The sequence below is a fragment of the Argiope bruennichi genome, chromosome 3, assembly GCF_947563725.1.
Source record: "Argiope bruennichi chromosome 3, qqArgBrue1.1, whole genome shotgun sequence".
Taxonomy (NCBI): domain Eukaryota; kingdom Metazoa; phylum Arthropoda; class Arachnida; order Araneae; family Araneidae; genus Argiope; species Argiope bruennichi.
The window spans coordinates 103,561,917-103,850,274 of NC_079153.1; the positions used below are offsets into that span (position 1 = coordinate 103,561,917).

General features: G+C 26.8%; 5 protein-coding genes and 2 long non-coding RNA genes across 10 annotated transcripts; 5 read left to right on the forward strand and 2 right to left on the reverse strand.

The window, feature by feature from the left end:
• Positions 1-8,243: 8,243 nt before the first annotated feature.
• On the reverse strand, positions 8,244-90,399 carry LOC129964196 (uncharacterized). Of its 2 annotated transcripts, none has more exons than XM_056078917.1 (3): positions 90,198-90,399; positions 17,917-18,214; positions 8,244-10,651 (listed from the first exon to the last, which is right to left on the reverse strand). In XM_056078917.1, exons 2-3 carry the CDS (start codon positions 18,095-18,097, stop codon positions 10,257-10,259), a joined length of 576 nt encoding a protein of 191 aa, XP_055934892.1. In that variant the 5' UTR covers positions 18,098-18,214; positions 90,198-90,399; the 3' UTR covers positions 8,244-10,256. The 2 variants fall into 2 exon arrangements, with proteins under 2 accessions (XP_055934892.1, XP_055934893.1); XM_056078918.1 differs by lacking the exon at positions 90,198-90,399 and adding an exon at positions 39,181-39,262.
• Positions 42,022-162,477, forward strand: LOC129964197 (uncharacterized). 2 transcript variants are annotated; one of them, XR_008784080.1, is made up of 4 exons: positions 42,022-42,204; positions 139,640-139,763; positions 160,041-160,369; positions 162,144-162,477. It is a non-coding gene; the product is annotated as an uncharacterized LOC129964197 (long non-coding RNA). The 2 variants fall into 2 exon arrangements; XR_008784081.1 differs by lacking the exon at positions 139,640-139,763.
• A 752-nt stretch (positions 162,478-163,229) lies between these two features.
• Positions 163,230-212,289, reverse strand: LOC129962729 (transportin-3-like). Its single transcript, XM_056076683.1, has 25 exons — positions 212,007-212,289; positions 210,162-210,251; positions 207,513-207,626; positions 196,827-196,900; positions 196,664-196,727; positions 196,317-196,409; positions 192,508-192,654; positions 189,123-189,197; positions 188,354-188,454; positions 187,790-187,865; positions 187,363-187,425; positions 187,107-187,253; positions 186,720-186,827; positions 183,455-183,552; positions 182,495-182,634; positions 181,546-181,737; positions 178,524-178,615; positions 177,387-177,472; positions 177,002-177,203; positions 175,650-175,766; positions 174,081-174,175; positions 173,783-173,951; positions 173,307-173,483; positions 171,304-171,416; positions 163,230-167,191 (listed from the first exon to the last, which is right to left on the reverse strand). Exons 1-25 carry the CDS (start codon positions 212,121-212,123, stop codon positions 167,131-167,133), a joined length of 2,811 nt encoding a protein of 936 aa, XP_055932658.1. The 5' UTR covers positions 212,124-212,289; the 3' UTR covers positions 163,230-167,130.
• Positions 212,290-212,671: 382 nt separating this feature from the next.
• LOC129963961 (WASH complex subunit 3-like) lies at positions 212,672-224,353 on the forward strand. Its single transcript, XM_056078591.1, has 5 exons — positions 212,672-212,855; positions 212,976-213,140; positions 214,335-214,571; positions 218,689-218,753; positions 220,290-224,353. The coding sequence occupies exons 1-5, from the start codon at positions 212,805-212,807 to the stop codon at positions 220,381-220,383; spliced, it is 612 nt and encodes a 203-aa protein (XP_055934566.1). The 5' UTR covers positions 212,672-212,804; the 3' UTR covers positions 220,384-224,353.
• Positions 224,354-251,364: 27,011 nt separating this feature from the next.
• Positions 251,365-257,924, forward strand: LOC129964261 (uncharacterized). The gene is made up of 3 exons (XM_056079009.1): positions 251,365-251,475; positions 256,138-256,311; positions 257,720-257,924. The coding sequence occupies exons 2-3, from the start codon at positions 256,140-256,142 to the stop codon at positions 257,842-257,844; spliced, it is 297 nt and encodes a 98-aa protein (XP_055934984.1). The 5' UTR covers positions 251,365-251,475; positions 256,138-256,139; the 3' UTR covers positions 257,845-257,924.
• Positions 257,925-263,090: 5,166 nt separating this feature from the next.
• LOC129964188 (uncharacterized) lies at positions 263,091-264,016 on the forward strand. Its single transcript, XR_008784078.1, has 3 exons — positions 263,091-263,134; positions 263,389-263,568; positions 263,872-264,016. It is a non-coding gene; the product is annotated as an uncharacterized LOC129964188 (long non-coding RNA).
• A 4,023-nt stretch (positions 264,017-268,039) lies between these two features.
• LOC129964086 (uncharacterized) lies at positions 268,040-283,017 on the forward strand. Of its 2 annotated transcripts, XM_056078768.1 has the most exons (4): positions 268,040-268,158; positions 270,732-270,912; positions 281,463-281,651; positions 282,841-283,017. In XM_056078768.1, exons 2-4 carry the CDS (start codon positions 270,897-270,899, stop codon positions 282,969-282,971), a joined length of 336 nt encoding a protein of 111 aa, XP_055934743.1. In that variant the 5' UTR covers positions 268,040-268,158; positions 270,732-270,896; the 3' UTR covers positions 282,972-283,017. The 2 variants fall into 2 exon arrangements, with proteins under 2 accessions (XP_055934743.1, XP_055934744.1); XM_056078769.1 differs by lacking the exons at positions 268,040-268,158; positions 270,732-270,912 and adding an exon at positions 278,632-278,735.
• Positions 283,018-288,358: the final 5,341 nt, after the last annotated feature.

The following is a 288,358-nucleotide window of genomic DNA, read 5'->3' on the forward strand; positions in this document are numbered from 1 at the left end:
CCATTGTAAAACGTATCATAATTAATTTTATTCAAAATGTCAAAGACAATTTTAAATATGAAAATTTTTTTAAATAATTAATTTAAAAATTTAACCGAGACTTTTCAAAGCAAATTTACTTTCTTTTTATTAATTTTTCATTTTAATAAAAATAATTTTCCTTAAATTTGTGACAAGCTTATATCAATATTAAATAGGAAAGGTTAAAGCTCATTTTGAATGAACGTTGGTAAATTATTTCCACCTATTGACTATTAAATTATATATATAATAGGACACATTTGTTAATATTTATCACGTTATGTGGGAAATAATATGAAAATAAATATAATCACCAAAATAACTAAAAAAAATTCAAAAATACTTTTTAGAAATTATGAATTATACTAAGAAAGCATATTGTATTCTATTTTCTTGGATTTTTTTTCAAAAAAAAAATCCGAGCATTGTTTTAATTTCGTCCACAGAAAACATATGCAAGTGAATAACGCACTATTACAAGAAATTATTTATTTGAAACACACTCTAGATTCAAATTTAAATGAATTATTCAACAACGATAAGGTCCAGGCTATATGACCATTTCTTCATATTTTCTGCTTTCCCAATATACTAAATTTTGTGACTAATACATTTTCCTGAAATTCGACTAAACTTCTTTTGAATTTTTCTCATAGCTAATCTGTGTTTATTTCCGAATATAATCCTTCTTTTGACGTCATTGCAATTTAATAAGTCTTCACATCTGGCATGATAAAAATAGTATGAGATTTTCTAATACATGCATTATTTTAAAATTAAATCGTTTTTTTTAAGTAAAATAAGTGAAGTTAAATATTTGCTTCTTATATTAAAATACAAAAATATTTAGTTTCGTATCTAATGAAAAACTTATTTTGATTAGAATAAATATTTAACCAAATAATCTTTAAAAAATTACGATAAAAATTTAAAATTTAAACAACATCTTAAGCTATTTTTTAAAATGTCACTAATTCTTGGAATATATTTGGAAAAATAAAAAAATAAAAACTATTCATTAATTTTGATCTTATAAAAACTTAAAGCGACTAAAGCTGTAGACATTATTTTTTCATTTATTTAATAAAGAATACCCAACTAATATATCTGATATTAAAAATGTACTACCATAATGGAATATGATATCATAACATAATATCATAAACTTAATTATAAGTATAAGTTTTTCTTTCAAAAAAATCTTTCGCTTTTTCTAAAAGTCATTCTGAAATATATTTAAATAAATAAACATACGCATTTATTTTTTGCCGTATTTCTGTTTTTCTTACAGCTTTCAAATTTATTACCATTCCCGCATGTTTATCGAAAGCATCAACCAAAGAGTGAACAACTTTACATTATTTACAAATAAAATCAGATAGCTAGCTACATGTAAATACTACAGATAACGCATTTTTTTTACATAGACGCTTAAAATAACTGAAACTACACATCGGAAATATAAGGGCTTTTATGCCAAGCAAAATAAATTATTTACTTTTTAACTTATGCAAACATGTTATCGAAATATGATTGGTAATGTCTATCTATTCAAATAAAATGCTTCTCTTCCTGAAACGCCCGTGGATTATAAGAGAAACGGAGTGAAACAGCAATTTGAAGAAAGAATTCAACGATATTTCTGTGAAATATAGATCAAGATGAGAAATTTTTTTATTTACAAATTATTCATTTAACGGAAGTTTCAAGAGCATTTCATGATTTACTTTCCTAGAAGAAGTGTACTGAATCCTATTCAAATGCAATTTTTAGAAGGCAAAAGCATAAAGCTCTGAGCAAAGCTGTTGAGAGAATGTTTGTTATTGATCGTTGGCTGGATCACTTGAAAAGGCTAATTTTAACTCAGTGGTTTACCTGATTATCACCTAATTTGCTTCTGGGCCCTATCTGCTAGATATATCTAATAATAATAATAAAAAAAAGAAGAAAGAAAATGTTTGTATGAAAATTTGAAAAAAAAAAAGTGTTTATGTGCATGTGTGTGTGTAGCGCTAAACAGTTAAGATGGTTTGATTTACTGCTATCAAATTTATTACTGCTATTTTTGAAGAGTAGAAATTTAAACCTCTGATCGATTTTTAATTTTAATTAGAATTTTAAATAATTAAAAATTAGAAAGATTTTCCCAATTTTTTCCCCATTAAAGTGTTCATTCTAAATTAATTATTATTTCGAAAATGCTTCTTATGCTTTTTTAAAAGTTTAAAATAATATTTTTTTATCTATTCTAGTTTATTTACCGTGTAATTTTTAAAATTTGACAACATTTTTGAATTCCATGATTTTAAACAAAGTTCAAGAATTCAAAGTGGCTTCATTTCATTTCATCTAATATTCAATAGCATGATTTTCTGTGCAGCTCATGTGTGCAATATTACCTTAAAGGACTAAGAAAGACCAAAGAAAGTCAGTGAGAATCCAGAAAGTGAATATTAAACAGCCTATTACTGTAATGCGCTAATTTAATCTTCATAATTTGTAGTTCTGCAGTTCCAAAGGAAATTTCTTCATACATGGTAAAGAGCATTTCGCATTTCTTTTTTTCTTTACATTGAAGCACATATTTATAATTTCAATGTTTGAAGAGCAATTAGATCTCAGAACACTCTCTCTTATTCTTGTTTCGCACAGTCAGTAGAACTCTTCTTCCAAGTATTTAAACATCGGATTTATTCAAACAGGACTTTTTATCGATTGTTATCAAAGTCAAGTTTTGTGTGTAAAAGCGATGGTATAATTATACATAATTATTTAAATTTTGGATTAACAATAACGGTTTGTTCAGATGTCAAGATGCCATCTTCTTTCGATATAGAAAAAATACATAAATCAGCTGTCTCTTTACCATAGAAACAGCTGTATTTGGTAATGCATGTTGAATATCCATTGATATAGATATGAACAGTACAGATATGCTAAAACATTTCTTGTAATGAATGCAATATAACTTGTATATACAGTACACTCCCGATTATCCGCGGAATTGGGTGGCGCGGCCGCCGCGGATAACAAAAATCGCGGATAATCCGAAAAAAGCTAAAAACGGGTATAGCAAAAGAGAAAACAGTCATTCCAACTTTGAAAAATCGTTTTATGTACAATAAAACGTAAAATAAACAGCAGGAAATGTTTAACTAACGCTTAATATTTTAGTATATCACTCAAAACTAACCTAAAATGCATTTTGTTAATGAAAACAGAAAAGTGCTTTGTACTTACGAGAGGCGTCAAGGATACACAGAAAAATTAATACATATGTACTGTTTTAATACTGTAATGTAATATGTAATTACAAAAGCATAACTGTAAAACGACACCTTTTTGAAGAAATCAGTCTTTTGTGCTTGCTTTATGCTTTGGAAGCATTTTCTCTTTGCTTGGAAGCAAAAAAAAAAAAAAAAACTTAGTGCGGCAGGCGCGGATAATCGGGAGTCTACTGTATATTGTTTTACATTTATTGCAAGTACCCTGTACGTGCATCTAGACTGACAATTTGTTCATTTTATGCAACAAAAAATGGTTTTGAAACGAAACTTGGCGGAGTCTTTATGCAGAATTATTCCTGAAAACCACGTGATATTGTTAGTTCTTGTAATATTGAAATATAATGTGTATATTTCAATATAATACAATACTGTATAATATACCTTCAATATTGAAATATAATACATCATTTAGATTTTTGTACAATTAAAGATCGCAGTTTATCGTGACGAATATATTTAAGTACTTGCTACAAGAAGATTCGATTTATGAAGCCTTGTCCTTAATATATCTTTTTTGCCTTTTGATTAGTTTAAATTAATTAAATTCTTCCTGTGTGATTTTATACGACAGAGAATCCGAGAAACATGCACTAACGACATGAGTTTTAAGAATCCGTGTTGTTGTCGTTTCCGGATTGCGCTTATTTGTTTGTAAGACATCATGAAAGTCGATAATAAAATCTTTCGGATGTTCGAGGAAATAAAAGGATTTGAAACAGTCTTCAAGCCGTACAACAAAAAGCATACTTGAATGCTGTGCAGTAAATTTATTTTTGTTTTTGACATTCTCACAGATTTTACCAAAAGCATTATACAGAAATAATCATTTGTATCATTAGTAAGCTTCTTCGAAAATATTAAAACCCATTCAAAACGAGTTTATTTATTTTCCACTGAAATACAGAAAAATAGAATATTTTATCTCTAGAATTACATCATGTTATGTATTGCTCCAGATGTCGCTGAGACTCCAGACTTATGCAATGATGCAATATTTGTCTGTCTACCATAATGTAAAAGAACAGAATATGCTGTACAAACAGAAATACTATGCATTCATATTTATTTCTATCATTGTGTACAAATATATAACTTTATTGTATCAATAGCATAATTATATTATATAATCATAACTGTTATTGTATAATTTAATTGCATTAATTTTAGATATTATTATAAATTTATTATTCCAGCAAAGAGAATATTTTAAAATTGAATGATGTGTCTGTATATTTCTGGAAACAACAGAATTAATACTCATGTCAAATAGATGTCATACAAAATTATATACTTTCAATTCGGAAGTAATTTCATAAGGACAATTTCTATAGTAAATATCAGCAATATTAAAAGAAGACAATATATAGAAATAGACATATGAGACAATATGTTATTCAGTAATGAAAGCTCATTAAAAACTTTAGGAAAGAAGTAAGCTTACTTCATTTGTTATTTGTTTCGAAATCTTGGATATATACTGAATTAATCTTCCATTTCAATTTCCGAAAAATAAAGCAAATTGCAGATTTAACGATGGCTTTTATTTATATCTGAAATATTTGAATTTAATTATAACGTAAGTTGACGTTATATAAAGTTCAAATTAAATAAATATAATTGATCTTGTATAATTATTTCAAACTTAATATAAAAATTAATTTAACAGACCTTTTATTTCAAAACAGATGATTTGGAAACAAAGTACATTTTTTATAAAGTATATTTAATTGTTTTGCCGAAGTGAAAAATAATACATGTATTGTATTGTTTTTCATAATTCAATTTTGAAATTTACTAGATGCAATAAATTAGAAAATTTATAAATTATTATGTATTTTATTTTATCAAAAAGACGAATTATTTATTTTCCTAAATAGACTAATTAGTGTCACAATTATTGGGTATTTTTTTATTTGGGCTATTATTAAAATAATAACACAAACTGTTACATTATTTTATATAATAAACCAGCTTTTTAATTTTCGACCATATTGGACTTTTATAAAATTATTTAGAAAAAATTTTTTTATTTCATTTTGAATGAATATAGTGATATAAGGATACCTCACCTTTGACAAAATATTTGTTTTTTCGGTGTAAAAATTTGAATAGTACTTTGTCTGAATTACTATTTCGATTTTTATTGATAAAAAAGAAGACGGGGGGAATATGAGCAATCAATTATTTCTGTCTAATGTGAAGTATTGTATGCATCTGTTTCAAAATAATTTTAGTGTGATGTCTAGCTGTTAAATAACTTAAAAAGAGTTAATTTCTTCTAAATGAAAGACATGAAAGCAGCATTTATTTTTCTTACGCTGTTCATTCATTAAGAGGATGAATTTGATATTTTACAAAAAAATCATTTACTTATTTGATGCAGATAGTGAATAATTCAAATTCCTAAAGAGGGGGGGGGGGAGAACTGCTGATATAAAGAAATGAGTTGGAAATGAAAAAAAAATTTTTTTTTTATAGTAATCATTGTATGTTAAGTCTTAGATCTCTGAGTATCATCAATTATATGTTACCATACTTTTAAATTATATACTGTCATTGGTAACATATTTTTGACATGCATTTTTAACAATTTTGGTTAAAATATGTTTAATAAATATTATTTATAGGAAATTTCCATCAATAATATTCTTTCATAGATAAAGAGTCCGAGACTCTTGATAGCAGGTAATTTCAGTTTCTGATAAATAGTTTTCAATAAAGGGAAATTTATATTATCGCAGGAAAGAATATTTAATCTGATGAAAAGTACAATATATTAGGATTCGTTCAGTTTCGTTATATTGAAATAAATATGTAAAAGTCAAAAGTGTTGAAACAAGAAAAAATTTTAAAATTAAGAGGATTTTTTTTAAGCATTTTGAATTTTTTATGCTTTTTATTGGGGGAGGACTATGTATGTTAAAAAATTTTCTTGCATCCACGTTCATTTAAATTAATTTATAGTTGACCAAATTTACTTACTGGTTCGAAATAATTCCAAATAATGATAATATTATTAAATAATATAAATTAAGCAGAAGTTATTTTCTGCTTTATCTACTACAGTAATAATAAGCACTTTTTTCCTTTTTTTATTTCTTTCTTTAACAATTTATTTACATAAATGTATATTTCTTGGGATCTGTTATTTTTAAGAGTTAAATTTAGTCTTGACTTCTTCGATAAATTTCACTTTCCATTCTTCGAACCCCTCCGATGAACAATGATTATTTTCTAGATAATTTAGAAATAAAAATATCCAAATCCTGTTCAATAGAATTTTTTTAATGTTTAATTTTTCCTCATTCTAAATTTTTCTTCCCCTTTCAATTTATTTTTTAACGCATCTCCAGGAAATTATATCTTCTAAAGGATTAATTTTTAAAAACAAATGGAAGAAATTAGAATAGTAGCTAATATTTTTCTACTCTACTATGAAAAAATATTCAAACACAATTTAATAAATGATTTTAGATATATTGATGATTTACTTTTGTTAAACATAGATATTCCTAATATTATAATTAATTGTTATTCAAAAGAATTAAATTTAAATTGAACTAATTTATTTGGATTTAATTAAATCATCTAATTTGGATTTAAAAATGGAAATTTCTAATGGGGAAAACTTTAGTAGATTTTTACACTAAAAGGGATGAGTTAACTTCAAAATAATTAAAATAAATATTTTCATTCTAATTTAAACTGCAATTTTCAAAAACGAATTTTTCGCATTTTAACAAGATTAAAAAATTTGCAATAAAAGATTCTTATATCGGGGCAACAAAAAAAAATTATTAAATCATAACTTTTTCTTGAAAACTTCTGCGATACATGGGTTTTAATAAAAGGAAGTTTATCGGTATTTTAAAATTTTTAAACATATGAAAATCTACATTGTATTTTATTTTTCATCTTTTGATTTTATTTTAGCTTAATAGATGGCTCTGTTATCGTTCACTCTAAATCGTGTATTGACGTTTCTCTTTGACAAAGCATTGTAGGCGTTTTTGGCTTAAACGCGGGAAAGTGCAAATTTTAAAGTAACACGCCTATTCAGAAGTAAGTTTAGTTTTTCTATTTGTGATATTTAAGTTCAATATGTATGTTTCATTTGTAATTATATTTGATTTCCAAATTTATTGATAAGTAATTTTATGGTTCGATGCTTGTCTCTTGTTTAATATCTTATAGTATTTTGATTAGCTGTATTCAGCTTTAATTGTTCAGATATGGATTTGAATTTTTGAAATAATTTGTTTATTAAATTAGTAATTTCGCTTTTCAATGCCTGAATTTAATGTCGATGTTTTGTATTGACTAATTCTTGTCTTTTAAAAAACCTTAATAAATTCTTGGGATATTCGGGTTGGATTGTTGGACGAAAGTCGAATCCCTCACATAAAAATTCTTTGGTATGAATCCCTGCTTGAAGACTATCCTTGAATTTTTCAAGCCGGATTCACCATTTCCTTCCTTTTTTATTTCATTTTATTCTAATTTATGGAAATTAAACTTGAGATCAATATTTATTTCTAGTTTGGCTAAATTCATTCGTGTTTTAGATGCAGCAGCGTTGGCACATTCTAAATACTATGTATTTTTTAAATTTTGTTTTTGCTCAGAAATATTTTCCTAATACGCTAATTTCATAAAAATTGCTTTTAACTTAATGTTTTGTATTTTCTTGTCCCTCTACTGAATGAACCTTGAATCAGAATTACATTTTGAAAATTTTAAATATTCTTTTATATAAAACGATCCATAATTTTGCATCTAAATTATTTTGAATCGATATTATATAAAGAAAAGCTTTTCTTAAAAACTGCTGATACAAAAAAATAGCTTAAAAATTGCAATTTAATGTATGCATCCGATTGTAAACACTTGTATGCTGCAAAATATGAAATCAAAAAAAGAAACACAAAGACTATATTTCAACGTTATTCTTTATTTATCCTTGTGAAATTATTAATTGGATTTGTATCCAAGAAAACACAAGAAAATTATTTTCATCATAATTTTTTTTCTACATAAGCTTCCTTCGAAAGCTTTTTGAGGAAATAACTATTTCTCTTCATAGCACGCGGACCACTTCTTAAGATTCGGTTCCGCGTTTGCTGTGTGAGACTCTTTTCAACTCGAGTCTAATAGAAAGTAACCAAACATACTGCGGAGAACGTAAAAGACATCTTTGATGTTATTAGTCAGAATACCTCGTTCATAGAAAGATTATGGTCAAGTTCATGAAATATTACATAAATGAAACTTAAAGCACATAAACATATTTACAATAACATATATATTTGCTTGCGAAGATATCATATTTGTCATTTCTTTGTCCAGAAATTAGATAAACGTGCTAATGCTTATCTAATATTTGAAGAATGACGGACTTTAAAAAATATTTTTAATTTGATAATCGTTTTATTTAATTATATAATGATAAAAGTAAAAAGAATGAATGAAGTTCGTACATTACTTGATTAATTAGTCAGAATACCTTACATAATAATTAATAGATAAATAATATTAATAGATTAATATAATAATTAAAAGATAAATAATAATATTCATTATTTTCAAAAGTAATGCATTAAAATGGGGTAAATATGAATTTATAATAAGCGATGTGAAAAGATTAATTGCCCCTTTTATGTAAACAAAGCTCTCTCCTGCATTATTTACAAAAATAATTTATATATATCTGAATGTGGTGATAAAATAACATAAGAATTTTAAAAACATTTTTTTGTCATTGTAATTTATGCAATTAGGAAATCAATTTCTATACATTTATGTATGTTTGTATGTATTTACATATCTACAATACCTTAATTAAAAATTTGTGACATTTTAAATTATTTAAGGATTTAAAAAAATATGAACAAATTAACGAAGTTCGCAATTTTTTTAAAAATTGCTATAATAAATTTGTTCTGAATTCTATTGGTGTTTTATTTTAAAAGAATATTTTACAATTTTATAAATATAATTATATATGAATTAAAATATTTAAATCCTTAAAGTATATTATCGCAACGAGAAAGCTTTGAATACTACAAAAGGCATCCAATACTTAATATATTGAATTTTTCTTTTCATTAAGCCTAATAAACATCTAATAAAATAAGTAAATATCCTAAAATGGCAGGATATTATGATAATATTCAAAATAGAATTATGCATTTTTAATAAATGTTTTCCTTTAATGGAATAATTACAGAAATTTAAGACTATATATTTCAAAACTCGTGACATTTGCAACATGGGTATAATTTGGTAAAATAAGACATGTTAAAAAAATTTTTCTGTAGGAAATTAAATTCATAGAATTATAAATTCTTTAAAATCCAGACTTTTAATTATGCTTATGTTCTTAAAAAATTTGATAGTGATAAAGTATTCGAGAAGAAATTTTTTTTTATCAAATTATATTCTTGCCTATTTTTAAAAGGAAATAACCACTTTAATGGAATTATGATATAAATAATATGACAAACAACAAGTAAAGATTATTTATGAGAATCGTTCTTTGCCTATCAGATTAATGAAGTAATGAAAAGCAAGAATGTTTACAAAATACAACAATAAATTATCAACAATAAAACGATAAGCGATATAATGAGTAATACTAAGAAATACATTTCATTCTAATTATGAGATATAATGCATATTATATATATGTATATATAAAGACCTATTCTTTGTATGAACAAGGTAAATCAAGCGATTACAACTTCGCACGTTCTTTAATCAGCATTGCCTTTCAACCAATTAACTAACTCCCTCAAATGAAGATGGAACAACGTTCTAGAGAAATAAAATGATCCGAAAAAGGAATTTTATTCTATCGAACGAAAATTAACACGGGGGGAGAGGGGAGTAAAGGGATGGAACATAAATTGATGACAGGTTTAATTCCCCGCTGAGAATCCGAACTAGATCTTATCTGGCCTCGTTCGAATTCACAGATTCGAATTCCTTTTCAGAAGGGGCTTCGCGTTTACCGAATCTTATGAAAGTGTCGTTCACGTTCTCTTTTTTCGCCTTTTGGAAAGCTCGAATGCAGTTGGGATCGCTCAAAAGGGCCTTTCTCAATTCTTGAGTGCTGGTAACTCGGCAGCCATTGTGGTTGAGGAGGAATCGTTGAGGAAGACCGACTTTAGGAAGATCGGACAGCTCTGGGGAAGAGTCGGGTTGGTGGACTTCGGGACTGTCTTCCAACAGCAAAGAGGAAGGGTGGTTTTCCATCGTCCTTCCATTGCCAGATTCACTAGATGAGCTTCTTCCAAATCGAATGAAGGTGGAATCAACAGCCTTCTTTCTTTGACCTTGAGTAACTGTTTGGAAAAGAAAGAATGGTTTAGAATATTTTGCTAGAAATCATTGATTAACATTTGATATTTAAAAACATAATTTTATAACATATGCATCGTAATACATTTCAAATCTTATATAATAGAAGTATTTTCAGAATGTGATATTAAAATCATTTAGGTAATTTAATGCGATTTTAATCTATTACTTTGTTATAGTATTTTTTCGCATTTTGATTAAATGGTAAGAATACGAGTCATTTGTTCGTGAAGTTTTAAAAAAATCTTTTATCACAGTAGTTTTAAATTGTAATTTTACTATCAGGATAAAACGGCAAAAAATAACGATAACATAGCTTTAGTATTGATTATTACATTAATAAAAGTATATGCTAATAGATAAAGTTGTCTATTCTTTCCTGCTTTATTTTAAATTTTTCCTCTTGGGGAAAATTTGGTATATAATATTCCAACTAGTATGTTGTATTATTTGGTATACTTTGAATTGATTAGAATATGGTGTGATTATATATTTATAAATATTAAATTCAGTCATATTCTGCAGAATATATTCTACACTTGGAATTTGGCCTTTTGCTATCTTAAAACAAAATTTATTAGGTTTCTTTTTAATCAATTAAATAACTATCTTAATTCAATACTGAATTTTCCTTAATATTTTTCATTGAAATGGCAAATAAATTGTTACATTTTTGGCGCATTGTAAATAGTAATTAATGAGATAAAATGGGAAACAAATTACATTTTTTTAATGGGATCGAACTAATAAAATATGATATAAATTTTCCTCTAGATATAAAACAATTTGTTCATTTTCTAACATTGTTTTAAAATTGCCTTTGAATAAATATTAATTTTGTGAAAATTTTCTAAGATTTACCGTTAAATATTAATTAAAAGTGTTAAGGATTACTCTCGTATTAAAATATCTTGCATTTTTTAATGCAAGGAAGGATTACTCTCCTATGAAATATCTTGCATTTCTCCGATTCATAGCGATCAAAATAATTCTTTAAATAGATGTTTAATTCGCAGCTTATTTAAGTAGATTTAATTAATCAATTGTTTATTTTCCAATTAATTATATTTTTAATAAACTTATGACACCTTAATTTAACACGCCTCAATTTAATTTGTCAAGTAATTTCATTGAAAATAAAGCTATTAAAAAATTTTGCTTTTTGACTTTAAAATTGAAGGAGTTCTTCAATTATATTTCCAAAAAGAATAAAAGAATCAATTACTCAGAAGGAATATTTTTATCAAGGATTAAAAGAAAATCAGCCTTTTCGAACATTTTAGAAATGAAATTCGTATGCGAAGGAAATAACTTAAAACATCTACTCGACTGATATTTCTAATCAGTTTTTCACTTAATATGCTGGGTATTAATAAAACATATGAAGGAGGAAATTAATTTAAATGATTGCTTTATAAAAGAAGATTAAATCGAGTAGAAATTTTTCAAGACTAGGTCTTACGGAACTCTTTGAAAGTGTAATTATCAAATGAGAGGCAATTAAGGGGGTTCATTTCATTCTTCCGAATTTTAATTCTTTAATAAGCTTTCGTTGCAGACGCATCGGAGAAGATCATTTAAATGCCACGAGAAAGTTATTTTAATCTCTGCGTGAAGAAAGAAGGGGTTCACATTAGAATTTGTGTACATTTTATTTCAGTTTCATTGATTTTTTTTTGTATTCAGAAACATAATTATATCATTAATAACTAATAGTATTAATTAATTATGTGTTTATATTATAGAACCTTTTTTATTTTTACATTTACTATCAGGAAGAAGTGTCATCAAAATGATTATAAATAACTTTGTTGATTTAAGCAATAAAAGTAACAGTAAAATGAGTAATTTGACGTGAACATACATTTAATATGAGCGAGATAACTCAATAACTGAATGAAGCTAATTAAAAAAGTTTGGTACTTTGTATTCGCATCAAAATTGTAGAATCCTATCAGATTATGGATGAAATATGTATTTGAGAATTCTACGTCCGTGTACACGCAAACATTATAAAACACAATGAATTGGATGAATGTATTTGGCGTACAACTTTATCCCTCGATCTATAAATCTGTAATAAATTTCGGAAAACAATTGACCTCTATATGTATTGAGTGATTTGAGATCTTAATATTCGAATGCATGCAAATACTGTATTTAAAAACTGAATAGGCTCTATAATGAAATTTGGTATGTGATCTTGGTGCCAAACATGCATCTCTGTATCAAATTTTGAAAATATTTAGTCATCTACGATAATTCCAAATTTTTTATTCCATTCTTTACTATTCTACGAAGAGAAACGCAAAGTACCATGGGAATAAATTAAGATATTCGAGGGCATATTAATATAATTATAGAAATACCATTACTGTCAATAATTTTATATTAATAATTACAGTCAATAATTTATAATTTGGTTTTCTCATTTTCTAAATTTAAAAAAAAATTTATATGATTCTGTATTAACGAAAAAGTGCTATGGTTATGTCGGTAAAAGTGCTACTAGTTAAGGAAATAAGAAAAATTACTATATTTATTTTCTATTTCAAATGGATTATGGTATGTTATTCTCATGCTATTCAGCTCACTTTTTAAAAATTGAAAATCTGTTACATTTTGCGTTTAAGAACGAAAAATTCTCAAGGTTTAAAATTATTTACAGTACATTAACTACCATAAAAATAAATATTTTAGAAAATATAGGGCTTCAGTCTTCAGCTTGCAAATGTAGAAAATATAGTCTTAAACTAATAGTATTATCATTTGATTAGTAATAAAAATTACAGTGTAAAGATTGATCAAATTTTAGCACTTGTTTCAAAAATTTCTTTTCAATATATGTCCTGCATTATAGAATTGTTTATCAACAGAAACCGCCTTCACACGAACTGAATCCCCCTTCTCTTTCATTCTGAATTCATCTGGCTTCCCAGTATATCGATTGATTCATTGAGCCCATATGTTACTAGAGTCACGTCTTTACTAATAGCACTCGAACGATTCAACAGTTCACCGCAGCCAAGTTGCCTCATTGGAGTACTGTTACTTTCAAAGTAGTAATATATTAAAATAATTCCCATTAAATATTCATTCAATAAAGATTATGTAAGAAAAATAATTTCAAATGGTGTTAAATGTATTTCATTTAATTATGTAAGCACTCTAAATGACTTTTTTCTGTTAAAATTCAAGATTGATATCATTTGTTTGTTAAAATTAAAAAGAAGAAAAACTTCCAACCGATCTATTCTGCAAACTAAATTTTATAACCAAATACTTCAAAGATGAAATTTCAACAATATTTGTGTATATTCATTAGGAAATAAAATGATCTTGAAATTAATGAACTAAAATTGGAATTCGAAATATATAATGCTAAAAAACAATGACACGACAAAAACAATTTTCAAAATCAATCTCATATTTAATCTAAATAAAATAATTTTTATTTTTCATTGTGGTCTGAATGAGATTTTATTTCACTAATATAGGAAAATTACGAAAACAATGCTTACGTATTCTTCTCGTCATCATAAAATTAAATTTTGTTAATGAGGTAAGAGAGGTTAATGAGATTTGTTGATGAGGTTAACTTTTGTTAATGAGGTATTAGGCAGTTGAGATTTTTTTTTCAATCAGGTGAAAATGTTAAAAAGAATTTACAAAAAAAATTATTGAAAGATTTTAACTTTAAAAAAAATGAGATGTGCTAATGACTTTAAAAAAACTAATAGATGTTTAAAAAAATAAATTTGAAATTTGAAATTCAATTATTGAATTTAATAATTATAGTAATTAATGTAAATTATCTTTCATGATTTTCCAATGAAACATAAAAAACGGTTTCAATAAAAGTTTTGCATGAACAGATAGTAATAAAATGTTCTGCTAGATGATTTCAGATCTGAATACAAGTTTCAATTTATCGTTGAGATCTTATTGTTCTTTTCATTAAGTTTCGAAAATAATCTTGCGTTTATTTTTTTCTCATCTATTTGTTCTAACGTATATTCAGCGAGCATGACATACGAATGAAGCAGAAATATAGAAATTTTTGATTCTCTATAGTTTATTGTATTTATAGCAGTCTGAATATTTTTTGGATGAAAAAATATTCTAGATACTAAATATGCGAGAACACAGAGGAATAATTTTGGACCCCATTGAATTTGTCGATATTATATCAATAAAAGAAGTGCTAGATGTAACTAAAAGTTTTAATAGCTAAGAAATTAAAAATTAAGAAAATCTTAATAAAACTGTTAAAATTAATATTCTTGTTTGATTATAATTTGATATTTTAACATACATTTTTTTCTGGTTTTTAGGTCGAATTTCAGAATTTCTGTTATTTAAATCTCAAATAAAAATCAATAGATATATAGGATAAAAAACAATTGGTTTTGTTAATTCTGATTCCATTTACATTTATATTTGTATTGAAATAATATTAAATGCCCAAATAACTTCTAGCATCTAATTAGAAGATTGTATTAATAAAGAGTTTAAAAGCCTATTTATATATATAACTGAAGTTGGAAACAACATTTTGGAAAGACAAATATTTTCTTTGTCATTTTGTTTAATTAAATAATTTTTATTTAAGAACTTTACAGTATTTTCTCTTACAAAATAAAATAACTTTTAAAATTTGAAACTTTAAAATAATAAAGTGATTTTAAAGAAAAAAATTCCAATGTATGCAATTTGGTATATGCAAATTTTATTGATTATTATCGGTATTATTTACCATTGCGTAAAAGCGTTTATGACAGAAAAAAAATCATATGAACAGATAAACAGACACATTTGTTTCTTATCTCATATCACAATAAGATTAGTCTCATAAAGAATTTTTAATTAAAAAAAAGTATTTTCGAAACTTTTAGAGACCTTTCATTTTTTAAATTTTAGTTTCTTCAACAATTTACAGAGATAGGCTTAATTGCATCTGTTTTTCTATAAATATACATTACTCACTATCCACTGAAAACAAGTATTGTTCTGAGTTTTATAAAACAGGATAACTCTTTAATTAAACAATTGAAATTAAAAGCACAAATTTTCAAATCTAGATATAGCATGTTTGAACTGTGCTCAAACTAGAACAAGGGCATTTCCTTTCTTGAATCAATATATTTTATTTACTCATTTCACTATTGGAATATTGATTATTTTAAAGCGTTCCTTTCAAAGAAAAAGTTCAAGAACATTGTTACTACCAACATATTTGATCAGTTTCAAACTTTGTTTAAACTATTAAATGTTGTTGAAAGCAGAAATCCACATCGAAAGCTTTGCAGATCTTTTCAGAAGGAAAAATAACTTTTAATAGAAGTATTCTGCTTGAATCAACTACGAACCGTTTTATTCTGAAAGGGAACACAATTGTTTTCCCGACTCGAATTTTGTTCAATAGCAAACTTTTATTCTATTTGATTATTTTTATACTGCAGAAAATTTTGTTGCAAAGACGGAAAGAGAATGTCAAAAAGTCTCTGATGGCTGAAGACAGATTTAAAAAGAAAACATACCAGGAACTACTTTTTATATTTTTGTATTTTTTAAAAAACTCATATGATAATAAACTTCATTCCCATGTCAGTTTAAATAAATTATGAAAGTTTAAATTACAAAAATAAATGTATTAATTTTTATTAACAGTTTATTTAATTTGTTGATTAAATGAAATAGAATAATTTTACTATCTAGAATATAAAATTTCACTGAATTTCAAATGTCAGATTTATAAGCTTTGATTTAATAGAAATGTTTTTACTCATTAGCGAATTTACATATTATGAACTACTAAGACTTATATAAGCAATTTTTAATTTTCTTTCTTCAAATAATATTTTTTAAAAAGAATCTTGATAAAAAAAAATATTTGGGATATTAATAGCATTTTCAGAATAACTTTGACATATTTAACCTCAAACCTCATTTGTTTTATCAGATAGTTTGTTAAATAAGATTTAAAACTATAATTAATAATGTCAGCAACCAAAATCTTTAGATAATTTTCAATAATATGCAGAATGACTTTCTCGTTATTTTGTTTCTGAATCTACCCTCTTTTAGCTTCGCAGTTTAGAAACCTTTTATCTCCCACCCCCAGCAAACCAAACTAAATCAATTTATGCTCATTAGAATTTTTTTTTAATGTTGCTGATTATTTTATGTAAATAAAGTAAGTAAAAATGTTTCTCTTCTACAAATCAATTTTCAAATCTTTTCAATATGAATGTTTCATCCGAATTTTTTCAGGAACTGCCTTAGCAGAATAATTCTTTTTCTAAGTGAAGAAACTACGAATCTGTCATGGATAAATTAAAATATGCAGAAATTGGAACATAAAAATATAACTACAATAAAGATCACGACAATAAAAGCGTCTATGATAATATGTTGGCAGAAACTAGAAGGTGTTATAGAATAACTTCGAATAATTTGAAAGTTTCGTTTTAAATACATAAGTCATTTTTACATGTGAACACGTAGTCTCAAACGGAATGCATGATCTTCATAAGACCGCTGTATTAATAAAATGGTGGAGAAACAGGATACCAGATGTAAAATGACGAATACTATGTTGTGGCAAATACTTCAGAATGAGATTGGAAATATTTTTTCAAATAATATCTGTCCATCATCAAGTTTATTGGCTGCAAATATGCCAATTAAAAATATCCTGCAATTTTAGCCCAAACTTTCATGCTAAAGTTAAATTATTGTATATCCTGTAATCGTGTAACAACGTTTTTCGAAGTTTTTAAAACATCCACAACTGCCAATTATTCATAACGGTCCAACTTTTTATTAAAAAGTATAATTTAAGTCTAGAGAAATAATGAAGCGGTTTCTATCTGTCACAGAGAATTCTCCAATGATTTTATATTTGTGCCCTATGTTCCTTCGTTTTCATTATTTAACCTTATTTCTTTGATATTGTAAAAAATTATTTTGAAACATCCATAGTTATGAAAATCCATTTCTATTAGAAATAAAATAGCGCTTTTTTCCCCCTGTACTCAAACATTTGGGTTGAACAGGACAAATCGGCATAGAAACAGACATTGGATTGGAAAAGAAATTTCTAAACCTACTCAAACTCCTCATCCATCTTCGGATGGAAAGTGTCTGAAGACAGAATTGCTAAGATTTTTTGTTCGAATGTTAATACTAAGGTTTTTTATTATAATGTAAAAGGGAGCTTATAAATAGAAAACGTTTATTAGCTTACCTCTGGCAGTGTCCAAAAATCCAAAAGGAGACAAGATGGCGTCTTTGTACGGATAGAAAGGCCTTTTTGCCAGCCGCAATCCATAATTCTCCAAAAGTGAGCCTTCGTCATCTTGAATTGGATATGGCCACACTGTCTGTAGACAGACCAACAAGGACAGTAGTTGGAGTAGAATGCTCATGGTGGATTTCCGAGCTGGCTGAATTAGTAAGGTCAGTGTGCTTTTCTCACACTTCCGGTACCGATGCGGATGTTTGGCAAAGGATGACAAATTCACTAAATCCTGCGATTATTTTTCCTGAAATAATGGCATAAAATTCAATAAATATAACTTCATGGTTACTATATATATCTGTTAATTGTTAAGAAATAATTTTCAGTTACAGATCTATCTATATTGCTATGATGCTACATCAAAGCCATTGTGACGCAACATTTTAGTGATAATTTCGAAGTCGGAATTTCTCAAAACTGAATATTCTTTTAGTGAAAAATTACGTATTAATTAGAAAACTATGTAATTGCTAAATTTATTATACTTATAGGTTAAATGAATGATAATTCGAGAAACTGCATTTCTCAAATTTTCAGAAAGCGGTTATTCAATTTGGGGTTTTTGAAGAAAGATGTTAAAGACAATTTTTAGTACATTTGTAAGTTAAATATACATGGATTTATCACATTTCAACGTTTTTTTAATCTATAAAAAAATTTGAAATTTGAATGAGTACTTTCGTTACTTTAATATGAAGTTGGAAATAAATTAATGAATAAGCCATTTTTATTTATTAAATAATTTTCGGAAAGAAACTATATATAAACTGATCTTCAATATGAATGGCAAATTAAACAGAAATTAACATAAAAATGTGCAAATTTGCTCTACACTTTATCTATATATAATGTATCTAACTTTTAACTACTATCAGAATCATTCATCTTGCAATATTTATTTGATATAAAAAATTTAATAATTTAAATCTAATGACATACAGATGCTATATACTAGCAGCATCTTCAAAAAATTAATTTTCTGAATAATTTAGATGTCAAATAATTTTCAAATAAAAAAATCTATCATGAATAATTATATTATTTGTATCGAAATTATAATGTTTTGATGAAGTATTAATCATAAGAAAATGTGAAATAGCAGTAAAATAAACTCTTGCCAAAAAAATTCTCTATAAAAATGAATTTTCGAACATTATCTTAAACATTTTGTTACTTGCTATTTTAAATTAGGGTTTGCTATTTTAATTCATTTGTTACTTGCTGTTTTAAACATTTGCATTTAAATCAGTGTTTTACTTGCTATTTTAAATATTTAAATCTGGGAAAGAATGGACTCGATAGTGAAACTTAAAAAATTTCTACAAAAAATGTCGCGATAGCTAAATGCAAATTTTAAAATAAATGAAAATTATTTTTTTTTTCGATCGACAAAGTTTATAAAATAGGATTTTTAGAGCTAAAATTTATTTTATATTCCTCAGATGCTACTTTTTTATATGAAAATCATCGATATATTGATTGTGACTGAAAAGGGTTGAATATTTTAGGTTGAACTAATATAGAATGCATATTTTGTTAATAATATAATGACTATAAATACTTCAAAAAAGATAATTGGTCTATGTTTTTTATATTGGATAATATTTTGAAGAACAATTTGTAAAAATGTTTTTTACTAATGCAATTAGATACTTGTGAATTATGATTATGTTTATACAGAGTAAATGCTTTTCAGTGGTAAATTATCAAATTATATGAATTAGAAACAAGATTAGTAAAAGAAAAAAATAATTTGAAAGACAAAAACATATTCAATATATGACTATATAACAATTAACGAATATATATCTTAAACTCGGTCTTTGTTTTACTTTCGAAAATATTTAAATTCTTATTAATTAAAAATTAAGATCTGTTATTAACTAATTTCAAAGAGTTGAAATATATAAAAAAAAACCCAGAAGATCCCTATGGTATCAGATGAGGTTGAAAATATGTAATATTTGCTTTAAATGATTATTGTAATTCAGTTAAAAATTATTTAGATTTAGTTAGTAAATGATTCTCTTTGAAACTAGTTGAATAGAAACTCAAATTTAGAGTTTTAAGGAATACATGGATTCCTTAAGTCGTTTGGCACAATTTAAGCCTAGATAAATCCTTAAATTAGATTTGTGTGTAATTGGAATTTAATTCTGGCCAAATTGCAATTGCTCAAATTCTTGCCATTGAATTTTCCGAGGAGAACTTTTGTTTACTATTTTGGTATTTGCAAAGATCAAAAGTGCCTTTGGTTGTTTGCGAAGAGCAAACAGAATAAAATAAAATTGTCCCAAAATTTAAGTTCTTTCTTGAATAAAGCATTTCTACAAGTTTCACATAAAAGTACATATTCTCGATTCAAACGTTGAATTGCTTTTCTCAGCAATAGAATTTTCAAACTCAATGATCATCAAAGTGTAAAAATGTATAAAACTTTCTGAGGAATTCGCCGTGAATTTTCAGCTGAGATTTGTCGTTTTCTCTGTATCCGAAGGAAGGAAGTTAATTAGATTGAAGCAATCTATTCATGAAATTAATCGCAGTTGTAAAGATTCGTTTGAAGAAAATAATATTAGTCTTTTGAGGAAATGTTTGATGAAAAGATTAGCAATTGAAATTGATTTCTAAAGATGACTTTTCATCAGTGCCAAAATCAAAGAATAGTTTATATAGATTCCTCGACAAATCCTTTCATTAAACCACAAGCTTCGATTATAGTTTTAACCCTTTCGCTGTCCTCTCCTGACAGCGAAAATTCCTTTTTTACCTCGCCTTGGAACAAACAAAAATAAAAACTCACAGAAGTAAAAATTCAGAAAGCATTTTAAACGTTTCAAAGATTTAAATGTATAAGAACGTTTGAAGTGTGTTAACAGCCGCCCTGCAGAAGTTTCACCTTGAACGCGCTAGACGCGTTACGGATGACGAAGAGGTTAATATAATAAAACCTGTTTGTACAAACTGATTTAAACGTTCTGAGCAATTGCAGAAACCAATAACTCGTAAGAATGTGAAAGTCATTTCACAAAAAAATAAAATATAAATAAAATGGGATTTAGTTTACTAAGTAATATTAATAGTATTAATAGTTTGACACAAATCAAAAGATGACTCTTGTACATAATTAACTATAGAAGTACTCGTAACAATCTTTCTAGTTAACTTCTTTAATAATTATCGATTTTTGAATTTTAGAATGACTTTTAAATTATTTTGCATATTACTTATGTAAAGTAAAACATTTAATTAAATCTTCCACTTATGCAGAATCTTAAAGTTTAGGTTAAAAAAATGCTTACGTTTATTCTATCTAATTCGTTTCAGCTCTTCTAAGAGCTTATAGATAGATTTCTTCGGGAATTCTTATTGTAAGAATATATAGATTAAGCGAATTGAACGCAATACTGTATGCCATCTATGATTTGTCAAGGAACTGCAGTTGTTCATATGATCCCTTTTACTTTGAATCTTGGCAAGATTAAATTTTTTGTCCCAATATTTGTTGTGTATTGATGAATCTTAATTAAAAAAATAACTACCATGATAGAAATACAATAAATTTGAAATGTAGGGGGAAAAAAGTAAAAAAAAGAATTTTTGATTCTCAATGCATAATAATTATCTTCTGATATCTTTAAGAATATTGACATGAATAAATTAACTTGACTCTGAGTGTATTAAATATCTTATTTAATTTTAAAATAAGTATAAAACCTTTTGAGCTTAGAAATGAAGACTTACATAAATATTACATTCAAAGTTGGTTTATTACATTCTTGTTAGTAATATATCATAATAAAATTATTACTTTGTTACAGAAGCTGTATAAAGTTATATCGGCAATGAAATTGCAGGACTTATTCTATGGTTTCCGAAATTCCACAATTTATAGAAAATAGCCCTGAAGCTTGAATGCCCTATTCAACAAATACTATCTATCCTTTTTTTCATTTATTTTCATCGTTTGAATGTGCAGAGAAATTGTGATTATTTAGGTTTTTATGAAAGCTTTATCATCCTAGAATTTATTTTAGCTACAAATGCATTCTTTGAATGAATTCCATTACACTAAAATCTGATGATGATAATGCTTATTTTTGATGATTATAGTGATACTTTACTATGCATAAAGAATCGCCCCATTTTATTATTTTTAAATAGAAATAACAAAAATGTGCTTTTTTTGCCTGTACGGTATGTGTGCATTACAGATGATGAAAGAGAAATAACATTTTGAAAGAAATTCGACTATATGGTAATCATTACAAATAGAGAAAGCTGAAATAAAAAGAAAATTCAAGTAATAAACATCTTTTTTTATTCCGTTTTTACTACTGTTTTGTGACTTTGATGACCAAATTTGCTCACGGGAATATTATTTATATTTAATTTTAATTAAATCGCTTAGATATTATAATATCTTGATCATGATTCCGCTAAATTGTCAGACATTAAAAGTTGTATTATTTTGTCTTGCGTGTGTTCTGTTCATTTCGTATATGAACCTTTCTAATGGAAGACAAGTCCCATTACATTACAGAGCTGTTAAAAAAAGTAAATGCGTGGTTCATTTTCTTTTAAATTTTTCAGTATTATAACTTCACTTTTTTTAATTGGCTTGTAAACTACACATATATTAATCCTTCTTCTTAGCTTTCAGTAATAGAAAAAAAATCACTGTATCAAATATTTGATAATACGATGAAAATGATTATAATTTTGGATCAGTAATGTAATTTATTGTTGGAAATTAATGAAAAAAATATTTTTTAAACAACTGTCAAAATTTAGGAGAATTCGTGCAAATAGTAAATTAGTGCCAATAAAAAATGTTTTTTAAATTTTTAAATTCATTTTATTTCTGCAATAATACTTTAAGAAAAAAACGCCAAAAATTAACTTTAATTATAATTTTAAATGAAAGTTAAATTTCAAAAACAATCACACTGAGGTGCGCATTGCCACTCCCAAAAAAATAAATGTATCAAATCTGGTAACTCTCTACTAATGAATTACTACTTATTATTACAAATTACTAATGAATTATGTAATTTGGCTAAAGGTCAAAGGTCCAGTCTGTATAACACACACTATTAGTAGACATATATTTATATCTTGTTTCCACAACACAATCGTTTTCACATTTGTGCAAGATTTAATGTGTATCTGGCATGATGCTGAAAAATAAGTAAATAATATTCCTCACAGATATTTATGAATTTACTATTCCTAAACATTTTTACAGTTCTAACCACATTATATTGCATGCTATTCTTTCTGTTTAACCATTGATTATAATGGTGCTTAAACTCTGTATTGATTTTGATGTATTCTTCAGTTAATTCCGTTTGTTACCCACAAACTTTAGTTGAAATGGTGTCGGAGTTACTCTGAACTCTCTTTCTAAAGCATTATAGAATTATTTGAACCGAAAATAATCTGTGGTTTCTGTGAAGTTAATCATTTTACTATGAAAAGCTCTAATCAGAAATACAATTTAAGTTTATTTCTCTGAATAATTTCAGATAAAATTTATAGAACATCTGAAAATAAATTAATTTGCATTAAAGGTGGACATTTTTGTAAAATGTAAAATATTTGGTGAACCTCAAAATTTGCTAATTAGTTTAATGATTCGTAACTCTTAGCATTTTATTGCGTTAAGCTGAAATTCTTTTCTTTTTCATAGAGTTATCCAAGAAATTAATTCGTATCAATTTTATTTGTAATTAGGATTTGAATTATGGAAAGAATACATAATTCTTTCCTTACTAATGTTTTATTTTCTTTCTTATTCGAACCTGCATAATAAAATTTAAAAACAAATATTCTCTTTATTCTTTTAACATCTGAACACCTAAACTTCAAGAATACGAAAAAAAACCACTAACTACACTAAAGTACAAAACATTTATTGTTAGAGGTAAAATAGGCTAAACAATCTATAGAAAACGGTAATTTGTTCTTTTCTTCGAATAAGTTATATAGAATTATAATTTCTGACACAAATAAAATTGTTCCAATAATAAATTTTTGTAATTTTTTTCCAGTTTTAATTTTTTGGCATAATAGAGAGTTTTGATAAATTAGAAAGTTAGCAGGCATCATTGCTTTATAAAATTTTAAGGGTTTTTTTTTTCAATTAAGTAATAATACTTATTTGTTTAAAGGTAATGCATTTATTAATTGGTAAGCTACTGATCGCAAATTTATTTGATATGTTTCTCATCATCTCTGCCCTAAAATATTATAAAAAGTATTTCTTAATTTAAATGCAATTCATATATAATTTTCGTAGCCACTTAAAAATTAGTATTTAATCTAAATTGCTTTGAGTAGCTCCTATCTATGAAAATATCTCTTAACCCTAAAAAAGCTAATCTGATTTCCAAAATCTAATTTTATCCATTTTTATAAACAACGGAAACAATTAAAATTTTTATCTATATGTGCCTATCTATCATGTTAGTGAATGAGGCTCGTTCCTAGTATATGTTAAAACTCTAACGCGCTTTTGTTATCGCAAATTTTTCTTCCCTTGTTCTAAAACTGATGGCTTTTGTGTCCTAGTTTCCACAAATTAACTAGAACATCTTGATCTTATCACTGAATTTATAAATTTTACTAGTATGTATACTACTACTTGAAATCTGAAATGCAAAAAATAATGCGATTATTTTAGTTTTTCCCTCTTTTACATTTAGGAATAATATTATATTCATATTTATTATTAAAAAGGACAATTTTACTTCAATTGATTTTAGAAAGTATCAATATTCTCAAGCTTGGGCGCTTTGATATGTTTGAAATTGTTTACTAGAACACAACTATTTATTGTTACAAATTAATTATGATTTGCATGCAAAAATGAAATTTTAAATTTGTATTTTTGCCTTTATTAAATGCAGTTAAAATCTGAAAATTAAAAAAAAATTAGGATTTAGATCATAGGTTCCCAAAGTGGTCCAGGTGGACCCCCAGGGGTCCATAGGAGATCACACGGGGGTCCACGTAGACGTGAAAAGAAAACGGGTTCACAAGTTGTAAGTGGGGGCCCATGAAAAATTTTCTGGTTTTCATAATAAAGAACAAAAATTTTGGCTTGGATTTACCTATCAATGCTTATCGAGATTTTACTCACTTTTCGAATCAGTGATAGAGTGTCTGGAAACTAAAGCACCAGATTTAAAAGAAAATCTGATCAAATATAAAGCGGACATTGCGTACTTAACAGATTTGTTCATAAAATTCAATGACGTTAACTTGCAGTTACAAGGGGATAGCCTTAATTTAATAAAAACAAAGGGTGTAAATTCGGCTTCTCTTGGTAAATTGAAATTAATGAAGCAAAATATTAGTTGGCGCGAATTCTCCCAGTTTCCGCACTTGTCGCAGATAGAATGTCTTGATGAGGATATTCAGACATACACTCAATATTTAAATACCCTGCATGATGACTTCAAAAATAGATTTGAATATATTCTGACGATGGAAATAACCACCATGGATCACAACCCCATTTGATGAAACGGAAGAGGCGAATGTGGTATTACAAGAGGAGCTACTTGAGCTCAGCACCAACGAGGAACTGAAGGTGAAATTAAAAAAAGGCTATCAAACATTTTGGCTGCAGGCAGAAATCCCCGAAAAATATCCTGGGCTGTGGGAAATTGCGAGAAACGTTTTGATAGCGTTTCCCTTGTCATATCTTGTCGAAAGAAATTTTAGTGCCGTTACCAACCTGTTAACAAAAAAAAGCAGATTGAACATCACAGAACGGGGAGATTTGAGATTACTTCTTACAAAACTGAAGCCAAATACGGATAATTTGCTGTCAATTCATCAAGTACATCCGTCTCATTAAAAGTATGACTATTTTCTATTGTTGATTTACATTTCAGAGTTCATTGTTGATTTTGTGTCAATTGTTGATTGTTTGTAATAATAAATATTTATAATTTTGTATAACCACAAGTATTATTTTAATAAATAGAACACAAAAAAATGTGCTACTTTTTTTTTTTTCTTTTTAACACCCCCAATTAAGGGTGATGTTTTTTAGGAGTTTTTAGGAATACAGTAGATACGTAGCATCAAGGGGTCTACCGAAAATAGTAAAACTTTGAAAGTGGTCTACGAGAAAAAAAAGTTTGGGAACCTCTGATTTAGATCATATTAATTTGATTTAGAAAAATAAAATTTTTGTCTTAATCTGTCATAAGAAATGTCACAAAATAAAAACAGTTTTTGGGAATGAAATAAAATTTTACAGTTTATTAATTATTTTTATGCAACACATTAAGTTTTTAAAACTATTGCAGTGGTGTCATATTCTTATTATTATTTCTTAGAAATACAAGAATAATAATGAGTAACTTATATTTATAATACGTCAATTCAAATGTTCTTCCTACTAAGTTAACTACTTTTAACCTAATATTTAAACCGATCACTCTCTCTTAATAAATATATTTAGCACTGGTATGTATTTCCTAAATATATAATACAAGGAGTGAGCTGATAGATGCATATAAAAAAATTCTACTTGAAAATCTCTTTGATATTCTAATGATTCTGTATGCTTGAATACGTTTAAATACATTGAAACTGATTTTGGATCAATAGAATTGATTAAATAACGACACCACTTTGTGGGCTGTTGAATTGTACAGGAAATAGTCTATATGAGGTGTCTGCTATAATTAGGCTGCGTAATAGTTATCACCTGGGTATAGTCAGAGATTGTGGGATATTCTGAAGCGGCATTGAAACGTTGTCAAGGATAAGAAAGCATGACATGGATTCGATTCATTTGTAATATCACTCTCAATCCTAAAATCTAAATGTTACTATAAGCATCTATGTATATTACTTTCAATGGATCAAATTAGTATATCAGTTGCTTTTTTTGACGATGCTTCTTTTAAGCACTAATTATTATACGATATCTCTATTATGTTGTTCAAAATTCTAATTTTTGAAAAGATATCGTAAATATATTATTGAACATTTTGTGCCAACAGAATTTCTTTTAATTACCATAAAAAAATCAGTACCTGAGATATTTTCGATTCCTGAGATGAGTTATGAAGAATTTTTAATGCTGAACATAATTCGTTGCTTATGTTTGAAAAATTTATAAATTTCATATTGTTATAAGTTTTCTGAAATAATTTGAAATAAAAATTAGGAATTAAAAAACGTTTAAAAGGTTATTGTAAACATTTTTAAAATTGTAATGAATTTTTAGAAGTAGCGAATAAGAGAAAATTTGAAAAATGATGAATGTTAAGCCATTATAAAAATTTTACTGTAATTAATAATAACAAAAGCTTGCCACAGTGGAGCTAGTTTGAAATTGCTAGATTAAAAAGGGATAAAGTAAAAAGTTAAATAGATTTCAAAAGGGCATTTTAATTTCTTTAATTAAAAATTTTTTAACATTCATACAAAGATTAAAATAATGATTTAAACATTTTAAAATAAAATAAAGAAAGTTCTTTTAAGCACACGTTTTATACATTTACACACAATGTTCACAAATTCGCGGCAATTTGAAATTGTTTTCGATGTGAAAAGGCAAATTAAAGTATAAATAGAACTAAATGATAGTTAAAAATATTTTTTTAGTGCGTTCTAACAATAAAGGAAAGGAAAAAAATATTAAGAAAAACCTCACAGATTTTATTTAAAGCTAACCATTCTTATTTTAATTTTCAAATGGTCCAAATTTATTTTCTGTTAAATAATAAGTATAATTTAGAATTAAAAAGGTTTTTTTTTATTTAAAAAATACATTCATTTAAATATATTCAAATAATGTCAAATTAAAAACTAATTATATACAAATTTTCTTTTAATTGAATGAGTGGCAAAACAATGAAAACTTAATAATTAAAAAAACATATAGCGCATATTTGCAAATTTCTTCTTTAATTTTGCAAAGAATGATTATTCTTAAATTTGTAGAAGATACAGGTATTTAGAGATATGGACTATAATTAGAAAGAAACAACAATAATAAGTGTTTAATTGTATATTTATCTAAAAAATTAGCAACTATATTTTTATGCGTGATTTTTGAAAAATTTAAAAAAATATTTCTTTAAATAATTTTCGTGTTTAAAAAAAATATCTTAATTTTGTGTTTTCGTCAAAACCTTTGCAAGTAGTAAATAGAATATAGGTCCAATTTAGAAGCATCCAAGAATTTTGTTCCTTACTCTTCAAAAATAAAAAATAAGGGCTGTATATCAGTATATTGAGATCTGGATACCACTTGTGATCATGCGAATAAGTTATTCTCCGCTTGGCATCTACAGCCAATTTTCTTGGAAATTACTGTTCCATTTATATCAATAAGGTCCCAAAAGAATACTCCAACTATTTTCTTCTCTATGCTGCCATTTATTTTATTATAAATTATGTATATGTATCATAATTCTGAGATGACCTTACATAGACTTTCCGTGAGAATAGGTTCGATCAACAAAAATTTCCAAAAGCTTAGTTTATTCAATATCTTTTTGATTGGGCAATAACAAACTTACCGACAATTCATCATCTTGATTAATCATCTAAATGATTCTTACTGGAACGAATTAGTCTTGAGAATTTTATTCTTAGAACCACATTTCTCCAGACGAAAATTACAATCTGCCAGTTTCGAGTTTTCTTATGAAACATTTATAAGGGAATTAATGTGACGAAGTTGTTTACGTAAAATGTGTACATTATACCATTCTCCCAATTATATAAGTTTTTAATTACTTTTAATTAATTAGAAACATTCCGAAGGATTTGAAAGATATGACTGCAAGAACTTTTGAGATTAACTAATTACATATTGAAGAATGAAAATATTATATGTTATGATAAAACTTTGAATATTTGCTAATTAATGCAGTTTCAATATCTGAAATATTGACTTTGAATAGTTAAGCAATTTAAATATTTTTTTTAATCAAATAGCTTTAAAAATTAAAATATGTTCAAGAATTACAGATATTTATTTACGATTTTAATCTAAATTAAATCTTAATGATATGTAATCCATTCCAAATTTGATTTTTGTCAAGTTTTGATGGATTAGAGTTTTTATTCAAGATAAATGAAATAAGTTAATGTAACTAGAAAATCTCTTGATATTTTATTCAAAGTATATTAATTTCTGTTACCATATTTGAAAATTTAAACGAAAACGTGTTTTAAATTTTATACTTGCAATGTATAATTAAAAAATACATAGTATATATTTTTTTATTTAATCACATAAAATACAACATACCGCCATTGGTTTTCATTCATGATCAGATTTTATTCCTTATTTAGGAACTTTAAGAAATCTTTATCGATTTTTGTTGAACAATAGGGTTTAATTTAGAAATATGAATAACACTTCTAAGTTCTTTTATAAATTTAACATCAATCAAAAATTTTATGCTTGAACAAAGTTTATTTAAGCTTCATTCAAAATATCATTTTTTTTAAAGATCTAATTTCAGAATTTCTTTTTTGTGTGTATTCTTTACTCGTGACAAAATATAATTTTTATGGAACAACATAAGGTTAATATCTACTTTTTAATTTTTTTTTCTTTTTTAAAATTTTAGAAAAGTACGAACAGATTAATTTAAATAAAACATTTATTTCAAAATCCAACCTCGTGAATAAAAAATAAAAAGGAGTAATGATGATGCTGGAAAATTTAAAAAGAACCAAGATGGTAAGTCATAATACTCCTTTTCTTAAAATAATGTTTAATTTATGAATTTAACTTTATAATACCTAACTTTTAGAATTTAGGTATCCAAATTTAAATTCTCCTAAATTTTTAAAAATCCTTTTCCCTTTGGAGATTTTATATTTAAATCCCCAAAGAATTGTAAATTTACAGAATAATTCCATGCGTTTTAAAATAAAATCGAGCTTAGAGGCAGATTCTACATTAAGATTTAGAAACGTGACTTTAAGAAAATTATTACTTAATATGTAAGAATGAAAGTAACAGGTTTTATTTCAAATTCTACTTTATAGCCGTGAAGAAAAGAATTATGACTAGCAATTTCATTTCCATTTTATTCAAAAGAATGCATGATTGATGCAGATAATAATGTTTTAAACCCGATTAAATATTTACGTATGCGATTCTTGTATTATTTCAGTGTATTTATTTTTTGTGATAGAAATTTTGAAATAATTATTCAAGTGCAAGCTTTCAGAATAAGAAATAAACTTATGATATTTTATTTTATTATTTATAAGATTGTCATGAATGCTTTTAAGGTGTACGTACACACTTGAAGATTTTTTTTTAAATTTTAACTTTAAAAATCCAATTTTTTTACAGTAAATTATTAATATATGTTTAAACTCATTTCAGTGAGAAAAAACCATATTACACTCATTATTAATTAATTAAATAATATTTAATGAGCTAATTAGCCTATTTTTTGAAACATGATATCTTAAATTCTAATTTGTACAGACACACAACTCTAGTTGGAAATGATGCCTAATATTAGTCTTCATGTTGTCTGCCTCAATCAAGTTATAACAATAAATAGTTATTTTTTTACAATATTTTCATCAACGATGAATAGAAAAAGCGAGATTTTTTCTTTAATTTTAACTTTTAAACAACTATTAAAAATTTATTTCTATAAATATAACTTTGATTGAGGCACAAAACATCCGCTATTTCATACAGATTATTTTGATATATAAATAACTGTATTTAGTTTATTTCTTGTTGAGTTATGATTGTTTGAATAAAGCAACATAGTGGAAAAATATCATTCTTCATAAAATGAGTTTTATAAACACCGTAACTAGAGTTTTCAATGAAAGCACCTCAAGAAAAATATTTATAACTCGAGAAATATTTGGAATATTGGCAACATCTTGGTATCGTTTGAAAGCTAAAGGATCAGAGAACATTATTAAGCAATAAAAAAATATTCGATATTTTGAATTATTTTCGAAGTTTCAAGTGTGTACATACACCTTAAATAGATAAATTGTATTTTCCTTATAATTTATCAGGAATACTTAGTCATAAAAATTGTACTTTTCTGACTTTTGCATACTTAATTTGCAAAAAAAATTCCCGACTATTTCTAATGGGGTAGAATTAAAAAATTAATGATTATGTAGTTCTATTGGACACAAATAAAAAAAATTATAGATTGTCATCTGTAATCCTAAAAAATAAGTGCAGAAAATATTAACTATTTTAGCACCATAATTTATTGCAGAGAGATTATTTCGGTCACGAAAATATAAATTCTACGAATGACATCTATCAGAAAAAAGGAAATTCAGTCATTAAAATTTGCACAATGTGAAGTTAAACAGACCAAAGGATTCATCTTTCGGAAATCAACGCAGTGAAATAATGAGTATTATGCAATATCTCTATAGCCTTACTCATCATAATTTTGTTTCCTTTAAGATAATGAAAGAGACGAATGGTGAATACTTCATTGAAATAATCAAACAAGAATTGTTTCAAGGAATCTCCTCATCATTTGAAGAAGAATCATATAAAATATCGATTCGATCATAACCAAATATACCAATTCCATAAATAAAGAAAGAAAGAAAAAGAACCATATTCTCTAGGATTGCAGTGTACTCCTTCAGCGAATAATCAACCGTTGTCATTTTTTTCCGTCTACCACAACATGCTTTATGCTTAAGATATAGCTCCATCGAACTTTTTAATATTTAAAATTCTTAAAATTTGTTTAAATGATCTACATTTTTATTATTATAGCAGAGATTCAAATAGAATCGAAGATTATTATGAACTCACAGGCTCAAAATGATTCCAGGGTGCCAATATCGATGCATTTTTATACAATTCGATGAAGACAATATTGATATGGAATTTTTTGGGTAATGAAGATATGGTTCCTGAAACCACTACTATGCCAACTTATTTACATGCGTATACTTACTGATTCTATGATTCATTTTCGAATATAAAAGGTTTGATAAAATTCGAATGGATAAGACTTGAAACTGATATCCCATCTAATGCAAGAAACAAACGCCCTTATTGGCATAAAATGATTAACAATATTGTTAATGTATCCTAACAATATTGTCCAGCATTCAGAATGTCTAATAATATCAAGATGTCGCACAATATCGTGTGTTAATATGAATTTAATGAATAACCAAAACCTAATTTTGCACCTGATTTTACCTCTAAGATAATAAATTTGATTTATCTTTATTCAAAAAAATATCAATAAAAACTTAAGCTGTATGCTGATCATTGAAAATTTGCTATGACATAAAAAAAATTAAATGCAAAAACATAATTTAAAATGAAGAAAATAATTATAGATAATTAAAAATATGTATATATTTTAATGAAGATTTATGTTTTAAAATGTACTCAGATTGAAAACAAATATTTTATTTTTGAGCAATAAATATGCTTTGCGTGGAATAAATTAATGGTGTGTCTAATATAATAATTAATAATGCCTGAATGTGTTACAGTTACATGAAAGTCACGTAATTTAACTCATTTAATTACTAACTAAGATTCAGTCGAGATGAATTAACTTTATCAGCATCTTGAGTTAGAAATACAAATTAGCACGCTAATTATATACAAAACTCTACTGACTGTTGAGATGAATAAATTCTCAAGAAAATGCTAAACAAATTCATTTTCCATGGATAATGAAAATGTTATCGCTACCATGATTAGTGGTTGACTCGTAGGTTGTTTCCATTTGTTTGAGGGAATTTATCAGAGAGATCAGTGAAGCTTCAGTGATAAATTTAGCAAAGTGTAAATTTAGATATTCGTTTCAATGAAATGAATGTGCTTTCTTAAATAAATTGCAGACTTTATAAATCCAAGTAGACTAAATAACATTGATAATAAACTAAATAACTAGAGCATGATTATTTCTGATCTTTTAACTTAAAAAAAACAAACCAGAAAACTTCTAATTATTTTATATATTTTATTGGTCATTTCGACAACTTCAATATAAAAACAATATTGAGTTCAAAACTAAGAATTTTATGAAAAAAAATATAACGTGATTAATTGAAATCTTTCGTATTTGATCTTTTCAAACTATTTTATCATTTTTCAATTGTTTTCAAATCTTTTTTCCTTTTCAAAATATTTCTTAATGCTTGAAATTCATTAAATACTGTTATTGAAGCCTTTTAAATATAGTTGTTTCTTTATTTGATTCATATAAAAAATATTACGTTAAAGGTCTCAAAATTATACAATTGTTGGGGAGAAAAACTAAAAGTAATTCAGAATTTAACGATATAAAATGATTTAAAAATACATTTGAGGTCTCTTCATTCTTTTAAAAGTTTCCCTCCATTATGATAATATAGGAATACATTTTGAACAATATTATGTAAAAGTAACTATATGTGTTTTTTAGATTGTTTGCCATTCTCTTTAAGAATTTGAATGCCTTAACTACATTAAATTAATATATTTGTATTTCAAACATAGAATTTAATGACTATTTAGAAGTAATTTGAATATAATTTCAATTAGAAATCAAGAAATTTTTGAATGTTTCTACACGCTTAATAAAATGGGAATAATATTTTAAAAAATATTAGATATTTTAAATCTCTTGTTTTAGTTACTTTTTCACCTGTACCGATTTAAAATTGCATGACTATTCTAAAATATCTTATAATTTCCATAATTTGAACAAAAAACAGCCAAATAATTCATGTATTTCCATTAATAATCCATTTCTTAAAATGAAGACCTATTTATTTAAGTAAATAGTTAATTTTTTGCATACAATTTCGATTTTAATCTATTCAGACCTTTTGGCTGCTCTTTCACAAAGTATTCTAAAGAATATTCATTAAATATTTATTCCTCCTTCCTAAGTATCGACTTGTATTCACCAAATGAATACAAATTAAATTTCGTAATCACCATATGGGATGAAGAATTTTATTTCAGGAACTGGTAGATTGAGAAAATGTTCCATATATATATATATAATGTAAAACATATATTTGTGAGCAGTTTCGTGGCCGAGGAGAGAAGACACTTTTGTGATTTTAAAACTTCGCTTTATTCTATCCCGGGAGGCACAAGAGCGAAAAGAGAAAAGTGTCACAGAAATATTTTCCCGATGATTATATACTACGAGATTCTGATAGGGATTTCTGTCCACGTGTTGATTTAGGATAGGGAAATCTAGGTGCTTTTTTAAAGAATATTTAGGTCGACAAATTTTTATCCCTTCACTCGGAGCATGGGAACCGCTCATTTAAGCATTTTTTACAGAGCTTCTGTTGCATTAATGAAATGAAAAAGGTGTAATTGGATCAGGAAATAAGAGAACATTTTAGCATGAAATAAATATAGGTTAAATTAAGATAAAAATTAGGAAAATTAATTTTTAAATTAGATTTTAAAATATCATTATATATATATATATATATAATATAATACTTTTTTTTATTTTATCGAACAAGACGGAAATAGCTATAAAGAACTTGATTCATATCGTGACTCAGTTCTTTTCGTTGTACCTCTGTTGAAATTTCTGATGTTTTCTAATACGTAGCTGGTGGTCTTGTACGATTTTTCTTTCACAAATGAAAGGCTATGGGTCTGAATTTCATTGTCATCGACGTATGTGTGTATTAAATTGATACAAGTGTGTGTAGTTTCACTTTGGTTATGATGTTGGAATTCGGAGCGGAAAGGTAGTTTTATGACCTTTAGAAAGATCGTTGAATCATTGATTTTCTTTCATTGCAACATATTGCATAGAATCAAAATTCTTGCAAATTAAAATTTTCTTGTCGATTTAGGAAAATATTTTTTTGTCTTAACAATTAACATAAAGACAATATGTTGGGAAGCAAATAATTTTTAATAAAATTATAATCCTATTATTATTTTCCAGAACAAAGAAAATAACTAAGTTTCTTATAATTATTTTCTGCGTCATTATTTCTTTTAAATTTCTTCATTTCATATAAACATCAAGACAGAGAGCATACGTGATAAAATAAGAACCAAAATAGATCCATGTAAATTTATTTAAAGTACAAATGTAAATTTAAATAAAGAAAGAGAACATAGCATTCGAATTTAACTTTGATCTCTTATACCTTTATAAACGAGCTTTCAACTTTTTTTAGAATCAGATAATAAATTTATATGTTGATATCGTATTTAAAAAAATATATCTAGAATAAAGAAAGTTCAGTTTAAACATGAGTTTGTAATCTCGGGTAACATCATTCTATCAGTTTCTGAAGCTACGCTTGTCTTTATAATTGGGTCATTTTATATACAGTGTTGTTTTAAAATAAGAATAGAATTCAAATGTCACTCTACGATGTAGGAGAAGACGGTACGATTTGGAAGCCTAAGTAGATCAGTTTAATTCTAAAGGAAATGAAACTTTTAATCTCTTGGTAAACTTTGAAGAGGTGTGTTTTGCAATAAAAGAGATTTTGAGACACGTTTCCTTATGGAAGGTGTCTCCTGCGCAAATAATTCAAATGATTCAAATTTAAAATGGGCTAACCTTTATTAAAAGAGTTTAAGGCAACATTCAAAATGCTAATTATACACAAGGCCTTATACAACAGATTCTCTCTTTGTAAATAATTAATGATTATATGAACATAAACTTTTGATCAGTTCAACTTATAGCTGGGCTTTCGATTGCATATATTTGTAGACAGATAAAGAAAATTAAACTCAGGTTTAATCATGTTTTATCAAAATATTTTCGCCATTTTTATAATTAAAAATTTACATTCCTTTAAAAGGCTCAAACATAATCAACCTCACTAAGTTATCATAGCAACAATATATTTTTTGAATATGTAATATCAAACAATTTATTATTGTGGAAGAATGTATTGATGTATCGAATGTAGCTTACAAGATTTACAAACTTATATCATTATAAAAGAGAATCATAAAATCATTTTCATTGAACAATAAAAACATATTTCCATACAAATAGAAAGGAATCTAAAGTTTTGGGTAATGAAATGTTTAGGAAGTATAAATGAGAATTCGATAATATATATATATTGGTCTCTATTTACAGCTTCAATATTTTTAGCTCATGAACTAGAAATACATAATTATAAATTAGTCTTTTAAAAGTCCATATGCTTTTTCAGAATTGATCAGTTATGCTGTATAATATGTAATTTTGGAGATCTTATAGAACACAATTTTTTGTTGTAAATTAAGATAATTCTTTAACAAATTCGTTTATTCTTAAAAAGAAAGTATATTTTTAAATAACGGAAAATATTTAAAGGATTTTTAAGGAGTTTCTAATCATGTTTACATTTGTTGGTAAAATTCGGATATATTTGCTGGATTTTTATCTTTAAATTAGAAAATCTGGCCTGATATTAATTGCCTTCATTTTCAGAGGATTATAAATTCATATTGTATTTATGGAAACGGGAATAAATAAATAAAAATTAACAGAAAATTGTCTGCAAAAGATTTGAAATACTTGACCATTGCAAAGTATAAGAATTAAGCTTTATCTTCGAATATTCTTGTTTAAAGCATCTACCATTTTGACGCAATTGACGCAGAGAAAACCAAAAATATAGACTTTTGGAATTATAAGAAATTTTATTGGCTATCAAAAAATAATATAATAAAACATTCATAAGTAAATTCTTCTTTAGATTAAACAAACTGAAACCAAATGTCATGATCCGATTGCGAAATTTTCGGATTTCCTGACCTTCATTGCCAAAATGCAAGATTTATTCTGCGAATATTCACGCCAGCTGCCATTAATCGCCTTATATTGCTGACAAGCTTTTCGAATCTGATTTCACATTTGTTGAGTTTTGTTACGAAATCTTTATTTGTGCGTCATCAAATAGATAAATATTTCAGTCACTATTATAATCTATTACATAATAAAATATTATAGACATATCTTCCTGAAATTTGTTTTCAAAATTTAGGTTTTTACTTCAATCTTTCATCTAAGCTTCGAGAAATTGAAATTTGAGGTCACAGTATTTTGTATTAAAGAACTTTTATTGAAAACCAGCTTTAAACAAACTTCTTTATACGAGCCCCCATTCTTCTGCTTCTTCTTAAGCATGAAACCGTTATTGTAATTATTTTAAAATCTTCATGCTGCATATTAAAAGAATTTTTTAGTGAAAACTGTACATTCCAAATACTTGTCTAATTTTAAAGGTAATTTTAAAAGAATCTGCGATTATATTGTAAATGTATATTAATAACGAGCGAAAATATTGAAAAGTTTTTCTGAATTTCGAAGCCAATATTTTATAATATAACTTAAGAAAATATCAATGTATAAAATGTAATAAGACTTTTGAGAAAATCTCTTTAATGATACATTTTAAAAGAGAAATTGAAAAATTTGTTTAAATTCGCATTATTTATATTTTAAATTTATTTTTAAAATATCAATAATTCAAACGATCTATAAACCAATAAGGAAAATACTTTTGCTTTATTATTGATTTAATTCCTTTTTCTTGTTAGAATTCATCTAAATTTATAGGTTTGAGCATTACTTAAGATAACTTTACCTGCATCAGTTTAATGGTATTTTAAGGAAGACAGATTCGGATTTCAATTTACAAATATCTTGAACTTCTTGATATTTTAGAAAACATTTTAGCTGTAAAAAATTAGATCAATTGAACAAAACTCATTATTGTTTTTTTTCAAAAACAAATACTTTAATGAGTTTAAATAATTTAGAAAACGTAACACAAATTTCAGAACTTAATCATTGTTTCTCCCCTGTTCATAAAGCGTTTTCGATGTATTTAAAAAATTTAAACATCGTGACAACTATTGATAGATTTAATTAATATGTTTAAATTAAGCATTAAATAGCGTACAGTGATTAAATTTTAACTAGCAGGAATATTTTAATAGGAATTCTTAAATGATCATACGTAAAAAAATATACTTTTATAAAATAGAATAAAATTTATCCTACTTAGAGGAAACATAATTTATGTCCATCTATCATAATCGTCATCTAGTTTCCTTTTTTCTTTCAAATAAATTACTTGCTTTATATCTACTGTCTATTTGTTCTTTTATTTTGCTATTTATACAACGTATAATGAAAGATTAAATTACCAATCGTTTTGAATATTAAATCTGACTGTGATATTTCTAAGGAACGTTTAGACGTTAAAGTTATCTTTATTAAGGAAATTTAATTCTTTTTCATTTGATAAATCCAAAAAAAGTTATTTTTGGGAAAGTATGAAAAAAAAAACTATCGATCTAAGAAAAACAGTGAAATGATTCGATACCCAGATGTTTTGAGAAACTTAAGTAATGTCAGAAGTTTTTCCATATTAAAATTATCATTTTAATTAAAATTTAAGCTTTCTTCGATCAATAAATCTGTAGGTAAAACTTTATTTTATTTGGAAATAAGAATTAAAAAAAATTCATACGTATGCAGACATTTAGTAATGAGTATATATTTTTTAATAATTCATGTAGGCAAATGGAAGCTAAATATTTAAAGATTTACGAAATATATGAAGTTTTTGCTGAAATTCTATACAAAAGAGAAAAAAAATATTTCTTTAAAATAATTGACAAGGAAAAATTCCCTATTACATTAAGACATTTGAAATTCGTTTCAATTTATTGTAAATGTATATCTAAGCGGTTATAATTAAAAGCAAAATTTTGATGCATTTTCTGAACAAAAAAAGTTTTATGAATTTATATGAAACATTATAGCTCTTTTTCAGGAACAAAATATGAAGAATTTGAGAAAAAATAATAATAAAAAAAAATTCTAGAAATATTTTACTTAGGAAACAATTATTATAAATATGATACTTATAACTTTCAAAAAAATGTAGTTCGAAAGAATTTAAAATTGTCATATAAATATATTACATTTTATCTTAAATAACTTTTCATATCTATTGAAATTTGTTTAAAACAATTAGCATAGGAATTCTAGAACGTACCACAGGAATATCGTTAAAATATTTTAACTTGTTTATTAAAATAATAAAGCAAAGATCTTTATTTTTGACTATCATGAAAATAAAAAATATTACTGATATTTTGAATGGATTCTATTATATTTTTAAAAAATGTAATGCTATTTTAAATATCTAAATGAAATTTAATTTAAAAATAAATGAATCACCCACCAAAAGCGAAGTTCTCTTTACTGCATAGGACTGCCAACGGATGACGATTGCTTTCAACCGGAAGTACCTGTGTCGTAGATCCGAAACTATTTTAGAAAAGGTTTATAAAGTCTACCGACGCCCCCTGTTCTCCAAGCAATCGACCAATCGGAAGCGAGTCCCAACAACCAATCACAAACTCTGCGCTAGCACCCACATTTTTGAAGAAAAATGTAACTGCGCCTACATTTCTTTCGCCGGGGATTAGGGAAGGTTTTGGTTTCATTTTTTGATTTCTTTTTATCGGAGAGCAAGTAGGGAGAATTATGTAAAAATATCCTTTCTTGAGTTAATTCTGAATCCTTGAGTTAATTCTGAGAAATATGAATATCGTCATTGAGATATCTTGAAATTTTATCCTTTTGGTACTACAGCAAGGCCCAAATTAAATTAATTTCTCCTTCCCTCTGGTAACTGAGTAATAGAGACGTCATATCAAATTTCAACTTAGTAAAATTCGTTAATTTTATTTTTAATGGTGCTTTTAAATGTCACTGTGATGATAACTGATTGATTATTACGTAGGTATTGATTGCATTTTATTGTGAATATCAATAGGAAATGAAAACAATACAAAGATCAAAGCCAGGTTTAAAACTACGACAATTTCTTAGAAAAAGATGTGATGTATTGCTCACATATAAATAGGTAACCACATTTCGATCTTATATATTTGCAAAGGGCCGCGGTGGCTTGGTCTTGAGGTCTCGACTTCGAAACTGGAGGGTTTCAGGTTCGAGATCCGATTCCACTGAATAACTGTCGTGTTAGCGGGTCTGGTGCACGTTAAACCCTTCTGGGCCAAACGTCCCCCGCTGGTGTGATGTGGAAATTTCGAGAGGGAGGTGGCAGAGTTCAGGTATCGACCTCTTCATCTGACCGCGGTTCAAAATTACGAGGTCTATGTTAAAATAGCCTTAGTGTTGCTTTAAAAAGGGGCGTTAATTTAACAACTAACTCAAATAAAATAAAATAAATTTACATATTTGTGAAATAAAACTTATCTTTGATTTTCCTTGTGATTCTGTGTCGGACAGAAAGCAGACGAGTTGATGAATCCAGGCTCCATAAATGATGAATACTCTACTCATTTTAAATTTTCATCAAACAATACAGATTAATACAACTACACGTTTTAATACAATTCGTAAAAAATTGCAATTTTCTGATGTGGAAAATTTAGTAAAAGCGATGCCAGCTCAGAAATCGTCCATGTTATTTGATCTAGCTTTAGAAGTATGAAATACTTTCCTAACAGCAGTCTCTTAAATCCTTAAAAGATATTTAAACGTTATAAAGAGAAAAAGCTTAAAGAAGGCAGCCAATTTTTTAAAGCCGATGTTTTATAGATAAAAATTTTAGTAATTGTATCATTTTTAATTTAATTACTGAAATGTATGAAATTATTTATATTTCAGGTCCAGGTATCAACAAAACAGTAATGAATGGTTTTAACAGTATAATTTTCACGTGTAAAGATATAGAGCTTTAAGGTTCCCTCTACGCAGATCAGCCTCAACATCATATAGAGTTATCAATTTTCATTTCAAAGTTATATCTTTATTGAATAATGGTAAGCAAGTATTCTATATCTGCAACAGAGTTAGAGAAATTTGATATAATTTCTTACCTGCTTTAATTTATGCTTTATCTGAACTTTAAGTTCACTACCTACATCCTATTAATCATAATTAATATATTTATTCATACAAAAATTTGAAAAATGAAAATTTGTTTTAAAAACAAAATATCAGACGAACATTAAGTTGGTCTAATACTGAGTAACGATAAAATTTTAACTGCTCTAAATAAAATCATCTCTTTGTAAAGATAATACAGAAACTTTAAAATAATGTCAATAAATGAAAATAACAGAAATTTTGAAAATTTAATGAATAAATTGTATTATATACGTTTAAATATATTTTAATTTACTTATTATAAATTAATCAATTCTTCGAATCTAAAAAATATTTTTCCAAAATATTTTTTTTTCAATGATTTGATAATGTGGTTTATTTAAAGATGTTATTTGTGTTACATATTATTGAATATTTGTTATTACATATTGAATATATATTAATCTAAGCTTTTCCAATTAAAAAAATATTCCTTTTTATTTTGTTATATAAATGGACTAAAACTCTTTCCCTCTTTGTTGCACAAATTGTATTAAAAAAGAATCCTCTAATTTCTTATATTATGACATGATATGCATTTATGAAATTAATAAATTTCTAGAAGGGTTTCTAGATGACAAAGTAAAAAAAATATATAATTATACTTCTCTTTCATTAATTTAGCTTAACTTTACGTGGAAATCTCAAGTTTATTTACTATATTTTATAAGTCCATATAGAATAGTTTATTGTTAATTGCTTGCAATTAAAAATACAGTAATGAAACACTTTGACAAGCATGTAAAAATATTTATTCAAGTTCAGAGTTTATTTGTTTAAAAAAATACACACTATTTTTCACGAGATGTACAAAGTCAAACAATATTACACGAAATTATTATTAAAATAATGATTCAGTCTAATGATTATAAAAGCAAGTTACATAAGACCTTTCCCATTTCCAAAAAAAGAAAAAAAAAAGTGTTGTTAATTTACAGAGGAGTTATCATCTTGCAAAACAATTCCTTAAGAGAACAATGCACCGCCCTAAGAAAAAAGCCAGCGCGACAGCGATTAAGATTCGTATTACTCATCCGGAATTTCTCAAGCACTCAATCCGCTTCAAACCAGCAGGGACCAGTTTCTTTTTTTAGAATAAATTTCAGGCTGTCATATGCTCAGTTCTCCTGAGGTGATTTTCCTTTTTCCTGATTATCGGCCAACGCGGGTCTTAACATTGCATTATGGATTAATCTGCAGCAAGAAAGCACACTGGATACACGAACGAACTTTTACCTCTGAAAATCGCTGATTCAAGCTTAATCAATGCGATTGCAGAGAAACGGGAAGAGTTTCGCCTCTTGAGGTAAGTTTTTAAGAAAATTTTGACTTAATTTTCCTTATTTAGAGAAAATCAATCCTTCTGCTCATTAATTTTGTGTTAAATAATAGGCGGCGGAAAGAAATGTATTAGAATTATTTTTAAAAAAGTGTTTTTCAAAAATGGTTTTGTTTTGCTAAAATTGGAACAATCTAATCTGAAAAAAATCTACAAATACAAAAATTTGTTGCAGTTTTCTTAATTTAGTGAAATTCTATACTCTTGTTTATTTTCTAAAAAGAATATTTAAAAAGTCCTAATTATTCAGGACAAAGCATTTTCATTAAGAAAAATTAAGAGTTGTAAAATATTACTTATATCGAACAAAACATTTCTAAATCAAAAATTGAATGTATATTTATTATAATTTACATATGATATATAGAGTTCGTGGATATTCTTCCATATACTAAATCAAATATTAAATGAATCAAAGTGGTTCACAGATACTTTCAGATCTTTAATTATCTCCCTCAGGAACATAGTATTTTATAATATTATTTTAGATGTTAATTATATAATTATTATTCCTTATCTTTTCCTAATATTTAAAAAAAATTTAATAATTGAAGAATTTCTTAAATAATTATCTTTTTGAGTAGTGACTTTGATTAACTTTGTAAAGTTGATCATATCAGCATGCAAATAATGAAATTAGAATTATTTTCATTCTTATTTTAACGAATTTTCATTAAAACTTTGCCTTTTTTACCGTACTGCGAACATGAAAAAATAATAATACGAAATAGAATTTTGAAAATATTTTTAGAGTAGATTAAAAAAATACATTTCAAAATAAGATCATTCATTGTATGTAGGTTTGTAAATCTTGTTATCGGGTGTGAAATTATGATGTCATATATTATTATAGAACGAAAACTAGCTGGCTTTGATAGTTGAATTTATTGCTTACAAAAGTATATAATGCTTTTGATTTATTGCCTTCTAAATACACATTAATTAATAATATAAAAACTACTGTACTGAAATGAAATGAAATCAAATTGATCTAAAAAAAATCAGAAATAAGTTCATTTTTTACCATTTCATAAACTCAATTTCTGTGCAGAGATCTCCTATTCTTTTTATTATTATTCGATTTCTGGTGACATTTTAAACAATATATATATATATATATATATATATATATATATATATATATATATATATATAATATATTCTCATAATTCATCAATATCATCATCTATATTCATCAATATCATTTATTTTTTTTATTTATTGTTTGATAAATAAAATACCAAACCAAATAATAAATGTATGGATAACTGGCATTCATCAATCAATTTCATAAAGAATAATGAAATTCACGAAATATATTCATTAAGCTCTTGAAATTAATTTAATTAATTTATTATCTTTGAAACTTTATTGACTAATTATAAATCTGTCATTCGAATTGACATTTGACATTAACAGGAATCTCTGTATATGATAAAATTTAATTCAAGCAATATCAATAAAATAAACCTAAGACCAGAACAAATCATTAGATAATTAGTCATAACTTTACAATAAAAACATTTCTTCTAATAAGAAAAGATTGATAATTATTTATAAAATTTTATCAAAACTGTTTAAAGATGAAACATCATTAAGAAATAATGTTTTTCTTTAAATATTAAAATCTACTAATAATCCTTTAATAATAGAGTATGGAAATTAATTTGAAAGATCAACAAATTTATTCTTTCAACTAATAGAAAGGACAGAATTTTGTTTCCAAGATAGAAGGGTATTTTTTAAAATTTATTTATCTATTATGCCATTTTAAGGATTTTGAAGGTTAAGTAAGTAATGTAATCTGAACTAATCAGAATGCAATATTAGTTATTTAGAATGCTCATCAAGCATAAATTCAAACTGATGGTCAAGATCATTTGATTATTTATTTTTTACACAGCATATTCTTTGATGATCTATTAAAATTAATTATTTCGAAGAAAAGTATTTAAGAAAAGAATGATAGGCTATTAGACTTTTTAAGATAACAGTAAGAGCTAAGACACTAAATTTAAAAAAAGAAATTTTATGAAAATTTGCAGATAATTATATAATTTATGACTTTTTTTCCTTTTTAAAACCTTTTAATGTAGAATTTAATGGCCACGTTGAATTTAAAAATTTACCCAACAGTTTATGTGCAAGTAAACTTTTGAAGCTATTTTATTTCAATAAAATGAGTTTATAAAAATCGATCATTTGTTATTCGATAAAATTGTTATTTAATTGATTATTTGTTATTCAATAAAATACTGATTTAATGAAAATTCTTTATTTTCATCTAAAAATATTTCTTATTAAAAACAATTCAACAATTTCTGATACGTATTTAATTACGACTAGCTAATCAAAAAAGGCAACTGAATAGCTTTGTAAGTAGCACTTAAAAATAGATGGTTAGAGATAATGTATGATAGTGGATTTTCATTATAATTTATGATTTGTTCACGTACAAATCCGAGAGTGAAAGTGAGATTAAAAATATGAAACCATGAGCTTTCCTCTTGGAGAAAGTCAGAAGGTAATCAAGATAGCATTATTTAGGAAAGACGTGTTAACGACATTTATGATAAAGTTCCTGTTTTCAATCAGTTTTTTGTTGTTGTTGTTGTTGTTATGTAAACACAACTGAACTTTAAAGAAACGTTGATTCAATGTATTTTCCATAATTAACATGTAAGCCATAATTAACATATTAAAAGTGAACTAATGTAATTAATTTGTGAAATTAATCGTCTGCTTTTGAAGAGGAATGTCATAGGATTATATGTTATGGCTAAAAACATTCGCCTATAATCATGGTGTTTATTTTAATATATTTTACATCTATATGCAAATAATATTTAAAAATATCTGAGCTATGCTGGAATATATATATATTATCTGCGTTATATTATTTGTAATACAGAAAAAAATACTTTTATATGACTGTGGAATTGGAATACTGTATTCTAAAACCAATCATGTCTGTCTCGCTTAAACTTTCTTAGAAATTTCACCTCGAGTGCATTACATATTTACTTACACATAGAACTGTTGCTTTTCGTTTTGATAGAAAAAGAAAGATAATATTTGCTTTGTGAGCTACTAGGGAACAGAATGTATATAGAGTTGAAAGGATCAGATTCCAATGTCATCTTTTAGATGTCAACCGAAATTGAAGTGAAAAAAAAATCGATTTATTCTAGAGTTTTGAAAGGAATCCTTCTTAGTAACTGTAAATTTATAAATATAGAGTAAAAAAATATTTTTAGCTAGTTAATATCCTATTAACATGCAGTTTTATATTTGAGCTATACATTGATGAATTAGAAGAATTTGTTGAAGTTCTAAGGGAAAAAAAGACATATAATGAAAAAATACTATAATAAAATTCTTATTATCTTGTTGAACTTGTCTTGTCATTCGATTATCGTGCACCTGAACTTAACCTTTCTTGAGTTAAGTAGATCTTATCACGCAAAACGTTTGGTAACAAACCATCTCAAATAAATGGAATTATCCTATTGTTTGGCTATTTCTTCGATTAATGCTTTTAAAAACTTGGCTGCTGTCTTATTCAGTAAATTCTTTAAAATTATTCATACCATTTTTTTTTACCTTTATTGTTGTATTTAGTAGTACGGATACTTGATAGAGACAGGCAGCTTCGGATAATTAAAAAATGAAAGTAATTTATATAACAGTAGAATATTACAAGCTACTTTTTTAAAATTAAAAAAATTAGCTTCACAAATGTTATCCGTTTTTAACAAATATTTGCATTTTTAAAAAAATAAAATTATTATATTAGACGTAATGATTGCCATTAAACCACTTCATTCTATGATTTTATAACAGAATTTACATACATTAAATGAAAGTTTAATTTCGAACACTCAGAATTTGTTTTTAGTTTAAAAAAAGTGCAGATGAAACAGAATTCATTTTTTTGATGAGATACAGGTCGTTAATTTAATATCCTCGTGATTTATTTACTAATATAAAAATTTTGCATTAAAATAGTTTGCTTAAGGTTGAATAATTTAAGTACATATTTAATTAATAGTTTTAATTTATTTAATGAATTATACCTTATTAACAATTTATTAAATACTAACATTTCAGTATTCACAATATTTGAAATAAGGTCAATTTATTAACAATATTCAATATTCACATACAAATAAGGTCAATTTATTAACTTCCTCATTTTTTTTTCAAATTTGTCATTGCTTTCGTTGTAACTAAAGAAAACTTTAAATTCAATCCATACATATAATATTTTATGTTAGTATAAAACATACTTTTGCCTAGAGAGCATTTCAAAAAATTTACACTAATTCTTGTTGATAACTGTATTAGGCTATAAAATTTATATAAGAACAGAGATGATTTAATATTTTATTTTAGGTTTTCTTCCAAGCCAAAATATATTAATCAGGATAAATATCAAAATTGTTAAATGACAATTGAAAGTTTATGTTTGCTATTTGCTATAATATTTAAGATTTTTGAAATTGATAAATATCATGAAGTTGGTTTCAAACTAATGATATGGTTTGATGTCATGAGTTTGGTTTCAAATTTCAACTGGCCAAATTGTCCATTATAATAATTAATGTGAGCGTAGTGTTTGAGTGTGTTGTTCAAATGAAAGAAAACATTTTTAATAGCTTAGTACTGTTTTATACAATGTAACAAAGAATATTGTTACATTGTACGTTATTTTAGTGTAACCGTGAGCTGGATAATATGAAAAGAAAAACTTGAACGGTTTTCCGACATTTGACAACAAATACATTCATTACTGCGAACTATGAATTTCTTCCATGAACTTCTTATTTAAAGTTCCTTACAATGGAAATATTTCATAAAATATTAAAGCGGAATATTTTCCACGCTGCTTTTAAACATTTTGGAACCGAATACTAAATTCTAGCATGCAGTCTATCTTTCTTTAACTAATATCAGTAGAAATTCTAAAAATGTGCCTGTTCTAAACAAAGATTTTCTCTGGATACAATCGTATTTGAAGGACAATAGGAAGAAGAGGCGATGAACAGTATCTATTCTGTACCACCTTTTCTGTTGTGCAAAATTGGAAATTGTTTCTATCTTCTTCGGAAATATTTGTTTCGAATTCTCCCTCGCACTATTTCTTTCTAGCTGATAATAGACGCAAAAGATTTTGCATTGAAAGAAAATCTGAATATCATTTTTAAAATTAATATTTCTTCAATATCAATCGTTTGTAAACAAGATGAATGCACCACCAAATTTTAATAGCTGTCATAGCTGATCACTCGGTACCGTAAAGAGCTGTAATATTTGCATCTCAGTCATTTTGAAAACCAATAACTTATACAAGCGAAATTAAGATATCTGTTATGCGGTTGAAATATATAGAATAGAAAGAGTTTTCAGATTTCTTGAGATCTAGGGCTTTTTCTTACGTTAAAACAATATCGTTTTTAAGTAGATTCCTATAGAAAGACTATCTATTCAAGAGTTTTCATGAGATGACTTTAGAAAAATTTCTGCAGATTTTCACTTATTATGGTCTCTAGAACCCAAAACCACCCTTCGTTCAAAAGTTTATAATATGCGTATAACGCTTTTCCCATGTTATCTTATGAACAAGATAACTACAGTCATTTCGTTTGGATTTGAACCGATTTGAAATATGTTATTAGAAATGTAGAAGCTTCGGACGTGTTCGTAAATGGGCCATCTAGTTCATACAGGGTAGAAATGGTGGCGTGTGTGTGGTATTGAATTATTACTTTCCCTATAACTTCCTTAATATTGAAGATAGAAAAATAAATTTAATTATCCAAATTAGCTCATTATTAGACGAACAACTTTTGTATTTAATGTTTTTCGATAACTGCAATATCTTAGAAGTTAGGGGTTAAAATGTGATTTTCAAACCCTAATTTTTCCTGAAAATAGATTCATGAAATATTAACTTATATGAAAAGGTATTTACATCTACCTTCCAGTTTTCCGAGAATTTTTTAAAAATTTTATGTATGAATATTTGAAAGTCATTTTTGAACAAATGTATGTTTTTAAATAAATGTAATATAGTAAATGTTTTTAAACAAATGTAATAAAGTAAGTGGAAATATACATATCATAAATAATGCTGAATTTGAAACTGATATGAGTGTGTGTGCGGGCATATCATGTTAATATTTTGATCTAAAATATAATATTTGCAAATAAATATAACAAATTCTGTTTTAGCCAATAAATATATTCGTAAAAATTATTTCATTTTCGATATTTTGTTTATGTGAGTTATATTATCTTTAAACGTTAAATAGGAAAAGTAGAACTATCTTTAAAGGTTCATAAAGATAAAAGGTTATCTTTATTAAAAATTGAATTTATTGTGCACACATTAACGAAAAATTTCATTGAATTTTTAAAACTCTTAAATTTTGAATCATTATAGAAAAAACTAAAGATGATTGAATATTTACTGATATTTTATTATTCATTTTTCACAGATATTATGTATTCATACTTCATTTTAATTTTAATTTCCCATCTTGTATCTCTTTTCTCTCATCAGACGATTATTAATTATTTAGAATGTTTTCCTTATGCTCATAATTAATAGCGGAGAATAACTATATTCCACATTGTTTGAAAATTTTATGCAATTCAATAAAATTCACATGGGGTTTATATAAAATTTCATCTTGTGCCATTTGGTGGGAATAAAATGCAAATGAAAAAGACTTTTAGAATACTCAGAGCAGAAAATCAGTGAAAAATATCACGCTTCAGTGTAAAAATAAAATTTTAAAATTTCAAAACTCTTCCCAACGTGAATACGACTTCAAAATGCTGATATATATATAAAGAAGTTTCAGATAAAATAACTAAATAAAATGCATTATTTATACTATAAGATAATCTATTCCTACTTTTGAATAATCAGTTATAGAAACATCGAGACTTGTGAAGATTATATGAATGTATAAAATATAAAATAAGAAAATAACAGTTCAAGTGTTAAATGTCTGTTTTTTTTATATGTGTGTAGAAAAAGGATAACTTAAAAATTCCATGACTTAGCTATGTACAATTTGATTAGTTGTCTTTGAACTGAAATTATAGATAAAATTTACACAAAATCTATCAACGAGAAGTGTTTCAGTACTAGATTTTCTTCACTTTATTATGAAGATATAAAATAAAGCTTCATATTTACAAAGTAAATTTTCTTGCCATCTATGTTAATTTAAATATTCTAAAGAATTCTAATTGTTTCATTTATTTATGGCAATTTATGAATTCAAGTACTAAAAAATAATAAATTCAACTATTTCTGAGCTCCTTAGACGGCTATAATTAGAAAGGTGTTTTTGAAAATAACTTAGAGGAAACAGTCAGATTATGAAACAGAATTCATTCAAAACATATTTTTTCCTTGCTTTAACGACAGTCAGAATAGTTTAAGAAATCATTATAGAGAGATTCTCAATATTCAAACAAATTTCTAGATTTTGTGAACATATCTTCTAGAAATCATTTTTGTGGGATATTTATAGATAGAAGATTATTAAAATAAAGCATAATCCAAATAAAAAAATATTGTTTTTAAATTTAAATTAAAGCGAAAACTTCGCTTTTGAGGGGACAAATTCTAAAGAAGTAGCGATTATATTTCACTCAGAACTAGGGTTCAAATTAAAAAGCTAAAAGATTCGAATCCTATTGATAACGAGATCGAAATAAAGTTTTTCGCCGAATATTTAACATTTTTCGCTCATTTGAAAGGTGTATCGAATTTTGTAGCTTTTCATTTTTTGTAGCATAATGATGGGGATTCTATTTGAGTTACTAGATCAAAAATACAAAAGCTTGAATTTATCATTCTACTCTTATTGTGCATTACTGAAATGATGCGAAGAAATAATGTTTTATTTAGTTCTTTAAACGTAAAAAATAAATTCGTTTTGAAGCAATTATTGTACATTCAAATAAGATTTCAAATTCCCTGCATTTCTGTTAATAATTTCATTGAAATTCTTATCAACAGAGCAAGAATTTTTCTTAATTAAACGCGATTTTGAAATGAGCAAAAGAAATAACTTTTTTTTAACTGTTTAAGAAAGGAAATCGAAGAATGCATTTATAAATAAACAAGAATCTCTAAAGACCCTATAATATTTTTAAAATGCTCGTTTAGAGCAGTATATTTCAACGGTATATATGAGCTAGAATAATCTGAAACTAATGTAATTTTTCACGTAATGAACTTTTCAAAAGAATCAAATGTTTGTTCATTATTTTGTTCATTAAAACAACATTTTTGGGGAAAATGAGAAATGAAGATAATGCTAAGCTTTAATTTAAATAGTTTTATTTTTAGTGAGAAGTGTATTTTTAATGATGGTTTATTCCATCATATATTGTTTATTTTTTATATTCTTGTGTTATATTTGACAGAAATATTGTCGGTAAAATGCGTAGGCAAATGTAATGCCAAGAATAAAAATTAATGAAGCGAAATCGTAATAAAAAGGTTTTGTGCAGAAGATGACATTTGAAATATTTGCTTTTCCCAATTATTTCAAGAAAAACATTTTTAGAAAAATAAAGTGACATTTGCAAAAGAAACCATTTTTATTTAGAAATTTAGCATTCATTGTTTCATTTCGTCTTATTTAAACACTTTTATTTTAATTTCATTCTTTTATGTTTGTGAATATTAAAGGTTTTAATCGAATTTTCACTCATTTCGTAAAGTGCTGAAATTTTAAAATTTTGAACTTTATATACTCTCTACCAAAATATGCTGCTCTCCTATTTTAATTATTAAATTATCAGTAAATTGCTGAATTGGAAAAGGATTTCTAGATTCATAATGTAAAGAGTAATAGATTATAAAATGAAGTTAGAAGTAATAAAATAATGAAAAAAGGAAGTTTACTTTCTAGTGTACAAAAGGAATGCTTCTGTATAAGTTGTTTTCATTCAATTTATTTTATATTTAAATTGAAGTATATTTCAGGATGAAATGGAACCATTCTAATAAGCGGGAAATTAAATATTGTTTTCATGAAAAACAAATCTTTAAATGAAAGAATTGTGGCTTCTATATTATTTGTATTCTTAATAATTATATTTTTAAATTATTTAAGGTTAATACCATAAATAAAGAACATATTTAATAAAGTTGCAATGGAATATTTCACCTATTCTTTGAAAATTCAGAACATATAATAACCTTCCTTTGACTTGTATTTCACATCTTCATTTCTTCGCCTTTATATTTTTAATTGCTTTCATTTAATTTGATGTTTTTCATGTTTTTAAATAAGTAATTTTTTAATCTATATTTCACTCATTTCTTAAAAATTTAAAATTTTGTAAATTTTTATATTTTTTTGTAACAAAAAAACATTTTGCTATGTTTCGAAACTTTCTTTTACAAATAATTAAATTTTCATGCTATACCAAATTGCCACCACCTGGAGAAAAAATATCTCAAGATTAAAAAGTGGAAAACAGTTAAAGCGAAAAAAAATTGTTGGTTTATAAACCAATAATTTATTTAAAAATTTAATTTTATCTCAATTTATTATTTTATTAATTTATATTGGATCACTATAAAACGAGCTTATTAAAGAAATTCAAAGAAAAATATGATAATTTTATTATTTTGATTGAACAGAAATTTTACAAGATAGTTGGAAAATATATTTTTCATAACGATTCGTCATCATAAATCAAGTAGAATTTTTTTAAAAAAAATTTCTTACTCTACAAAAAATATTATATTGCATTAATTTTTCTTTTCATAGAGTCCAATGAGAATATTTACTGAGACTATCTTTTATAAAAGCTTCATAAAAGTATTTCCCATGATCTTAAAATTGCTTTCAAATCCTCCTGTTTGTGATAATTGTGTTGATATGAAATAATATTTCAATTTTATTCAATTAGCTTTGATATTTATTCAGATATATTTAAGATAGCTGTTGCTGGGCTGAGCTTTTGAATGATTATTTCTTTAATTATTTTCAGTTTTTCAAGCTTTATTTTGAAATTGAAAAAAAAATTACATCAGTTTATAATTTCCAACATTTTATTTGAAGCCTGCCGTCTAATTTAAAATAATTTCTTAAAGTATCGAAAGAAATTCTCCCTTTTTTTTCATGCGCTGTTTTTAGTTTCAAACATAATGTATTGAATAAAATTATATAATTTTTAATTAAATATTTTGAGATGATAAAAAAAATTTATTCTTGATTTTATGTTAACACCATTTGCGATACAATTTGAATAAAGATTGCAAGAAAATTTCCTTTAAATATGAGCAAGTATTGTTACAGTTTTAGGAAGTCATTATATGAATATTAAATATCTCTTTCGCGAGCGTCATAATATTCTCTTCATTAGTCTCAAGTCCATTAACTAGATTAACAGATATGTTAGACTGCTTTATTTACCGCTTCCCATAAAAAGTAGTATTATCTAAAGAAAGCAATGCAGGCCTCAAATTCTAAGTAGCATGCGAAAGTCGCTTTAAGACAAAAGGATGAGGTGCCATTATAATATAAAAACGCATAAAAAATGCAGAAATGACCCATCGTCAAATTAATCACATGCTTTTATGAGATTATTTTTTTAACATACAGTTAAATATAGTCCAAATGGATCTAATTATATGTTTCACTCTTTTTTATAGCAAGACGTAAATATAATTAATGCATTAAAAATGAAAGAATGAATTTTTTTCCTAATGAATATTGAAATTTAAATCAATATAATTGTCATTTAAAATAAGAAAGAGAAAATAATTTATCAGATTTTATGATAGTATTTATTCATTGATTAAAATATAAATAATTATTCTTTCTCGGATTTTTATTCTCTTATTTAATTTCAATTTTTTTGCATTTGTGCCTGCGTTTTTTAAATCTGAAATATTTTTCACTATGAATTGAGTACTGACTAACGTTTGTAAGACTTGTGGTACATTTGTTGGCAATACATCGAAACCCAAAATAAAAAGTTATGGAAAAATGAAATTAATAATCGAAGCTATACTGCGAGTTATATAATACATTTCTGCACATTTTTTGTTTTTATGCTACAGTGAGATATCAAATTCCTTATTTCGATGCTTTTTGTATATAGATATTTTTAACACATGTGTTACTCAGAAATTGATCATCTGTTAATTCAGTTTCTTTTTTATCCTTCATTCATTTACTTTTCTTCTGTTAATAATATGTAATAATGTATACACTATCACTGATTCTAGTTCCCAAAAACATATATGCATTGGACAATATTGTATATTATTAAACAATATATTATAATATTGTTGAAAATTGAATAATATAATATTGTACAATATTGTTCAACATTATGTGCTACTTGAAGAGTATAATGATGAATAATCTAAACGACGACAACTTTTATCTCCTTCAAATAACAATATATCAAAATAGTTGTTCTTAAATTGAAACATAATACAAACCTTAAAGAGTGGTTTTCTCTCAATTTTCTCGATTTTTTTAAAAATATTTAGCGAGTTTAATGTTCAGTTCTGAGCATAAAAGGTGGGAAGCAAGAGAGCCATTAAACGTTACCATTTTTACCATTTAACGTTAGCCACTTGGACCCAAAATATAATTTTGAAATCAATGTCTTACAGGAAATTTATTTTATGCATTTTGTGTTTTTCAGTTATTGCGCCCAAACTTATGCAAAAAAAACCTTTTGAGTTTTTGCAATTGTTTGCCTTATAAGTTAAGGCAAAAAAAAAAAAAAAAAAAATACATGACGAACCATCACACCAAATTTAACGTACCTTTAATGTATTGCCATTGTAACCATGTCAAAAGAATAACCGAGTTTGTTCGTATTTTAAAATGTCATCTCTGTATCAGAAAAGATAACATAAATCAATGTCTCATGAATACAATATATGCAGTTGATATATTGATATGCACAATTTTTGTTCAGATGATGATTTAGAAGAATATATTGACTCGTTTTTTCTTTCCTCATTTTTAATACTTTATCAAAAAAATTTACAATTTTCATAATAATATACTATTAATTTATTTAACTCATTGATTTGTTCAATTATCGAACAAACTAGAAATAGAATCATTGATACTAAACATAAAATTTTATGCATGAATCATGATTTGATTTAAAAAAATCTACAATTTTGGTGTCAACTTAACATACCAAAATTCATCTATCTCTGTCGTCGAGTTATTGTTTTGAATTAATGTTTTAATAAACAGGCAAGGCTCTAAAATAAAGCTTCCGGGCTCATGAGAATCAATAATCCCGAGATTTATCAAATCTTAAGGCCGAATTTTTAATAATTACTTTCTCTCCGTGTACAAAAAATGAAAAAATTAAAATTTAAGTTTTATCCTTATAAATGTATTATTATTTAACGAACGACAATAAAAATGCATATATAAAGTTTCGTTTTTACTGATAACTCCCATGTTTCTGAAAGGCATCCAAATTATTTTAAATATGGGATATCTTGCTCTATATATCTTCTCCTTCCATATTACTAATCCCTTATAAATCATGAAAATGTTGTATATGCATTATATTTCAACTTTACAATTTGCATATGCTTTTTGAGGTTCCATTTGGAAATTAAATGATGAAACTAGTTCACTGATGCGTTGAACTGTAGCAATGCAAGGAATTCCTGCTGTTGCGTAGAATTTGATTTATGACTATATTAATATTAATTGATCTAGGTTACCAATTTAAGTACAGGAAAATATCTAAACATGCTTTTACCAACATTGATTACGCTTGCCAGTTAAATCAGACAGAGAAACGGCTCGTTAAAAGTTGCTCGTTTGCATAATTGATATTTCGGTTTTAACGGACGATTTGTGAATTTTGAAATTACGTTTCTTGCACCGGAAATGGTTTGAAATCATGACGATGAACATGTGTTCTATTGCCGAAAGTTTGAAGGCCATAAATTATTTAAAATAACAGTGGTGCACCTCAATATCTAATTAACCCAATAAGTTTTATTGTATAAATAAATCAATTAATTAGTTAGCATTTAAAATTATGTGATTAACTGCTATACATATTTCTGATACTAACATATTATTATATTCAATAAATGAATAATAAAATTAATCTAAATATGCACATTAATTGAAAGCAAAATTGATTTTTGTCTCTTTTTAAATATTTTTATTAACTTAATTAACTTCATATTATTAAAAATAGATTTTTTAATTCGATTTTACGACCATTTTCTATTATAAAACAATTTAAATAATACCAGTGTACTTAATTTTAAATGTATGTTTAGGGGTTAAATTAGCAATTAACTAATTGTATATTTATTTCATATAGCTTGTGACATCTTGTAATATATTTGCTAATAATAAATTGATTTTAAAACTCCGTAGTATTTAAAATCATGAATTATGAAGATTAAAAAAAAATATTTTAATAAGAAATAATACTTTTAGCAAAAAGACAAAAGTATGTTTTTAATATATTTTAAAATTATTTTTTAAATATATTAAAAAATTTTCCTGGTTATTTTCCGGTGTAGTCTACTTTAGTAAATAACACATTTGCGAAGATGAAATTAACCTTACAGAAATAAAAAAAAATAATCATCATCATTGCAGCGAAATTAGATTTTTGAACAATTTTTTAATGTAAAACATTTTATATATGAGCTTCAATAAAGCGAGTTTCTTAATGGTTTGTTTATTTCCTATTTTCTTCTAATGAAATAAGTCGGTCTAAACGGAATTTATGTATCAATTATTTTATCGGTCATTTTTTCAATGTTGCTATCATAACTTTTTCTGACTCATAAGAGCAATGATAGACTAGTCTACCGCAATGAAGACTTAAGAGTAGTAAATCCAACATCTCTATTAAATTAATAGCAGAGAGAAAAAACTGCGTTCTTTCTTTATCTGACCAAGGAAGCGAATGTTACTTCTCAAATTCTAAAATAGTTTTAAATAAAATACATTTTTGTATTCTTACAGTAAATAACGACAAGGATAAATAAATAAATAGTTTTTATTGGATGTTAAACAGAAAATACTTCTGATTCTAATACTTTATATATATTTTTATTTTCTAGAAATTGATTAATAGATACATTGATATTAATCAATGGAAATATTTTCTGATAATTTTTTGTTAAAGTTTATTGATTAATTATTGGTAATTTGGAGCAATCATGATATAAACAGTAAGCTAGAACTTTCTGATTGTACTATAATGTGAAATAAACAAAAAGATATATCAATTTTACATCTTTTATTTATCATTTTTGTTTATTTTACATCTTTTATTTAAACATATTTTGAAGCAGGAATTTGCTTAAAACAAAATTAATTATTCTGTCTGTAGACATCAACATAAGATAATAGAAAGCAAAGAATTCAATAAAATCCTAACATTTTTTTCAAAACTAAATTATACTTATTATTTTTTAATTTATTAATAATCCCAATATTGCTTGTATATGGAAGCAAAAACAAAATTATGAACTTTTGTATGCATGGTTAATTAATCAATTTCAATTCTGCCTACACAATTTTAAACAAAATTTTCACTCGCATTTTGAAAACTATGGGAATTGGTCCAAAATGTGAAACTTTTTAAAACGTTTTCTCTCGAAATAACGTTCTGTAATGATTTGACTAAAATCATCTGGAAAGGTTAGATTTTATGGCTTTTATCACTTCAATTTTATTAGCAATTTTTTGTTTGAACCATGGAGTCAAATTATTGCAAGACAAGAGTATAAAATTTTCTACATATTTTCTTTCTTATTTTATTATTTGTGGATAAAAAAAATTCTTTTTACTTCCTTCTGGTTTACTGTTGCCTTTTTGAATTCGTCTCATCTGAATTCCAAAAAACAGAATAAAAAAATTGTATGTAAAAAAATAAACTTGATTTACACCAAAATGGAGCCAGAATGTGCTGTGAAAATGTAGACTGCTTTCTGAATTCATGGTGAAATCAGATTCATTTTATTTTAAGAATGGAAGATTTTGTATAAAAAATGATGGAGGCTATTTATAAATTCATTCTTAAACGAATAAATTTATTTTTAAAATGTAATGAGTTTCCCATAAATTTCTAAAAAGTGAGTAAGTTTATTTAAAGAAAAACTGTACTTTCTAATTTGAAAATCACTTCTACATTTTCAATTACTTAAAGTTTAAAAACAATATTTATTTCCCATGTATTGTAAATATTTCTTAGAAACTTATTTTTATTCTTAAAATTACTCTTTGATGCTGAATTTCTTGTAACTTGAAGAATAAATATTTTTCATTCATTTTATGATTTAATGAAATGAATAAATGTATTGGCTTAATATTTCATAAATCGAACTTTTCTGTTTATTTTGATACACTATTTCTGATACCACGTTCGGATAAAAATGTTTAAAATTACTAAACTTCAATAAGTTATTGGTGTTTTTCGTGACAAATATTCACTTTTTTTCTGTTTATTTTTCCACCTTAGAAATTTGATTTTTTTTCTAGTATTCATTTAAGCTCTCTTTCAGTTCGCGGTCAAGTTTTGATTTTGGAATTGGAGGATTTTTATTTCAAAATCCGATTCCACCGAAGAATCTGTTCCGGTGCTCGTCAGATAAATCGTGATTAAATGTCCCTTTACTAAGCCTGCGTGGAAGCTTGGAAAGGTCTAGTTAGCCTGTGCCATTTTCATCCACTGACCGCAGCTTAAAATTACGTGATCCATTCCAAAATAGCCTTAGGGCGACGTTTGCCTCTGGTACGGTCTCGGCTTCGGAACCAGAGGGTTTCAAGTTCGAGACTTGATTCCATTGAAGAACTGTCATGTAAGCGGGTCTGGCGTACTCTACATTCGTTGGGACCAAACGTTCTCCCGCTGGTGTGGGTGGAGATTTGGAGAGATGGGAAGACTTCTCTGGTGTCGACCTCGTTGCCTAGCAGCAGTTCAAAATTACGATATCCATCCCAAAATAGCTCTAGTGTTGCTTTAAAACGGGACATTAATATAACTGAACTGGACTGAGCCAAAATAGCTTGAGTGTTTCTTTAAAATTGGATTGCTCAAAATTACGAAGTCCATACCAAAATAACCCTAGTGTTGCTTTGAAACAAGCTGCTAATATAAGTAGCCTCAAACTGTATCTGTGTATGATGTTTTCACAACAGCAACGTATTTTTTTAATTAATTTTAAAATATTAATTTATATTAAACATAGCAAAATACTTTTCAGTTTTAAATCTCAAACAAAACGCACATAAAACTACTTTGAATATCATTAACTCATCCCATTTAATGAGCATTTTGTAATTTATTATTATCACGTAAGTTTGATATCGCAACTAAATATCATATCTGACAATATTATATGAGCAGTTTTACATAGCTGAGAAATAACCAGAGCAGAAGCAGTTCATTTATGCATATTGCAGAACAAGAACTTTATTTTCGAGAAAAAAATATTATCATAAATTTATTTAATACTTGACATAACAATAATCATTTTTGAGATTTCAGTCTTCTGTGAAAAAGCAATGGTATGCTTTTATTTCGTGCGGAGATATGAAAAAAAAATTTTTTTCAAGGATATTGTGATTTCGGAAAGTAACGATTTTTTTATATATATGCACAGTAATAAATTACATTAAAGCATGCCTTTACATATCTGTTTGGTTATTTTGAAGGGAAATAGTTGTTGGAAAAGCAGCATCTGATTCTTTTCGAGAAATATTTAAGGTGGCATTTTAAAATTTTTCGTGGCAGAAAAAAAATTATTTTCAATTTGAAATTTGAACATAAATAAAAAAAATGAAAAAGGATTAATGAAAAGCTTTATTTTAAATTTGAACTTTGAGCATAAATAAAAAAAATGAAATTAATGAAATTATTTTGTGTACGCATTTGAAACTTTCATATACTTTGACAAAATTATTTAAAATAAGAGAGGATCAAAAATTAATCATGGTATTTATGTTAAGTCGATATTTTAAAATTAGAATTGATTAAAAATATGTAATTGCTTATTTACAATTTCTCTGTTTAAAATAATCAACAACAGGCCAAAAATATTATGATTACAATTTATTGCTAAATAATTTTTTTTAATTAAGCAAAAATACAATTGATATTAAAGATAAATGTTTTATTAATCAAATATAAGTTATCCCAAAAGGCATCACTGGACAATGTAGTATAGATTATAGCATCCTCTCAAAGAAGCAACAGCAATGCATCAGTCGTCACCGAAAGACCTCTTTTTTTATCTAAGCCAGTCATAGCTAAAATAAAATTATGTAATTTTTAATATTGATTTAATTTTTTTTCAAATAATGAATAAATATTGAATATGGAATTTTTTATCCTAATTCTCCCTTTTTCCATTTCTATGTAAATTAAAATCCTTATTGTTATTAGATTTATGCAATATTAATAAATATAAAGTAATATAGTAATTAAAATTTTTTTCGTAAATTATACCAAAATATTATTTATTGATGAGAACAGGCGAATAATAATAATTGTGATCACCATTTTAAAAAGAAAAATTGTAGTAATTTTTGATACTTCTTTTTTTAATGCAGTAGCAAAAATGATGCGAAGAAAAAATAATTGACTCAATTTTTTATTATTTTATATCAAATAGAAACGTTTTATTGTTATAAAACATTTCATCACAGACGATAAAAATAATTTATTATTCCATTTATTGTCTATATTTATATAATTGTCAAAACTGGCGTTGACAACGGTTGATAATAAAAGCATAAATATTGAATTCTAATTTCATTAAGAATAATTGGAGTCAAAATAAAAAATTATATTGATATTTTAATTAACGTTTCACCAAATTTTTAAAAAAATTCTTACATTGTATAATCAAGAATTTCAAATATTTTTCTTGAATTCAATGTAATAAATCCTATTTTTATAATAGTAGATAGTTGTGATTGTTTGTAATGATATTGAGCTTTTTTCAGATTAAGAAATTCAGACAATTCGATCTCATATTTTATATGCGTTTATTCAAATTTTCAATATGCTAACAACTGATGGGATTTCAGAACAAGCAGTAGTTTCTTTAAAATAATACATTTTTCGTTATAACTCGAAATGTATAAACTTTATTATTATTCTGTATCTAATTTCTGTATTATTACTCTGTACTTAATTTCTGTATTATTACTCTGTACTTAATTTCTGTATTATTATTCTGTACCTGTTCTATATCTAAATTCGTTTTGTCATAGAATTAAATTTTCTCAATTTTATTCAATTTAAAAAAAAATAAATGAATGTTTTACTAATAAATATTTTGCGTATAACAGTTTTTTTTTCTGAGTTTTAGCGAAATTTTTTTTAAAAATTGTCAACTACAAATGAATAAAAATAAAGACATACTACAATACTATTTACTAAAAATAAAATAAGTTTTCTAAAAAAATGATAAAAGTTCTCTTCTTAAGATTTGAAATTGTCTTCTTTAAAGTTGATAAATCATTCTTAAGTTACGTATCAAATTTTATTTAGTTTCAATTCCTTTTATTTAATAACATTGTGTCATTTAACATCTTCAAAAAATGTGTTAATTTCTTAAAGAGATATAATAATTTAATTTAATAGAGGTTTTATTTATCTTAAATCAGGTTAAAGACATGTACTTTATTTCTGTCATTTAACCTTCAAAATTGCTGTAAGCTATATTTTGAGGTAATTAAAAGAATTTAGGCTGGATGGTCTCTGCACTTAATTGCTTTGAAGTTGTTGAACACAATTCAATTGTTCGGCAACTCAAACAAAAAAGGATACCTGCTGTTAACATGGGCCTTTGGGGCACCGTTTTCGGATTCGAGTGTCGCCCTCAATGGACAACATGAGAAATGATGAAAATTGAATTAGGCTATATAATAAGATTAAAGGTTTGCCCCAGGCAGACGAGGGAATGCGTTGTGTTGACTTCCATACAATACTTGCTTTCAATTCGTTATATTTCTGTTAAAATAGCTCGAATTAGAGAGATTATTTTTAACTTTCTACCCAAGTTGCACTGAACAAAGTTATGAAATTCAGAATTAATCAATGAATTATACCTCATTTGTGATCAAATGACGATTTAGTATTAAGTTAATTATTAAATATTTTAAGCAATAAGTTTGTTTTGTTGATTATATAATTCTGAATCAAATTCAAAAGACACATTGTATTATAATGATTAAAATTATTTTGAAGTTTATAAAAATGAAATATTAGAATTAAGGTACAGCAAATTTAATTGAAATATACAAAATAATTTTCTAGCATAAATATATTTAAAAACATAAAGAAGAAATAATTGTTTGGAATTAAAGTAACAGCATTTCCTTTTTAAAATTTGTTTTAGATAAATAACGAGTCCTATTACATGCATTTTCACCTCCATCATAAGAAAATATAATTTTTTTTATCCTCTTAACAAGGATTTTGTTTATTGCTTTCTGGACAACTTTTTTCCATGAAAAATTCGTTTTGAATTGTAAATCTTTTAAAGAAGAACGTTTATTAGATATATTTAAAATTCCATGTTAAAAGTTCGCTTGGTTTCGAAAAAATTTCGTTTCTCTTATAATGTAGTAATTTTTAATGAAATTACCTTTTTCCATCTTTTTAACATTTAAGTATTTTCTTTAACAAAATTTTGGGCTTTCTTTCAATTTTAGATGTTAATTTCTTTCAGTCAGAGTTAGATTACCATTGAAATATAAAATTAAATTTAATTCAGTTTCCTTAATTGAATCAAATGATATCTTAGAATTGAGGAATAAAATTGGAAAATCTTAAATTAAACAGCATACAGTACAATATTTGTTCTTCAAATTATTTAACGAAATTTTGAAAGCCGAAAGGTTAATTCAAGTCTCAATTTTAATCTACATTTGTTACTTTTCGGAGTATTTAAGTAATCTTGAAATATCGTTAAAATGCGATGTAAAGTTTTTTAAATAATTAAATAGAGCTTTTTACTTTGTTACAATTTGACTAAAAATTATATTAAAAAATATATTATAAAATATATAAATATATAATTAATTTTAAAAATATATTGAAATTTTTATATATAAAAAATATTAGTATAATTAACATATTTTATATATAAAAAATGTATATATAATATATTATATTTAATTTGACTAAAAAAATATAAAAATATTACATTTTTGCTAGGAAAAATATTCAGAATAAACTAATGAAAAAGAAAACTCTTCAGTCGAATTTAGTTTGAAAAAATATTTCTTTGAGAAGTCTCTTAATAACTGACTTTTATTGCACTAACTATTCATAAATTTAACTACTGCATTACGAGACAATTAATATTTAACTCAGCATTAAGAGACAGTTACTATTAACAGTTTCTCTTAAAATGAAAAACCAATGTTAAATTTATGTTTCTATCTTATCAGTATCTGACAGAAAATGTTACCTGATAAGATATTCACGTGTTAAACGAAGTTTGACTTCAGGAAAAAAAATTGGCACTTGAGGTAAGGCGACAAATCTTCGTTCTCGTGGGAGAATTACCAATTTTAGAGATAACTAAGCCTCACATTTGACATCCGCAAGTTTTAAGATTTCATTTCTTTCTTTTCAAGGAATTCAAATTTCGAGATTTGGTCTTCCATATTCGAGTCGACTTTTCAGGCTTAGAAATGTATGATTTCGTAAAATGCGAGTCATTTTTCATCTTTCAAATTTTATCTGGAAAGTCTAAATGAAATGCATATTTTTACTGTTTCTATATATGATACATATTATAAGAATAGCCGTGAATTTGAGGGAATTCAAATGTTTTCTTTTTGCAAATTTTCACATTATGCTTTAATATATATATATATATATATATATATATATATATATATATATATATATATATATATATATATTTGGTTTCATTTGAGTTTTGAAATCTACTCTACATTTTTCTTTACAAGAAACTATTTATCTTGCTATGTACTAGATTTGAACTTAATTGTAAAATTTGATTTTTCTGTAACATTCATTTTAAAACTTCATACTTTTATTTGTTTAACTCAAAAAAAAATTAATTAATCTATTCTTTTTAAGGCTAATATAAAGACCCAAAGCTTATAGAAATTAAATGGTTTCTCTTTTATATAAGTGTTCAGAAAACTCATTCAGTTCAAAATTAATATTTTATTATTATTAGCTATTTATAAAATATAATTTAATTATTCATAATCCTATTCTATATTATTTGTGATTGAACGTATGAACACAAGATATCGATCTTCTTATCTGAATTATTTGTTTTCCTACTGTCTCAACTGTCATAATCCCCCGAAACAATTCATTTGTAGCGGAATTTTATTTATGAATTATGGCATTCCTTTCTACACAATATAAATGAGTCTTTCCAAGCTTCAAACCATTAGGAGAAAAATGAGTTCTAAAAGTGCTTGCGACGAATTGTGATATTTACGACTCTTTGCAGGAACCGTATCGAAAGCTTACAGTTGAGTTTTAAATGCAATATTTTCGCACTATTAAGAAACTTCTGAATCAAGTAATGTTTTAAATATTATATATTACATTAACTTATTTTGGATTTCTGATTCTGTTTCGAGTTATTGTTTGATGATGTAATTAAGTTTTTCCTCCTTATAACTTCGCTGTATAGATTCTTTTATACAGATTCTTAATTACAAGGAATTGTTTTTGATGATACGAATATAATGCAATAAGTATTGAGTATTTTCTTCATATTAATAATTTATATTCTGTACATTATTAATAATTTATATACATAAGGTGAATATTAATAATTTATATACTGTAAGAAATGTTTAGAAATCAATTTCTTTTGAGGTCATTTTTTTACATATCGTTAAGATCTTTATATGTAAATTTAGTTTTTGATATTTTAATAATATGTTTATACTACGAAAGCATCATATGATTTCAAGTAATAATTTTCCAATTTTAATTGACATATAGACACCCAATTTTAAAAAAAATATAATTGTTTATTGGTGATCCTCTAAATACGCTGACTGTCATATAATTGTATTTAATTTTCAACTCTCTGAATAGCAACACAATACCGACTTAAGAACTATTTTAGTTATTTACAGGTTTAATATGCCATGATATCACCATATATGTTAGATTATAATACATTATTATTAAATAATTCTGACCAAAGGTAACTGAATTGGTATATTTTAGAAATGCATTTTTTATGATTAATTTAGCCAGAGTCCTGGTCTAGGAGTAGCGCGTCTTCCCCGTGATCTAGGCGTTCCGGGTTCGAGTCCTGGTTCGGACATGGTTGTTCTATTCCCTGTGTTCTCTCTGTGAGGTGCGTGAATGTGCCCCCTCCCCTCCCCTGTAAAAAGGGGTTGTGCGAGCGAGTGTGTGTGTGCTATCTTCATTTGAGCTAGAAGTCAGACTTCTGCCCTCGGGTGCTCAGGGGTCTTTACCCTCAGAAGCTACTGCGCAAAAATTTGGCTTAAATAGTCAAAAAATAGAAATAGAAATAATAAAAAAACTAGAATAAATAGAAAAAAATGAATGAATTTTGAGGTGACAATATCCAAAAGTACGGTTGAACTGAATCAATATAATATGACATTTTGATAGTTGTGATTGATAAATATACTTTTATTTTATAAAAACATTGTGATCTGTCCAGAATTTATATTTGAAATTTTTTTAAATATTTAAGTTGTTTTAATTCAAGAACATATATTTCTTCAATCTTCTTTAAGTGAATAAGCATGAAAATAACCTTAACCTTCGCCAATTAAAAAATATTACAGCCATTTTCGTCGATGAGTTTATCCACTGATCGTTGCAAGATAAGTCTATGTACAAAATACAACGTGTCCTCTTATCAAAAGATTTTTAACCTAAATAGCCATTGCCAATAATACTATTACGATGTTTAAAACAAATGCATTCGTCTTTTTAATAACTATGCAAAATGCAACAATAAAGGCAATGGATAACAATCCTACTTTAGTTCTGCGTATAAAAAAAGTTATCGGAAAATATCTGAATTATGCACACTTTTTTTATGTTTTCAAAATATTTTGATAGCATAATAATCAAACATGCAAGATCATTTTTAAAATAACCAATATGAATGCATGAAATTCCAAGCAAAATATCTACTTTAAATAAAATTAAATTTTATAAAAACAAATCTTGTTGACGTGAAAACTAAATAAACTTGTAGTTATCTTTACAAAAGTTTGCCACGCGAATTGCTTCGTAAAAGAATTCCGCTAAAGAAATTTGCCATATTTGTTTTCAACATGCAGTAATTGTTTTTAAAATATTAGTTATAGAGGCGATGAATGAATTGGCCATATTTCTTGAATCTTCTTTTGCTGTTATACAAATAAATAACCTTAACCTTTATCTATTAAGACGTTTGTCAAGTCATACGTGTCGCTGAGTCTTCCATCAATCATTACAAAATCATTCTTTGAAGCAAGGCGCTGCTATGTCCTCTTATCCGACCGATTCATAAACAAGTGTACTGCTACTACTATCATCAAGCGTAGTACTAGTGCTAAAATCTAGTTAAGTGTAGGTGGTTTGATGATTGCGATTCCTTGAACTACAGAGACCCATTCGATAAGATTTAACAGATTTCCGGAAGTAAATATCTTAATGGAACGTTTTTCGTACGCATGTCATGAGAATCATTTCTCACTAAAAATTTGAGTTATGAAATTTTTGGAAAGGATTGCGTATTGTTCTTTATAATTTATAATATTTGAAAACCCGATTAATGGTATAGAAAGGAAGAATATTAAAAAAAAGACGATTCTTAAATCGTCGATTACTCTGTGTATTACTTTATGTGATGTAATAGATGATCTCAAAAACCGTGTTCTTATGAAGGACACACGTGTATATTTATCATCTGTTTTGTTTTTCCTAAGGTTTGTGTCCTTGAAAAACAGACTGGCAATGTACGGAGACGTACACAGTTTAAACTGTGTTCGCTGTAATGATATATAAAAAAGTATATATAATAAATCATTTAAAAAGTATAAAATTTCAGTTTTGAAGCACTAATAATCTAAAATAAGTTCCATCATAATTCAATGACTTTGCCATTTTTTTTTCCTTTAAGCACGTAAATATCTTTAGATTTTTTATTATCAGTACTTTAAAATAACTGATAATATGTTACAGATTTACTATATTTTACACAGCAGGAAGCACTTTTAAGATGATGAAACCTTGAAAAGCAAAGTAATAACTCTTATCAATTTTATTAAAAAAATTGTTTATGAAAAAAGTTTAAAGAAAATATTTTGCTTAAGGATCATAGTTTCTTACAATATTATTATCATTATAGGAATGTTAACATTTTTTGAAAAAAATAATTCTTTAAATATTAGTTGCAGAATTGTGGAGTTTTATATATTTTTTAATCCGCTTATAAGATACTATAAGGTTAACATTTCACATACGACAGTGATGTAGAAAAACGTTTGCTCTAAAATAATAAGAAAATTTCGAAATTACAATATTTTTTGGAATTAAATAATTGATTAAACTTATTTTGATTTTCTAATATGTTTGAATAGTTTTAATAAAATTCATAAGCATGTGTTCTACTTTAATAATTTTAAATCAATGAAATCATATCATTTTTCCCCAAAAACGTATTTGCTTCGATAAAAGATATACAAATCAAAAGAAACTAATTCCCCGTATAATGAAACTGGTAAACTGGTAAAAAAAAAAATCAAAGCTAGGAAAATATGAACCAGAATTCTATATGATAAAAATGGAATTTATAAAATTGCAGCCATTATTATATAGAATTTGTAAATCTTTAATGCTCATTTCTAATTCCATGGCAATTGCACTAGTTTGTTCTATTTAAATTTTAAAGTCTTATAAGCATATCTTTAAAATTTGGTTGAACAAGAAAAAACACAGGGTCATTAAGCAATATAATTCACTATAATAAAAGTAAAATAGATTTGAAACAGATAATTATATAAATATAATAGATTATAAAATATATAAATAGCTTTTATATATTTTATAAAATGTTGTTTACCTTTTTAATGGATTGATGCAAAAAAACTATAGTAATTATAGCAAGAATATTGTTGAAAGAATTCGACAAATTTATCTTCAAAAAATAATTGACACACTCATGAATCTTTTTTTCACGTCATGATTTCAAAAATAAACAACCCTTCTATGACTTGTAATAATTCATATTGCACAACTATTCTTTCAAGGACAGATTATTTCTAGCTACAGCCTATTATAGATAACTAAAGACTAAAAAACATAAAAACAATTATCTAATTCTAGAAATATTAAAAGGGAAAAAAAAGTATTTGTACAGTTTTTTTATGTTCCTGATATGTTATCAAAAGACTATGAGTCTAACATTTTGAACTTTTTATGGCTTTATAAGCAAAACTTATTCCAGAAACTAAAATCAAAGTTCATTTAATGTAAAGCAATCTTTAATAGGTCATACAGGTCTTACATAGGGTTAGGAACCGGGTGCATGGAGTACAAAGTCAAATATCCGAACTTATAAAAAGGTTATCAGGAAATATATAAAATGTATACAAAAATATTATTCTGACAAATAATAGGCGGTTTCTTAACTCATAAAAGCAAATTTTTATCATCTTATTTTTTATCAATAGACGATTTAAAAGTTCAATCAAATCTTGACATCAAATTTTAATATTATCAGTATATAAGCACTTGTGAGAAAATGATTCACATATTCTTTAGGATTGCACCGCATTCCTTCGCGAGAACTGTAGACAGAAAATGAATTTTGCACTTTGATTCAAAATGTATCCATGCACTATCGAGAATAAAGTCTACGTTAATGATGTTGAAATAAGCTTTACTTTCTCTAATAAATGTTCAATGAATAAAAACTGTATAAAACATTATTTTGATCTGACAAACAAATTAATAAATCACCACAAGATATGCTGTCCATCGGTTGCTATTATATTTATAAACTGTGTTTAAAAAGTAACAAGATACATCTTATCATATTTTATGGAACTTTAACTAATGAATGTGGTATATAAACACGTTTTATTTTTGATATAACAAAATCACAAAAATAGTTTAGTTATTAGCAAATAAATATTATCTCTATATGCATTAACATATATCCACATGCTTTTTTGCAAAAAATTACACTTCATTTTTTTTTAATATAACGGAATAAAAAACAATTTATTTGCCAACAAAGTAATATTTTAAATATACTTTTTGTGCTCTTACGTGTTGGTATATATTCCCTTGTCTTTTACAAAAGAAAGCTATGAGATAAATAATATTTGAGTATTTGCATAATTAAAAGATATTATACAACATTTCTTTCGATCTTACTGGAATTAGATATGGTATATTTTCATTTATTATAAATGATCAATAATTCTCCATAACATTAAGTGTTGTTTGTTATCAATTTGCAATTTAACGCTCGCGAGCAAAAATGCTTATATTTTGTACAATTTTGATCAAATAACTTTGAAAAGCAGAAAAAAATGTTAAAATATTTAATTCCTAGAACACTTTAAAATGCAAATACAGCTGTTTTATGATTTCCAGTTAATAACAAATAATTAATTTTTAGTAAGAAACTATTATAACATTGAAAGCCCAACTGCGCATAGAGTGGATATAAACTCATGATAATTAAATAATAATTGTCAAAAAGTAAATGTTTAAACTTATCCTAGTTCGTAATTTGTTGAGGAAAATTTATTATTAGCCAAATATCCCGCCATCTGATAGTTTTTACCTAATTTGAACTTAAAAAGTACCACAATACTTCCAACAATGATCTATCTTAAAAATACAAAAGATACCAAAATAGTGAAAAGGTTTTGATGACAGAGTAAATATGAAATTTTGTGGTTCAAAATTCCCTGTTTTTTAATGTAATTTCTCATAATTATACATTAACAGAAAAAGAAGTTTAAATATAAGATATATTTAAGAAAATTTTCTTATCTGTAATCAAATAAAATTCATAAAGAAAAGATGAAATAAAGATTCTTTAGCTGATATGAAGTAGGTTTTTTTCCTATGTTAGCATGAATAGTTAAAAAAGCAATACTATATTAATCTGTTCAGACATTTAATCATTTGATATCAGTTATTTAAACTTAAATTGTAACTTTTCCTTGTGATATGGTTTAAATTGGTTGATACTTTTTGTCTTCTTATAAAGTAAAACAATAATTGCCATTAAATGTAAGAAAAATTACACAATATCAATGAATGCTACATCATTTAAATAATTTCTATGAAATTATTATTTTAACTATTTCTTGAAAAGAAATTTGTTCGTTTATATTAAATTAGGTCAGAATAAATAATCATTTCCAGAAGAATTTTCTTTTATAGCATTAAATTAAATGCAAGAGTTTTGAATTATTTGGTTAATACAATTCTATCACTGGCATTGTTTCTTTAAATCTGTGCATCAGACAGATAATCTGGATATCAAAATATGCGATGATTCATAAGTAAATGAATTATTTTTTATGTTAACAAAGTAAATATTCTGACAAATATTTACAAGTTGCTCGATTCATATCACCTAAAAAAAGTTTAATCTAAAGTGCTTCAGAAACACAAATACTCCTCAAGAGTGTAAAAATTCAAAACATGTTATGTGGCAAAGGATTGTACTTTTTATACCTCTGGAACGGACGTAAGATTTCTTTTGTATGAGACAGCATAAAATTTCAGAAATTAAAAAAAAATAGCTACATGATTTTTTGTTAACCTTAAAAATTAATATGAGAAATATTACAGCTTTGTGCATTTATGTTTTCGCAAATAATTATAATTTTATCTTTTAACAACTGACAATTTTGAAGCCAGTAAAAATGAATATAATTTTCTGGAAATTTAATAGAAGAGAAAACAAATGAACTTATAAGAAATTAAAAGCAATGGTGAAGAAATGTATCAAACATTTTGTTAAAATTCTTGTATCAAAGAAGAATGTTTAATGCATATGTTACAGTGAAAACTCGAAATCGGTCAAACATATTTTCTACGTCTTGGTTGGCCCTCTCAACCGAACCCTGCGACTGGCTGTGACGAGGCTTCCCATGAACAATCTTCAATTTTGGGCCAATACGTACTTAACTGCTCTATAACTGAATTTACAAACTCTCTTCCATTATCAGATTGCAGTATACAAGGACCCCTAAATATCAAAATATCCAAGTACTTGCAACACAACCTCTTCCGCTCTTTTACTCTGAAGTGGCCGTAGTAACACAAATTTTGTTAAATGGTCTTGGTAAACCATTATAAACCTAAATTCATTATCTGCCTGAGATTGCATGTCAATTAAATCCACTTGTCAGCGACTATTCATTTCTGAGTGAATGATAGGTTTAGAAACCAAATCTTTCCTTTTCATATTTTTTTTTCTGTTAACATGTTCCACACATTCATAAAAAAAAAAGTTTGTATCTTCTCAATGATTATGTTATCATATTTTCTTGAAGTCTGTCAATTTTAAGTCTGTCTCGACCACCATGTTCTATGGCTACATGTACACTTTCGATAACATCAAAAATTTCTTCAGATGATAAATTAAAATTTTATGGGCTCATTTGAAGAAATCAACTTTTTTACTCCACTGATTTCAAGAATGTCAAACCTTTTTAATCTGCGGTACTGAACAGAAATCAGGCTAACGACAGATTTTGCTTTTTTAACCTCAGATAAAAGAATGTTGTATTCATCATGTGTAATAACATTCTAATTATTCTGTTTTTTGTAATTGTTTAAGAAATCTAAATTTTTTTCCCTTTTTAGCGCAAAAAGTATTAACATTTTCTTCATTCATCGTAAATGAATCAGCCAGCACAAACACGTTCGAACAAGTATAAAATTGGACGACTGGACTTTCTTTAGAAAATTTCACGAACAAGAACTCTAGATTATTACGATTTTAACAAAATCGAACAAACTAAAGAAAAAAAAAGGCAAAATCGGAAATAACTAAAGTAAACCCATTCTCTCTAGAGATGTTCAGTTAGAACGCTTTTTCCCTAGTAAATTCGGGTTTTCCCCGACGCTATCAGTTAAAACGCGTTTTCCCTAATTAATTCGCGTTTTGACTGATTTCGGGTTTTCACTGAAACAATGGCCGAACTCCTAAAATTCGCTTTGATTATAATATTTTTTTTCATAATGGATGATTTCTGATATAACAAGGATAACAACAAACTCTAATTAGGAAAACTGGTCTAAATTCTTCTAATTTAATATTAGATTAATTAAATTTCTCTGAAAATAAAACAGCACAGCAAATTAATTTTAACAGATAATACATTAAAACTTCTGCATAATATTGCAAATAGTAGTGATATAGTTCAAGTTTTAGACCTTCCACCAAAATGACATTCAAGTTCTGATAAAACGATTCTCTTATTAAATAAAGCAATCGTAGCATTCTTTTCTTAGCAATTAAAGAAACTTACGTAATTGAAAATAACTCAAATTTCTTAATTCATATTCTTATAAATAAAATCCATATAAAATATGAAGATTTCTTATGCTACCATTTGAATAAATTCGATATTTCGTAATAATGTGTAGTCATAAAATCATTAATTCCACTGATAATCTGTGAACTTTTGAGACATTGTCTAAGTCTTTTACAAACTAAAAAGTTTAGGTCAATTAATATTTATGTATAGGCAATTACCGGGTTAGTGTTACTTAGACCCAAGCCATGATATAAATAAATTAAAATTTAAGATAGGCTGAAATAAGAGTTGTAATTTGGAAGTAAAACAATTAGAAATATTTGTCTCATACCAATTATTGCGTTTTTTGACTTTGCTTATGGAAATATGTTACCATTTCTACAATCCTACAAAAATTTCCCATTTTAGATTCTTTATATTTTTATAAATAATATTCAAGTATCATTATAAGGTATGAAAAGTTAATTTTCCGCACAACAGGGAAAAAGGGAATTTTTCACAGCTGTGAAAAATTCCCTTTTTAGCAATTTCTGTGATTAATTTTTCATTTCTTTTTATCAAGTCAGATATAGTTTAAAATGTCCTTTTCTCTCTAACATTTCCAAGCGTTTTTGACGGTGCCATACAATCAAAAATTGCGACATTATGAATATTTGTAATGCGTTTGTTTTGACTTTACTACAGTATTTATGGCCGCAGTTGCTTGGTGGTTAGATCTCGGTTTCGCAATCGGAGGGTTTCAGGTTCGGGTCTCGATTCTACCTAAGATTTGCCGTGTAATCGGGTTTGGTGGCCTTTAAATCCAACGGTCCAAATGCCCTTCCGCTGGTTGGAGAGGGAGGTGCCTGCTCAGGTGTCGTCCTCGTCACCTGATCGCCGTTCAAAAGTACAAGGTCCGTCCCAAAATAGCCTTAGTGTTACTTTAAAACGGGACGTTAATGTAAACTAAACTAATGCAGCATTTCAAAAATTCATTTAGTTATATAGATGAAAAATCTGTGGGTTTTTTTTCTGCTTTCAGATCTGCAAATAAATGCATATGAAAAACTGGTAAAACATAATGAAAGAAAGAGCAAAAGAAATATTTCCCATTTTGTTAATTTTAAAAAGAAAATTTTACCTGAATATTTAATCGCGACGAATGAGGATAATCACTTAAAACCTCTCCGCTATTGTGTCCAAATAATATCAATTTTAACTTATTAGCACATTAAATTTTACTTATAAATTTTACTGCCTTAAATGAATATTTATTTGACTGAAACTGTTGCAGTGATTTCATTAAGAACTTTGCTTAAAGTATCAATTTTTCTTTATCACCTGCAAAATTATTATATGTTAGAATGTGAAGATGAAGATTGTCAAGTACAAAAATACTTTTTTTAAAATAAAAATACACAACCTCGACAATACAAGTATGAATAATGGAAATGTATTTTAGTGTTCAGGCGCGATCTAAGTCTGTTGCAATTTTTAAAAATTAATAACCTTTTAATTAATTGTCCCAGGATGGTTTTCGGTTGTTTTTTAGTCCATGTAACCTCAAGCTACAGTATAGTTTTCAACAACTTAAATCACTTGCTGTGTATTCTTAAATGATGACAACAGTCGTCCCCTAGGAAAATATATTATTTTAATCCACCTTTATGTCTTTTGATATTGCCCATAGTTTAAGCTAAACATCAATATACTCTTAAAGGAAATCCTCTGGACATCCTCTTACATTTGACTCATTATTAGAGCTACAATTAATTTTATTAATGACACTTCAAAGTGTCGTCCAACTGCCAAGAATCGTAGAAATTATCAATTAGCGAGTCGCAAAATCACACCAGACCGAAGTGTGAAGTGAGTCACAAAAGGAGGCCTCTTTTAATTCCCAAAGGAAGCACTTGTTCACGTACATGATGGAAACAGTGACAACAGAGTTGGAGAATAAAATGTTTGACAGTGTACACTATCGCGACAATGGAGCTTTTATCTTTCTCCTCCCTCTCTCCACCATATATCAGACATAATGCAAAGAGAATGGGAATGATTATGAATTGTTGGGATTTAATTGCCATGATTTCATTATTGACTTGATTAGTTTAAATTTGGTTTTTAGGCATGACACGTAACACAAAACGAACAATAAATGAATCGATCACATTCATTGTTTTAAACTTAAGAAGCGGATTCATAATAATTTTTTATCTTTGTTTTCTACCATCTTATATAATTTTTGACTTAAACAGTAACATCCCATGAATTTAAAAATGGTTTAAGAACGTATGTAGTTATACTTCTAAATTTTAGTGATTCTTTATTTTGGTCTTTAAAGGAATGAATAACAAAAAGACATTTAAAAGCTCCCAAGGAATTATTAAGAAATATATTATGGATAAAAAAACGTTAATGTATTTATCCTCCATAATATCCTCAATTCATCAGAAATATTTAATATAACTAAAATATTAAAATTTATTGAATTTCATTTAAAACTTCAATTTTAATGTATTATTCCTTTAATTGGAAATAATATCAGCGAAAATAATTTTCAAGGAATAATTCACTCCGAAGAGAGTTAAAATAGAAATAAAGGAAAATTTTCTCATTAATAAAATTATTTTTGGACTTTAATGGTATCGTTTTATTCGTTCTCATTTATTTATAAGTGAAAAGTTTCAGTAAATTTTAAATGCTTTCATGTGAAAGTATATTTGTATCTTTTTATATATGCAACTTGAATTTCAAGAAATATGACCCAATCATTTAAAAATAATTACAGTTAATGATGTGGTTGAAAGATACTTGTTGTTCATTCTAGAGGTCAAAAAGTTGAAAATAATTGCTGGATAAGTGATTATATGCTATAAAAAGCTTTAAAATGATTTCTCTTTTAAATACGCTCTATTTTTAAAAATAAATTACGATTAAGCTGCAAATACTAAGACATATTTTTTTTTCTTCTAGACTGAAGTTTCCAGTTTGCTTTTTGTTCGTAAAACAAAAGTAATTATCTTTGGTCTCATATTTCGTTTTCAAGATCAGTAGGTCAATAAATGCATTATAATTACATTTATATAATTTTTGAAACATTAAATGCTGTTATATTTACAATTATTTTTAATGGGGCTTTTTGTTACCATATTCCCCTCAGTAACAATTTTCCAACTTTTTTTTAATTAATATTAATTTTGTAGATTTTATAATTATTAAAAATAATATGAGAAATAAAAAGTGGCTTTATCGGTGAATTAAATTCGTAAAAACGTGTGACGCATGTAAAAAAGTTCATATTTATATAATACCATTTTATATATAAGGAATATTTGGCTCATTTTTTTGTTTTTAATGATATTTTTTATAACTTTGTGGTCTTCTTTATTGATTTCTACATCTCGAGCTTTTATGTATTTTTTTAATCCTCTTATGTTTGATGAACACATTTAATTTTTCGTACGCTGATAGATGATTTTCTTAAACGTTTTAAAAATTTTATATTGCACCGATCTTATAACAAATATTTGATTTTGCATTCTGTCTTTTATATTAAATTATCCTGAAGAATAAATGCAATGCTAGAGAATTCATAAAAAGCTACTTGATAATGCATTTTCTCATTTCAATATATTTTCAATTTTTTGAATTCAAATACCTAAATTGCTTTTATTTTGTTAATAACCAAAAAATGAATGAAAAAAGAATAGGAAGGTGATCATATCAAAGAAGACTTTGGGAATTTTGAAATTTAGTATACTATAGACTATAATCAACTTCTTATTTTAACCATAATGATATGGAAACCTCAGCTCTGTTGGCAGCTTGACAACCTGCTGGTACAATCCATTTTCTGAATATTCTTGAATTTTGAAAATTCTTGGTTTAATTCTATTGAAATATCCCTATGCATATTGACTTAATGCATAATAAATATACTGTATGTCTCTTAAATTCTTTGATTTTTGTATTGTGTTACATTAATTATTTCAACAGGATTCTTATTATTACAAATTTTTAAAAATCATGTAGCCAGAATCGTTAAAATGGGTAGATTACTTGAAAGGAATCCATCTAATATTGAATGTGAAAAGAATATCAACTTTTTAACTTTGAATATCAACAAAATGAATATCAACTTTCATAGATGCGTTTTTCTGTTTATCATGGACGAAAAATAGAAATCACTTTATAATTTACAAACTTTAAAATTTAAAATTCAGAGCAGTGAAATAAACTTTTGAAATACATTAAAATATTATTAAAAATATGTAATTTATAAAAGTAATGATTCATAATACTTAAGCATAATGCTTTTTATAAATCTGGAATAGTTCTTTTCCTAAAAACGCAACAAATATCTGATTACCTTTTTAAGTAGAGCAAATATATAAATCTCGCGAGAAAAAAAATTAAAACCGAGAAATCTAAATATATCTTGAACCAAATATAATTTCACTGCCCATTTACTGTACTCTATTTTTCATTCATTAACTGTTCACTCTATTTTTCGTGCAAGAAAGATTATATATAGTAAAGTAATCGAGTAAATTCCAAATAAAATCGCACTATATAAATGAAAATGTAATTTTCAAATGTCAAATGAATTTACTTACTGTCTAGATTAAATCTATTCAAAATGTTTTATTCAATTATGTACATTGCATTTGAATAAAATGCTTTTCTATCTCTCGATATAAGTACAGAGTTTTATACAATAAAGAGATCTTTTATTTGCTCCACTCTTCATTACACAAGATAAATGAATCATTTAATTTTTAATAAGATTTTTATATTATCACTTTGAAAATAGGATGAGAAGGGAAGTGTGTATTCAGATTGAACGATATTCTTTTAAAGTCATTTATTGCTTTTAATGGAGAAGAATAACTTAGGAGAAAAACACTTTTTTCTATTTCAATAGAATAGATCAGGATCATAAAAATAGTGGAGTAACAGATCACATTTTTTATAAGTTTAGTTTCTCTCGATATTTCTTTTTAGCTGCAAAATAGTCATTTAAAGCAATCTAAAATGAAAAAAAATGAACTTCTACACATTTTCCTCGGAGTATTAAATGAGCAAATTTTACCAATTACGATAGGGAAACAAGAATCAATCAATTTAATTTGCACTTTTTTAAATTTGAAAAGCTAAAACTTCTGAAAAAAAAGTATGCAAATATTGTCATAGAAACTGATTAAGTTGATGATTCTTTTCGAGTAAAATCCATTATATTAATACATTAAAATCCTTTCTGTCTCTTTTATCGGAACTTATTAATATCATTTTAAGTAGAACCAAGTTTCTAATGTGTTTTTTTATTTGAATTAGACTGCATTTCTTTTATTCTCTTCATAAAAAAATTTTTAAGACAAAATTTTTTATCGAATTTAATTGCAAAGAATGAACTGTCTTTGCATTTAAAAGCTTGAAAATGAAGGATTTCTTTAATAATTCTTTCTTTAATTACATACGCAAATTAGAACTAAAGCTTTTAAATAATTAAATTTAGTAAATTTAATCTTCTCAAAAACTATACTTCAAATGTTTTAAGCCTGAAAGCGTGACTTTATTACTCTTATACAAAATGATTAAACTTCCTAAGAAAAGTTTTTCATATGTAATAAATGGAAAAAACGCTTTAAATGTATTTAAGCATGTGCTCATATGATGATAGTAGTCATTTTCCTTTTAAACTTTTTCCCCATTGTCTTAAAGATTAGATACATTCTTTCGTTTTCCCTATTCACTTATGACATTCAATGTAAGAAAAATATTATAAATTTTAAACAAAAATATTTAATAAAAGTATGCAAATATTCATAATACGATTTTCAAAGATTTCATTTTTTTTTTTGTATGGAAATAAAATTAAGTTCAAATATTTTTTTAAAGTCTGCCTTCGTATAAATTTTTCATTGAATTCTTTATTCATGATTAAGAGCAAAGCTTTTATCCTGGCAAAGTTAAAAAAATTTATGGTTGTCACTGATTACGAATTACAAAAAAGCTGCATTTGAATAAGTATTTAGCGAAAGGATTAAGAATAATTATGATATATTTTTCCTGTCTCAATAAAAAAAGGAATAAGTGATCACTTTTATTCATACAGGAAAATGAAATTTTGCTATAAATCCTCCTGTTCTCGAATTTGTTTCAAAATAAGATACATACCCGATTCAAAGAAAATTTGGAACAAGATTTAAAATTCTACAAATTCACAATTAAAAAAAATATTTTACATTGTTTGCATTTATAAGTCCTAAGAAATTGCAAAAAAGTGTAACAATAAAGTACATATAAAATTTGAACTAACAATCAAAATAATATCTTATTCTTGACGCTAAAATTTTTAAATAATAAAAAATGTGAGTAAAAGATCAAAATCATTGTAATTTCCGTCACAAAACTTTGATACTTAAATTCTAATAGCGGAATGTAGAATTTACGTACTGAATTTACTTTCATTATATAAGAATTTTCATTTTGATTTTTGTTTTTAAGGAATTCCTTGTTAAGAATTGTTCTAATTAGTTTAACTACATATATTTTTAAGATATTGGTTGTTCTAAAATTTTTAAATTGTAATGTACGGTAAAGTTCTCAAGCCTGGTTATTTCTAACATATATCTATTTGATAAAATTATAATTGATCATATATTTTTTTGAATTCAAAAGCGTATGAAAGCATAAATATTTGATTAGTTTACATACTATATTAACCTGTAAGTCCAAGTATTGTACGATTTTAACTAAATTCTGCAATGTGCGTTGTAGATGAAATTAAAACTGGGCTATTTTGCTGAAAACTTCAACAAGAATTATACCTATTATTTATTTTTCTATGTTTCAGCATTGATCAAAAATTCTTCGATAAAACTGCTACTTGAAAATTCCTACGCAAAAGTAACATTAAATTTAATATATGTATAGTTAAAAATTACAATATGTGTTTACGCTTGAAATGAATATTTTCTTTTTTAATCTAATCCATAACGCCTAATTAACTGCTGAGGTAATCTTAATTAATCAAGATTACCTGCTGCAAGAGAATCTGCTGAGTAATCTTGGTAAATCCTGATTCTTTGTATAATTTGCAACAGTATTCATTATGTTAATAAAATGCAGTTGCAACAAGCTTTAGTAACGCGAAATTTTTTGAATATAGAATTTCTTTCTAAAGCAAAGTAATTCCATGATAAACAATTATTTTTTGGATCCATTAATTTATATTCTTTAATTTGTTATTCGTTATGCTGTTGTTTACACTATGTCTGCTGACTTTATAAGTGTTCTTATTTTCAAGATCACATAACAAGTAAAATTGCTTACAGACCTTTATTAAAAAAAATGTGCGGGACGTTCAATGCACATAATATAAAATAATTATATTCAATAATCAGAAATATAAATAATCAATCAATTAATTAATTAATTTACCCCTTTATTTTTAAATTTCAAGATAATGGCTGTATGCCAGTACATATTTAAGCAGAAAAATTCCTTTCAAATATCTTGTAAATTTCTAAGACTACATGCAATTCATAATTGTATGTCCTGTTAGATAATTAAATAGCCCTTTTTCCAAAAATATAGGCTCTGACGTTTTACCCTTTTTTTAAAAAAAATAATAATAATAAATGATCATATAGACAAAACTACAGTAAATAATGTAAACGAAAGCTCGCTTAATTTTCTAGTTTTTAAATTAGGAAAAGCGAATAAATTAAAAACAAGTAAGTCAAAAATATTTTCAAAATATTAATTTAATCTCAAAAAAATTATATTTTGTAAATATAAGTTAAATCCAGCAGATTTCCTTCAGGAAGAAGACCACACAGACTATTTTCTGGGCTATTTTGAAATGCTTATTCCCAGGAGATAATGAATTTTGCTGGCAATGTGCATTTCAAGTTCTTTTTATTCTATGACTTGCTGACATTTTCACTTATTTTTCCCGAAATGGTACAAAGTTTTCCCATTGAGGGTAGACAAAAATTTTATGCTCCTAAAAGCCTTCTTTGCTGCCTGGCATTTTTATATTTATTTCCGTAGATCGCAAAAAATTTCCATTTCATCATCGATAACTAGAATATTTTAAATGGAAATAAATCGCGGCAAATCATTTTTCAAAAACAGTTCTCTTTATCTTAGAAAAGGATATGGAATAAGAAGGAAATATCCGTCTCGTCATGTATCATGAGAATGAAACATTTGTTAGCAAAAGCAGTACTCAAATGAAACACATAAATCATAAGAAATATGAATAATATAAATGAGGTAACATTTTCTGTCTATAAAAAGGAATTATTTAAGTTTTTATAAATATTAATTCAAACCAAGGAAGAAGTTTTTGATCATTGATCATCATTCCATGGCTCAAATATTTCCCCCTTTTGTTTCATAAAAATTAAGAATAAAAATATGTTGGAGTTACATACAAATATTTCTTTTAGTTCAAGATATGATTCAATAATTAACTTAGTTATAAAAGAAATTAAAAAATTTGGAAGCGTTATTGAATTACATTTCCAAACGTAACGAATAATTTTCGTTTTCATCGTTTTTTGTGCACTGAAAAAATGACAATACAGTTTACAAATGAAATTGATTTTTATGGTTTAATAAGTAAAGAGATTTTAAAAGAGAGATTGATAAATTTATGCGCAGACGTCTTGATTAAAAGATTGAAAACTTTTTGAATTTATTCCCATCTTTAAATTGCAAGTAATGCCGTTTTCCAATTTTGTAATGCTTCATAGTAGTGTAAATTTATTTTTCATTTGTAACCGGGGAATTAAAATGCATTCAAGAAAAGTAAGTTAATAATAAATATTTAAATAGAAAGTTAGCAGAAAATGCTATTCTTTTTATTGTAAGATTAACTGCAATTATTAAAATATTGACCGAATTCACTTAAAAACATATGTAAATTAAAAAATCAACTGACATGAAATGTGTGATTGAATTTTCTCATGATATCATGAACATTCCCATTTTGAATATTAAATTTTTAATTTCACTTAAGTAATTAAAATTTTTAAATTATATAGTTTTAATGCGCACAAAATATTTACAAACCACATACTTTGCAATAAGCTGCTTCTTCGATTAATACTAATCATCAATTTTATTTACCCCCAATTTAAATGTATGTATAATATTGTTACAAATACATAATTTAAAAGTTTATTCAAGAGTTCAGTAACTCAAAATATTACAACTAAATACCACATACAATTTCCAGGGAATAGCTCTTACAGAGCGAAAGGTATTTATCTTTTTCCTAAATGCTTTCTTAAAAACCAAATTCAAAACGAATCAAAAAGTGCTTGGCGATGCTTCTAATTTAATGAATCATTTAACGATTGTTGTTTTAATTTATGGCAACAATAGCCACCTTATGCCAAATTAAACCATTAGTAATTATGTTATAGTGTCAATCATTTGGTTATATTGTTCTTTGTATGAAGAGAGCTGAATCATTATCATTAGACATTATAATAGTAAATAACGTATCACATGGTGGGTATTTAGTTATATGGTGATATTTCAGTTACAGACATTGTAAGGGATAAGTTTAATAATTAATAACAAGAGAGAGAAAAAATCAGATCTCAGCTTCAGCAAAAAAGAAATGTGTCAAAGATTTTATATGGATCAAATGACAGCATCCAAGATGAATTGCAACCGAATTTAAAAACGTTTTGATAAATGAAAATTTCGTTAGATATTCTTTTGATATATCCCTATGACGTCAAAAATACTTAAAACTAATCTAAACTAAAGCAGGTTTTAATGGATGGATAGTTTAATGCAAAATTATGTAATTTAAACACTATGTTATCAGGAAAGAAAATCAGAAAAAATGATTAAAATCTTTTCATAGCAAGCGAAACTTGTTTGTTTAGTGATAAAATAATTGAGTTTACCCTTACATTACAGAAGAGAAGATTATTTTAATTAAGTTATCTTTCTATTGAGATCATCACTCAAAAACAGTATCTTCATTTGATGAGCTTATTCGAATCTGTCATCAATTGAAACTGTTTTTGTCATCTCTACAAGTATTTTATTTCATCATTGACGCTTTTATAGAATTGACTTACTTCTAAAAACGGTAGTTGTAATTTTTTCATTTCTGCAATACAGCTGCAGAATTTGATTTTTATCAGAAGTAGAAAAGAATTTTCAGAAAAAAAAAATAGTTCATCAAATAGCTTATTTAGCCGTTGCTCTCAAATTGTATTATCTATAAGTAAACTACTAATACTGATTTAATCCTATAGATGATATTAATTTTTTTTTAAATTTAGAAATTCACAGTAAGGGAAAGCTTTAAATGATTCATAAATAAAAAATGTATAAAAAATAATGGATGGTATTTCTTTCATGCTCAAAGTATAACAATTAAATAATAAGACTGTAAAGGGTTTTTTAATTTTTTTTTTTTTTTTGAAAATTCGTTAAGTAACCAAAGAAAAATTCTATTTCTCTCAAAAAGGCTTTCATTACCCAACTCAAAAAGGTTTAATTATGAGGATTAAATAGAAGGTTTCTTTTTCCATTTCATTTTGAAAGGTTAAGTTGAAAGTTCATATCCTAATGGCATCGGGAAATGAAAAATATAAAAACTCTTTCATTTTATTTCTTAAAAAACAAGACGAAATCAAAGAAGGTTGAATTACTGTGCGAATATTTTTTTAAATACGCAATAATAGTAATATGCGTGATCCAAAAAAAGATTTAAAGACAGAAAAATCATTAACCATTCAAATATCTTTAAAAAAATTCACAGAACCATAATAAATATCTATTGCACATCAATATAATTTCTTGTTAAAAATCATTAGTGATGATTATTTGACATTTATGAAAGAACTTTAGGAAAGATTGAACTTAAATAAAAAAAAATAGCAGTATAATTGTACGTTATATGTTTTTAACATATATCCACTTTTAAAAAGAGATTTCTGCCTTAATAAACCATTTTCTTCTTTCAATAAATTTATTCTTGTGTTATCAATTATCATTCATCTTTCTTATTATTTATTCGAAAGCAATAAGTATTTTTAATGGCATACATTTAAAAATTGCTTCAATTGATCTGTAACAAAATAAAAACCTGCAAATTCTATTTTCAATGCAATAAATTATAATTCAGATTATATATAATTTATCTGTCAATTTTACATTTCACCAATAAATGAACGAGAAGTCAAGAGTAAGTAAGCAAGGATGATAAATAGCAGTTACGCTAACCCTAGAGTATAACAGCTATTACTAAACTTCTCCTGAAGAAGTATAGTAATGGGGATAGATTATACTGGTTCTATTTTGAATGACGGGATGTGCCTCCTACAGCAGAGGCCTGTGTACTAACCAGTTACCACCAGAAGGTACCAGGGCACAATCCACTTGCTATTATCATGACTTCTCATACAGCTAGTGTCTACGATGCCAAGATAGGACAAGTAAAATTCGAAACATTTATAGTTGTGTTCCATATTATCCATTTATATCCGTATTATCCAAAAGTTTCTTGCTAATTTAAGATAATCTAATGAAAGCTTAAAATAAGGCTAAGTTGGGGCTTGGCACATTATATCAGAAGAAACTCTACTTTTTCATTTTAATATATAGAGAAATGAAAATCAATGCAAATTTTAATTTGCTTTAATAACATGAGTTTTTATTTCCATTTGAGCTTTTAGCTTGGCAATTTTAAAGAAAATATTCTTTCTCTTCTCAAAACTGTTGCAATTTTCCTTTTATGTTTTCTTTAAACGGTTTTCTCAAATGAAAAAAAAAATTCTTCTTCCAATATTTTTTTCTAATGTATTGAATGTAATAAAATAAATCCATTATTATACTTGGAAATATAATAAAAGTATCTATTTTAACCCCTTAATTTTGTTTTTAATTTGGTTCATCGAATTTTGTTTGGTTTCGAACATTTCAGATCTTCGATTCAATTCTTCAAATATTTTTAATAAATTTAATATTTATTGAGTAAAAATTTTGAAGGGAGAATTTTTCTCATTTGCCCATATATTTAGTGTATTCATGTTCTGATGTCCGAAGAGATCTTGCGCTGGTTCAAATATTTTTTTTTAGTTTATTTTTATTTTTATTTTATGGTAAGTTTTGCAGTTTTCAAAAATGAATTTCTGTAACTAAATAAAAATAATCAAAATAAAAGTATATCCGATTCTTTCTAAGAATCATAATACATTCCCTTTTATAAAAAAATATTTTCATATATTTTTTTAAATTTTTTTTTATAAAAGGGACACAATTTTTTTAAAAAAAAAAACATTTTACCAATGAAATTTTTAAATATATATGTATTGAAATTCAATTGGTTGAGTCTTAAAAATATCATTCTTTCCTCTGCATATATTTACGCATGAACTGTGTTTTAAAGAAAAACATATTATATTTTAAACTGAAAACCCTTAAAACAGAAATGTTTCACATAAACAGCACGTTATTAATCTTATTGAAAATTAAATTTAATTTATCTTATTGAAATATTTTAAAATAATTTTTTTTCACTTTAAATATTTTACTTTGCAACTGCAAAGTAGAACTGAAACACTCAGTCGAACTTTGTATTAGGTATATTAGGCATATTTCAAAATTTTTTTAATTTTTTGTAATTAACACATTATTGGTCATGCTTTAATTATTACATTAAAAACTCTTACAATTTTTTGAGCAAAAACAGTATCACAATTTTATAAAACTGAAAATTCAATAATAATTTTTAATAACTTATTGCGCTCACATTCATGCATGATTAACTATTATCTATGATATAGTTATTTAAAGCAAGAATAATCAATGGTTAAGAAAAAGTGCAACTTTTCTGTCAATAAGAAAATGAAAAGTTGACAAACATTGTTTTTATAAATAAGTGTTATTTCAGCACCATAAGCAATGCTGATGAAGAGATCTTCAGAATTTTATCAGATTAAGGGCAAGTGAAAACCCGAAAATGACGTTATAAAGCAGATTAAAAAATCATTAAATTGTTGATAAGAAACATTTTTTAAAAGACGGGAAAAAATAGGAATTAAAGAAAAGTTTTCTCGGGAAAGAAATGATGTTGTAATTGCCCCAGATAATAATGTTTGTAATTATTATGTATACTTTAATGTTTTAACTAAGAGAAACGATACCAATCGTTACTTTTAAAGACAAATTCCCAATATTGTTATTAATATTTCTGTCTATAAATAACGACGGAATTAAAAAGTTTGATTTATGATAATATTCACTGAAACAACCAATAAAAATACTCCATAAATAATTTTATGAATCGTTCAATAAATGTAAGTATAAAATTACATATGTCCAACGTACATATGTAATTTTATACTTATTGGCATCGGGATTGTAATAAGTAAAAGTATAGACATTTTCAACTTAATTGCTTTCAAAATTAATCAGTTCTAATTTATTTAAATTAAAAAATAAGATTTTAAACTTTGTGATAGATCAGCAACAGAACTTAAAAATCAAATAACTAAATTATTGTAATCGAAGAAAATGAAGCAACCTGCATTTACATAGTATTTTTCGGTATTTGATGCTTTATAAACCTTTAGAAAATATTCGTAAAGCTATATTTCAAATTTTAAAGGAATAATAAATAATTATTCGTAAAAAATTTAAATTAAATTAATAAATGAATTAAATTTTGCATCTATTAAATTAAATTAGATTAATGCAAACAATAAATCTCAAAAAATTCTATTTCAATTGTTAGTTAAAAATTAGTTCATTCTCTAGTATTAAATAAGAAACTTCACTCTTAATTCCATGTTCAAAATATTAGCAACTTTAAGTTTAGAATCAGTACAGGTGGTTATTAATATTTTTTCGTTCTTTTAAATTATATAATATTGCATTGAAGGGGAATATTCTTGTGCCAAGAGTTCATTGCAACTATTTCATTAAAGATCAAATACAAATTAATAATAAATTTAAAGATGGCACTCATTAAATAGAGTAAGAAAAAAGTACTTTTAATTAGATTTATAAATTTACGTTTTTAAGAATACCAACGTATATTAATATCTTAAGTTTTTTTTTCGGATAGGTTTAGCGAAAACAAATGCTTGTGAAAAGCAATTCCTTTGAAACTTTCATTTATAATCCCTCCGCAATTATAAATGATTTTTTGTGAGCTCTAAATACAACTTTGAGAGCAATAACATACTAATAATAAAATTAAATATTTGTATATAAACAAGAAATGAACATGTAATTGTGTCTATATTTATTTCTATTTATATTGGTGCTTCTCAGATATTTTCAGTTATATCCTTTTGAACCAGAATTTTATCAGAGAAATAGTTTTTCTGCCGACTCATAAATAATCTTCAAGTATAATTTAATTTCACATTCTTAAAACGTTATGTAAATTCTAATTCACATTTGCTTGCTGAGCTGAAAAATCACTATATATTTGAATAATGAAATGAATATCACTATTATAATGCATAGGTAATTAATTTTAAAATAGTAAATAGCAGTGCTAGATAAGTTTTTAAATGATTTACAAATGAGATAAAGTGAAGAAAATTAAACTTCTTTGTATATAAGAATATACAAAGAAAGGTGCGGAATTTTAGGTGCGTAAAATGTATTTCCGCACCTAAAATTATGCATACTTGTCCTCCTTTTTTTATAAATTTCGGCTGGGGAATCTCATTGAAATAAGCTAAAAACTATGAATGTTTTTAAATTATTTTCTACTGAAGCAGCAAATTTTTCAAATAATGATTACGTTTCTATTCATTCATTCATACCAAATAAATTAAATTAAAATGCTATCAAAAAATTTATAAATCCTTATTACGATTTCCATTAAAAACTTTTCTTCGGCAATTTTAATTTAATGCACTTGTAGGGCAGTATTGGATTATTAGCAATTTCGTGGCAGAAAAATAATTTACTAGTTGATTAAAGGATAAGTAACGATAGATTTTGATTGATTTCCTGCTTTTCAAATCCCCTCGGAGTTTTTTTCACATAAAAAAAAATCAGTTTTCAAAAAAATGTATCGTCATTTAAATATGTAAAATATTTTAATTAACGAGTTTTTGATTAAAAATGTTCTTTTCATTTAAAATATTAGATTTTTTATTTCATTTAAGTACGGTACTGTCTTTGTCCCTTTACTATCCATCTCATGCATTGCAATAAACTTACTAAAAATAATTTATTTCTTTGGAATTGGGCAATTTGGTCAGAGTAGACTCTTACGACAAAAACTTATATTTCATCTTAACTAGTCAGTAGCATTCTTTCTATTCATATTTAAAATGGCATGAATCCGCAAAAATTAGTAAAAAAAAAAGAAAAAAACTAAGTAAACTGTAGATTGTACTATTTATTTCCGAGATAAATTTGAAAATTACTTACAGTCAACAGTTAAAAAGTTTTCCTATTTTAATTCGGTATTTTTAATAATTTTTAAATATATCATTGTGTAATATCACTATTACTTAAAAATATATTATTTATAATACATATATTGTTTATTATAAATAAATGTGATTTAGAGCCTTATATCTACATAAAATTTTATAGGTTGATTATTGTCTCATTCAAATGGTTAAACGCTATAAATTAAATCACAAACTTATTTGAAACAAAAAGAATGTGAAAGCAAATACATTCTTAATATGATTAAAATATAATTTCTTAATATAATAGCATTGTTAAACAAAAGTATGAGTAATCAATAACATTTTTTCCTTTTGCCAGAAAAGTAACTTTAATATTTCTTTAAAAGCCGAAAACGTGTTTGAAGTCACATGTTTTTGTTTCCTTTATAGGAATAATTTTTAATTCTAATCCTAAATTAACAAAAATCCCTTTCAAACATAAATAAAATTAAAATATACTGCAAATTAAAAATAATTTGAATAATTTGCTTCCAATTTAGAAAAGATTTCTTAAAATCCATCTACTTATTTATTAAAAAAATCATTCATCATTTAAAAATGGACATGTTTTAATGTTAGCATTAATTTATCATCATTACATCAAATTAAGATTCCCATTTGTTGATCCGAACCTGACATTTTATGGCTTTGCATTAGCAGGACAAACCAACAAATTAACCATTTGAGATATTTTTCTTAGTATAATTAAATTTTTTGTGTTTATCTCATAATATCAAGCATTCGCCTTTTATCAAAGGAACAAATTAAACTCTTTGCTTCATGTAAAAAATAAAAACAAAAGTCTTTCATTTTACCATCAATCTCTGAATAATATCTGTTTATGAGCTCCAAAATTTCGTATATTAAATGTAAGAGTCAAGTTTCTTGCTTTAGACCTTTCGGGGTGTTTCAGCTGTTCTTCATGAGCGTTTGTATGAAAAACTTTTATTTTCTCTAAAGGCAAAAATTATTTTTCAGTTTTATGACAAAAAATAAAATGACTTGTATGATTAAACTGATTTGGCGAAAGCGAATTAAAGTTAAACAACCAAGAAAAAAGAAAATTTTAATTTGACCTTTTACGGGACTTAAATTAACAGTTCTCTCTCTCTCTCTCTCTCTCTCTCTCTATATATATATATATATATATATATATATATATATATATATATATATATATATATATATATATATATATATATAATCAAATCTTATGAGCAAATAGTACTTTTGCCTTTATATTAAATATTTAATGGACTTTTAAGCACTCTATAAAAGAGGACGAGAATAAACTTTAATGACGGCTTAATTATTTACGATCCAGTTAATTGATTATTAATTAACAAAAATCCCTTTCAAACATAAATAAAATTAAAATATGCTTTAAATTAAAAATTATTTGAATAATATTTTTTTTATATATTTTAACATATCAGGCATTTTGTTTTATTATCACGACGGTTCGGTTTAATTTGAAACCAGAGCATTGTTCGATAAGAACGTGATGTTTTAAGTTATGCAGTTAACGCAAACCTTATACTTCAGATTTTTACACTGCACAAAATCTGAAGAGTTGATTTTATTCATAGCCTCAGGTAACGAAAATTATAAATTTTTATTCAATTGCCTGTGTCAATAGCGCGGCGTTTCCAATAAAATTACACTTAAAGAATTCTGTAAGGTTTATTTTCTTATAAAATGAACAACATGTAATGTCCATATATTCAATATTATAATTGTTCGAGATAACCATAATATGTCTGATTCTACAAAAATTTATAAAACTATATAGAGCATTGCGATTTTATACACTGAATAAAAATATTTATATTAGAATATGTTAAGTTTACAAAATTACTGCCAGCATGCTTTGCACATTCACGGTCGTAGATAAAAATATACCATTTTCAGAAATATTTTACTCTCGAGGAAGATAAATAATTAATTTTTTTAGCACATTTATTGCACAGATACTTTCAGAGCCTATTCAGAAAAAATTTTTAGCAAGTTTCTAAATATTCAAGCTTATTTAATAAATCTTCGGTATTTTCCTAATTAAAAATATTTGTAGAAGAATTTTTCTGTGCCTGATAAATGAAGCATACTTTGAAAATTACAAATTAAATAATGAATGTAAAAATTTCATAAAACTGGAGTATACACCTGAAACATTCGATTCAATAAAAAATAAATAAATAAATAAAAAAGATTTTAATTGATGTGCCCATTTAATCAACAGAATGCGTCAAAAAGTAACTCTTCTTACTACTTTTCAATCTCAGGGCAAGTACAGACTTGTACATGCAGCATACATCTAATGATTAGGATAATATATTCGAAAAATATCTGTTCAATAAAAAGTATTTTACATGAAATTTCATAGTAAATTAAAAATTTCTATAGTTATAATTTTAAAATATTTAATTAATTTTAATTAATTAAATATTTATTAATTTAATTAATTTCAGAAGTATTTACAGAAAGAACATAATAAAAATGCTAAATTATCGGCAAATTAACTAAAAAAACAATGTATTATTATTTGCCTCCGATTTTTCCTGTTTTGGGCCCAATAACATAAATCCCGTTTAATTTTTATATTAAATATTTAAGTATACTTGAGATTTGTTGAAGAATAGTTGTTTTTCCTCTTTAATCTCAATTTTTTAAAGTAATTTCTAAGTCAATTCTCTGTTTAATTCTAATAAGTTCAAGAAAAAAAGTTAAAAATTTTCAGTTGGGCCACGAATCGACTTTTTTTTTCGCCATAACTTTATTATTTAACTGAAATGTTTTTCTTTAAAGTTATTCAGAAAATTCCTCTCCTGTTTCTCTAAAAACGTGTTTACTTGATAAAAAAAAAAAAAACTTTTATACTTCCTACTTTCACATTTTTAAATTAAACAAAATTTATTTTTAATTCAGTTTTCAAACTTACCTTCTTTTATTTCTCTGTAACTTCAACCACTTTATTGCACAAACGAAGCAAGTAAATTGCGATTTTATTCGAGTGAAAATAGCTTGAGGGCCTCCCAAAATTTCTGCAAACTTAGAATCAAATTTCTTTTACTCTTTGAATAATGTATCGAATATAAATACACATGGACGGCATATGTTCCGATATGTATCAACAGTTTTCAGCTGCATCTGCGCACGCGCAAAAGTGTAGGAAAAAATTTGTACCTATCACCTGCGTTCTAGCGGACTAATCGAAAGCGCGCCGCGCACGCGCACTGTTGCGACAGTGCGAGGGGGGACGAAAAACGTCGGGCGGGAGATTAGAGTGTCTGAATGACGAGGGGATGAAATGGAAAGGAAGGGAGGAGGTGGACAGATTGCAAGAACTCGGTGATTGTCGTCTACAAGCGTTCTCGCGATATTTGTTTGGATAAACACTTAAATGCTGCTACCACATAAGATTGTTGACTTTGGAGAAAGCCGTCGACGCTTTCGGCATCTAAGCTTGTGGGAAATCAAGCTTACATCGGGCCCAATTGTGCATGCAGTAATTAAGAATGATGAATGGGGTCTGCATGTATAGATATATAAATCAAATTGAAAGGGCATGAGAAATGTTGAATATTTATATCTAAAGTTCGTAGAAAGCAGTTCATAGGGGGAGAAAAAGTGGAAGGGTCTCCAATTAATCAAATTAGCCAGAAAAGTTCAATTATTCAGAATTTCGGTGATAAATCAATCAATCAATAGGTGCCTTACTTATTTCTTATTTGAGTTACTTATTAAGTGAATAAAATTGAGGAATATTGTTGAAAGTAAACTAATACCAGAATTGTGGGAAAACGGGTTTGGGGAACAGTATTTTTAGCTCCTATCATCGATTTCGTTTTTCGACATCTGCTTCGAAAAATATAAGATAATTTTTTTCGTCTTCACTGAGTCCCTTAAGATTGGCAAGATTGAACTCTATGTCCCTTTTATCTGCCTCTAACTTATACATGGACTGATGTTTATATCCAGTGCTATCTAAGAAAGTGCTATTGAAGAAAATATTTTTTTAATTTAGATTAGCAGTTTTAGAAATTCATTCACTTTTTTTAAAGTGATTTTTGAATATTGCTATTAAAAATATACTGCTGGTGAAAATTTCGAAAAATAATATTTCATGCTATGCCAGCAAAATAAAGCAAAAGAAATTTACATCTGGTGTCGTTGCACTGGAGTCGGAGCAGAAATCCAAAGTCCAGGCCAGAATGGCCTCAACATTATGTTGCAATATATTTCTCTTATAATCTCATACATGAAACGCATGCTCCCTTAAAATACGTCATTACATCCAAGGTCAAACTGCAAAAGAAACCTTTCAATCAGAAACTTGATTATTTTAATATCCGAACAAACAGCATGGAATTTTTTAAGCTATTATAAAAAAAAAGTATTAGCATCAGAATCTACCTTATTGCAAAAGTCCTTATTATCTACCATTATCGTTATGTTTATTAATTTTATATATTTTGTCTGTATCGGAAACAAAATATTCAATTATGATTGGCAAAGTAGTTAGAAGGCTATATCTTTTATCAAAAATAAATTTAATAAAGTGTCAAAATATTACATATTTAGATCTCTTCTACATATGTTTGCTTCAAGCATTCGTAATTACAAGGACAACAATTAGGAAAAATTCGCATACCTTTATTTGAAATTTTCAACATACTTTTATTTGATCTAAATAGGTCTGTATATTTTTGCAAATTATACAATATTCTCTTCCGTATGATTTCTATATGTTTTTTTTTTTAAGATGAGAACTATAAAATAGGTTCCTCATTAATTTTGTTCGAAAAAGTTTCTTAAAAAATTTTCTCAACTGTTAATTATAATTGAAAAAAAGGGGCTTACAATTTAAAATTTAAAGTAGCATTGTTCTTTATTAATGCATCTTTTGAATCGATACGCAAGTTAGCTTATGTGATATAGTACGACATTGATTATTCTTGCTAAAAAATACACTAGAATAAATTGCTTTTAAAATTCTAAATTAAGATTCCAATGCTACCTATATTAATCTGCAAACGATACTGAATAATTTCATTAAAATTAACATCGAAGTTTTTTTTAAAATCTTTTCTATATCTTTTAAAATGGAACCAGAAATGTAAAATACCAGTGCCCTAGTGTTTCAAGTGCAAACTTGGAAGGACATATACGACATAATCACAGAGTATATAGAGAGTTAGAAAGCATTAGTAGAGAAAATCATGATCGGAAATGCCACGCTCAAATGATAAAAAATACATAAAAACACAATAATAATGTAACACGGAGAATAGAGCAGTGTTTTAATATCTACAAAGAATATGAAAATAGGTATGAAAATCAATAAAGGCGTTTAAAATTTCGTCGTATACACTCAAAAAATACCAGCTATTTCTAGGATCATAACAAAAACGATGGCTATTCATGCTATAAAGTTTATGTTGAAATCTACTCGCATTTCATAAATAATAAGATTTAAGGCATCACAAAAAGAGTAAAAAGATATAAATCTGGTAATCTAGGGCTTCATTCTACTATATTAGGGTGGCCAATCTATCTGCTTTCAAATGACAATATAAAAAAAAAGTCAGGCACGGGAATTGCGCACAGAAAGGGGTCCCTATCTTTCGTAATCACATTGGACAAAGAGCATTTGTAGAAACATCGTGTAGCAGTTTTGGAAAAACCTCCAGAAGAATATTGAAATACTTGTGAATTTTCAGTTGGGATTGTGAGAAATTATAGGCCAATAAAATAATTAGTCGTGATACCCATCCCATGTTAAGAGCCAAAGCAATGTTGAAAGGCGCATGGTCTGGTTCTGTGCTGCAAGGTTGACATATATATGAGTTGTGAGTGTTAAACATTTCTTCAAATGAACAGGAATTGAATTTCACCACTGGAACAGAATTTGGAACTCCAGACCGGTCAGATTTTTTGAAGAAACCAATGTGCGAATACTGCATTCCATGGATGTAAATATTGCATGCCACCAATGTGGAAATACTACACGTCATCCAATTGCAATAAATGAACTTGTTAGAGATGAAAATGGGTGTAAAACAACACTTTGCGAAATACACCATATAATTATTCAAGATGATCACATTTCAACGGCAAGCACAAGTCAACTGAAGGCGGAATTTCAATCCACAACATTTAATACATCTTCTTTAGAAACAATTGATGGCGGCCGGCAGTATCTTGCACCTGTCTAATGAATAATCCATTTCTAGATTGATTCTGATGTACATTTGACGATTTTATTACCCTTCCTTGGAAATCCTTCTCGATACAACTGTACCAAAACCACTTCATTACATAGGCCATATCTGAACTGGATTTCCGCTAACTAGACGTCCAAGAACCGATTTATATTAACAGCTTGTGGGAAACCTCGCAAATATATATATATATATATATATATATATATATATAAAACCTGCACACCCCGACTTAAAAAGGGTCGCGTGCAGCACAACATATAAATTCTCGATCATGAATTACTATACAATTCCAAGGCCGCGGTGGCCTGGTGGTAAGGTCTCGGTTTCGAAGCCGGAAGGTTTCAGGTTCGTGTCCCGATTCCCCCGAAGAACCGTCGTATAAGGGGGTCTGTTGCGCGTTAAATTCGTCATGACCAAACGTCCTCCCGCTGGTGTGGCGTGGTGTGGAGAGGGGTGCCAGCTCAGGTGTCGTCCTCGTCATCTGACCGAGGTTCAAAATTACGAGATACGTCCCAAAATAGCCCTAGTGTTGCTTTAAACGGGACGTTAATATAACTAAACTAAACTAAACTAAATTACTATATAATTCCTATCAATTATTCTATCTCCTTTCCATATCTGTACGAAGAATTCAATGACTCTTATATATTGCATGCTGTAATATTTAAACCATTGATTAAAAATGTATAATTGTCGTTGCCATTTAAAGATCGGAAGCACCATTTCAAATATACAAATCTTGCATGTAAAATCAAAGCACATATGACAGAAAATGCATTTTTACAGTTTTAGAAGTTCCAGATTTAATGAAGTGTTAACATAATAAAAGTTTTGAAAATGTGAATAATTAAACGCATTGCCTAACATGAATAATATTTTTGTAATGGAATAGTATTTTGGTAGTGAAAAAAGTTTCATGTGGTAAAATTCCTTTATTAGTAAATTGTGAGAAATCTTAGGAAACATTTGAACTTTTCATCTAAAGAAAAAAAAATTATCCCTTGTCTTTCATGATATAGATAAAATAGAGAAGTGATTTCGTGTTGATATATAGTGTGAATTAAACGATTTTATAAACTCTGACGGCAGAAGGTTAAACCAATAGAAAAAATATATAAATAATTGGCGTATAAAAAACCCAGACTGTTTACAAAGCGGTCGTTATAATCTATGAACGATAGCATTTGTGAACCTATATACAAATGTAGTTGATTGACTGCAAACACGTTCGGTTATTTCTTAATTGATATAACTTCTTTTTCTTTTTTTAAACATATCAGTATTAAAAGAGTATCTTCCGTCTCATATTTCCACTCCATATTTCTTACTTCATCGGTGCCACAGCAAACATTCAGTTTTTACATTACATGCATTAGCATCATCTGTAAAAAAGAATTCACTGTAATGGGAGTTCGAAAAATGGGAAATTGAAAGAAATTCCTTTTGGATAATAGCTCTATATATAAGGCAAGAAATACTGTGGATAAAATAAAGAAAATTATGTTAGAAGGGAAATAATTTGCTAATAAAATTACTAGACAATTCTGAACATCTGATTGTGCAAACTAAATTTATTGCATACAATTATAAATCCATTTTAAACCATGTTTGAAATTATTGCATGCCTGAAAATGAACCCATTCATACAAATAGTAATGCAATAAAATTATTGCAAAAAGACTTCTCAATCAGCAATGGAGGAATTGCGCTTAAAATCGAAAGCTTTATCTGAATTTTATGTCAGTTAAGTATATAGATACAGACTTTGTATTACAGGGTTATAAAACAGATAGCTTTGTCTTTATCCGTTCTTTTCGGGTTTTTTTGTTTTGTTTATTATTATTTTTTTTTCGTTGAGGCTTGTTAGAAATTAAATATCAGCAATTTTATTTTTATTTTTTTGTACTACAAATCTTTTGACTTAAAGCCTCATTTATCTTCATATAAATTTGCTGTATTTTGCTAAAGACTAATGCCAACCGAAAGATACCGTAGTGTAAAGGTAAAAACTGGCCTTATGTGTAAGCACCAATCGCTTTCTTAGTAGGAATATTTATGTTATGGGATCTAGTTACTTCCACTTCAGTAATAGGAATTTCGGTCGTGGTGGTGAATATGATTGTCTAATGCAGCCCTTTACGATTCCAACATCAGTTTCCTACCTCCTTTATTCGTTGGAGGCTTCATTCAGATTTTTCCAAATACTTAGGCAAGGCGAGGAAAAATCATTTGTGATTATTAAGGACTAGACCCTTAAGTAAGGTGATTGGTAGGTCTCCTAAAGTGTATTTTGGTAACCAGATTGTTCTCCAGAATATTAACTTCCGAAATTTTGAAACTATTAATATGTTCAAATGTAATTTATGAATGATAATAATTTCTCCTTTGTCACTTGACATGATTGGAAAATATGAAATCAATGAAATTGGAAATTTATGCGACAATAACTTAATTATAATATTTTTCATTTTTATTTTAGCTCTAAGTCACTTGGGGGTGGAGGTCACTTCGAAAATGAATATAAGAAGCTTCTGCCATGGTAGTTGGTGAATAACTGAACTGGTGGATTCAAAAATAGGGGTTGTGGGTTGATTATCTCCTACTAATGATGGGACGGGCTTCCTACAGGAGAGGATATATCGTGGCTGAATCTAGAAATAGGATTTATAGTTTCTACCAATTGAGTCTTGACAATCAGGTCATTTAGATTCTTCCATGTACCTTAAGGCGGATAAGTGCAGACAATTGTAATTTCTTATTTATAAACCTGGTTTAAAAGAAGATTTTTTTTTTGCACTATTTTTAGTTCAAGACCTATGAATGGCCAAATATGAGAACAAGAAAGTAACATATGGAAAAATTTGCAAAATATCTGCATCATTTATGAATTGAGTTAACTAGAAATATAATGGTTTGTAAAAACAAAATGCGAAATATCACAAAAATAAAATAAAATTTCCAAAAACACCAACAGAAAAAGAAAAAAAAAGCATCCTTAAAAATTAGCGAAATGTCAGAATTTTCTGACACAGTAATTTGGTGAAAAGTAAAAATTTCTGTTCATTAATTTTTAGCTATTATATTTGGAGAAAAAAAACGGAATCATAATAAATGCAAAACGGAATCAGACCTGAAATACCTATTTAGAACAGGTATAGAGGATTAGATTCAGATGCTTGTTACTAAATTATAAAATGTACCTACAAGAAACTGGAGCGAGAAAATATTTCATGTGACATACTTATCAAATTCAATAACAATTTTATTTTTTGCTTGATATCATACGCATTATAAAATATGTATATTCATTACCTTTGAATAGTGGAAATCCATTTTTGAGTTAATATAATTGAAGTATTAACTTAATTCTTACTTCAAATAATGAAAATAAATGAGACGATTATGCTCTTTGATAAAACAGTGCAATTAATTTATATTTCATTTCAACAATGAAAATTATTGTAGCAAATTATGCATAAGAAACATTTTTTTCAATGTAAAAATTTAGAGATAGATTTCATGATATTTAAACTGGTATCAATGAAAATATATTTCTTTGAATTTTAAGTAGTGTAAAATTAATTTTTCTGCAATAATATATTCTGAATTTCGGGGGAAAATTTAAAATATTGTTTAATTTATAATTAAATATTTTAAATAAAATTTTGAAGAAGTAGCTCCAACACATATACTTCTTCTCCAGCATGTAATCCTCATCTTTTCCTTCAGTATATATAATCCATCTCCAAATATATATTTGTGTAAGCTTAGGTAATTCAAGGTATAATATAGTTGATAATGTGTTGAGCGGAAACAAAGTTACTTATCATATATATATCATTTTATTATTACAGCACATTTAACACTGAAATGGAAAATTTCTTAGGCGCTTAGAAAATCGTAGAAATTTTTTTATAAAATGTTTGAATATTTTTTGCGTTTAATAATTTTATTTACTTTGACCAATAACTTGAACAAAAATTAAAGGATATTTTTTAAATTTAATAGTATTTCCTAAATCTTTTCTATGAAGTGCATTTACTTTTAGATGATTGATATATTTAAAATCAACTCATCACAAAAATATAGTATTACAACTGAGTTTTTTTTCTCTAAATAAATGTCAAAAAAATTTGATTTGATAAAAAAAAATTATAAATTATTATATTCTAGGAGACCAGCCGCTTAATGCATACTAAATTATTATTAGTCAGTATTAATGCATACTAAAACTTTCAGTTGAATTATTTTTTTAAAAAAATCATAAAAATTTTAATTTAATTTACAGGTTAAAATATCAGTATCATTTGAAAGATTATTTTTTGAGCTTTAAGTTTATGTAAAAATCAATTTCGTTCTGTAAAGTTTTCGGAAGTTATAGGGGAAAACAGCAACATTTCACTTAATTTTTTAATTAAAATTTCAATTAAAAATTTTTTAAAAAAATCCTTGAAGGTGAACATTTTTGAGCTCCAAGATATACATGTGCCAAATTTGATAGGTGCACATTCCTGAGCTCCAAGATATACATGTGCCAAATTTGATAGGTGCACATTCCTGAGCTCCAAGATATAAATGTGCCAAATTTGATAGGTGCACATTCCTGAGCTCCAAGATATACATGTGCCAAATTTGATAGGTGCACATTCCTGAGCTCCAAGATATACATGGGCCAAATTTGATAGGTGCACATTCCTGAGCTCCAAGATATACATGTGCCAAATTTGATAGGTGCACATTCCTGAGATCCAAGATATACATGTGCCAAATTTGATAGGTGCACATTACTGAGCTCCAAGATATACATGTGCCAAATTTGATAGGTGCACATTCCTGAGTTCCAAGATATACATGTTCCAAATTTGATAGGTGCACATTCCTGAGCTCCAAGATATACATGTGCCAAATTTGATAGGTGCACATTCCTGAGTTCCAAGATATACATGTACCAAATTTAATAGCTGTAGATTAAAAGGTATAACCTGTAGAGCACCATCACACTCACACATAAAGCTTTGTTACAAGTATGGATAGAGTATAAAGCTTTATTACAAGTATAGAATCGATAAATTGTGTTTAGCTATCCACTTATCGTCAGTAATCCAAAATAATTTTTTTTATCTTACTTATAAATTGCTGTAGAAAATGTTAAATTTTTTGTTAACTGTTCTGTTCATTGCGTTTAAACAGATTCTCATGCACTTGATTCATAAAAATTTTCAAATGTCTTATTTTTAAAAAAAATTGCGAATGAAAAATTTATGGAATTAATTTATATTGATGCATATTGTTTGAAGTATCCATTAATGACTGTCAGTTAATAGCGATTATTACATCTTATATGAAATAAAAAAAATGATTTTAATAAGAAATGCCCTCAAAGTTCCAAGAATATATTAAAATTTATATCAAACAATCTAGAATCGATTTATAGACTTAAATCTTTATATATAAACTTCGTGAGTGATAACATTTTAATGTCAGATACGTTTTTAACATTAATGATGTCAAAAGCTTAAAAAATGCATCAAGATAAAAAAAAATATTTTATGATGATATCTCAAAATATAAAAATCCGAGAACAAAACCGAATTAAAATTTAACTCGGTATATACAAAATGCTCCAAATGCCTCTTTAAAAAAAACTACGTCTCTCACCCGAGACGCTTGGATATCACTGCCAAATTTCCTTCCTCTTTCGTCTAGTGTGATTGCTTGAAAAAATTTCGTGCGCGCTTTGTTCGTTAAAGATGCACTTTTATGTGAATCTGGAGGACAGGGAGATTTCTCAAAATTCTTAAGGGACGTCTATGCATTCATTTGCATTAAGTCATTACTTAAACAGTGTCCTCTTTTATACATCAGCCCCTTAAGAATGGGCTACCATTGGGGTTTTTTGAGAGGAGAGGGTATTTTTCTTATATTCGAAAGAAAAACTCGGGTTTTCCAATATTCTGAAATAATTAAATTTGAATTATGTTAAGAATGAGAGAGTTAATCCACACAAAAATTAATAGCATTTCCTTAAGCAAGAATTAAATAAAGTGATAAAATAATTTAATAATTATTAATTTTAGTTTTCTTTATTGTATTAAGTTTTGCATGATAAAATTTGAATTTTTAAATATTATATAGTATAGCTGGTCACACAGATTAATCAATATCATTAGAAACGTAACCTAAATTCAATTCCCTTTTGTTAAGCAACGCTTAAAAATTAAAAAAATTCACAAATGAATAAAGAAGATACTCTTAATACTGAAAAGATTTTAATAAATTGGTTGGTATTCACAAATAATAAGCAAATATTCTAGTCTCTCGTTTGAAAGCTCAAATTTCCTCAACGACTAAGATGCTTGGGAAAGATTTTGCCATTTTCAATATTGCTTTCCTTCCGATGCAGCAACAAAGTTTATTGCTCTTTTCTGTGATAGCTTAAAAAAATATTATTGCATAAAAATGAATTATACACTATTTCAAATTTAAAAATTTTTCCCTTTTGTGGGAACCAATTTAAAAATCGTGCAAATTTTTTTCTCAATTTTTGCAATTTTTTTAAAAATACTTTTTTGCCTAATTTCCAACATTATTACCCTGAAATTCAAACCGTTTTCATTGTTTCATCAATTATTTAATCGCTTGATTTTCCTCTATTGTAAAAAGTTAATCATAGACATAAAATTATATCTAAATTATTTAATTAAATATTAAATATAATCAATTTCCTCGGCGACCTAGCTCGTCTCCAAAAATGACTAGTCTATACAGAAATATATTTCTTAAATGTTCTGTTACAATATAATATTCAAAATTTGAATTAAGAATCACATGATTCGCGATTGTAAAATCTCATTTCATACTTGCTGTACCCAAAATCTTTTTTGTGAATTTTCAAAAAGGGTGTTGTAAATATAACAATTCACATCCAATAAAATCATAGCATTTTATATGCAGTTTTTTAAAAGAAAGCGCTGAATATTTAAAACTATATTCAACACAGTGTCAAGTCTTGAAAAATAAATATGAAATGTAAACAAACATATAGGAGTAAAATCATTTATTTAAAAGCTTATTAAAGATGAAAGAGTAGGAAAGAACATCTAATTTCCCTAATATCTACTTCAAAGCTTTGACGCACTGAATATTCTTTTTAGTGGAATAATTTTAATAACTCTTAACTTTAATGGGAGAAAAGCTTTGGATACCTAAGTGTATCACAGGAGAAAAAAAAGAATTAGATTATTTTCTTCACTTTAAATATACGATGAGATTCAAAGAGATGATCCAAAAGAAATTAGCAATTCAAATTAGTTGATATTTGCTGCTGCTGAAAGGAAAACTCTCGAGCAGTTGAGAGAAAACGGTATCCTCTTCTTGGACGAGATAAATCCACATAAGGTAAAAGAGAAATTTCTCCTTCAGAGTGATGTGAGCTACTGAATTTCAGTCACGAGTTTCTATAGCCGAGGAGACTTGTGTATTATATACACGAACAATTCACCTTCGTTAACTGGGTTTCTTTTTTTTCTTGTTAGATTTGCCTTAGAACTAACTAGCTTGATCCTAAAACAAGGAACGGGGCTGTATCATTACGTGCATCAATTGTTTCCTCGGAATCTTTTTCTTGCGTTTAAAAACTCAATTAGAAGATGTTGCTTAAAGTTCTTGAGTTTCTAGATCGAACTGTCGAGGTTCGGAGAACTTGATAATTATCTACAAAAACAGAAAGCAATATTTATGTATCAACTAAAAATATTTTTTAGAATAACTTATATGCATTTTAGTAACGTATAAGAAAACTTTCTAGAATGAGAAAAAAATTGCTTTTCAAGCATATGTTTTGAAGACTTTTGCTGCAAGCAATTGATAAAAAAATAAATAAAAGAAAGCAGGATTTAAAAAAAAAACTGAAATGTTTGGAAACTTAACTTTTTTTTATTTTACACTCCAAAAAGTATGAAAATATTGCAACAAATGGTAAGGAAATTCTTTAAGCCGAGCATAAAAAATAAATTAAGATATAACAAATTTAAAATTTAATTTATATAGATTTATCAACAAATTAAAATAATTTAATCATGGATGAAATTTTTTTATTTAAATTCATTTTTCTTTTTATATATTTTGTTTCATTTCTAAATAAAAAAAATTTAAGCAGTTGAAATTCTGCAAATTAGTTTTATGGAAAAATGATGTATTTTCAAATGAAAATTTCTATTAAAATAAATAAGCGTTGTAAATCATCATGAAGTCGTCAGATACTCATGTGATAAATTTAAAATGACCTTCACCACTTAAATTTGGAATCCTTTGCATCGTTCAATCGCTGCTTATTTTTTTTTCAATTTCCTTTAGCTGTATGAAATATTTTTTTTTAGGTTTTACTATACATTTTCATTAACAACATAATGGTACATCAAAGTTTCAACTATTAGGTCTCACATTATTTTTTAATCTTTAATATTTTTATCATCATTTTTTGTTTATATTAGAATCATTAATGGTTGCTGTTATTGTCATAGTGAATACTTTTATTGTCATCGATTTTAATCAATATTATTTGTATTAACAAATTATATTGATTGTTTGAGAATGTATAAATCTCTCAATTAATTTTGTTTTGCTTATACATGGGATTATTTTAAATTTTTATATGATGATTTGTAAATATGCATAAAAAATTATTCTAAAGCCTTTTAAGTTTAAAGAAGGCTCATTGCATAATGTATGATATACACTTACAATTTCTTTTCAATTTTACAACTTAATTTTTGAAAACCCTGATAATTAAACGGCTTTCTCTTTTAACTTATCGACAAGAATTCATTTTTTCTGCAAAATAATAGTTTTATAAAAGGAGGACATGATGCCAAAACGGTATGTACAATGTTAGACACTTCCACTTTAAGCAAACATTTAGTGAAATATTTGCATAACCTGTTCAATGAAGTTTATCACGCGATTGTGGTATGATGTAAATTTAATTATGAAACACATATTTAATAGCTTTCTACCAACTTTTAATTTCTTAAACAGGAAGAAATTATCTAATTGCCTTACGTTAGATCGTTATTAAATATGTAGTCAATTTGTATGGGCGTTTCTCTGATTCTTTGAAGAATCTGATCTGAAGAAATAATCCATTTGGGATCACGTTTTAGTACTAGTCACATTTTGATTAATAATAAACGTAATGTTTATTGAATATTGATATTTATAGCTCATTCACATAATCAATATTTTAGAGATGTCTGGATGAATACTAATATCTGTTCGAAAAAAAAAAAACTCTAATGATTTTTATCAATTGATAAGCAGAAATATCTTGTTTGAGTAAGATGCTGAAAATGTAATCGCTTAAAATTCCTTCATTCTAGCAAATTACATTTTTTTTTGTTGGAAGAAACCAGTTAACATTTATCAGCTGGCTTTATTTAATAATCACATAAGTAATTTCATTTTCACCTTTTATGAATATAAATACTTATAGCTGAATGTGCTAACACTTATTATGCCAACAAAGTAGTTGAATGTAAAAATTATTTGCTAAAATATATAATATCTAATGATTATAAAACGGTATATTCTATATACCATTCTTTCAATTAGCAACCGAAAGGCATATACTGCATCTCAAACATTTGTATATCTCTTAAAACTAACTTTTTAATATTCGTATTTAAGAAAAAGATATCCTTATAATTAAATTTAATATCCGTAAGTGGCATTGTATTTAAAGCTAATACAATTAACTTTATAGAAAGCTTTGCTTTTTTAGCAAATATTTAGTAATTCTTAGAATTATTTTTAAAACTAGCAAGCACACGGCGTATTTGATTTATGCTATGTATCAATATTTACAACATTATCATATATGAAAAAATCCTATTTGCTTCTATGTGTGCTAAATAAAATCATACAAGCATACATCAGTGAAAAATTTTCTAATATTTTTAATTTATGAAGAATTAGAAATTTCTTCAGTTAAATGTTAAAGTAGGATACAAGTGGTAGTCCCGATCAAGACATCTATCATTTTATTTTTTCATGTCATTAAAATTATTAGTTTCGTGCAATTTTAACTATTTGTAGTAAATTGAATGAAATAAAAACGTATTAAAAATAGATTGAATTGAATAAAAATATAATATGAAATATATTTATTTATTTTGAAGGAATATTTGTAATTTTTATGTCATAATATGCAAAATTATATTTAGATATACATAACCAGGTTTTTTTTAATAGCAAAAGTTTTTAAAAAGGAATTTAAAATAACCTTTTCCGGGATATATTTAAAATTAAAATAATTTACGAAATGTCGTATTAAATAAATTATCCTAATGCTAAATAATCGAGTTAAATGCATCAGATTTATCCTGGTTTTCAGATTTCGTCTGAACTGAGATGTTAGTAAATCTTAAAGGAAGTTGAAGTTTTCGTTGGATGTGAAGTTTTCTATAATTAGAATTAAATTCTTTCCTCTTCAATTAAAAGTAAACGGATCCTTCTACTGACAAATTCAACAGTAATTTTGCCCGAAGAAATACTTCTTTAGCTTCCTGACAGATTTACAACTTCTAGATGTCAGGCTGACAAATCTTTTCCCATACAGAATATTTTTCTCACCCATCTTAATTGAAGTGAAAGAGTGAATTACTTCGTGTTTTCAACTTTCTTTAAAGAATATTTGAAAGAAATAAAATAAACATTTGCTTAACTTAATTATTGATCACCCAACTTGAGAAATGTGCATATCGCATGATACGTTGAGGTTTGGATAAAATTCTAGATAATTGCAAATGGCATATATAAAAATGATTCAATCTATTTATTAAATCACCGATTATTTGTAATGAAGTGTAGGAAGCAATACTTAAATTAAAAGAAAAAGTTAACTGAATTTGCTAAGATTATATTGTTTAGTTTTAATTGAATTTATAGCATTATTTCCTTTTATCTGAAGATTGATTGCGTAAACATTGCATTCAAGGAATTTCCAAGTTATAGTGAATTTTAGCTTTCTGAAACAATACCATAAAAATCTATATTCAAATTTAGCTTGTCTTATTGTATTTAAGAAGAAAAGAATTAAAAATATAAAGCTTTCAAAAATTCAACAGAAATTAAAATATTCTAGAAATTTGAAATGCTATTTTATTTTAAATCAATCATTAACTTGTTTCCTAATGTAATTTTAACTTATCATCAAAACATTGCAGAATTTAATATTAAATGTCAAACATCTTTTATACAGTACTAATATCTTTAATTCAACTAAATATTTTGGTTATCAAAATAATTATTTAATCTCACTCATATAAGCCTTCTAAAAATAAGTAAAATTGCAGAGGTGATTCTTGAAGCAAAAGGAATAAAATTATATAAAATAATTACTACATATTTTGTGAAATATCAACATTAATATTATAATTTATTGTTGTCAATCGCAATTTATGCGTTACACTAATGTTTTACAATGACTTCATCGAAATTTTATAAATAATTTGCATACCATCTTAAAATTAAAAAATATATACGTTCAAAATATCAATTTAATTATTGATTATTTATTCCTATTGTTAATTGATTACTGGAATCATTTTATACAAAAAATTTACAATACTTCGTACAAAATATGCAAACTTATACTAATACTTACTGCTGTTTGACTATTTTTTATGCAAATATTATTTAGATTTTGAATTTTATTCCACTATTAAAAGCCCTTTTTTTATAATCTTTCGTAATACTGCAATGAATATCACTTGCTTTTTCTATTGTATTAATTATTTTTCTGAAATGTTTAAATAAAGGTCTTTAATATATTAAGTATATTAGGAAATATATTTATTTCAAATATTTTAACTAACCTAAATTGCTGAATTTGAGCTTATATGTCTTGTAGTAAAATTAAACTGTTTCTAATTATTTTAATTTTGGAATAATATGCATAATTTTCTTGAGCGATAAGAAAGTGAAGTTAGAACCGATAACATGCTATCATATATAAGACTGTGAGGACACTAACTCGATTCTGTTAAGTATGTTTATACAGACAATAAACACAGTAGATGCAAGGCTATTAAGAAAAAATGCTTATCGAAATATAAAATTTGAAATTATTGTATTAAGGGTACTATGAAACTCAAATGATACACAAGGGAGACCTGAGGAAACTACCTATAAATGCCAATTTATACGTAGTTTTCTCAGCAAACAAAATTATCGTCTAAGTGAGATAGTTGTTAAAATAAAAAGAATAAAATAAACCCCATTTAATTTTTTCATGTTTTTTGTATATATTGCCAAAATCAATACCAGACAATTTGCTAAGTGACCTTGGATTTAAATCCGTTGACCTTAAGTCAGACGTTTAACACCGTGAGGATAATCTAAATGTGTTAATCGTTGCTGAATCGTCTCCTTTCAGGATGTGACATTATAATTTTATCAGTTACTATTCACAGAATATTGCCGGGAAGAACAGTGAACGGACGTGAGTGAAAGTGATAACCATCATATCAGTTATATCATAGTTCACAAATTGTTCATTCAAATAACTCTCTTAAGGTGAAGAAACTGATGAACCGATTAAGTATCTGATAAAATATCTAAGTCATTCCTCCTTCCGCCGGTGAACTTTTCCCGGCAGTTGAAAATTATGACCCCTGGAAAATTAACAGATTCTATGGCTTTATAGAAGCATTTATTAACTTAATTGTTAAAAGAAGCACAGGACAAATATTTGAAAAAAATTTTCATTAATAAAAAATAGGATTATCAAATTTTAATATCTACAATTTCAATTATTGAAGCAAGATGTACACAAATATTAAATATCTTCGTTTTTTTCAAGTATTAATTACTGAAAACATAGGAACATAAATTTTAAAACTTTAAATTACCACCTTCATAGCTTTTAGTAATCTATGGAAAATAATGAACGCAAAACTAGCTAAAACATAAAATGAATAATTACCTCATTAATGTTAGAATTTTCTAATATTATGAGTGTTTTTAAGCATTAATTTTTGAAAACCTAGGGACTTAAATTTTAAAGTTTTAAATAACCTCCACCATAGTTTTCAGTAATTTGTGGAAAAAATTTTACTCAAAACTAGTTAAAGCACAAAATGAACAATTATTTTATTAATGCAAGAATTTTCAAATGTTATCAGTGTAAGTTTTACTTCGTATTGCAAAGTTTTGCACTTCATATTGCAAAAGGTCGCAATATGAAGTAATTTTGCAAGTTGTATGCAAATTATTTAAAAATATATTTACTGATAAATAATAAGTGAAAAAACAATTTAAAATTTCTTCATATTTAAATTGTTTTAAAAATAAAAATAAATTATTTTTAATTAAATAATAATATTGTTTATTAAATGGTCATATCTATCTAAATAATTGTCCATCTAGGCTGCATCAGATCTTCCCCAACTTAAATTAAAAACTCAAATACCTCAAAAATACATTATCCGGTAATGCCAAATGGTATCAAATCCACGGAAAAAGTTTAAGCTGTACATTGAAAATAAATTTATGGTCATTTTATTTTCCTATAAAATAGTATATTTTACCTAATATTACCCATTTTCAAATTTTTATTCAATATATTGTGAGAATAAATAAACAAAAAAATATTAATATTTCAACATTGGATTTTTTATACGAGTTTTTCTGCTCGTTTTTCTGGAAGCACACAGAGATTGTTTTCCGAAATCTTGTGATAAAACATTTTCCAATGTCTTCCTGTGCGATAACATTAAAACCATTCCGATTTATTCTCAGCATAGAATCAGTTGAATATTAAATAAAAAAATAAAAAATACTCTCTTTCACGTAAGTACTTTCCATTATGACTTCCTTATTGCATTGAAAGATGAATGATTGGCTTCATCTTGATATCGTTCAAATAACTCATTCCTCTAACAATTCATTGCTATATCAGCAGGAATCAATCAAATCTGGTTAAATTTCACTTCTGATCCAAAATAGCACTCATTTATCTGTACTACTGAAATAGATTTGTGATGCAGAGCTGAGAATAGCTCTTCGTTCTGATGAGTAGCACCAGAATTGAATTTTTAAAATAACAAAACTTATCATTTTACACAAAAAAATCTGTATAATTTTTAGAGTCCACATTTTTGTTATTTAAATTATTACTATTTCATATTTTACAAATTATAATTGCATTTAATTGTGAAATACAATACTGAACAAATCGTTATTGTTAAGGTATGACCTCATGCCCATGATATTCATATTCGTCTTACACGAATTTCATTTTTTTTTCAAAATGCTCATTAAAGTGATTAATTTTTGAAATTGTAAGGAGTCCCATTAATTTCAAAATGACTCAATCATGTATTTCAATTTCAATATACTTTCTGATAATGTTATTACTTTTTTGAAAAAAAATCAAAGCATCTATTAGAAAAGGTTAAAAAAAAACTAAAGTTTTCAAAAATAGATTTAATTACTTGATGAACTATTGATTGATTGTCTTTATCTAACAAAGATTTTGTAACAGTGATTTTTTCCAATCTTTAACTTCAAAATATATCTAATTTAATACTGTTGGACTCTCAAAAATATTTTAATAATAGAAAAAAATAAAAAAATGCTCCATCACTGAAATATGAATTATTTTTTCATTACATAGTTTATCAAGCTATCTTTCTTCAAAAAAAAAACTTCATTAGAAGCAATTCACCACGAGAAAGGGAATTCCAAGTATCTGTAGATAAACAAGATGTTGCAGTGTTATTTAATGCTTGGAGATATCAATAAATTGAAGGGCAACGTTCGAAAGTGAGAAAGAATTTTCAAATTCCTCATAACCAAGAACATGTCTTCAGTATAGGAAATTTTTAGGTATATTTTTTGTGGTAGAAAATACATTGCAGATGATTGAAAAGAGGGAAAATTAAAAATACTGTGCAGAAAATCTTTCTAAATCCCAATAAAATAATTAAAATGGAATTTTTTTATTTCCTTAATGAAAGATGAAATAATGCAGGATTTCTATTAAAAACCATCGACGGTAATATAAAGTTTTTGTTTTTTTTACGAACTTTTCGAGGAACTGTAAATTTGAAATTTAATTTAGATTCGTCCCCATCCTTTCCATTTAGATTATTTGTGTCACAACTATGCTTTAATTCCCAAAATGTTTTTAAACACTTATGCGCATAATGCTCTTCTACTTTTACCATAATTACATTCAACTTCTGGATTATGATTGACTGTGGAGTGAAGTGTTTCAGAAGTCAATAGTATCTCTTTAATAGTGTTCTATTATTGAAATGTGAAGATCATATTTTTAGACTTTCTTTTTTAATAAAAAAAATATTAAAACATTTACAAACAAAGAATAAGCAACACATTCACAATTTGATTCCTGAAACATTCCAGTCTTTTGTGAAATATGCTGTTTATAAGTTTCAATTTGTGGCCGAAAATGATGCAGAGTATATTGAATAAGCCTAGAGACGTCTAGCGGCAATTAACAGGTGTTCTAATAGTTACTTTTTATGCTGTTTTTTTCGTAGGACAATTAAAAACAGTATATGCTTTATATGCGGTTTTTGGTATAAGGGTAGTGAAAAACTGATTTTTTTCCATCCAATGTTTTGTGGTGAATAGGTGAATTTTTTACTATTTAGAGCTATAAACTTATAGGCGTTTTACGTTTTCTTGTTCAGTTTTTGAGAAAAATATTAATTAATAAACAAATACATTTCTGATTTGAACAGTATTCTTCTATTTGACCTTGAACAAAAAAGAATCTTTTTACTTAAGGGTATACCTATGAATGAATGGTATCAATGGAACAGAACACCTGGCAATTAATGTGAAAAGACATTTGTCATATTTCATTAAAGCATTTGTCATATTTCTTTCAAGATAAGTATCGCTCACTTACCAAATCAATTAACTCCATTAAAAAGAAAGTGAAAAAAAATTAAGATTAAGCATCTTGCTTTTTAAAATTTCATTTAAACTATAAAGTCAAAAATAAACATGTAGAATATATTATATTTTATTTAACGGATTATAAAATTTATAAATAACATACCTTTGTAATTATCTTAATCATTAATAAAACATTTGATCATGTTAAGATGTTAATTGGTGCGGGTGCAAATGGTAGTAATATTGTTTATTGAACCAATTGATGAAAAACTTCAGTATTGTGCATTTTTAGAGAGATTTTCATTGATTATTTTTATTATTAGTTTATTCAAATTGATTACTGAACATCATTAATTATATATTCTTCGCCAATTGTATTTAAAATCCATTTCTATCAATTTGATCTTAGATTTTTTTTAAATAATCAGTTTTTTTAGGAGGAATGTATTCCAATAAATCCATCATATCTTTCTTCATTGCGTTTTTAAGATTCTATCTGTAGTATATAGTAAAAACCGGTCTACATTTTTCACACCTAGTGATTTCCTGTTACGATTTTCTAATATTAATGACAATAAATTCTGAAACTTCGTCAAAGTCATATTTGAATTACATAACGTTGTCTTTCGATCTTTTTTAACTTTCTTTATCCCAGCATCTGTTATTTAATGATAAATTTTTATAACAGATTTGTTGAGAAAAAAAATCTTAATGAGTTACTGAGCAATATTAAATTGCGCTTTTTCTTCATGCCTTGGTTATATCGTACACATCACCGGCTGAGTAAATGTTTCGGATTCTTTTCGAATTTTACTCGATATTGGCGAAATTTGAATTATTGGCTAAATAGTTATGGCCATTTATCAAAATATTTCATTTCAATTGACTGAAGTCATTTCTATACACCCACACACTGCGGCACAGATTGGAATGCAATGAATGCCGCTGTGAGCGTTGGTGCGTATGTATTAGAGTATGGAGTTAAGTGATTTCTGAAATAATTTTTGTTCGGTTACCAATAAAATTTTATTACTAAGTGGCATTTATTCTTACTCTTTGTAAAATATACTACGAATACAAAAAATAGCAGTATATCAAGTGTTTTGAAGCTTAAAAAATCAAAAAGGATAGTTATTAGATTCTGTTTGAGAAGGGTTCATATATCTAGTGATTTTATGAACATCAATGATATAAATGACTTTAAAAGCGCAAGGAATGGTAAACAGTGAAGAGAGTAAATAATGCGAAATGTTTGCAAGGTGCTTTTACTTTTAGATAACTATATACTTAATATATGATCAGTAATAACATTTTTTTTAATTTATTGAACATTAATAAATTTATGTAATAAAATTTTATACTTGAATTTATGTACTTATTCTCTTTGTAACAAAATTGTTTTGATAAAAAGTTGTTTTTTTTAAATCATGCAAACGAGATATTTAAAAAATAATTATTATATTTTAAAGTTATATTCTAATAAATTCATTAGAATTTTTTAATAAAAAGCAAGAGGAAGAAAAAAAAGTTTATATTATGTCATCCTAAAAGGTCTCATAATATAAACTAATTATTAATAAATAAATTCTTCATAAATATTTTACGTTAAAAGGTTATTCTCATTAATATTAATTTCTTATTTTATGTTAAATTAAAAAAGGATTTTTAATTTAAAAATGTCCAATTTAAAATAATACTTTCGTGTTCCTGAAAATACGATGTAATTTTTGATTAACAATATGTGAGAGAGCCATTGCTTATATGTTCGGGTAAATAAGTGTTTCTTGGATAAATAGCAAGATATTGAAACCTTCTTCTGAAAGTAGATTAAATATTTCATGGCTAATCTCTCAAATGGTAACTTCAATGTCAAGTAAATGCGCGATCCTTCGTATTTGATTACAGTTGCCTACAAATGGGAACCTCTTATCTTTTTACAGACATTTTTTTCGTTGAAATATCTATCCTTCAGACAATTAGAATAGCTCCTTTTATATTTCCCCATAAAAGAAATTTCTTAACTCCTTTACAAGCATAAATATTTAAATACAAAAATAAGAATGGAGCTCTAACCTTATTGTGTTGACAGCATGTACTTTTGAAGTAGCAAAGAATATTTCAGTTTAAAGATTTTATTTAAAACATTTTCATAAATTTTTACATTGGTTATGAGTAGTGTCGCATTCTTGTAAATCCCCATTATTAAATGTGAACATTTCGAACTAATTCCTTTAAGTATTAATACTGCATAGTGATATAAAGTTAAAAATAGAGAATAAGTAAAAAAAAATTAAATTTTTGATTTGTAGTTTTTTTTTCAGATATAACAATCTCATCAATAATCTCTCAAAAAGATTTCTCTTAATGTCTATAATACGATTAAAATTCATTTTTGCAAATATAGTGTTTTTATGAAGTAAAAAAAAAATTATTCCCTTTTCTATATTTATCCTTTCAAAATTCATTTTGCAATTCGTCAATTCGTTATTTTATTAAATTAATAGAATTTCGTACTCATAGCCAATGCAATTAACATTAGCCATAATTAATATTATTCTTGCACGTATGTTTCCTTTTCCATAACAATGAATTAATTACTATTTCTTTTCAAATTTTATCTGCATTAATTATTTTTTGTTTAATGCTTTATGGATTTATGAACGAACGATGAATTCTTTTCTTTTTTCAATATTTTGTCTCCCTGTCTTAAGAGTTCCTTTAACCTTTATAAATTTGTTTATATACGTTTGCAACATTTATATTTAAATAAAAATACAGCTGTTGTTTTTTTGCATCAGTTACATATCCTTGATTGCCAAAGAAAAATATCATTTATATGTCAAGCGTTTCTAGAAGAGATTCTTAGATATGTAGAACAAGGATCCTTCTTTCACCATAACAACTCTTCTGCGAAAGGGTGCGTTTCTAGCACAGATTTGGAATAATTTTGTTGCGTATTTCAAGAGTCACACAGTAGATGTTGCCCTTATTTAAAACAAGAACAAACAAATCCACATAGTTTACTTGTTGCAATGCCAATTTCACGTTTTGCTGATCAAAGATATTTTTAAAAAGAATTTCGGCTAATGCTATAGATGTTCAGATGACAAATCAGAAATTACAATGTACTTCGTGCACGCTCGAGTTTAGAAAAGTAAATAATGGAAAGTAAAAATGTTATCGTTTTCTTCTAAAAATGGCATACACCGGGGCGATACATGATATACATCGTTAAAAAACAATAATAAACATGGATGGTGATAAGAGTTTGAATGATACACGTACGAACACTCATCGGAAGATAAGTAAAGTTAAACTTTCTTTTCAGAAAAGAAAAAAAAAATAATAGGTGATAAGATTAGTAGAAGAGCCGCGACTGATAACTGAGAGGCCAGCCAACTGTAGTACTCAAAGAAGGTATGTGTACAATCTGACTGTCCATCGAATTCTAGAAGCATTTTCCGTTCGAAGAAAAGTGGCATATGTCAGTCCATTCTAGATTATAGTGGGCTCGACTTCGAACGCGTACAACTTCCTTCTCTGCCATAAAATACAGTGTGTGGTATAAGCAACTTTAAGTAATCAGACGAATAATTCTTCAGCTACATGTGTACAGTGTGATTATCATTTTAACATGTGTACAGTGTGATTATCATTTTAACATATTTCGAAAAACTGAAATAAATTTAATTTAATTAATTTTTTTAAAAATATAATTATTTTCTAATAGATGACTTTTAACTGATTCTGATCATAAATATAGAGTAAGGTTTAATCAAATAGATCATGGAGTGATGTTGGTTAGGGAATCTAAGAGTCACGAGTTCGAAAATCAGATTCCATCATAAACGCTATTTGTTAGTATGAGTATACATATTAAAAATCTTAATATTCTAGGTCAAATGCTATTGAATTATTGTAACTTTAATAACTTAAAAATCAGATACTTTTCCAAATATAGTCCTCATCTTGAGGCTTAGGTAGGACCTTGGTGGCCTGTGGTGAGGCCTCTTCTTCAGGACTGGGGAAAAGAGGGCTTCCCGGTTCTAGACCTGATTCCATCGAAGAGCCATCGTGTTAGCAGATTTGGTGTACTATGCTTCTCTCGCTTTTGTGGTGTGGAGAGGGAGGTGCCAGCTCAGATGTCGTTTTCGTCATGACTGCGGTTCAGAATTACGAGGTTCGTCCCAAAAATAACCCTAGTATTGCTTGAATCTCATCGGGCTTAGGCACAAAAATATGTGGATAGCAATCTAAATCTATAAGTAACTCCAAATTGCAACCATTATTGAATTGTTGTAATTTTAATAACTTAAAAATCAGATACTTTTCCAAATATAGTGTTCATCTTCAGGCTTAGGTAGGGCCTTGGTGGCCTGTGGTAAAGTCTCTTCTTCAGAACTGGGGAAGGGGGGGGGGCTTCCAGGTTCTAGACCCGATTCCATCGAAGAGCCATTGTGTAAGCAGATTTGGTGTACTACGCTTTTCTAGCTTATGTGGTGTGGAGAGGGAGGTGCCAGCTCAGATGTCGTTCTCGTCATGACCGCGGTTCAGAATTACGAGATTCGTCCCAAAAATAACCCTAGTATTGCTTTAAAAAAGGGACTTTAATACGTAATACGTTTTTTACGTAACTCTAAATTGCAACCATTATCTAATACATGAAAGTAAAGCCTAACAGTAAAGTAAACCCAAATGCAAAGTTAACAGTTGTACAGATGTAATGATAGATTAAGAATTGTATAAGTCAGAAATTCAGCATTATGCATTATAGATTGAGCGAAGGTGTCATAAATATTTTGTTTCGTTGACTAAGTATAAACATCATAGATATTGTTTGTCAGAGAAGGCATCATTTATGCTTTGTGTTAAAATTTGTATTCAGAAGTGTCATGTACTGACATTATCAAAATATGGCATCGATGAAAATAGATTTACATACACTGGAAAATTGCTGTCCGAAGTTGACGTTTAATAACTGCATAAATGAAATTTTTTTAATGATTTATATAATTTGCTATAAAATGACAAACATGTATACTTATTTTCTAAATATGGACTTAATAAACTGAAGCAACTGCAATTTTTGGGACTTCTTTTTTTATGCTTTTATTATAAATGAAATAATTGTAAAATTACAATTCATTTGGACTTAAGAATGAATTGAAACTTATTATATTTTAATGGCATAATATAAAGGCAATTTGTTTTACTGATTTCTTATAAGACGAATCAAATGAATATTGAGACTTCAGACGCAAATATTTAAAGATGGAACAAATACGATCTGTGTGAATTCAAAATGCAATTTAATAGTTTCTATTTCTAAATATATGTTGTTTTGGATAACTAAATTTCTCCAGATTTAAGCTTGTTTTAAACAGGTTTGAATGAAGTAAACTGAAACTCAATTCTGTAAAACGCATGTTTTCTTTACACATTCAAACATTACAAGAATAATTTTCTATTAAAAAGATTTATTATGAGGAAATTAATTCAGTTAAGAAGATGAAGCTCTTTTGTGCTACTATGTTCTTACAGTCTGTTTAGTACTTCAAGATAATAGAAATATATATATATATGTAACAAGTTTTTCACACTTTACAAGAAAGCTATTCTTAGCTTATATTTTAATTTAGAAGATCCTATTTTCAAGGACAGAATAGCAATTATGATGCTAAATATAGATAAACTGTAAAATGCACTTTAACGACACATCTATTAAGATATGTTCAGACATATAGTAATATTATTTTCTTCTTCTTAAAATATCAGTGTTGTCGTATAGTCATTTAAAGAAATTCAGGATTCATATTCAATTACGAAGTTTTTTAAAATCATATCATTCTCTTCTAAAAATACTTTAAAAGAAAACAACATAAATACATTCTGCAGAATTTTCTGGAAAAACTTGTTAAATATTATAAATTGTGTTATAAATTTTGTATAGAGTTTATAGGATATTAAAATTGGTTGATGAATAATGAGAGACAGTAAAAAATGCTTTTATTGAACTTCAATAAATAGTAAATTTTATAATATTTGTACAAATATTAATTTCAAAAATGTAAAAATTTTCTTTGTTATAATGATTCTAATAATAATCGTGTTTAAAGTTACTTCTCCTCAGAAAATGCAAGCTAATGTAAAAGTCTTTTAATCTCAATATCATTTTCAAGATACAATTATTTAAAAGTCAGAATCCATAATTCAAAGAGCTTTTTATAGACTTGATGGGAATTTGCCAAATAAGATATAAATACCCAGTCGCAGCAAATATTTTGCTAAATATGTGGATAAAAAAACAAGGATTCAAATCCTAATTTTAAAATATTGCTTCATGATAATATTTTATGCTCTATTCTTGTGCCTTTGTGATATTAAATTTTATTTCTGATTTTGGCAACGATAACGTGCAAACCAAAAATTCTATTTTATAACGTCACTGCGCATGCGTGTATAAATGAAAAGAATTTTGTAGAACATAGTTAAAAGCATTTTTTAAAAGATATATTAAAAATAGAGGAAAGAAGTGGCGATCTAAAATAATACTATTGAAAAGATATTTTTTTTTTAAGTTTATTAAAATTAGAGAAAAGAAGTATCAAACTAAAATTATATTATTAAAAAGCTAATTTTTTTTAATTCTTAAGCAGTCTAAAACTATATTTTTTGAAATATTTCCAAATTTAATACGAAAAAAAAAATTAAAGTTACTTTTATTCCTTAATTCATTTAAAATTTTGAAAGATTTAAAATTTTTAAACCTTTTAAGTTATTCCCAAATAACAAAAAAGTGATAAATTTGATATCTGGAAACGCAATGACCTACCTACAGATAATTTCGATAATTTCTGCATTATACATCGCTTAATTTCCTGATAGTATACATTTCAAAAGCATTATCAAATTAGAAATAATAAATAAATTATATATGGTTTTTTTTGGCACATATGAAAGACGTAATCAATGAATTTGCATAACAGAAACGGTTTGTTGCAAATTTGATATTGCATGTTATCAGATCTGTACTACATTTTTCACGTTTTGCTACACATGTTCACTTCATTTCAAAAATAACGAGTTCAAACACTTATTTTCCCTCTGCGCATACTTAAAGAAAAAGTTATATATAAATAGAAATGCGTTTGATGAGCGCCATGTTTATCAAGAAAAAGAATGACAACATTTCAAAATTTCATGAACTACGCCACTGCAACTCTTAAGCACTGATATCTGCATTTCTTGAAAGAATGAACCAACAAACAACTGCAATAGAAACTGATGACCCATTGATCTGGTAAAGCCAACATGGATAATTTTTTCCTCCCTATCAACTGTTTTATCAGCTTTCTTTTTCTGGTTATTACGACAAGAATTTTGGACTTCGTAACCTCCGTACTCTCTTTATAATGAGACGTGACCCGATCAGGGTGTATTTGCACTTTTTCCAAAGTTCACTGACTGATGTGAATGGTTGCATTGAAGGAGGAATGAACAAGTCCCACCTTGGAGGTGGCATTAACTCTCATAAAAGGTTCTGTGCCGTCCCTTAGAGATGCGAACGACCAATCAATGCTAAATTGCTTTATTGAGAGCAGTTTTCACTTTCATTCATAGCTTTTATCTGAATAAAAAAAAATAAAAAACTGAATTGTTTACTATCTCTTTCAAACTGCAAAACCTTCTTAGCAACAGTGCTCTTTCATAAATCTATGGTTTATATTAACCGGGCCAAAAAGAATTTGGCAGTCACTTCTTTGTGTTAATAGGAACAAGTGTAAAATTTTGCATTTGTAGTATATTACTTTCTTTCTCTGAATTTTTTGAGTTTTCTAAGAAAATCAATTGGGAAAAAGGATTTATAGCAATTATTGTACAGTTATTGTAAAGTATCTGTAATTTTATAACGTAAATAATTTTGTAATGCTGTGCGAAATATCCTCTGTTAATTTTTTTTTTTCAAATTTTATCTTGTTTAGTCGCGTTTAGCGACCAGATAGTTATTGTTTCTGTTTAATGCTCCTAAAATCTTTTTTTATGCATAATTTTTATTCTCGTGATTTCCGGAAATCCCATAACATTATAGTAACATTAAAACATAATTTCCAGAATAAAATATCTTCTTACTGCATGTCGTCTTTGGGGCCGCGGTGGCCTACTGGTAAGGTGTCAGCTTCGGAACCGGAGGGCTTCAGGTTCGAGATCCGATTTCACCGACGATCTGTCGTGTAAGCGTTTCTTGTGCAAGTTAAATCCGTCGGGTCAAACGTCCGTGTTGCGACGAAGTTTGGAGAGAGGGGAGCTACCTCAGGTTTCGCCCTCGTCATTTGACCGCGGTTCAGGATTATGAGGTCCGTGCCAAAATAGCTCTAGTTTTGCTTTAAAGCGGGACGTTAATATTAACTGAACTGAACTGAGCTGCATGTCGTTTTTCGCAGTACTATAACTTCACAGTGACAAGAGAGAAAACCCACGCAATTAAATATTTGATGCAATAATGAAAGTTGTTTTATCTGAATTTCAATAATAAAATAAATTTTTGAAAATAATATAATCAAATATTTTTAAATGTTATCAAAATGTATGAAAAAATTGATGGCAATTAAATTGTAATAATTAAAAAGACAGTTTTTAAATATTAAAATGATGTAAGAATCCATTTCTTGTAATAATAATTTCAGGAATTGTCATGAAAATACGTTCAATCCTCATTTGATTTATATTTAATATTTTTAAAAAAACACGAGTTACAAATTTTCACTCTCCAGAGTATATTTGCACCAAATTTAATAGTTCTTGGTGATTAATAACCTGGTCTCCAGGTCAGTTTCTTTCTTGTTATCCATATTGTATTCTACGAAATAAAAAAACAACTACAACTTAATAATATCCTGAACACTTTTTAAAATTTTTATGCACGTATTTTTAAATCCGAGAAAACTTTTTTGATCCATAAGCATCGCAAATACATGCATGTTTGTGCATGCCATTTTTGCACATCATCCCATGCAATACAGAAGATCTGTTTCAAATTTACAAAATTAGAGCTATAAAGGCAATATTTAATAATTTTTTTAGTAATTACAAACTCGTGTTACAGAATTTAGTAATAAAAATTATACAAAATAACGCAATAATACAATAATTGAAAACAAAAATGAAAAATGATTCCAAAATAAATGAAAATGTTAAAATATAATAATGTACATAGTGATAGACTTAAATTAGTTATAAGAAAATGTCAATATTTCTCTAAATGAATTTTTAATTTCTCGATTAACAGTTTTAGGTGAGAGAAATTCAGAATTTTACCCTGAGAATAAAGCTTATTGACAGCAGAGCTCCATAATTGATCTATGATTTAGTTCGAAATTTTTTTTAAATTCCTGATCCTGAAACTCTATCCTTTACATTTGACTAAACTCCTAAAATAATCTGCTTTTGAATAAAAAAATTTCTTTTTCAGGCGAATTTTTAAGACACCATTCAAAATTATAGTGACCAACATCATCTTTCATTCCAAGTACATACAATGCGGAAGATGAAATAAATAAGTAATAAATGGTTCATGACCTGTTAGAAAATAAATTAAAAATTAGTTATAGATCAATATTTCAGGATTAGACAAATATATAACTCTCTTTCTCTTGCCAGAACGCTATGAAAAAGGTTCCCGATTTAGCAATAAATTTTCTTTTAAGAATGAATGGGGAGCTGAAATAACAATTTCTTCACATAATAAATTGCCTAATATAGTGATCTTCATCCCGTTACCTAGGTTACCAAAATGCGTTCTTATCGTTCTTATATAAGACAAGCCGATGAACAACTAGCAAAAGAAATTTTCTTTTTGATATTCATTAAATTTGGATTTGATTTTCGTGCTTTTTGATGCTTGAATTGTAGAATAACTATCTGTAAATATATTGAATTTATGTCCTTTTTTTCAAAGTTCATCTCACAACAAAATTAATTGTGGAGAAGTCAACTTCGAAGAGAAAACTATAATATTTTAGCTTAAAACAATAAGACGGATTTAAGATAATATTTTTGAAAATATACGAAGATAACCTAATATGGTCTTCTGTCCTCTACACTACGATGTAAACTTCAAATTGAGAATCTGAATTTTCTGCCTCAAATTCGATAATTTTGAAATTTTAGGCAAGACCTTTCCTTTCTCTCTAAATTGGGCGTTTAAAATCAAGAATATTTGGGCAGCAAATAAATTCAAAAGTGCTAAAATTTTAAATAAAGAATACGCATTTTTTGCTGAAATAATTAACGTATTCCGTTTAATTTCAAAAATATTATCTATTAATATATATCTAACCAATAAGAATAATTGATTTAGTTAGCATTAATTTTAAAGACTATGATCTAGACGACTATTTTAAGACTATGATGAAGACGAAGATAGAACTATTTTTTTGGTTTATATTTAAAAATTATCTTAGTATTTGTCATAAAAAATGAATTTCTTAAATTTTAAAGGTATTTAATAGATATTCATTTGCAATGCTTTCAAGAATTTTTAGGTGCTTACAAGTATGAAAAGCCTAAGGTCATTTATAAATGCTTAAATAAAAAATATACATTATTTAAATGCAAAATTTTGTTGAAGTAAAAATTCCAAATATAGAATTAGTCTTAAACAATTACTAAATATAATTATATAATTTTTCACATAAAAATTTTATTAATTCATAAAAGTACGTTTCAAATATCTCAAGTTCGAAAAAAAAATAGAATTATGTCTCTTTGTCGCTCTATCTGTCTGTATGTTTAAGAAAACGATAGCTCAAAAATGAGTTAAGCTAAGCGGATGGAATTTGGTGAGGAATCCTTACACCGATTGTTTAGATTTCTATTAAATTTTGAATGGAACCCTTTAGATCATTAGTTTGTTTCTCCGAATGCAAGTGATCGTCGTAAACACAAATCGTCAGAAGCTAAATGGATAAAAATTGATGCATAATTTTAACATCTAAAGTATAGATTTGTATCAAATTTAGATCCAAACCCATCAGTGGGTTGATTGTCAGTGGGCCAGTGAATTTTCTTGTATGTAAATAAGGTAGCTGAGGAACTTGACGAGTTTGATAAATGAAACTTGTTATGTAATCATTTTACTAAAACTGTAATTCTGTGCCAAATTTTACTGGCAATTGATCATCAAGAAACATCCGTCCAAACCGCATACGCGGTTTCCTTCGTTTTCTAAGAACACACAAAATTCTCATATGCAGGATTCTGAACATTCATGGCGTTTACAACCTTGCCTAAGATTTACATTTTCTAAAAGAGGAGTGTAAACATAACATTTTTATTAGGGTATGTGCAAGAAAGTACTGTGTAGATCATTTTGTTAGTTTGACATTCATACGGAATGAATTGCAAGTTTTAAACTGGTAAAGATCAAGTAATTTGTCTGTTCACACAGGAGCAACCTGATTACAATACTGATTACAGAAAAAAAAAATTTCATTCTCAAAATAGCAGGAAGTTTCGAAATGTAAAATATGATCCTTTATGATTATCTGATGCGAAGTGACTTGATTTCAGTAACTGCATTGGGTGCCCACAAATTAAAAAAAAAATCCTTAGTGTTTAGCTAAACTTTATTTCTACTGGCAGTTAGTTGATGGTTTGTATTTTATGAAAATGGTTCAGTTTTGAAATAGATTGTATTGGGTGATAAGAAATGGATCATGTACATTATTGTTGGACGAAGATAGTTGCGAAATTATTTGAATGTTTCAGCAACCACCACAAAGACGATATATATTCGAGAAAGTTATACTTCGTTACTTTTAAAATAGGAAGAACCTTGTGAAGAAAGCTCAAAGCATGTCTTTGTCATTGGAAAAACATTGTGAGCATACCAACCAAACAAACCATTTATTCGTTTACCCTGTTAACTGTTTTTAACGAGAATATTCGTCATGGTAAAAGTACAACAATTTGCTTTATGGCGAATTTATTCGTCAGGAGTAATAATTAATCAGGAGACACAAGTATATTTTACACAGGAGTTATAATTAATAAATAATTAATCAGCAGACACAAGTATATTTTACACAGGAGTTATAATTAATAAATAATTAATCAGGATACACAAGTATATTTTACACAGGAGTTATAATTAATAAATAATTAATCAGGATACACAAGTATATTTTACACAGGAGTTATAATTAATAAATAATTAATCAGGAGACACAATTTAGATACGCATTTTCCAAAGAGGTCGAAACAGTTAATTGGTTAAATACTGTAGACAACTGGACTTAAAATCTCAGAAGCGAGGTTGATCTTTCAACAGGATAATTTTAGATCACATGTGTCTTTGGCTAATTGCGAAAACTTTTGTAATTTAGCTGGAACATTTTACATTACATCCTACATAGTCCTCGATTTGAACCTTCGAACTTCTATCTGTTCATATGGTTGCAAAATTCACTATATAGAAAATTTTCAATTCCTTGAAAGATTGTAAACTGTAGCTATAGCAGTTTTTTAGAAATACGTTAATATTCTGTGAGATTTGATAATGGAGCTTCCTAAAAGATAACAAACCATAATCAAATAAAAACACTGGATATTTTATTGAATAAATTTTATTATTAGTATTAAAAAAATTTGTTCAATTTCTTTAAAAATTCGACGAAGATCTTCTTGACAACCCAACATTAACTTGAAATTTTCTGATAAGAAATATTCAAATATTAAAAAAATATTAACTAACAAACGTTTTGTAGATTTTGTGAAGAGATTAAAACTATATAATACTTCTGATATGCATTTGTTTGATAAAACGTTACAAAATATAAATTGTTGCCTTCTAAAGCTTACATAAACTCTTAAATACATTTTACTCGTGTTATCTATTGGGTATCTTCTTTCAATATATTATGCAATTATCTATAAAAAACTTACACATTTAAAGCATTGGGGTAGTAAAATTGTTTTTGTTGAGAATGTTGTTTGTAAATATATGTTGCTAAGACGTCGCTGAGTAAAAAAAAGCAACGTATTGCCGACATTCAAGAACATAACACCACACCCTTCATTCATTCTGATAAACTACTCTATTTTTTATGGCAAAGCTCAAAGCATATCTCAGATAAGAGAGTAGCTATTAAATTTTATGTTCTTCTATCATTCATATTGAATATCTTTTGTGTTATACTTTGCATTTACTTTTTAGAAAAATGATATTTAATATTTATTTCATTTGCAATAATATTAATTTTTTTTTCAATTCCTAACAGTAATTCACACTCCACCTATATATATATATATATATATATATATATATATATATATATATATATATATATATATATTACAGTGGCTCAAAAAATTGAGAGTACACTTTACTTTTACTTAATAAATCCGACTTTCAATGTAAATAACACATTACCGTGAAGTGCAAACATGTTTTTATTTTTACACATAACAAATGGTTTAATTTAGAGTAAAAATAAAGAAAAATCAACGAAAAACTTCTAAATTGAAAAGTTTCAGAAGCATTTTAAATAAACATACGTAAAATTTTGCCTCAAAAAATTGAGAATACACCAATAAAATTTTTGCAATATCACGCGTAGATACAAAGTGTCACTATTAAATTGCATGTCTTTTGGCTCTTAAAATGGCCTCTAAACGTCATGGTAGCGATTCGACTAATTTTCGGTGGTATCTGAAGATATTTTACCCCGTTCTTCTTACAACACTTGTTTTAAATGAGTTTTGTTTCTAATTTTTTGTTTTTGGAACACTGCTTCGAGTGTGGTCCACAGATATTCAATGGTATTGATGTCGGGATACTGTGGTGGTGTGTGCAACTGCTGTTTACAATGAAAAAAACACCATATTTTGACGTTACGTGCATTCTGTTTGGGGTCGTTGTCCTACTGGAAAATGAAATTTCCATCTAAACCCAAACTTTTAGTACTTTCTTTTAGATTGCTGCGAAGTATATACAAGAAAACCATATCGTTTATAATGCCATCTATAAAAATTAAATTTTCTACCCCGGATGAAGCAATGCAACCTCAAATCATGACGGAGTCACCATCATGTTTAACTGTAGGACGTAAATTGCTTTGCTCCTTACAGTATTATGGCTGTTACTGCCAAAAATGTTGAGTTTTCTTTCATTACTAAATATAGCTTTCTTCCACAGGTATTGGTCTTCAATTAATGAGTTTTTGAAAACTTCAAATGCTTTTTCTGAATTTGCAAGCTGACGAACGTTTCTTTCTAACAATGCGACTTTTATATCCAGCTTGTCTCATGGCATTTCGCACAGTTTCAGCACCTACACTTCTGCCTATGATTTGAAAAGTTTCTACAACAAGTTGGATGAATCATATAGTAGCAGCAATCTAAAGGAAAGTGTTAAAAATTTGGGTTTAGATGGAAATTCCATTTTCCAGTAGGACAACGACAACAAACAGAATGCACTTAACGTCAAAATATGGTGTCTTTTTCACTGTAAACAGCAGTTACACACACACCACCAGAGTACCCCGACATCAATACCATTGAATATCTGTGGGCCACACTCAAAGCAGCAGTCCAAAAACAAAAAATTAGAAACAAAACCCATTTAAAACAAGTGGTGCAAGATGAATGGAGTAAAATATCTTCATATACCACCGAAAATTGGTCTAATCGGTACCACGACGTTTAGACGTCATTATAAAAGCCAAAAGACATGCAACTAAATACTGACACGTTCTTTCTATGCGAGATATTTCAAGAATTTCATTGGTGTATTCTCAATTTTTTGAGGCAAAATTCTGCGTATGTTTATTTAAAATGATTCTGAAACTTTTCAATTTAGAAATTTTCCGTTGATTTTTCTTTATTTTTACATTATTTTAAACCAATTCTTATGTGTAAAAATAAAAACATGTTTGCACTTCTCGGTAATGTGTTATTTATATTGAAAGTCGGATTTATCAACTAAAAGTAAGGTGTACTCTCAATTTTTTGAGCCACTGTATATATATAATTTGAACAAGATTACACATATATATAATCTTGTTCAAATTTTCAATCGTTAATAAAATACTTTTTATTCATCATTCATTCATCATTTTATTCATCATAAAATCATTTTATTCATTATTCAAGTTCAATTACATTTTTTTAAACTTGTAGTGGATGACACTTGATGTTAATACAGTTTTTTCAAATATTAATTAATTAATTAAATTTGCGCAATAATTTCTATTGGGTCGCCTAAGTCACCAAATGTTCGCCAAGCTCTGAGATTACTGATGCGACACCCGATCATAAATAATATAAGATATACATAAATAATAAAAAGTAACTGAAATATTTTTTTGTTGTTGACCTAAGTAGGAATTGACTTAAATTTTATATATATATATATTACTTGTTAATTTGAGCTTTTGTCAATGTGATAGCAACTGGTTGCTAAAAGCTATTTTTTTTTCTCACTCACGCACAATGTTCCCGTATATGTTTAATTTTATTTCGCGCGAGCTAAAGTGCTAATAAATATAGTTAAATTGTTTTTTAAAAAAATCATTTAAAAATAGAATTTAATTTGTAATTCAAAAGATTAAGTGAATGGCAACATTGTTACATTTTTTAATTTAGTGAAAGTGGTCAACGCTATTGTAATATTCCATGAAATAAAATAAAAGACAATGCACGAGTGTTTTTTTTCTGTGATTTTTTTAGGAAACGACGTATTCTACCGTACGTTATGTATAGCTTATTTTCTTAATAATATTATCATTTCTAGATCCTAAGAATTTACTATTAAACATGTGATGATAAGATATATCATATACATAAATAGGGCAACTACACGCATTGACAATACTTATGCAAAAACTGTTATGTATTTGCATTGAACCTGGACTGATGTAAATAGTCATTTATGTGGCTATACTTCCGATAAAAATATACAAAATAGTAAAATAATATTAATTATTTTAATATTTTTTATTATTTTAATTTAATTATTTTAATGCATCTTTAAATTTAAAACTTATTGGAATCTTTCGATAAATGAATTTTAAGAAATAAGTGAAATACTTTTAAGTATATCGATGATAATTTTTTTTGTATTCAACTCTCTTATTTCCTTATATTTAAAATAAAATTAAAGGAAAGATTAATTTTTAATTGTTTCTCTCAGAGTTCAGAATTGTATAAATACGATAAAAGCATTAAAAAAAATTGAGTATTTGTGGCTAAATATTTTAATTCAGGGAAGATCGTGATGGACTGAAAAACTTGGATTAAGGATGAAATGTTTAACATAAGTCTGTTTCCTATCGAATAGATATGTTGTTGTTTTTTCACCTAAATCAAAATAGATGGCTTACGATGAAATTAAAATTAAAGTCAATAATTATCTCTTGATGTTTATGATGAAGTGGAATTAAAGAGAATGGAAGGAATATGCTAAATTAATATCTCTATATTGGGAGCAACTTTGAACTAAAATTTAATACAGATTTACAACTTTGATATTAAGAGCACATTTAAATTTTTTTTCATCTTAAATCATTAAATATTATTTATCATTTTCATGCACACATACAGTTATAAGCAGATTGGTATCCCACTAGATACATAGAGTTCATTCCAAACAATTTTTATTTGGTAGAATTCAGAAAAATCATAGATGTGATCAGGGCTTTTTTTTATGTTGTTGTTGATCCCGATAAGTTTTGTGTCCATTTTTCTAAAAAAAAAAATGAAATGACCATAAATAAATATTATTCTAAATTGAAAAAAAAAATTAACTTATATAAAGAATTCAAAGATAGCGGTAAATATTTTTCACTACCAGTAAAACCTTATTGGTATACCGAAACTCATACTGATTAATCACATTAGAATGATTTAGTCAATACTGAAAAGTCGTCTTATTTACTTTTCCGAGGTAGATATATATTTTAATAAAAAACTGTTTCCACTAATTTACTCATGAGACATTTTTAATTTGTTATAAAACTAAGAAAGGGCAAAATGCAAATGATATGAAATCAGAATAATTTATGCAATGTTAATAAAACATTTCCTGACTTATAATTAATATTCATCTGCGTTGATCGTAAAAATATGTAAGAATGTTTATTATTCTGATTGTAGCTGATCTTCGGAGAATTCCAAATCCTCTGAAGATCATTTATTTTCCTTATCAGATAATTTCTTCAAAGCTCGGAACACAAAAGTTTTATGGAGTATAATGGCTCTTTGAAAAAAACCAATGCTTTTTAAATACAGTGGCATTTAAAGAAAAAAAAATTTAATCTCCTTAGTTTTGCATGCTGAATCATAATATCTTAATATGCATCTCATTTCCACATCTTATGGTAGTAATTCCCAAAGATTCCGGAAAGAAATTTAAGCTTCTAGAAAAACTCCTTTGTTAACATTTATAATTTATATCTCTGAATAGTTAGTTTCAGGATTTATGTATAAATGATTCCTGCTTGAATAAATTTATATCTGAATTCGACTTTACCCTTTTATGATAGGGAAAATATCACGATAAAATGCATCATAATCAAATGATTCACTTTCGAAAGGAAGAGAATTTATCATGATCACATTTGTCTGGGTCAGAGATTTCCGAACGTACTGCAATATTTAATGATGATAAAAAAAATAAGATAATATTTAACGATAAAATATGAAAATTCTGTTGATAACCTCTGGCGGAAAGAGATTTCTTATCAAATTCCTTAAAATTTTAGTTTCTCCTTTCATTCCATCGATAAGAATTTTAAAATAAATGCTCAATAAGGTATTTTTTTATTCTACATATAATATTAAATATCATGCTTTATTTGCTTGTTATTTGAATAACTGAATGTCAAGTCTTTAACCCTTATCGTGGCAAGATTGATTTTTTGAAGAAAAGCAAAAAAAAAAAAATGTATATAGGTAGCTATACATATTGTATAGTATACCTCATTTTGTATAGTATACCATACATACAACTTTATAAAAATTATTTTATAGTGGTAGTATATTTTTATAAAGTTGTATGTATGGTATACTATACAAAATGAACATAAGGGTAAAGTTCTTTATTTCTTCTAAAATTTTGTCATTTTGGCTGTAATTTTTTTAAACCAAAAGTTTTATTGCTGGATTACAAAAGCCGTATCTTGGCAATTAAAAATAAGCCTAGCTCTCAAAATTGTAATTACCTTCTCAAAACAATTTTTAAATTATAAAAGTTTTGATGTTTCTTACAAAATTTATACAGAAGTTGCTATACGGCACACAAGCAAGCTTCCGCCAAAGAAATCAGGTCATGAAAAGCCTTTACTGATGCACTTGAGGGTCTCCAACAATAATGATTTTCTCTGAGTATAGCATAGTACAATAATTATGCATTTTGCTATGTTATTAAAATGTGACTTTCATCACATGGTTAATCTGAGTATTCTCTAATCACACTGTAAACAGTTTTCCTTACCAGTCTTATTTTATCATCTCATGCGCAATGTTGAGATATTATTGCTCATGAGAAATGAGAAGAATGGGAGTCGAAAGATGGTATTCTTTTCTGTGTTTGTATATAAAAAAAAATGTCGAAGAGCTATATTATCAAAATCCCCAATATCCTTACATTGTGTCCTTTTACATATATTAAAGGTCGGAAAAACAACCCATTGTGAAGTTCCAAAGTTTTTAGAAAAGGAATTAAAAATGTTTTCGCATTGTGAAAAGTTTTTGGCTAGTGCCTGATTGGAATATATTGTTACTGAAAATTGAATGGTGAATTTCGGGAAAACAATCCAATAGGCGCAATTACAAATAGTGAAACATTTTTCTATATGAAAACACGTACTCATAAGCAACAAAATATAGCGTACACAAAAACACCCTTTATAAAAAATAGCAACACACAATCGGCAAATCAGTAGTAAACAACCATAGTATAAACGCTCAAAACGAGCTCCGCAGGACAGAGACTTCACTCTACTATTCACGCCTCTTGAATGTTTGCTACTTTATATTGACTACCCGATTGAACTTAATTCGACTGTCGACTATTGGCTCAATACTCAATTCAACATTGTTTGGCTACTCAGCACACGACTGACCGTAACTCTGACTCGTGGCTTTTTATAGTTATTGTGGTTGGATAAAAAAAAGATTTTAGAAATATCACCATAATTCGTATTTTAATGGATCTATTGTCAAGATTCTTGTAGATTCTAGAATTTTCAAATTTTGTAGCCCAAACCACCGCCAAATTGTAGCTATCTTTGTCCCCAGAATCGGGGGGTTACTGATGCGGCATCCAATTAATATCCATCAGAACTATCTGTAAATCTACCTTCCTTACTAGTAGTCCCACTGTGCTGGGAAGAAACATTACAAATTCATAACATATATAAAAATAAAAGATAATAATAAATGTCTCTAGATTCTAGAATCTGCAATGATTGAAAATATTCTAACACATTTTTCGTGTTGCTAATACGAAAACAAATTTCTTATGATTGCATTTACTTTATCCTTATATCTTATGATTTTCATTGTTCAGCCACAATTATCTAAATCTTTATAAATGAAAACAAAGAATTTAGGGAACATTCTGAAGAAAATTTATTTCGAAGTAAATCTTTAATAAGACTCAATTCTAAATTCGCAATTGTTTTCGAAAATGTCTTCTTTAAAAACATTAAATTTTACCTAATTTTTAAAATATCCACATTAAATATCAATATTTAAAACACTAAATTCAAGTATATTGCAATTCTTTGCCGTATAATTTTATAACTTTAGCGCACCCATATGATTACAATGGATAAATCACCATTAAATATGGGTAGCAATTCTCATGCTAACAAAATGATGCTTATGTTTTGTTGACACAGAATCTGTTGCGAAAGTTCCTATCAGTGGCAGAGGTCCCAGATGTCTTATTATTAATGTCGATACTCTGTGACACATAATTCTGTATGAGCAGAAATAATAATGATGATAACTAATGTATCACCTGTATTTTGATTTCTTTTAAGTTAAATTAAAGAGTTTATGTTAAAAGTTTTATCTATAACAATAAACTTAACACAAGTAAACTTGTAGTATAATTTCGCTCATTCAACCTCTTCCCTTGTAAGGGTGTTAAATAATTGGAATAGTATATATATATATATATATATATATATATATATATATATATATATATATATATATATTTGCTATTTATGTATATATATATATATACATAAATAGCAAAGCGATTTTATTGATGTTGTAGAAAGCCAACATAATGAATTATTTTCTTGTCATTTTTCGTTGTTGATACAAAAATTGATTTTGTTATATTTAGTGACTCACGAAAAGACTGCTTGGAGTTATTATGAGTGAATACGGTCATATTATTTCCTCCAACTTTACTAAGATTTACTTTACTTTGGTAACCATAATCAAATCCTTTGAAGCGTTTATCCCTGGAATTTATTAATAAACATAACAGACATAACTTTCTGTGAGAATTTTCTTTTTGTCATCTGTAACGCCATCATTATCGCTATTTTGAAGTATTTACAAATTGATTATCGCTATTTTGAGGCGATTCAAAATCAATTAAACAAGAGGTTATTGTACATTCAGCGAAGTGCATGATGAACAGCTTTGCGTTATAGATTCGAAAAAATTCGAAAGGGAATAATTTTTATGTAGTTTTTTTTTTTTCTGTAAGATTTAAATCCTTAGATCCGAAATTTTTTTTTTTAAGTATTGACCAAAATTGCTTAAATTGAGGCCCAGAATTTTTTATGGCTGGCCTTAATTTGCGGAATTCTAATCTTTCAGCTTTTCTGGAATTCGTCTCATTCAAATTATTAAAAGACAGATTCTCAAATTGCAATGAGATATTTTGTTAGTTGTACTCTCTAGTCCCAATATGTGGTTATTTGATATAAAATTCTTTGAATAATTCCCTTATAGTGAGATCTCTGATTATAAAGTTAAACAATTCCTGTCCTTCTTTACAGTTTTCCATTCTTTAATAAATAGTTTCAAGCAATGGTTTTACTTATATTTTTTATCTTACAATGAATTTACATAATTCAGATATTCAATTTACAATAATTTAAAAAGAAATCAACCAGTATGAAAAAGGAACAACCAAAAATTCAAGTAAAATTATTATAAACACCAGTAAGAATGTGCTCAGAAACATGCTCAATAATATTTTTTAAAATAACTTTTTTCCTTGATGATCATTTTAATTTGTTTCCATAGTTCATATCAAGGAGGGTTTAAATGCTTTAACGTTTGAATGTCATTTTTAAAGTAGCCGCCTGTAGTGAAAAGCTGGTTCGCCAAAATTTATATTGTTTATATAAAATTTTATATTTTATATAAACAATATAAATTTCGACAAAACGAAACAAACGATAGCAAAATATTTATAAATATTATTTTTATTGTTTATATAAAATTTTGTTTGAATTATATGTACTTAACTTACTCTTATTGGTTTCCTGAACAAAGTCATTTTAAACTTCGAATCCTAATAATCAGGCGACTCGTATTGTTTTAAAACATCATTCTGTTCATAATGCTATGTGAATCTTTTAATTTCTTATCATTTCAGAAAAAATTTGTAATTTAATTTGAAATAGAAAGTCTTTAAACTTCAATTAATATAGTAACATAGGTCTGAAATAAAATATTCACTAAAATATAAAAACAGAAATAAGAATCTTTTATTTCCGAAATTTTATATGTTCTGTCAGAGATATGTCATGTTATATTAGATAATATCAGAATATTATTATTTTTTTAAAATTATCTGGGTCAATAAAAATGATTTAGCTTACTGCAGTAAAAAAGCAAAATGCCAAGTCAAAATAGGGTTTCAAAATGTACGAACATTATTAACATTCATTATCATTTGTTACTAAAGTTTAAATTTAGTTGTAATTCGTACAATATCCAAACTTTTTATTAAAAGTGTATCTCATACTTGAAACATATTGAAAAAAAAGTATATCTCATACTTGAAACATATTGAAAAAAAAGTATATCTCATACTTGAAAAATGAGTCACAACATTAAAAACTTTTGTTAAAAGCATGTATCATACTTGAAGCAGATTGACCATGCAAAAATAACTCGAATCTTCATATTCGATAATTAACAGTGGGAAAAACAGTCGAGATGAATTATCAATAGCAGCAATGAAAACGATTTAAATTTCATTTCAGAAATGAAAATTATATTGTAAAATATATAAAAATATTTTTCAAAATTTGATAAATCTAAATGATTAAAGAAGTTTTTAACAACTAAATTGGTATCTTTCAGAAGATTATATGTAATATTGAATATTAAAATTATTGAAAAACCATCACTGTAAAGATATATTTCCGGAAAGTATGAAAAAAAACCCCAAAAATATCATTTAATTTGTAAGTAATATAAATTATTAATTATTTTATTTTTAATTAATATTATTAAAATTCAAAAAATGGGTAAAATGTGGACATTCTTCTCTCTATATATGATGTTTAGTAGTACATATAGTGAAGTTTTCTAGATCAAACCAACTCACCTGGAGAGTATCATTTCTCATACACTTTCTCCTTTATTATTAGTAAAGATTTCTTCTGTTTCACTAAATTGCACGTTAAATATTGTGTTTAAAAAAATAAAAAATAAATCAAAATATTCTCACCAAGCAGTCAATAGCCGAGTTAATCTGTTTTCTGTTTCCTGAATTTTACTATTTTTGAACATTGTTTCCTATATTTACAATCTTATTTTTTTTGCATTCATGAAATCGATTTCAAAGCATTTAGTAATTAGTGATTAAAAAGCAATTTAATAATTAGATTTTTGACTTGAAGTATAAAATTCGTTTATTAAAATAAGTTAGTAAAGAATTTTTATTTTCAATAAATGCTTTTTAAATAAGATTTTATTTAAAAAGCATTTTTTTTTCTGAATGCAATAATAAGCAATTATATAACTCATGCTTAAATAAAATAATTTATCTGAGTAAGATTAAAACGATTTCATGAGAAAACTAAATCACGAGCTATAAAAAGCATAAATTCTAATAAATTGTCTTAAATATGCATCCTTCAAGAAAAGAAGAGAAAAGTAATCATATTTAAATGCATCACATGTTTTATCCAATGTTAATAAGGGAGCGTTTTTTTTATCTTGTTTTATTTACTAACTACATCCATCATTCGAACTAAACAATAGCAGTCAATCCATACATAAAACAAAACAAAAAATAATAATAATAAAAGATTAGTGAGGTTCACTCAAAAATTTCACATTTTCTCAACATTCGTAAAATACCATCTCTTGCATTTGAAGTTCAAAGAAACGTCAAATTCGAAAAATGACACAATCGGCAAAATGCAGCAAGTCTGTATATAAATAACTCTATTATGAGGTATCACTGTCACATATTCTCATGTTATGTCTTTTTTTAGATTTATCTGCTCTCAATCTCAAATATAAAAACAAGAATTTGTAAAAAGAGATACTGTGGTTATGTTTCCAAAATAATTATTGGATAATAACAATTTTTATACTTATATGAAACGTTAAAACATTTTTAGCTCCTCTTATGGTTGAAAAAAAATGTACTAATTAATAAAATACTCATGATTAAATAATCAAGCAAAACTACTATTTTTGACCGTTTCGCTACTGATGAAAGAATTACTTTTTAGAAACAAATTATTATTTAAGAAACGTGTTCTACATTGCTAGCAGCATTTATTGAAATGGTTTTCTTATTTTTAAGTTAAAGTAAAGAAAAATAAAAACAGTTTCCTGTTCTCAAAAATAATTGATTTATCAAATTTAATGACTTAGTTTCAGTTAATTTAGTTTAATTCATTGTTTTATTTCTAGCTATTTCAGTAAATTTGTTTCAGAATTATATTACATTGTTTTAATTTAAACAGATAATTGAAGTATTAAAAAGTAACATTACATGCGTGAAAATCAATCGTTTTAAAGATAAATTGCAATTATTTCTTTTTCTTCCGAATCTTATTCTAAATGTATTCGTAAGATTTAATTTCAGTTAATGTTTAAGATAAAAATTAATGTTTTTAAAACTTAAAAATGGAAATTATTGGAATTTTTTTTTAAAGATTTCTCAATCAACTTAAGTGAAAAGTTATATGTTTTAAACTATGCTTTTGGAAAGAGTTTTTTTAAATTATTCAAAACTTTAAAATGACAAAATAATCCAATTTGTATTTTCTTGTATTAAATTACAGGTTTTTTAAGAATGCATTCTAAGTGCTATTGAAAAAGTTATTATTCTTTAAAAACGTAACGTCTGCTATAGTATATGTGATTAGAGCATTTGCAATGTGTATTCAAATTTTTCTTCTGATTACACATTGCAAATGCTCTAATCACACTGCAATATTTGCAGAATTTCTTAAACAATCAACTGTACACTACATGTAATTGAACATAAGGACATGAAAAATGTGCATGTTTAGATTGAACTTTTTAATACTGCTCAGTAAAAAATATTTAAATATAAAAAGAAAACATTTCGATCAAATTTATTTTGTACTTTCAATAAATTTAATATTTTTTTTTCTTTACATGAAATAAAGAAGTTTCTTTTTTGAATACAAATAATTTGTCAAAATCTTTAGTGATAGAATACCAACCAAATTTAAATAAAGCCGAAATTTATAACCAAATTATTACCTGAAAATAAAATTCGAAACTAATCTGTGATATAATTTATATATTCAAATTTACAATTTAATTTTCGCTTATACGTTTCTTTTTTTTTTTTTTTTTGCAGTGTTGTTTTTTATATCTGAAATTTTCAATAGTAATTTTAATTAACAAAAACTTAATCAAATATTTTCACATTGTTATTTATACAACGAACAACAATCTTACTTAGGTCGAGATAACAAATGATAGATGAAAATTTCATTATCTTCTGCCTAAATAAATTAAGTTGGTGACTTTTCTAGTTCATTTAATTTGTCATTGACGGGGAATGCGATACAGTATTTTGTTTCCTATGGTAGTTAATAGAAATCGATTTCTCTAGAAAAAACGTGAATGCTCATAGAATAAACAGTCAAAGAAATAACAGATCTTATTTAAGACAAGTTTTTGAATAAGTATGTATATTCTGCAAGTGAGAAGAACTAGAAAAAGAAATTTTAATTGCAAAAGTAGAATTTTGGAGAAATCTGATAAATAACATATAAATAGTAATAATGAGTAAAAAAATTATTTTCGAATTTTTTTAAACGATAAAATTCAAAAAATAAGAGCAATTAGATTAAAAAGGATTTCATTATTAAACTCTTGTTATAATTTTTAAATTTTTATGGACATATTTTCTTGTATTTATTATCTCATTCGTACTTATAATTAGGGCTGGGCGATGACGGAATTTCATCATCGCGATATATCGTTCAACACATATCGATATTTTTCGATACATCGTGATATCATTATTTATTTATAGCTATTATAATTTATAAATAGCATCTCTTAACATATTGATTGATCAGAACAACTCCAAATAAAAGGAAATTTCAGTTTATGTAGTAAAAATATTTGTTTCCGCTTGAATAAAAATAGTTATAAAATAATTTTGCTTAGTTCCTTTAATAAAGTGTGTCAACGGCAAAGCAATGTCTGCATGTTACAATTTATAACATTACGTTTAAAACAAGTATTTTTATATATTAGTATATGACAGTATTTATAGAAATATTAACAAAAATTCTGTATGAAGGAAAATAAGAATAAAGATCAACAAAAATAAATATTAACTGGTAAACAAAACGAAATCGAAAACGCAAATTAATTGTGAATATCGATTTATTGTATCACGATTTATCGTGAACTATTCTTCGTGATCATGATTTCGATATATCGATATTTTTCAAAAACGCATCGAAAAATCGATAATTTTCAAAATTATCGATTTTTTTCGATAAATCGAAAATCAACATAAACTTACTTAGAGTCTATCTTTTCATGGATTATAAGGTTATTTATACTAAGAAAAAGGCTTTCACTTTATATGTAAAGTTGCCAATATCATTAACATAGAAACAGAAAGGACACAAAAAAGAAATTATATAGATCTTTTCATCTGAGAGTTTCTAATTGAATATTGGTCACGTTTGGCGATCAACTGATTCGTCGGAATTAATGATCACTAAAATGCCCAATTAAATATTTTGTGAATTTGTGCTTTACAATTTTCCCAGCAAAATAATTTTTAGCTTCAAATTTTTTATGATCATATCACTCATTTAAATCGTTCTGTCCATTGTAAGATGTATCTCTCTATTTCTTTTATCATGTCCCTTTAAATTTGAATTTTAATTTTAAACGGAGAGCATTAAATTTCAACTGATACAAAAATATTTTTTTCTGAAATCAGACGCTTCTTTTAAAAAAAGGAGTACAGAAGAGATAATTCTTAAGCATTGAAATCTTATGTGTACTACAGAATATTTTTTTATATAATTTGAGCTACATTTCAGAGGATTATTCAAAAAAAATTTTCTTAGATTCTACATAAAATTTCAGTAGAATTAAATTAGTTATCGATAATAAATTGATTAAAAAAGAATTATTTCCAGAATTTTTTTCTAGAAATTAATTATGTTTCACATTTATTTCACTTCATAGAAATGTGTGCAGAAAATTATGGTTTTCTATGTTAGTTTTTAGTGAGATTCAGTATAAACTTTTTATTTCAGCTATTATCAGCATGTTGGAAACATCTAGATAAAAAATAATCTTTTCACGTATGCATAACATGCTCGTGGAGGTAAACTTTGTTATATGTTTATAACAATTTTAATTTAATTAATTAAATTTTAATTGTTTATATGAAATATATTGTTAAAAACTATGCTTAAAAAATTCTTTAAAAACTGAATCAGAACAGAAATATATTATTTCCAGAGTATACGCAATATAATAGGTAATATGTACGCAATATATACCAATATATACGCAAAGTAACTGGTAATATTTTAAAATTTTTATTGATATAAAAATCATTTTTCATTTGAATTGTATAGTTTTTCCTATTATTAAAGGTTAAGCAAAAAAAAAATTCAATCTAATTTATGTGAGGAATAAGAAGGGGAAGTTGCAGTACCCTGAGTAAAAATAGACAAACCGAGCATTTACATTTTTACAGTGAAACTTCGCAACATTAAGAATGGTTTATATATATATGATTAACAGAATAAGTATATGACTATTTAAAATCTATGACAATTTGATATCATAGACGTAATTTTAAAATAGTTTGTGAATGGAATCATGAAGTTATGCCCAAGAGATTTAATTGGAATTTGATACAACCAATATTCCAGATGAAAAAGCTGGTCTCCATAGGCAGCTAGTTAAGCAATAAATTTTATCAATTGATTTGCTCTAATTGTACTGACATTCCGTTTTGTAGCAATACAAATCTATTTTGGGAGAGACTTCATAATTTTAAGCTGTGATCAGATGACGAGGACGATACTTGATTTGACAATTTCTTCTCCACTCCAGCTGGATGGTGTCTACTCCATCACATCAAACATTAGCCAAATCCACATACATGGTGGGTCCTCAGTAGAATTGAGCCTTTACTTAGATCCCTTTGTCCACGAAGTCGAATCCTTACCTGAATACATCACGGACTCTGTTCTGTGATTGAAGTAGGCATCTTTGAAAATAAAAGAAATTAATCAGATCACACTTTTAATTATGTTTGAAATTTTAACTCTATCGTAAAACATAGTATCCAATTATTTGACAAAAATTTCCAATAGAGTGTATGATGATAAATCCTATAATAAATAAAAATTATATGCTCGTCGCCGCTTAATTTTATTTTGATTTTCTTATTTTTTTTATTCCTACCTATTTATATTCCAAAGTATTTTTTCAAAGTAGTCTTTTTCTATGAAAAAAATATTCAATTATTTAAATAAATATTCGTCCTACTAAATAAACATCTTCCCATAAAATGACGGAAAAATTAATAATGCATAATTCTCTCATAAGTATATAGAATGTGTAGCAATAGACGTATTACATAATAAATTAGTTATTTTCTCCATCTGATGCCAGATTCAAATTTTCTTTAACCCCAATATCCAAGAAAATAATAGTATTTAAATTAAATCTTAAAAATTACCTTTAACAGATTACTAAAAATTCGAAAAGAAAAACAGTGTAATAACATATTTAAAAATATAAGAAAAAAGCAATATATATTGTTTATTTGGCATGTATTTTATTCTAAATTTTTTTCATTTATATTTATAACAATAAACAATCGAAGCTTGAATAACTGGAACATGCTCATTCTTTATTCATATCGACTTCGCTATTATACAAAAAATCTAATTTAAAAATTTCTCATTTTTTTCAAAAAAAAATTAAACGTAAAGAATTGTATCTACTATTTCGAAGTTTTATTGTAAAATCGTTATATTCACAGTGTTGAATACTGTTCTTTTCTTATAAACATTCTTTTTTTTTATTTTACGTAATGAAACTTTTATTTTAAAAATCAGTAAATTTTTTAATTGCTATTATTATTATTTTAATAACAAAAGGACTCTTCGTTTATAAACAAATTGTTATTACTCAAAATGAGTAAATATTCAAAAATAAAGCATCCTTAGTTTAAAAAAATGTAAGCCTTCTTAGACTTATTTATAGAATTAGATTTCTATAGTTTAAATTTTTAGATAAATCATTTTTTTTCCGTAATCCTATTAATATCTCTTACATTTGATTTGTAGCTTTTATACTTATTACTACTAGTTTGAAAAATCTTTAGATTTTTGTCCTCTTTTTCGTTTATTTTTTATCTTGATCTCAAAAGTTCCATTCTTTATTATTTTCCTGGTATCAGATCTTATAAATATTCTTTCCTTCAATTTTAACTTCGGTAAATCCAGAAACTGTTTATAAAGGTATTTGAAACAATCTCCTTCTTTTGATAAAGCTTTAACTATTGTTTCATAAGCCTAATTTTACAAAAACCGGTAGAAGTCTTTTCTTAGATTATTAAAATTTTCCTTTTAAATATTTTTGATTCCAACTTTCACTGTCTTTCTTTTCTCTTTTCCCAGTTTTTTTTTTTTTTTTTTTTTTTTTTTGGAATGGGCATCAGGCTACTCAGTTGTCTTTTACTTGGTTTATCACAAAAAATGTCTCATTTTTATTTTTTATTGTTTAATTATCACTGATTAGCAGATGCAATTCTATAAATTAAGTCATCTATTGGAAGATATTTTCTTAATCGCAACAGAAACTAAACGTAAAAACCACTTTATTCCAGTGCGCGATGTTATACACATAACATAACATAACATAACATAACGCCATGTTATACACATGTGTACACTACTGAAATAAGAAAATATTAATATTGGGATAGGGAAAAATGGTGGAATGCGGAAAATAAATGATAAAGAGAGGAGGCGAGGGGAAACTGTACCAGCAGGTAAATGAATTGGTTTGGATTTGTTTTCTTTGCCTTTACTATAGTATTTGACAGATAATTTATCAGTTTAGAGGAAATTTCTAAATAAATTATATATTCCTTCTTTTAAGAAATTAATATATGTATTTTTTTATTTAAAATACATAAATATCTCAAAAATCATTTATCTATCATAATATTCCAATGTTTTTAAAATATTAAATTAGTACACATTAAACTTATAAATTGGAACTATAACCATGCCATGGCATAAACTATATGCCATGGAATTTTTTAATTATTTCCACAGTAATTTGCAATCAAAACATTTTTAAAAAAATTATTATTTTAAAGATATTTATTCCATTACATTCTTAATGAACGAAATAAAATAAGGAAAAGAAGAAGGCTAAAATAATGAAATAATTATAATTTTTCATTTTTCAAACAATTGTGCTTATCTATTATAACTATATTAAATTCTAAAACACTTTCCCAGCCTCACGTTGTCTGTTAATTAAAAGAAAGAACAGTAATTTTTTTCCCATATCACCTATCTAGAACCTTATTGAAATCTGAATTCGAGTACTTTTTTTCCATATCACCTTTTTTGAGTCTGAAATTAGAGCCTTGACAATGATAAAAACTTCAGTACTGCTCTCCATATGCATAAATCTGTTTTTGAAGTAAGTTGCCGTTTTTTTCCCTCTTTCACAGATGGGGAAGATGGATTTCATCCTCAAATTGCACGATATTTAAGACCTCCAGGTGACTCACCTCAACACGGGCATCCAAAAATACTCTTTCTTCGTGGAAAATCACTTCTCAACTTGTATTCGGGGTAAGATTTAACATTTTATCGCACAATGAGTTTCAAAGAGAGTGCAAGAAGGTAATTAGCATGAAATAGTATAATGTATTCAAAGGAAGTGCACTTTACAGGAAAGTGATCATTATCTGTTTATAGGTAACGGTCACATGTGTTTCACGATTCCTTATAATACTAGCCATACGCTCAGACATCATCACGTTTTTGGAGTTTTCAAAAAAATTTCTTTAACATGTGAACTTATTTATTTTTATTATTTATTATATATGAATTTTTTTCCCTCTACTACTCAAATAACATTTTAATAAGAAGATTATCTTTCAGCAAATAGTAAACATGAAATACATCTAAGGCGGTGCTAATTTTCGAATTATCGAAAAAAAAATCGATATTTTGAAAAATTCGATTTTTTGATATTAGTTTTTGAAAAATTTGATTTTTTGATATTAGTTTTTGAAAAATATCTATTTATCGGTATCATGATCATGAAACATGGTTCACGCAGTATCGAGGTGCCGTGAATCGATATTTAAAATTAATTTTAATTTACGATTTCGTTTTTGTTTAGTGCTTATTTTTATTGTTCTAAATGGTAGAACGGTTCTTGATCAAGGTTCTTCCTTGGATTGCTATCTAATTTTCTAAAAAGCTGCTTTTTTTCAGTTTTATGATATTTTTTTATTATATAATTTTATTTTGTATTTAAGTTTACTATAATTTTTAGTGATAAAATGGTTGACATTTATAAATATATAAATTTTGATGCTGATTAAATTTGATCGTGCTGATCGGACTTGATATAACTTCCGATACTTATTGAATTGAAATTTCGTCGATTATCGAATTTTTGATAAATTTGAGCTTTCTATAATGATCGAATTTTCATGATTATCGAGAATTAGTCTTGGCAAAACTTTACAACTGGATTTCAAGGCATTGTTTTGTATATCAGTAGAAAGTATGTGTTGATCCTTTTTTTTTCTTTTCTTTTCAAAACGCATATTTTTTAAATATATGAGCTTTTATATATCAATAAATTTGTAATTTTCCTTGTTTTAGATCTTGAGGAAATTCTCTTTATCAATTTTATAATACATTTTTTATTAAAATGTTTTATTCTGTATTAAGATAAAGATTATTTGATAAATGTTAATTACTATGGTGTCAATTTAAATGATTTTATTTCAATTCAAATGAGTGAAATAAAATGCTGGTTTTTTTTTTTTTTTTTTTCAAAATTCCAAGCAGTAATTTTACTTTTTATTCATGTGATTTTTTTTTTAATTTTTTATTTTCAAATGATGAAAATAAAAAATGAATGTACTTTGTATTGATTTTTAAAAACTACATTTAATGGACTTAACAATTTTTTTGAGAAATTATTACTTATCTATTTTAAAAATAAATATTATTTTATAGGTAATTTTTAATTTTCAACTGTTCTTTTGATAACAATTTTTTATTTCATGCTTCCCCTTCACTTTAGTTTTTCATATTGTAATTTTCAATATTTTTCTTTCATTTCGAATTTTATAATATGCCAAAATGATGATTGAATAATTAAAAATAGAAAATAGATAATTAGTTAGAGTTTTAATTAGAAAACATAGCGTTTTATTTGAATGTTGATTATTTTTTCATGGATATCATATTAATAATGATATATAATGGTATATTTATCTTTTATTTCATCATGTTATTTCATAATTAAATGAAAATTGGAAGACCTTTCCAAAAAATTTTTATATATCACATTATTTTCGTAAAATAAATGTATCCATAATATTTGTTATTAATGTTTTTAAATGGGTTGAAAATGTAATCAAAATGTTTTGTCCCTTTTTGAATTTTGAAATAATAAATTATATGAAAACTCCTCAATTTGAGTAATCTAATCTCCTATTGTTAAAATTCTAGTGTAATTTTTAATGATTTATACCAATAATACTTTACAAATAAGAATAAAAATTAATGTAATTCATATACAGAATTAATTTTTCAAAACATTAGAATTGTGATTCCGAATTCGGTTCTTTTATTAACTACTTAATTTTACTTGTTAAAGGCATTATTATGTCGTTTCCCTTTTTCTTGAATGAAGAATGAAACCTAAATCAGCAATAAAAAAGATAAAAATCTAACTATATTATTGAAAAAAAACATGTTAAATTGTAAAATACAGACATTTCTTTGGCATTAACACACTTTAATGAAAGGGTTAAAAAATAATAGTTACTAATATTTTATTAAAAAACAAAAATACTTTATATATAAAAGGGAGGTTCCTTTTATTTGGAGTCTTTCTGATTAGACAGTATGTTAATAAAGGCTATTTATAATAGGAATAAATAAATAATAAAATCGCAATATATCGAGAAAAATCTAAATATGTTGATTGCAATGATGAAGCTCGGTCATCTTCCACCCCTAAATACGACCTATAATTAATGAAAAATATTCTGTAAATAACATGTTTTAAGATAATTAGTGGGATATAGTGTTAAATTAAACGAGCGTTTTTCACAGAAAAAATAATCATCACTTAGTTATTGTTATAAACAGGCAGTCCACATGTATGTTTCCAGATAGCTTTTAATGCAATATAGCCTTTTTCAGTTATCATGCCTTTGACGTTTTCAAAGAATTCTTAAACTTGTAAACACTATTTTTTCGTTACTACTTAAGTAACATACCAACAAGACGAGTATCTTCTAATGGTTATTAAATATAAAAATAGCCTGTAATAATAATGACAAATCCATAATTTATTAAACATATTTCAGAATCAGCATATAAAAGTTGTAAAAAGAAATTGATATGCTATAGTCTGAAATTTTAATTTTGCTACAGCCTGAAACAAAATTAAAATTTCAGCTATGGCAGATTAAATGTCTTTAATTGAATTTGATAAAAATGAATTCAGAAAATAATTACGAGATGTTTAGTTTAATTCTTTTCTTGACAGAAAATTACATTCACTAGTAATACAACCATAAATTAATTAATATCTTTCAAATTACAATTCTCAAAAGTAAATATTTAAAGTTTACTAGATATTACTAAAAACGGATTAAATTATTCCGACTCTTTAACTTGAATTATTGTATTTTCGTAAACATTTTTCTTTAATGATGTCTGGAAAATTTTTCAAACAAATTGCTGTCTAACTTATTTAATTAGATTCAAAGAGCTCCTGTGTTCTTAAGTTAGAATTCAAGTCGAGTCATTTCAATTAAAGTAATACCAAGAAGTTCAAAATAACATAAGAAGCTTTACTTGCTGTTGACATTTATTTGCTTAAACTTTTAAACTATTCCGATTTTTTTAAAAACATAACATAACATTAAAACAGGAAATACTTTTGTGAAATTTTAATCGATATAAAGAACCAAAATAATTAATGTCCCAAATTCGTCTGCTTTAATCATTTTGAACCAAATATTGTTCAGTTTTTAAAAGAAAAATGAAAGTGAAATTATTTTGCACAAATGCATTCTAGAAACAAGGGGAGGTTATTAATATATACGCATTCTTTTATTCTGGAAATTATTTATGTTAATTTTTCACTTATAAAGCGTTCCTTCAAATTACTAATTACAATGTAACTAAATATTTAATTTTTTTGGTTCTTTCGGGAGCGAGCTGAAAATGGTTTCATATATTAATTGAAAATTAAACTTAATTTTTAAATATTGTCTTTGTTTTCTTTCTATTATTGATTTCTCTCTATAGCTGCTTTATGGAATAAGTTTAACTTATTAAGGTTAAGTTAACTAATACGTTATTAAGTTAACTAATACGTTATTAAGTTTAACTTAATAACGTATTAATTAATAGTGGATTTAGAAATTTCGGGGCCCTAAGCAATGTACTTAGTGAGGCTCTTCTTTTAATAAAATGATTAATTTAGTTTTACATTTCAACAGTTTTTTTTTATTTAATCAATATGCTATCGGTTTATTTAAAACTAATTTTTTATTTGAATAATTTTCTGAAAATATACATATTTATTATAACTGCTTGGCATTAACATTTACATATACTTTATTTAAGCAAAAGCATATTGTTTAATACCTAGTTTGTGTATTAATACTGTAATAGCAAGAGAACATAGTGAAACATATCGGAACTTGTCTTTTTATATTTGAAAAGTATTAATAGTATCCTAATATTTTATGATTTTCATAATTTATGCTTCACACATTAATTTATTGCAACTAGCCAATAATATTTTTTAATCTACTTTCTTGCGGCCCCCTTTGTTCCAGCAATCTTAGGAAATTCCTAGTTTGTGTATTAAAAAGCGCAGTGCATAATAAAACGCCACTGATTATGTCTATTACATAAATGCAGAATGTATCATTCCGTAAAATGGTTAATTGGAAGAAGGTTATAATGTAATAGTTGCAGATTTTCGATTTTATAAGTTTCCCGGTAGATCTAAATTTGTTTTGAAACAAGCATTTTTAAGGCGTGAAAGTCTGAAAAATATGCTGTTAATTTAAGTGTTATATCGGACTTATAATTTAAAACTCGAGGTTTTATTATTTCTTATTAGAATATGTTATATTATTTCATATTAGAATATATTCGTATTATATACTGCATTCTCACATTAAAGCTGCCGCCAATCAGACACTCCTACTCATTTATTTTATTAAATAAAATTGCTCCAAATAATATATATTTCGCTTGAAGTTATCCAACAAAGTCTTTTAAATTATTATTATTATTAAATAAAGCCGATATAATTATTTAATTCCATACTTATAATACTTTATTTTAAGTTTCAGTATGCACAATTCTTAAATTTATTTTTCATAAAAGGCTTATATAGTATTAAAAGCTTTAGCGATAAAAGTTTTGGTAAAAAAAATTTGTCAAATTCAAAATACATAAAGAAAAAAGAAATTTTATGTGTTTACTTAAAAAATTGACTGTCTGAATTATTTTTAGTTATTAATAAATTATCTGACAAAATATAACTCACAATAAAAAGTCTGACCATCAAGTTTTCACAGTACTAATCTAAATTATTTTCCATTCATTAATGTTATTCTTTAGTGAAAGCCAAATATTTTGTTCTGAATTACAAAGTTTTGTTAACAATATTTCAATTTTTTTTCTAATGCAGTACCACACTTTGTGTACAAAATACTGTGTCATATTTTGTAGTGACGTTGTAAAACCTGTAAAATTTTATCAGAATAATATTCAAGTAAGTAGATCCTCAAAATATTGACAGGATTGATTCTGTTTGACTTATAGCCATCTTTCATCATATCACCAACCAATACCAAAAAATGAAAGGTAGCATTTTATCTCTGACTAACTTCTTTTTTCTCGCTTGAAAGTTTTTCATGAGATATGTTCTGCCATCTTTTCAACTATTTTTAAAAATATGATATATCGTTCAATTTCAAATTCTAATATATTTCAACCCTATTTTTAATTTTTATTTTAATCCGTTGACTGCATTATCCTCTTTTTGTTTTATCTGATTAAATGATATCTCATTTTGTTTGGGAATGTTATGCCGTTTTTATTCACTATTTCAGAGCATATTTGAGATGTTTATGGACTGTTTTTCATATTTAATTCAACTATATAGTGCTTACGATTAACTTGTGTTTTAATTTATATAATTCGATGCATGATTGATGCTGAATATCTGGATGCATCTCGTACTCGTATATCTAGATTTTATTACTTTTCTAATTTATTTATAAAAGTGAGGGGGTTTGCTATATATGTCATTTTTATACACATTTTCTCAAGGCATTCAGTTGAATGAATCATAAACTTGAGTATTTTCTTCAGAATGATAACTTTCTTTTTCTCGCTTAACTGTTTACAGCTATCTTCCATGTTTTTTATGTTGACATAACTTTTGACATCGTAACATCTTCGAAGTATCGGAACGCTGAGATATTAACTGATTAAATGGATATTGATTTTATTTGTTTACTTTTATAGATTTGTTTTATTTTTCACATTAATTTTATTTGATTGACTTGATTTATTTATAGATTTTATTTGGTCTTATGTGGCATGTTTTGATATGTCACATATGCAGCAACAACACTTTCCTCACAAGTTTTAATCAATCGATTGATTGAAAAAATCCTAACTAATAACGTAGCATTATCAAAAAATGATCCGGAGGTTAATTTAAATATTTCTCAAATTTATTGAATTTTCTTGACAGTAAATGAGATTGATAAACACTCTAAGTTGCGCAATGGACTTGTCAGGACACCTTTAAATTTCTTACTTAATTTACACATGATCATTTTTAAATAGAGCAGACCCATGCTGTAAACTGTGGATATCCCCAAAGAATTTCAAACTCTAGAACATATTGTCCTACTCTCTAATTAAGGTCTTACCCCCCCCCCCCCCGATAAAATTTCGGACATCGGGTAAAACTGCAATGCCTTGCATGGTATTTGCGAACAACAGTTACGAAATATAGATCATTGGACTTTTACTGGATCCGTCATGTAAATGTGTATTTTGAACGCTTTTCAGCCACCCGAAAGCAACCAAAATTTTACATAGATCTGTAGTTGTAGTTACAAGATAATATATTGAATTTCATTGATTCAAGTCCTTTTGGCCCTATTTACATGAATACGAAAGTACAGACAGACAAACTATCAACTCTTGGACAGATTTGGTTTAAAATTTGGTAAGAATATTTTAGACGCTAAATTTGTGTACCAAATTTTATCTGTCTAGCTCTTTGCGTTTTGGAATTATCGAATCTACTTGTAATCGCACAGTCAGACAGTCAATTTTATTGAGATTGGATTCAATTCAACATTTGATAGATATTTACAAATCTGATTTTTAGTCCATATACCAAATTCCATATTCTAGCATAAGGGGTTTGTTTTTGAACTATCGTATTCACAGTCAGATATAATGCCGTAAATGTATTTTACGAATTCAGGGAAGTCTAAAACATCAAGATTCGCCAAAATATCAAATTCGAATTTTTTGGCGGTTATAATGTTTCTTCTATACTTCATATATATAAAAAATTGCGTATGTCCTGAAGTCAGAGAAATTTGAAAATACATCAAAATTTCAAATTTGAATTTTTGGACGATTACAATATTTCTTCTATACTTCTAATACAAGTAAGTAAAAATGCGTGACCCGAAGGCAGGGAAATTTAAAACTTAAAAATGCGTCAAAATCTAGAATTAAATTTTTTGATGACTACAACACACTCTGTTAGTCTGCTCCGAATACAAAACAAAACTGCATTATTGAAGAAACTACCTTTCCTTTTAATTCCATTTTAAATATAACCTCTTTTCTACATAAAATCTGTCTTAAACCATAAAATTTCTAAGACAAGAAATGTAACTTAAATATAATTTATTGAAAGATGATGTACACCCAGGATGTCAACCATATCAAATGTTTTAAATATTTCACAGTCAAAATCGATCGATATTTGCACTGTCGTAAGGCTCAAAAAAAAAGGGGGGGGCGACATCTCTATATTTTCTCGAGAAAAACAGATATTCTTAGCAAAAGATTACAGATATTCTTAGGAAACTCAAAGAAATCCCATAACAGGACGTTCCGTTTCGATCTCGCATTCTTAAAATAAAATAAGATTGCAGAAAGAGGAATAAAGAAAAAAATGCCTGAAACGGCAAAATATCCGTGTAAGAAATTTTGCCATAGCTTTTAAAAAGCTTGACAAATATTGATGCAGGTCATATTTCTAACTAGAGCATCTATATCACTCGTCAAATATTTATTATTTTAAAGTGGGCATTCGGAAGAATATGGACGATGTTTTCAGCTTAAGTAACTTTACTGTGTAACACGAATTTCTATAATGTCGCGTTTTCTCCATTTTATGAGAAAGAATTTTTTTTCTGTTTATTTATATTGGAACATTTTTTTAAGTGCTTGTGGAATGTAAAATATTTACGGTTGTTGAGTTCCTTGTTTAGAAATAAAGTGCGTGTTTAATGATATATTTTGTTTTCGAAAAAAAATAATGTGATACTGTACGCCAGTCAGAGATGTTATGCTTCTTTTTTTTTCTGTTTCTCATCAACTCGGTGATATTTTATTATTTTAATATCGTGAGAAATCTGCTTTCGTTTTCCAGAATTTGATCAAGCAGTGATAAATAAAAGTTTATTTTTTGGAATTTGCTTTTATCAGTGATGCAAACAAAAATATTGTGGTATAAAATAAAGGAGCATGCTTTCAGTCTAAGTGTACGAACAATTTCTCTTTAACAGCTTTTCTAATAAGAATTTATTTTATTAGCTTATTTATTTTCTGAATTTGAAAATTACTTATATAAAATTTAAACACCCATAAATTTTCTGCAAAAAATAATTTTTATCACCAACATTGCTTTAAAATTTAAAGTAAGGCGGTGGTTTGGCGGTAAAATGGTGGTTTCAATTTTATAATTTTATTTTTTTATACACTTATGTATAAAGATCATCCTTCATTTTTGTACACCAGTGTATATCATCCTTCATTTTTGTACACCACTGTATATAGATCATACCTCCTCCTTTTGGATCATAATGTTTAATATTTAAAGCAGTTGAGGAGATATAAAGATCATCCTTCATTTTTGTACACCACTGTATATCATCCTTCATTTTTGTACACCACTGTATATAGATCATACCTCCTCCTTTTGGATAATAATGTTTAATATTTAAAGCAGTTGAGTAGATATAAAGATCATCCTTCATTTTTGTACACCACTGTATATCATCCTTCATTTTTGTACACCACTGTATATCATCCTTCATTTTTGTACACCACTGTATATAGATCATACCTCCTCCTTCTGGATCATAATGTTTAATATTTAAAGCAGTTGAGAAGATATAAAATTTATTTTTATGCTTTACAAAATATTACATATCTAGTATGTTAGCAGGCATTGAAAAATACATTGTGCTATGGGAATCTGAAATGATCGTCTCAGTTTCCCAATTTTACTTTCTCAAATAAGATGTATTTAGATGATTACTCTGCATGAATCATAATTGGTTGATTCTTCGAGAAATTGAGTAAATATATAACATCCTTTTTTTACTTTCATGTATTGCAAGCAAGCTATTACATATTTGACATGATAACCTATATGAAAAAGAAGAAAAAGAAAACACTAATTTAAAATTCAATGCCAATTTCAAATAAACAGATATAAGCTATCCCATAAGATATTATTTATATGCGTTTTATCATAAAAAAAATTACTTACATTATACTAAACAAACAGATATTCTTGGAAAATGAAAATCACAATACCATCATGATAGACTTAAAACTAAATCAACACTAAATTTTTTAAAAAAAATGGAATTATAATTAAAGTATTTATGTATAATATATTAAATTAATGTTATACTGATATTATTATTAAAATATATATCAGTATAAAAGTTTGGGTCAAATCTGTCAGAGATAAAAGTGTCTGCCCGTATGCATAAAATTCAATAGATGAAAATAATCAAGATCAATGAAATTTGATACGATATCTGAACAGTAAAATTTGCAAAAATAGATCAAATTTTAAACCAAACTGATCAACGGGAAGAGGTATTGCTTAGAAATATATTTTATCTTCGATATATAACGAAGTTAAAAAACCTTATTGTGGAGTTATACAATATAACATATATATTATATTGTTATATTATATAAGTCCGGTTTATTTGTGATTCACTCAATCTGTTTTTTTAAAACTAATCTTCTATTTCAAAGTTATAATGCATATTGAAAATGTGAAAAATATTCCAATGTTATTTTGATCTTTTATTGAAAAACGTATATAAAAGAAAATAATTGTATTTTTAATGGTTTCTTCAATTTCAATTTAAGCATTTCTATGGATATTATGTATCATAAAAATTACTAAATTGCACATTCTTTTCTAAATTCTAAATTGCACATTTCTTAATTGCAAACCTTTCTTTAAAATAAATTTCAATAATTTTATCTTATTCTAAAATACTTCCTTATGATATTTTAATTATATCTAAAATCTTCTCCTGTAATTATGCGGAAATAACTCCTTTATGAACATTTTTTTGTACTGAAGAAACTCGATCATTATTACTCTTACAAAATTTCTAAATTGTTTTAGAAATCTTGTCAAATTAATGGAATTTTGTTTTATTCTTTTTCCATATAACTGAGTTGAACCAAAAATTGTAATTACAGGGATATTAAACATGCAAAATATTCAGTAGAATTAAAATTTCTATTTAAAAAAAATTGAAATATTATTATTAAAAGAATTTATTTTAATATGCTTAAAGATACATGATTTTATACATTTTATTCATTTATTGACTGAAAATAGAATAGTTACAAATACATTTTGATAACACAAGAGCGATACAATAAATTACTTCCAGATTTTTGAAGTAATAATTCAGAAATTTAGTAATATTGTTTTCAGCTTTCATTGTATTCTTAAAGCTGCAAATGAATGAAAGTTACAAATAGATGTATGTACACCTGTTGTGCGTCAAATGTACAGAGTCAGAGAACATCTCGCATTTTATTGTCTGGAAAAGGATTAGTATCGCAACAAATTTGCCGCAAATGATTTCAGATTTGCATTAAATATCAGAAAACCTACAGCTACGATTGACATGTTGCCGATTATCTTCTAAATTTACTCAATTATTTAGTTTCATTATTTAGCTCTACTTTTCACGTAGATTTTATAAAAAGCTTTATTTTGAGACCTAATTCATATTTGGAAATTTAAAAGCTTTTATCAATGCATTACACATCTCCGAGTCCTCATATTAATAGATGGGCACTATTATTGAAGGATCCCTAATTTCTAATCAAAGTTAATTGCCACTAAACGGCATTAACAATAAAATTAATTTCAAAGTTGTTGCCTGTTGAATCGCGTAAGTTATTTATAACGCCACTGTTATTGCTCAACATTGAGTTTAAATTGAATACTAAATAACGAATAAAATGAAAAGTTAATTTTTTCTAACTGATCTTTATTTGATTGATTACATCTCATATCACTTCTAATAAAAAGGTTGTGTGTGTGTGTGTGTGTGTGTGTGTGTGTGTGTGTGTGTGTGTGTGTGTGTGTGTGTGTGTGTGTGTGTGTGTGTGTGTGTGTGTGTGTGTGTGTGTGTGTGTGTGTGTGTGTGTTTGTGTGTGTGTGTGCGTGCGTGCGTGTGCATTTTAAAACTTTGTACTGACGTTCTATCGGTCAGACCGTTTGAGCTATGGCTATAAAATTTGGCTCATTAATAGTTTAGAAAGTGGAAATGTACATCTCGATGCGAGTTTTAAAATTTTTTTAATTAATTAAAATCTAAGTTTTTTTAGCTTTAATTTCCGAAAATATTATAGCACAAAAATGAATTTTACTCAGTTATAAAATTAAAATATTGTCTTTTAAATGATACCAATTTCATAGTCGTGCAAATTTTTGTTAAGTTTTGGAAATCTTTTAAAATATTTTTTTTTCAGTAGCAGATTGCATTGTTGCCCTGAAATTCAAACTATTATCATTGTTTCGTCAAATATTTAATCGTTTCATTTTCTTCTATTATTGAAAGCTAAAGAAGAAGAATTCTGTTTAATATCTATGTTTATAAGATAAATAAAAAAAAGTAATAAATTACAATCTCGCGAAGTCAGAAAATAAATGAATTGAACATTTGCATATTTAATAATGCCATGATCTTAAGCGATTGATCTCCATTAGAAAGGTTTATGTACAATCAACAGAACTTAAGATAGACAATTCAAATAACATGGGTTTAATGTGTAATTATTTAGTCCAATAATGGACATGAAGTTATATCTAAATTATTTACTTGAAATTAAATATAACCAATATGCTCGGTGAACCCGCTGGTCGTCATAGTCGACTAGTAAGTAATAATTTCTAATTGTCTGTATCCTACAATTACTTTCGCTAAACGTTCCAACTCCGGTTTCACTTTAATTTATAAATTATGCTGGTTTTTATTTTCACCCAGCTACCAAAATGGTAAAAGCAAATTCCTTTTTAAAACTATATATGTTCAAAATACTTTCACAAGCTCTTTTTTTCCTCCGCCTTTCTGTCTTTCTAGTCGATATGCTATGCCGTATTCGCCATAGTGAAAATTAGTGAAATGGATTCTATAATTGAGACTAGAGGACTCTGTCGGAGGTTTTTTTTTTTTTTTTTTTTTTTTTTTTCCCTTAGAAAATATACAGGAAAAATGTATTTGGGAGATTTCTGTCGAAAATGGTTTCATTGGCGGACGGTGTGACGCTCATAGTGGGCAAGAGTTTTTCATTCAATAAACTGAAAAAATTTTAAGAAAAATTAGAATAGTGGTTGGGGTTAAGGAACTCTTTTATGGTTTTTGTTTATTGAAGAAAAGCAGTAAACAAGCGAATTTCTTGTACAAGCGGAAGGTAGGCGATCATTGATGGCATGTTTAGAGGTCATTTAATTTTCATTAAAAGCAAAAATTGGTAAAATCGTACCTAGGGCTCGGGCTGTGGAAGGTTTTTTGATTTCCCATATTTTTTTTAAATATAAGTATTTGAAATTTCCATTTGATTTTTGTGTTAGTATCCAGCTGCGTGTTTTATCAAGATAGTGCTTAAATTATTTTCAAAATAAATTGAATTAATAATATATAAAAATGAAAGACAAGTAAACGCTGTAATTAAATGTAATTTCATAAAATATTTTTATTCATTTAAAAATCTGATTGTTTACTCATGATTATTTGCAGTAACTAATATATACACGATCCATGCAGGAGAGTGAAATATAAATAAATAATTAAAATGCAAAATAAAATTACTTATCAAATAATTTGTAATTTGCAGCGTTAACTGAAGAAAAATATTTTCGATAAGGTAAAAACTATTCAAATGTTAATACTTATAGCCGAAATATTGGAACGTATATTTTTAAAGGAACAAATTCCTACTTTATTAAATATCGCTTTCTTATTAAATGAAGCGACATTTGCCGATGAATCATAAAAATTGAGAAAACATCGAAAATTAACTCTATTGTTTATTAGAAATTGAATCTTTATGCTTAAATAACAATTTCTTTGACAACTAAAAAATTGTTTATGTATTTTAATATGGATACAAAACAAGAACATTTAATTTGTCGAATATTATTAAGTTAAGCACAGATTCAAAGACTTTCAAAATCTCATAAACTTATTGACTTGACAAACATTGATTATAGTATTTGTAAAGATTATCATCTGCTAATGTAGTTTAAACAATTCAGTGTAGCGAAAATATCATCTTTTGGCGTATAAAAAAAAAGAGTACACAAACAAAAATGATACTGCAATGCATAAAACAGAAATGAATCAAAATTCAAAAACTTGATTAAATTCTTCTGTAAGCGTAGTTTAACAGCTTTGACTTTATATTGCTTTTCTTAGTAGATCTAACTCTTTCATAAAATTCCTTTTAATACAGCTTTAGAGTTGATATTAATTTCACATTATTGTACTTTTTCTTTCATAAAGTAAAGAGTCGGAAAATATGTTTCAGTTTACCAGCTGTGGTATGTTCGCTTTCCGTTATAAGTAAATGCTCGTTTTATAAACATGATATTAAATTTCGTTTTTTATTTTTATTTTCTCGTATTACAAAAAAGCAAAGAAAAATTACTTTTGTGTTTTTAATGCTTTAGATATTAGAGTAAGAGAATAAATTAAATATCCATTCCAATTAGTCCCTATGGAATTCACTAATTGAGTTTTCCTTGTGATGATGATATTTCTTTAAATTTATACTTTCTTGCCAATAAAGTAAAAGAAAGAAAATATTGTAATCGCAAGAAATTTTGAAAAGATTTTGATAGATAATGGAATTTAGACATCATATAGAACATATACAGAAATATATTTTTACTTTCGCTTTTATATATTTGAACTTAGCGAAGCAAAGACATAATCAATCTGCTTAGACGAAATTTGGCATGAATCCATAACACGAAATTTGAGGAATCTGAATCGAATTTTGGACCAAATATGTTGTATGAATATATAAATTTGAAAATACTGTTTCTGCACTCATACTCTTTTTTCCAAAATATTATACAGTTACACGAAATATGTTCTATTTGCATTTCTTACTTTCTCTTATATAAGAAATTAATATGATTATTAAAAAAAAAAAAATTAGAACTCGAAATTTTGAGGAATTTATCCTTTTCAAATCTCCCTAATTCAGGAAGACTTATTTTTGTAATACTGTTTGCCAATCTGTCTATCTAACTCTATTAACTCAAAATTGCTAAAAGTAAGCAAATGAGATTTGGATATGAAGTCTATGTGCTAGATTCTTAAATTTTAATTAAATTTGTAACGAAACAAATTTACAAGAAATTTTATGTATCTCTGTCCGATTTCAAATGAATGCGACATTTATAAAATCCAAAGAAGCAAATGGATGAAATTTGGTATACATTCTTCAAACGAAATTTGAAGATTTCTTTCAAATTTTAAATGGGATGCATTCATCGGAAATCTCTCTGTTTAGCTGTTCGAATAGAAGCGTAAACGATAACTACAAAAAATAAAGAGCTAGAAGAAGGAAATTCAGCACACAGATTTACTATTTAAAATGTAAATCAATATCAAATTTTAAACAAAAATCTTTCAAGGGGTTGATCATCTGCCTACATTTTCGAACTCATATAGCAACGATAACTAAACAATGCAAAAACTTAAATAAGTTAAATTTTACACATTTATTTAGCATTTAAAGAATAGATACAAATCATATTTTAAATCAAATCCATCAAAGGGTTGAGTATAGGTTGGTCTGCATATTTGCAGATTTGGTTTGGTTTAGTTATATTAACGTCCCGTTTGAAGCAACACTAGGGCTATTTTGGGACGGACCTCGTAATTTTGAACCACAGTCAGATGACGAGGACGACACCTGAGCTGGCACCTCCCTCTCCAAGTCCGCACCACAAAAACGAGAGAAGCGTAGTAATACCAAATCCGTTTACACGATGGCTCTTCGGTGGAATCGGGTCTAGAACCTGGAAGCCCCCCCCCCTTCCCCAGTCCTGAAGAAGAGGTTTTACAACAGGCCACCAAAGTCCCTCCCCTCTCCACACCACACCAGCGGGAGGACGTTTGGTCATGACAAATTAAACGTGCAACAGACCCCCTTACACGACGGTTTTCTTCGGTGGAATCGGGTCACGAACCTGAAATCATCCGGTACCTAGCGACAAAGTGGCTGAATTTATTGTTAGAAAAAATCATGCTCTGCTTCCATGACTTCACTTCTAAATGAAATCACTTAAACAAATGATCTTTACTTAAATGATCCAAAAATGTGATAATCACGTAGCTACAAATCTGGGATATAAGCTGATTGCTATAGAGAAGTGAGCACTCTAGATATTTTATTAATAAAATTCTCTGTTCTCAGCAGATAATAACAGTGAATGCATATCACAGTGTTGAGCTTATTACATTCGCTTATCCAGTAGGGAATATTTCGCTCGCCTAAACATTTCGTGCACTTTTCTCCGTAAACGCTATTTTAATTCCACAACAGCAAGCGAAAAATGGATTTCCTAAAAGTTGTTAATTATAAATTAAGCAGCATCAGCAAGATTATAGGCAAATTTGTATTGATGAATGAAAGTAGATTTTCCCTCTTTTAATTTAAAATTTATATGTACATACATTTAAAATGAAACAAGGTATATATTTTCCTTAATATTATAATTATTTTGGATAGTTAATAGATTCAATAAAAAAAATTCCAATGGGAAAATAGGATTCTTCTTAATTGAATGTTTTTGAAATAAATAAGGCAGCAGTTACTACTAAAGGAAGCTTTTGAGACCGAATAAGCGTCGTTATTAATAATATAAGTCATTTTGGATATCATAGTGAAGAAAATAATTAAAAAATTATGAAGTATATTTCTGAACACTTAAAGCGACAAACATGAAATAACTTTATGAGTTGGATTAAACATTCAAACTCAGCATTTCCTTTTGTTAAGCTTTGGTGGATTTTAAGAATTGCTACTTTTCTAAAACACAAATTCTTTCGAAAATAAGTACTGGTTATTGAAAACTTTATTATAAACTTCCAATTTCTTTAAAAGGAAAATATTATTTATTTGTTCATCATTTTTAATATTATTTATTTACCACTGGTCTGTCAAATAACCTTTGTCAGGATCATGATACTGCCATCCTGAATATACAGGATTTCTTACTGATCTTGTCCAGAAATTAATTTCTAAGCTGCTAGAAATAGTCGCATACTTCCAGTAATAAAAAGCTGTAAATTTTGTACAAAATTACATTTTATATTGTTCGAGTCAGTAAAAAAAACGGTTTAGAAATTATTAAATTAAATCTTTTTACCTCGCCTGAGTAAAATATCTAGAAACACTAACGTTTTTAAAAAAGAAAAAGTTTCACACTTCAGTGACCAAAGTCTGGCCGAGTTATAAGGATTTGAAATTCATTTCTCAATCAATTACTTATCCAATCAATGGTTAGCTTGAAGAAATGTTAAATGTTGGAATTTTTTTGAAACAATCAATTAAAGAGGAATAATAATAATAAAAATAAAAGCTTCATTGATTGAGCAATTTTAGTTGTAGAAGTATGAAGCTTATCTTGTTCACAATGTTAATGTATCTAAAATATTATAATAAAATTACTAACAGGATGGGGGACCATATTAAAATAACGACCATATTTTTGCTACAAGTATATTTATTAAGTCAAATAACATGAAAAATATTTATTGTCACCATTTTAAGTGTTTTTTCAAAATGGAAGAATGCTCTTACTTCTAACAATTTAGAAATTGATACTTGGGCCGCACTTAGAATAGGCTTTTTATATTAAGAAAAATAATAAGATTGTCCTAATTTTTTTCCTTGTATATACTTGAAATGTTTTGTGTTTGGGTTCTTCTCCTAGAATTAGATCTAAAATGCAAATTAAATCTTGTATTTACAGTGATTTGCATTCATCCTCTCCTTCCTCACGTTTGAACATTTTTAAATGCAATTAGTTCGTTTAAACTCCGTATTTAATGAATGTCAAATAATCAGTTTTCATCATTTTAAAGATGTATATCTTACAATAAATTATTAGGGCTTGAAGTATATTATAATAATAATCAAAAAGAAAACTACGGCTGCCTTGGCATCCGAGCTAATTGGAAGACCAAGTTGCCGCAACAAATTAGATTGGACACTATGGTCAACACATAATAGCTTTCTACAACGAACGGCTCACATACAGGTCCCTCATACAGGATTTCACCCGTCATTGGTGATAGGCCCAGAGAGCAACACTACCACTTCTGGATATGTTATAAAGATAAGCAAAAAATGGAAAATTTAAATCCAGAGATAAAAATGTAACAAGATACTAAAGTAAGTACAAGTAGTACTCAAAATAACTTTACAAGTAATGTTAGGGCAGTCTGTTCTAAGATATTCCATATTTTAATCAATCATTAATATGATTGATAAAATAAGATTCACTCATAAAGAATCTCCTTTGAGGACAAAAATGAATTACTCTTATCAATAATAATGAGTAATTCATTATTATTAGAGTGAATAATAATGATGAAATACATAATGAATAATAATAATGAATTACTCTTATCAATAATAATGAGTAATTCATTATTATTATTCATTATGTATTTCATCATTATTATTCACTCTAATAATGAGTAATCAAAAATGAATTACTCATTATTATTCGGAACAGCATTTAATTACCCCTTCTTTATTGTATTTAAATACTCTTTTCCTATCATTTCTGACATGGATGTTATTGCCATTTGTAATCAGTAGGTACAATTATTTTGAATAACTTTGTGCGTTTTCTGCTTTTGTTTTACGTGCAAAATGCTGTTATTTTCTCCATAAATTATAGGTAAACCAATGGTGACTGCAATTGCATTTCAAAAAGCCGGAAAACTAATTAATTAATTAATCAATCAGTTAAATTTCGAATATTTCGGAATACTAATGCATACTAATCCATAACAATTTCATCAGCAAGAAAAAAATGAACAAGTTAAAAAAATATGAAAACTAATGATTAACTAATGTTTTACTAATGACAAATTCTGTGATGCGCATATATAGAGATTAGTTCAGTTTAATTATATTAACTGAAAACCGTTATAATAAAGACCGTTCCGTTGTAAAGCAACACTAGGGCTACTTTTGGGACGGACCTCGTAATTTTGAACCGCGGTCAGATGACGAGGACGACACCTGAGCTGGCATCCCCCTCTCCACACCAGCGGGAAGACGTTTGGCATGACGGATTTAACGTGCAACAGACCCCCTTACACGAAGGTTTCTCGGTGGAATCGGGTCTCGAACCTGAAACCCTACGGCTCAAAAGCCGAGACCTTACCACCAGGCCACCGCAGCCCTAGCGCATATATAGAGAATCCCCCCAAAACTGAACAAACTTTTATTTCCCTAAATATTACACCTCGATGCAATACTTTCAATTACAGTTTTATTTAATAAGATGGTCAATTGTATAAAAATAACATAGCTTCTGGGTAGGTTGATTCTAAAAAGTGTAAAAAAAATTATAAAGCCACGTAAGAATTGTCAGTTTGTAAAATGTTTCTATTACATTCATATACATATATCTATAAAAAATCTGTCTATAAAAATTGAAGAGATAATTCTCTGCAAATTTAGACGAAAATACTTATTTTAGAAGCTCAAATTTATTTAATACAGAATAACTGTGATATGCAAATATTTGTCCAATAATCCATCCATCATATCTTGAAATAAATTTGGTTATCACGCGTGTTGTTCACTTTGATTGGCCGACGATTGCGACTTCCAATATAATAAAGGGAAGAGAAATTTAAAAATTGAGTATTCAAAGTACTTTAGAGTAATGATGCAATCTCGGAATAAAAGAATAATAATAACAATCTTTCTTTCAATTGTGAAATTGATATTAAGTGTTTTAAAAAATGATTTTATTAACGCGGAACGTTTTGAAATTTTAGAAATGTAGCTGGAAATTCATTTAAGTATTGTTAAAAGAATACAACTTTGTATAGGTGTAGAATTTGTTCTTTTTGTAGCAGTTTTATAAAAAATTCAATTAATATCTTATTTGACCATTTTTCAAAATAAATTATTATTTTCGGATTAAGACCATTAAATAACTTATTGTGATGTTTATTTTATTTTTGAAAAATAACGCGAACGACTCGTTTAAACGCAAATCTGAGATATGAAAAAAAAAAAAAAAAATGCTTGTCAAATTTGCTTTTTGATATATCTGCAAATTCTATAGACAGAAGTGTGAAACTTCATGCTAGCATGGGTGATGCAATGAAAACATTTTGCTGATTCTCATTTTTTACATTATGGGAATGTATAAAATTTATTTATTTTTAAACTTTTCAGTTTTAATCTCCATAGCAGCCAAAGTGTTTTCCTACTATTGCCCAGCTTAGTTATTGAAACTTTGTAATTGGAAGCGTACATCCAGGTGCAATATTTAAAGAAATAACTTGTTCCAATTTTTTGTTCACTTGTTTCTCTCTCTCTCTCTCTCTCTCTCTCTCTCTCTATATATATATATATATATATATATATATATATATATATATATATATATATATATATATATATATTCAAAAACTTTATTTAGCAAAGCAAATGTGAATTTCGAATCTAGGATTTTTTAGTTGATTAACAGGCATTTGATCTATTGAACTAGAAAGGCTGCTTGGTGAAGATAAACAATGATAAATTATCAATAAAATTCTGCTTGATGTGAAATATAAGAATACTAATTGTTTTTGTGCAGTTTTTTTAAATTTAATAAATTTTCCTGTATAATTTCCGGTTACGAATAATGCACTCTTAACTGATTTACTTGGAAAAAGCAGATAAATTTAAATTCAAAATTAATTGTTTTTAAAATATGATTTATTCTTCCAAAATCATTTATTATTCCTAGGATTTGATTTAATTTATGAACAAATAAGTTTCAACATCAATGAAAGTGCGAAATAACTGTCTGTATCATGCAGATTATTTAAGATAGCTCATGAAGATATTCCTCTAAATAAGATTAGTGCTAAATAACAATCACTTGATTGATTCTTTTATTTCTCTTTCAATGTATGCAAGATGAATTTAAAAATTAAAACAATTTTGCAATATTTGAAAATAAAAACTTTTTTTCTTTTAAAGGTCATTCCACTTTTAGTTATCTCTGTATGTCCACAAAAGTATGAAATAAGGATACTTCAGTTATCAACATTGATGTGTCAGTAAGGAGCAAAAATCTTTGGTTCAATACAAATACGTCACCGACATACCCGATGGCAATTTCTGCAAGCCTACTTGAATACTATTCCTGAAATTTTACAGAGAGGAATACTAGAAAGGATATTGATTGCAATTTCTTACTTCGGTCCATCTGTAGAAAGAATCCAATTTGCTGGATCATATTCTATTTCCATGAGAAAAAGAAGCTGAGAAATATAATTTCAAAACATGAGTTCTCTGGTTTGACCAAAGTAAGGAAACATTTTCTCCTCCTTAGTTCTAAAAGTAGTTATTTTGCAAAAATTTATTTATTTATGTTCCTTTTCAATCTAGAAGTTAAAAGTTCTGAGTCTTGTTTTGACACCCAAGTTCTCTCCTTCATACAACTATTGTTATTTGTCAAGTTTCCAATTCACTACCCCTGTTCTGAGTTCCGTGTGGCTCCGTCTGACGAAGTAATGATGAGAAAACTAGTACAATTTCTTCACTGCACACAAGTCTTCTTGCTGGCATTAAGACACACTCGGTTTTTCTTGTTATGATTAAAATCCCACACATTCACAAGATAAAAATAGCAGTTATCATGGTGATAAGCAGTTTCTATATAAAAGTTGTATTATCCTTTAATTCTATTTCTCACTGGAAGAAACGCCTTAAGCTGTATTTACAAACTTTATGTGGAGTCCAAAAGATAAGATCCTTTATGCGGATTAATATATTTTGGTCCTTAAGTCATTTTATAAGTACTTATTAATATCTGTTTCGGAAAATCTCTATCACGGAATTAAATGTGTAAATAAAAGAATTAAATGAATAAAACGGGCAAATAAAAATATAATAACACAAAAAAAATCAACATTCTGCATTTGTATTTTTAGATACCTTTGGCATGTTAAGAATATGATTGAATATAAAACTAGGTCCAATTCGACAAAGGTAAGATATTTTATTATTAACAGCCTCGCGATACTTTACAACCGTTAAAATGTCTTTCGAAACAAGAGGGAAAAAATAATGAGTAGTATCATTGAATGCACTTACAACATTGAGCATAAAAATGAGAAAAAACATGTTTGTTTTTCAGCACTTGGAATTTCAATTTCTTTGTTATTCAGAAGTTAGTTATTTGTCTAACACATAAATTGTCTATTATTTCACTTATTCTAATAGAAATATTTATCAAAAATTACATTATGGCTAATTATTACTCAATATCTCAGCAATGAAAGTTATTGCTTCATTAGCTACAGTAGGATTCAAGTCATGACATTTGATAAAGATAATTCTTAACAGTCAAATTTTTCAGAATTGACATTTAGAAAATATGTAATAATTTTAGATGCTTCTCTACTAATAAAAATAAAATTTTCATGATTCTTTGATTAACAATCATCAAAGTTACAGTACTGTTTTCAAATCAATCTCACGAAATGTCTGCCAGCTGTTACATTAGTGAGCATTTTAATATTTAAAAAGAAATTTCTAATTTTTATTAGTCTACGGTATCCAATTTTAAGCATAATCATTATTTTAACTTTAGAAAAAAATACAGAAATTTCATTGTTAAAAAAAAAAAAAAAAAAAAAAAACTGGGATGCAATCACCCTCGGAAGGAGTACGATTTTTTTAACCAAATATTTTACTTTTTCAGGTATTTCAATTTGCAATAATAAATATATAAATCTAAAGTGAAGAGGCCCTTGTTATTAGCATTTCTATAAATATATACTTTCATTTAATCCATATCAGTTTTTAGTCATACGAAAATAACTTATTTAACTAGGACAGTTGATTAATCTTCACTATTACTCTGAAAACATAGAATATCTTATGTTGAAAAACAATTCATTTGAGATCTAAAAAAAGCAACATTTTATGAAGTGAGAGTATATTTATTCCTAATATAATATCAAGGAATTAAATAATCATATGTTAATTAAAGTCTAGAAAAATATTTTATTATTTTCTACAATAATAAACAGCTTTTTCTTTCAATTTAAAACTTACATAGAATGATTTTAATAGGAATCAGCATGAATCAACATAATCGAATCAGCAATTCTCATCCTGCCTCAGCATATGGGTAAACAGAACGACCATCAATCACATGCAGGCATGAATTAAGTTTGAGTTTTAATGCTCATCATATCCCGTTGTGGAAGCAAAGGTAACTGAACCCGTATAACTTAAATGTATTCACCTTGGAAACAAGAACCAATCTGCATATTCAAAGTCTTTCCTCCCCCACAATAAGAGTATAATATAAAAAAAAAATACTTTCAATAATTTCTTCATTATTAAATTTGTACATATAATAGACTAGCCAAACTGACTGTAATGATTCATGATCTCATTTTAAAATGATTTTCAATGTAACTTGATTTATAATAAATTTTATTCAAGCTAACAGTTTGTAAGAATTTTCTTGCTCCTTATTCTTTTCATTTCATGTACATGGAAATGCTTGTTCTCCACATTTCTACTCAAATACAAAGAATAAGCATTTTCTTTCTGGGTAGGGCATTGAGATGATTAACTTTATCTTAATATAGTAATAATTTCTTTTTTTTATTGAAAAGAAGGATAATTTATAATATTCCCCTCAAAATGCTTACACAATGCATAAAAATAGATTAAGACCAACAAAATATGTGGTGTTACACATGTTTGTAACTAGTTCTTAATTAGCTTCCTTTTGAAAATAAGCATAAGATAATAATATAAAACCATACTGAGATGTATTTAATGCATTGCTACAAAATCCCCAATTCCAATTTATAATATTTCATCTGACTTTTTATGATAATATTATGATAAAAATTTCAAATATCATGCATAGTAGTAGAACCTTTATACTGGAAATACATAAGCTATTAAATAATAGAGACTGTTAAGTCCTTGTGAAGACATGGTATCACTAAAATATAAAATGCTTTAGCTAGAGCCCAAAATATTAAATGAGAATAGATTATTTACTTCAGCTGTAAAACATGCAACCTAATCTTCAATTACAAAATACTAACAAGTATAAATTTAAATGTTTTAAAGCACCAAGCTTCTAAATGTGTTTTAAATTAACTTTATTTTAGGATTAAAACAAATATACATACACATAGAAACATTTCTTTTTTATTAACAGAACAATTTCAAAATACATAAGAAACAAAAAGAAATTTAAAGCACATCAAACAAACATCACAATCACAATATAAAGAGTTAAACTACTGTATGTACAATCCAAGCCTACAAACATGTACACATTATTGAGACTTGAACAAATAATTTACAAAGGAATATGAATGCTGTTACTACAAGCATTACACACATATAAACTAAAATTTGCTTCATCAATGACAGACAAATCTGATAGTCCATAATCGATTCGTAGAAAACATTATTAAAAATATGAACATTTCTTTTCATTTGCTTCCTCAGGTATATCAGCCAAGGCAAAAGTCTTTGTACAATATCAGTTTCTTTTTTTTTATTAGAATATTTTTCATCTCATAAGAATGAAGTTAAAATATGTTCCAAACATTCATTAAACTTGTATGCATCTCGTATCCAATTTTAAAGCACACTAACTTCTTTTGCACATCATTCATTCAGGAAAAAAAGTAAACAAAAATATTTGTTTCAGTTTTTTTACTAAGATTAAAAAAAGTTACCTAGAGACACACAGAAAATTGACATTTAAAATTTTAAGGGAAAGATCTGTTATATACATATATCACTGCTAGTTTCACTGTAAGATTTTTAACTACTCAAGCATGAAGTAGATTCAGTGAAGCAAGCCAAGCTTTCAAGACAGAATGAAGATAAATAACACATGGCTATCTCTAGGGTGCTGTAGCATGAATATGAAACAAATAGTTTATACATTATTCAAGACATGCCTCAGCATTGTAGAACCAAGAGAATAGAATTGCCAGAGCTTATAAAATGCTCCAAAGGATATTTACAGAAAGTTTTAAACAGAAAAAGAATATTTCTTGAAATAAAACATGTGTAAAAACACACATTTATATATTTTAAGAAATGCTTAAAGGATAAGAACAAGATTAAGCAAGTGATTTGTAGACAAAAGAAGTAAATCATTGACAGAACCAACTTCTAATTGATTTTAAATAGTTTGTTTAAAAAATTTCATTTGAATGATTTGCTGTCAATATTAATATGAAATTTAAATAAAATTACCCATATCTTTAGAATGCATAAATGAAACATCTTGACAATGTATTGTGATGCAATTAACTTTTTAATGCTAGATTATTAAATTAGTAAATAAATAGATGATGCCCAAACACATTACAATATTGTAAAATCGAAATCAAAGCTGAAATACAATTATAAAAATATAAAGATTGTTTTCCTTGAAAAGTCACAAGATTATAAGGAAACATTGCTCTTTTTTGGTATTTTGGATAAAATTGTAAGATAAATATCAATCCTTTTCTACAGTATATTCAAAATTATACAATGCTTACAAAGAACATTTAAACATAGTTTATAATATTAATATTTTTTATTATTCATTTTCCGATTTCTTTAAAAATATAAATTAAAGAACAGAAGAATTGCAAAATAAAAACACTTAAAACAAATATGAAACAATCAAAATTTTCTAGTTTATATTCATGCATTTGGCACACTTGAAATATTAGATACTATGCATTCAAAAATATACATATAAACTTTGCTAAAAAGAAGTTAGATTCTATTATCAATTCTCTAGAGAATATCCAAGGATAAAGGAAAATGTTGATAAATAATTCATATTTCATTGAAATGTTTATCCTTTCAACATTTTAATAAAAAATTTAAAAGTGAAATAAATGCTCTTTTAAGAAAATTTAAAGCTATGAAAATGCAGTTACGACCAAAGTTGTTTTATAGGGAAAAGCTAAATGGGGGGGGGGGGGATTGCATGAACTTTTCAGTTTTTTTTTAGTATGTGTGAAACAATAATAATAAACTGAAATCGCAATACAAAAATGCAATTATTTAACAGGAAACACTATGTCTGCTATAATTTAGGAATAGTATTTTTAGAAGTAATGCATAATGATCTGAATATTACTTTTTAAACAGACATTAAAAGTTTTGGGATTTTAAAATAGATTTCCTTTGAAAATTTTAGATGTGCAAGGATCCAAATAGCTCACTGATCTTAAAATTTATCAAAACAAGCTCAGTGTTGATCTTACACAGCACATCCAAATTGATATTTTCTCAAAATAATACAACAGAGAGAATATATATATATTTCAAAATGACTGAAAACTATAGGATAATAACAATTTCAGTATCAAATAAGAACCAAGAATTATCACTTAATCATTTGAATTGATTCTTTATAATATTTATTTAAAAGTTAATAAAGCTCTGTAATACTTAATTATATGATTTTTAAATTTAAATGTTTTGAAGTAAATCATTAAAAAAAGAAATATAAGTGGTAACGACATTATTAGATATTAAATAGTAGCAAAGATATAACCCTTCAGTTTTATGGCTTACTATTGTAACTTTATACCACATACTTTATAACCACATTTACAATAACTAAAATGAATTGAATAAAAATGCTCAAATATAATCTGAATTAGCAAATAGCTAACAAAAGTAAACAAACAGGGATAAAAATTATGCAGCCAAAACCAGAGGAGGATGGAGGGGTAACGATCAAGATCATGTGCAATGTAAATTTATGCCAAATTCGATGCAAATGTTTTATTTTGAAAAGAATGTTCAAGTGTATCCTCTAAAAGATGAGTTATTGTCAACTTGAAAATTTATTTCATTTTTGAGCAATTATCAGTTATAAAAATATTTCACATAGTGTGTTTCTGAAGTATGAGATAAATTTTAAAATAATTAAGTCTTATTAGTATTAAAATTTCATAGTCAGATTAAGGAAACCATAAATGTGTCAAAATTGCAGATATCAATCACTTTTTTCTTCCTTGTTAATATATCAAATTAGAAATAAATAGAAATACAGATATGAAATTTTTGTATATTATTAACATTCCATATGTAAAAATAATAATAATAATAAAAAAATACTCATATCGCACTTTTGGAAAAACGCAAGTTTTTAGAAATTATATCCATAGTAATAACAATTAAAAATCCCTGAATATAGTTGTTAGCACATTAAAAATTTAAACAATAATATTTACCTGAAATCAGAAATTTAAAATAATCATTTTTTAAAGCTGGTAAATGCATAAAAAAAATCAATGTTAAATGGAGCAACTTTTCTACATATTAGTTAATTTTGTTTTTCCATAAATATATATTGAATTTAAGAAAAAAAATATTACAATACAACATTTAAAAAAAATAAGAGGAAAAAAAAACACTTAACTTCACATCACAGATTAAATATATCACCTGTTAGCACAATACATTTGACATTTCTTAAACATTTTAAGAATTCAGAATCAAACATAACAAAATATTCACATAAAATATTTTTAACAGTGATTTCTGTCATAGTAATACTAAATAAAATGGAAACTGTGGTGATTCTGAAAAGCTGCATATGCAATGTGCAGAATCTGAACAAAAACTAAACTTTTTTTTTCATTGTAATTAATAAATCTATGACAAAGAATTAAGGAATGACAAATTCAAGTGTAAAATATAAATTAATTTTATCTGTGGGGTCACTGCATATCAGAAAGAAAAATAACTATAAAATAATTCCTAAAATGTGCTTTTCTAAATAATAGTCACTGAGGAAGACTTTGAAAAACTGAATAAGCTCATGAGATAAAACACAATAATTTCTCATTTCTGAGATAACAAGGAGACATGAAGACCCATTTGTTTTAAAAAGAAATCATAAAATGTTATGTAGTAATAACATTCACCACAGTTAGAAAAATTTTAAAGTCATCAGGGTCAAAATTAAATTAATAAATGAGCATTTAATTGAGTCAATCACCTTTTACAGCGACTAGTAAAATGTACTCAAGATGTTTATAATGTCTTTGAAGCAATATTATCTGTAGAGTCTGGCAAAGTCTCTTATAAGATTAAGAACTGTTTTCACATGTTCAGCACTGTAAATATAAAAATAAAAATCAGTCACAAAATAAATTTTCAATCAGTCAATAAATAAATTTTCAAAAAATGCTTATTCTACTTTTAATCTAAAAATATTATAAATAAATATGATTAAGTAACAGTCACAAATTAAATACAGAAATTCAAGATGAATATGTGATCTAACTAAGGGAAATTTAAGAAAAAATTCTACTTTTTTTTTATTGTTAATACACTGAAAACAACAAAAAACGTGACGATACAAATTAAAGAGATTGAAGCTCTACTATAAAACATGATAAGCTTTCAGGCTTGATTCATGAATATTTATTTTATTATGAAACTTATTCTTAATTATATTACAGTTTAAAGCAGTGTATGTGTATACACACACACAAAAAAAACCCCACATTTAACATTATCACAATGTACTTGAATATAAATCTAGTAATTTAATAATGAAAATAATTATTATAAAATTTATTTACAAAATTTTCAAAAGTTTATTAAAATTATTAACAAAATTTCACAGAAATTAAATGCTATTATATATAATAATAAAAAAAAAAGGTTTTAGAGCAATAAAAAGCTCTACAATTGGGGAACATAGTTTTAAATTCTAGAAATTGTATTTTTAATGGGAACCCATTAAAATAACCCAATCAGAATACACACTTTTATTGAGGCGTGGGATCAGAGACTACAAAGCTTTTTTCTAAAAAAAATTCAAGAAATATAAAAACACAAAGGATAAATTTTAACAAAATATTTTCACCCTTATATTCCAATCAGGGTTTCCACTCAAATATGAACGAGAAAATAAAATCCCTATGTTTTTCCTGTAGGTATACAATGTATAAGAGGGAATGTGGGAACACTACTCGCATGCAAGCTAAAAACTAAGAGGGAGGGGGGGGGGTATATTTTATCAATGGAAAAAGCAAGTGAAAGTAAGCAATAATTCAATATCACTTGAAATTACAGCATATTAAATCAATGCTTATATTTACATATGAAAAAAAAATCTATTATTGACAAGAATTTAGCAGGGAGGGGGGAGGAAATGTTGATAATTTATTTTATGTTTTCTAATTTACAATCATGCAAAATAAAGAATTCAAAATGAAATAAAACACTAAATAACTCTTCTTATCATGATATAACCATTTAACAATTATTTAACAAAAAACAAAAAAAGACAAGATGCAGCTCTTAAAGCAGCAAAATTTCTGAACATGCATTCATTTTTTTTTTTTTTTTGTAACATTCTCCACAAATATAAAACACTTTGCTGAAACTATCTTTTTTAGTTTCAGCAGCTCCACTAGTATTCAAGTAGCTTGTTGTCACCATTTCAACCAATATCAGTATTTTTTCTCATCATTGCAAATTGGAAAATGTGAATAAGAAGAAAAGAGCTTTCACAATTTAATAGTTGTGAATAATGTTTAGTTTTCACAGTTACGGCAACAATCTTTCATACTTGCAATGCTAAAAAATACCAGCATTTTTGAGATTAAGAAAAAGAAAAAAAAAACCCAAGATATTAAAAATTCTATTTAATTTCCTGGTTTTAAAGGGAAAAAAATTCAAAAATGATTTGTTTTAAAAATGATTTTTAAATTTCCTGTGTTTTTCTGGTGCTGTGGCATCTCTATCCAATGGACCATTACTTCCTTGCTTACTGCTTTTAGATGCTTACATGAAAAGCACTGAAGATGCTTTTTAGTGCATTTTGCAATTAATAAGTCACAGCAGATATTGAAATCACAATGGAATTACTCTCACAATTAGTTACAATATTTGATGCTTAATATAACTAACATTTTTTGGTTCTATATGAAGTAACAAAGTATTAATCCCACAAGAATCTCTAACTATACTTTGACCAATGCTTGGCAGAATGGAGGAGGAACTCCTGGTCAATGATAAGACATATATAGACCAACGAAACTTTATTTGCATCTAAAGAAAATAAACTGCAGTGTCCATTAAAGCATTTTAAATTTGCATTTTAAGTTACACTATTAGCCTTATACCTAAAACTATTTGATTCAGCAATTTGATTCAACATCTTTTTTTTAAATTTTAAATAATTTAGTACATTTATAGCATGTATCCCCCCCTTTTTTTCAATTTTATTTTGAGATAGTAATCATTGTTTGTCCATGTTTTTCACATATGTAGAATATACCTTTATTGCAAATAAATTTTTTTCATAATTTCAAAATACATTATTTCAATGCATTTTTTCAATTCATTTAAAACCAAATGTTTTGAAGCATGAGTATATTTTTTAAAGTTTTTAATCTCAATACTTTTATTTAAGGAGACATGGCCATAAGAGGATAACATAAGGTTCTAAATTACTTCTCACAATTTCTGTTAAGATTATCAATCTTTTAAATGTTTTGATAAAAATTAATTAATTCCATTCTTAGGGACTTTAAACTGCAGTTTTCAATGAATTATAAATCATATCACTGAAAAAGTTATTAAACTATATTGAAATATAATCACTTTTTTTTTTTGTAGCTACTAATCATTGAAAAGATGATAAAGAACATCTCATATTATTATTGCAGAAACAGGCTTGTTTAGCTACATCTAACCTTCTGTAAACATATGCCTACTTTCAAATACCAAGATTTTTTTGCAATTTCAGTTGAATGTTAATTTTCAGCCACCACAACAAAGAACCATACTGGTTTTATATACTAAGAAGATATAGGAGAAAGTGTAAATAATGAAAATATATAAACCTGACCAGCATAATATCCATGTATAAATTTAATGTAACCACAAAAGGTTAAATAACTTATATTCCTGACAAGTACACAGCTGAGAAAAGACTTATCTGTAATTGAAGATTCAACAAAGTTTTCATATCCATGCATCAAATCTCTTAACTGTTTTTCAATTAAAAAAAATGAGTTACTACACTTTTTTCTTTTCTTTTTCTTTTTTTAGCATTTTAAACTTAAAGAATCACACTGTAACTTTGCTGATATCAGCATCAAATATCTGTTTGAAAAATCAAACTTGCAACTGCTATTAACAGTTGTTAAGCATTCAAAAACATCCAATTTTCAGGGCAATGAACGTTTTAAAACAATCAGTAATCACCTTTTTTATACCTTGCACCAAAATGGAAAAAGAAGACATTGGATGATATTTTGGTAGAATATTAAATATGGCTGGATAATTTTGGTCAATGATAAGAAAAAGAACCACATTTAACAGTAAGGTTGGATTTTTGTAACAAATTTTAAGATTTAGATATTTTGATGTAGCAAACTTGCTGTTTCCAACTTTCTCAATGTATGTTGAGGAAGTTGAGAAAATAAAATTTATAAAATTTCCATTATCCATTTATTGTTTTCTTGTTTAGCAGAAATTGCATTATCTAACCAGCTAAGGCACCAATTAAAAAAAAAATCCCTCTCTGAAAAATTTAGTAATTTTTCTTCTCACTAAAGGTTTTAAGACATTTGAACAAGGAAGTCAATAGCACTTGTTGAATACAATCTCATCATGTTTAAATGGATTTCAGAAAACATGCAGAGTCATCCATGATTGAAGGTTCACTAAGTTTTCATATCCATATTTGTTAACAACAGTGCAAATTCTTTTTGCATCTTTCATTGTTTTTCTTTTATTAATAACCAGCCATAAAAATACATAAAACTTTTCTCAGATGCACTTTTTCTGTTCTAAATAATGAAATTCCCATAAAATATTTTCACTTTGAACGGTAGAAATTTTTATAATCAAGCTTGTTTAACCACAGTGATCAGTTTAAAAGAAAAGATTTCAATTAGTATTCATAAATGCATTATTTTTTGAATGTTTTCAATATGCAATAAAATAAGAAAAGTAATTATTGCAGAATGACAGAAGCACTAAATTAAATAAGCAATATTTAAAGTATTAATAAAAATAAAAAAGAGAAAACATTTCTATCGAAAGTAGTTGTAAATATAATACACAGATATCAATAAAGCACACAGTTTATAAATGAGTAAAAGTTTATACAAACCAGGGTTTTTAAAAAAATTTATATTATTTTCATATTTTTAAGTTTATATTCATTATTCAGTTATATTCAAAAACTTAAAACAATACTTACTTCAAAACATTATTATGAAATTCCAGCAACTGTTCAGGTGTTGCTGTTACAGTACCACTACTACTTTGACTGGGAAGTAATCTTAGCGCATTTTCTAACCATATTTTCAGAGCCTATCAATGAAAATAAAAAGAGATTTATGTAACAGCTGCACTTTTAATATTTCAAGGTTAGAAACTAAGTAAAATTTTTATTTAGACATTTTATCATATGCATAAATGCTTTATCTTCATATATGTTATTTAATACATATACAACACTTTAAAAAAAATTCTACTCTTGATATCCAATAACAATTTAGAAAGGGTGAAGGCAATTTACTTTATAAATATATAAACTAGGTCAATAAATTTCTTTCAAAAAATTAAGTCAATTACTTAAAGGGAAAATTACACAAAAATCATTGAAAAATGCTGCCATTTCAAATAATATAATTATATTAATATGCCAAGAAAGTATAAGAAAAATGTTTATTTCTCTACAGTTTTGAGCATTGGTAAGCACTAATTTTGATAAGTCCATATAATTTAAATTTGAATTTACAACACAGTCATTCAATACTCTTAAATTTATTAAAAACTATAAAAAAGAATATATTGCTTGCAAATGTAACTTTGTCCTCCTCATTTAAATATATTTCTACATTATGTACACATAAAACACATATTTCATGTTCTTTTAATTATTATAATTTATCTATATGCTTATTTTTCAACAAAACCCCTCTTTGCATGATGACGGAAATTTTCATCACAATATTTAGTGAACAAAAAATTGTACTCAAAACAGATATATTGTAAATTGGATGTTGCCTGTAACTTTTTTTAACAACTATTGCGTATAAAGAACATAGCCATTGAAAAAAAAAAAAAATCTCTATCATTATAGCGGGTTTGAACTTGGTTGGAAGAAACATGCAATTTCTTGAATATTTTTTTTATAATTAATTTGAGAATTTTTTTTTCTAATAAAACCCAGAATGAATGGAAAAAAATGTTTGTTTTTTGTGTTTCCATTATTTTCTGTACAATTTATATTGAATGCCCCAAATTATCTTCCTAAAACTATGTGAAAGAAATTTACACCAATATGCAGCTGTTTTACTTCCAATGTATGATGAAAATGCTTTTTATTATGTTTATTTTATGTTATTTTTGTAGAGAAATTTAGAAGAGAGGGATATTGAAGATTGGCCAAAAATTGTGTGCCACTCCAATGTAAATACCCTAAATGCAAAGGATATTCTACAATCTAATTCAGCAAATCACACACACACACACAAATCATGCAAAGAAGGATTAAGAAATCCTAATTTAAATATTCTAATATTTCTTTGTTAATTTAAATGAAGAAACAAAACAAAGTAAATATTTTTAAAAAATTGTGAATATGGAATATCTGAATGAATTATTCTTTTCATTATCAATCCTAAGATAAAACTTTTAATTAAATATTACAACTGTGGTTTATTTTACATTATTTAATTTTTAAAAATAACTCCTTTATCCTAATTACTAGAATCATCATTCTTAAACATTGTATTGTTATGGAATTTTTTATGAAATGAACATTTATTGTGAATGACAAACACACACATTCTCTTTCTATATATATTCTATTGCAGAGAATAATATAACAAACATTAATACCCTGATAATCTCTAACGGCAAATTTAAAAGTCAAAAGAAGATAAATGATATGAAACAAAATAAAATTAAAATTCACAATTCATTTTTTGTATTGTGTTATAATTAAATATGATAGATAAATTTTAATTTTAAGCTTAAATGAGAAAGATTACTTTTACATCAGAAAATTAGAAAGTTGTTCAAATACTCTATAAATGTCATAATTTATAATTTTAAAAATTAAATAGACCCATGAGAAATACCATTGGGTGGGATGTGGATCTGAAAGAAATAGTTCCTGCTATCAGACACAATTATAATCAAGCAGACCATTAAAAAATAACTGATAAAATTAGTTTTTAAAATTGAACATACCTCTTTGTCATAGAGAACTAAGTCATAGAATACATCTGCAGCATTTGATAACATATATGATGGCAAACAAAATACACAAGAATGCATTAAAGTATTCACTAAGTTTTGTCCCTGCTCTGCCAGGAGGGCTTGTGTGAGAGCTCGTCTTTGATGGAAACTGGCAGCATCCTGTTGTGCCTTGAAGAAAATAAAACTCTATAATAAATATTATATTGAAATATATATAAGTGAATACAATATAAATACAGTTATTTTAGTAAATATAGTCAATCAATCTTTAATCTATAATCAGCTTATTTAAATTAAGGAAATAAACTGATGATTTGAATTTTAAAAAATAACTATGAAGAATAGAATGTTTCAACAAACTATAGTTTAAAGTAGCATAACAGATGTAAACCAATACTACACTATATTGATACCAAATGACATCTAACTGCAAAATATAAAACTTATAAAAGTGATTCATTATTTACCTGCTTGCTGCCTTCTTGCAATCTTGCTCCTTTAATAAAATCATGGAAAAACTTTACTACTGAGGTATTTGCATCTTTATGGTCCAATTTAGTAGCCAGAATTGCACATTGTAAAATTGGTTTGATAGTTGGACACTGGAGGAATGGAACAGGTGCCCACTGCAGGAATCTAGAGGAAAATGAAAAATCTTTTAGATTTGTGATTTGCAGCAAAATTCACTTGAAACATTGAAAACAAAATTATTAAATACAAAGGAAAACACAGAGTATTAAAAACCCAAAAGTAAATAAAAATTACCTTGTGCAAAGACGAAATAAGTCATCCACAGTATCTGGACAGTTCCTTAAGCCATCATTACTTTCCAACAATCTAAATGCAGGTGTACAAAATGCCTATAAATCAGAGAAAAAGATAACTAATTACTTCATAGCCACATTTTGAAACTGGGTATGAGATAATAAAAATGTAATCATATAATTAGCTAAAATTAAAATGATATTTAAATGCAGTTTGTCAATAAAATATTTATAACAGAATAATCAAGTTTAGAAAACAGCCACTCACACAATACAGTGAATGCTACTCAATATGATCGCAGTAAATATTGTCAAGCGCTTTTCATATAAAAATCTTTTGCTCCTAAATCCACATATTCAAATGTACACAGAAATAATCATATAATATTGTTACTATAGAAATTAATAAGATTACTATACATTGTTTAATATTATCAAGTTTCGAGAAGAGAATAAACTGATCCTTCATTTTTAACATTAACAATAGATATTCAGGGGATTTCTAGTTACAGTTGTAAGGAAATGTCTGCTATCATTTATTCTATGGGGTGGCGGTCACATTCTTTTGTTTGAAACAGAGTGAACTGGATTGATATAGGGGTAGCTTTGCTAACAAGTCTGGTTTGAAATCTATTGAATAGCTATAAATTACCTGAGGGTTAAATACAAAATTGAAATTCTGAACAATTATAAGAATCTGCTTAAAATGAGACAATACAACGCTGTATTGCAGCTGAAAATTTCACTGCCTTCTCATAGAAAAATTTAGAAAAAAAAAATTGAGTTATTTATGATAGGGTTCAAGCAATGAAACACACACACACAATCAAGAAATATGCATTAAACAGGCATCAAAAACATCATTAATTGGAAGCAAAAATAAGAATTAAATGCTGAAAACTAGCAAAAAATTACACTCAATTTTCCAGATTATTCCGTGATTTTTTTTTTTTTTCCCCCTTCAAAGTTCAATAAGTTTACAAAAGTAAATGTAATTACAAAGAATCATAAATAAATCTATATCCAACACTATCTATTCTGGATATTAGAATTAAATCATATAACATGTTTAAAATGATTCATAAAAAGGATCTGAAAAAAGCATTTTATAGCTAAAGTAATACATAAAAGAGAAATATAATCTTCCAAATTTTTATTAACATGATCAGTAGATTGTCTTTCAAATCCTACTATACAGGATAAAAAGTCAACATAGAATGTGCATTATTAAAAAGTAAAATGATTTATTCAATCTTGCAGCAAAACTGCCATCAATAATTTATCCACATTATTTTTCAAGTCTAATATATAATTATGAGAATAATAATAATAAATTTCTTACTGAAAAATCCATTACAGATATAAAAATAAACGTCAAATATCAATAAATAAAATGTAAAGTAGTTCATATTTCATTACAAATACCTTAAAATTAAAAAAACAAAATCAAGAAAACATTGTAAACACACAGACACACACACACACACACACATATAATATTTATAATAGAAAACATAATAACACAAATATATATATTTAAAATGATAAAATTTATTTGGAAAGAATTTACCTGTAACATATCCAATAAACCTGCAATACATCCAGGTTCAGAACCATATTCATCCACAAGAACACTTCCCAAATAAAGAAAACAGGAATGTTGATTGACTTGATAAATTTGTACCATCTGAAACAATTAACCATAAAGATTAATTTTGCATTCAAAATAGTTATGTAATGGTCAAAATCTTAGATAAATGTTTGTGTACTGGAGTCTTGAATAAATTGCAACTAAACATAAAAGCCATAATTTATTTTATTACTAAATTTGCAGGATTAACGAAGAAATTCAAATGCAGTTTTTGTCATTGTGAGTGATTTTTAACTATGACCACTGGAAAGAAATGCAGAACGGCATCACTGCTAAGACTATGAAGCAAAAAAAAAAAAAAAAAGGTTTGAAAGAGCAAGTTTGTAATGTTTAAACAGTTCAAAAAATGGTTAACTCATTTTTAAGACATATACCTTAACTCAAACTAAAAAATTCCTCAGGCACAAGTTTAATATTATTACATCCCAAGATACATGGGCAATCCATGCAATTTAGAAGTTAAAGTATTTTTAAATTTTAATTTTAATAGGTAAGAAATTATTTTATAAGTAAAGCCAAAATGTAACATGTAATACATACATATGTAACAAAAAGTACCATAAACTGATAAAAAATAATTATATAAATGGGAATATATATGTGGCATTTAGTTCTTAAAAATAAAATTTTGCAACCAAATTGGACACAAAATACAATTTAAATATTGGAATCATTTAATTCATTTAATGCTAGTATAAATTTATATGTTTTTGTTTTAGTATATACTTTAAGATGAGGGACATATGTTATTAGATATAAAATAGGAAGAAAATAGATGCTACTAAAATATATATCGATATTTGAATCAATTACAGAATTTTATTAAAATATTGCAATATAAATATAATTTATAATATGGAACATTTAATCTAAGAGCAAAATAACCGTTAGATTATATATAATAATTAATTCAAATTTCAGCATCAACTCCTTAAAAAATTTTCTTTGATAGAAAAAAATAACTTAAATCAATTTCTAAATTTACCTCCAATATCTTTTTTTTTTAATGCAATTCCTTTAAAATAAATTTATATATTTTTTCAGTATCAACCATCAAATTCAATAGGACTTCTCTTTCTTTTTTCTTCTTAAAATGTAAGTTTTAAAATAATAATATTAATTTAAACTTAGGGTTTTAGCCAAATTACAATGATTACATTAAAAAATTTTTTTACATAAATAAATAACAAAGATTTTTTTGTCTCAATTTATAAACATTGCATGGAAAAATTATAAATATAATATATATGAGAAAATTGAATGCTATTAACTTGTGTCACAAGAGGTTGAAGTAAGGAAACTGATTGCTTTCCAACACATCTCACAGCAAAACGAATACATCGGCAGCATCTTTCAATTATTCGAACATCTGCTTGATATTTTCCACAGGTTTCAGACAACAAAGGCCACACTTTTTCAATTACAGGCAGACATGGATGCATTTGGCCATTAGTTATGGAGGGAGTTGTATACCTAAAATACACATTCAGTTAAAGAAATGTCTTTAATACAAACAAGCTTACATTTGAAAATTACAAGGTACTATTTAAGAGATGCCTTCAAACATGTTTCAAAATTTAGGTTTAAAAAATGAATATAAAAATTACACACATGTATAAGCTCCTAATCAAGAATTAAAAAAATATACAGTCTTACCTAAAAATAGCAGCCAATCTGTCCAACCATACTGCTGGATCTGTCTTAGTTCCTTCTTTTACAACACTTTTATCTTCCTTTAATAGCTATAAAAATATTTCACACTTGAACAACAATGAATTAAAAATATATTTTAAATTCACACAATTCAATTTTATATAATATTCAGTTTTATAAAATATTTCACTTAATTTTATATAATTATCATAACATAAAAAGAGACTAAACATTACATTACTGAATAAAATTTTTGCAGACATTATTTATGAAAAATGTAATTATGTATTAGCATTATGCCAGAATAATCAAAATTCTAGAATTGGAATTTTTGTAAAATTAAATTTTGAGCAATGTAATTAGTTGATAGATTTCTGACTGGAGGTGGATTGCCATGTAAATGATGCTTAGTCCAGAATGAATACCATAGCTATGATTTCAATTTTGCAAGAAAGAAAGACAGTGCTGGATAATCTAACTACAAGGTCTCTAAACTTAATCCCATGACACATTTTACAAATACATAGAATATAATTTTTGATATTGAACAGATGCAGAAATGAATTTTTTGCCTTTTGTACATTTGTGTCCAAAGCTTTCTATATTTTTTTTCTGAGTAAAAACAATTTGAAATTCCTTCATATCTAGTCTAACAAACCACTAATGTAGAATGAATTTGATGATACATTTTGAAATATGAAGCCTCTTAGCCATGATTATCATATTTTTATATGTTGTTCAATAAAAATTTTGTATTCATTTTTTTTCTTTCTGATAAATATTAGAACCAAATTTACACAGACAGTCAGAGATACGTGTTTCATATTTTAAAGAAGTCCTACATTTTTAATACTTCCGTTCACATGTTTGTACAGTTCAATCCATAAATATACATATATGCTTTAAAATAATAAACATACAATAAATGATAACATGCATCAGAAGTTTTACAAACCATTTTTTTTTTGTAACATTAATGACGCATTAAATTGTGAGTTCTAAGATAATCTTACAAAAGCAAATAGAGTCAAACATGCACTTGTAACTTTTAAAAACATAAATTTATTACTAAGAAAATTAAGGCCAACTAAACAATGTCAAACAACAAATTCAATGTAATTTTAGTGATTTTTTTTTTACTTGAGATAAAGGTGTTGTCTGAGTTTTACAAAGCTCCATTAAACCATCAGTGATTTTGTCATGAGGCATCTGACCAAGAATAAGTGCAGTTCCTGAATAAAGAAAAAAATCAAATTAAGGACATATATAATAGTTGAAATTAATATAATGTGCATTTTTAATTTTAAAAATATAAATACAACCTTAAATCGCAAAAATGAAATTTTCCAATTAAATTTATAATTAAACTATCCTACTTTTTGAAACATTTTATATTATTTTTAATAAGATTTAGTCTCAAATATAATAATTGTTACAAAAATGCATCTGCTGCCAAAAAAAAATCATATCTTTGTAAGAATGGGAATCCCCAGATTTTATGCATATTTATAAAAAAAGTAGTACAGTTTTACTACTGTTTGTACTGACTGCATGTATTGATTGCACACATAGAAATAAAGCTAATTTATATATTAAGAAAAGTTATTCATCATAAAATTACAAGTCACAGGAAAAAAGAAATTCTTTATTACTTTGATTTGTCAACAAAATTAACAAGTTTTTTTCCCATCCTTCTTTTTAAAACCTTAGAATTTCAATTACCAAATTACATAAATTATATTTGGATGACTGGATAAAGCTCAAAAGTTTCAGCCTCTGTTACAGCTTTCAATAAAACTGCCTCCCTTTTCACAGAATTTGCTGTGCAGAGAAGCAGCATCATAAATTTGTAATAATATATATTAAATTTATATATGAACAGTACAATATGATAAAATAGTATTTTAAATTGTGATTTTCAGTTTGATAAAACATGATTCAAGATAACCATTATTATTTTGACATTTTTCAATTTTAATACTAAAATTAATTTGGATAACTGGAATTCTATAATAATAGAAAGCCAAATTTCACATCTACTATTTGTTTGGTAAGTATTCACATTTCTCATATCAGCAATCAGCCGACTCATTAGGGATGAGGTGAAAACATAGGGCAGGCAAATGGAAATGAATTAATTTTTATGGATATTCTAATAAGTTTCTTGATGTTATCAATGCACCAGCTCATAAGAAATAAGTGTATCATCAAGGCAGGAAGAAAGCAACATATTGCAATTTCAGAATTTCAATAAAATTTTAAACTGATTCCTTTTCAAATGAATAATAATAAAAAATGCTGCAAATTTTGCATTTAAAAGAGCATTGTGTGAATTTAGTAAAAGAACTGAAATAAATGGGGAAGTTTAATAGTTTGAGTTTGATCAATCTTAAAATTAAGTGATATCATTAACCCATTAAGTGATATCAGCCCTAACTCATATATATCTTAGGAATCTCTAGTTGAGAATAATATTTTAGACATACTAAAATCAGGTATGTAAATTCATATATTTATTTTAAAAAATTAAATCTAAAAATAAATAAAATTTAAAGATTATGTTCTTAATTAAATTTCTGATAAGGTATACTTACAGATGAAAGAGGAAGTATTTACATTTGAATATGAAAATTCTGCATATCAGCTTAATTTTATTAAATACAAAAGAATATCCAACTCTCCATTAAGAGTAACATCTCTGATTACTTAAAAATATTTCATGCTCCTTTTTGAAATCAGTAGAAAATATTTTGGGGTCCATTTAGTTTCATTCATAAGTCTTTGAAGAGAATATTTAACTATTTTGAATTGAATCCCATTGTTAAAAGACGAAAAATTGCAACTCTAGACTTCTCAGATTATTATAATAAATGTAGATCAAAACACAGTACAAATTACAGTACAGTAATATTTTTTCAAATACAGTAATTTTTTTCCCTTAATTCTTATATAATTGTTTAATATTAAAGAAGTTTATATTATCATTTTTCAAGATTAATATTAGTACAACTATTGCTAGTATTTTTTTCTAGTATTTTCTAGCAGTTTTATCATTAGTATCTCTTAATAATTTTGGTTTGCACAAAGTAGTTTTTATAGTGAAAAAAAATCAACAAGAACTCTTTAAAAATGCTTTAGCAGCAGTGTGGGAAAAAATTATTCATCCAATAATATATTTGTGATGCTGAATCATAAAAATTAAAACAGTACATAAAAATGCATATGAACCTCAATGCATCTAACCTGATGCGTATATAAGTCAAACATAATAAGGAGTTCCAAAATTTATATTAATTGAGATTACATACATTTAAAAGTTTAAACAACAGCTAAAAAATTTTAATAAGGAAAAAAATAGATAAACTAATATACTGAAAAATAAATACAGCCAAATCTCATTTAAATTTCATCAACTCTCATAACAAGTGATTTGCATAACAAACAAAATAACATGTAAAAATCATTTCTTTAATGTTCACAGAATGAGGAATGATTTGAAACTGCAACATCATGTTCATAATTTTCCTTGTATCTCGGCCTTTAATCTGTGTTTAATGCTTGTTTGTTGATGTTTACTCTCAACTCAAATAGAAAATGATATTTCAATAATATGTGAGCACAAATAAAAATATAGCTAGTAACTACATTCTGTGTCACAGCAAAAAATTGCGGAGATTTCTTTAGAATAGGATATAACCTTAGTACCACATCAAATTTCAAGTGAAATAAGGGAGATGCTGAAAGCATGAGAAACAATACAATCCTATATGATCCTCATCTTAATCATGCATTCTACAAATTTATTTAACAATAATGTCATATTTTCATCAAATTTTGAAAGAAACCAAAACAAATGTCTTTAGATAATTTTCTTATAAAAAAGCATGCACTATTAATAATAAATTAAATTATAATAAATGTATTTCTTTTGAAATAGGTTACATTGTCCTATTTTACATTGGTCATATGTGAAAAACTGTTTTACTTAATGAGTTTCACAACACAAGTAAGATTCAAGAACAAATTATGCTCATTAAGAAAGGTTCCACTGCATTTTTGTCACCTGACATCAAATACAACTTCTTTAAATTAGCACAAAAATCTCAATTTTGGTTTTTCAAACATGTTCCAATATTTTTCAAATACAGAAATGTTAACTAACCTCTCAAAAGACCAACTGTGGCATCATTTGAAAGGTAAATTGTGTCTATTGCTTGAATAATCTGTAATAAACCACTGAAATGTGAGCCCATTTGTTTTTTACAAGTGGCACAAATGTTTTGTAATGCTGTAGCTGCAACTGTTGATAAAGGTTTTTTCTGTAGACATGACAACAAAAAATTTAAAGTTGGATCTAAAAAAGAAAAAAAAATCATGTTTGAGCTTTGAAACACAAAAAAGAATAAGAAAAGTGATTAAAAAAACTTTGATGAAAAACTTCACTCATTTAAAATAAAACATAGATATGGATAAAAGAATGTTATGCTATTAAATATAGGTGATTTCTGAGGCATATTTTGTGTTTCTCCTAGAAATAGTTCACATTGGTTTTATGGCTTTTTTAAAAAACATCTTAACATACAATCTTGAAGTGGGAATTAATGTCATTTCATTTTCAATAGCCTTCTGCCAAAAACATAAACCTCAATTTCAATCTCTCAGATTACCATGCCCAAAAACCATGGAAGCTGTGTATTATCACTACTTTTAATACAAAAATGCACTCAATGCAGAGGCTAAAATTTCATTAGATTTTGCAAATCAATGCAGAGGCTAAAATTTCATTAGATTTTGCAAATGATTATTAATTGCTGATAGTATTTCTTTTTCAGATCCATGATGAATATTAAAAAATTACAATCACTATAGCAATAACAAACTGTAAGAATAGAAACCTTTTAAAAAATTAAATAAATAAAATACATACAAAAGTAAACATATTTTAGGTATTTTATAATAAAATTTAATATAGTGAATAAAAATATAATGGTATGCTTTATACAGATAGCATATCTAATATAAGGCATAAATTAGCAATGTCAAATAAAAGAAAAGCATGCTAATGATTGAAAAAAAAAATTATAAACATAATAGAAAGGATAAATTCTTACCTAGATAATGTGGATGTTTTTCAATCCAATCACAAAGTTCCCCCAGCAGATAAGTGCTGGTATATCTAACAGCAACATGAGAAGCTTCTGGCAAATTTAAAATGGCTTCCACAACACGAGGAACAATTCTACTTTCATCACTAAAAGAAAATTAATAAATTAAAAAAAAAACACAGTAAAGAAAATGCAAAATAGTGCAAAAAGTATATATTTATTTAGTCCAACTTGTTTTACATGGTGATTTAAATTCTAAGAATTGCTGCATTGATATTATTTATTTGTTGATTAACTGAAAGTTTTATATGACAAGAAGACATTTTGGTATAAGCAATGACTTTTTATTAAATTCTGAAAGTTTTAAACTAAACATAAAATACACATATTAATAAGTGTTGGATATAAGGAATTGAAGAAAATGAATATTAATGCACTGATTTTTTAAAATTTTATTTAATTTATTTTCTGTAATCTACAAAACTAGAATAAAATTTATTTATAATCTTTATCGACAATTATGTCTGGATCAAGAAGTGAAGAAGGATTTTCTGATAAAAAAAACTAAACTTTTGTTATTGCTGTTTGGTTTGTTTTATGGAAATAAACAATATTTCAAAGTTTTCTTTATAAAAGAACTATGAAATATTGTTTCAGAATTCCATTATTATAGTAATATTGTTATAAATTATCACTGTTCAAAGAGATTTTACAATCTATCATAAAACTGCATAAATATAATTTCTGAGTGATGCATTTGTTCAGAGACAAAATTTGAGAACGATAATGATTGCACAATCCAGACTACTGCAAAATCTAGAAAATAAATTTAATTCTTACTTATAAATTAACTGGGAAATTCAATTTAACAGAAATTACTGTTAATAAAGAAAGCAAGCATTAATTTATGTCACAAATAATTATTGCTAGTATTTCAACATACTGGGGAATACAACAGGTACTTACGGAACTATATTTTTGGCAACTGCTCCCATAATGAACAATGAAGCTTCCGATGAATCCCAAGTTGCAGAATTTCCCTGGCTACATAAGTTTTCAAACATCTAAATATAGGATTAGAAAATGTTAAGGTAGGAAAGAAATTATCTCATAGTGAAAACAAAAAAAAATTTAATAATACTTCCAATAGATTTGCAATAATGCTGTCACGTAGAACTATAGTATAGAACTCAATGATACACACAAGATGTAGAGCTAAACCAATTTATTAACTGAACTCTGAACTCAGAACACAGTAACTGACAAATCTTCTGCTTTTATACAAGCAGAGAAAGTTCCAGAATACTCTTCTGGAGATAGTAAGAAAAGAACACTTGTCTGGTAAACTAAAGAAATGTCCAGTATCTTCTGGAACATAAAATAAATGAAAACATAAAATCAAGGAATTATGTATTTACATATACTATTAATCGCATTGTCTCTAGCGGGATTCGAACCCAGGTCTCTTGATCATGAGACCAGTGCCATGGTCTTTCTTCAATGCGGCAATACTCTGCAGTAGGCAAGAAATTATCTCATAGTGAAAACAAATTTTTAATAATACTTCCAATAGATTTGCAATAATACTCTGCAGTAGATCAAGTAAATACTTTACTATTTGACATTTATTAATTATTCAAATTATTATTGAGAATCCATTAAAAAAAGTAAAAAGAATAATAAAATATATAAAATACATTTATCATATAATCATTCTTTTCTTTGTGGTTTGTAAATGGAAATTAAAAGTTATAAAAAGGAATAATTTTCTAAAGTTTGTGATTCATACATTTCTCATCATATTTAAAAAAAATTAAATATCATATAAAGATACATGTATTTGAGTCCATTTAATATTTAAATCCATTTAAAATATTATGGATTTCTTATTTTTATTGGAAGATAATCACGCAGATAAAAAAATCTTTTTATTTCAATAATATTTTAGAAATTACTTTTTTGTTAGAGTAAAAATGGATTTTGATAAAATACATTTTCAAATAATGCATTTTAAATTAGTATTTGAAAATTACAATAGCAATTAAAACATTTTTAAATTCAAAATATTTTCATTAAGCTATACTTTTATCAAAAATGAATTATGCTAATGAAATTCTTCACTAAATGTATAAACTAATTATGCTACAATATGATCAGTATACATTTATGCTGATGCAAATTACCTTTTCACCTGCTCACAATATAATAGATCCAGGATGAAATAAATAGAACAATGTATATTGCATCCAGGGTACATGGTGAAAAACTTTTGCAAAAATTAAATATATTTAACCCTGCTGTTCTGTTCATATTTACTCCACATATGTAATGTTCAAGTCAATATGACCCGATTCAGAAAACTAATCCTTATTGCAGTAAATGACAGGTGCCACTTAAGAAATGGTTTAAACAATAGTAATACAAGTTTAAAAATAGATATAATAATATAAAGCATCTATAAAAATAACAGAAAAATAGGCAAATCCAAAAACAGATAAATTAGAGACACTACTGTTATTCTTTTCTTTTGAATTATTCCAAAGAAAAGTAAACATGAGTAAAATGTATGAGTATGAGCAAACGAACACATATATCAGTATGAGTAAAAGTGAACATGTATGAGTAAAATAAACGATTTTTTACATTAGGTCATACTGACCCAAACGATACATTTGGTATAAATTGAAAAATATTTCTTTAAAATACAAATAAACATAAATCCCTCTAGGAGTACATATTTTATATTATTTATCAAAGATGTCAAGAAATTTTATGAAAAAAAATCCCTATAGTATATTTTTTAAGAGGATATAAATTTTATTTTGGATCATATAGACCCGAACAGAACAGCAGGGTTAAGTAACTAAGCCAAAAAATTAAGTACTTCGTATATGTACACATACAGAAATTAGCATATTTTCTAAGCATAGAATGTTTTCTGTTTTATAATACTGCATAGTTTTTAGTGAACTTTTTTTTAATATAAATATGTATTTTATATATATATATATTTAAATGTAAATAAAAAAAAATCTGAATTTTTGTTTATGAAATACAAATTTATAATACTTTCAATTGTGGAATAAATGCATTTATAGTTATAACAAAGAAACAAAAAAATATCAATACTAAAAAAAAATTAAATTAACAATAAGTATCTGTAAATTTTTCCAAAATTTCATAACATTAACAAACTGTCAACTCATTGTGATGAATACATTATTTCTGAAAATGCTGATAATAAGAGAAAAAAACTTGTATTTCATTTTTATATATGTCACAACAAATAAGATTTGGCATGGTTAGTGTGGCAAGTGTAAGTTTGATCTTACACTAACTCACTCTATTTAGTAATTTTATTTGCAGCATTATAAAGTTAAGTACTAAAGAATTCCAGTGTTTACCATCATAAGAGGAACAAAATTGCAATGAAATTGATGATAGTACAATAGCAGCATTCAGAAATAGGCAGACAAATATATATATATATATATATATATATATATATATATATATATATATATATATATATATATATATATATATATATATATATATATATATATATATATATATATATATATAATTTCTTGTTTCTGAAGTTTAACAAAAGCCCTTATTGAACATTTAACATTCCAAAAATGCTTTTCTAGTCTATATGTATAAAACCTGCTTTTTAATCTATATGCTAAAAACTTCAGCTTTAAAAAAAATACAGAAAAACTTGATTATATATTTCAGAAAGAAACAAAACTGCTTATTAACAAGCGACAATTTTCATAAACAACAGAAATAAATGAATGAAGCTAAAGAAAAATAAAACCATCTCTGTGCAAAATAAAAATTAAAAAAAAAAAAAAATGCCAAATGAAGCATTTTGTTTTAAAAAAAAAGTAATTTTTAAAGCCAATGTCTTTCAATGCTTCTTCAAAATACGCTTTGAATAAAAAATGTAAATAATAAGGAAAAATTTAAAAAAGATTAAAACATTTTCAATTAAGTTGTGCATACTTTGAAAGTCCCAATTAATTAGGCAATTTAATATTTTAATTCCACAAGAAAGAAATATAATTCATGGCCCAAATATTAGTGAAGCACAATATAGTTCCAAACCAAAATTACAAAGTATAAAACAAGGGTTATTATGTGAATGCAGATATAATTAAAATATACCATTAAAAGTTTATTTTTAAAAATGTTGACAGAAAAGAGAATTATAAGATAAAATTACCTGCTGGAAGCATTTTGATGAACCAATGATGAATACAACATCTTTAATTAAATCAGATACACGTCGACGGAATTCACTGAAGTCATCACCTTCTTCTGGTACTCCTTCCTGTTAAACCAAATTCCAAAATTCAAAATAAGAATACAATTTATCGGAAAAATAAATGGAATATTTACTTATAAAAATGTTAAAATAATATAATTAGTAATACATTAAGAATGATAGAATTAAACTCATATTATAAAAAGAATTTGTTGACATATGTGTATTATCAATGCCAGTAATATTAATATTACTGGCCAATTCTAGATAACATCAATTAGAAATTAAAACAAAAATATGCATGTGAGATAAAACAGAAATTCTTTATGAATGTTGAAAGCTTACATGATCTGAGTCCAGTTGGCAATGCCGACATAAGGCAACAATTAATCGTTGAATATAAGGCTCAAATATGCTATTCAAAGCATCATCATTTCTTTTGTATAGCATTTCTGACAGCCGGTACCATACATTGAATGTTATTTCAGCAACCTGGAATGAAAGTTGTTTTTTTTTTTTTTAATAATGTAAATTATTCAAACAGAAAAATAAAGTACAAAATAAAATAATTTTTAATTTGTTGCCAATATGAAATAATTACCTCAAAATCATGATGTCCAACACAAATCAATAATAAATCAAGTGTTTGTAGATTACCAAATCCCTAAAAGAAGAATAATTGTATCATAATATAAAAGATCAGTTTTATGAAAATTCATTAATATAATTCTAAGTGCATATTAAACTTCAAACATGAAGAACATTTATAAACATTATTATACCTAAAATAAAAGATAAACCATGCAAATAATAAATATTTAAAAGACTGAAAAAGTTCATATTTATTTACCTATATCCAATGAATGTTAAATGAGAAGGGTAATTTATTTCAGAAACACATGTAAAAGCCTTTATTTATATATTTTTAAAAATTCCAAATAAAAACTTTTCAACTCTTCAAACATGTCATCAATGCAAAAATTGTTTTTATTAAATAAGATTAAAACAAATATTATCAAATTACATACAGCATTGGGCGATGTAACCATTTCTTCAAGGAATGACTCAGCTAATTCTGTAAATATTCTACAGTAATTCACAGACCTAAGAATGAAATACAATATCGGTTACTACTATATTATTTTTGAAGATGAGAAGAATTTAGAAAATAGTAATAAATGAATATTTTTGATATAAAGTGAAAGTTCTAAAATAAACAGAAACTTAAAGAAGTTTTAGAGAAAGGAAATATGAAGTCCTGCAGTAAATTAGATTCAATAAGAAAACATTTACAGTTTCAAAAATGATTTTAAAGATAGGAGTCACAAAAATTCTTTTTTCTTTAATTGATTTTACATATTACATTATAAACATATTTTGTACCTAACACAATCATCTAAATTCAAAAGAATTTCATAAACTGATAAAAGTTGGATTTGGAAGTCTTAGAAATAAAATCTAAATGTGACAAATTATCTGTATTTATAAGAAAAATATTAATTTACAATGCATTTTATTTTTTAAAAAATTATTATTTTAAGAGCATTTATTGATAAATAAATAAGTAGTAAACATACAAGTCTCAGACATACTTATCTGTGTCTTCACGAGCAACTGATATATTATAAGCTTCAACAAATGTGTAAACACCTTGGAATAGTAATGTAGCAAGAGCCTGATGTGAACTGGCATCCTACATAATTTGTCATGACAGCAAATTTTTAAAAAAGAGGTAATGATATAGGAGACTTTACAAACTATGTTTTTTTAAAAAAAATTTCAACATGTGTACATATAAAAATAATTGCAGACTAATAATTAGAAAAAAAGTATAAAAATTTAAAAAATAGTTTGTGAAAAATCTCTTTTTTTTTTCTTTCCCTTTTTATCTTTTCTGAATATGATGCAATTAAGAATTTTCACATTAATCAAGAGAAAAACACTTCTTCTGATTAGTTAGAAAATATTTTTTAAACTATTCCAGCAATTGTTCATATATGATGATAAAAGCAAATTAATAATGTATTCAAACAAGACATACATTCAGTAAAGTAAATAAGACTTAAAATTATACAATTTCATAATACATATATATATATGCATGTAAAATTAGGAAAAAAAAAAAAGTTTGTCAAATGTTCATGTAACCAAAGAAGAAAACAGATAAGTTACATGTCATGGACTCAGATAATTAGAAAAGTAATATAGGATTTGGGGCAAAAATAGAAAAACACAAATAGTATCAAACATCAATAATCTGGGATATCTCAAATAAACAGAAGTAAAGAATAAATTTAAAAGAATCATTAAAAAATTATTTTATACAATCAAATAAATATATGACTAAAAAATAAAATATACCTCCACAACCACTAAAGCACTGCACAAGGCATCACTTGCAGCATTGTGCACATTAGATTGTGAATCATGGTTCACCTATTTGAAGAAAAGTTAAAATTAAATAATCATTAAAGTAATTAAAGGAAAATTATTATTCAAAGCATCATTTTCCATATATCTTAAGATTCAAAAACAAAATTCAACAGCAAATACTGTCGTTCTACAACTAGGCAATGAAATATAACAGGAAAGTATTGCATTTATATATGAATACTAATAGTGCAACACATATATAACTCATTATATAATAACAAAATTTTCGAACTTAGAATGCTCATGGAACAAGTGCAAGATGGCAAACAAAGAAGAATCAAGAATATGCAGGTATTCATATCTGCATGACTCCAAGACTTAATTTGGGCTATTAAAAACTGTCAATGATGCCAATGGACATTATAGAAAGAAACTTTGACTATCATCTTTTTTAATAGAGGAAATGAAACTTTTTCTTTTCTTGAAGTTTTATATTTAATTTTTTTATTAAATTATTTAAAATATAATGTATTAATTATATAAATGATACATAATGACTAGTTTTAACACTATATTAATGATAAATATCCATAATTGTGATAATTAAATTTATAAGACACAATAATTTAATTAGAATTTAATAATTTAGATAAAATTTAATATATTAATATTTGAGGCAAAACTGTGTTTTTAATTACAAATGGAAAATGTGTTTTGCAAAATTATATAAAAATTTCTGATTGATAGATAGTGAATCATTTGACACCTGATATTTGAGGGGTTTTTTTTGTCAGTATTATTTGAAACATTTATATACTAGTTATGGCAACACTAATAAATAGCTTTTTGGTTTGTTTACCTCAACAGAGATCTCTTCATCTCTCAGCTAACAACTGTCTAAGTATCTAATCAACACACATGTTAATCCTGCATTGTTTTTCAAATAGTTATGGGGCATCCAGCAATATCAGATGAAGGAAAAGTGCAAAGGAAAACTCAGCCAATTTGAAAATAAAAGTTGATTTTGAAGCTGCTAGGTTGATGGCAAAACATGAAAAATTGAGTCACTATTTAGATATTGGAGATATGAGCAAAGAATGTTGTTATTGTAAGACTTTGAGTTTTGACCTGGAAGTATGCTGATCGGCAAAATCCTTGTTGTCATCATTTCCTACAACTCCTCTTGGCTTTCTACCTGCAGAGCAATGCTTAAAGATGGGCTGCATTGTAATGCTGCTAAGGAATTTGTACAGGAGTGATAGGCTTCATAATGGTTCTTAATTTGTGGTCAGAAAGACTGAGTGCAACATTTTGCATGTTGAGGTATTGATGGTCACAAGAAAGATGCAATTGTTCATATACACATATTACTAATAATTTTTAAAAAAATTATGCAGGTATGTATACTGAAAGGTTGCAATTTCAAACAAGACTACCATAGATTTTGTCATGACCATCAATAAATCACAAGGTTAGAATTTTGACAAAATTGAGGACACTGCATGTATAGGATGTATATTTCTTCATTCACCTCTCTTCATGTGAAAGGTATAATTTGAACATTTGCAAAGAAAGATATCAAGTTGATTCTGTATTCAAGGAGGAGTTTTGTTTATTTAGCTTCAGATTTGGGAAAATGAAACCCATGTTTGAAACCAGAAAACATTTCACATTTAAGATTTGTCTTTTTTTCTAGACTGTTACTTACATTTCACCGTCCATATTCTGCTTTATTTTTTGTTATCTTTTTTTTTTTTTTTTTTTTTTTTGTAAATATTTAGTTTTATAAGGGTATAAATTTTTTTATTTAAACTTTTTTTCATAATTATTATTATTGCATTCAGAGTGCAAAAATTATACAGTGAAAGATTAAAAAAAAAATGTCAACATATGTCCATCAAGTGTTCCCCTCGAAAATATTGCGCTAAGCAGTATAAAAAAAAAATGTGCACAAGACATGAACAATGTGCAAAACAATAATTGTCTACTATGTGTTAGACGAAAAGATACTTCCACATGCTTTCATGCTGAATAAAAGTTATTTTTAATTTTTTAAATATATTTTTAATTTTATTAATTAATAAAATTAACACTTAATGAATAAAATTTAATTGTAAATATTTCCTTTTTTGCATTTTAATTGGATAATTTTTATTCCTAGCTGAATAAGATTATAATTTGTCTTAAATTGTAATAGTTTTTATTTTTCAATTATTTATAAGATTTAGTATAGAATTTTTTATTAAATACATTATATTTTACATATTTAATACTTTAAATGTTTCAAATTATGTAGAACATGAAAAAAACATCTATAAACCAAAAATATTTATAATTACTGTTGCTGTCATAAAGAATTTACACAATTATTTTGAAAGATTTTCTTACACAGAAATTGCTTTAGATGGGTGGTCTCCTCATCTGAGGACACCACCCCTTGCAAAAGGAGGCAAGTTAAAATTTTTTGACAATAAAATCCAAGTGCATATAACCTATTAATCACAGTGATTGCATTTTTTTTTTCATTGTATTTCAAAAATTTTAATGGCCTACAGTCAAAAGGGTTAATTCGACATTCCTACCAAAAAGTTAAAATTATGATGAGTTTTCTTCAGAATTTTAATTCATGCTAAAATATACCTTTTTTTTAAATTTTGAATACAGATATTTTTATTCAAAACTTTGAAATAACTTGTTTCCTTTTACTTTTATCAATTGAAAGATGTAAATCAACTTCTCAGGAAACCCCACTAACCTGAGGGCATGCATAATTCGAGGACAATATCTGGGTTAGCAAGCGAAAGCCAGGAAGGCAAAAAAGTCTTCTAGTTTTGCAAAATTAACATTTAATCTTTGATAAAACTGGGTAATTAAATTGGCTTTAGTCATAAAAAAATTTAGAAAAAGAAACTTTCATAAATGATAGTATAAATAATTAGCTGAAAATGATGATTTATGCATAAATATTATTTTGGCAAGCAAATGATTTTTACCTATTGCATGCAGTCATCAAAATTATTTTTTTAATAATTCTAAAATGTTTCTATTAAAAATGCTAAAGCGTTTTTAAAAACATAGAAACACAAGAGAGAGAAAAACAATTTTTTTTAGAAATTTACTTAAGATTTCTAATAAGATACTGCCATAACACATAAAAATGAATAAGCTATAAAGTACAAAAAATAAATAATTTCCATGCAAAGATAGTACAGATAACTTTAATACAAATACTTAACTAAAATGTTCATCTATTCAGCTAATATAATACAATAAATTTCTCAGTAAGCTATTTGTGATTTAAAAACAATCAAGCTTTAATAATGAATAATCAAGTTAATTTAGGATCAAGAAAAATGTAAAAAATATAACTCACCAAAACTTGAAAGATATAATTTAACAAAACATGTAAATTCTGGTCATCAGTCAGTAAACCTTTTATTGTAAACCAGCTACCCAAACAGCGAAAAACTTTCTTTAAAACACCAGGTTCATTCAGACCAACAGATTGTACGTATGAGTTCTACAAATTGCAATGATAAATTCAGAAATTAGAAAAGATCTGCATTTTAATTGCAATTTTTCTAAGCATACTTCAGACTTGAATCAGATATCTAACACAGCAAGTTACACATATATTATATTTTGTGACTCAAACCTTACTTTAAAAACAATAATAAAATCACATCTGGAAAAATATTGAAATTTGCATATCAAAGTTGTTGATATTTTTCAATAAGATCCTGGTCATCATTTTTCAAGACAGCACATTTATTATACATGGACAAACACATATGAATTTAAAGTGATGAATAAAAGATCACATAACATCTTCAATTCAATATCATATGTGCAGAGCTACATTGTTAAGAGCTTGCAGGGAGGAAGAGACTGAGTTGACTAAAGTAAGGGAAGAGGGGAATGTAACTGTATAGATATTCATCTGCTCAAAGACATTGCAATAGAATAATTCGCTTACTTCGTCACAACACAAAAATCCTGTGAATGATGCATTTATCAAATTATTCTAATACTAAACACATAAACATGTATAAAAATTATGAAATAAATGAAACATTTTCAAAAAAAAATTAACCTTCCATTATTAACAGCTTTGGTAAGGAAATTCACAATTAACATTTCAGTTGACATATTCTAACGTAATTACATTGTTTTCCAAGAAATCTTCCAAAAATGAAAACATATATAAAAATGCTTTGATTTATTCGGAAAGTAAATGCATTTAATCCACTGAATTCTGCTCGGTTGTCTAAATTTAAAATTTTATAACATCATTTATACATTCTTTACATTTCAGCTCGGTTAATAAATTCATAATTTAAATAAGGTCTTTACAAATTTAAGAAAGTACATATAATTCTGCTTCACATGTTAATATCTTTTGTATCCATCAAATGTATTAATTATCTTTTAACTGAATTATAATTGCTTTTTTTTCTGGTTTATGGTTAAACTGTGAAAGATAAATTGTTGTAAATGAATATCAAACATTAACAAAATATAAAAGTTTGCAAATTAATTCCTGATACATAATAACATCAATCTATCAGTTGCAGTAAGAAAACTCTTGTCTTCTGTTTTTACTACAAGAGTTTTGACATTTCTCTAGATTATGTTTAATGAATAACAAATCAATATATTCAGATTGTTTCATGCATTATAATTTACGAGTTTGCATTTAAAATACATTTTTAATCTTGGTTGCAATTCCATGGCCCATTTCATTATTATTAAAAAAAATAGCTGTCATCCTTATACATTTATAAAATAAGGCCATTTTGATAATCATTCTTAACTGTAACACAACTATTATAAATCAATTGCATCAATAAAATCTTTTCTAATTCACCTTTAATAGTTGTACCAATTTCTACCTGATTGTGGTAAGCCATAAATATCATAAATAAGTCTTTTTCAATTTACAAAGGTGGAGATGTATATAAACAGTTTCTTTAAACAAATATACAGTTTTTATGTCAAAGAATTTTACAATCAAATTTAATTTTGATGCAAATGTAATTAATTTGCTGCAGCCTCGCTTTACATTTTATTTTCCTGTCACTTAGATTTTCTTTATTTAAATAATATATTCATTTGCTTTTTATCAATATTGTTTTTGCAGGCTTGTTTACTATTTCACAAACTTCCTATTCGCTTAATGAAATCATTTCATTTATCATTGCAAATTTCCACTTCTACCAATGCACATTATTTATTACTTCTAATATAAGTATTTGAAACATTATGGGCTAAATTAGCTGACAAGATTTGAGTCTTTCTGAAACCTAAGTGAAATTTGATTTACATCAATATTCCTTAATTCAACACATGGAATTTGGTTTTCATCCCCCTATATGGAGGATGTCTATTTCCATGGGAGTACCCAGTCTGGTATGGGATTGAATTATTACTCTTACTTGCTGCAGGTTGTGCAATAATTTTTAAGTGAGATAATTCATTTTTTTAATTATTATTTTATTTATTTTGCTTCTGTCTAAAACTTTCTTTTAATCAGATCTAGCAAAATTTTAAAAAAATAAAAACTAACATTTGACAAAATTGATTCAATAAATGAAAATTTTTGAAGAATCAGGATTATTTTTAAAAGTACAATGCAAAAGAAATCACCAAAATTAAAAACTATATTTTCAAATTAAAATTTCAACACACTGGTTTTCATGCATCTGACTAAAGTAATTACAACTGCAATAAATCATACAGCAAAATCCCTTTTGTAAGTCATTTAGGACTTCACTCAAAACAACATATTAACGAGAACGATGACTAAATACGAAACGCACATAAGAGGCTCACAGTAATAAAAATAAAAATTGCTCAATATCATGCATATCTTTCCTGTGTGCTTTTAGAACTTCATTTGTCTGATGTATCTGCTTCTTTGGCATACCATACTTTATTTTTATTTTTCGTCAACTGGAATAAATCTGTATACGCTTTAAGAACTCATAAAGAAATAAACAAAATGTTACCAGGCATACTAAAATAAATTGTTCACTATTCCGAACAATAAAGGTAAAAGAAGCTTAAAGGTTTTTCAAGTTGCAACAAGTTTGGAATATTTCATATTTCTCTCTTTCAGAATAATCATTCTTCAATATACTGTGGTGCCTACTGTTTGAAGATAGAAGGAGTAAATAAAAAGTTCATCAAGCACTATCTTGATGTTGAAATTTTTGGATTCCATCACCACATTTTTCCCCTTTAATTGGTTTATATATATATATATATATATATATATATATATATATATATATATATATATATATATATATATATATATATATATATATATATATTGATATATCAGTAAACAAAGATTTCTTATTCTTTTTTCTTTATTGTATTGAATATTTGTGGAAATAAAAAGAATAGTTTCAAAATTCAGCACTTTTAAGAACTTTATTAGCAAAACTAATACTTTTAAGGTACTTAAAAATGGTTTCCATTTTTTATGACGTTATACATCCTGTTTTTCTGCCTACCTTAGCTGCAACATTACATTGCATTTGGATCCAAGAATAATATCTTAATATAAGCAACAGCATCATTTTTTTTTTATTCCACTCAGTTGCTGCATCTTTTTCATTGAAAGTTTCTGATTTCACAATGGATATTACATTGCCCAATCTTTTAAAGCTTTAAAGCACTTGAGTCTTAAACACCAAAAGAAGAATTGGCTCCTTGAACATTGGGTTATACATCTTGTCCATTTTAAAGTTTCAATTGTGGACTGCACAGTTCCTTTTTTTTACAAAGAATTCTAAAGATCCATATTCGCACTTTGCAACCATTTGTTGTTACTATTCAAAAGGATCTAGTCATGGTTCATTTAGATAGCATATTTATTGCATGCATACACACACGCACAAACACACTTATATAGGAAAGACGAATAAAACATTTAAAAGCATTTTTACTTCAATATTACAAACACACAGCTACATCTTTAAGGGCTCATACGGAGGATGAGAGTAAGCTGATTAGATGGAGGGAAGAAGGAGGTGTAAACATATGGAAATTCATCTGCATAAAGATATTGCTTGCTTCATTCCAACAAGAATAATTAGGAAGCAGAGCTTATTACATAATTATATTAATAGGTAACTTAAAAAAAAATTATTTAAAAATGCTGTCAATATTTACCAATAATAAAAATACTTGAGGAGCAACTTGGCAGAAATTTTCATTGACTTGATTTCTTCTATTTGCACCTAACCTTAAATGCCTACTATTTATCTAAAATGTAAGAGAATATACATTTATGAGATTAATATCATAAATATAAATGAATAAAAAACCTACAAAAAATTTTTTTAAAAGAGCAGCAACTATTGCATAAAAGAAATGTGTTAAAATTTACAGAAAATTATGAAGAATAAAATGTACAAATATTTTACAGTTCAAAATATTTTATTAAGCAGATATTTTTATTAAGAGTAAATGACCTATCAAAACTTTTTTAAAAGTATTATCCAGTCAATGTCACTTACTTCTTCAGGTAACACAGTAAGAATTTCCAACAAAGTTGAAACATGTTGAATGCTGTTTCCAAACCTTAAAAAATTATTCTAAAATGAGGCATTTGAACAAATAAAAGTATAAAAATGTAACTTTTATAATTAACAAAATTTACATCAAATGAATATTTTATACCTAGCAATCAAATCATTTACAGGACTTTTCCAAGTAGCCATTTGAAGTGCTAAATCTGATAATGCTAAGCATAACTGAAAAAAATAAAAAATTACTGTTACAAAAAATATTGGAACAGAAATATACACTTATATTTCAGCAGTGCAATAAATAAATAACCTTACTTAGAAATAATGGGAATATAAATATGATTCCACCTCATAGCAAATAAAGTAATTTCATTGTAATCAAGGGGAGGGGGGAAAGATTCTATATTATTTTTCATCATAAGTTATAGCATTTACCCATCTGTTAGGTAACAAACAAATTTCAATATCTGGCATTTTAAAGTAACGCTTTGCAAAAAAAAAACATTTGATAAGTACATCGGGTGTAACACATTTCCATATTGTGCTTACTCTAGTACTGCATTAATGAGCATCATAGAGACAGTAATGAAATTTACTAAGTCCTTTTGCATACTTTGGATTGTTTTATCCAAATTTACTAAAACTTATTCTTATCTAATGTAACTAATAATAATAATTAATTATTTAATTGTAACAGTACATAATAAATTATATGTTTTTGGTTTTGCGAGGTACACCAAATAAACTTTTATCATAACATTAATAGATAAAAGTTAATATATGCATATCTATCAGTAAGAATTACAATGAATTAGTTTTCATCTCCCATCAAACTTAAATTAAAAAACTTTATACATTTATGCATATACAGGGTGATTCAAAATATATCATTCAAATTTCATGAGGAGGTAGGGAATATATAAGGAAAAAGATTTCACATAGAAAAATATGTCTGCAAACTTCATCTGCATCGACAAAATGGACAAGTGGAATGAACACAAAGAAACAGTACAGTTAAGTGGTAATAATTGTGACTTTTATTCCAACAAGGTAAAGTACAAGTTCACAGTAGGTGCTCAAAATTGCGATAATTCACACAGGATTTACAGCGCTGTTGTATCAACCAACGAACATTTTCAGAAATGTCTAGCATATCACAGACAATACCTGTGGCATATTCATCGACAAATGTAGTATCAAAATGATGAAACTCCAGACTATAGCACAATTGTTGTATGTGATTGCCTGAACCGAACACCTGAAGCTCAATGGCTCGGCAGAGGTGGGCCGATCACTTGATTTATCACCCATAAATTTCTTTTTGTACTGGACAAAGAACGGCCATGCATACAAGACTACCACTGTCAGTGAAGTGGACCTTGTTGCACAAATAGTGGCTGTTGCAGGCATTGTCTGTGATATGCCACGCATTTTTGAAAATGTTCAGATGTCAATGCAATGGCATTTATAATCCTGTATTCCTTGCAAATGGCCAAAATTTTGAGCACTTATTGTGAACTTGTACTTTACCTCATTAGAATGAAAATCACATTCTTTACTACTTAACTGTGCTGCTTCCTTTTGTTCACTTATACATTTTGTCTTTGCCATTGACAGGGACAGACATTCCCATGTGAAATTGGTTCCCTAATGTATTCCTGACCTACCCATGAAATTTGCACAATAAGTTTTGAATCACCCTGTATATATATAAAATCTCTTAATTTAAATCCTAATTAATTTTCCATTTTTTATCGTAAACTAGTTATTTCATTCTAAAATTTTCTCCTATTTCCTAACCCAAATTACACCTTTTTATTGGATTATTGCCAACATGTACTCTAAAAATTGCTCTTCTTTTGTTTCCCACACCACGAGCGAAGGTATAAAAATCTTTCACATCTTCATTCAGATATCTAAAACTCCCTTTATTAAATCCACATGTGTCAAAATAAAAAATAAAAAAATCCTTATCAGAATCTTATAGTAAAATTTCTGAAAGGAGAAATTTCAGGCATTTTACAGGGTGCGTAGTGAGAAAATGCTGCAAAAATTAAGTACTTTTAAGCACCTCTTCCAAAAAAATTAAGCACCCAGGGGTGTTTGTGGGACCCCAAAAAATCCCCTGAAACTTTTACGGACTTACTACCGACATTTTGGAGTTTCGAGAAGGGGGGGGATGAAAAATTACAATTATGAAGTATTGAATGACCTAATTATAAAAGTTCAATGAATTACTTTTTTTGCAAAATTAATAACCATTAATTTTGCAAAATTAAGACCTTTGAACCCAGGTCACGTGATCGCACATCTGGTCGAACGAAGTCTCTCCCCTTTTTTTTCTGCCGCGCCTACTTGCCGAAAAGAATCCAGAAGAGAATGTCCGAGAACCGGGAGAATGAGTCTAACTTGCAATAAGGAAAAAACAAAAAAGAAGTTTTTTCCCCCTTTTCACGCATTATCACTGCCTTTGGAGAAAGAAAGGAAAAGTTTTCACCACACACACTGACCTTGCGTTTTCTGCTTTCAAAGCAAACAAAATTGCCCAGATCAAAATAAATAATTTATTATTATTCCTACTTCCTTTTGAACGACGATCCCCGGAATTTCCGGGTATCGAAGTTCAAAATCCCCGGAATTCCGGGGTTTCCCCGGAGCACAAACACCCCTGATGCACCTTTCCTAAGCATATGACTTTTTGTCTTATAATAAAACATAGTTTTTATTAAAAAAAATTTTTATTAATTTTAAATGCTTATTTTTTAAATTTTCTGTCTATACTATAGATGTTAAATCTGTGCACCGAATTTATCTATCTAGCTCTCTTCATCTTGTAGTTATCATGCTAACTTATGTGCCAAAAGTCAGACAGACAAACACACTTACTCTCAACGGATGTTGCTCAAAATTTGATTTGAAGACCATATACCAAATTTCATCCTTCTAGCTCGAAGTGTTTTTGTGTTACAGACAGGTACTGAGTTTGACAGTTGACATTTTCCGAAAATATGTCTTTTAAATTTAAAGAGATTTGAAATGTGGAGATTCGTCAAAATCTCGACTTCAAATTTTTTAACAATTGCAATACTTTCTCTAAATTTTGTATACGAGAAAGTAAAAATGCCAACTGAAGAATTTTTATTTTCTCGTATACAAAATTTAGAAAAAGTATTGCAATTGTTAAAAAATATGAACTCAAGATTTTGACGAATCTCCACATTTCAAACCCCTTTAAATTCAAAAAACACATTTTCGAAAAATGTCTGTCAGTAGCACAAAACCACTTTGTGCTAGACGGATGAAATTTGGCATATGGTCAACAAATCAAATTTAACGACCTGTACTATCAGAAACATGTAAGAGTGATAACTCAATAACAGAATGACTTAAATGTATCAGATTTGGTAAAAGATTGTGTGACTATTAATACAGTTTTTGGTCAAGCTTTGGTTTCAATCAGTTGAAAAAAAATGTGTCTTAAACACAAATTAGGTTTTTAGATACTATTAACGCATGTCAGAGTTTAATCGTCAAAAACTCAAAAGATTGTCAAAATACTAAATTCACACCAACAGTTAATATGTCGTAAATATTATTGCGGATTTATTCTTCCGGCGGAGTTCTTTTTCAATTTGATGATCTATGCAGAAAGAAACAGTCCTTTAGTAGAAAACAACAACGACGTTATTTAACACGAAGACACTAACACAGAGACGACGAATATATACAGCCGAGACGAACACACGACAGCTTACAAGTCATAAACGGTAGTAATAACAGCCACAACACACAAAGCAGCCAGACAGAATTCAGCAGAAGAGGGAATCTTCGTAGATTCACTCTACGCTCACGTAGGTCTCTCCAAACGGCTGGAATTCTCCACTGTTTCCAGCTGCCGACAAAATACTACAGGACTGACTACTCCTCAGAGGGCTCGGTGCTGCTTCCGCGATAAACATATGGACTCGGCACACAGCTCAATTCAGCACTCGTCTGAGCTCCACACAACAGTGGAGCTTCGCCGGACTATGCCGCCATTGCTTCGCTATCCTCTCGACGACTCGTTACTTGTTTACGACTCCAACTCCGATTCCGGTTCAAATTCCAATTCATTCCGGCTTGAGACTGCCGGCCTTTTATAGTTCCAGGGGAGGGCGGGCCGAGAAGGTTTATGGACCAACCAGGCGTATCTCAGTTCCTATTGGATGGATTGATAAAATTCTCAAAGTTTCCAGCAATATCCATTTTGTTGCCAAAGTCGCTAAGCTTTGAGATCACTGACGCGGTACCCGATCAGCACCTAACTGGGCTCACCGCAAAACGGTCTTTCTTACGATGACACTATTCATGCTGGGAAGCAAAATTACAGGTTTGTAATAATATTGTACGCCAATACCAAGGTGTAAGGTATTCTCAGTAATGACAACTTTATGACACAATACGCAAGAAGGTTTTGAAAAGACCACTCCCATTGGTTTAACAAATATCGCATTGCTTCAAAATTTAACAAAGCTCATCATAACTTCATCAAATAAATTTTATTCAATGAACTGTTTAATTTTTTGTTTTGTTTTTTGTTTAAATTAAAGCAAAGAAAACATTTTTCTTTTCCTTTTACAACAATTTTTAACAGCTGCAAAATAATGTGATTCAACGATTCAAGGAAGCAATGATATTATTTCGAATTTCATTATAATAAAAATCATTGTTATAGACTGTGTCCAAAATTAATTTCTCAAATATTATTAAACTTAAAGAAAAAAATACATTCATTCAAATAACATTTTTATCACTGAAAAGCTATATATTTTTTAATCTTTAAAATACTGTTAAAATAATTTTTGCGGGGAAATATGCTTTGATGTTATGAAGAAAACACATTAAAATTCTGTTTTTATTTTTTAAATAATCTTCGAATTAAAAGTTTGAGAAATCCATTCTTAATGCATCTCTAATGCCCAAAAAACAACTTCAAAACTTTCATGCTCCTAACTTCAATGGTTTTATACAGGAAGTTGCTCAAGAAAAAGTTTTATACATTAAGTGAGATTTCATTGAGAAAAAATTTCCATAAGAGTTATAAAAAGAAAAAATTGCCATAAAACAATACAATTTAAACCCTAAAAAAGAATAATAAAAAAAAACTATAACTTTTTAAAAATTTCTTTAAAACTTTTAAGTACCAGAACAAGTAATTTTTTTCCCTTTAAAAACTAAAATTTGGCGAGATTGGACCAACAAATAAAAATTTTCAAATGGATGCATGCAATACTGTGATAAGATATCACGATCATTGAAAGTTTAAGACTTCTAAGTAAAAATTTCATCACACTGGATTTTCCCTGATCGACTAATGTAGTTACATACCACAATTAATTGCAATTCAACATAGTACAGTTACATACCGGTAATTCAATATTAATTCATCTGTAAAGGTCAATCAAGCAATTGTTCCAAAACGATATATTAATGAGAATGATGATCAACTATGTTAGTGTTTTTAAAGTAATTTTTCCCATGTTCGATATATCTTTTTGGCGCACCAAATTCATTCTGCTGTCTTCTTATTTTCCGTTGATCGGATCAATCTGCATATTCTTCTTTTTAAAAATTTCTTTAAAACTTTTAAGTACCAGAACAAGTAATTTTTTTCCCTTTAAAAACTAAAATTTGGCGAGATTGGACCAACAAATAAAAATTTTCAAATGGATGCATGCAATACTGTGATAAGATATCACGATCATTGAAAGTTTAAGACTTCTAAGTAAAAATTTCATCACACTGGATTTTCCCTGATCGACTAATGTAGTTACATACCACAATTAATTGCAATTCAACATAGTACAGTTACATACCGGTAATTCAATATTAATTCATCTGTAAAGGTCAATCAAGCAATTGTTCCAAAACGATATATTAATGAGAATGATGATCAACTATGTTAGTGTTTTTAAAGTAATTTTTCCCATGTTCGATATATCTTTTTGGCGCACCAAATTCATTCTGCTGTCTTCTTATTTTCCGTTGATCGGATCAATCTGCATATTCTTCTTTAACAATACATGAAAGTTTAAATATATACTTACCAAGCACAACTTAAATTTTTCAATATCTAAAACATTAAAAATTTAAGTTTGAGGCCCATTCCATGGATTTTGAAACCAAGGGGCAAATTTTTTTTTAATCTATTATCATGGTTATAACACATAATTTTAATGAAAAATATCTGATTTTGCTTGTTGTTGACTTGATTTTTGTGTAAAAATATTAGATCTCATCAAAAATTGCATTTTTTAAAACCTTGGCTGAGAATTTGTAAATGGCCTGTTTCATTATTATATTTTTTAAAGGTTTCTATAATTATTTCACCTTTCATAAGGTGCCTATAGAATTTTAATTTTCAATTGTTAATATGTTTTTAGTAATACTATATCAAAAAATTACAAATTAATGTCTATTTTGGCTTTGTTTTAACAATCAAAGCTAATGAAGATTGTGGAGTGTCACATACATGACCATTAAAACTTTTTTTTTATTTTTTGCATCATTAAATTAATAGAAAGTTCTAAATTTTTATTTTCTAAATATAATCATACTATTTGATGAAACTGCATTTAAAAATTTAAAAAATATTATAATTAATTTATAATTTTCAATGGTCAGGTATGTGACTTCAAGCAGTTATGTATGTGACATTGAATTATAAAATCCAAAGCAGTTATTTTAAATTCATCTCACCAGATGGCAGTACATTCCTTTACTTCTCCAGCTATAACCTAATGTTTGTTTTTAAGCAAAGGTTCACAGCACACTGTGTTTGAAGTATGCTGCAAGTCAGATTTTGCTATCTTTAAGCATCTTAGTCTTATTTTGCTATTTTAAGCTTAAAATATGGATGATGAACAAAGAATAAAAAATGCTACTAAACAAAAGAGATATTATGAGAAAAAAAGAAATGATCCTGATTTTAAAGAGAAAGAAAAGCTAAGGCAGAAAAAAATAAGAGATTTAAAAGCAGCAACTATGACAAAAAAGGAGAAAAAGAAACAAAAGCAAGCAGCTAGAGAAAGGCAGAGGAAATGCAGAGCAGCCAAAAAGATAAGTAATTCTACAAAAATTTCAAGTTTGAATTCTTCTATTGCGACTACCCCAGAATGTTCTCCTTATACAGTTCCCCAGACACTTGGCAAAGCAGTTAAAAAAACTTTGAAAGCCTTACCAACCTCACCTCGAAAACGAATGGCTGTAGTCAGCAATTTAGTGGAAAAGGTAGGTTTAAAACTGCAAAAGGAAAGAGAGTCCAATATCAGTGATAATAATCAAAACAAAGAACTTGTGGCAGACTTCTTGTGCCGAGCAGACATAGTCTACACTGCTCCAGGAATGCATGATGAAATGATAATTTGGGAAAATGGCATTAAAAAACGTGTTCGTAAACATTTTCTTACAATGTATATGAAAGAAGCACATGCTTTGTTTAAGGAAGAAAATCCAAGCATTAATATTGGATATTCAAAATTTTGCAGTTTAAGACCTAAAAATGTTCTTCTTCTTAAAGACACACCTAGTGATCAGTGTAAATGCAAGAGTCATGAGAATTTCATTCTTTTGTTAAAAGGATTAAATATTGATTATAACAATGATTTTTGGAAAGAAGTGCTGTGCAATTCAGACTTGGAATCAAAGTGTTGGGAAACAAAATGTGATAAATGTAATGCTGGAAAATTGCTTTTAGATTTTATTGGCAAAAAAGGATTAAATAATGCTTCTAATGTACAATGGCACCAATGGGTTAAGTCAGAAAATAAGCGCTTCTATAAAGAAACCAATGAAGGTTGCATAGCTGAATTAACTGATAATGTTTTAGAAAATTTTCAAAGTTTTAAGCAGCATGTAAAAATTAAACGAATCCAAGCTGCTGCCTTTCAATCTGATATAAAGCAAAGCAATACTGTTGTATTGCAAGTAGATTTTGCTATGAGTTATTCATGTGAGTGGCAAAGTGAAATACAGTCTGCACTATGGAGCCGGGAAAACGTAACTTTGTTTACAGCTGCATTATTTGAAAAGAATCATAAAACACAGAGTTATCTTATTGTAAGTGATACTAAAGATAAATCTAAGCTATCTGTGTCTGCTTTCATTTTGAAGCTTTTGGAAATTATTAAATTTCAGGCAAATAAACCAAAATTAATAATTTGGAGCGATGGACCATCCAGCGAGTTTAAAAACAAATTTATTTGTTACTTCCTCTTTATTTTATTCAAAACACAAAAGCATTTTTCTAGTTTCGAATGGAAATATTCAGCAACTTCCCATGGAAAGGGAGTTGTTGATGGGATAGGAGGTACTGCAAAGTCCCGAGTCTATGCGGAAGTAAAGGCAAGAAGAGCTATAGTACAGAATGCAGTTGATTTTGCTACAGTTGCTGCAAAAGTAGTACAAAATATCACTGTCATTCCTATGCTGCAAAAGGATATAGATAAAACTCAAATTGATTGGAATTTAGCTAAGGATGTTCCAGGAATTAAAAAAGCCCACATAATTAAATGTTTGGATGAACACATTTGTTTATTTACAAGTCAGCAAAATTTGGATACAACTGTGCAAGAGCTATGCTTTTGTAAAAATACAGAACAGTGTTTGAAAAGAACTCCATTACTTGCACAAAATCACACTTCTGCATATATTTCACTTGGCAAGTTTTTACTTGTAAAAGTGTTTGGAAAAAAGTCCTGGAAGCCTTATGTAGCACAGGTGTCTGCATTAGATAACACCGAAATCAATGTTATTTTCCTAAAGCAGGTATCCGTATGCAACTTCATTTATCAAGAGAATGATATAGGAGTTATTCAGCGGGATGACATAATTAGAGTATTGCCAACACCTATAATTAACGGTCGCAATACTGTAATATTTCAAAATGCAGTTATGTGAAATTGAACGATGTCACATACATGACTACTTGTCACATACATGACCTGTAAAGTTACATTTTTTTTTTAATTGAAAAATTAAAGAAATATTTAATGCATTTATTAGTTTGTCTTCATTAAACCTTTTTCTTATGGGAAACTTTTTTTAAGCACGTTTCATGCATATAATTCACTGATTTTTTTAAAGAAAGTTGGTGTTATCAAATCACAGTTCCAATTTTTGTCACATACGTGACTATCTAAAAAAAATTTTAAAAGGTCTCTCAAAATTTAAATACAAATATATTTTTCATTACCATTTATTAAAACTCTTTTTTAATTGTCTAACAAAATTAAATTTTTGACTTTCACTACATTTGTACATAAATTTATCAGATATTTATGCATATCTTTTAGTCCGATTGTCACATACATTACCGTGGAATGGGCCTTGAACATTTTTCAATTCGCTATAAGTAAGGCACAATATGTATTTTATATTGCCTCTTCCGGACACTACTCCAGTATTTTAATAAATAACAATGCACAATATTGCAGAAAAAGCGGAGGAAAAAAAAAAAGATTCATTAAGCATTATCATATGTGCTGAAATCCCAGGATTCCTTCTTCGAATTCTTCCTTTTCATTTTTTTGATACATCCAGTAAACAAGCCTTTACGACAATGATTTCGAATTATCATATTCAACTTGTCAACAAAACAAAACGAAAAACTTTCTTTTCACTTCACAAGAAAATTAAGCACTTTTAAGGTGCTTAAAAGTGGTTTTCAAATTTAAGCACTTTTTATGATGCAAAGCACCCTGACTTAAGCTCTTTTGTTCTGATGCAAATGTTTTTCCCCTTTGTCATGTACTAATCAAGATTCCCTCTTCCTTTCGACCCTGTAGCTGCCAAAATTATGATTATATATGCAAAATTCTATTGAGTAGAATTCAGCTTCTTTGCTTTAGAACTGCACCTACTGCATGCCAGCATTATAGAATGCATAGCTATATAAAATCTAATTGTTTAAACAATTCCTGTAACATATTTAAATTCAATAGTTTTTTATAAGGATCTTAATTCAATAATACTTCCCTTTCATTTATAATTTTCCATGCTGTCAACTATATGCATAAAAATCATTATTTTTAACTGCCAAAACCATTATTTGCTAATGGTTATTAATACAGCATGTTCTTAGTTAAGTTCCTGTATTAAACTCGACAATTTTCTTCAGAGTAAAATGAGGAAGTTAAAATTCTTACAAAAGCTGATTTTCTTTTTTTTAATGAGGTAAGACCCATTATTAATTATATACTACTGCTTATATTCACTTCATTATTGCTTATATTTTAAACAATTACAGTAAAAAATTATTAAATTATTACACAATTTAAATTCATTACAAAGTTCATGCCACACCTTTCAAATGTAATTCTTCTCAGAAACAATCATATTTTAATAGCTGAATAATTATATCTACTTAAAAAAAAAGTGGAATCATACTTATATATCCAATATAAAAGTAAACATACAAGAAATGAAGTTTTTTAAAAAAAAGATTTCAATATTTATCTTACATGTAAGAGCAATTACTTTTAGATATAAAAAATATTCATCATATATTTAAAAGCATTATAATTTTACAATTTATACCTTTTTCCTAGATATTTTAATTTTATTACAAATAAATTAAAAGATTTAACAAGAAACAATATCACAAAAGGGAAAAAATTAGCAAAAGTAGATATTTTTTAGAATAAATATTGAAAAAAAATTATTTTGTTACAAAATAAACATATTAAATCCAGTGCAAAATTAATATCTAAAATGACAATACAAAAACAGCACAATATGATAATAATAAAATACATTATTTACTACTTATTCAAATGCAAATGAAATATTTAAGATTTACTTGAGTAAGAATGACTGGAGATGTTTCGTTTGTAACATGACTAATATGATTTAAAAGAGAATCTCGTAGTGATGAATGAGATTCAGCAGGGAGTTCATGGAATGAAAATTGGATCTGCAAAGAAAAGTAATACCAATCATCTTTAAAATTATGTTACAGCTTCAAAATGGCATTAATTCAATGTACATATTAAAAAAAAGGAAAATTGGGAACAATTGATGAATTTTTATATTTTGATTCAGTGAAAATGATTAATGGACATCTGGTGTTGAATGGTATTTTATCTTGAAACATTTGATTTCATCTGGAAGGTCAATATATTGACAAATTTTATAGCATTCTAGATATGCTCTAAATTCTGTTTCTGATCCAAGTAGTAGACCACTAATAAAAACTTGCATCAATTCATAAATCATTTTAAAAATGTCAATTAATTGCATTTTACATCCACTAATATTTTTAATATTTGTTGATTCTTTTAAAATATATTAGTTTTTAGTTGAGTTGATTTTAATAGAAATGAATGTCTATGATATATCAGAAGAATAGAATTTTATTTTTAAATAAATCTAAATAGCTAAAAATTATAAATGTTTTAGATCAGTTAAATAGTTTTTAGCATATCTGAAATTGTACTCTCAATTTCATATTAGAATATATATATATATTGTACAACAAATATTTGATGTTAAATTTTGTTAAAATTACATGACATAACAAGTTATTTGGCTTATTTTTCAATTTAAACAGTGAAAATGTACTTATATAAAAATAAGATTATTTTACATATGTCTTTACTTTGTATAAACTTTTATTTAAGATCTTGTAGTTAGTGTGAATCATTATATGATGTGTTAAACTGCAATAATAAAAAAAAAATAAAAAATAAAGAACTGCATTTATAATGAATACCACAAGAATTTTCTGTGCAGGTATTATGCATCTTTTATTACATAAAAATAATTAACAAAGAATGAAGTATCATAAAATGAACAATCTACAAAAAAATATAGCATGTAAGAATTAATATTCGTATATTATACTAAAAATGCATTTGTTTATGATAATACAAATGTAATTGTATATGATAATAAAATACATTTGATGTTGTATTAGCACACAATGTTAATTAGTTAATATTATAACTTGGAAATAATTAAATAAAGTTTGATGACAGTAAAATAAAATATCTTACAAATCATAAAAAAAATAATTACATACTATGAATATTATCAAAAACTATTTCAGATTATCATATAAAAGATAAAATTTAAATTTATTAAAAATCTAATGTGAAACTATGAACAATTGCAAACTTATAAGCCAAGTAATGCTCAAATGATTTAAATATTAAAACTCAGCCAGCTACATTATATATGCAAATATAAATCTTCTACAAATAATAGGTGTAAACACACACAAAAAAAAAAAAAAAAAAAAAAAAAAACAGTAAAACAATATATTTTCTTAGGACAACTTAAAACTTTCAGAAAAATGCAATATTTTATACAAAAATACAGAAACAAATTTTAATTGAAAGTATTTTTCAAACTATGCATAGAAATTTATTTTAAAATTTGTTAATTTTAAGAGAAAAAAAATCACTGAAAAGGTTTTAAAATGGAGTGTAAAAATTAAAGTTGTGCAGTAGTTTTCATAAGTTATCACACACACACACACAAAAAAAGAGTTAGACTTTATATTTCTATCCTCAATAGATATATACATATTCACCTTAATTATTAGTAAAGTAAATAATATAAGTGAATTTAGAACATAATCTATTGTAAATGGTAAATAAAGTGATCCAAATACCAGCAAGATTTCATCTATCATACTTGATTTACATGCATCAAATGCAATGTTGGCTTTCTAGCTTGAATTCTCATTAAAAAAAAATAAAAACCTGTATGGACACTTTCATTGATATTTCAATGAGAACATGCATTGAATTGGTGATATAATTGAAGCATTTTCATTAAAAAAACCATGGAGCATTTCATATGTGGTGCACCAAAGAGTATGATTAGAGTACTATTAAACAACACAGGATGATATGTCACCTTGGAGTGGCCATATCCATGGCTAAAGAAAATACCCTAATTGTTGTTTAATTTAATCCCTCATAATTAATCTGAAAGTTTTAAAAATTTTATAACGTATAACCAATGAAATCTATCAAGAATACCAAAAAAGGGCATCATTCAGAACACTGACTCAAACTCAAAATACATCAGTAAAGGATTTAAATATAGTCAATATAACTCGCAATAAAAAAAAATCAGATATACAAAGTAAAAGATGCAAGTTTAAGAGCTGCTACTTAATACTAAATATATCAAGCTAAAAGTCTTGCTCTCCAGAATTAGAATTATTAAAATGGAAAACTAATGAATATTTCTAAATATTAATATAAAAATAGTACTGTAATATCATTCAATAGTTTAAATATATAAAAAAAATCACTTAATATACTATTTAATTGTTATATTTCTGAATGTCCTAATATTAGATTTCAAGTGAATATTCCTTTCTATCACAAATTAAATAACACTGCAATAAAATTTTTGTTTTAAACTTATCTGATATCTATGTAACACAAATTGAAAATTTAACAAAATATTGTTAAAAGAAATTAAAATACACAACCTTTGTCCTCATTGTTTGGGCAGCAAAATAACATGATTCAAGATCCCCTCTATGTTGAAGTAATTCATCAGCAATTTTCCAAGCAAATACCTATGATACAATTTGAGAATAACTGAATTAATCAAAAATACATATATCATAAAGAAAATAATATGTTAGAATATAAAAGAAAATAAAAAGTCAAATAAAAATGGAGATCAAGTAAAAAAAAAAAAAAAATTACATCAGCTGTACTTTTATAAAATACAGACGTAGAAAATAAAAAAAGTAATAGAGTAAAAAGTCACTAGAACACACAAAGAACCTGTAAATTGTAACCAACAGACTTTATAGATAAACTGGTAGTGAAAATATCTTTAAGAACAAATGTATACATAATACAGTGGTAGCGGGACAAATGACCACAGGTAATAAATAAATTTTCAAAAACTAGAAATAGAAAAGAAAAAAAATTACTTGCATAGGTATGTATAAAGAAAGTCCCTTCAAAATTTATTATATTGATAAAAAAAAATAAAAAAAAAATAAAAAAAAGGAATATAAAACCTTAGAAATGAAAATATTTAAAAAGCCCTGTTCATTCATATACACTGCTAGTATTCATTAATTACAGATTTTGTAAATAAGTATATTCTGCTTATCTCCAAATTATTAAATCTAATAAAAGTTTCTATTCTTGAATATAAAAGCTGAAGTTTATTTTTCAAGATCAAAATCAAGAAATCTTTGTTAAATAGCTGAAATGAGATATATGGACTGGAAGCTTATTCTATATTTTATAGATTTTATTAAATTTTCAGTTATAATTCACTAAAGTGAAGAATACAGGAAAAATAATTACATGATATGAAAATTGATTTTAACTACAATTAATAACTTTTAATGCTTATTTTTCTTAAAATCATATTCTTGTTTTAAGTCAAAATTATTATTATTTACATTTAGCATTTTAAAACTAATTTGAAGCAATTAAAATTTAAAAAATACTAGAATAGACTCTTTGTATACAGACTCATTATAATACATTATAAAGTTACTATCTGTATATTCTATCCCTATATAAATAAAGATTTACATTCTCTCTCTCTGTTTAAATTCAGAATGCCTCCACCTATTTTTTAGATTAAATTATATAACAAATAAGATCTTTTACTGTGATAAAAAAAAAGAAGAAGAAAAACATTTTGCAAAAACAAACATTAATGCTGTTCAGGAATGTTTGAGAGAATAAATGATAGTAATTTTTTTTCAACTTTAAGATATATAATTATGATACAACCTAGACTGTTTTCAGTATTTATAGAGCATTTAAAGTAAAAATTAATTTGAAAATTTTCCTAATCTCAATTCACTCCCTTTGATAAAAGAAGCATCAATATATGTATACATAACATAACACATGATTGATAAAATTTCAAATAATAACAGACACGTTTGTGAGTCATCTGACGAAAAATATTAAAAAGCTTTTGATGATATAAATTAAAGCGAGATAAATATAACATCACTGAAAAAAACTTCTGTCGTGTCCGACATAAAAAAGTTAAATAAAATTAATCTAAACCTTATTTTAATAACACAGGTCGAATATTAGATGACAATTCTGCCTTAATACACTAAGACACGCAATTAGCAAAATCCAGCTAAATAAACATATGGGTTAGATTGACATCTATTAAATATAAAATGTTTTAGAATTTCAGAACAATTTCTCGAGTGAAATCGATGCAAGAAATCAAAGTTTTGCCAAACTAATTTACATGCAAGGACACACTAAAGGATCGTATTACTCTGATACTATAGGAAGATAAAATGAAGTTTACAGCAGTTTATTCTCACACTTACCGATCCTTGTAATTCGCCTAAGTAATTGGATGCCTTTTCTTTTTCTACAGGATCTGGATTATGGTAAAGTGAATATATTGCTTGACAGACTATTTGCAAAGTTGGAGCAGAATCCATTTTGATTCAGTGATATGTATGCACGGATGAAAACGAATAATTAATGGTCTTTTTGAGAACTTTTAACGTTATACAGAAATTCTCTAACAGCATAAAAGTTATTTGATGACATATTTGTAAAAATCAAGCATTTTTCACACGAGTTGTATGAATTTCAGTCAAATAACACAACTAATGCCATCTTTAGTGATCATAAAACACCGTTTTATTTAGCTCTTCCGGTGAACAAAGGGGATTTTCCGGAAAAGAAAATACTTAAATAAAGTTATAATTCATGATGATTATGAATTTAAATAATATTAAGGAATAATAGCACTCTTAAAAATTTTTAAACAACATAAAACAGTTATGCTGTTATTTGTAGAAGCTAAAAGTTTACTTATAAACTAATTTAAGGATTTCAAAATGAAAAAATAATATTGTTTTGACTATTTAAATATGTAAAATATTCCTTTGATCTTTTAAATTTAAAATTAAGTTTTGATTTCTTCATAAAAAATTTTCTATTTTATCTTTCTATTGTTTTTATAGACTGGCAACACTGACAGACCGCAATCTATGGTTGTGTTCTGCAACTGCGGCGATAGTTTCTGATTTTGAAAATCATTATAAATGTAAATAGTGAAACTACATATCTCAGTGCAATTGTGAATCGTTGGTAATCGTAATTGTTTATTTATTATGGATTCCGATGGTTTGCCGATTGTGGGATCTGGAGTGGATTATTCTAAGGTTAAAAACTTATAATTTTCTGTAAATTTTATTTTTAAGCAATACGCCCTCTCAATTTAAAAAAAAAATTTCCAATTTAAAAGACATTTATATAACATTATTTCTTTTTTAATACTGTAGGTTGATCCGCTTAACCAGAAACGGACTTTGACATTCTTAAATCATTTCTTGATTAGAACAACCTCCTTTCTTAATCATTTTTCATCGGTTTGTGATGAAAAACTGGAAAACTTGTTGATTCGAATACAACGACTAGAAGCTTCCATGTGTATACTTGAAGCAAAGGTATTGTTTTATTACATTAAATGAATTCGTTACATTTTATGTGAGTGATAAAAATGTATTTTTAGAAAATGTGTAATTCAAAAATTTTGCATTCACTTCGTTTAAGTCATCACCTCATTAGCACAAAAATTATACAATCTTTTGATTAAAATATCATTTATTTATTATAAAATATGCAATATATCATGCTTATGAGATGTCAAAAATTATTTTCTTTCTTCCTATGGATTCATTTCTCTTCTGTTTCTTTCCTTTGTGTTTTTCTTTTTATATCATTCATGCTCATTTAATACTATATACTAATATATATTTGTTTCTCTCTTTATGTAAATTTTGTAAAATCCAAACATATTTTTGACTTCTTTTATTAACATTTTTCATGGTATTGAAATCAGACTAATGTCTTGTGTTTATAATAAATTTATGTACTGTTACTTTTCTTTTTATCAAGTTGCTTTTTTCTTTTCATAGAGCAGAAGATATGATTTTTATAAATTATCTAAAGCTTTTAATCTTCAGCATTTAATTATTTGAATTTTTTTTCTTCAATTGTTACATTATATTATTAATTCAAAATTTGATCTATGGCATTTAAATCCTGAAAGTTTTGCTTTTTTTTGTTTTGTTAAAACTAATGGTTGTCTTATCTTAATCATTAAAAAAAAAATGCAAAAATTTAGATGAAAGAATGTTTAGATATAGGTTTTGACCCTTTTCCCCAGTTAGGGTAATATTTCAATAAACATATTAAAAGAAATTTTTATTGCATTTTCTTTGTAGGAGATAATTTTAAAAATCCTCTAAATTGCTGGTATTTCTTTAAATCTTTTTATAATTTGTTTCATTAATTTATTTTCATTAATATTCATGTAGGTGATGAAAATATTTTATGTTTTGTATATGTAGCACTTCAAAAAGTTTTCTTCAAAAAATTTTATTTAATGATAACTAATAAAATCTTTTTATAATCTTTGTTTTGTTAACTTATTTTTATTAATACTCATGTAGTTGATGGAAAATATTTTGTGTTTTATATATGTAACTCTTTATTTTGATCCTTAGAATAATTCAAATTTTATTATTACTATTATTTTCATTGTTGCTTTTACAGCATACTTTTAGCTGCAGTTTTATTGTACTATATTTTTTTATATATTTTTTTTATATCATTATTATATACTTTTCATTTTGAAGCTAGCATCTATACCAGGATTAGATGATGTTACTGCTAATGTAGAATCTACTGAGCCTGCCACAGCTATTCAAAATGAAACTGGTGCTTCTGAATCTCCAACAACTAAGCCACAATCTGAAACGGCTGCATCAAACGTTGCTGCATCTGTCGAAGCTCAGCCTAAAGAAGAACAAAAGCCAAAAATGACTGTGTCTCAGGATCCTCGATTTGCGAAATATTTTAAAATGATTAATATGGTATGTAGACATTAAAAAGTTTTAGCTATAAAACGTTTTAAGAAAATGATAAATTTGAGAAACATATTCTATTATATCTCAGATATTTTTATATGCTTATTGAATTAATTTCTTAATGAAATAAATATTTTTCAAATACCTTCTTACTTAATTAGATCAATTAATGTCTTTCATAAAAGTTAGCTAATTACTGTGAGTTAAGCTTCATCTGCTTATAATGAAGTAAACTCATTTCACTAAAAATGTATGGTTAATAAATAAAATTTATCTACATTTATTTTAAACAAAGAATGAAGAAAATAAATTAAAATTGTAAGGCTGAGAATTAAAGAATACAAATCGCATCTAATTCAAAATACCAGAGATGGGTTTTGTTGTTACTCTTTCTAGTTCTGTGCAGGCAACTAAAGCAGTGCACTCTGGTACTGAAGATTTAATAAGTGCCAACATAAGTTGTGAATAAACTTCTACCAACATTTATGTATAACTGCATATTGGTAATTAAATATGTCATGTTGTCATTTTTGCACACCCCCAAGAACAACAGAGCTATATCAAGTCTTTGAAATTGTACATCCTGAAGAATTTCAATACTAACAATGCATTGTCAATAAGATCTGCCTGGAGAGACCCAGACAAATAAGAAAAATTGCATGTTAATTATAGTTAGGATTTGACTGTGCTCACCATCAACATGCGATTACGTTTAGAGTTTGCTAATGGCATATGTTTAATATACAAGTACTAATAAATGTTATATTAATTGAACTATTTAAGGAACCCAAATGAACCCCACAATATATTCTTTTCATTTTTCATCAAGTTTAATTGCATACAGCTTAAATCAGTTTCTAATTTCAAAATATTTCTACTGTTTATGGTATATGAATTGTCCTTTCACAAAATATTGTTGATTATAAATTATATTTGTTGGAAGTGTGAAGGACAGTTCTACCAACACTATCTTTTTATAACTGCTGTTTTACTGTAGTTGGATTTGGTGACTTTAGGACTTTGGTAATCATATTTTAACTTAAAAAGATTTTTAATATATTGAAATAACTAAATAATTTGATAACATTTGTAAATTTAACTAAAATCAATATTGAAGCTTCTAACATTAGTGATAATCTCAATTAAAAATGAAATGCATTAATACATCATGCACAGTTTGTGATCTAAATGATGAGATAATGAATAACTTATTATTCCATTTAAATGTTTTTTTACTGTAGTTGAAACAATACATAAATATCTGTTTAGAATTTGATGTGCCCAGAGTCATTTGGCGCGAAATTTGAAACTAATAAAATTTTAGAAGTTTAAAAGTCTTAAAATAAAGTAAATTTGATTGTAAAAAATTATATAAAATATATTATAGAAAAATCGAAAATCATCCATGAGTTGTACAATAAAAAAAAAATCCTACTGGCTCAGTAAAGGAGTGCTATATAACAGTACTTTATTGTACATCAAAATTGGATTCACAGGTAAAAAAAGCTTTCCCAAAATATATACAGAACAGCAGAAAATAGGTAATAAGCAACCATAACAAACAATAAGAAAATTTATAGGAGATCAAGAGAGAGATTTTGATCAATACAGTTACTCGGATGTCTTGACTCGGTTGATTCTGTCTTTTATATTTGTATAACTCCTCTGATAGGGGCATTGAATAATTTAAAATAAATTATGGAACTCAAGTTCTGATGGCAAAATCACTAAGATACTCAAAGATTATAAGTCTTTCATGTTTATTTCTCAATTCATTACCAAGGCCAAAGCATCACTGACCTAGTTATTAATATATCTGTAAAACTATCTTTCTTACCATGAAACTTACTGCACAGGGAAGCAGTATTAAAAATTCATAATATATATGTAAATTCTAATATACAGTGGTATAGAAGCCACTCTTATTACTTATTACCAAATGGCAACAGTCAAATATAAATAAATTGTTATATTTTAAACTACTCCATTCAACTTTTTTATAACTGCTCTTAATTCACCACTTCACTAATTAAGGAAGCTGCAAAATGTTATTAGAAATGTTCTAGAGATAGTCCACCATATCACCAAACAGTCCATTCACTTAGTGGAAAGAAGATATAAAAAAAAATCAAGAAATAGAATTCCAACAAAGTTTAATCAAACACAAAATATGTATACTCATTGTCAGATGGCTAATCTCTATGATTTGCTTATGAAAATTGATACTCATATCTTTCAAAATAATTATCTTACAAAAATGGTCTTTGCATTATCTTAATACTCAAATTTACCTTTTTTTTATGACATCAATTCCATTTCCTTACTATTTTCCCCTGAATTGTAATAAAAATTTGTAATTCAATTTGAAATGTGATATGCAAATGTTATGATGGAATTCAAACTCATCCATTTAAATAATCAATCTTATTCTTTTAACTCCTTAGTACGATTTTAACTTCTACTTTTATTTAATTTGTAATCTATGCTTCTTATCACATATGTAGCTTTGGCTCTTCCATCAAAGCATACTGTTAAATATAAGAATGACTTTCTCTAAAACAAATAGAATAGTTTCTTGATTGAAAATTGTATTTGTTAAATGAGGGGTTGTTCATAATATCAGTCTTCAAAACAAAAAGAAGGGGGGAAAAAATTTGCATTTACCTTATGAAGCAGCCCTCAATAAACAACTACACAAAAATATTCACAGTTAGAAATCATACAATTTTTATTCAGCAGCTAAAAATGCCATAAATAATTTTGCACTAGTTAATTTGAAATTTTAAAATATATACTGACTATTGTTTGATTTCTGCCTACAAGAAGTTTTTTTCCCCCCTTTTCTTTATGACAATAAGAAATTCTACATCATTTGCTACATTAGTTATGTTTTCACAGTTCCAAACCATGTAAAATATCAGAAAAAGTAGCAATTTTAAAGAGAGAATTGCTATTCATTGATTCCAATAAATCAACAACTTTATTCTTATTTGTGCATATAGGCAGTCGATCATCACATATGGCATAATCATTAAAGTCTATCCCAGGTACAACTTCTTTCCATATGACTTTTTCTGAAGGGTGTAATAAAAAAAAAAATGACTTCATCATTTTTACCACATTCTAATTTGTGGACCTGGAAATCCCACTTTCTGAAACTATTTTTCAACTGAATTTTTAGAAACTTGGTCCCAAGAATGTCTTACAAAATATAGACTCACAAACCAAAGGAATTCAGAAGGTTAATCAACTATAAGTTTTTTGCACCTTGATCAAATATGGCTCTTGTACCAATAAGACCTAATGAATGAACCAACCACCTAAAATTTCTCCCAAGAAACTTTAAACAAAAAATTTCACCACCACAAATGCATTTAAATCACATTTTTCCATTTCTATCAATCAAACAACAATCTTTTCTATATTAAATTCATCCCATTAATTATGTTTTAATTGATAAAGTTGTTGTAATTGGCCAAATATTGAAGGCCTCTAATTTCTAGAAAAAGTGTTAACTGTTGACAGACAACTTCTCTGTGTATCACTGCCTTCTAGTTATCTTTCAAATGTCATTCACAGAATATCCGCTAAAATCTTAATTAAAAGGAAATTCAACCAAAAAAATTTTATTGGTTTCAATTATAGAACAATAAAAGATTATTTTAAATGAAAAATGTATTCTCTCACAAAAGATAGTCTTATTAAAAAATTATCTTAATTAAATTCGCACTTTAAGTGAATAGCTACTGAAAATTAGCTATGGCATATTATTAAACTAGTTTTAGAGTTTGAGTAAAGCTTATCAAAAAAAAAAAAAAAAAAGAAGAAGAAGAAGAAAAAGAAAGAAAGAAAGAAAAGATTAAATAGCAATGGGGAGTTTTTTTTTCAATTTAATCTGTATTTCATGATTTAAAAATAAAGATATAATAACAGTGCACCAGATGGTTAATATTTCAGCTCTTCTGGATATATTTGATCGATATGACATTTTTTGTTACTACATTTGTAATCAATTGATTAATTATTTGTAATATGTTTTGACAATGAAATGCTGATAATTTTTAATAATAATTACTAGCTGAATGAAAAATATAAAGGTTTTATTCTTATTGAATTTTTATAGGGAGTTCCACCTGGTGCTGTTCAATTAAAAATGACTGCAGAAGGAGTTGACCCTTCAATTTTAAAGTAAGATTATTATTATTTTTTAATAAATATAATGTTTTGAATTCCAGACTAAAATACTGAAATTTCATGATTTTTTTTTCATTTCGATCCCAATATTGAAATGGAAATATTTAAATTTTATCATTTTTATTGCATGCATGCATATATATATATATATATATATTATTCATAAAAGATGTAATTATTTTTTACGAAGAAGTTTATTCTTTGAAAATCTTTGTATTTAATTATGTGTTAAATTTTATTTAATTCCATCTTTATTGATGTCATGGTTTTTAGAAAACGTCTGCTTTTTAAATAGAGAAAAGAGTTTTTAATGTTTATATTCTATGTTGAGAAAGATTGCTTAGATATCTTTTTCAACTGTATATTTTTTCTTTATTGTTTTTTTAATATTGCCCGGCATATATTTCAATACACTATATTGAATTTTATTCCAATTTATTTATTTTTTAAATTTTCATTTTACTTTTATTACAGTTTTACTCTTGGGTAGTTTTTTAAATATAAAATTATTTTTCAATACATAATTGTTCATGTGTTATTAAAAAAGTATTTCTGAAAGGAAACATTCTTTATAAATTTGAGTTAACTTTATTTTCTCCGTTTCTTCTTCTTTTACTGAATTTAATTATATCATCAGTTTTTTACTTCACACTTTTCCAAAGAAATGTTTTTCTAATTAATTTAAAGATCAAATTGAGTTGGGCTAAATTGTTTAGTTTAAAATGGCATACAAACAGTTATATTATTTCTTGAAGTGTTTATTGGATAAATTTGACTTTTACAACTTTATCAAACCTGGCTTTTTGAACATTAAAAAAAAAATACTGATATCTTCTTTTTTTTTTTTTTTTTTTTCTCCTTACCAAGTTTTTTTTAAATCAAAAAATTGAAATTCTGAATCTTTAAAAAACAGAGAGAGATTCGTTAGATTATCTGCTAAGCACAGAGGTTAAGAAAAGGGGGGGAAAAAAGAAAAAAAAAACATAATTTTTATTTTATTCACATAAATTTTGAATTTGCATATTTTTACTATCAAAAAATACTCATACTAATTTTTGGTAAGGAAAGAAATTTAATTTTTTCAAAGCATTTTTAAAGATTTGAACATATAAAATTGTTATTGTAAAAATATGTCTGTTGTTAATAAAGATTATTTATTATTAATAGAGGAAAATATATCTAAAACTGCTTATAACATGCTAGACATCTTTTCCCACCTTAATCTTAGTAAAAAATCAAATAAAAAAATCTTCTTCTAAGATGACTATTTCTTGACAACAAAATATTTTCATCTCTTTGTCAAATAAAAAATTTTAAACAAGCAAAATCACTAGTTTAATTGTTTTAAATTGTGTTTGTGTTTATAATGAATTTCAGTATTCCAAATGTTAGAAAGAAATTGTCATTGGGAAGATTTTAAGTTCCTATAGATAATGTTTTTGTCTGAAATCTCTAAAGAAAGAAGGAAAGGGTTTGATAATAATTTTTTCAAATAATTTATATATTTCCAACTCTTTTTAATTTTTCCAGTAATCCTGATGCTGAAGCACCACCTGGAGCTCCAGTGTCATATCATTCAGAAGATGAAAGTGAGGAGTCAGCAGAAAGTGATTTCAGTGATTAATAAACTACTCACTAATTGTTAATTTTTTCTCCCCCCCCCCTCAATGTTTTTTTATATATATATTTGTCTATACTAATTAATCGTGAGAATTCCGTTTTTAAATTTTATTGATTCCTAAGAATTAATTTTACTTGCTTTGATTCAGTTACATTCCTTTATTTGTTCATGTTAGTTGAATTGGAATGGCAGTTGCTCAAATTTTGTGTTCTATTTAAGTGATGATGTGAATAAATCAGTATGTTTTGCTCATAATATTCCGTTCAAAGGCACATTATGCTTGCTTATTTGCATATTTCTTTGTATTTTCTCTGATAAAATATTAGTTTTCATTAAATTGATTAAAAACAAATTCAGTTTATAAAATTTAAAAGTGTGGGATTGTAATTATTGGTTATTCAGTGAATTAAATGGAAAACATGAAAACAAAGAGATAATTATGATTTTATGTTTCATTCTTTTTATTAATCTTGCATTTACATTTTATTGATTTTTTCCTCCTGTTATGAAAATTTTGTTTCTCTGGATGAATAAGATGATAAATATTTTGAAAATTTTATCTCAGATTTAGTGATAAAGCCCTCCCTTCTTTGTTTTCCATGTATATGTCTGTTTTCTAATGTGTGGGTTTTTTATTATTATATATTCATTTTGACTTTGTATTTTGATATTTTTTGTGACAGTTGAATTTCTTCTTAAAATATAGATTAGGTAAATTAGAATCCGAAAATCAAATTTCAAAGTATATCCACCTGCCTTGAAAAAAAAAAAAACTGTCAGAATATATGGAAAAAAAAATTATTACATTTTATGAACTATGAGATTTTATTTCAAATAATGCACAAAAATGTTTATTCACTAAGTACAATACTATAAGTCATCTATACTGATTCACAACAAATTTCTTTTTTTATTGCTATTTATCTTTTACTGGGCAGTTTTAATTTTTGGAATGAATATTTTTTTTAAAAAAGCTGGTGAGAAGAAATATATTAAAATGATTTAATAAACCTCAAGGTCATAGATTTTATTAAACAAACTTCTGGAGAATCTACTCTTGATATAGTGATATATATCAAATTCATTGTGATTGAAAATGTGAACATGTCTCACATGAATACATTTTCAATTTGAATTATACACATTATTTTGAGCAACTACAATTCTGTTGTATGTAATTTTTTCTCTTTTGTTTAACGGATAATTGTGAAATTGTTTATACCACTAATTTATGTATATAATTTTTCTTCTTTTTAAGAGTTTCAAGAAATTGTTTCTTGTTCAAAGAAATTTAAACTTATTTTCCTTTCAACAGTAATTATTTAATTTTTATCTGTAGTATTCGTGATAAAAGAATTTTATATTGTTTGTTTTGTCTCTTTTTAAAAAGAATGTACTTTGGTACTTCTGGATAAAAATATTGGTGCCAATAAATCTGTAGTTTGTGTTTTTAAAATGAATATTTTTTCCATCAGATTGTGTTTATTTGTTTGGTGATACTTTTTTGTCATATTCATTATGTATTGCATATTTATCCATTTTGTTGCAGTTATGTCAATTTTAATCTAAAAGCTTTTTAGCAGTGTTTGATTATATTTGTTACAATTTAAGGTAGCATTGTTTTTACATTTAAAATGGGTTCTGTATGTAGATCTCAATGTTAAATTACTGTAGTGTTGATTTGATTATTGATGAAATCTTTTATTTGTAGATTTTTTATTTTACATCATATTGTTTCCTTTTTAAGAATTGCTGCAGTTAACTAAGCTCTTTTTATAGTGTTGTTAATAGAAAAGTTAGCTTTGAAAATTTATTTAATGCTTCAAAATATGGGTAAGCATTGTAAAAATGTTATATAAGATATTGTACAGTTGGGAAAAAGACTTGTTAAAAGTGTGATTGGAGATGTATGGATGTTTATTGTTAAAAGTGAGTTTAGAAAGATGTTTTATAATCAAACTGTTGGAAATTTTGACATGTTAAGAGATTTTGTACAGTTTTCTCTACATTTTATTTATTTTTAGATTTTTTTTAAATACAATAATGTGATGCTCTCTTTTAATTCTAATTGCTTAAAGAGCAATATTTGTATTGTTTCCGTTCACTAAGAAATTTACAAATTATATTTATTAAATTAAGTGGATGAAAATTATCTATAGATATAAAATCAATTCATTTTGAAAAAAAGCTGTAAATATTCTGTTTCTAACATATTTACATAACATATTCTGTTATGTCTTTTGCTTTAAATTAACAGCTTTTTATTTTCAATTAAAATTTTTATTTCTGTCAGAATTTGAAATCTGCTTATTAAGAATAGTTGCATCTACAATTTTTATATCTTTTTGGTGATGAGTATTATTGAAAAATTTACTTATAATAATTGTAATTTACTGAACAATTACAAAATATAATACCGTGAAATTATTAATATTTCTGAAAATAGTTTACATGATATTACCTAAAGCATTTTTTGTCTAGTTCTTGTAAGGGAAGAAATTAATTCTCTTAGTAAATTCATAAAATTCAAGTACATAAAAAGTTTTTGAAATTGTTATTCTCTTTTCATGGAAAGTAAAATATGATTTCTTTGACAATTTTTATTATATATCAGCATTTCAGTGATATTCTGCTAAAGAATGGTGCATACCGTTTTCCTGCATATTCATAAAATGTATTGCATACTTTTGATTGAAAATGTATAAACAACATTTGACATTGTTGATTGTTGTGAATTTTAAAATGTACAATATGTTATTTCTGAGACATTGCTCAATAAGCTAACTGTAACTGCCATGTCTGTATGAAAAAATAATAAATTTTCCTCATACATTACAAAACTATTTATTTTAAAATCCTATTTAAAATGTTTTCGTAGTATTTATTCTTCTATAAAATGTTTATAAAATTAATTTGAAAAGTATCGGCCAGTCTTATTATTTTTACTTAGGAAATTAGAATAATTTGGTATTGACATATTTACAAAAGTATTAACAAAAATGTTGTTAATTTTTCAGTTCACATTGAAAGTGAAATGACAAAGTATATTTAAAACTAATAAGAAGAATTATATTGATTCCTACCTCCTCACCCCTTTTTTTAAAAAAAAATTTGTGTCTTATTGTATCTGAAAAAGGCAATATTAGCTTTTGAGTTTTAAAAATTGGATCATTGAAGCAAATGCTGGCTTTTCTTTCTTTTTTTTATTTATAAATAATAATTTAGAATTGTTAGTATTAGTACGAGTATTTTTGCTGTGTTTAGTTACTAAATGGAAATTGCAACTCCAGATGCAAACATTTATATTACTATATAAAATTACTATGGGGGAACTATATAAAAGAACAATTGCATACGTTATCCAACGATGTAATAAATTACAATTTATGAAAGTTAATGAAACTTGGAGTTTATTTATAAGAAAGGTAGTTGGGTGTATTTCAATGTAATTCTATCATTCAGGAATCAGTCAAAAATGATCTAAAATTTCAGTTAATATGTTTGAAATTTCAATTAAAATATTTAGAGTTTATATTAATTAAAAATTGAACTAGTTTTGAATAACATGAAAAAAAGGTGTTTAACAAATAGCATTTCATGTGAAAATTTAGATCACCATTAGCTTCTATTTCTATCAAAATATCTAAGAAAATATTCAGAATCAAATTCTGTTTTCTATATATCTTCCCTCTTTAGATATTTAAAATGTCCATTTTCAATTATGCTATTGTTAAACTTCCCAAGATTGTCATTCTAGTACTTGTAAGCATAAGTATTGTGAATTTAATTTTTTATTAAACTATTATGTGAATTACAAGAATGCCTGTTGTTTGTTTAGAATTTTCTATCAGTTATGTATTTCATTATGCTATAACTGCATAAGAATAAACTTATTTACATCAGTTGTATTCATAATTATGTCCTGTTGTACTTATTATGGAATTTCCGTGCCAACATTTATTCCTTTTAGTATTTGATTTTCAACATGTAATTGTTAACTTTTTAAGGAACTTGAAAAAGATAGAAAGTATCTTAAATTGTTTTATGTTTTTTTTTTATTATTAAAAATGTATTTGAGGTTAAAATTAAGGCATTGTTTTTTATACTTAATTGTTTATCCTTTTCAGTCCTGAATACATGTGTCCATATACTTTTACCCTTTTTTTTCTCTCCTTTCATTGCTAAATTTCAATGGAAAAATGCATGTGCTTTAATATCTATAAATCTGGTTTTCACTTTTAATGAATAGCTAAATCTTGACTTTAAACTAATCCTTGTGAATTCATGACATGTCAAAAATGACGACTACAAGAAAATAGAGTAAAAATGAGTAATTTTTTAATAATTTACTTTTAAAATAATGTCTTCAATATTTTTCATTTGCATATTTATTTTATATTATTCAAATAAATATTATATATTTAATAAAGAAGGTTTATCACAATGATAAGCCATGAATTAAGATTTCAATAATGCTTCATATATAACCTGTATGGAGTTAGAATTTATAATTTTTCTATCTAGGAATTTCGATTCATGAAGAAGTAACTGAACTTTAGAGCAAAGTGATTTTTTCGATCTGTTGACGAAAGATTCAAAGGGAAACTTTGCCTAAAGCCGACATGAAAGAATCTAGATCAAGAGTGAGAATTGTATAACCAAGAATGTGCCCGATAATAATGAAAATATTATTTACATTGACAGATACTTGACTAGTATCAACTTAAGAGTATTTGCTCTGAAAAGGAAGGAAAATATCTAACTGGAACAATAATAAAAAAGTATAGTGCAATTTCTAAAAAAAAAAAAAAGGGGGGGGGGGGAAATCATATAATCATGAAAAAAAGAGAAGTGGGTTACACAAAATCATAAAATGTGCCTTGCAAAATAGAAGTGACGAATCCGTTTTCAATTGGTTTGGTTGGTTTAGTTATATTAAAGTCCCGTTTGAAGCAACACTAGGGCTATTTTGGGACGGACCTTGTAATTTTGAACCGCGGTCAGATGACGAGGACGACGAATCCGTTTTCAAATTGTATAACGAGTGAATCTGTAGGAACCTGTTGCAGTTGGTCAAAGGAGTTTCAAGAAAGGTGATGTGACACAACTTACTATCGTGGTGACATATACAGTATACATATGGGAGGCATTAATCTGTGCGACGGTTATCTAACATGTTATCTATGAAACAACAATATATATATATATAACCAGCACATGCATTTGCCGATTTTGTGGATCTAGTAATTATCAACTGCTATATGTATTATAAAGTTGTGCAAAACTGAATGGCAGGTGTTGCAGTCATAAAGCGGGAAATGTTATGTCCTTGTTGCAGATATGAATGTATTTAAATAGAGCAATATGAGATACGAAGGAACTCTTTTCATTAGGAGAAGAAGAAGTTCTAAAAAAACTAACATTAAATAAAAGCATTTTAATCTGAGGAGTGTCCTCAAATGAAAATAACGTAAAAAGATATAGAAATTGTATCGCTATCGAATGAAGAAATATTGAAACGATGCCGACAAGGTAAGTTATCCCTGCACCATTAAAGGAAGTTTGATATAAGTCCTCTCCCTCAATACATGGAATAATAAATTTGTCTTAAAATGCAGGTATCCTGGATGCAGAATTAAATTCAATATCTATTTATGCTCTCTAAACAAATTATTTTTGTAATTTTTATTCAAAGTAAATTTAAATATATTCAAGAATTGATAAATTCTGTATTTTGTTCATTTTATAATGTTTTACAAACAAAAAATTATACACATAGAATACAACATCCTGTGGGATTTAAATAGATTGAATTTCGCACATAATTACTTCTTGGTAAAAAAAAATAATATCTAAGAATCTCTTTATCAATATTTCTTCTCGATAGATTCAGACCATATTATCCTTACAAAGCTTTTTTATATCACTTCAAAACTGGGCTTTCAATGATAATTTTATTTCTATTTTTTTTTTTTTATTCTTTTAATAAATTTTAAAAAATTAATTTAAAATTCAACTTACAGCATTGTTTTTTATAACGAAATTCAAGCCAATTTTATTGCTTTGTCAAATCTCTTATTACTTTCTTGTACTCTAATTATACAAAAATTAAGTGTTTTATACGAAAAAAAAAATGAATTCAAGATTTTGACAAATATCTATTTTTCAAATCTCTTTGAATGCGGAAGACTCAATTTTGGAAGTCTATTTGTGAATAAGATAAATGCTTAGAGCTAGGTGGATGAAATTTGGTGTATTATCTTTGTACTAAATTTATAGATTTCATTTAAATTTTGAACAAAATCCATTCAGAGGAAGTTTCAATGTCTGAAAATAAGTTAATACGATAACTACAAAACGAAGAGAGCTTGATGAATAAAATTTATCATCTAAGATAGATGTATCAAATTTCGAACCAAATCCGTCGTAGTCTGTCGATCTGTACTTTCACAAACATATAAATGCGATAATTAAAAAAAGCAATGACTTAAATATATGAAATTCGGTATGTGATTTAGTAGCTATATTTATAGTTCTGAGTCAAATTATGGTTACAGTCGGTCGAGAAAAAAAACTTTCCAAAATACATAATCGATTTTCTGATAATTGTGTATTGCATCCTAGAAATTAATCGCTAATAGGCATTTTTGTAGCTACTAAAATGCATATTACCAATAGCATGTATTTAATAATACCCCAGTACAGTTAGAGAATATGCGAGAAAGTTTCAGAGAAACCATATCTTTCGGTTTTTTCTAATATTAACGTTATGATAAATAAAATTTGCTCTTTTTGTATAAATTCTAAGCAGAATTATCGCTTTTAATAACATGATAAATGATTTTAAGCTGATATTTTTTCCTATAAATGCTGAGATGTAAAAATCATTTCTGCAGTGGTTGATATAAGCAAGACAGATGCTAATTATTAATTAGCAACTAGTAGGTAATTAATTAGAAAATAATTAGATTCACATTAAATGTTCGAAACTTATTAAGTAGATGAAACTTTTTTCACCTTTTATTATTTTTGTATGATCGGTGCCATTTACTTCTTTCTTCTTTTTTTAATACTTCTCCAACTTAAGTATCAAATTGCAAATTAATTTGTACAAAGAAATAGACTAATTATAATTTAAAGCGGAGAAAGCTCGGAATGAGCGGAATATAATGAAACATCAATAACTGATTTTTTTTAGACGAAATAAATCACTTCGGAATATGGTAATAACAAGTTTGGTCGACTTTTCAATTTCTTACAAGAATAACCTGTTTCAAATAAAGAAAAATTTAACGTGAAATCTTCCCTTGCCGATGAAATTATCCGAAATTCACAAAAAAGAATAACTAATGTTATTAGAATATTTATCATCATTTCATTTTTAATCTGAAACACAACTCGGTAAGAAGTACAATGATAACCGGAATCAAAATGTAAGTCAAGGTTACTATTCCGAATTCGAGGACATAGTGAACGAGTTTTTGGTCTACCATGTTCATCTTTCATCATTTTTTTCCGGTAAAATAACTTTGTGAATTAAAAGATCCCTAAATTTGATTTTAACTATCATTTTACCTATTTAAATTTAAACTACTACTGCAATTTATGTCCAAATGTAAAAGCATAGTATTTTATGTTTTTTTTTAGGTAGCAATTCCTTTCGTTTATTGGAAAGAATTCTACGAAATAAAAAAATTTTTTTCTTTCAAAAAAGCATGTTTATGTGCAAATTACTTATCTTTCTAAACACTTAAATTGCAACTTCAAAAAAAAAAAAAAAGAAAAGAAAAAAGAAGCCTTGATTTCTAAATTTTGCTGGTTTTTTCCAAATCCGAGAATCTAATAGTTTAACTGTAATTCTTGGGTTCAATTTCCATTTCCCAAAAGGGGTTTTCTTCTACTGTGCTTTTAAATATTGTATTTCACTTCTTTTGGTTTTGATACTCTGATCATGAACCTTCGCCGTGTTTGTCTCAAATGGCCAAGGCTCGTAATCGGTAAAAATAATAACTGAAGGGTAAATTCAAATTCAGCTTCAATATCATAAATTTCAAGTCTAAAATAAATTGAGTTAGGTTCTACTATGATTGCTTTTTCTTCAATATGGCAATAATAATTCCAGTTTATTCGCTTTCTTTTAATAATCATTTGAATTCTATATTCCCTTTAACTTCTGGATTGTGCACGTTTATGCTTCCCACACTTTTCAGGATACAAGCTCGTAAAATAAAGCTAAATTTAAAGAAAATATCCTTTTGAAATTACATAAGCTCTAAAAACATTCCACGCATTTTCTTTTTCGTCCATTTTGTACCTTCTTGTTCGGACTATGTCATTTCCTGATCAAAAATTTAAAGGAATGCAAGTTATTTGTTTCTTTCCTGAACATTAAAAAAATAAATAAATAGAACTTTCATTTAAAGCACTTATCGCCTACTTCTTTTATCAGAAAAGGCGTAAAAATGTATATAGAGTAAACTTGGATTTATATCAAAGGAAATGTTAGTAGTCATTTTTACCTTAGCTTTTTTTATTCAAGGGTTTGTTTTTTTTTCTAACAAGTTCAGTTGGGTCATAAAAAAAGAGTTGAAAACAAAATGAATTTATTTTCAACTTTTATGTCGGAACATAATTACTGTTTGATATAATCGCCATGAAGCTTTTTTCATATCAGTAGACGCAGTTTTTTTATTCCCTCTTTTTTGCATTATTTTCAGAATAATTTCATTTCTACATTTTTACTGAATTTTCGAAATCTGTGTATTCGAACTTATTACTATTAAATTGAAAGGCGGATTAAATTACGGATTATTTTTTCAACATTCTTAATTAATTACCTTATATAAATTTTACATACATTATAAACTGCTTTATAATTCTAATACAATATTTCTTAATAATTGAAAAATGTCTGAATCTGTAATTATATAAAATTTATTGTATTAAAAATTTCTGCTTTTTTGTAACAATAAAAAAAATATTCAAATTTTGCATTTTTGCCCCTACGCGATATACTGAAATTAAATCTCGTGAAAATGATCTGCAATTTAATGTTTTCTTATTTCCATTTGTCAAAATTTGCCAATTAAACCTTCTTATATATGGATGAAATTAAAAACAATAAAAATTTCTCTGACTTTGAAAGTTGGATAAAATGAGGCCCGAAGACTCCCATTGCCCAAGAGGCCTCAAGAGAGCTTAATCAAACCCTGGAAGTGAGCTAGGCTTTAACGCATCTTTGAAATTCTTCATAAATCTGATAAAATGTTCAAATATTCATTCTCCCATTTTTTTTTTTTTTTTTTTTTTTTGATATGCTGTCGGCCAGTTCTTTATCTTTGTTTTAAGAATTCTATATTCTATCCAAACGATCGAAATACCTCTTAAATTGATTTTTAATTAATTATTCTTTTCCTGAGAAATTCTAAATTTTATTTCCAAATTTGAGATAGAAAACAGTAGAGAGGTATTATTCTTTCTTCGCTGGACTAATTTTGGCTTATCCTGCCGCATGTCTTTCCTATCTTGTTTTGGCAATAAACCAAATGAAAATTATGTTCCAAGTAATGTTACGGTTAATGTCGTGAGAATACTGCTAGTGTAAAATAATCGACACTAGAGGCACTCAAAACATACACTCACTTTTTTTCTTTATCTGCTACTCCAGTATACGGTATTAATACAAAATATCGAACAATATTGTTTGATATCTTTACGATACTCTATGACATTTAAAATATCGAAAAATACATGAAGATTTCGTACAGTATCTTGGGCTAAAAAGATTCTGTACCCCATTCACATAAAGCATCACTAGGTCTAATTGCATATTTTACAACCATCAGTAAAATCCTGTCTAGATCAATAAAACATATGCAGCTTAAATTCCTTCTTATTCTGTGTTTGATTCTGTATGTACTAGTTTTCAGAATGCCTCAATGTCATTCTAGACAGTTATTGGATCGTTTCTCATTTTTTAAAGTCAAAAATCTCATAAAAAAGGATATAATGCATAAAAATAAAATTTATTATATAACATTTTCTAAATTTAATAATCTAAGAGTGATAAATTTAAAAAAATATTTCAAGGTTTCAGGTAAATTGTAGATTCAGACGAAAATCTTGCAACGTTAAAATCTATGCATTGTTAAAATCTATGCGTCTGTCCACTGTTAATTTTTTTTAAATTTTAATTTTTTTGTTCTAATGTTTTGATGATATTTATGTGAAAGATTAAAAGTATGTTCAAAGCAAATAAGAAAAATACTTAAATGTCTGTAGAATTGCTTTGATTGACTTTTTCATAAGAGTAGCATCTCTCCAGGTTTTCTCAATCAAACCTCTATTATCTTGTTCCAAAAATTTCTTTTTTGAGATACTGTTGTTTTATTTTTTATGGTGCTACATTCAGTCATTTTATAACAAAACATTTTCACCCGATGACATTTTATGGGTTCAGCTGAAACTAAATAAATAAATTTGTTGCAGAGTTTATTATTGCATTTGATTTTTACGTTTCCATGTTCAGAAGAGCATATAAAAAATTGTCTCTTATGTTGGTTGTGTAGTTTCAGCTTTTTAAGCAATACCAAATATCAATTAAATTTTATTTTATTATTTCTATTTCCATTTGTTTCTTTTTGCTTCTTTGAGTAAAGATTATGGTAACTATATTTTATTTTTATGTATCTTTATCTAGATTCCATAGCAAAAAGTCATCAATTGACGTTCATATGACAATTATTAAATGAACCGCTTGAATCGAATTTTGATAAAGGCTTTTTGTTTCCCATTTTTTCATTAGAATGATCACATTTTTTGGTTTTTATTAATTCAAGGAAGTTTATTGTCACATTCTGTTTCTCAGTTTCATTCGTTCATGTTAATTTAATATATCTTGAATTTTATATGGAATACAAAAAATCCTATCCGCAGATTCGTGGATCTTTTTATCCAAGAATATAGCTTTTTCTTCCTTCAAAATAAAATTTAGCTTTCTTGGTTCCTAAAAGAGTTTCAAAATAAAAGTTATCTGAAATTTAATTGGAATGACTAAATTTCTGTATTTTTTAAATATTTATTCATTTCAAATAAAGAAGAAATAAAAACATGTTTTAAAAGAAGAGGAAGTTCAGTAGTGGTCAAAATTGTGGACACTTTTGAATATCTTTATATTTTCAAAATTTATTTGCTTATGGAAAATGCTACATTTCACAGAATGCCAACTCTTACATATCATTTTAAAGATAATTTGATGTTGATTTCAATACAAAAAGCAAAATCCAAATATTTACAATACAAAAAAGTTATACTTACTTTAATCTGATAAACAAATACAATGATGAAGTGGATTGTAATTTCTAACTTTCCTGACCAATCACTGTTCTTGTTTTAGCAGCCAATCAAATGTTAATAACTGTCAACAGAAGCTGAAATCATGTTTAAAGTTGAAATGAGTTATTATTATGCTTTGTTCTGTAGAAGGAAGACTATTTTTTATGCAATCAAATTGCAGGTAAGAAAATTTGTTAAACTTTTTTAATATTTAGTAGGAATTTTTGTAAATATTTCTAATATTTAGTCAAGAAACAATGACATCAAATAAAAGAACAGATTGGACACCTAGAAAGAGAACTAAGATTATTGCGTTAAAAGAATGTGGTCTTTCCTATGCTGAAATTTCAAGACAGATGGATGGCTCAGTGACTACATCTGGAATTCGAAAGTTTTGTTTAAGATATCAGGAGACAAATGCAATAAAAAAAACATACCAGGTAAAGGCATGTCATCAGAAGACATCAAAGTCAATTGAATGATGCTAGCATTTCTGTCAGTTTTAGAACAATCAGAAGATTATTAAATGTTGTACTAAGAGGTAGAATTGATAAAAAAAAACCTTATCTCAATTTATAGCAGTGGATATAAAGATTACAGTGGACAAAGGAACACATTAATTGGACAAATGATCAGTGGTCACAAGTTATACGGAGTGATGAAACAAAGATATTGTTATTCGGTAGTGATGGTAGAAAATATCTAAGACATAGAATAGGTGAAGAGCCACATCCTGACTGCATTCAGGCCACTGTGAAAAACTCAGTTGGTGTTATGATTTTTTCATATATGTCAGCATACAGTATCGGTCACCTTTATGTTATCGAACGGGCATTAAATGCAAGAAAATACATTGCCACTATTCTAGAGCCAAAACTTATACCTTCCATCAGTGATCTCTTTCCCAACAACGCGTTATTTATTTTTCAGCAGGATTCAGCTTCTTGCTACACAGCAAAAATATCGTGCTTTAGTATAAAGAGCTTTGAATTTTTATCATGGCCAGGAAACAGCCCTGATCTCAATCCTATTGAGAACTTTTGGCACCGTTTGGAAACTCTTGTACGAATGAGGCGTCCATTAAATAAAAGAGAACTTATTGAGGCTATAATTGTTTCCTGGCGTCATTTAATAACGAAAGAAGAATTTGAACAAATTTCATTCTGAACGAGGTGGAAGAAAAGTCAAGCTCGCAAATCTGAGCTAATAAATGTCAAACTGCTTTTCCTTCCCTTAATACGACTTCAAACATTTAGCCGTTAGATAACAGAATTATCATATTATTAATATTAACTTACAAATGATATATAGGATGATCAAGAAGTAACAGAAGGTGTTCGGAGCCCTGTTATGTACTGGACGAAATATAACAAAATTTGGCCACCATACACATTAAAAAATGCGGTTTCGATTTATCAAAAAAAAAAAAAAAGTACCAAAAAACACCGATAGGGGAAATTCTGGCACTGCAAGCGCATAATATGTGGAAAAGAAATACATAACTGCCAATGGAAATAGTAAATAACAACACACCAAGTACCAATGAAAAACGATTGTTATAGCAACTTACAAATTTGGCTTATGGTGACTACCAACTTGATGTTCCAGTTAGAGATGCATAATCCACAATTTTTTAAATAACAAATAATTTTGCTATTGTTATTTTTAAATATTTGTTCCAAATATCTGTTATTTCAATCATATAAATTATTACTTAATATTAAATATAAAATTTATTAAATGTAATTAATACTTAATTTACTTTAATTACTTACTATTACTATAATATATTACTTAATAATTTACTTTAATACTTAATTTGCTTAATTTAATACTTAAGTAACGTGTGATTGAATTAACTTATCTGTTTCAGCTTACTTCTTAAATTTGAATTTTCAAAACTATTTATTTAATTTCTTTATTGGAGTAAACCATTTTCTGAAATATTTGAATTAAATATATATGTCATTTCTTTAAATTGTTCACTTTAGTTCTATATTCTACCGATAGATGGCGCTAGCAGTAAATGGAATATATGCAAAGTCAAGTCACAGGCAATTAAAAAGGATTTGTATGGAATAGTGCATCATCAAATGCGAATATCTGAAAGTCAAGATCACTCTCATGAAGTGGAGCGGCGACTTCACACTTTCCAGTAAAGTCACCGTTCCGATAAATTTCAGTGATATGCAATTCAATGATACGATAATTCCAAGAATAACCGGACCGTTCACTTTTCAAGCCATTCACAGATTTCTCCTTTTCTGTTTCGTTCGAGAGCTTCCATTGGACAGATCGTATCGATTGTTACTTTCCAGTGAAGTTACTGCTCCGGTAAATTTCAGTGATATAGTATCGATTGTTACTTTCTATCGTGATCCAAAACCTGTAATCGAAATATCACCAGTAAGATCGTATCAAGGATTTAAATCACACCCCTCTTTGAAAAGTATTGATCACTGGTATTCGGGACTTTTTGATATTGGTTACGTAATAACCGCTCGTAAAATATTCGTCATTCCTAGTTCCAGTAACTGCATGCGGTACACGAGGTTTTCGACGGTGGCTCGCAGCATATCGGCATTTATGCATTGTAACTTTATTTGATCGTTATTATGTAACATTATTTGATCTTTTAAAGTAGGAATGTCAAGAAGATGTCCTTGATACACAACGCATTTCAAGTGAACCAGAACCGCCTCACAACCAGAAATTACCAAGATTCAGATCAGTGTCATCAGTTAATAAGTGTAATCTTATACGGATAAAATGTCAGGATCTTACGCAATATCTTCTGCATCGTCGAGAACGGAGTATCTGTTTGTCCTGATATTGAATGTGCGCTACTGATAACCTGCTTATTAATTATCATCTGATTCATAACGGCAGTTGCAACTTCTTCAACTTGTTCTTGCTTGATAACTTTACGTCCTCAGCCTGGTTGCACACCGAGAATTCCTGTTGTTTCAAATCTTTCAACCATTCTTCATAAGTTAGTTATGGTCATCGGTCCTCTACTTAACTGTTTTAAAGGTATTCACGAAGAGCAGCGCTGGCATTTTCATCCCGCTGATAAAACAGCTTGACTAATAAGGCGCGTTCTCGTAAAGACAACGCAATCGACGGACAAATTCTTGCAGAATGACATAAATTCCCGCAACCCTTCCTTTTACCTTCAATGTCATATCACAAACTACCCTATAAGCAAATTACATAGTAAAATTTTCGATCGCAATGCCAGGATTTTCCCATCGGCATTTTTTGGTAATAATATTTTTCTTGATAAATCGAAACTGCATACTTTAGTGTGTATGGTGGCAAAATTTTGCTATATTTTGTCCAGCACATAACATGCTACAAGGCTCCGAAAACCTCCTGTTATTTCTTAATCGCCCTGTAGTTCGCACTATTTAAGTAAGTATATGGATAAATGTGATGATAATTGTATGCAATTAAGAAAATTTTTGTGTCAAATGTTCCGAATTGAATGAGATAAGTTGGGAAAAATTAATTTCAATACACTATCATCAAATATAGATTTCTCAACAAAGAAATTGACGGACACCAGATTTATTCGAAGAATTAAATGTTGAATTTGAATTCTTAGAGATATCCAAACTTATTAAAATCTTGTTGATTACGATTTAGGATTAATAGAGCAAGAAACTTTCAGTAAATTTCTGTAATAACCCGAAGAGCTTAATGTGGTTGAAAATAATGCTTATTGCTAAAACATGTTGTTGAAATTAATTTATTTAAAATAATTTTCTTTAAAATGCTTTCATTTAAATATGAGATGATATGAATGATTCGCTTAATTTTAAACATAAAATTTACTTTTCTAAAAAAAAATTCTTGTACCTTTTAGGTAGCGATGAAGTGATCGAGAAGGAAACAAGAGGAGTATAGACATACTCTGCAACTAACATGGAGGACACCACAGTAGTAAAATACTAGAATTTAGATACTTGTATGTATGCGTTACATAACAATAGTAAAGAATAGTTCTGAGTAGGCAAAAGAGCCTTCACACTCGCAGGAAAACTTTACTTTTATTATAACTGGTGATATTATAACTATAGATGACAAACTCTTATAATGTTTTGGGAATTACTTGTGCCAATTATACCACTGCTTTCAGATGTTAATTCTAACTTAGAAACTGCTAATAAGGGTATAAGTTATTAGATTACTTTTAAACATAAAGTTTACTTTTCTAAAGATAAATTTTTGTACCTTTCAGGCAGTGAAGTGACAGGGAAGGGGACAAGAGGAGCGTAGACGCCCTGTGCAACTAACTTAGAGGGCGCCACAGAATATACATGCTTGCATGCATGCGTTACTTTTTCAAAACAATTGTACTGAGGAGGCAAAAGAGCAGCTTCACTCGCCGGAAACCATTTACTTTTATTATAACTGGTGACTACCAGTGATGAGAAAATCTTATAATGTCTTTAGCATTACTTCTCCTCGCTATACTACTCATTTCAGATAAATTCTAACTGATAAACTACTAACAGGCATTGAACCAATTTTCATGAAAAATTTCAATATTCAATTTCAATATATATGTAAAAATATTCTACTTTATTATGCTAATGTAAGAAATAATAGCATGATATCATGCCTATAAATTAAAAATTCAAGAAATATTTTTGTAAGCAGAATATTCTTTTAAATAAGGAAATTAGAGTGACTTTTCATTTTTAAGTAGTATATAAAAATGAATACCCACAGCCCCAATTTTGGGCTACATTACTGAAAATTTTCAGTATCTAAAAAGGACTCTAAAAAGTTTTATTTTAGTTTTAATGTAATTTCATCTTTGAAATAAAATAAAGTTAGATTTATGGGATTATTGTTTTAAAATAAATCATTTTTATGGCCATGGAATGAATTTTTTAATCCAATTTTTTGAAAGTTAAATTTGAATGGATATAAAAAAAAAGCCATTGGTACTGAAAGATGGAAGGTATTTCATATATATTTTAAGTGATCATAAAGGTCCAATACTTGCAGCATAAAAAAATACGCTCAGTACGAAATAATTGCTACGAAACAAGATAATAAAAGAGGAAAAATATTTGAGATAATAAATAAATACCGTACTGAAAAAAAATCCTCCCGTTCTTTTTAAATACTTGTTTTTCTCGATTTGCAGAAACAGTTTTCTGTAGATAGAGAAAATGAAGGTTCTTCTAGTTTTTGTCTTAACTGCTACCGTAGTATCGAGTTTGGAAATATGCTCATCACAATTTTGTAAAATGCTGCCAAAATGTGAACCACATTGTGGTCCTGGAGAAACACTTAGGAAAACAAATAATTGTGATTGTTGTGGTTTCTGTGTAAAAATGAGGGGTAAGTATTTCTCAATTTTATTATTTTGGATTACAGAAATTTGGTTGCCGATTGTATTACTTACTAAAATCATTGCAAACGAACAAATTTCCACAATTTTCTTCAAAAAATGTGTTAGAATTATGAATTACATGATGCAAAAATCATTCAAAACAGACTTTTGGGGAATTATTGAATAGAAAGCTACTCACTTCGGCACGTATTTACTTTTTAGATGGCAGACCCTCGGTAAGAAAGGGTTTTTCAAAATTTAAACTAATTTTTAATCAATTTACTCTATGAGCCCTAACTCGCCCGAGATCGCTCCATCCAACAAGGGCCTGACTCAGGCGCCTTCAGGCGTTTAGGTGTTTCACGACGAACGCACCATATGCTCGCTATGGGGAGTCCGCTAACCTTGACAGTGATTGATGAGCGACGTTTCAAGTCTTCTGTGCTTGCGGAGGAAAACAACATGTCCGATAATAACTAAGGTGGTGAAACATTATTTATCAGTTAAAAAGAAACAAATTCAATGATTGGAATTTTTGAAACATTTTATAACGATTGCTATAAGTTTTTCAGTTTTTTTAATGAATAAAATATCAATATTTTAAATATTTTTATCAATTAAAAAATTTATTTTATTCCTCTTTACTTATTTTTAATGACACCGACTATTCAAATATTTTTTCGAAATCTGTTTCCTCATGTATTCTTTTCTGATACCTTATTTAGTTTACAAATTAATTTTTTAAAATTTATTGCATTATCAAATAACCTCAATTAGATATTACATAAAAATTTCGACAATTGTTTCTTTCGTCGTCTTTTTACAATTAGTACATTTTAGAAATAATATGGTGACTGTTAATTAAAATCGATTACTGTATAAAAATAAAGTAAAATTTGGTGCATTCAGTTTCAATTTTGAAGGAACTTCTATGAAAATAATTGAAAAATCATGAGCCGATTTATAAATGTCTACATGCGTGTGAAAAACACAAATAATCTTAACATATTTACAAAATACAAAAATCTTGCTGGAAGGAAATTTATTATGTTTTAATTATAAAATTAAATAAAAAATATTAATTTTAATTCAGAGTGTAATTTGAATTGCTGTAAAAATTCTACATGTACTAGAATTTTTTTTATGAAAATGAATAAAATGATCATTTGAGAAACCGATAACGATATTTTTTTTCTGTGAAATATTGCCAGATCACTGCCCCCCCCCACCCAATTATGTACTTTATGTACTAATATGAAAATAGATTTTTTTGAAGAAGCAAAAGAAGATAGAGTTGTGTAGATAGAAACGAAGATAGAAACGGTTCAGGACTTTCAGGCACTGGAATTCTCACCTGAAGCTGGCTCATAGAATTGAAAATTTTAATGCCTTTTCCTTCAATAATTTTGGGCCACATTATTGCATAAAATTGCACACACACACACACGTACACACACAAACACACGCACAAGCACGCACGCACGCACGCACACACACACACACTGTTATTTCTTTACAGTGTTTTCCTTAGTTTGATAAAGTACTTAACTGTGCAACAGCTGATAGAATCAATTTTTATCGATAATTCACTACTGAAATGAATAGATGTCAGATAAAGTAAGTGAATTTATATTAAAAAAAATATGTAATTTTTTGTATGTGCTTTTTAAAAAAAAATTTAATATGGATGTATCCCGAATTTTATATTACTTGGTTATAATTTTATAAATTTGTAAATATGGAATAAAGGCTCAAAAATAAATGGCATGTTTTTTTAAAATATGATAACATTATTTTGCTTCAAATTATTAGAGATTCTTTTTTTTTTTTGTTATATTTTACTAGCTACTTTTGGCAGCCGATTTGCTTAACATTTCTGGTTTTGTCACCTTTCATATCAATCATTTCTAAATTTAAGATTCAGCTGTGACATTAATTATGATTCACAATTAAAGTATTCCAGCTATAACTGTTGGCATATTTCACAGCCGTCACCTTTCTTAAAATCAATCTTTAAAATCTACTCCAAACATAAAGATTTGCCTTTTTGTGTTAACTCGAATAGATTCGAACTCGAATATTTTTAACTTTATTTCATCGAATTAAAATGTGGCAATCTGGTTTATAATAAGAAACTTTGAAGGATAACAAAATAGGAATGAAATAGGGATGTTGCCATAATATTGTACTTATAAGAAAACTATAATATTCTGCTACTTTTCTTATAAGCTAAAGTAACTCTTGTAGTATTATCAAGTAGATGAAAAAAAAAAATCATATCTGTTGTACCCCGAATGTTTAACTCATTTTTCTTTTTTCTTTTCCATAATCTTAATTTCTTCTTGTCTTTCCTCTTATAAAAGCTGACAGGATGTTAGACCAATCAATTTTGATCTATGCATTAAGAATATTGAAGAATTAATTAATTTAGTTATCATGCTACCCAAATTAAGATGCACAGTTAATGTCCAATAATAATAATAAAGGAGAAAGTGTATGTGCTTGATATTGATCCATAGGCCAGAAATTGAACCTAAAACTACCAAACCTGATTTCATATACAGTACGGAGAGGGGGAACTGTGAAATTTTCAACAATTTTTTACAATTAAATTAAAACTTTAATTGATTGAAAAATCTAAATGTCATCCTTTTTTTTTTTTTTTTGCGATAATCTCAGTTTTCTCATCTCAATTTTTAATCTCATAATCTCAATTTTTTACAATTAAATTAAAACTTTAATTGATTGAAAAATCTAAATGTCATCCTTTTTTTTTTTTGCGATAATCAATTTTTCACTATCTTAAAATTCAAAAAAATTATCCGTTTTATTATACCTATTTTTACGCACATTTTTTAAAAATTACTATGAAAAACATTTAAGTAAATCTTACAGAGACATATTTCATTGTTAAAATGAAATTAAAATAATTTTCCTTGTTGCTACGAATATATTATCCTGAATTTTTTTTTTCCATTGTTGATGGTCAAGAAATGAATATTCGGCTTATTTTTCTACATTGAGTAGATTTTAATTTAAATAATGCCTTTAAAGAAGTTTTTGATTATTTTGAATTATAACTAATATTTAACTTCAAGATTAAGCAATAATGAAAATTTTTAAAAATTCATTCATTTTTATATAGCCAATTATTATTAATATAGTCAATTTTTTTAATTTGATATTTTGCTTTCTTACAATAAGAAAGCTTAATATCAAACTGCTTACATTATATTATATATGATTAATTTTTTTTGTATCAGAGGAATTTTTATTTAATAATCCTGATATATATTATGTAAATCCCGAGATGCATTTAGTACACATAAAACTGCAAATTTCATAATTCTTCTACGGAAATGCTGCGCTTCAATCGCAATGTTCCTAGATTAATAACTTCTTGTTTAAAACTATACTTCAAATTTTAGTTAAAATAATAGAAAATTACAGAGGCATATACTACGATGAGCATTTTAAAGTTTTTGATATAGTGCAAATTGCATGACTACCAAAATTTAAAATTTGAAAATAAATTTTCGAGGAAAACATGCAGACTTTTACATATAAAATCTTAAATTGAAATTTTATGTTGTCAATAATCCAAAAAAAGCAGTTGGTCTATCGCCAAGGGTCTAGTTTGCAATGTATAATGTTTGGCTGAAAGTTGAAAATGTCTCCCCAGTGGTAGTAATATGACGAGAGGTGATTTGAACTGAATTGAGATGAGGTGAGAAGTCAGGTGAAGCAGTAAGGAAGAGGTGGATTCTTTGTTTAATAATCTTTCAAGTTTTTATCTCTATTAGAAGAAAAAATTTAAAATGACATTGATTCTTGCCCATTCTTTTTCGGGGGAAATCTGAAAGTGATGCTTTGAAACATGTTAGTCCTGACAGATTCGAAGTAACTTCTTTTCAATTCTCATTGTCAGATGCAAACTACAAATGTATGTCTTACATTTTTCTTTTGCAATGCAATCATTTTTTTAAGGTACCACTTATAGTCGCAAACTATGATGAATATACTTCATAAGGCTCTAAAAAAAGGATCGCTGACATTAAAATAATTATTAAATACAATGTGACTCAAAATTCACTGTTCAAGTTGATGAGAAAACCTAAAAGAAATCCAAATTCTATGACCAGATCATTATAACCAGTGGGATAAGCTAAAGAAGCATTATGCAATGACTGTAGCTGTATCTCGGGGCCAGTCATCCGATATTCCGAGAGCGCACTGAAAATACTAAAAAATTTATGAAGGTTCATATTGCGGCTTTGCCCTTTATATCTATCGAGAAGCTGTTGCTAGTTGAAGAAGCATGACACAAATGTATTCGCATTGAAGTATCTGCCTCGAAGTATGCAAGATTCATGACAAATTTTTATGAATCTTGCATAAATATTGGAGTTTTTATGATAGCATCATGCAGAAATACTAGAGCGGCATTTAAATCCTGGAAGGCGTTGAAATGTGCCTTGCAGTAAAAAATTCTGTTGCAGGAATCTCCATCATCTCTACTTATTTTTATAAAAAAAGTGTCACCTGACCATATGTCTCTTCTAAGATATGTATTGCTGAGCAATTACTGAGAAACTCAAAAATATGTAAATACTGGATGAGATTGGACAATTTTAATACGCTATTGATTTATCATATTGTCATCTTCATTTATCTTCTAGTTTATCCTTTCATTTATTCCTGGTGGATTCTGGCTTGTGTTTGTATTTTCTACTTTCCCAAACTTTTGCACACCAAATTTTGAATCACATTGCACAATATCAATTAATGTTTACTTTTTCGCGAATGATATTTATAAATTTCACAACATTAGTCAGGAATTATTTGATTTTTACAAATATACAAGAACTTAAGCTGTTACAGATCTCGCATTAATAAAAGTCGTTTATATTTGTCAAAATGAATTCTTATGACTTAAGCATTAAGTATTCTATTAAGATCTATTTCAATGTTCCCCATAAAATGTCTCCAAAATGGTAATCCAAATAAGCAAGTTGAGTAGTTCTAGCATTTTTAACACAATATTGTTTACCTTGTTTGTCATCTTGCTTTTTGGTTTTGACATTGTTAGTAGCCTTGGCCATGTGAAGGAGAACATTAAAATAGATTTTAACCAAGTATTCATTTTCACCTTTTAAAACATAATTTTATATTGATAATATCATTTTTATACGCCTTTAGTCAATTTTATCATTATCTATTTATTTTCAGACGAAGGCGAGTCATGTACTCCAAGTGCGCTTGGTCCGCCGCCAGATCCTTCCACCAGATACCTAAAGTGCCAGTCAGGATATAAGTGTAATCCTTACACAATGAAATGTGAATCAATGAATTAATTTTCATTTAATTTTCTGTTACTTAAACAATTTTGTTTCTGACAACAGCAGTTCTGATGTATAAATTTCTGTTATATATTGTTTAGAATTTAAAAACAATAAAAACTGTTTTTAATGCTTTAAAAAGTAATTATTATAATACTTATTTATGAGTATTTAATCTCTTCTGATATTCTAAAAAAATGTTGTCACTTTTTTGTTGTTGTTGATTTGGAAAATAAAATACTCAACGCAGTGTATAAACAAGGGCAGCTTATTTATTGTAAATTATTAATAATTTACAATACTTCTTTATGTACAATATTTGACGTCAAAATGCAGTCATCCTTAATATTTTGTTTGCTATTCGATAACTGATTCAAAAATATTGCTACTTTCTTTTTAACTTAATTATTCTTCATTATTTAAATATTTAGTAACTGATCAAAACGTCATTTAAGTTAGGAGACAAATAATTTTGTAAGAGTGGATACAATTCATGAGACTACTGCACATTTGTACTGTCTATGATAAATAATAATATGAAATATGAAGATAAATAATATGAAGATTTTTTATCATGTGTTAAAAACCATTATTTAAATTTGAAAAACAGTTTAAAGTTTTTTTTCTTTTTTTTTTCGTTTGCATCTTCGCGTTCCAACTATCTTATTTTAATTTCAATAATTTTTTAAAAATTTATATTATTTTATAAAGTAATGTAAAAATTTTTAATTAGATTTTGTAAAAATTATGAATTATTAAAATTTATAAATTGATTACATTAATTTGTAACAGTTATTGTAAGAGCCGTGAACACATACTTGAAATTTTAGGCTTTGGTTATGAGGGAAATCTTTCAAGAAATTTGAGCATAATGTGGAATAGGAACTGCTTTCAAATTCAATATTAAAACATGGAAAATATTTAAATACAGAAATAAATAATCAAACAAAAAAATGTATGCAACAGGCATCTCTGCCCATTTTTTTAATCAGTTATAATGTTTAAATTACAATTGAATATCTAATCGCAAAAAATTAAAAGCATGGTGTTTTTTTTTAATTCATAAAAGTGGAGTAAATAGAAAAAAATATAAAAATTCTTTTATTTATTTTATTTCTTGCATTATAACATTATAAAGCTAAAAGTAACCTGTGAAAAAATGTGTTGAAATGTGTCATCAATCGTTTGGAAAAGCATCTTTCTTTTCTTTTTTTCAGATTACATGTATATATATATATATATATATATATATATATATATAAACATTACAATGGTAATATTATCATCTTCAAAATGATTAGATAGTTAAATATAAATTATGTACAGTTGCATTGGTGCAACGTATTAAAATGTGTATAAATCAGTGAGAGGGCTCATCTATTAAATTTAGGAGAAAAATTTATTTACATAAAATATAGGAATATTAGTTATGGTTTCCAGATATGGGTTCATTCAATTCAGAGATTTGATTGCTAAGAAAAACTCATGACTCTGCACATATGTCTGGACAGAGTGTCTGCCTGAATGAATTCGAAGTGCCGACATTCAATCACAATAAAGTCAAAGAAGAATCAGATAGCATTTTAGTATATTCTCTCTAATCCCTCCTACGCCAAATTCCCATCTAGTCGTTTGACCACCGGAGTCTTTTTGCATTTGGACTTATTATAAAAAAAACCTGTGAAGGCAAACAACATATTTTCATCAACTGCGGAAAGTAATTTATATACATTACAGCAGCTATAGGAATTTTCAACAACCTTTTTACTTTCTTGTATATGAAATATATACAGCTTTTCAAATATAAGTTTACACGGTAATTACAAAATGATGAGAGATAGGTGCATAAAATTTGGTACATATATTTAAAATCTAAAATATCACCTATATCATATTTAAGGTGTACGTACACACTTGAATTTTTTTTAAAATTTTAACTTTAAAAATCCAGTTTTTTCACAGTAGGTTATTAATATATGTTTAAACTCATTTCAGTGAGAAAAACCATATTACACTAATTATTAATTAATATTTAATGAGCTAATTGGCCTATTTTTTGAAACATGATATCTTAAATTCTAATTTGTACAGACACACAATTCTAGTTGTAAATTATGCCTAATATTAGTCTTCATGTTGTCTGTCTCAAACATGTTATAAAAATGTATATTTTTTTAATATTTTTTTTCATCAACGATGAATAGAAAAAGCGAGATTTTTTCTCTAATTTTAACTTTTAAACATCTATTAAAAATTTATTTTTATAAATATAACTTTGATTGAGGCACAAAACATCTGCTATTTCATACAGATTAATTTGATATATAAATAACTGTATTAGGTTAATTTCTTGTTGAGTTATGATTGTTTGAATGAAGCAACATAGTGGAAAAATATCATTCTTCATAAAATGAGTTTTAAAAACACCGTAACTAGAGTTTTTAATGAAAGCACCTCAAGAAAAATAATTATAACTCGAGAAATATTTCGAATATTGACTTCATCTTGATATCAGTTGAAAGCTAAAGGATCAGAGAACATTATTAAGCAATAAAAAAATATTCGATATTTTGAATGATTTTCGAAGTTTCAAGTGTGTACATACACCTTAAAGCCAAATTCATTAAGAGTCATGTTTGTTATTCTACTCTTCTATGTACACACGATAATTCAAACATGCAACGATTTAATATATCATATTTGGTATGATCTTTTATGACTACAATATTAATTCTATATCAAATTTTGATTATAATCAGTTGGAAAAAAAGGCTACCAAAATACACATTCGGTTTTCAGGTAATTGTATATTAACATAATCGGAAAAACAATCGCTAAAGATCGCATGCTATTAATCTCTTTCGTAGCTACTGTTTACCATTGGTATAATATACGGGTATACAATTATAGTATACAATTAATAGTATACGGGTACATTGATTAAAGATTGTATGAGAAAGTTTGTGATAGACCACTTCTGTGAGTAATTTTTCAGAATAAACACTCCTTAAATTTTGCATTTCTTTTTAACTTACAGAATGGCCGATGTTTCTGTATTTTTAGGGCCAAAACAATGAAAAGTAACTATTGTATGAAAAAGGAAGTTTATTTTATTAAGCTATAATGTTATTGTTATTTAATTGATTGAATAGTCAGTTATGGTGACTATTCTCTGCTCCAAACATTGATTTTCTTGGCTGTTAAATTACTAATGCGGAATGCAAAACTATGTAAAATAATCCCCTTCTGCGTGTATTTAGATTTGAAACAAGAATAAATAATAAGAAATGATCAACAACTGATGGAAGGATTCTGATTTTACGAGACATTTCCGGATTTAGGCTTGAACAATAACAGATAACAAATGAATCAAAAAAATTTTGATGAACAAAACGTAGAAGTACACCATGCTTGTAAAACTTTTCAGCATTTGGTATTATTATGCATACTAAATATGTTTAATAACGTACAAAATTAATCAAATTTCCTAATCAAAAATGAAAGCATAAAAATTAGCATAATGAACATAAAATAACTATAACGAAGATTTTGCCTGAATATCGAATAAAAAATATTCTATTTGAAAATATTCTGCACCAAAAAACATCCTATATTCTAAAACATATTTTGTACCAAAAAAATCCATATTCTAAAAACGTTCGATTAAAAATACTCTAAAATTAGTTTACTTTTCTTATATTTTTATAATGCTCACAATTTTATAAAATTGCTCTATACTTTTTGGCATCTAAGATTTATAAAATTTTTTAATCGCGGTTAACAGTTAGCGGCGATTTTCCGACTAAGCAGCTTATACAGTTATCAAGGGCCGCTGGGCATAAAAGGAGCGGCAGGCAGGTCAATTAAAAAATGTTAAAAGTCAATCTGCTAAATAAATAAATTTTTAAATACAAATTTGGTGAATTACGGGATATTAGAATCAAAATTTATGCTTAAAATGAATTATTAAAAAAATCATTATTAAATAAATTAATACATAATTAATTACTTAGTTATTATAAAATAAAAAATTAATTTTTCATTTAATTCATTAAGTTAACTTTCATAAGACAGGTACTGTAAAGTGATTTTTTATAGCTTAAAATTCATTATTTCCTTATCTATTAAAAAAATAGTTAGTAAAGTAATCGTTAATACTTTGGTTAATTAAAAAAAAATATTTTAAGACTTTTTTTCCATAATGCACATAATAAAAACATATGTCTTTTTACAGTTACTAAATTTTAAAAAAAGGAAAAGCCGTATAATATGCACTAAATAGGGCTGCAAAATTCTTAAATTCATCACTGGTAAATAAAAGTCGCTTTGAAAATTATAATTTAGTAATTTTATAGTAATAATGGTAATCAATGTAATAGTCTTTAGACAATCTACCTATATGCAAAACAAAAGTCGCAGCAAAAAAATAAATAAATAAATAAATAAAAATACGGCGTATTTTTTAAAAAAAGTCTTTATAGAAAATGAATAAAAGAGGTTATTTATAGGAAAAAATTTCTAAGAAAGATTTTCATATTACAAATTGAACGAAATCCTGCGAAACTTTAAGGCCATTTTTAAAAATCTGAATAACTGAGTCAAGATAAAAGCATTTGTGCTGAAAACAGGCAATGATGCCTATCCTATACTTGGGGAAAAATAATTATCTCTTTTTAAGTGTATAAGCAGCTAAATGACATGAATAACAATTTAAAAAAAAAGCTAAACATATACTTATCGTTCATAAAAGAGAGGAAAGAAAAAAAAAGTTGTTTACGATTGTTAAGAAATTATAGCTTCACATCGACACCGATAGATGTCGCTACCATTCATCATAATAATTCTCAAACATTATTATCAACATTATCTTCAGTTATTCGTTTATACTTAGCAAAATACTTCTTGTTGCCATTATATATATATACTATATACAGGGTATAAAATATGTGCATAGCCAAAATATTATGTATAATAAATTTCTTATAAAATAACTTTTACATAAAAATTACAAACAATACGACACTTTATAAAAGATGTTTCATATTTCTAATCCACTTAAAATATCTCATAATTAAATAAAAATGAATTTATTCTCGAAAAGTTACTTTGAAATTAACAAATCTAAACACGAAATCTTCTGATAGAATTGCGATAATAGATTTATGTTTTATTGAAGAAATACAATCTTTTTGGCACAGAATTATTGTCAAATATCCATAATAAAAGTAAGGAGTTTTTTTTTTTTTATATCGTAATCCTGGATATTCATTTATCAGAAAATGAAACTTAATTTAATAAGCAGTAAATGGTGATTTTATCGACCTATATGAATAATTTATATCCTTTTCAGGAAGTATTTTCACATTTTTTTCAAATAATAGCATAATAATATTATTATGAAATATAAAAATTCTTAATACAACCTTATTAGTTTTACTTTCATGTATACTAAATATGAAAAAAGTATTGTAATCATCGAAAAATTCGAACTTGGGGTTTTGACAATTTTTTTCTGTTTTAGAGTTCTCCCTGTTCGACAAACGCATTTTTGGCCTTTGTCTATTGGTTAGTCTATCTGTCTGTGACAACAATAACTCAAAAAGGCTTTGAGATAGCATAAATGGTTTTAATAGCAAATATCTAGATTTCTATTAAATTTTGTGGAAAATACATTCAAAGTTATGTCCGAAAAGAACTAAATGGATAAAATTTGATACACAGATTCAAAATCTAACGTGTAGTATCAAATCATCAAATACTCTTCAAATGCATCTTTAAAATCCTCTAAAAATATCGCAGTCTTTGAAATTATAATTTTAAGAATTTCCATTCATTCATTTCATTTTATATCCCTGATTTTCCAATGATGGTTTCAGATCATGCGTAGGCCAACCAAAAAAGTTATTTTCGCTCTTTCGTAAAATTTTTTGGTGGAAGGCAATTTTGATGAAACTTTGTGGCAACACTTCAGACTATTATCTGTATCGTGGGACGTAATGACTCTCACGTGACAATTTTTGTTTGCCTGAAAATCAGTCGTAAATACATTTTGGTAATTATAATGGAGTCCAAATTGAAAATGTGCAACCTGATGGGACCTTTGCAACCTTTTTTTATGGGAGAAAAGATGTCACAAAGATGTCATCAAATTCATCGACAGCAACATTAAGTATATGGTGGAAACGCAATAATGTCACGTTAAGCTGTTGCGAATTAGTGCAGGATGTCTGAGAATGGCATACAGATATTGCCAATGTTAAGCGCGAGGAAGACCATTAATGGTAAAACATTTTGAGATAGTTGCTCGAATGAATGAACATTAGACGGGAGTTGTTTACAGAAATCATTGAAAAACTTGTAACATGTCCCGACAAATATTTAAATGTTCTTCTTATAATTAATTACATTAAAAGAAGAAAGTTAGTATTTAGAACTTATTAGTAATGTAGCTAATCTTTTTACTGATCCTAGTACGAGGGTTGGATGAAAAGTTTACGGCCTAACAAGGAAAATAAAATATATCTGTTTGTTTAATGATTGCTTTATTTTTCAATGTAGTCCCCTTTTAAAGATACACACTTACTCCACCGGTGTAGCAATGCTTGGATCCCTTTTTTCTAAGAGCTTTCGTCTAATACCTCAAATTAGGCATTCGTCGCTGGATGACTTCGGTATCCGAAGAGAATTTCCTTCCATCTAGAAATTTTTTCAGATTAGAGAAGAGCCATATCTGGAAAATAGGGGGCATGAGGAAGAATTTCAAAGTTCATGAAGTTTTGCCATCACAATGACAGCCTTATGGATGGGCGTATTCTCCTGGTGAAACAGGACTTTTTTCTTGACCAAACCTGGTCTTTTTTCTTTGATTTTGGAATGTAATTTATCCAAAAGATTAACATAATATTCAGCATTGATGGTCCTGCCTTCTTTTAGATAAACCAACATTATAATTGCCTTAGCATCCCTTAAAACTGTTGCCATAACCTTCCCAGCAGATGTTACACTTTTTTGCTTTTCTTGGTATTGATTCGTCCTTCGCTGCCCACTGTTTTTATTGCTGTTTAGTCTCTGGAGTATAGTGATGGATCCATGTTTCATCCACAGTGACGAAACGCTGCAAAAATAGGTTGGGTTTGAACTGTACAGCTCCAAACATTGTTCTGATATTGTCATGCGCTGCAGTTTTTTATCAAAGCTCAGAAAACGTGGCATCCATCATGTTGATAACTTTCTTATGCCCAAAATATCGTTTTAAATATGATTTGCCCGTTCTTTGGATATACCAAGAGACTCAGCAATCTCTATCAATTTCAGTCGGCGATCATTCCTAATATGTTTGTGAACTTTTCTAACGATTTCATCTATAGTGGCTGATTTTGGTTTTCCAGAACGCTCTGCTTCAAAAGTACTTGTACAATCAAGTTTAAAGTCTGCAACCCATGTTTTAACAGTTGTAAATGAAGGAGCAGATTCCCCCAGTGTGGTATCTAGATCAGTTTTAATATCCATTTAAGATAAGCTATTTATAAAAAAATATTTTATCACAGCTCGTACTTCAGTTTCCTCCATCCTCGGCTAAAAACAAAAGAAGAATATTTTAAAACAGCACAGTATAAAAACAATCAAACACAAATCTTTTAAAATACACAAGAAGTAATAAACAAAGATAGCACTTTGAAATGCTTTAGGCGAAATAATTCTGGGAACGCCAACTCTAGGTCGGGCCGGAAACTTTTCATCCCACAATCGTATTATCTGAAAAAAAAAGATTTCGGTAAGATTTCCAAATTAGAAAAGAATGTTTTCAGTGAAATTTGATTTGATGCTTAATAGTATAAGTTGTTTGACATTTTCGCGATATATGGCATTTAGAAAATCAGACATGGATATATCAAACAATATCTGATGCAAATAAGAATTGTCGTGTTATTATTCTTGCCAATTTTTTCATTCATTTAAAAAAAGCTATTTTTATTTAATTTTGTTTATGAAAATTTCTCTAGTTGTAGAGAAATTCAATCGAATGTTATTTTATTTTATCAATATTTAGTCACTCACCGATATTATCAAAAATCTAATGGTTATAAAATAAATCAAGTATGCATTTAAGTAAGTTGCAACTTCGGATAGAATTATTTAGATTAAAATTTGTTGCATATCTACGATTTTGATAAAAGAACCACTTGTCAGAATTCCTCCATCTAGATCTTTGCGAATTTAAGTTACGATATTCACATACATACAGGCATACACAGCAAAAATAAAATGTGCTCGGCCTGTCCATATGTATATCAATATTATTTATACAGAAGTATTTATTTCCAAACAAGGAAGATAGAAAACATCAAAATTCCTCAACTGCCCTGTCCTTCCACATGCCCGAAATTGTTCTATTTTTGCGATATACTTTCTATCAAACACTTCTCACACCGAAGAAAAGGAAAAAAAGTAGAAAGTTTTAGTTAAATATTCTCAAAGATTACCGCCATAAAAATTTACACACATTTAGAATTTATTCTTTTTATTTCATTTAAAACTAGCTATTAAAGTAAACAAGTAAGGAATTAAAATCAATACAAAGCGATACTTGAAATTTTCGAAACTTCACACAAGATAATACACAAATTTCAATTTGTATGTTTATAACAATAATGTATTCACGATTTAAACAATTCAAATATTTTTATAAAAGAATCACAAATTTTTTTATTTATTGAGTGATTATGTCATTTCTTTCAGGTTTGTTGATGTAAAGGCATACCGTTAAAAAGGATGAAATACCATTGCCGTAATATTTGACATTCTCCAGGTCATTCTTTTATTAAAGAAAATCAACAGAAGAGCCAATGTTCTGCGAAAATTTATTACTTCATTAAGTAAACCTTCTTTTTCTGTACTTTAATTTTTTGATGCACATAAAGAACACTGCTCGTTTATGTTATTTCACCTGCTTAAATTTTATGCCTTTCTGTACAGATATATCTGTAGTCTGAACTGTAATAAAAAGTTTCGACTGTCTTATATCCGTTAGCTTTTGGGAGATTTTGATTAAAATAGACAATATTCCACCAGGTAAGATATGACTTAATTTGCATCTATTTTTCCTTAAATTCTAGATTATTTATAAAAATCTTTCTACTAGAATTTGTTACTAAAGAAATTATTATATACGAGTCTTTTGACAATTAGTTAGTTCACTTGGGATATTGGTTATATTTAATTTCAGTACAATCACTTAAATATAACTTCATGTAAAGGATTTTGTAAGTTATTAAACGTTAAAGCTAAGTTATTTGATTATTTTACATATGATCTATTCACTGCGAATGTGGAATATTTTAATGAAGAAGAGTCCCACGACATCATAGCGGTATTTAAAAAAATTTAAATGTCTTGGTCATCAGTCTTCAAAAGTTCGCGATATTGTTAATTGATTTTTTCATTCATTTTGCAAATTATACAGATATTAATTAGCTTTCAATAATGGAAGAAAATGGCATGTTTAAATATTTAATGAAACTATGGAAACGGTTTGAATTTCAAGGCAATAATGCCTTCTATTATTGAAATTAGACAAAAAATGGTTTCAAAAAATTAGAAAAAATTCTGGAAAAAATTTGTATGCAGATACATTTGTATATATTGGTATCTTTAAAAAGACAATTTTTAAAAAAATTGAAACAGTATAACATTTTTTTGTGCAATAATAATTTTAGAAGTTATAATGGGAAAACACCAGAATTCAGTTAGTTTTCAATCAACCAAAATTCTATTTAAAATTTAAAAAATTGCTCTGAAATACATATTTCCCTTTCAAATTTGGTAACTATAGATCAAATGGTCTGATTTATGGAGTGCTAACATACGCACACATGTTCATCTTTATTAATAAAACTTTAATGTCAAGAAGAAGATTTATTTAGAGCAACATCTAGTAAAATATTTATCTAGGTATCATATTTATTTGATTAAACCTTCGAGGTCATAAAGTAAACTATGCGCATTTAAAATTTTGAGTGATATTATAATAATAACTCCTTAGATACCGAATTTTTAATTAAAGTATATATATATATATATATATATATATATATATATATATATATATATATATATATATATATATATATATATATAATTCTTATTGTGGGTAATGCTAAATTTATTGTCCAGCAATATATCCCACATATTCTTTACGCTGGAAAGGTGATAAAAGATTGAAGAACAACCGATTCAATCACCAATTCAAAATACAAATTTACTTTCAAAGTTCAGCTGATAATTAATTATATGAGTATTCTTGATGACATTGGATATTGCTCTTCAGATCATAATTCTTGTTGTAGGATAAATATGTCTTCTCTAAAGATAGCCAATATATGGCCATAATTATCATTAAAACAGAAACGTCGCCCATTTGAAAGTATTACAAATATACACCCTGTCTCTAATGAGATTAGTGTGACACCACTGAACTCGAACTTAGCAGCGATTTGGAGATGGTGATATGAGTATTCAAGATGTTTGACTTGAAATTATATGTAAAATAATCAATTTATTAGCCTTCACAGTGCGACTCTGGCGTTTGCAGCAATTTGATTCCCTGCTGTAGAGTTAGCTCCATAGCCTACATCCAATGAACTGGTGAATTTTGAGCTTTTCCTTCTTTGTAGTGTCCATGTGCAACTCCCCCCCCCCTCTTCCGGTCTAGCTGATAAAGCACCTCGTGCCGCCAATAATCACGCACAAACGATGAATCCTTTCCAAGTCGTTTTGTATTGTTGTAAAAGAAAACCAATTTCCTCATAGTCTTATAACATAGCCTCATTAATACTCAGAAAACTGCTAATGCTGCCTTCTTCACCTTCTTTAAGGAATTAGTGTTTAAATATAGCTCATAAAGTTTAAATCGGACTTAAAGGAAACTTTTTTTTTTTTTTTTGCATTTTCATAGAGGCACTAACAGCGCCACTTTTATTTCCGTCAAATTTAAATCATTCATTTTGATGTCATGTTTTAAATATACAAACACGTCCCAGAAATCCAGCACAACTATCTTTTGGTATTAAAACTTTATTTTTCTCTACTGTGATAACAATAAATATAAAAACAATACGTTAAAAGGTATGTTAATAAATTTGACAGCCCGGAGTAAAATAATTGGAAGAACACAACTACTACATCAGAAACACAACTACAACCTTTGATACCACACATTTTCAATATTAGCAAAAACTTGAATTTTAAATTGCAGTATTTCTCAAATAAACATATTGTAGATATGTAAATAAAGTTACATATAAAGTAATATCACGATAAAAAATAACTTCAAAAACATTTATATATTAATATAACAATACAAAAATTTCTTGGTCTAAATTTAAAACAAAATTAACATAATAATTTTTGAGATGTCCGAGGAACACAACTACAATAGTTCAGACAGTCCTGAGTATGTTTGCAAGCTTTACGAATCATTATTTCGTTACCTAACATTATGAGTACATTATACCTTTAGGACACACACACAGCAGAAATTAACGATATAACAGCATAAATTGTGTCAAAGAATACCTGCAGGAAATTTCATGAATTTAAGTTATCAATTAAGGATTTTAATGTTAAACTGCTAGAGTACTTAATATTGCTCAGTCTTTTTTTAATCAAAATCTGTGAAAGACAAGACAAGGGGCATTTTTACATATTACATTGTTAACTGATATTATTTTTTTAATGGAATATTTTTCCTATTCTAATAAAATAAAGCACAATAGTAAATAAAGACAACACAATTTTCTTTCATCCGAGTGTGCAATACGATTAATCTTCAACGGATTATGTAATTTTTTATATTACATTGCATTTCGTACATCTCTTTCATATTGAGTCCAGAACATCTCTTCCATGTTCAATTACAGTAGTAGTTATCATGTTAAAATTTTGATAGAGATAGTTCAATCTCATCATTTTTAGTTTTACAGGTTCAAACAAGCAATTCAAATTGTATGCCTTTTGGTTTATTTGCTGTGTATATTTTAACGACTTACTCATTCTTATTAAGAGAATATAGTTTTCGGTTGAATCACCCATAAAGTGTCTTTAAAAGATAAAAACAAAGAGCATATACATTACATTTCATTAAAATTGTTCCAGTCATTTGGGAGTAATGTTTAAATAAATATTCATATGCAAGTGCATGCGCACGCCGAATCTTATATAGCCAAGCAAAATATTGTTGTAAATTCTTCAAGTATGCACCATTCATATTTCATATATCTGCACATGCATGTTTATGAAAAATGAGCATTTATATGGAAGTATTTTTGGATAAAGAAAACAGTCCACATATGATGAAAATCATTTGATTATTCCTCTAATCTTAGACTGTTCATTGGAAAATTTACCGAATAAGCCTTCTTTTAAATTATAGAAGGATTTAAAATTTTAATAAAAAGAAACTACCATTCTGAAGTTTCAAGAAACTTGCAATCAATTCATGCATATAGTAATATATCTAGCATATATAAAATAAAATTTCAGCGTAATCCTTCATGGCACTATAATCCCTCCAAAGAGACTAAATATTGGGATGAGTTCTCTATCTTCTTCAGATGGTAGAAAATGTTGGGATGGTTGCGCTGATCACATCCATTGGGTGATGCTTCCTGTGGGGGGGTTTGTGTACAGTGACCGATGGTGGCTATTTTGTTACTATTCTTAAGAATACTCATGGTTTTCCTGACCTGTAGCAATCTGAAAAATAACATTATTTGTTTTTAAGTACAAATTTTTTTTTTATTTTTCTTCATAGGCGTTCGCTGTTTCTAAATCCTAATATGGGGCCGGGATAGCCTGGTTGGTAGAGCGTTGGATTTGCGTCCCTTAGATTGCGAGTTCAAACCCTGCCGGCCGAAGACTCCCCACGCATTTCGTGGCTGACGCGCGTATAAATCTGTCATGGTCACGAAGTCCTCCATGTCGAGAGCAATACCACTGGGTGCCCTGGATCAGGGTTATCGTTCTCTGATTCAGGTCTAAATGACCATCTGTGGATGAGTGACAGAAGTCCGCCCCCCTTAAAAAGGTTTGTGAAGTGTGTGTAGCTAAGTCGTTCAGTTGGCCGTAGATGGCACCACTTTAGAAAAAAGAGGCGTTCTCACTCAGGCTTAAATCGGCTGTCTTCGAATGTCCATGGCAAGTGCCATAAGAAACAAATCCAAACATAATTGTAGTGTTTCTTAAATTATGAAATTACTATTTGGGCAAATGTAGGCTACATTTCGATTTATAAAAATATCGCATTACTTTCCTTTTAGATTTTTTTTAGTGATTTCAGACAAAAAGTGATTCAGAAAAACATCTGAGAAAGTATTGGATAAATTTCCCAACTAAATATTTAGATTTATTTTTATTAATTACTCATCAGTACATAAATTTCTGTTATTTAAAATTTTTGGAGGTAGGGAACGATTTGCATTTATTTTGAAGAATTGGGTTAATTGGGTATTTCTGCTTTCTCTTCTAACAGGATTGTTAAAAGAGTATCTGATTTTTTTAAGAAGGTATTGAATGAAAAGAAGAAAGAATTACCTATTTTTAATTAAATCTAATTTATTAAAATTTTAAATAAAGTGATTGGAAAAATTTAAATTTCAGTTTAATATGGTTCTGGATAATTGTTGGAAAATTCACAACGTTTGTATTAACTACTAATTTCCAATTTATTTCTCAAAGATATGATAAAGGTAACCTTATTCCTGTTTGCCTGTGTGGTTGTCGCAGCTGCTTTAGTTTGTGAACCAGACTTCTGTGATAAAATTAGATGTAAGGTAACAACATGTGCGCCTGGGCAAGTGAGAGCAAGAAAGAACAACTGCCAGTGTTGTGGAATCTGCGTTCCATTGCAAAGTAAAGAATAATTCATGTTTTTATTTTCAATTATATTTATTGTCTTAGTATTATCTTAGTATTGTCTTAGTATCTGACCCTTAATGCAATATATATTGAAGGGGAATGGATTTCATTTGGAAAGTTTTGTTTAGTCAATCGAACTAAAATCAACTTCGATCCTTAAAATCGATAGTTTACAGTGTCATAGGTTTGAGAACTGCCACCAAGGGTATAATATAATTTTTGTATCTCTAGTCGTTATGAGTAGCTTAGCAATAAAAAAATGGCAAACGAGGTATGGCATACTTTTTTTCACGCCTTTATCATTATCATCCGAGGCACTAACAAAAGCTATAAAAAATATATCCGACATTTGGCAGAAAAACATATCTTTTATTTTATGAGATGGTATTTGGATCCTAATCACTTACAAAGTAGGATTCTTGTGCCTCAGCAATTTGATAACCGATTCTTCCAATGCCGAAATCACCTCTGAAGCTTCTTCTGTAATATTCATCTCGTCTTCCCCATTATGCACCATCTCTTCTCTCTAAAAAAGGATCCTTCGAATGATGGACGAACGATTGGAAATCCATGCTTCACCAATAAATTTAGGAATCAAGTTAGAAAAATGTGCTTATGTATTTTCATGGTACAGATGTCAGTTTTCTGCCGTGCAGAGATTTGGCTTTTGTGCTGAATTGAAATACTGAGTCGGTGCAGAACTTACTGATAAAACTCTTTTGTCACTGTTAGATGATGGTTTCTTTTTATCAAATTTTACACTCTCACAATAACAGGATATTTTGGGCGATTTGTAGTTTACCAGAATGTTAATTCTTCTTTATTATTAAGCGGCTATTTTTAAATTGGTTGAACCATTCCTTAATTTGTGTCACTCCATAGCATCGTCACAAAACAATTGCTGATTCTTACTAACTATTTCATTTTTAGAATCAAGCTTTGTGCAGAATTTGATGCGGTATCTTTATTTCCATTCTTTCAAACATCGTGAGAGAAATTGGAAATTCTGCCGAATACGTGCAACAGCAAATCATTCGACAGGCACCATACAGCGACTATGCTTCTCTATGCATAGTGGCGCTCTCTACTTTCACAACCGTGCGTAAAAAAATTAAGATTACATAACTTTTTAAAGTCCTCGTATATTCCTATATATTATTAACACTTTATTAATGATTGCAAGCGAATATCAAAATTCTTCTTCGAGAGAGGTTTGTTTTACATGAATATCCATTTCCATTCCTTCAGCATGCATAATTCTTTTTTTTTTTTTCCCTATGTTAATAATTATTGAAAAGATAATACAGCTTACCTTTTACTAATGGAGATATTTATTTAATTAATATTATTGCAAAAACTTTTCAAATATTTATAATTAATTTCTGTATTTCCTTTTTTACAGAGAAAGGGGAATACTGTCTTCCGGACTATCCCTTAAAGGATTTAAGAGGAAATGTAATCCAGGATTCTGACTGCGACAGTGGACTAAAATGTGATTCTAACAGTCGTAAATGTGTAGAACAGTAAAAAAAAATCTTTAGCAGGAAAGTGATTTGAAATAGTTGGAAACATTGCCTAAAAAATTGTAATAAAATTTTTTAATGATTTATTGTTTGTATATATTTTTACTTCATTCTGCTGTTGTTGTTTCTAATAGCACTTGGCATAGACAAGTCCACAACTTTGAAGTCAATTATTTTAAGCCAAGGGTTCGTCTCTTGTTTTTCAGTAGCGCCATTTAGGGCCAAGAGCACGATTTAGCTACACACACGTCACAACCGTTTTTACGGGGAGGACTTCATTAATGCATTTCATTCATTTCATCAGAGAACGATCACCCCTGATCCAGTACCCCCAGCGGTATTATTTTCGACATGGAGGACTTTGTGACCATGACAGATTTATACGTGCTCAAGTCACCATACACACGGAGAGTCTTCCTTCATTCTGAAGTGAAATATTCATTATATTCTTTGAATAATCTTCCCACTGCCTATATAGATATTGCAATTGCAGTGAAATTTACTTAATACACAATATAATTTTTTTTAAAATATAGAATTTGTCTGACAAATACGATTCATGATTTCAACTTCTCATTAGTTTTTATAAAAAGTCTGTTTTTCAATTATATCTATTTGACTGACTCTGTAATAATTCAATTGATATCATTCGACCGCGTTTATGCAATAAAAAATTTAATTTGTAACACATCTATCTACTTTAATAATGTAGTCATTTAATTCAGGAAAATGTAACCTCCGAAATTTTTTGCTTTATCTTGAGAAAACAGATTTATCAAAATGAGTTTAATTGCTGATTTATCTTTGCATAAGTTCATTCAAAATTGCGATCAAAGAACTATTGTCTACCCCCTTGCCATCTAATGAAAAAAATCGATTGCTGCAAGACATTTTTTGAAGTATTTCTAGAAACACTCAATGAGGACGCTTATTTACTTTGTAGAAGCTAAACACAATGTAAAACAAAAATTCTCAAATTCCATTTATTGAAAATAAAAATACTTTATATCTCTGTAGATATGAGTTGCACACATATGCAACTAATCTATATGAATGCTTTGAAAGAAAAAAGAACATATTACATCCTATAAAATAACACGACTAAAAGATATGTTAAAATGCATGTATTTTATTCATTTTGCATGCCTAGAACTGTTGTTAAATATTATTTTGTTTTTTTCCCCACGTTGACTCATCATAACAAAGCTTAATATAACTTTGCCGGAAGAAAAATTTCAGAAAATATGTGAGACTAAATATGGGCGAAAGGAAATTAAATTACAAAATATGCTGCAAAATTTCTAGATAACGAACTCGAAATGTAACGATTCATCGACTATAACGAATTTATCTAATATTTCCAACGAAACTCACATGTCACTGATGCATTTTTAATGTTTGAAACGATTTTCAAAAGCAAGGATTTCGGATATTTTATAAATCCCCATTCCTTTAAATAGGTTTCAACTGCACCACGAGAATTTTACTCCTATCGATTATAGTTATTATCTTCAGTACTTTTTGTCCCTTTGATAGAAACTATTTTTCATAATAGTTGAAAAACAGAGCTCTCTTCTCGGTTCCTCCCTTGTCTTACCTGATTATTGTTCTCTCTTTGCTATAGCTAAATTACCTGATTATTGTTTGACTTGCAGACCTCGCGCAGATTTAAAATGACAAGTGTTAGAGGAAAGCTTTTTTTACTGAAAATAAAAAGTGAAATTATCAAGATAATAAAAAAGGGTGAATCGATATGCTTTTTCTAAATCTGTCGTTGCGACCATCTAGATAGTGCGACAATCTCAATTTACGAGAAAAAAATTCACTGGAGTAAGAATAACAACAGAAAAAAAATGTCATCATTCAGAAAAATAAAAAAATTTCTGTTGTTCACAGTTTTGAAAAAAAAGGATTAACATGATTGAACAAATAATTAAAGAAATTAATAAGCAGAATAATACTTGATATAAAAACAAAACAAATGTAGGTAAGTCTGTTAGAGACTTTTCAAATTTCAGCAGTTGATTAGGGGAAGTGTGACCTGACATCATCCGTGATTAAGATGATAAGAATATTTTTAACTACGATAAATTAGGGTTATTTTATAAAAGGACTTTCTCATCCAAACATTAAAATTTAAAAGAGGAAAATACTTTAAGAAGGAGGGGGGGGCACCATTCCAAACTAATCGTTATCGTTTGTTTCAACAGAGAACCATAATTGACTGCTGTTGACAAGTCTGAAAAAATCTAGGGTCTTTAACAATAATAAAATATTCTACTTTTAGCCTATAAAACAAACAAATAAAAATACACTGATGACTTGTGTATTTTTAAAGAAGGTCTATGTCAATGAAATAGTGAATAGTCCGAAAAGATACGATAGAATACAATAGGTCTACCTATATCAAGTCATATCACTGACTCTCCGACCCGCTCGAAGGCACACGGATAAAAAGAAAACTGAATGACCGGACCACCGCAACAGCAACACTGGCAGGAACCATTCTAAGGACCATCGCCGGCCGCGGTACAACCCTTCCCGAAGGACGTACGTCCCGTCATCGATGAGAGGAGCCTGATCCCTCAGCTTTTTATGTACCCGCCAGGGTGGCGAGATCCAACCACCATACTGGACGAATCTCATTCTCATTTCGAGGTGCCCCCCTCGGGGTTCCTACCTAATCAATTAAAATTCTTAAAAACATCAAGATCCTAACTATATCAATTAAAATTCTTAAAAACATCAAGATAGTGTTCCTTCCTTCTTTCTTTCAAATATACCATCACTGCTCAACCTTATAAATCAAGATGCAATCCACTTCAGATAGCAACAGGCGTGATGTATTTTGGGATAATAGGGGGGGGGGATAGAATGTGACAATACATCCCTTCTGAATGCAGTATATTTTTGGACAGGAAGACTGATTATTAAATTCACTATTAGAAACTTCTTTCTTCAATCCATGCTTTTTCTTAATTAGACAGTTTTGGTTTTCTTAGAGCATTTAGAATCTTAATGCCCGAGATTTTGTAAAGAAATTAGAGAATTCGAATAGTGAACAGTAGAAAGGTCGTAATTTTTTCCCATCATATTTGTAATTGATTCTTTTTGATTATTTAAATCAAAAATAGAATTTTTTAAGATTGAAAATTGCAAAAAAATTATAGGGTCACATATTAGATATTGTTTGCGAAGAAAACTTTCAAGCAAGAAATTTCTTGTTGGAAATTGTTGAAAAATAATTGTTGATCTATTTACTATAAATTATTATTCCTCGAACATTATATTTTATCTGCCAGTGATGTTTTCATAATACGCATTTAAAATATTTCAGGCTTATCAAATAATAAGAAAAAATATTATAAATGTCTTCCACTAGGCCTTCGCCTATGTTTTTACATTAGTATATCGCTTAAAATCATTTTTCCAATGATTAACAGTGCGCTGTGTCTATGTATAAATATTTTGAAAAAATTGCCACAATTCAACAAAAATTTACACTACTGTTAAATTGGTATCATTAAAAAGAATGATTCTTTATATTTTTAAAAGCTGTAAAATTCATTTTTTGTTTTCGGAAAAATTGTCAAAATTTAAAAAAATACGACTATTAAATTGGTATGATTAAAAAGACGATTATTTTATTTTTAAACGTTGTAAAACAAATTTTTTTATATCTGAAAATGGCAAAATTGTTTACTTTTTAATTAATTAAAATTATTTATAAAATCGCTCCGAGGTGCACAATTTCAATTTTTGAGGAATATATATGCCAAATTTGGTAGCTGTAATTCAAATCATCTGACCTTTCGTATATCAAAATACATATTCATCATTATTATTATTAGAGTAATACATATACAAGATGTCCACTTCTTCCATCATTTCCTTTACACCCATCTATTCTATATTCATCAATCGGATATAGTAACATTCGTGCGCTGTGTCATGCACTTATAGCACCATCTATCGGCAAGCTCTAGAGTTAAAATCGTTATGTCAAAGACGATAAAAGATGAAAAAAAAAAAAAAATACTAATTGCAAAGTTGTAGAAATTATCCATTTAGCACAGTAAGGTCCTTGTATATAATAATGTGAGTATATTTCTGTATAAGATTCAAATGAAAGTTTTTCATTCACCCTCTTGGTTATGCTTTCAAATTAGCGTTTTTATACTAAAGACAGACATTATTCAAAAACTTTTAAACTTGTCATTTATTCAACAAAATGACAAAATTGAATTCTTTGCAATTGCAATGATTTCTCTGTCTATATATATGTATGTAAATCGCATAATAAAAATTAAATTATTAAAAATTTTTATCCTGATTTTCCAAGAATACAGAATTGCCGAAGTTTCTCCTTACTTTCATAAGATCTAATGATTAAAAAATGTTGTGTAACATGCTGTCAATTTTGAATGAAATTGCGGGACAGATTATTATATATTTTGCTTTTATATTTAATATAGTATATTTTTAGTATTATTTCGAAGAACATTTTGTTGTCATTCAAGAAATGGACCATAGGTCAAAACAATATCTTAATAATTGATAATCGAATAAGAATATCTAATCAGATGCATTGATAGGTCCAAAGTGAAACAATAATGCATACATAAAAATAATTGGAATAAGTTTAATAAAAAGAGAATTCTACTCTCATTAGTGCACGGAAAAGTAGTTTTATTTAAAAAATTATTTTGTAGTTTTTATTTAATTTTGTTATTGCAAACTTAATAAACTCCACAAATAAATTTTTTTCTCAAATTCTTTACCAAGGGAAGAGTTTAGATTCCCCTATGGAATCAAAAATTAGTTATTTCAATGAATTAACATACAACTAAATCTCTGAACATAAAGTAGTGTATTTTCATCGTGAACACATAAGCATATAAAATTCCAAAAAAAATTTGCATATCAAAAAGTAATACAAGTTTAATTAAAGAGTATAAAATATTCAAATGGATGCGAAATGTTATAAAATGCACAAACGAAACTGATTGATTGAAAATGAAATTATTCGTTATAACTCGGGCTTCGGAACCCAGAATTATATTGATATTTTGTTGATTAGAATTTTTGATTATCTAAGTGCGACAGAAGTTTCATTGCAAATGGTGTATTTTCGTCAAGTCACGGAAAGCTGAGAGAAGGAGGAAAGGGTAATACTAGCTTGAAGGAAATACTAGAAATAAGGATAATAGTTTGAAGGGGAGCTGATGAATAAGAGAGCTTTTTAGATTTAGTGGCTGTGAATTCTTCAGAAAAAAAGAAAAGGAGAAGAAGGGGTAATAAGTCAGTTCATGTGACTATTGGAAGAGATTTTTTTGAAACAGTTAATTCATTTATACATAAAAATAAATTAACTATGTTTCAGGAAATATTATTAATTGATACTGCAAATTATAATCCTGCTTTTCAACATAAATTTTACAGAAATATATTGTATAATTCTGAAATTCAACAAAGTTTTTATTGTCTTTAATTTATATAATTTAATTTATATGCATTTTAATGTACAAATATTTTTATCTCCTTCTAGAAAACAAGCATCATGTACAAGCTACTATTCTGTTTAATTCTTCTCTCTTGCATCATAATTGCCGTTCTTGGTAATTGCCAGATCATTTGTGAGGGAGATTGCCCTGGCCTGCATTGCGCTCCGGATGAAAAGCCATTGAGATTTGGCTGCAACTGTTGTCACAAATGTGTCAAAGCATAAGTAAGTAGCGTTTGAAACGGATTTCTTCCTTTAACTTTCATCATTAAGCTCAGTAATAACATTGGAAAAGATATTAACATATTAAATTGAATATATTTTATTTATTAAAAATTGTTATACATTGAACATTACACAAAAATTTATTTGATGTTTTGATGATAAAATCTTTACATTAATTGATTCTAAACCTTTTTCATGAAATATAAATTATTAATAGTCGATTTATTATTATGTGTATATATTTTATAATATTTTTTAATTCTTTTTATAATTTGTATATAATGCATCTAATTTCTTTTTTAGATCGAGATTACATTACTACAACAGAACTTCTAGAAGAAAGTCCTTGCAAATTCAACTTCTTCTCAAATTAAAATAATGACGACTATTTTTACCGTCAGAGGTCGAATTCTGTAAAATCTGAAGCAATCAGTGCCATAATATACTATGTGAGAAAAAAAAATGGTCTTCGTCTTTTTTTATTTTCTTTTACATAAACCAAACTAGTGAAACTGAATTCATATTTCATCAGTTATAAACTCCAATTTAAGTTTTTTTATTAAATCATTAAGAATTCTTTCATTCTTAATTTTAATTAAAATAAAAAAAAATCTTATAAACATGAGTATATACTTAATTCTTTAAATAAATTTAAAACATTGTCACTTTCAAAGTTCATTATTTAATTTTTAGGAAATTTGAAAGTAAAATGTTGCTTGTAATTTCAACCTGATAACTATTTTTAATGCTTGAAAAAAAACTACTTAAACTCGATAAAACTTAAAATCTAGTAACTTTAGGGATTAGGAATAAAAAGGTCAAGAGTTTTGTGGCTGTTTATAGGCCTAGCTTAAATTTTCTCAGCATCTTTATTGATATTTTTCACTTTCATTTTTGAAAATCTCAAAGAAATTTGATCATTTATTTTTGACTCTTTGCAAATGACAACAACATAAAATGGAAAATGATGCAAGTGCTAAAAGTGAAGAATATCAGTTCAATCAGCTCATGGTTACACCATGCTAGAAATCTCTTTATACAATCTCTTGAACCATTTTGAGAACCTCTATTCATCCTTTATCATTTTATCTTCAATTATCTTTTTTATTAATGATAAAAATTTTAAAAGATTCTAAAATTATAGTAATTTAATAATTCAGAAATTCAGGGCAATATCAAAAGTTTATAACAAATGATGACAAAAAGATACGCTTGAGCAGAAATGAAGGAAATAAAATCGGGATTTTTTTTTTTTTTGTCACGAAACCAGAATTGATTGGCAACACAGCAGACATTTTAAATTACCTCACGGTTAAACAGCTGGTGAAGTAATGTAGTAGATAATGTAGTAGAGTAATTTTCACTGTGTCATCTTGATTTCAGTAATTCAATTATCAAATGAGAAGCCATAATTTTCTTAAGATCAAGCGCCATTTTTTATTGTTTGGCAAATCATGAACAACACATTTAAATATTTCGATTTATTCACGTTCTTTTCGTACAAGTTGTATTTTTTTATTTTGATTATTTGAGAGTATTTGATTTTTAAAATTCCCCTAATGACCCTGTATTATTAATGACAATAGATACCTGTGGCTTATAAGCCAGTTAACAGCTACGCTACCCGAGCAATTGCTTTTGTATTGTGGTCATGTTATTGGGCTGCGATCCACAAGGTCCCAGATTCTATCCTCCCGTAATCCAATTCGCCACATACCTTATACTCGATCAATTAGAACCAAGATAGATCGAAGCAGATTTAAAGCTGTGGGAGTGGTCTTCCCAAAACGTTCACGCTTACTCTGTAATAAAGATATTACAAAAAATACTTGCATAACATTGGCGTACATTGGCATAAGGAATTGGCGTGAATTTAGCATTCTAATTGAATCCATCGTGTGATCATTGGCGAGAGTTTTGGTAGTTAACTCACTGGTATGAGTTTAATAGTATCCGAATTTGTGTTTCAGACGCCTCTTTCCCAATCGATTGAAACAACAATTTGAAACATAACTACGCTTGTAGTCACAAAATAACATACCAAATTTAACATATTTAAGTCATTGCGCTTTTGAGTTTATATGTTTCTGAAAGTATAGACCAACATATGGTCAATCCTTTTTGGGATTTGACTCACAATTTGATTGGCGGCTACACTATAAATGTTAAATCTGCATACCGAATTTTATTCATCATGGTCTCTTCATTTTGTAAATATCGTATTAACTTATATAAGAACAGCCAAACAGACAGAATCCTTTTGTTTGGAGTTTACTCAAAACTCGATAGAAATCTAAAATTTGGTGTAAAGACAATATATCAAGTTTCATTTAATAGCTCAAAACGTTTAGGAGTTTTCTTTGTCACAGACAGATGGACATCTTCCAAAAATGTTTTTTGAATCCAGGAAGATCTGAATTCGTCGTTTGGAGTTCGAATTTTTTGACGACTGCTATTTTTTCTTCTATACTTCGTACACTAGAAAGTAAAAAGGCTATTGATACGATAGTATCACCAATTTATTTTTTATAACAAAAGACTGAAATTCCTGCAGTAATGCTTTCCTTAAAATAAAGAGTTTTACAATAAAGAGAGGAAAAACAGAAATCAATTTATTTAGAAGAGGGCTTTGTATTTTTACTGATTTGGGTTTATCGAAATAATAAATGAATGCAAACTGTATGTGAAGAGATCTTCATGTGAATGACGAGTATTCACTAAGGCACTTTTTTTAAAAGAAATGGCAGTTTCATAACCACAAAATATGTGTTTTTTAAACATAAGAATTCAGTTGTTGTTTTTTTCCGCTCTTGCAATAAATATGTCTGCAATTAACTTGAAAGGACGCTAAATCTTCTCAACTTCTTTTGTTTAGAGTTTTATTAATAGGTTTTGGTTTGTATTGTAACTTAAAAATTACCGTACAAGGAAAAAATCGCCTTCTAATTTTTTCTTTTAGATGAAATATGATTACTTTTTTAATGCTTTCGATTAATTTTATAAAAATGAAATTAATCGTTATGTATTTTTATATATCTCATTTTGCAATCTTTATATATCTTTATTTCAAATTTTATTAGCGGATTTAACGAAATATATCACGTAAAACTGTATAAAGATACATCAAATATTATATTAAAATATAATATTTTTACTAATGGTCAGTGGGGAAAAAGAAAAAAATTGGCTGTACGTTATCTTATTTTAGTTGTACGTCTTAGTTTATCGTTTATAAAAACGTAATAAATAAATATTCATATAATAAATAAATATTTTCCTATCATATATATTTTGATAAGCAAGTATTAAAAAAATTGAAAGACTTATCGACTGAAAAACTAGCATTTTTAAATTTCGAATATGGAAGAAAAACTTAAATAAAGAAAATACTATTTAAAGTTGTCTAATTCAAACACTTCTCATTTTGCAATTGGAAATAAAATTTAAATAACAACAGACATATAACAGTACAACTTTTAAATTTCTTACGGTAAATAAAAGAGTAAAATGAACAAAATAAATCAATAAAATAAAAGTCGGTATTTTTCACATTTTTGAAAAAGGGAGCAGAAAAATTATTATTTGAAAGAAGTGTAATTTAAGAGTTTAAACACCATTTCTGTTACAAGCCCTATTTGATATAGTTTGAGAATTAAAACATTGTATTTAGTAAAAATAGGTAAATTAAATAGGTACAACCTGCTTTCAAGCAATCATTGAAAAATTAGAAATATTGTACTTCCATAACATAATTCATGCTGCTGCAATTAAATTTTTATTTCTTCTGGATTATTTAAAATTAACAACTTCTCTGTATATAAATTCACATTTCTGCTGCAATATGCAATAAATTCGCATTTGCATATGGTTAATAAATGCAAATTCTACAGTTTTAAATTAGAGTTTAAATTGTAAGATAAATACAATTGTAAAGGCTTCAAAACTCTCAAAAATAAAATAAATGAGGAATATTTTAAAATCGACAATGTAAAACATTTTTTAAATACTTTTTTGTTGATTTTAATTAGAATGAAGTCATAAAAGTTATATATATATATATATATATATATATATATATATATATATATATATATATATATATATATATATATATATATATATATATATATATATATATATATATATATATATATATATATATATATATATATATATATATATATATATATATATATATATATATATATCTTATTATGGTAATGCATGCCATATTATGGCGAGAAAACTACTAGAACGAGAAAGCAAAAAAGAATTGATGACTAGCAAAATCTGACTTATGGTTTTTAAAAATCTGCGGATACAAAAAAAAGGAAGTCTATTTGTTTGAAATGCATTTACAGCGATACCAAGCAAGCAATTCAAAATGGAAAATAGTATTATAAAGAAACGACTCAAAACGTTTAAAAATAGGCAGTCATAAATAATATTATTTTTACAACCAACGATTAAAGCATGCTTATTAAATTTTATTACAAATAGCATCAAAAAGTGTAACAGGTGAAAGAAAATATTCTCAATATGTTAGCAATAGAATAAAGGTTTTTCATGATCTATAGTTCTCGAAAACTGGTAAGTGGGTTTTATTTTACAAAAAATTTATTTTATTTGATTTGTTTCATATTCGTAAAAATGAAATTTTCTAATCGTTTTTTCACTCAATTCTTGAAATGCTAAAATTCGAAATTTGGTACACTTGTATATTCTCGAGGATAAAAACTCTAACTTCTGTTTCAGAAATTAATTAGCATTTAATTAATTTATTTAATTAAATTTTAGTTCCGTCCAAGTGATGCCTAGGTTTGAAGTGGAGAATAATTTTATAACATTTATAAAAATGTAGAAGTAAAAAGTAAAATATAAATAAAAATAAAAATTCCTGCTTCTTTTATAGCAAAAATTTGTTTTTAGAAACTTTTTATACTGTAGGAAATGAGCCAAAATATAAAACACAGAGAACAGAAAATGATATGTACGATATTTATAATTTCATTGTTTATTTCAAGAAAATAACTTTTATAGATTAAGTTCTTTTCAATATTTTAACCACCCTATTGGAATCAATGCACGTATAATATGGTAATTGTAAATGTTTTTATAAATATAACATCGCTGATTCATATTTTTATTAGCAATAAAGATATGATTAACTTATGCAAATATTTAACATGTTTTCTTCATCGATGAGTTTACATTATTTTTTCTTCAGGATTTTTTAATAATCAGTTTATTTTCTAAACATCATGTTTTAGAATTTTTATTTTGTTCAAAATTATAGCAAAATATATTTTCTTTTCACTTCAGTATATTTCCATTCATACCGAATTACTGTTTACTTTATCGTTTGCAACAAAAAAACTTATATAAATTACTGAAATCATAAAAGGTTTTAAGGTGTTTTTACGGTTGCAATAATCGAACTTCTAATGAATCTAGACTTTCCAAAACACTTTTTCATGATGTTTTTGTATGTATAGGAACATGATAACTCAAGTACAATGAACTAAATGGATAGAATATTGAGCATGCCATATGGAAATGCAAAGGTTATTGGGTGATGTGTTTTGCAATTCAAGAGGATTGCTTCAAAGGAAATTAATTAAAAAATTTTATATCTCAATACGAGCATTGTTTTACTCCGAGTATATGCATATAAAAAAGGCGAATTCCTTTTGATCAAATATCCTACGTGTACATCTTCATTGCTACGAAAAATGAATCTTCTTTAAAGTTGTAAAAAGGCATATAAAGAAAATTGTTATTAGTGCAAGCATACAGTTTATCAGCCTACTTGTTGAATTTTAAAGTTTTGTCTTGGTCAAAACGCTAATGAATGCGCATCATACTTATTGAATAAAAAATTAAAAAAACCAACTCACTGAATGGCGGGTGCAGCAAGGCTTATATTTGCACTTTTGGAAGTCTTCTAAAATTCCAAGAAAAAAATAGATATTTCGGATTGTGATATCGCCAAAAATATTACCAAGTCGCCACTCTAAAATCCACAGCAAGTAGAAAAAACAGATTTAATTTACAGAGGTCATCACACAGGAAAGATTTTCCACTGATTTTTGGGTGGATTTGATGTGCAATTACTTAGAAAATATCTTACATTCTACTTAACCGGTTGAAAGCAAGAATAAAATCTTTTTTAAAACTGCTTCAAGGATACATCTCTTTTATTGAAATAAATGCATTTTAGCTATTATGTAAGAAGATGTTGTTCATGCTGCAATCACAATCATCAACTGCCTGCTCCAACCCGCCGAATGCACACGGATAAAACTGAATGGCCGGACTACCTGACAGCAATGCTGGCGGAAACTGTGATTGAGTCCTAAGAGGTATCACCGGCCGTGGTACAACGCTTCCCTTGGGAAGTGCGTCCTGTCATCGATGGGAAGTAGCTAACCCCACCTCTTTCTGTACCCACCAGAACTGATCATCATACAAGAAGCTTCTCATTCACATGTTTGTTGTGTCCCCAGAAGGAGCCGCAAGAACGACATCTTTTTATATTATATTTGGTTGGAAATTCTTTTTGAAATTCTAGTCGGTAGTTATTTTGCTAGTATGGCTCTAGCACAATTCAGTTTCAATTGCTCCAGAAGATTTGTTAGATATTATTTGAAGTCATCAATGGAGAGAAGGATTGAACATATTCCTTGATCATCACATTCTTCCGATTTTTGTTATGAAGGAAAGAAACATCTGATCTAAAAAAGTAACATTTAGTCGAATCAGGCAGCGTAATTAGTAAATATACTTAAAATACTGATATTTTTCTAGTTTAAAATCCATACATGTCATGAATTTTGTGTTAGTACTGATGGTTGCAGTTTCGAATGCGGATTGTAAAAGACTGATTCATTGTAATAGTTTAAATTAATCTCGTTTATTCATTTGTTGTATATACATTTTATTCATTGAAGCACGAAGAAGAAGAAAGAAAGCGACATATATCCACAAAAATTCAATTACAGAATCAATTTATTTTCATATCCTTTAACTTTACATTTCTATAAATAGATTATAAAATTTCAGTGTATTTTAATTTAGAGAGTTTCTTTCATTAATTTAATGCTTACATTGAAGTTCATTTATGTCATTTATTGATGTAATCTTTGTTTATTGTTACATTCTAGGCTAACATCTATCATGTTGAAACCAATGTTTTGTATTTTACTTCTGTCTTGTATCATAATTTCTGTTCTTGGGAACTGCTTCATCATTTGTGACGAACCATGCCCAGAACTGCATTGCCCATTTCATACAACTGCTTTGAGATATGGTTGCTCCTGCTGTCGTAGATGCATGTAAACCAGCGCAAGTAGACTTTGTATTGATTTTTCCAGATGACATTTATTGTTTTGAATATTTCTAGAACTAGATATGATATTTGTGTTTCTAAATTCTATAGAATTTTAAAAATGTATTTAAAACAAGTAGATAAGAGTTCTGTAACTAGACATTTTTAAGTCTGATTTCTAAATAGGGTTTAAACAACGAAAATTCGATTTATAATTTCTATAATTAGCTAACGATTAAATTTTAGAAAAAACAATAAATAAAGATTCAGACTTTTTATAATACTTTTCTTATTATCTTTGTGTATTTCTTGTGGTTTTATTCTAACTGCAGATACAAATAAAGAAAAATAAATGCAATACTCAACTAGAAACATTGCTAATGGATATATTTAGATACATTGAAATTTACGAATCTGCCGCTTATAAAACATACGTACAAAATATCGCAGAAAACATACTTTCAGACCTTAGAAGACGCAATTTCACAAATAAAAAAAATACTAATTTATTGTAAAAAATCCAAAATATCTAAGTTTTTTTGGTGGCACTGAAATTGATTCATCTCCACTTCAAAATACAATATAACGACACAAAATACACACTTTTTATCACGAAGAATTGAAATCGTTTTTATTTTATTTCTGCACTAAAATAGATATAACTCAGTTCAAAATAATAGTGTACAATTTATTAGTAGACAAACACAACAAAATACACACTCTTATAAATTATCTTATTATTTATTTGTTTCACATAATTATAATTATTTGTAGGAACATTACTAATCAGTTGTAAAAATAAGAAACACCTAGTTACTTTGATTTTTTGAAAATACTTTATATTTCTTTTTCAAATATTATACATATATAACTGATTTTATTTTTGATGAAACTGACTTTGCTATAGAAAAAAAAAAGAAATACTAAGCCTATTTGAATTTCTAATTTCGAAAAATCATTGCTTAAAAATATTTTAGGCTTCGTTTGTACATTTTTATATTAATTTCAAAAAAATTTTTATTATAATATATCAACAATAAAAAGCACACAAAGAGTTTTAAAGTTTTTTTTCTTATATAATGATTGCTATGCATGTCGAAATTCACATATAATATCTCATCCTATAAATATAATCATGTAAAAAAAGATGGAGGAGACAATAGTTTTCTTAATTAAAACGTGAGAAGAAAAGGCTAAAATACTAACATAATTTTTCTTTTTTGATCTTGGAAACGAAGTAAGATGTAGCTGAGTATTTAGTGATTATTAAACATTAAAGATTAATGAAGCGCTATGTACGATTAATATTATTTATGCAATCAAGCACAGCACAATCATTTAAGGAAACGTCATTCAAATATATGAAGCATAATTCTTTTTAGATGGACAGTATTTTCAATAATATAAAGAGGCTAGTATTTAATGACACATGAATATTATAATAAAGCACCTGAAAACATATTTATTCATTTTTTTTATTTTTTAGACTTTTGTAAGTATCATAATAACAGAGCGCTTGCAAGTGCAATTCGAAAATTTCTATATCAAAACTGCAACATGCAGTTTTACATAATTTACAGCTTTAAAATGAAATAATCCTGAATTAAAAAATGAGCAAAACTTCATAATAAGAAAGTAAAGTTTCATAATTCAGTCATTAACAAATTATGCTGAATATTATTTTTCGAATTTTAATATATTTTCATTATTTCCACAGAATTAATAATTTTAATTAAAATGATCTAAGTATGAAGAAAGTGCTAATTCAGATTAAGATATTTCATATCGAAATTTAATTAGTTTAAGATAGTTAATTGGGTAATAATTTGTAAATAATTCAGTTTGTAAACTTCTATTAAGAATGATAGGAAAATTTTGTTTCCTGATGGAATCTGAAAAACATTTCTTTCCGAGTTTTTTCAGTTTGTTATTACCCAAAAAATAGGGTAAGATATTATGTAGTGTAACAAAATATTGTAGAAAATGATTTCTTAATTTAAGAATTGCTATAACATAAAGGGCTTAACATGTATTCTAACTGTTGGAAAATTAAAAATAAATATTCTATAAAATATTATTATTAAGTATTTCGGAAACATATGCAAAAGAAAGCAATGAATATTTCTGCTTAATTGATAATCAAAGCAATTTGCTTGCAGCAACACACATGCAGACACAATAAAAATTACGAGATTACAAAAGACATAACAGAAGATTTCATACTTTGTTCTGTTTATATAGCAGTGTAATATGTAAATCGGTGTAAAGTATTTGAAAGAGCAAAATCTTGACACAATTATCATGCGTAGTATTCTTAAATAAAAATCCGATGTAAGAGAGAAAGGAATAAAAGAGAGAGAAGATGAGTACTGTATTTCAACAACATGACATTCAAAATTTTTATAAAAAAAACATTTTATTTTCATAAATTATGAATTGTGTTTGTTGTAAAACCAGTAAAATTATCATTAAAAATAACTTATCTTGAGTTTGAAAAGAGATGAGAATATAATTAAAGTATATTTTAAAGTATTTCATTTTTCGGTAATCTTCCGTTACATAAAATGATAAAATTCCATTGCCATTAAAATTAAATTTTTCTTACATACTTAATATTAAAGAAAGTGAAAGGAGTTATTGAATATAGTTAGAAAAACATCTCAACTCTAAAGATTTGTCTGCAAAGTATATACCGGGCGTCCCATAAATTTGTAAATACTTTAAAAATTCATAAAAATTGAAGGAATGAGTATATTTTAATGCGGTTTGCGAAACTGTTATTCTCATGAAGGGTTTTTTTTTCATACAAAAAAAAGTTCAAAAATTTGTCGATAGAGGGCGCTAAACACAAGCAAAACATACAATTCTACTGGGAAAATACTTTTATTTGCATGCAAGCAATTGTTTACATGCGTATCACACCAGTACTACAGTACTTGTTCTATGTGTCCGCCATCACCTCAAATAACAGTTTGGAAGCGGGAGACGACACTGGTAACTGCATCATATAGCATATCCGGATGAATGCATGAGATTTCGTGGCGAATGGCTTCCTTTAGCTGCATTAACGAAGTTGGCCTATGGCGGTACACCCGAGACTTAAGGTAACTTCATAGCCAAAAATCAAGGGGTGTTAAATCTGGTGAGCGTGGGGGCCATTCATGTGTAAAGTGACGGCTGATTATCCGTTCTTCAGTAAAAGTTCTTCTCAAAAATGTCTTTACTTCGGTGTCGATGTGAGAAGGTGCCCGTCTTGCATGAATGTCACTGTGTCAAGGACATCGTGTTCCAATAAGGATGGTATCACTTCCTTCTGTAACATTTCCAAGTAACTTGTTCCATTAACTGAACATGTCTTCCATCCTGCTTTTTTACAGGGCTTTTCAAAGAAAAAAGGGCCTACAATAATGAATGCAGTGAAACCACATCAAACAGTAACCCGTGGTGAACGCAGGGGCTTCTCAGTGTAAGCATGTGGATTCTCATGTGCCCATATTCTACAGTTATGGGTATTAACTGCTCCATGCAAAGCAAAATGAGCCTCATCTGTCCACAATATTTTCAGCAGCCATCGCGGATCATCTTCAATTTTCACCAAAGCCCAATTTGAGAATTCCAATCTCTTAGCTGTATCATTTGGTAAGAGCTGATATAGCGATTGCAATTTGTATGGGTACAATTACAATACACCATGAAGGATACGGTGCACCGAAGTCTTTGGTATATCAGTTATTCGTACCACTTCTCGTGCGCTACTGACTGCACTTGTATTAGACTGTTCCCTTAGCGTGTCCATTTGCGAAGAGACATCAGGGGTACCGACTGTTGTTAAACGAGGTGCACCACTGCATGGCCGATGACACAAACTTCCAGTTTCTTCGAAACGGCCTACTAGGGAAACAAGTCCAGCAAGAGTGATAGGACCTGAACCTTTCTTCAATCTTTTCTGGGTCCTAAACTTTCGTAAGGCTTCAGCCGCCGATTCGTTGCTGACATAAAACAACTTTACCAATAGTGCTTTATCCACCAGTGTCAACATCTTAATACAAACCTTATGCAAACCTTTAGAAATGATGTGACAATCGCTCACTCTGCCTTTCATAAGACTTTAATTTGCATATTTCCACTGATTTGCTTGTGTGCAGCGTCCTCTATTGACAAATTTTTGAATTATTTTTTTTTTTCTGTATCAAAAAAAATTCCCCTTCATGAGAATTATAGTTTTGCAAACGCATTCAAATATACCCAGTCCTTCAATTTTTATGAATTTTTAAAGTATTTACAAATTTATGGGACACCCGGTATATTTATAGAAAAATTAAAACTGTCTAAAATTCATTATAGTAATGAATAGTATGATTTCAAATTTTGTATAAAATATTTTTAATCAATTGCCAAAGTAAAAAATATTGCCTAGCAAATAAATTGGCATCATAGCATAACTCCAGAAATTTAAAAAAATTCAAAATGCATTTTCATGTGATAAGTTTCAGAACGTTAGTGACGAACTAATCTACAATTTTGCTTGATTATTATTAAATTAAAATTTTTATAAATCATTCCTAGATGCACATTCTCTTCTCCAAAGTATGTTTGTATCGAATTTTCCAACTTTAAATTTAATATCTGTAAAGCGTCAATGCACATACATTTGTTATTTTTAATTAAGATGGTATGTAATTGTTAATAAATTGTTTTCTTACGTTTAAAACTACTTTTAGTCGGACAAACAGCTAGATCTCTGACAGTAATCAAATGCTTTGATTTATTAGACATATCAAATCCGGGGAATGACGTATTATAGTTCGTTATCGAAATTTCTATCTCTTAAAGGATTCTACTAACTTTATTTTTCGAGTAATATACAAACAAGCATGAGTCAAAAGACTGCAAATTTATATTCCCGATAGATAGCATCGCTACTTTAAAAAGTTATGACGATATTAAAAGTAGGGAAGCTTTTAGCTTAAGTACGTCTATTTATTATTTAAAAAGATGTAAACTGAAATACGTATGCTGATTCAAGAACTTGTATTTGTTTTTCCGATTAATTTGTTGTGTACTTTCTTCAAAACCTGCCCACTTAATGCTATTGCAATTCAGCTGAAACGGTTTATTTAGGCTTTTTAAAAAACACAACCAAGAAACCTATATTATTTTTAAAAATGAGTACTCAGTTATTTTAAACAGTAAAAAATTGATAATCGTTTATAATTAACTAAAGTATTAAATTCGGTTATAATGGGCTAAAGAGTAAAAAAGTATTATGCCTCATTCTTAAATAGTCATTCATACATATTTACAATTCATTATTTTTTTAAATAATTTCTTCTATCCAGAAGTTGCTATTAATAATTTACTTTTCTTAAGTTAACAATTCTGAACTAGTTGCAGTAATTCTACTTATTGGAATGTAATACTTTTGTAGTATGTACATGTAAGCATAATTTTTTGATTAGAAGGTAGTTTTGAAGACAGTGAAGAGACTTTCGATTTCTTGACGTCGTTTTATTTTATTTTGGAGAAGCACGCATTATGTACAAGCAGGAGCCACAAAGCACAACACAGAACAACGACACAGAGCGAAGAATGAATAAAAACTGAACATTTTGTCCATGCTCTTATATAACACGAGATTTCCACCACGTGTCGATTTAATACACGTGTTGACCTTTGACAAGGGCAACGGTGGAATCATTTTCCCTCGACACGTGGAACTGATGGCGTATCATCTTTACAAAGCTTAAGCTGAATTAATTAAACAGAAAAAAGTAGAATGGAATCAGGAAACAAGAGAACACCTTAGAATGACGTTGGCATACGCCGAATTGGAACAAAAAATTAGGAAATTAATTAAGATTACATTAAATTTTAAAAGATCATTACATACGTCTGCTATTTGATTAACTGAACACTTTTATTTTTCATTTATGAATACTCGTGTAATAATAATTTAAATTATTTAATTTATGCATTTTTTTTGTTAAATCTTATTTATTTATTAATTTTAATATTGTTTTTAACATCCTGCAAGGCAAGTTCAAATGAAATTGCACTTAATAAACTTAAAGTTTCTGCGCAACAAATAATTTTGTTCAATTCTTTCCAATTCCTCGAGCCAAATACTTTTATACAATCCGTTTATTAAAAAAAAATGTCTACTCTGAACTGAAGATATTTGAGAATGAATTTAAAGTTTTTAAAAATTCAAGAGTTATGAAACTATGTTTTTGAACAACAACTCCATGATGATAAAGTATGGAAATCAATTTATTTTCTTTTAATTAAATAATTTTAAACAATTTTGTTAAAATTTTTACTATATTTCCAAGTATAAAATTGTTATGTTTAAAGTAATCAAGTATGTTAAGGAAAACAAACCAAACGCGTGCACTAAATTTTTGAGGAAAATAATTTCCTCAAACAAATAAAATTAATTGAGAATGTTGAGTCCCGAGCATATATTTATATTAGAAATTTAATTAATTAAAAATTAAAAAAAAGTTTTGCATTTTTTGTGAAAACATGAAAAATAAGTTTAAAATCATCATAATTTTTTAAAAAGTGACATTATTAAAGATAAATTCATTTATCGACTTTACTTAATTTCAAGAATACTTTTAAAAATATTATACATGATAATGTTTTTGATTGTTGCAAAGAAATTCGAATTATTTAGATTAATTTTTTACAAATACTCACGTGTTTTCCTTTCTGTAAAAATTTAAAAAAAAGAAGATATTTTTTGTCATTTGTTGGAAATGTAATAATGATTTTTTAAGCCTTTATTTCAATTCATTGCATGTTTGTTGTATCTTTAACCAATCCAAAGTGAGGTATTAACTTTTCGTATCTTGTTGATATTTAAAATAATGTTTTAATAGCACTTAAAACTTCGTAATATAATTGCTCTTCTGATTGTGCGTAGAAGGGGAGGAAGATTGTACTTTAGAGCAAGTTATAGGTGGCTTCTGAACACAGAAACTAGAGTTAATCATTAATTAAATCATTTTAAATAATCAAAATTTTCTTTTTCCGAGAATTATTCTGTTTTGTATATGTAGGAAAACATTTTAATAACACAATTCATTAATATCCAAGAATTTTCTTGGTAATAATAAATTATATTAACTTGGAACAAAATGCTATAAATAATATCACGGAAACTTTTTAAATGAAAAGCTTTTACTGGGAAATTTATTCAGCTCGCGAAGCATCATCTGCAAGTAAATTTGGGAAAAATTCAAGATTCTAAAATATTTATTTTAAGGGATCATCAATTAAAGACTATGCAAAAAGAATTTTTCAATGATTTTATTCAGTACACTAATAAAAAAATTGCATTTCAAAAACTTTTTATTACACTTATTTATTATTTTACTGGATTTGTTATTGCATTAAATACTTTTTCTTTACGAAAAAAAAATTAATTAATTAAAATATATATATATTTCAAAAAAATAAATTTTGAATAAAACATCTTTTTAAAGAAGACTTAAAAGACAATTTTAGCATTTAATCGTAAAATAAACTGATATGTAGGAAAAAATAAATTATATTGACACACATATATGAAATGTGCACATATATTACGCACATATATAAATTACGCACTTATATAAATGCAATCCATCAATTTGCTTGAACTTTTGACAAAAAATAAAACAATTGGAAGAGAGTGTCATAAATTATACCATGCCAACTGTATAAATGCAAAGCTTTTATTGCCAAATTGTAAATCTTTAACAAAACTACTTTATACACGCATCTCCCCATTTTAAAAAGACCTCAACATCTTGAGACGTTTGCAAAGAATTCAATATTATTGAAAGTCTTCTCGGTGAGTGGTTTTTATCATTCGGTGTTTTTCAGTCGTATATAAAAAAAAGTGAATAGTAAAACAGTAATCAATTATTGGTTAAAATATTTTTTGAATACTGTGGGTTTTTTTTTTTTCATTTTAATTTGAGGGTACGGAGTAAGTATTATGAATTTTATGAGTTATAAAAAAGCAAACTTGTAAGATAAAATACATTCTTTTATATAATTTATTTAAAGCTACGAAAAGTAATTGAAGTGATGAAATTATTCTTGTTGTTACCAAATGTTGATTGACTATGCTGGATAATTCAAAATTAACGGTGTTTACATGTTTTTAAACATTTTTAATTTGTGTTGCAATTTTTTATTTTCATAATTTTTGATAAATTTTGGCAAACGATTCAAACATCAGTTGAAATAAAAAAATTTTTACTATCTTTAAAAATAAATATTTCTGAATCAACTGTTAACTATTTAATTTATATTATTGTTCAAAGATAATATAATTTTTTTAAAGATAATATAAATTTTTTTAAAGATAATATAAATTTTTTTAAAGATAATATACATATTTTTAAGGATAATATAAATTTTTTTAAAGATAATAAAAATTTATAACATAAAGATAATTAAACATATTTTTAAAGATAATAAAAAAAAATTTTACTATCTTTAAAAATAAATATTTCTGATTAATTTCTGAATCAACTGTTAACTTTAATTTATATTATTGTTCAAAGAAAATATGAATTATCCAATAAATAATGACATTTAATTTGATTTTTAAATGTGGCATTAACTAATGTTCATTTTTAAGGGTTTCTTATAATTTAAGGGATTTTTTTATGGGATGAATACATAAGTATAATCAAGAATCGGTCATTTCTAAGCCATTTTTTTCGTTATTCAATCATTTTTTTTCAATCTGATTTGTTATTTAATGTACATGATATCTGGAACACTGTTTCCTCAAAACTAGATTACTTTATACATGAAATTATCAAATTCCTGCATGTTTCCAATACCCAAATGTAATAGCATGAAAATCTTGTAGATGGTGAAAGAATTTTACAAGATTTTTTATATTATATAGAGTAAGTGTATCTTAACATAACATCAAAGTCCTTAACTTCTATGTACGCCAAGGATGGCAAAATCTATGAAACAATATCTCAAAATTTTCATTGATTAAAATGCTAAAATTCTTTATATGAATACTAATATATTTTAAAAAGCGCAGAATAAAAAGAATTAAGCTGATTCTTAAAAATAATATTTTCTGCCAAATGTTTTTTCAGAACAGTATGAATATTGCTTTTTTTTAGGGGGGGGCATATTTCAGCTTTACAAAATAGTTCTCTGGAGGGAATAAAAGATTCATATATAATAGATATAACGATGAGGGAAAAAATATCAAAACATGTAACAGACTCTATTTCCCTTACATTTCAAGCTAACTTTTATTATGGACAAATCGTAGCGATTTACAGTTCTAGAATTGATTTGTGAGATCTTTAATAATTGAAAAAAGAACAAAATAAAAATTCTGTTTTAAGTGCGAGTATATAAAGTGTTAAGTGTATGAATAAATAAAACATTTTTCAATAAAATATTAAAGCAACTCATTGAGCGTGGGTCATTTAATGACGCTATTCTCCGACAAAGTATCTCTTTCAAAATGAAACAATAGCTTAAATCAAAACAAATAAATTGTTTTGATTTAATATTCTTTCTGACAAACCAAAGCTTAAAAGAAATTTCAAAAAATAATTTAAAATTTCATTTTGTGTAAATCAAAACATGGTTATTATCAGCATTTAGTTATTTGTGTTTCAATTATAAAGGAAAGTTTGAGGAAATAAGCATTTAACATTTATTTGTCATACTCTCCAAAAGCTTCTTTAATTTAAGCTTCTTTTATCAATATTAATTATTAAGTTCATTCAGAATTTTTGATTATGTTAAACAGTATATTTTGAGAATATTATTTAAGTATTTTTTTTATTTATTCGATTAAAACTAAATATGCAAATATAAGCATTAATATTGAATTTTTATTTTATTCGTGTTTTTCAGATTCTATTAATAATATATAAAATAATATTAATTATTTTAGAAAAAAGCTACATTATTAAAGACAGAAATGAAAACTTTAGGGAAATATTAATAGAGTGACCAACTTTCTAGATTTAAATGTATTGAAACAGCCCCTAGATTATTTTTTTTAATATTTCCAATTATTTTGTACCGATTTGTTTAAAATGACATAATTAGAGATTTTTCATTGTTTATTAAAAAGAAAAAAAATTAAAAGTTGCAAAGATGCAATAAAAATAAAAAAAAAATTATCCAAATTAAATATACAGATGGTACCTTCTGTTAATATAATTTAAATATTTCTAAACCTAGCTTACTTTCAAACTGATTGGTATGTTTTCCTGAAATTTATCTTTTATAGTATACAAACAATAAGAATAGCCCAGATGCTTTTTTGGCAGACTGTACATGTAAAAACTATCGACTTATCAATAATTATTCGGTTTTTGGCAGACTGTACATGTAAAAACTGTCGACTTATCAATCATTATACGGCCACTCTCATAATGGTCAAAACTGTCTGAAGTTATTACTAAATTTAGTAAATTATCATTTGAAAAATTTAAATTTGGAGGCAATAAGATGTTTCCAATTCTAACCCCACATGTTGCACTAAAGAAAATGCTTAAAAATGTCATTCATCTTTCAGGGTACATTTTTTCATACAATATGTCTAAGCTTCTCTTCTCTACGTTGCTTCTACTTTTCGTTGCTGGTTCGGTTTTATGCTGCGAAACTCAATGTGACAACATTTCTTGCGATGATATTTATTGTCCATCTTTCTTGACGCCTTTGGTGATAGGATGTAATTGTTGTCCAACTTGTGTCAATGTTATAAGTGAGTATATTTGAACCAGTATATCACAAAACCATAGTTATATAACCAAATATTTTATACTAAATATATAAAAAAAAGTAATTATTGATCTTTTTAAAGTAATGTTTATTAGTTTGACTGTGACGGAACAGAATTGATAAAGAATAAGAATATTATCAGCAAAAATAAATAAATAAACGAAAACAAATCGATCTTTTTCTGAAAGATATTAATTCGCGAAAGTTTTACTATCTATATTCATGTAGCAAACTCCAAACAGATTTCCAGATATTTAGATAACAGATAATCATCATTATTAATTGACTTTGCCTTAAATGGTGGTAATTAATGGTGGTTTAATATTATCAAAATAATGTTTTATATTATGTGAATAATCTAACAGTAAGTAGTAATATAAAAATATGTAGCCAGATTTTTTGATTTCATAGTCATTTAATTTCCTATAAACACATACAACCGGAAAGAATTTTCGATATAAATGCGAGGTTTACTTTTAAAAAAATAGAAAAAGGTTTATTAAAAAAATTTAAAAATATATTATCTAACAATAACCGTACTTTAAATAAACTTTGTGTCATCCGTTTTAAAAATCTTATGCAATTTATAAAACTTTTCTCAAATATATGCAAATATGAAAATGAGTTTTTTTCTGCAATACAATTAAACTACGTATACATTAATTTTTTTCCTCTGCATATTATCCGTTGTTTGTTTAATTAAATTTTATCTAATTGAGCTATACCTAAACTATAATTAAATATTATTTTCTAATATAAAATTTAAAAGTATTTTTTGATATATTTCTATTTAAAGACAATATTTACACAATGTTTAAAAACTATAGTTTCAGAAAATTAAAATTTTCCCCAAACATATGGGGTAAAATCAATGCTGCAACAGTCGTTTTATGAAGATTAAAAAGAATAGCATATGTAAAAGTGGAGCTAGATCAGCTAATGGAGGCACTGAATAAAAATACATAAAGCATTATTTTTAGAAATATTTAGAAATTTATTTATTGCATGATAATTATAGATTTGCTAGCTTGAGTTTGAATTCAGTGATTAAATAACATTTTAATGTTATAGTTTATATATATATATTCCTGAATATTGGCAATTTTTTTATGAAATAATTATTCATTTATACATTACAAATCGTTCGATTTTTCTTTTTTTCTTTTTTTTAGAACCAGGACATTATTGCTTCAATCCTCCATTTCCTATGCCTATTGCACCTCCACCTTTTCCTGAAAAATGCTATGATGGTTATTACTGTGATAAGTGGACTCAAACATGCCAACGCAGTAAAGTAGCTTAATAATTTAAGAAAAAGAGTTATTAATAAAATATATTGCAATATGGTAGAGGTCGTAGTTTCTTTTCTTTTTGAAGAAATTCAGCTTTCGAAGAAGATAGGACATTAAAAGAAATTGTAAAAGAGATTGATTTTAAAACTTTGAGACTTTCACAATTTTCTCTGTCAAAAAAAAATTAAAATTAGCATTCCTGTAATAACGTTTCTCATTTTCATTTTCAAATAACAATGGGTTTTAATTTTTATTTCATTCCTAAAAAATATGATATTGGAAAGAAAAAAAAAGTAAAGTAAATACAGTATACATATAGAAGTTTGGTTTTTTTTTCTTATCACCAATTGAAAGAAATTTCAGGAATGAAAATATTCGGACTGCAGTTAAATCACGTTTTATGCCCTCATCGAATCATGAGTAATTAATTTCAATAAAATATTTTCTGAACACAATATTTGAGAAGTATTTCATCTTACGAAATAATAGCAATTATATAAATATGTTAATAAATAACATAATGATAATTATGAAGAACTATGATAAAAGAAAAACTTCCGAACTCTCATCAGGTTTCCGACATTGATATTTATAAATTTCCTACAATATGTTTTCATTATATAAAGTTATAATCAATTCATTATCTTTATAGTATTTTATGCTTTTAGACCTTGAGAAATGTTGATGTTTACTTTGTTGTATGCATATTGTAAATATAAATGCAAACTCTCAAGTATGTTTTAAAATTACAGACTTTTCGACATTTGTGTAGATGATATTTTGAACATGAAGGGTTTCAAAGCCCGTTATCTATACAACAGTATGCACTCTTTTTTAAGTTTCTATATTATGCCTCATTAGGTAGAAGTAAATTAAGTTCGAGTTCTTATGATGGATTTTTATACATGATTTAAATGCCTTTATATATTTTTGTGTTTGCACAAAGTATTAAGTTAAAGTTAAAAATTAATGTCTATAAGTAGTTCAGAACTAAATTTATATAATTGACTTTAATTTCTTCTAGAGTATTAGACTTACGTTATGAAAGATATTCAGAAGCAAATAAGATTCTTTATCCGAAAACTCACTGCAAAAACTATACGAAAATTAATGTGTTTCTGCTCATTTCAATTCCTAATTTAATTATCGCCTTAAATATCTTCGTAAATTGGATATGTGTTTTTAAAAGTTTGGGGTTCTTGAGAGCGAAGTTACAATGTCTACGAAAACAAACAAATGCAATATCACGAAATGTTAAAAAGAATGCCTCATTTTAATAAACTGATTAATTATCAAAAATTACATTTCTAGTTGTGCATCGGAAATTTGGCATATTTTTTTCACCTCAAACTGATTTCTATGATTTTTAATTTTTTAATGTTTAAATTTATAAAATCTCTCATTCGGATTTCTATTTAATTATAAGAAAACCAAGCATTTTTGAAATTGTTCTTTTATTAGCTTATTTTTTTTTAAAGCATTCTTCTTTTTTCCCTCAATATTCTTTGTAGAAGTACTATGAAAATTAACTTTTCATTTTTATTTTATTTTATCAACCTAGCGATAAGTATATAATTATTTAATGCTGAATTATGCTTAACGATCAATTGATACATAAATATGTATAGATGAACACGAGTATAGTTTTAAATATTCTATTCATTTTTGATAAGAAATATGGTTTCATTGTTTATAGATATTCCTTATCGCCATTTCGAAAAGAAATATAGAAAACTATTTATAGATGTCCATTAGAAAAATATTTAAAACAGAATTTTATCAAATGCCAGTTAAGTACATAGATTTCATTTGCAGTTGAAGAAATCATACGAGAGAATTAACTAACAAAACCGTAAATATTTCCATTTTATAGATAACACAGTATCTGCTAATGATATTTTGCAGAAATATTGAATTATTTCAAAGTTGCAATCAGTGAGTTAATAACTTTTCAATTCAAATCTTAACCTTTATGTTTTAAAAACGAATTAAAATAGAATCTCAACTAATCGGATACAAAGGAGTGCCCCCCTATTGTCAGATAAGAGTTTGTATCGAGTACTTAAATACATGTTTCTAAATGTTAACAGCTCGTGATTTGTGATATCAGCTTCAGAAGATACAGAATGGAAGATCCGTTTGATTACGTTTCTAGACCATTCACCCACATAATTTTGGAAGTTGTACTGATAGTTTAAAATTGAAACACAAGTATGTAATTTTATATTTTGGAAAAAATCAGACAAGATTTTAAAAATTACATGCATACTATTATAAGAAAACTATGCATTTCTTATTATGGTGAAATATAACATCGATAACTGTCTATATTTATGACTGTCAAAGTTTTACTAATTCACTGTGCATACTATGGAGCTTAATAGCAATATTTATGCAGTAAATTTAGCAACGTATGTACATGTCTACAGATTAGCAGCATGCAAACAAAAAATTTAGGAACATGTATACATGTCTATAGAATAGCATCATGCATACAGATAATTTAGTATGATGTATACATTTCTACAGAAAATTGCAAGATGCAAACAGAAAATTTACAACCAATTATACATGTCTATTAGAATAGCATTATTTATGCAGAAAATTTTATGAAAGACAGCAAACTTTCGATCTTTCACTTCGACATAATTTTCGTGGTATGGTACCATTTTCGCTTGTGAGTCTTCGCAATCACCTTTTCCGTTTTTTCTATACATGTGGCCTCACAACTACCTTTCTCTTTTTTTACATGTGTGCAAAGAATTTACCATCATTTATCATTGCTACTGAATAATATAATGTATACGTGCCTACAGAATAACATCATGTATTAATGTCTACAGAAAAGAATCATGTATTAATGTCTATAGAAAAGAATCATGTATTAATGTCTATAGAAAAGAATCATGTATTGTCTAAAGCAAGCATCATGCATAAAGAATATCATGCATACATTTCTTCAGATTAGTATCATGTAAACAGAAAGTTTAGCCTCATGTCTGTAGAATAGCATTACTCACAGAGAAAATGTTATGGTAGACAATAAATTCCCGTCTATTTGTTGCGATATAATTTTTGTGATTATACTGACAATCATCTTTCTTCTTTTTCTTATACATATCTAGCATCATGACATCAAGTACACAAAAGATTTAACATCATGTATAAATTTATACTAATTAGAATCTTGCATACATATCTACATAATAGCATCTACATGCTTATAGAACTAGAACCATTTAAGCATGAAATTCTATGAAAGACAGCGAATCTTCATCCACTTTCTTCAGTGCAATTCCATCATTTCTGTATCATCATCCATCCATCCTCTCACCTTTTTCATATACATGTGTGATTATTTTGTCTTCTTTCTGAAAGAACATAAGAGGAACATAATTATCTAGATTCATCCGCTTTTACTCATTATACACTCATTACACATATCCTTATTCTTATTACACACTCATTATTCTTTTTTATTACATGGCTGAAATTTCGGTTTTAAATTAAAAAAGGACGTTATTGCCGATTAATTTTAATGTTATTGATCGGAACTGTTTGAAATATTTAACTGATCATTCTTTCAATGGTAAGTTCATGGCATAAGCCGTTGCAAAAATTGATGGGCTGTTCCTACATATCAATGCTGCACCCAATACATAGGCACCATTTTTAATATCTATCTCCTTTATATCAGCTTTTATCTTTCTTTAAATGGTTTACAAAGAAATAAACCATTATATGAATGCATCTATTTTCAAATAATAAAACAGGTTACAATTTTAATTAAGATATTCCATTTCGTGTTATTAATTATTCAGCTCATTAAATTACAAACAATATATATGATTTTTAGCATACATATTATAAAAAGTTCAACAAGAACAGTTTTTACTTCTTTTATATGCAACGAATATATGGTTTATGACTGATCAAATGATAGCATGATTCACTATTGATATAATTTTATACATCAATTTTCAATTTCATGAATGTATGAAAATATGCAAAGCGATTGCCATTACATGCTGACGTCAGAATTTTACATCTTGACATCATGGTGGAAATTAGTTGAAATTACTTGAAAAAAACATTTATTATATATGTACGTTAGAATAGATATTAAAGCAGTATTTTATAAGATTTCAAGAACTCTTGAATTACATGTTGCCGTCAAAATTTTACATCTTGCCATCATGGTGGAAATTAGTTGAAATTACTTGAATAAAACATTTATTATATTTGTACGTTAGAATAGATATTAAAGCAGTATTTTATAAGATTTCAAGAACTCTTGAATTACATGCTGCCATCAAAATTTTACATCTTGCCATCGTGGTGGAAATTAGTTGAAATTACTTGAATAAAACATTTATTATATTTGTACGTTAGAATAGATATTAAAGCAGTATTTTATAAGATTTCAATAACTCTTGCAATATTTTTACTATTCATCGTATTAATTAAATGAAAAAATACACAGAAATGCAGTAATTTTAATTTATTCAGATGAATATCAGTTATATGATATTTAATTAGAAAATAACGTTTTATTGTTTATTTATAAGATAAATAGTGAATAATACTCTACGTAAATTTAATTATTTTATTTATGCAATTATAAAATTTCAAATAATCTCAAATTTGCATTAAAAATTTTGTGCTGGTAATAAAGTACAGGTTAGCATATAATTTTTTATATGAAGGGATTGCATATTGTTTTTAATCAGTGAATACATCACACTTAATTGAACCATAATGCGAAATGAATGGTTTTGATTATCTCTTTTTTTATCCTGTGAGTTTATGATTTCATATCTTATGAGAAAAATCTCGCTTCTGTAAAAATGTTACGCCACTTAAAAAAAAATGGGAAAATAAATAAAAATATTGCTTCATAAATTGCGTAATGCTCATTTCACGTCAGCTGAACCAATGGTTTGATTTTATAGCAAAGCAATAAATCTTCAGAAAAATGAAGACACGTGCACATCAATCAACGTGAAGATTTTACTTTATTAAAAAAATAAAAATTTCTTTGGTCGAAAATTCTTCAAGACTTTTTGTTGAGAGTATTGAATTATCATATGGAAAATAATAGCTAAATGAAAGACAAAATAGATAATAATCTATTGTCACAATGATTTAAATTATAAACATGGAATTTCTTTATAAAACGTTGCTCTGTTATGTATGTTATTTCAATTGATTTCTTGCCTGTAATAAATTATATGTAGCTAGTTTTTTTAATTTATTCTTTTTGCCCTGCATGTTTCTTTGTTGTCAGAACTGCCTTAAAAGATATGACATCACCATCTTTCCATGAGTGTTTGAATCTTCTTTCTTTATAGTTGAAACAAGTGTCCGCGTTACGCAAGCATTTTATGAGTAAATAAAT

What these genes read in the sequence shown, in the direction of transcription:
- LOC129962729 (XM_056076683.1), bottom strand. Translation starts at nt 212,123, where the DNA reads ATGGATTCTGCTCCAACTTTGCAAATAGTCTGTCAAGCAATATATTCA. An exon ending in GCCAACTGGACTCAGATCAT is followed by an intron (nt 186,828 to 187,106) that starts GTAAGCTTTCAA and finishes TTGGTTTAACAG; the next exon opens with GAAGGAGTACCAGAAGAAGG. An exon ending in AAAACATCCACATTATCTAG is followed by an intron (nt 181,738 to 182,494) that starts GTAAGAATTTAT and finishes TTTCTTTTTTAG; the next exon opens with ATCCAACTTTAAATTTTTTG.
- LOC129964196 (XM_056078917.1), bottom strand. Translation starts at nt 18,097, where the DNA reads ATGAGCATTCTACTCCAACTACTGTCCTTGTTGGTCTGTCTACAGACA. An exon ending in ATTTTTGGACACTGCCAGAG is followed by an intron (nt 10,652 to 17,916) that starts GTAAGCTAATAA and finishes TTTTCCAAACAG; the next exon opens with TTACTCAAGGTCAAAGAAAG.
- LOC129963961 (XM_056078591.1), top strand. Translation starts at nt 212,805, where the DNA reads ATGGATTCCGATGGTTTGCCGATTGTGGGATCTGGAGTGGATTATTCT. An exon ending in ATTTTAAAATGATTAATATG is followed by an intron (nt 214,572 to 218,688) that starts GTATGTAGACAT and finishes GAATTTTTATAG; the next exon opens with GGAGTTCCACCTGGTGCTGT. An exon ending in GTTGACCCTTCAATTTTAAA is followed by an intron (nt 218,754 to 220,289) that starts GTAAGATTATTA and finishes TAATTTTTCCAG; the next exon opens with TAATCCTGATGCTGAAGCAC.
- LOC129964086 (XM_056078768.1), top strand. An exon ending in AACTTGTGTCAATGTTATAA is followed by an intron (nt 281,652 to 282,840) that starts GTGAGTATATTT and finishes TCTTTTTTTTAG; the next exon opens with AACCAGGACATTATTGCTTC.
- LOC129964261 (XM_056079009.1), top strand. Translation starts at nt 256,140, where the DNA reads ATGATAAAGGTAACCTTATTCCTGTTTGCCTGTGTGGTTGTCGCAGCT. An exon ending in AATCTGCGTTCCATTGCAAA is followed by an intron (nt 256,312 to 257,719) that starts GTAAAGAATAAT and finishes CCTTTTTTACAG; the next exon opens with AGAAAGGGGAATACTGTCTT.